General features: G+C 38.9%; 2 protein-coding genes across 4 annotated transcripts; both read right to left on the bottom strand.

Moving 5' to 3' along the window:
* Positions 1–17,165: 17,165 nt before the first annotated feature.
* LOC140227589 (P2X purinoceptor 4-like) lies at positions 17,166–182,117 on the bottom strand. 3 transcript variants are annotated; one of them, XM_072308005.1, is made up of 11 exons: positions 181,957–182,117; positions 94,959–95,136; positions 94,010–94,081; positions 92,889–92,964; positions 67,106–67,214; positions 57,665–57,751; positions 56,900–57,041; positions 54,916–55,046; positions 51,383–51,521; positions 28,990–29,106; positions 27,711–27,788 (listed from the first exon to the last, which is right to left on the bottom strand). In XM_072308005.1, the coding sequence occupies exons 1-11, from the start codon at positions 182,115–182,117 to the stop codon at positions 27,720–27,722; spliced, it is 1,281 nt and encodes a 426-aa protein (XP_072164106.1). In that variant the 3' UTR covers positions 27,711–27,719. The 3 variants fall into 3 exon arrangements, with proteins under 3 accessions (XP_072164109.1, XP_072164107.1, XP_072164106.1); XM_072308008.1 differs by lacking the exons at positions 27,711–27,788; positions 94,959–95,136; positions 181,957–182,117 and adding exons at positions 17,166–19,913; positions 52,912–52,965 and having other exon boundaries at positions 94,010–94,249; XM_072308006.1 differs by lacking the exons at positions 27,711–27,788; positions 94,959–95,136; positions 181,957–182,117 and adding exons at positions 17,166–19,913; positions 52,912–52,965 and having other exon boundaries at positions 51,383–51,539; positions 94,010–94,249.
* An 8,182-nt stretch (positions 182,118–190,299) lies between these two features.
* Positions 190,300–195,765, bottom strand: LOC140227675 (uncharacterized). Its single transcript, XM_072308091.1, has 4 exons — positions 195,678–195,765; positions 192,814–193,116; positions 191,462–191,593; positions 190,300–190,830 (listed from the first exon to the last, which is right to left on the bottom strand). Exons 1-4 carry the CDS (start codon positions 195,763–195,765, stop codon positions 190,571–190,573), a joined length of 783 nt encoding a protein of 260 aa, XP_072164192.1. The 3' UTR covers positions 190,300–190,570.
* Between the last annotated feature and the right edge of the window lie 23,204 nt (positions 195,766–218,969).

Genomic DNA, 218,969 nt, shown 5'->3' on the forward strand with positions numbered 1-218,969 from the left:
AAAAAGGAGAGGATGTTGCAAAGAAAACCTTAGGTTCCACTATCGATGGGATCCAGGTAAAGCGTTCTCCAAGGCACTTAATGCTAAAACAAGAACGGAAAGAGAAGACAAAATATGTGAACAATTAGAAAAGCGGAGGAGGAGATGGGGAAAACGGAGGAGACTCCTACGAAGAAGAAAAAGAAAAAACAGAGGAAAGAGATGAGAGAAGTTTAAGAGAGGCGCTTGCGTAGGTGAAAGACTGAAACAAACAGGGAAATGGGTTAAAGGTGAATGATAAAGAACAAGATGAAGACAAGTTCACAAACTGCAGAAGTTAGAAGAAGAAAAAAAAACTCAATAAGAGAGGGGATACTATACTGTTTTAAACATGAGATGAATTGCTTACAATGCGGGGATATTTTCTCTATGCGTGACCAGAAGGAATTTGAAGTCCTCTTTCCCCCTTAGTACACCTCTGCTGTACCGAATTTCCATTTTGGTCATGTTGGTTGGTGGTTTCACCTGTCACAAAAGCTGATACCGGGGCCCCAAACTCGTTCCCTACATCGTCCTGCCCCAGATATGGACCAGCACGGAGACCGAAGGTCGGGGATCCTTTCTAATCCCCTCCGCCGATTCCACCCCTTCTCAAATTGACGTCAGTCCTACATCATCCTTATCCAACTAGGCGATCTCGGAGCAAATCAAAGGAGAATCGGGTCGAATCATCTTGGTGCTGTAGGTGAGCTTCCAGAAAAGATTCAATCCATTATTTTCTTGATTACCTCCGCGGAATCGGGTTGCAACCTCCTCTCCAGTGTACGCTGACCCGTCACAATTAGACGTGGGAAATTGTCAGCCATGCACGCGTGTTGAAGACGGCAGATTGTGTAGTTTGGTGGTAAGGGAGCAAACGATGAAGACAACTAAACATGATCCACCTGTGTATATGTTATCATGGCGCCATTTCTATATCACTATGCATGAAGCAAATCTTTGTATTGGTCCTCCCAACACTTTTTAAGATGGCTTTATGTTTCCTTGCCGTCGAGTTAGAAAATTTCTTTGGCAAATCATCGTGTTTGTGTGTGCGTGAATGTGGTTTCGGATGTTCGCGGATTGGGTAAAGGAAGGTGGGTGGGGTCCTCCCGTAGATCTTCAGTGGGCAAGCGTGTTCAAGAATTTCATCTGTACTTCAAACGAAGACAAAACAAAAACAACCCCACTTAATCCTCAGACAACTGGAAGATGCCCTTAACCATAAAAAAGAGATATTTGACAGAAAGCTTAGTACTGGAAGCTAATGGAAATAAACTTGAAGTCACTTGTTCAAATTTAAACCAAAAGACATCTTCAAACTTGTGTCACCTGTGGAAGACGTTTGGGATGCTTGCCAAATAAGGTTACCACTTTCTTTCAGTCATCGACTCTTACAGTTATCTTCACCCAGACTAAACATTCATCAGTTTGCAATGATGTAAATATTGGCACAGTTCTTCCTTGTTTTATTCGGGCGCTATAGGAGGAAGAGCTCAGCATTGTATGGCAGATGATTAAAACGTAAAGTTCATTTGAAATCAAGTCGCTTCGAGAAGCTCTCTTGCTTCGGTAAGGTGCAAAAACATCTTTGAAATGAGCCTCATAGATCTTGCAGTATTTGTCAAGAATTGCTCCTATAGTAATGACTTACAAGAAATCCGTGTTTGCTATTTCCTTTTACAATACAGAGATCTGGTATTACTGAAAAAAAAACACCACATGGTAAAAGCGCTATCATATATTAAAAACAAAACAAAACAAAACAAAACAAACAAAAAAAACACACACACAGCAACAACACACACACTTTGGACATGTTCCGGCAGAAGTTCATAACGGCTTGTGCAATTAAAGTAAATTCAGCTTCCGGCTTTCAAAAAATCGTCCATTTACATAGAAAGAAGACCAAAATAGACATTTGTGATGAAGGACTAGTCTTTCTGGCAAAACGCCTACGGTTATTGCTATCTTTGCTAAAGCCGGCTCGTCGAGCAAATTACCATAATCAATGCAAGACCAACATCCCGTCGAGCTCGTATTACCCACTCCTTGTGAAAAGGGGGGAAATATCAGCTTACCTCTTCGCGCGCTTTTTAGCTCCCGTCGTCTGATCTTGCCAAGTTTGCCGCGCCACACAGAATTCCCTGAATGATAACAGTGCTGGTAAGATTGATTGTCAGTATCCCCCGATGGCGCTTATCTGTCCGTCTGTCATTTTCTCCCCGTCGTAGGAGGCATGGTTTTCGTTTCCAGTTCGCTTTGATCGGTATGGCACGCGCAAATGACACTCACATCTTAAATGTCTGCTCCCGTGGGGAATGTGTGATTGTATTGCAGCCAAAAGTGAGATTCTAGGACAGCAACACTGAGATTTGTGCTTTGACTGTCATCAATTACATTCTTTATTCACACCATACCTTCCGTCTTATTGACCCCGTACTCGAACTCCGCGTTCCGCTGCTTGGCACAGGCGTGTCAGTTCTAGGGAATTGTGCGTATAGTTTTAGCTGGAAAATCTTCAAAACGATGATAACAGGCCATGTACAACAAAAGCTTTGAATCAGCACACTCTCTTTATTTTGTGTAGTCACTCGCGAGAAATGGCATAATGTCAATACATCATTTTGTGACCATGCAGTCAGGTTAAGTGAAGTGATTGATCGCTTTTGGTGCAGATTGTTGTTTCTGATTTTCAAAAATCTCCTAACTATGCGTACCCAATTATTTTCAACAAAGACTGCAATGAGGTTTATCCTTAGATTGGAGGAGATATGAAGTATATTGAATGTTGACCTTTCATTTTGTCTATGTCTTTCGATACCCGCTCAAAATGCCACCAAAGCGTTCAAAGACCTCCAGGTACGGTCAGGAATGACCCCGAACTATCAATAATTTATTGACGAGATGGTAAACCTATCAGAATTGAAGCCATCACGAGGCAAGGCTTGCTGGTGAGACATTATCCCCTAGTTCGCACAGCTCATCAGACAGGGCTCCAGAAAAGAGGGCATCTCACGGGCGACTAGCATGGTGTCTGGCAGGGTCGTAGGGACGCGCAGCGTCCGATTTATACGGCCCAGCCAGATGACGCGTTTTGTGATAGGACGGTATCCCCTCGGGGTGCTTGGCTGAATACTTCTCCAGAATCTCTCTGTAAAAGACCTTTCCATCTTCTTATTGCTTTACAAAAACTTTTGAATCTGTCTGACAGGTGGTCCGCACGTACACCAGGACGAACCCCTTTTGTTGTTGTTGTTGTTGTTGTTGTTGTTGTTGTTGTTGACAAGACATAGTCTTTGATATTTCTTATTCCATAATCTCTGGAAGATCCTTTCCTTTTTTAAAGTTATAAATCTATAGACGTTAGTGCTGCAAATTATTAACTTGTATATCAAACCCCATTCCTTTTCAAGGACCTGACATTATTTGTTTCGTTTGTTTGTCAGTAATGTAATATACAAGATTTGTATTAAGACGCTTATTTCCCCTGGAATCATATGCTCGAGGAGCAGATGCAACATTTACAGCTAGAGGAAACAGAACTGCAGAAGGAAATCAATGCAGAATCATACAATGTTCATAATGAAAATAATAAGCAAAACCTCGACCCCTTTATTGTTCGCAGACCATTAATCATTTGCCTCATATACACTTTTATATGCAGATAGAATCAGTTCGGACCTTTAAAATTATGAAGAAGCTATTCTAACCAATTATGTGCCAAGGAGTCAAAATGCGCACAAATTTTACACACATACCAATGGACAGAAAATACACGTTGAATATGAAGGGTTAAAGACTTATTTTCATGTAGTGCTTTAAAAGAAAACGTCTGACGAGTAGACGCGAAGAACCGAGAGAAATTAACAAGATAATATAGACCCCCTCCTTTGTCATAACAAGACGAAGAAGACACAGATCATAGTTTGACACGAAGTTTACATCTGCCGTAGATCTCTTCCGTGGCAGATTCCTGAAGCAAAATTTTGTCCTGGAGAAGGTGACAGTTGAAAAGGACATGTCCTTCAGACTTTATCAGGGCTCGACACTAACATTTTTCTTTAGCGGCCTGTAAGATAAATAAAATAATTGAATTTGACATTTTGTTGGCTCAAAAATACTATAATGACCTAAAATAAAGGGAATTTAAAATTTCATTTTACATTTTACCTGCCCAATAGGGCGACCAAAAGGTAACATTTTTTTTTTTTGGGGGGGGGGGGTGGTAACCCGACATCAATTTCTAGTGCATAGCACCGGGCCATCGCTTATGTCTAGCGTATATGAATGTACATGTATATAATATTTTCCACGGAAGGCCAATAAGATCTACGGTAGATGTGAACTCTGTATATCTCTGGTCTGTCTTATACTCTAGTATAAATGTATATGTATATGTATATATATATATATATATATATATATATATATATATATGTATATATATATATATATATATATATATATATAATTTCTATGTGTGTGTGTGTGTGTGTGTGTGTGTGTGTGTCTACATATCATAAACCAAGAATTTGTACGGTCTCCACAGTATCACACTTGTTCAATAACAATAATTAGAGAGTTCAATATTATGCGTATTCTGATATGGAACAGTGTTTTTTTCCACTTTGCATCATTGTATTTTCAGAGTCTTTTCCGCAAAACTTGCTGGCGGCAAAGTCAATGTGTAAATTTACATCCTAGAAATAATCTTATCGCTGTCATTGATAATTGTTGATAATCAGTGACATTAGATAAACATATAGAAATATATAGGCATCGAGCACATTGAGCAAAATTGCAGCTTTGGTATTATACATCCTTAAAATGTCCTACAGATCAGACCATACACAAACGCTATTCATTTACTACTTTTTTTTTTTACTTCTCTACTTCAATATCATTTTGGCAGGGATTTCCTCCTCAAGGTTACAATCATTAATTATTTTTGTCTTTAATACGAAATACAAAGATAAGGCGAATCAGCACTAGGTCGCAGTGTAACAGCAAACCCACAATCATTGTTAGAATTTTTTGAAGCCATTCTTTTCTAGTCAACACAACATTCCGCAGCCTATTCTTTTATATCCTCAGTTTGTATTATTTTTCATTGTCGCAGGAAACAAAATCCACCTAATTGTACGTGATATGTGAAATATGACATTTAAATCTTTAGCTCTCACCTGACTGTTTTTAATTCATATAGATGTTATGTTTAAATACAAAATACAGAAAGAAAGAAATCACTGATGATGCAAAGTCGAATAAGTCCTGCTGTTGATTTTCTTTGTTTCTTTTCACTCTTTTGTTCTTTCCTTTTAAGACGTCGAATCGATAGTTCCTTTCCAGTACATGATGCCAAATTCAAATGGTACTCTATAATCTGTTTGGTGTTATAAGTAAACTTCTAATGGAGATATGGGGTTATATTCCGTCAAGAGTAACTTGAGTTGGAAAGGCGATGAAGATAATACTGCAACCATAATCTCCTTTGCTCTATCGGGTAGCCTGATTGACTCGAATCATTCGGTTTCGTTCTGTTTTTGTCTTGTTTTGTTGTTGTTTTTCAATTTTGTGAGTGTGAATCTGTAATAGGGGTGTCTTTTTTAGTATCAGCTATAGGGATATCTTTCATCTTGTCAGAAATACAAGCTTGAACATTTTTCGTTAGAATATTGTGATTTTTGCCCTACATTGGCAATTCAGTCTCCGTGGTTGATACCATTACCTCGCTAACGGTATTTTGCCTTCGAACCAGGCAGCATTAACGTATCACGTTGCGTCTGTGACACCAGACTAAAATTCTTCCCGAAGTGATGCAAAGGGGGAGTTATATCATAAAGTCAGCAACAACAAAAAATCTCAAAACAGAATTACGGTAGAGAATGATGCCATTGCACATTGAAGTTCCACCCACACACCAACGCACCCACATTTGTCCTTCTTATAGGAATTCATAGATGTACTCAGAGTGAAAAAGACAGCTTGGGAGAGAGAGAAAATAGCACAGGAGAAAGGATTAAATGGTGATAAAGGAGAGTGAGTGGGAAATAAATGAGGAGGTAGAGAAGAAGTTGAAGACGAAGATGCTGATGCGGGGGAAGGGAGGGGTCTGGAAGAAAGAAGAGTCAAAGAAGAAAGAGAAGTGGAGGGGGAGGAGAAGGAGGAGATTATAAGATGTGTATCTTGTACATCTCAAAAAAGTTGATGGTAGAGACAGAATTTGATCGGAAATAAATGTCGTGATTGTTTGAAGGGGTCTACTGATGTTACTACTACTACTACTATACTACTACTACTAATACTACTAATACTACTACTACTACTACTACTACTACTACTACTACTACTACTACTACTACTACTTCTACTACCGCTACCTCTCATTCACGCGGTATCTCTTGATGGCTCGTTGAACTTTACGTTCACTTTAAATCCATTATCAAAAAGGTACAAGATGAGTCTCGTGCCCGTTGTAGGGATATATCTCGTACCAGAAAATGTTAAATAGCACAGTCAGGTGTGTGCCAAACTACACATCGACTGTTGATACTGGTAGAGATGGCTTGCACTCATCTTGTTTGCAGCAGCTTGAGCTATTTGGATTTTTTGGGAGGGGTGCCAACATTAAGCCATCTCGTGATAGCTCATCCACAGTATTTTGCAGTTATTGTGTCTATAATGTCTGTGCATACGCTCTTGCGAAATCACATACCGAAGTGCCATTTCATTTCATTATAGAGAAAGTAATTTCATTCTGTCGCAGTCTGTTGTGTGCGTGTGTGTGTGTGTGTGTGTGTGTGTGTGTGTGTTTACATAATATGACATTTCTTGTCGTCTTGTCGTCTTATGTTCTTTGATTCGGCCTCTTTTCTCTTTTTCTTATCATTCTTTATATCGGAGGATCTTCTTTAACCGAAGGTTCGTTATTGCGAAACACACAAATTCCGAATACCAGCTAGATGTTGGGTAATCAAAAATAGAGTATATTAAGCAGAATATTCGTGCCACTGCTCCGAAGGTTCGTTAAACCGAAGGCTCGTTATTCCGAAGGTTCGTATTTCCGAAAATGAACACATGGTGCGTACTAACGAACCTTTGGAATTTCGAACTTTATTTCGTTGTCGGATTAGCAAACCTTCGGAATAGCGTACCTTATTTCGTTTTCGGATTTAAAGAACCTTCGGAACAACAAACTGTAACCTTTATCATCCACTGGTCATTCCCTTTTCGGCCAATCGTTGGAGCTAGTGTAAAGATATCATGGAACTTTGATTTCTCTGGTTGAGTATTGACCTATCGTGCAAAGATATTGGTGCCACGGCTTATGGGCGGAAAAGAAGCGACGCAACTTTTGAAACACAGTTTTACTTTCCCCAACAAAGGGCATCAAAGTATAGTTATCACGTAAAAGTTAAACGTTTTCAAGAAAATCAAATTCAAAACTTCATCTGTATTCTGATGAAGATCAACCCTGAATGGAATGACAACGATTATGTTCAAGCGTCGTTGCAACTGTACGTACTTGGTTTGTTGCAGTGCTGTATCAGATCTACATTTATACGTTCAATATAGAAGCTAGTGTTTGAAAAGAATGTCACTAAATAGGTGTTGTTTTTGTTTGTTTGTTTGTTTGTTTGTTTTTGCAGGATTGTTTTGGTACTCGCTCAAATCCATTGCGAACCTGCGTATTATTTAGCGTCAATCTTATTTTCCTCCGAATCATCAATGAATAGCACCGTATTTAGGCACCTGTCACATACTTCTCTTTTTTTTTCTTTTTTTTTTTTTTGGGGGGGGGGTCAGATAACAATAAATCTCTTACTTCACAATGAGATTAGTGGAAACCTAGGCCACAGGAGCGTGCAGTATTTCGAGGTTGAACGAACTCAAGGCCAAAACGAGGGTCCGGCGAGACGATCGGCGGCATTTGATGCATTGCGTGCTCGTTATGTTCTCGCCGGCGGCGGCGGCTGTCAACCGCATGCCCTTCACGCGCGTGTCTACACGAGCGCACGACTAGGCGGAAAGGAAAGGGATAGGCGGTATATAGTGCAGTATTTCGTCCTCAAGGAGCAGACTTAAAGATCATGTTGATGATCTTATTTCCTAATCCAAAATATTTCTTTTTGTTTTATGGAAATATCATAGATTTAACGCAAAACAGTTCTGAGCTTGATTTTGGATAGATATTGTTTGCTACATTACTAAAGTCTTTATGAGCACTATCCCATAAAGATGCACTTTCTACTGGCATGAGGGGCTGTAGCCGACGACAAATTTTTTGATGTGTCATACACTGAGCAGAAAGGAAGTGCATGTTATATGGATGCATCATTGTAGATAGTGGGATGGCCCGAGGTGAGCTTCCCTTGATGTTCACGTGCTTATCTTTTATTCACCGATAGATAGCACGCATAAATGAGTCATAGAATAAAGAGATGTGGCTGTTATGCTATACATTGACTTTAGCGTTTCGGATTTCACATCTTAAGGAGATCGCAAGTTGCCTGAAGCCATCCACGGAGTTATCAGTCAAAGGAACTGATAGAAACAGACCGTATGGATGTCGTTTAACATCGCCCCATTGGGGTACAATCAAGATGATCAAGGACGCTGAACATCAGGACACACCTGTATAGGGACTTGTTACATGCAGAGATACATCCTATCTCTCTATAAGCCGCTGCCGGCAAACAATTAGGAAACCACCATTTGTGAGCATTAGCTGTCTCGATATTTGCAATTATCGTTAATTTCGATGACTTTAAGCCATGTTGGAAAAAGCGTCCACCAAATCTTAAACGAGGCAGCGAAAGAAATGTTCGAGGCAAAAGTCGCTGATGCATAATCTATGTCAGAGATAGAAATGCGTGAGTAAAAATAATGTCTGAGGTATTAATCTTATGATATACATTATGACACCTGTGCGTAACAAACACGTACGTAATAAAGGACAGTGCCCCGAATGAAAGTTATAAGAAACATTTAGATGCAATAAATTTAATAAATACCACGTTGGTTATTATACACTTCCTTTGAATGACGACCAGTGATGTATTTACCTCTTGCATTTTAGCATTCTGACATTTTTACCTGTGATAGGTCTGGTCACCTCATCCTCTATCTTTTCTGTTTGATACATCGGACATTTTTTTTTCCTGTTACATCGTCTTTTAATACAATCCACTCTCTATACCTTGGTAAGTTCATGCATCTTCCCTTCCTTTGCCCCTTTCCCTGTCCACTTCATTATCTTCCTGTTGTGCCTCCCACGCTCATTTATTTCTTCCTTTTACAAGAGATCTGCCTTGTGTTTGTTTGTTTGTTTGTTTGTTGGTGTGTTGTTGTTTTTTGTGTGGCCTAGTTTTGCTGTTAGTTTTGCGATTACTTTTTTTTTTTTTTAGCAGACAGCAAACTACAAGCCCTGCTTTTTAGGAATCCCCCCCATGTCCAATAACTTTGACTCGATATTTGACATATACGGCACAACATTGGCTGTAATTCAGTTCACAGTATTTTCCTTGATTGCATTGTTAATGTACTGTTTTCTGTGTCATTATGTCTATTTGACAATTTTTTTCTCACTTATAATTTTGTCGGAAAGCAAAGTGAAACATAATGAATGAAATTAAATTTTGCTTGGCGCTTCGCAAACATCTTCATATGCATTAAGTTCTATCTGATCTACAATAACTTAAGCCTAGAACACAATATTTCATATCAAATATAACATTCATCCGAAGATTATTCATTCCTGATGCGAAAAGAAACACACTTTCTCTTCAAGAGTCAGTTCGGCACGTTGCAGTGGTAATATAGAACGTCATTATTGCAAACCATTTTTTGCAAACATTACGAGGTTCGCGAAAACCGAGAAGCTTTACTCTCCATTCAAAGGTCAAACTTGGCTGAAACAATAAAAATGGCAATTGTTATAAAATGCGTGTCTGTCCAATACTGATTGGCCATACTCGATTCTCAGTGCAGAACATCCACCAGGAAATGCCTTTTCCACGCACTCGTATTGTAATATGTGTTATTTTTATAATGTAAGTCAGGACACACAGGTTTCAGTTGCCTTTGAGGTTTTGTTGTGATGGGGGTTTTGGAAGGGGAGGGGGAATGGGGGGGGGGTAGTAAGAGGGAGAATGGACGGGGGTATAGAGTGGTCGGGGGGGGGGGTTGCGAGGGAGGGGGTTGTTTTGTTTTGTTTTTTTAACAATAAACTTCAATCAATGGATATTGATATTTTAGGTTGGATTGAATGAAAGCTGAAAAGAAATTATTTTTGGGTAAGTGATTTAGTTAATAGAATTTACAATGTAATGAAAGAATAAAATTGTTAAGAGAATGAGGGATTAGTAGTGTAAAACTAGAAAAGAAGAGACGTCTATATATGGATTGTATATAATGGATTGTGAAAAAAATGTATCAGAGTGTATCAAAACATATTAAACTGATGTAAAGTTTTGGTATAAATTTTGTATTTATTGATGTAAAGGATTATGAAATTGGTCCAGAGAATTTTGTATAAATTTGTTTGTATGTTATGTTTCCCATTGATGAAGAATAAAATATTCTTTAAAACAAAAACAAAAATAACCGAAGGAGGGCGCCCTTATTGCTGATCCCTCCCCCTCCACTTTTCGCTTTCTTGCGTGTACGGGGGCCTACGTCAGACGCGTCGCTCAACGGCAGATCAAATTAGTTCAAGTATGTCGCAAGACGAAGAGCTGCATTATGAGAGCGATCTCGACCTGTCGGCACCGCCTCACGGGAATTTGATACGATTTACAGATAATGACCCTAATCCCGGATTCCCGTTTGAATATTTCCCGGACTTAATGAAAATAAATATGTCATGTGCGTTCCAAAGACATTACGGTTAATTGTTTACGAGGATTATGCACGGGTATTTTGAAGCGAGGTAATGCATCAGAGGCAGTTGTTTCCTTACTCTCATAATTATATGAAATATGGGTCTTGTATCGGGACTTATAACAATAAACAAGATGAAGGAAGATAATCACAGCCACAAAATGATCTCATGAAGAAAAGGTCAAGAGCAAAAGAAAGACATGCGTCTTTCGGTATTCACTTGGAATGTTATGATAACTGTGCCACATGCTACTTCATAGCAAAATGAGTGAGATCCAAAAAAGTTTAAATTTCAGAATATTTGACTGGGAGATTGATGATTGATGATGATGATGATGATGATGATGATGATGATGATGATGATGATGGATGTGTGTGTGTGTGTGTGTGTGTGTGTGTGTGTGTGACCGTGACCTTGCTCCTGAAACCTCCCTTAGCCTTTCCGCTTTGCGTTCTCTCTCATTACATCATTTACCAACATCAGGGCCTAATCGGGGACCGGGTTTTCTTCGTGAAACGAGTTTGAGTTGTATCTTCTTGACCCACTGTATTTATCTCTTTTTCTCTTTATATTTCATTATTGAGAAGTGTTGGTCCCAGTTTTTTTGAGTTTATCCATCCCTCTGGCGGTTAGCCACTTTCCGCAGATTTGGTCAGAGCGAAATCATGCTGTAGTTGACTGTGGTCTGCGATACTGTTTCGACATCAGCTCTGTTGCAGTACAAACATGTCCCAGGTATGTGTTCGTTTTAGCAGGGGTATCTCGACGGGGGAACCGCCCTGTAGATATTAATGTGCAGCTTCTCTCCTTTTCAACTAGTCTCTCCAGAAAGAAAAGACGTCACACATGAATTTTTAAGCTGTTCAATCAACAACACAAAAAATGACGACCAAAATCTATTCAAATATGATGTAAGCACAAACCTGGCGAAGGAAGATATCACGAAGTATGGGTAGTCTTCAAAGAGATTTTGGTAGTCGTAGATTCCCGTCGTTGCCTTTATGTTTCGACATTGTCCACTAAATCCCATATACCGTATACATTGGGGCAACAGACCGGGATAAGAATATGCCTATTTTGCCCAATTAAAGATACCGAATAGATTTTATTCATAATACAGCGTATAAACATAGTCATTTTTTTCCAACAAGTTTCGTCGTTAAAACCGCCAGTCATACTGTAGTAATCAATCGCACTTCCTATAATATCTCATGCGCGTAATGAGCGGTGTGCGTAACGTGGGTGGGAGTGTGCGCGTACACATGAGAGTGGTGAAGACTTGTTGGAGGATTGGAGGGAAGGAGGATTTTCAGCAAATTTGTTAATATACGTCATAAACTGTCGCCCAGTACCTCGTCTTTCAACGGATCTTAATCTTTTTGTTCATCATATTCTCATTTCCTGAGGTTGTCTTCGCCTATGAATATTTAGAAGTGGGTTTTATGCAATCAATGTTTGATCAAGGAGAAGTATTTAAGGATATCGTACGATGAACAGTATTATATACTAAGCGAAAAGAAGAATGCATACTTAGTGATCGCAGATTATATCCCCCATAATAACATCATTTAGTCATGATAGGGATGACCATTAGGCTAAGCCTGAGAAGAAAAATACCGTTAGAGGTCAGCGTATTTGCCAAAACAGATTTTGTTTTGTTTTCTTTCCTTTTTCTTCGCCTTCGAAGACACTGAGATAACATTCCTCCCATTCATTTGTCATTGAATGTCTATATCGCTTTTTAGATTAGCTTCTCACCATAAAGTTGTCGCTTTTTGTGGCGTGAAATATGTTGCGTGACGCTTCCCACGAGATTGTTTTGGGTCGAGCTAGGACGCTTCGGAGCTTAATCATGGAGAATTGCTATAAGAGAAATAATTGATGGCTATGCCACTCTTTCGACTCGGCCAAATAAACAACTGTCTCTGTACCTAAACACTAGGATATTACCCGTGAGATGATATCAAAGTGAGAAAGGAGGATGTAAGGGTTAGAATGGGGGTGGGGTGGAGGGAATGGAGTGAAACGGAGGGAAGTGGGGTGGGGCGGAGTGGAATGGGGGTGGGGTGGAGGGAATGGGAGTGAGGCGGATGAATTGGGAGCTTTTGTGGGAGAAATGGGAGTGGGGTGCTTTATGGAGGGATTGAGATTGAGGGGAGGGAATAGGGTAGGGTGGAGGGAATGGGAGTGGGGTAGAGGGAGTGGGGTAGAGGGAGTGGTGGTATAGGCAAGGGGTATGCACAGGCGTGGGGATGAGGAGAAAGGAATGGGGTGGAGGGAATATAGGGGTTGAGAGGAGGGAATGGGGGTGGGGAGGAGGGAACGGGGCGGAGTGGAGGGAAGGGACGGAGTGGAGGGGATGGGGGTTGAAAGGATGGAATGGGGTGGGGTAGAGGGAATATGTTAGGTGGAGAGAATGGGGGCAGTTTTAAGGGAAATAGGAGTGTGGTGGAGGAATTCAGTGGAGTGGGATGGAGGGAATGGGGTGGGGTGAGGGGAATTAAAATGGGGGTGGTGAAGGGAATGCCGGTGGGTTGAGGGAATGGAAATGAGGCTGAGGGAATGTGATGGGATGGGATGGAGGGAATGGGGTGGAATGAAGGAAATGTGGGTGAGATGGAGAGTGTCGTCGGGAGAGCTTTGGATTGACTCGTCCAGTCATCGCCCGCGATATCGTCCAGCAGTGGATATCTGATTTATATCACCATTGCTTCAAAATATACACAAACTCCGAGGGTCTGGAATTGTAAATAACGTGACGTAGATGAAAGATGAATTACTTTATTTGCGTCATTATCACAATTTGATTGTGGATAGATTGAGCTGTATATAATAATTTGGAGTGAAATCCAATTTGTGTGTCATGTTCTTGATTAGCTCCAGTATCTGTATTGTTATTATGACGAAGCATGTTTGGATGACCTTTAGTTAATTATGCGTCCATCATTCATATTTCTCTCAAAACAATTATCTCGACATAATAAATGTTTGCATTTTTAGCTTGTTTATGCTATTGTCGTTATCATATTTTTGTATATGAAATGTAATTCAAGTGAGCAGGCTTCGAACTTTATACTTACTATCTTGCTTATTTTTTTTTTCTGTGATGTTCGGTGTGAAACCTGAGCGTTGCCCAAACGCTTCTAAGAACTGACATCAATTTCAAATATGAGTTACATGTAACCAAATATGACAACCCATCAGGTAGCTCAATACCTTATTCATGTAGAAAACGTAACGTTCACTATCAACTTTTTCGTTGTTTTTCTCCCTCCATTTTCACTCGCAAAGAAAAGAAAATCCATTCCTATTTTAGCAAGGATGAAGGATAGTATCCGCTATTCATGAACTCACGATTTCGACGGGATCCATTCTTCAGTGTCAACGAAGTCATCACGGCACAGCAAAAGACCCAGCATTATATCGCAACATTTTCACCGTACCACTCTCAATATCAGGTATCCTATCATTTGTTCCGACACCCCAAGACAGCTTCCTGGCGCATTAACCCTTTGTGTACTGTATTCATCAAACTTGAAATTCAACACGGCTCACGTCCTAACTGTCGACTAGGGCGGTAGACCCCATGGAGTATTTCTAGTGCACTGCACAAAACGGGATGCATTCTCTTCTTGGTACGCTACGGGTTAAAGGCAGCAGTCCTCGTTCTTATTTTGTCATGGAAGTGTACGTACTTTTTTATGTAGGGAAATAGGCCTCTTTGTCAGGTAAACATAGCATTCATGTCAAGTTCCTGGTAAGTCATACTTTTGTGTGCGAGTGACACTTTTCTCTCTCACGGCAACTAAAAGAAGTCCAAGAAATCGAGATGGTTGCAACGAAATTAAGGGTTTACTCCGTTCTCATTTTCAAATGCTGATCTGATTGTCATTTTTTATTTCTGTACCTGCCTTACTGGTTGCACTACAAATTCTTTTGTGGAGATGAATTCTTTTGTGGGAGTGAAAAGAGGTCTGTAAGAGGCTTTCTTCAGGCAGGACATCCATGTTTGATTTTGATAGACATATACGATATTATAAGACTTGTTCGGACTTACTTTATAAGCTGTATCGTGATTGAGCAGTAGTATTTCATAAGTGTATTTTTCATCCAGTGGAGATTAACGTAAGCGAGTGCTATGCATTGATTTTTTTTTCAAGGTCATCGTGATGATGTCCTTTAATCAGTTATGAAAAGCTACGGAACTAACGGTCCGATCAAAATCTCACACGATTGTGGAATCCGTATATGTGTATACCTGGCTTATAGAACAACATCTCGTGGTATCGAATGTGTGTGCCAAGACGAGTTTGTATACACTTTCATTACAGAATCTTGTATGTTAAGTCACAACAATGAAGAAATAAGGCAAACTCGGGGTCTTTTTTTTTTTTAGAATAATTTAATCATGTGTCATTTTGTAACCAAGAATGTAAACTCTATTTTTGTCTACTTCAAACCGAAATTAGGCTAAACGCATCCATAATTGTACTGTTTTACGAACATGACATAATGATTTCCGCGTTAAAACACCTTAGAAAATAGGCAAAATATCTTCATCTTGCTCACAGTATTATTACGCACGACTCCGTCCACGGTACCAGGAGTAATATATGCAGCAATTATATTGTATTTAATTCAGCAATCGCTTTAAGTGTTTATATAAACATGTATAAATCTTACAGATGTTAACCTCAACGGCACATTGCTCTACGTTATCGTCTTACTCTCGCAAAACTAGGAAATGTGCAATGATCTATTGTTAAAGAACATTTCTTCGTCATTATATTTGTCCGTCATCCTTAATATCAAGGGACACGATTTCTTCTTCCCTTGGTTAAACTGTTATTTCAGCAAGAAATTTTTTCAAATGAATCAATGTACGTTATTGTTGTGCCACATTATCTATACGAATGTCTTTTGGGTATCTTATGAAAAACAGCATGCAGCCTCACATCTTTCAGGTCCCGCAGACCTCTGAAGGTGAAGAAAGGGGATCCATGAAACCCCGCCCGCTATCCTGCAAAGGATTGACAGTGCCGAGGTAATGTTATCATAACCTAGAAGAGAAAGTATATTCATTTACTTTATATGTTTTACGCAATTGGTTGCACTATTGAGGGATGGTAATTTTTTACTGCATTGAATCCAGCGAAACAACTTGGAAAAAACGTAGTGAAATTATCATATTTCATGTTAACAATATCATGATACTAGTTTCAAATATCGTTATTGGTACGTCACTTATATTGTCATTATCATTAAATTACCATCATTATTATTAAATCATCATCATTATCATCATTATACATGCAATATATTTCTGTTATCTTTGTGCGACACCATAATTGCGACATAGCATTACTCTTCATTAGCTTGTCAGCAAACGTATGTTGCCCGAAAAGGCTCACATAATTTAGGTATCTCCATGCGCACTCATCTATACCTCTTCTGAGATGTAGCCATGTGTTCTGTATGACAAGAGAAAGGACTTCCTTGACGGATAAAAATAAAAGTCACCAACGGACGCGACCGTGACCAGTGTATTCATAAGGACATGGCGGTTTGAACCAGCTTATAACATATCTCTTACTTGGCACATTATTTTGCCTCAGGGATGAGAAACATTTCCATTTAGCTTGAGAGAAATGTCAAAGTATGGTTGACGAAGTTCTTGGCATTTAAGAATAGTGCACCGTGGGAGAGGGGAAAGGGAAATTAGAAGAAAAAAAATCCCGCAACGCTACCAAAAAGAAGTAGAGGATAGCTTCGTGGATTACGATATTGGCTGGTTCATTCAGTAGCTGTACGCCACAGAGAATTGCGACTCATCCAATAGTTTGGACTTGTCATGTTTGCCCATATAAATCTCCGCATATAGATTCGGGCGAAACTGACACGTGAACGCCAGTAATCATAGTATCTGTGCGATGGCTCCTGGTCGGAGTCACACAACCTCGTGTGGTATTTAGCAACCACTCGATTTACACGAGGGATCGCTGTGCATTTTGGGAAATGTAAAACTGCCCGCGCAAATGGAAACGCACGATCATGGACGGGTTACTGAATATATTGGCCTCAAAAAGACATGGTTCATTAAAACATCAGAGCTTCAGAAAGAGTTTGTGTGAGAAGCTAGAGAGAAACTGTATTACACATACACACATACAACCTGCGGGCAAAGAAGAATTTTTTCTTTCTTTCTTTAAAACAAAGAAGTTATGTATATTTCAGAAGGGATATCTGACCATCTACTGCTCTATTAATTTCGGCTATTATAATGATGATATGAATGTTTATTAGCGCACCATGTTAAGATCACATTGTTATAGTATCTGTGGCTAGGTAGGTTGATAAAATCCGCTTTCTTGTATCGGAAGAAGGTTATACGGAATGGATATTTACTCATTTTCAAATCAAATAATCAATATAGAGAAGTGACATTTTATAACAATCCGCACTGATTAGTTAATACAATGTCTTCGCTTTCACATCTTAAAAACAGAAAAAAAAAACACAGTTCACAACATTTAGGAAATGAAATAAAATAAAGTAGTGAATTCGATAAACATTCGATGAAATGTCCAGAATGCTTTTATAAACCAACAATCAGTATTACCGCATGATTAAAGCTACAGAATGATCAGAAAATGGTTTTTGTATACCAGTAGTCTTCAAACCGAAGGCGCAAAACGTAAACATCATTCATACGATATTTGCATATTCATGAGTCATGACTAGTAAACCATCTCTATCTCTTAGTACATACTCATCACACTAAGATAATTACGGAAATCTACCGCTATTGCGTCGTTCACACTCACATTCATCTTTGAAAAATACTTTCTGATTTGATGCGGTCTGCATACAACATTCTATAGCGGCCCCTACTTGACACCAACCTGCCATAAATAGCTCTGTATTTCAAGGAAATCTACAAGTACAAGATTGGTTTACTTTGACAATGAGTTACATCAGAGCATGTACAACAAACATTTAGTGGTATTTTACAAGAAAGACTATTGTAACAAATCTATATACATCCAACATTCAGTCCGCGATACCTCAAAATAGCTCAGTAGAATATACTTGCTGGGCTCATAGCAAAAGCGTTTCAAGAAAGGAAAATGCAAAATTTTATTTTTTAAGCCATCTGTGACTGTGTGTATAAATATAATATGTGTCATATCTATGATAAACATCAATATGCTCATAAAAAAACACTAATCTTAGCATAGATCGTGCTACTTGAAAAACACTGAGAGTTTGTCAATTCAACTGAGAGTAAAATATGTTAGCTTAACCAATTTCGCTTGACAACGAACACCAGGTCATTTTATCATGAGGTAATCTTTCTTTGCCTAAGCTTTCCAAGTACAGTATTGCGTACAATAGTCACAACTGACGCATATCGAATCTCACTGAAGACTTTATAGTTGTATACTTATCCTAAAGCAAGACACAGGGAATCGAAATAAGGTGTATATGTGCGGTAACTAATAATATTGAATCAAAGCACGGATCTTGGTTGGAATAAATGTTTGATAATATGAGTTGCTACATAAATTTGACACAGTTGGCATTAGGAAAGCTGGACGATATTTTCTGCAGTCGGATTAATAGATCATTTTGTCTTTGTGTCAGTCACCATAATCTTTGATATGATAAGTTACAATTCTCATTTTCAATAGCAAATTTGATAAATATCACTTAGGCCTACCTGCAATATTTCATCATTTATCACTGGCAATAAAAAGCATATCACACTGTAAACGCTTGCTGTATTATACGTAAGATTGCTGTTTAAGAGAAGATTGAGCACTAATGAGTATGATTGGAAGTAATTGGGATAAAATGTTGCGACTTTTTCCACAAAGTCGACCGATATTTCTTGTGCTGTATTCACAAACGTGTATACGCAGTACGTCGTTCGGGTTATCGGGGGAAAAAAAACAGAAACAAGGATTTGAATATTAGTAATTCCATCTCAATATCTTTCTAATGCACATCTTCGCTCATCTACGCTCCATTTTGTAGTACTTTTTAGACAAATAAGCAAATTCAGTGTATGTTTGCACATAGCTCCGAGCACTATCTCACAGTTCTCTGTTTAGATGCGTACAATAATGATCAGTTTTATTGCAGTATGTCATACACGTTTGTGCAATGTGTCATTGCAGTGTTCTTGAAATGAAATTGATCAGTCCAGTCCAAGTCAGTATAATCATTTGAACTGCAACTTAAAACTTACAATACGCATAAAACCGAACACATTGACAATCCCAATCTCTCGAATGTACAGTCAGTTGCAGCCGAACATGTAAGACAATTTCTATCCTATCTGCATACAGACCCCAAAGTTAAAGTCACACGAATGTTTGAGGAGTGGAGTCATGATGACGAAACGACGGCCGGAGACCAAGACTACGCTTCGCTGAAGCCCGCTCACCTATACGAATTTCCACGGAGTATTTACAGAAGAAATGCTTAGACAATGGAACTCGTGTTTGAGCTAGTATCAAGGAGACACAACACATCAACAAAGTTCTTTACAGTACTACACTTGGACAGCTTTGAAGTACGTTGCTATTATCGCGAGTCCCATAATTCCGTTCCACACAGAACGTCTCAGTCACTGGCATCGGGGGAAAGGCCTACTTACACGTGATAGCTCCATTTGGAATACACGATGAAACATGTCCATTTTGAAGACGAATGGATACATAAACACACTTAACAGACGATCCTTTGGTTCTGCTAGTCTTTTTTCCGTAATAAGAGTATCTATGTTTCGTTTATATAAAAAGAAAAACTCAAATCTTTCCGAGGATGGAAGAAGGAGGTTCACGGCGTGCCATCACAAGTTCGTGGGTCTGTTGGTGTCGCGACTCGATGCGAGCGAGATCTCGTCGTGCGCTATGGAATGCCGACTGCTATTCGAGCGGTGGTTGTTTAGTTGTGTGATGGGGAGAGTCGTGACGAAAGCTTGCTCGCACAACTCCGCTATCTCCTACACAAGGTTGGAGAAGGGCATGGTGGAAAAGAAACCGAAAATTACGTAATCATACTTCGATCTAACGTTAGTTATGCTTGTCACTTGTCAAACATAATGGTTGACTTTATCCAAGTGGGTCCTTTGTCGCCCTATTTTTTTTTTCTGACATGGTAACATGATCCCGTTGTGCTCATAATGATAGAAAACAATCATTAGCAAAATTATTATTCAAACAAACGCTGACGGTAACTACTTTCGGTTACACTCCCTAACAGGTAGAGTGGCACGACAAGAAATCTCTATGATCGAACCATATCGCCGTTCCAATATTATTTCATATTGTTGACAAATTTCAAATATTATTTATCAGATTATCATCGCGTTGAAAAATGAAATAAAATGATAGCGTTAACACGAGAAAAAAAGAACAATGCACGAATGATACAAAACAGCGACGTTCATACTATTGGCTGCAGTCATTCTGACGCTTCTAAATATCGTCATCTAATGGCTTTAAGAAAAATACACACAAACATATGAAGCGTTCAATAGATATTCAAAATGGCGCTCATAACAATTTCAATAATCACCTCGTGCATAACAAAGCCAGTTGCATGCCTGCGTTAATGACATGGTGTCAGTTTGGGTAATTCGATGTTGTTTGTATGGAATCAGACTAGAAATTCCTTTACAAAATTAACACATCCAATAAACTATGCACGCTGATAGTGGTACCAATTATTGCAGTGTCAAATAGCTGAAAACATAGCGCATCTCAACATGACACCATGTCGTTATTATAAAAGAGCTCGAAGCTAGCGATAAATGATGCATTAGCTGAGGCAAAAATAAAATAAGACGAAAACAAAACAAAACTGCGATTTAACCAAGCAATCTCCCACATAACAAAGCAAATCAAGCAAATCGATGAAATTGTTGCAAAGATAATTATCGTGCAAAGCAGAGCGTTGCTCCATCGGGGTATACATGTAGGTGTCTGTGCCATCAATACCTAATCCCAGTCACAAATGCACAATATTTTTCCTTTCATTACATTCAATATTTACTACTAGAATCATTCACAAGGAGCCGAGGTGACTGAAAGAATAAACTCTAAAATGGAAATAATACCTGGACGTTTTGGAAAGATAGACATATAATTGCTATCTTTAATTTTCAGCATTTTTTCCTCAAAAGAAATGGACTGAGTCTGATACTTTGCTCATTTAAGATATGACACTTCGATACTTAGCATGGAAATTAAAAGAAAAAAAAATATGTGAATCTTAAGACAAAATAGAGTTGCATGTTTTAGTAAACTTTTACTAGGCGATGGGATGATACACCAATTACGAAATGTTTTAAACCGCTCGTCTACGTTGTCCGAAATCTATGTCAATGAATAACAATACGTCCGTCTGTCCGTCCGCCTTTTTATCTTTGCTTCTATACTTCAAATGCTATCTATTAGTAATCACATTATCACTCTTAACTGAGGAGGCTAGACTGTAATGGATGACATTTAAATAGATTAACATCAATTTGAAGTCATCTATTTAGGCCAAGGCTGAGATAAAAGTTACTTAAATACCCTACCTTAACTGACTTTGCCAGATCTATGGTTGTTTGTTTTTGTGTTTGTTTTACAGTGCATACCGTCTCTCTCACAATGACGCTATTATCGTTTTCACACAGTTGACCTCACATGAATTCTACTTCTGCACGAAAAAGACAAGGAATTCTTCTTGTGTTCAAACTTTTGTTATGCTAAGACAAACCTGCTTTGATCAACGTAAGAAAGAAAAAGATAATATACTTAAGTTTCTTACAAAGGGGGAAAAACGCGAATGCAAAATCCAGTTAAATTGTATAATATTCCTTTGTATATTCTTTACATAATTCACTTTACTGTCATTCCAATGTTGAAAAATGATGAATGGAATTTTGTATTTGTTCTCTCATAATATTATCAGGAATCTAATGAGAAAATTGATTTTGTGACCTATCGATTTTATAGATTACCTTGTTATTTGGCTTGAAGGACTAGGTAAACATCATAGTGAATAACGTCATTTTGAAAGTCCATATAGGATGACTACAAAAGCTTAATCTCTAAAAACAAAAACGTGGCTGAAACAGGAGGCTTTTATTCATATTCAATTAACCCAATACCCAGAGGGAGGAAATTGTACACCTCCTAAAAGTTCTTTGGCTTAATCTACATTTTTCTTTAAATGCTATTCTATTTTTGCATCTATAATATCATATCTATATTATGCGTATACATGTCATACCTGTATCATTCTACAGTTACACACAAACACACACACACGCACGTTATCTACTAAGTATGTATTCAAATTAAATACAATACGCAAACATGAACCGCAAATCTCCAATGTTATCAAATGTTATCACTCAATGTTTTTCTGTTATTCAACTTAAAGTTGTTTGCTATTTTGAGGGCAGCTACTGCACACCTGGTTTGAACATCAGAGTCATAATCTTGTCCAGAAAAAAAGAAAGAAAAAAGGATTATTTGTTTTCCTTCACTACAAAAGCGACCAAAATCAGACCAATGCCATCTTGATAATCAAAGCATTCCCGCCGAATATGAGAAAGAGGAGAGCTTCATGTTTTACCTTTTTTAGCGGCAGTGTTTTTCATTGTTTTTCAACATTGGAGAAAATGACAAATAAAAACATATCTTTCGATATTTTCTAATAATTCTAATAAATTCTAATAATTTCCAATGAAATAAAAAGAATCCAATTTCTCCACTATAGAATCAGGAGACTAAAGCAAAGTATGACGTTTTTGTGGCTTTGTGGTTAGGACCACAGATTGTCCATCACGAGGTCTGTGGTTCAAATCCCCTGGCGACGGCTGTTGGGGCCCCTTAGCTGTAAAATCTGGATACCTATCTTGTTTATAATTATAGCCACACCCCATGAGCTACCGGTGTTACTAGATGACGAAGATGATTTAGGCCTGATAAGAGAGCAAGATAATCATATTCATTTCATTTCTAGGCAGGGTCTATAGACTCATGTTTCGTCCTTTGATTTTTTTTTTTCACACTTCCACAACAACAATCCTAAACGTTTCCCTACTGGCATATCTGTCTCTGTTCAGATGGTGTATCTGTGTTTTGTGATCATAGGTAAGATTAAATTTAGTGTTTAGATTCAGATCCTCCATGTAGGTAGATCCCTCCTTGAAATGAGCTTATGGCAGCTAAATGGGCGCAATAACAATTGGTGTCCTTTGACAAAAGGTTAATAAAAAAATTATGATGAATCAAATCCGGAATTACGGTTCTTAGCTTTGATCCTACGCTTCAGCATTTACGTGACAAATCAAAAACATTATCTGCTTTTGATAAATCTAAATTGTTATTTCGAGGTATTCAAGCCATGCATTTCCGCACATTCCCTTGCCCCAGAAAACTTAATCCAGTCATTTTGACCTTGATCAGATTCGGCCTATAACCCATTAAGCTGTTACCGCTATACTAGTCATCATTCTAATCTTGTGTAATTCTTAAATCGCCCGGCCTTGTTTTGGGAGACAACCACTTGGCTTTGTCCAATTGACGTTCTGAGACCGGATACCAGTTGCCAATGGCTAATTATATCCTCTGATTGCCCTCATCCCGAATCAGCATTAGATAATATATCTCAGGCTCATATGATCACCATTACATCTGCTTCTACCGCAATCATTTAATGATTCAGACATATCAATATGTGCCCCTTTCCATTTAGATAGACCAAATTAAACTGGGTCTGGCTTGGAATAGAAATGTTTTGATATTTCTTTTAATATGCCCTATCGGAGCGGCAGTTTTCATCTACAATAATTGAAAAAATGTCATCAACACAGGAACATAATGAGTTCTTATTACGATACAAACTTTATTCTTCATGGATATTAGCACAGCAGACTCCTTTCCAAATACTTTTGGCACTTAGCTTCATTATTTCTACCCTCCATTCAGTTATGATCTTTCGCAAATGAATGAATGAAATGAATGACGATAAACATTTGGGTGACTGATTCATGTTTTGGAGGGAAGTGGGGCGTTTTCCGGTTTCCAGTTGATGTCATTTAGCTCATCCGTCAGCAATTATAGGAATATGGCTAAGAGAAATATGATTCATCAATTCACTTTTCTTCGATTAATTAGTTCAATCAATGATGCCCGCGCATGCAAACACCCCCCCCCCCCACACACACACACACATGCGTTTGAATTCATACAAACTTATATTTTCATCTTTTTACATTCCCGTCTCTGTCTCTGATTTCTTTTTACCGTTCTTTTTTTCTTTTCTGCTCAGCTCAATCATGTATCTGAAAGTTCAGTTAGCCGTTCTCATTTCGAAACTATCTCTCTCTCTCTCTCTCTCTCTCTCTTTCTCTTTATCTTTATTTAGCAAAAAAAGCTGCTGAAAACTGCTTATCCAATAAGGGCGAGCCAATGGAGTAAAATGGAGTCAAAAGGGGCCTGAGCTTTCGATCCTAGCAGAATCTTCGTCAGAGGCAAAATGACCAAAATGGTCATTTTGCCTCTGACGAAGATTCTGCTAGGATCGAAAGCTCAGGCCCCTTTTGACTCCATTTATCTTTATTTGATGTTAGATTTGATGCCTTGTACTCTGTGACTTTAAATCTAAACCATGGCAATAAAATCCCTTTCATTCTGAGAATTGCCTGTAAGATCCTGATGCATGGGTTGCGCACTCACAGTCTTTGGGTAATAGAGAATCATGTTTGGGACAAGTTAACCTCATCTTTTAACGCAAGCCTCAAGAAGAAAATTTTGAATATATATAGGACATTTAGTCACGTGTTGCATGTTATAGCTGTTTTACCTTTATGATTCGCTAACCATCAGAATACTATGCGATTCTAGCACCCCATAGACCCATCAGAGTCGAGTTGTCGATGGCTTAAGTTTATGTGACATGTGGTCACGTTTCATTACGTTGTGATTATAGATAAAGGTTGATAATAGATTATGATAACAGTCTTGTACCATAATGCCCTGTTTTATTTTTCAGTGGATTTCGATCTGTCATGAAAAGTCCATGATAGAATTATGTAACGGAAGCTATCTTTGTCGCCATCTTATCATAAATTATGTTTGCCGTATTTCAGCTTTCTGATGAAAGAACCTTTCTGTATATAGTATATAGTATAAAGTATATTTAGACAAACTCACATTTACAATAATTATCAATTATAACATGAAATAATATCAAGGGGTATATGATATAACATAAAAATGGTGTTCGACAATCGTTTTCTTTGTCTATTTTGCCTGTATGAATCAATATAAAATATATAATTTTAGATGTGTATATAACAAGGTCATATTAGGAGTACGCGAAAGACAAGACACAAAATATAATTGATCGACCTGAAAAAAAAGAAAGATATGTGTTGATACGTTACGCATGACAATTCAATCCTTCTACCTATATTTAATTCTCGTACTCCCACACATACAAACCCGCAAAACATTCATACGAAATCTTCCTCCTCCTCCTCCTCCTCCTCCTCCTCATCATCATCATCATCATCATCATCATCATCATCATCATTCCATTCAATATATATTCCGTTATTGCTATTGTTTATAATATATTAATAAGGAAGATAGCTCCTGTAAGAAAGGAAAATGGAAATAGAAAGAGAGAGAGAGAGAGAGAGAGCTGACGCACGAAATTCAAGATGGTATACTGTAATTAATGAATATAATCATACTCCTTGACGTAGCATAAGCAGCATGTGATTCATACAATACATAATCTGCGCTTACATGGAACATTATACAATCACTGCCTTAAAAAAAAAAAAAACATACACTGCCTCATACGCAGGTGCACATATACATACCCGCATCTGACATACATACACACACACAAACATACCTACACACATAAAGTACGACATGTGTATTAAGCACATGTTACTTTTCACCACTAATTCGCAACTTCCCAATTCTTATTGCTATTTTTACCTCTACCTTCGCAATTGCAGTCACCTTCTTACAACCATTATACCATTAACTGTATAGATATCGTGCTGTTGCAAGGGGATGAAAGGCCGTCTGCGAGACATCCCTACGTTACGTCACAGTTACTTCATGGACATGAAAGCTCCAAAATCATCCTCTCTTCACAGCATGTTCTACTTTAGGCTAACATTGAGCTTTAGATCTGCAACACGAATGCAGAGACGACGGTATAATGGGCAAAAATTGTGTTCCGCACATACGCGAGACAGCTGTCTCCATCATCAATCAGGAGGAGGCGTCGTCTTAGCGTTCGCGTCGCAGATCTAAAGATGCTATAATGCTATAATATTGAGGACGCTGCAGATCCATAGCCACAGAAAGTATTGAACCCAAGAGAGAAATAGCTTGATTACATAATTACTCGCAAAAAGTGAGGATGCTAATGGCTATAGAATTGTATGACTTTTAGAAAGGCATTGATGGCCCATGATGTGGGAGTTTTGCGAGAGAAAAAAATGAACTGGTCTGAAGGGGATGAAGAAATAAATGAAGGCACTAGGCAAACAAATCGGAATGGCACAAGAACAGACACTTGCATCTCAGTATAGCAAGCTCGAGATTGAACGAACTAGGCCATGTCACAAACTGTGTCTACTTTCAATGCATCGTAGTGGAAATAATGAGTGCATGCATAATTAAGCGGCCACAGGTGAAAAAAAAGGACAAAAAAAAAAAACACGGTTACATCGCTGCAAGCAACAGACTAAACGGAAGCCAACTACAAAGCGAAACGAAATTTAACAAACACGGATGACTTGATGAATATATGCTGCAGCTTATACAACAACGGTATTTCGTGAAAATTATATTTTCAATTTATTTCATAAATACAATGATATTAACAGTTGACAAAGATGGTGCGGTGTGACACTATTGCTCTTTTCTTGAAAAAAAAAATGGACAAAACTATGTGGCAGCTACTTTCTATCGATGATGAAGAGAATACACGACTATAAAGAAGGGCTTCCCGAGTGAATACTCGGAGATATCCTTCCTGCTCTACCAAGTAATGAAAAAGAAAGCTGAAAATGTAATTTATTGTAAAATGCGAATCACACTTGTTTGCCAATTGCTCATGTAATCAATGCGTTAGTAATACAGTACTACCAATGTAATCTACTTGCGAGGAAATTGGGGAAACAAAACTCTCGCTTTTACTTCCCCCCCCCCCTTCCCCTTCCCCAGAAAGAAAAACATTTCTTAAAAGAACCATCTTCGAAATATTTTATGTTTTGACTGATACTTTGCTTCTTAATTAAGAGGACGCTGGAAATGAAAATCCTGCGCACTTTACACTCACAATTGGCAAACAGGTGAGAATGGGTGAGAAATTAGATAAATGCAAAGAAAAAAGCGTGTGCAGTGTGGTGAACATGGTTCTGCGAGTGCAAAGTGCTGGACAAGATACTGCAAAGACGGCTGGTGCTGGAAGAAGCTACATAAATGTTGGAATAAAAAACAGGCGGTGAAAGACCGGACGGAATCCTTGTGGTCCTATAAGAGCGGTGGAACTACGCACATCGCCACAAAATGGAAAACTGCACTGCGACTGCTCGCAGCTGTGCATGGTGACAAGCGAATGATCCTCTCTAGCAACGTAAAATAGATTTGCTAGCAATGTCTCTCGCTTTTTTCGGTTTGGTTTAAATGTTTGCTTTGTGTTGTCTGCTGTGCATTTTGTACCTACATTGCGATGAGAGATTCGTGTGCCATTCCGTTGTGTTGCGTGTACCAAGCTACCTGGTTGCCAATCGAGAGGTCGGGCTAGGACCTTTAGTGTCCCCCGCTGGTTTGCATGGAACAAGCTACGGTAGTGTGTGAAAAAGAATGGCGGCATGCAAAGCAGTGAAATCAAGGCGTATGTCATCTACGGACTGGTACTCATTCGACCCATTCCTCGATCAAAGAAAAGAACCATGAAGACAACATAACGGAAGGATGAAGGGAAAATATTTACACGAAATGTGGGTCGTGTTTGTGAGATGATTAGTGATGATTATTGCCGACTATTGTGAAGTGCGATGGAACGAGCCTGCTTTCATCCAGGGAAGATGTTGAAGTGTTGTGTTTGCTCGCATTCTGGACTAGTCCCACATGTGCAACACAGTGTGTTGTGTTTTGGATGTAATGACCGTGAAATTAGTCGTCCATCAAGAACAAAAGTTCAATAAAGGCCTACATAAACACAAAGACAGTTGAAGATGAAGCGATTATGAGAAACTTGAATGACTGAAACAGAGACAAGCGAACAAATTATACAAGATGAAATAGATCTATGAATACAATACATTACAGGAACGATTTGAATCTTGACTTAATATGGATGAGATATCACATATTATCACTATCCGAAACATAGGTTTGTGTTATTGTATCCAATTAATACTCTTGCGGCTAACATATTTCAGATATCTTTGTAGCATCAATGACTATCATGGGTTATAGTTTAAAAGAGGGACAAAAATTCAAAACAAGTTGTGAAGAAGTTGTCTAAAGGCCATTCAGTATCATAATCTTTGTGAAATAATTATATTATCGTCACATTTTCTTGAGGAAACGCATCGAGAGTAATGCCGAAATATCAAATTGCACAAGCTATAATCCATATCTTTTGTTGAATTTCTTCTTCACCCTGCTTTAACTTCCATTTAAACCATGCTAGACATTTTGAATAAAGTTTTATTTTTATCTTAAACGTTCACCAAGGAATGTTCTACGATTAATAACATACAGAGTAAACAACGTTAAAAGCAAGAAGTTGTTGTCAACCTATATACTTATTTATAACGTAAAACGTGATTTGAATGATACATGGGTGAAACATTGTAGAACTGTGAATGAAACTCAAGTAATAAAGCCCAAAAAAAGACAGAATAAAAATTTATTACTGAAATCTGTAGAAACATGTTTACGCAACAATGTAAAATGACCGCAGACATTAAAAATGTAAAATGTAAAATTGCATCGCTGGGAAAATGAGCGGGAGTTAAAGAATAATAGTCTTACCTCGTATGTCTTCTGTGCTCCATTCTCGTTGCTGGCAACGTTCTGGAATTTCGCTTCTTTGTAGTATTTCCTCTTCTTTAGAAAATAAAGCACCACGACGTCGCACATCACCGTCGCCTGCATGGGCATGATACGAGTTGAACAAAAATCTATTTAGCAATACGATCAAAACTAGATTAAAAAAAAACAACGGTAGTCAGTTATAGGTCCACCTTAATGGCTGTTGTGAGCTTGGAGTTTGTGAACTTATGACGGGATACAGTGTACGCAAGCCAGTGTGCAATGTATATCCCATCCATACCCCTGAAGTCAACAAACGTTGTATTATCGGGTTTTGTGTCTCTATGGTTTTCATTGTAACCATCTTGGCTTAGTTTGGGATATGTGAATGCGTTTGCAGGATGTATAAGGTTCATCAATCTTTCCCTGTAACCTTTCCAGTACTATCATCAAGCACCTTTGATATTTACAACCAGTCTCACACAGTTCGATTACAACTTCATCATGTCAGAAAATGAAAACAAACAAACAACAAACAAACAAACAAACAAACAAAAACATCCATCTCTGTTTATCCAAGCAAACTCAGATTGATAGAATATGCAAAAACAAAACAAAAACAGAAATTGACAGTTTTTGCAGACAGCAGCCACGAGTGGACTGGCGCGGGTCAGGGGCGCGGCCCCGACAAAGCATATCGCGAGAAAGGTGCCGACTCCAATCCCGCAGAACTGTTAATCACCATGGCAGAGGAAATGCACCTGCTGATGTGCTCAATAAAACATCGCGAGTGCATGCACGTGACCACGCTGGCCCTGCTATGTTCTCACTGTTAAATAGGATAGCACCAACTTGAGAACACACCTGTGTCTCATATATTGATGTATGTTTTATAATTGTCATAAAACACACAAGTTGATTAACACGTTTTTAGTATCATGCACCATCTCGCAGTATAATGGTGTATAGCGTTTTCATCTTTCGCCGCCTCTCATTATGTGTATCATTTTGGAACGGGCTGAAGGTTCAATCTGCTATATTTCCATTATTTGATTCATGCAGCAAGTCGCATCGATTTTATGTGTTTGTATCTCGCGCACACACACACACACACACACACACACACACACACACACATTACACCATAATATACTTCATTTAATGAATGCGTGTAACAATGTTATAACAATGTGTTAGGGCGCAAAGATTTGATTCAATTGTCATGATAATCCTCGTCCTTGTGGGGCATTTCATGAAGCGTTTTGTCAGATTTTTTTTTCTGACAAACTGTTACAGGCTACTGAAATTCTTGCATTTGATTGGATGAGAGCAAGATTGTCCGACAAATACAAAATGCTTCATGAAATACTCCCCGACGTTCCTTTCAGCTCCTCGCTCTCGATTCCTTTCTCTTGTTAAAGCGTCAGTTGATGTCTCAAAGTCTTCAAAAATGCTTGCCGTTCTAACCTGTTCGAGGGTTTATAACGACAATGTTTACACAAAAACTTTGAATTCAAAAGAAACGCGTCACATAAGGTAGAATGACAGCTGATTAATTTCGTGATGAGCGCGATTGTATTGTAATTGCTATCGAGCCTACGAACATGTCAACATCAGATGGATCATAAAACCTCTTAGCTCTATCAATGAGCTCGACTTGCTTTCACCTGCTCCAGGGCAAACATTAGCCCCCATTTTTTGTGCGACAGGTTCTTTAATCCGCTCCTTAAGGGAAGAATGAAGACGTCAGAAACATCCAAAACCACCTCCACCGGTCGTTTCACAGAGAGAGACCCTCAAAGCATACCATCAATCATCGAAGATATAGCAGGATCTTTCCATGAGGCACAGAAGATAGACGAATGAAGGCATATACGCTCTTTGATTCAGCCCTGATACCGGTGATGCCAGGACAAACAAAAGGTGCTTGTAGCTTGGTAATTCCATGATTCCATTTCCACCTTTTAAGACGTAGAATAACCTCTTCTCGCGCAATTTGATCGCCTCGCTTGAAAACTAATCGTGTGCCCCATGTATGTTTTCCCAGAGCAACAATTGCTAGTGCATCATTAAAGCACTCCTTCTCAATTTAAGTGTTCTTTAGCTCCGTATTGAACTGAAGGTTCGTGATGACGTGATGACAATATCTACCTCATCCCCAGGCCGTGAACAAGATAAATGTCAGGTAATCTGAAACAACCTTCCATACAAGTTTCAGACAATGCCATTGACATCGGTATAGTTAGCAAACAAAGTTTAACAGTTTCCTACATTGCTCATGCTACTATACTGCGTCTCACAGTATCAAACTATAATATTGCCATTTTAGTAGTAGTAACCTTATGCTGCCATAACGTCGTCGATCAGGTACATTATGTATCACTAGCTTGAAGACATTTCAAAGAACGAACATACTGGTTAAAAGAAGACATGCTGTTATGAAATACTACTTTGAAATAGACAGGTGCCTACCAAATACACGTAGATTGCATTTAAATCTCATGTCTTGCAAGATGAATTTTACATCACATTAACATCGAGTAATCGTTGTATTTCTGCTAGCAAACTATATTCTATATGCCGTTCTTCGCTCATTAATCGTCTGTATCTCATCCAACTTCAATGATTTCACCCGCCCTTTTCATGCATTACACTCGTTGAGATAAAACCATGGGTCATGAGTTTACATTAGAAAAGCCAGATAAGTACATTTCGTGTGTACGTGTGTCAGTGTGTGTGTGCGCGCGCATATACTGTATATTAAGTATGGCTCCATTTTCGAAGGAGAATACTGGAGTACTCGAGAAACGGAATGAGGGCATATCGTTGGAACTCAAGTCCGGTACCACAGATTCCATACCAATTAGGGAATACTTCCGCTCATCAAAACTTGCTTATCTTGTCATAACTAATGATTGCCCTTGGGGGAAAAATTGATTTACCACCAGCTGCTTGAAAGAAAACCAACTCTTTGGGGAAAAAACAACGGCTTAAACACTCACAAAGTTTAACTTCACTTCGAGAAGCTTTCGCGCACATGTACATGTAATATCAAGTCAAACGTGAGAAGTTTGCAGATGATCTACTAGGTGTAATTCAAGAAATAAAAGAGCAGCTTCTCAAAATAATTAGCGAGACTCGAAAGTCTAGTAACCGAAGACAGGAAACACGGGAATCCCTCGTCAAACAGACGATCCGACACGGGGTGGATTTCACGGTTCCGACTATAGGGGATGAGACGGGGGTAAAAACGTGAACTGGATTCCCGCCAAGAACAACGAGGTTAATGGAATCTCCGCTGGACCAGTTCCCTGATTCTCCGGTATAGAGAAAGTGATGCGAAAAGTTGGAAGCAACCCCAAGAGAATAACCATGTAGGTCGACCGCATCTTGGAAGTTCATTTAAGAATGTTTGCCATTGGTTGTTTGACATTATACACTGCACCTGAAATTTCATGACATCATGCACATGCACCTGTACTCCGTTTGCGAAATGTAAGCATTGTTATTGATGACGTCGAAGAATATTCATTTGCCTGGATGAATACTTTAAGATACACAGTATGCATCCACAATGAATAACATCTCTCGCGTAATGTTTTTCCCATCAATAATGATTACCCAAAAAATAAGGCAAGGATGAAAAATTCTTGTATGTCGTAAGCTATGCCATAAAAAATTGCTATAATATAAGATATTCTTCTGATCTGTTCTTCATTTAAAAAAAAAAAGCAGGTCAATATCATTACATGACATACTTAGCGCAACATGTACAATGTGCCTGAAGTTTTCAATTCAAACCATGCATGTATGCATAACCAGACTCTAAATAGACAATTATTCATCCGCCTTCCGCTTTCGCATGTTTTCATGTCTTATGTAGCTGTCCACATGTTGAGATTGTTCGCCTTCGTGTGCATTTTTTCCAATTTTGGTCAAAGCAAAGAGTAAATTGAGTACCATATTTTCTGATTCTGATTTTTATTATGTGTTTGTAATAGGCACTCTAAAATGACTAAATTGATATCGATGACATATACCATGTTCAATTAACTAAGCTCAAAATACCCAGGGGATGTATAAGTGCTCTAAAACATCGAGACAAGAAAAAAAAAACCATATCAAATATCCAGAGAGGAAGTTTGAAGAGATAAATAAGGAACAATATGCTTTGCAAGGTGCCAAATCAACTTTATTCATTAATGATGAGGACTGATTCTCAGGAGAAATTCTCGGTTCGGTTGGTGTAAATAGTTGCATCTCTCTCTTGCACGAGCTATTTTGTTATAAGGCCTTATTATTCTGAAAATCTTACCTGAGGATAGAAATCTAATAATCTACGTTTAAAGTCGCAGGCTAGAAATGAATTTCGACCGCAATTCTCATCAGCAATATTGATTAGACAAAAAAGAAAATGAAACCGCATCTGCGTCTTATGTCCTGTTATGATTCGACAACAGGTAAGTAATCGTTACCTTCCTAATGCTGGATGACAGAGTTTGGGGCTGCAGGCTTCAGGGCAAACAAACAAAGTAAAATGTGCATAATTATGTAGGTTGAATTTTTCAACTCAAGAGCAAATAATTGTCCATGCAATAACGTCTGAGCAAAGCATTACCTGCCACCCCCCCCCCCCCCAAATAAAAAGGAGAATAATACATCATAACATATATATATCCTGTATTTCAACGGGTTATTGCATTATTTCTGCCACAGTTTTCAGGATTTACATCACAGCAAAATCGTAACGACTTCAAAGCAATTTGGGACACAATGTTCTCTCACGTGGACAAGTTTGAAAAGGCATGCGTGGAGACGTATCAGCATTGGTACTATTTGCTCTATCCTTTCTCGGAAGCGAGCAGATTTAATTCGGCATGAAACCTTGCTCTCTCCCTCATTCATCTTCGCCTCCAAAGGGCATCAGTGATTAGGTGCGGATTAGATCGCTATCTCGAAACCTGATGAGCGTCTACATCAAATTTGACAGTTTAGAACTTGAGAGCTATCGCCAGTGACTTGTCGAGGTAATAACCGAGTCCCCAAGATGTACTTCGACGATTTCATAGAGACGGGGGAACACTATTAAGGACATGGTCTTTTGTCTGCCACTTATTGAAGCAGAAATTCATCGAATACACTCCGTCAGTGTCAGCGCATTTATCACCTTCATAAAGACGTTGGAAAAGGGCGCCTCATTCACTGTCGAGCCTTAGAAAAATTGGAGTGGGCGTGGGCGAAGGAGTCTAACAAATCATGGACTTCCGTTTGCTAATGTTTCTTTGCATCTTATTCAGGTACTTATCCATTTTCTTCCTTTACAAATTCGGTATTTATGCGAATGATACCACATAATGTCGGAGCGTTACTGGAAAATTCTAGTGCAGACTTAACATGACAAACATGATATCATAGTCTTCTACCACCACCACAACAGGATTCGGCTGAATTCAATTACATGAATTTCATCGCGCACGGTCCTTGCATTGAGCGTTATCGATCAATTTACACCACCCCATCGTGTCTTCATGTCACATGAGCGAACATTTACCTTCCGTATTTGCACTTGCTGGCTTGTATTTCTGCCACTCGTGACAACCGTTGCCGTCTGCTCGAGTTGGGGAGAGGTTTCGCGCCCTTTTCTGAAGCGTCAATTTCATTGCGCGTCATCATTTTCAAGAACATAATAATGATCGGCAGACCAAAATACGGCTCAAATATTGTCAATACCACCGCTGTGAAAGAGGAAAACGTGTTGGTGCTCGAATGTAATGAATCGATAGGGGGCGGACACTACTTTGAAATTGAATTAGAGGATCTGATATTGGGAGATCATCCCCGCACAAGAGGCATTTTGTGTTAAAGAAATTAAATCATTTTGCTCAACACATTTCTTCCTTCAAAACAGCCCCCTTTCGTAATCCTTTCTTATAAAGAAGGGCCAGACTCCATTTCTAAGTTTGAAAACAAAAAATTCTCAGAACACATTCTTTCTTTTTTATCCTAACAAAATCTCCTTTTACGTGATGACTCTGAAATGCAACTGTACAATATTTAGTGCAAGGACTGAGGTGATGGTTTGCAGTAAGGATTGGCTGATAGTGGATGGCAGTAAATGGCGTCAGATGTCACGTGACCTGTGGTCGTAACTTCCCGCCTGGCGGCAGCCACTCTACTTTGGGATCAATCTGTTCGTTAAGCTTGTGAATTCCCAAATCCACCTGTTATTTGACACTCGTGACGTTTCGTCGGAAAACACACGGGAGGGGGAAACTATCCACGAATGGGACGGGGGGAAAGTGGGTATCGGCTTTCCCTTCCCGTAAAGCTAGCTTTGATGAAATCGATCTGGGAGAACTATTACCGACCGAAGGCGGCGGGGAATCGTTCGAGCGAATCTTCCGAAGATCACTTGACTAATGGTTTACACTGCGGGTTATAAATAGGGCGGCATGCGCTCATCCTGTATGGCATTGATCTTTCATGCAAATCTCTTGGGTCAAATCAATATACATCAGGATATATATATATATATATATATATACATATATATATATATATATTATATATATATATATATATATATATATATATATATATATATACATATATATATATATATATATATATATATATATATATATATATATATATATATATATATATATATATATATACATATATATATATATATATATATATATATATATATATATATATAGTTGAGTTAAGTTGAGATTTCACGTATTGGCTCCACAAAGAAATGAAGAAACAAACTGGTAATGCATTTTTAGTCAATAAAGCAAGACTCATGAAGAAGGCGTAGGACGCCGAAAATTTGAGTCGAATAAAGTCATGCTTTATTGGCCAAAATTATATATATATGTGTGTGTATATATATATATATTTATATATATATATATACATATGTCTGTCTGTGTGTGTGTGCGTAGGTGTGTGCTTGTGTGTATGTGTACAGAGAAAAAAAGGAATAGAGAGAGAGAGAGAGAGAGAGAGAAAGAAAGATAAAAAGAAGGCAAGATAAGCGTTGTGAAGAGGTGAAAAGTGATAGGTTACAAAATATGATACTCAGCAGTTATTTATTAAGTTTAACGATGGAGTTCTGTTAACATTTGACCGACGAATGTAGGGTAATTTGATTTTAATCAAACTCCATCAGAATGGTAGTTAGAGATTGTATAACACCTGAAAGTGGCTATTCTGTTATGGGGTGTCTTTTTTTTTCTGAGGCGCCACCTAAAACGAGACCACATTATGGTACGGCGTATAATATACGGTGGTGACACACTGCAGCTAGCACGTGCATGTGTGTGTGTGCGAGTGCATTGATTCGGGCCGCAGGGAACTGGCGTCTAATGGCACATATATCACGTGACTTCTCTGAATGGATGGCTTTTAAACCATGTGGGAACACCCGAGAAGCGTGGGGCTGAGGTGAAGGATGTGGTCTGAAGAAACTCGCCGGTATACGCTGGGGCTAAAGGAGGGGAGAATCGAAAGCATGCTCATCAGATTAAATCAATACTCACACATTTAGTCAAAGGCTAAATACATTCTCGGGCTTGCCCGCTTGGACATTTTAAGGGAGCTGCGACGGACGTGAAACCATCTAAGTATTACTTTCGTGTCTAGAATCTCCACTGAAAAAGAAAAACAATCAAGTTCAGTTTGCAGACAACGTTTAAGTTTTCTATAATTTGTTTTGTTTTGCGTATGTACTGCCGTCTAAACCCATTTTGATAGTATATCTACGACAAACAATATCTTATAAGACTAAAAAAAGCAATTTTGTACACCCGTTAAAGAGAATAAATCTTGGCCTGTGCATGCTGTTTGTGTTAGTGTCGACTTTTGTCTCCTTCATGTTAATTTGGTGAGATGCTGTTAGCACAGAGAGAAAGAGGGACAAATGGGGGGGGGGAGGACAGAAAACAAACAGCATCAACACTCAATTTATTCCACTGGCATCTGGAGTCTTCCCTCACCATTCTCAATTATTGCGAATTCTAATATCTTAAACTGTGGGCATTTTTGACAGACACTGCAGTCTATCCCAGTAATTTATCTAGAGGTCAGATCAAGTGTGTCAAATAGGAGGATACGAGATTGTGTTTATGAGTGTATAGCTTAAAGGATTTGTTTATTTTCAACAACGGTCTCCACCTCCAGACAAGGACATCGCTAAAGATCGCAGTCTAAGTTGAAAAGCGTGCATGGCGTCACACGGAATTGAACCCAAATTGCTTCTTCCTCCAAACTTTTCCCTCGGGATATACAATTTGCACAAAATTTTACTCTTATCGTAAGAACTGGGGATACTGACATTCATTTCCTTAATTTATTATTCATTTTTTTTCAAAAAAAAAATCATCAGTCTCTTCTGGAAATGGAAAAAAGAATGAATTGAATGAAATATCATAATTCATGAAAATGATATGCCCTGCAAAATGTTGGATTTGATGTATAAAGACGGTCTATTAGTCATGCCCTGAGTTTGTTTGTATACAAGCAGTGACGTCAACAACGATTTCTGCATTTCGCAGAAAACCCACAAACGGCGTCTTTTTACTGTAATATCGTTCGCCACATCGTCATTGCATTATTAGGCCTAATTCCAGAGGTATAAGCGATAGCGCCCGAGGCAGCTTCGATGCAGATGGTAATCTGACATTTTAGCAGCCGCATGGTTTCCCCGTCCACTGGTCATATCACCGTCAGCCGAGATCACGAGGGTCAAACCCTGGGATACCCAGAATAATGACGACTAGGAGAGGGAGGGGTGGGGGAGATAATCCCGAGGAAGGGAATCCAGAGGTTCAAGAGGCAAGTTGATGTTAGTAGCAAAGTCGGAAGTTGATAATGAAGTTTATTTTGTTATTTTGTTATTTTCATTTGTTACTTTTTATTTGTTTATTTTGTTATTTTCCTATGATTTTATGAATTCATAATTCTTCCGTCTTAATGTTATAGGTTGACAATTTCCCTAAAAAAAGGAAGAAAGAGAAACCTAAAAACACAACCACCCACTTGCGACAGGTAATAATGAATTCGACGTCCTTATCTTCTGTGAAACCCAATTTGAAGTAATTATGCAAGAATACAACTATTCCACAACATTAATGCAATACGAAATTAGTTAGTATGTCTTACATGTCTAACCCTTCCTTAGCATTCATTATCCGCTTTTAAATGTAGTTGTCCAAAAGACATTCATTTCATTTGGGAATCATTATCTTGTGATTCAAGCCAGCATGCAAGCTACCTGTCCACTGACTTACAAATGTATTTCCTAAGTTCCCGTTCAATATTGAAGGTCAACTTCATAGCGAAATAATTTGCCGTTAAAACGTTGATATTTAAAACACCTCATTCTCAGGGATTTCTAACAACAATTAATAGTCGTATCATGGAGATAAAGCTTAATTATGGTCAAAACCTATATATATATACTCTAATTTTTCATTCAGTGTGAATTTAATTGTACTATTTACGAATGATGATATTCACAGCGAGTGCTTAATACGTGCGGCGAATCATCAGACAGGACACTGATGAGCCTTATATCACATGGATATCAGAGGATACAAGAGCATTCGTATGAATCCACTGTTGCATGTGCGGGAAAAAAAAAGGCAGGAGAGTATAGCTGCTTTATACCTCATAAAGTTATATCGTGTCCGGAAACGCAGTGGGTTAGTCGCACACTTTTCATAGCTGACAGGAAAAGGCAAAAAACAAAAATAAAACAAAGCAGACACGCGCACACACAGACACACACACACATATACAGTTACACACACTTAAGGATATCCTGTGTGTCGGCAGAACTTATATGACTTCAGTGATAGTGATTTCACCAACTTATATATCGAATACGGAAACCGCTAGTGGGCTATGGTCGCACATTTTCGCAGGAAAAGGCGGGGGGAAACAGACATGCGCACACACAGACATATACAATTACACACACTTAAGAATATCCTGTTTGTCGGCAGAACGTATATGACTTCAGTGATAGCGATTTCACCAACTAACGAAAAGCAGTACAGTAAGAACGCAAGATTATAGACATATTTTTGCACGAAACGCATATTCAAAGACTCAATGATTAGATGTGTGCAATCATGATGCAAACGAGAATCAGGAATAGAGTTTTTTTTTTTCTACCAAAATTCATTTTGATATCCCAGCACAAACTCCTTAGAACACACATGCTTGAAACCTGCGTGCGATGTAGCGAAAATAGATACCAGCATAAGCAGGAGTTGCTCAGTCACTCGTTTACTTTTACAAAATTAATAATCCGCGTTTCATCTTGCCCTGTTTCATAATTGTCTACAGTAGATGTGAAATAAGCAAAAATCGCATCCCGTAGAATCGCATCCCCTATCTGATTCAGACTACACGCTACAAATGAAGAGCTTGCAACAAAAAGGCGCTATATAAATCCATTGAAAAATGATGGATTTAGCGCCTTTTTGAAGCAAGCTCTTCAAAATATACATTGATAATGTATGGAAAAAAAATGAATCCTCTTCCCAAAACAACAACAGAATACTCGATGATTCAAAAGAATCCAACAACAATGGAAGCTTAGTTTTGCCGTGGATAAGAATCTGGATATTTTAGCAGAACGCTCCAGGTTCGAACCCAACCGTTTCGTTGTTAATTGCTGGGGGAGAAAAGTGAGATCGTGTGTGTATGCACTATTCTCTATTGTCAAACAAAATATAACGCAAGGGGAAAATGCATCTCTATTTCAGGGAAGAATAATAGCTCCATCCATGATATCATTGTTTTCGCAAAACGTTTCATGGGTACCCAACCTTCTCTGAGAGATGCTATAAAAGATATTGGTTCGGACAACTCAAACAATTGCTGATAGCAGCTGCAGCATTTTCCTTTCTCTCTTAATCACATTTGGTGACCTGACAAGCGGAAAGGACGGCTTCGGGGTAGAGGGAGGGAGACTTTGGAAGAATATTTCCTGAGGAGCGGCTATGGATGGGTCTTCTCCGACGCTGCGATGGAGCAACTGAAAAGACCTGGTGCATATTAGATTGGGATATGTTAATGTAGAATGGCTATTTCCCACTTGGTTTGCTTTCCCTTTTCTCATTCAAGAAAAATACTCGAGAAAAAGAAAAATAGGAGGACGGATCATTACCTGTTGTAATGGTATGTGTGTGGTATATTGTTTTGTTTGTAGATGTTTTGTGATAAGGTTATCATATCATAGGGACCAATATGAAAATGAAAAGTATCTGAAATGGTGGAATTATCAAAGAAGATCGAAATGTATAATTCTGAGCATGAGTATAAACTGAAGAAATTCGTGCAAAATGTCGATGGAGATAATTTTGCCATTCTAAATGTTCCATTCAGACAGGGGTATAATATACAAAGACAAACCAGGAATACTGTATACAGATACCCACAGCACACGCACAAACACATACATACATAATGTATACATACAAATATATATAATACATACAAAGTAAAACAAAAACACACAAACCAAGCGGTCCACTGATTTCGCAAAGGGGAGAATGGGCTGTAATGCCCTTGACATCAATATTGATTATTAACCCTAAATCACTTTTGTGTTGACCTCACTAAAAGGGGCCATTCGTACAGGGGAGGGATTTATAGGGAGTGTCCGGCGATCATACTGGTTGGGGGAAATCGCGTTTCCAGTCATCACCATTTCAGCGCATTTCGTCCCCGCCTCGGCATCCGCGTTAACCTTTAGAATTGCCCGAAAACAAGCTTGAATGATAGACTTCATGAACGAAAGTGACGCACGGCGCTGCACCTCTCAATTTCAGCCCAAACATCCCGCTTCTTAAGACCGCATCCAATACAACCAGTAATTGTCATACAGAGAAACACACCACAATAAGCAAGCGCATAAAAAAAGGCGGACGCTGCGAAATACAGGAGGCGCCTCGGGCTCGGATCCAATGTTTGCCGAAGCGACGAACCAAACTCCTCTATCACTCTCTTCGGAGTACAACCCTGTTTGAGTAATAGGCAATTATTACTGCGTTTTTTATCATTCCTGTCAGGCGATGGCAACAGATCTCCAGTTGGCTTTATTTTATTGCATGTGAATGTGTTCGGGAGTTACGTAAAAAGGGAAATTCTTGCATTGTCTTGGACGTAATAGGACTGCGCTATAATACCTTATACATAATACATACATGACATTTCTCGATAGGAATTTATCTCGCTCATTTTCTAGCGGGTGTTTTTCTCCTTCTTCATGAAAGTTTGAGGATTAAGAAGCTTTCCGTAATGTTGAACTCCCTCTCTTGTTATAGCAACTTTAACAGGTCACAAGCCAAAGTTTGTGTTTTTACGACAATTCTCCTCTTTACAATCTTGTAGTTTAAGAAGCACTTTGTATTACGCAGAGTTCGTAAGTGTCTCTTGCGTTACTCCCCAGTGATTTCCTTTAATGCAAATGAAAACCAACAATAACAAACTATCATACTGGTTATTGGTTTTGATTGTGCACACTCATTGTAATGAATATCGACGCAATGCTCCCTTGTAAAGCAATCCTCTGTGGCTCTGAATGGAACTATCCTCTTTTATAGAGAGGACAGAATACAGTTAATAATACACCGATTACGTTTTAATGACGCATGAATCAGAACACTAATTGTGGGTTTAGGAATAAGGTATTAACATGCCGTATAGATGACAGAGGAGCAAAAAGGATGAAAAAGGGAGTGGGAGGGGAAAAAATATGGTCGTCTGACTAGTAAACGAACAAACGAAGTTGCATAAACTGCACTCGAGACTCATTTGATCCCTCATCTTTCCCATCCCCCACGCCCCCCCCCCCCTTCCTCCTCCTCCTCCTCCTCCTCCTCTCTCTCTCACACACACATACTCTCTCTATCTTTATCTATTCCTCCGGTTCGATATTCACGTTTGTGCCTTTTAAAAGCAAACTGTGATCTCTTCATGGGACATCTGGGATTGCGTCGTATTTGCTATGAGGACGTGAAATTTGGAGAGCGTTGCGCATTGGAATGGTCCTGGGCATACAGCAATGTTGTGTCGATGCTACAGTCGTGGGTGGATGCCACCCTGAGATGTCAATAAAACGTGGAATGATTTGGAGATAAGAGAGAATTTGCAAGAGAGGGAGAGCAAGGGAGAGAAAGAGAGAGAGATTGGAGATTCTTTTAACGTTTAAGACAAAGTCTTGTTGGTATATCTATGTATAAAAAAAGAGAGATTTTTGCAAATGCCGTCACAAACATGCGACCAAATCCGTCGCAATTCCGCGTTCTTTATAAGATTCATCGCAAGATTTTCATTCTCCCTAAAATTCTTAGATGTTTGTCCTTTTTTACTCTGATTTTTTTTTTGTGTGTAAAAAACTTAGTACAATGCCACCGTCGTATTACACTTTACAGATTTAGACAATACAGTGTAGTTCCCTTTTTTATCACATTCCCCTTCACAATCTGCGAAATTCATTGCGGTGTTGTAACCTTTCCTGTATATTGCATTCATTCACTTTCAGTGACTGGAATAAGACTGATTCTGAATTTGCGCAGAGCGAATTAAAATAAAAACGGCACTCCATGTAGCCTGAAGAAAAAAAGATACTTCCTGTAACATGTTCAATGGCAGGAACGGACTACATCTAGTTGATGCATGTCACGGCGCCGAGAGGGGAGTTCCCCCGACGCACGGTGCGTCTCACGTGGCTCGAGGCCTATTTATCAAAAGCTGTTAGTTGAACAAACACGACTTCATTTCCCATCCCGGGAGAACGATATAGAAAACCTTCGCTTATCAAATATTGTCGGAGAAAAAAAGAAGAAGAAGAAAATAGCCATACTGGCAAATGGACGAACCTTCTCTAAATTCGCAATGAAGATTGGACACAAACAGCATCGGGCTGCCTGTTTTCCCCCTTAAACTACTCTCTTTTCCAGTGGGGATAACAATAGGAAGTAAAGTGTAGAGGCATGAGGGTATCCAAAAGGCACACCGACGTAAGAACACAAAAGAGAACATTAACGTCAGTGAATAAGAAGAGGGAGAGGGTGACAGTTTGAGTTAGAAACTTTCTTTGGCATTTTAGATTTCACTGCATTAACTGCTAATATCGGTCCACTGATTTTTTTTTTTTCGGTGATTCAGTCGTGCAATGGCTGCGTACTCAGCACCATCCCTGCTAGATTACCTATCACAACGTCTTTGTCATCATATCAGTAAATATTTTGGTAGGGATTTATGAGAATAAGTTGATAGTTGAAATGTGTATTTTTGAGTGGTATATCTGTCATACAGCAAAATCAAAGGTATTGCCTTTCGACGTATACATTTTTCGAACCTTCTTTTGACTTGCTATCTATCATTACTGATCGTTTGAATGTCACTTTTGATTAACATCATATCAAATCAACATTCCCAGTGAAAATTTGAGTTCTCGTCTTATTTCCTAACAGGACATCATGCTGCACGCAATAAAATGCTGCTAAAAGAGTACAAAAAAGGAGGGCGCACATAATATCAGCCTAACGCATCGAACATACAATTGTACGATGAATAGCCGTGAGGCCGTTCCAGAAAGTGCTATGACTCTTTGAATATCCATGATGTCAACGCCCTCTTCAGTGAGTACAAGGCATGTTTCGTTTGAGACTGTCCTGCTACACGGAATGTCTTAGTGGACAATTATTTATGTGTCATCATGTTCACGGATCCATGAGAAAATGCTGCTCCTTCAGTGTGACAATATTAAAACCTATTCTCCAAAAAAAAAATCATAGGTTTTGGATTCCCTTCGTATTCGAACATTATCAGTTTTGGTCTCCCTTTGTACTGAACTCGGACGTTGACCGATCGTTCCTAAAACCGTGTGAAACTACGAAGGAGCTCGATAAGTGTTCCATCGCAGAGCCAGACAGAAGATACTAAAACGATCACGACTCCATCTGTATGATAATTCAGAGGAATGTGTTGGCCTGCACGAGAATTGTATTTGAAGTGAAATTCAGAATGAATCCCGCAATTTCGCGCGCTGCAAATTGCGCCCGATATAGCGGTCGCGACTTTTTTTTTTTAAATTTGATTGTTTGCGACGCCCGTCGTATATGCAAAATATTTCACCGAGATTATTGCATTTCTAGGCTACGGGGAGGCATCTTGATCTCAGCGGGACTTTGCTGTCAAGGTTCCAATGTGTGTCACAAAGAAGGTAATGTATTCTCCATCACTAAAAGAAAAAAAAAAGTGATGAGACGTGGCGATAACTTGACACTAGTTGCTTGTTGTCCCCATACCACTGTTTTCCCTTCGAAAGAAAAGTTTTATTATAACTATACTCGTCCCTTCTTGCCATCTATAAGATATATAATATGCCCCTTGTGAGAATGCTGAATCAGCTCTTTTTCTTTTCACCTCAACGTGTTTCTTTTTTTTTTTCGTCGATTTTTCCCATATGTGCATAATCACAAGTAACATTATCATCTTAGTCGTCTGAGGTTACTTTTGTTTCATTTTCTATGAGCAAACGTTCCTGCTCTCTATTCACAGTTTCTCATTTTCCCGTTTATGTCTCAACGGAAGCTTTTTTGATTATGTTGCCAAAATTGTAACGATTTCATAAGACCCCTTCAATTAAGAAAATAGCTTTCGAAACCTAATCTTTATAAATTGCAAAAATACTGTTTTTTAAGATTTACAAAACACCTCATAGTGTATATTTCACAATCTTTGTCATCTATAGCCAATCAATCAATATAGTTTTCATTTGTCATGACAATACGAGTATAATGTAGTTCGCACCATTACAGTTTTCCACACATAGAATATAAGAAATTATTTTTAAAGCATGTACAAGAAATTCCTCTTTGATCAAATATTGACTTTTGCAATCTCGCTGACAAAGAAAAAACTTCCTGCGAGCTATTCACACGTGCAACGCTCTTTTCATGCTCAGTACAGAAAATGACCGCTCTACGTTTTGCCTTATTACCCAGATCTGATTTCAATGATTTACTAAGCAATACGGCTGGCTACAGTTTTTTTCTTCTGAAGTATTCTTCATGCTATAGTCGATTAATCTTGCATTGTCCAGCGCGCATTTTCGGCATCTAAATACCCCAGGTACCCTCATCCCTTCATAACCTTTGATTCCTTACGTGATGACTAAATTACCCTGAGCGATGAGTCTGTACGCTGGTATTTGATTAGACTCCGACATTCGAGCCGTTTTCTCCTTTAAAATGAAGATATTAATCCTCTCTCGTAGCAAGTCATAATTAATCCACGACCTACGGGTGTCGAGCTGACAAACGGGAGTAGCAGACACGAGAGGCTTGGTAAATGTAATTACAGGGCGCCATCACTCATTGGGCTGGTCAAGCATTTTTAGGTCTCTCGCCCCTTGTGTCGAAAGAAGAAACTGCAGTACTGTATAGTTTGTTTACTGCCTTGTGTCATTTTTAGCGAATTTTTGATTATACATACTTGAGGAAACATCAAAAGGCTTGGACAGCCTGACTCCATCCTGGTATGCTCAGGCGCTGCCCTAGAGAATGACACGATCTGGACGCCCACTCCGAACCCGAACATCGCGGGCCACACACAAAGGGGTTTCAGATCTCCCGTAATGCAAGTCACGTGACCAGCACTTCAAAGAAACAAATAAACTATGCTTACCATCTAATCAGTGACATGAGTGATCCGTGTTAAACAACAGCTTTAAGGAGCTGATCTAGAAACGGATGAAATCCCTTTCTTATCCCCCTGACCGTATACAGCTCGTGATGCTAATCGACCCCACTTTGCGGAGGAATGCTCAAATGGGCGCTACTGACAGATCTTGCACCCTCCCACATCACGTGATCAGTATCGAACTCTCCGTGACACGGCCACCATTCTCTTCCATTCTCGTCTACATATTTCTCCTTCGTGTCGGAAGGAAAAGCCCTAATACTGGCTGACATATTGTCGGCGCCCCTCGACATCACATGCAGACATGTGTAAAAGTGGCTAGTCGACAAAGAGGTAATAATTATATAAGGTGACAGATCGTTATTCCAAAGGTTCGCTGATCCGAAAATGAAATAAGGCTCGTTATTACGAAAGTTCGTTAATCCGAAAATGGGAAAAAAGTTCGTTATTACGAAGATTAGTTAGTACGCACCTTCTTTTAATTTTTGGAGAATCGAACCTGATTTCATTTGGGGATTAACGAAACTATTCATTTTCATATTAACGAACCTTCGGAATAACGCCACAAAATCGATATGATGTTCGAATTAACGAACCGTATTTCATTTTCGAACTAACGATCATCTAGGTAAGGAAATTTTGTGTATTTTGGAATAACGAACTTTCGAAATAGCGAACTTTCGGATTAATGGACCTTCGAAATAAAGAACATCGCCCAATTACTGCGGTGGCAGGGCTTCTTGGGGTTGAACAGTGCAAACACGAAAGAGCCTACCCTCAGCAAATCATTCTTGGTCACCCTTTGCTTGGCTATTCGCCCACCATTCACTGTCCGTAAAACTCTGAAAGTCCGCACTTAATCCTTTACACTATTAGCGAAGTGTGCGCTTCCAGGATTCGCAAGAAAGATATGTCGAAAAATCCAGGGTTGTTTTTTTTTTTACTTTGATTTATTTTGCAACAGTTCTCCTCATCTAACAAAATACCATAAGATGGAAAACATCTACATAATTTCTGTGATAAATAAACATAATCACATGACGTAGAGATTCATTCTGAAACTGAAGTGGAAATAGGATATTGATCGAAAAATGCAGAAGAGAAAGCACATTTACCACAATCGTCCACGTATGTACATCAATAAGCTGACAAGGAAGATTGCATGTCAGTATAAGAAGAGCTTCATAATGTGACCATGCAAAATCTTATTATAGATAAAGAAGGTATATTCTGAAGTCCTACATGTATTTGTAAATGCAGATGAGTATTATATCATGATATATTCAGAGAAAGGTTGCAAGCGAAAGAAAGAGTGAGGAATACATGCCACATTGTCCTATATTGGTACTCTAGAGGCTATTAAGGTTATTAAGTACAAAATGAATAAGTAACATTATGAAAACAATAATTGAAAAAGTATTCAGCGTCACTATTGTAAGATCGATAAATGAAATAGAATTGAGTTAATTCAATTAAGCTATAGACATTGATTCAGAAGCATTCCTATAATTTTCTTTTTTTCATTTGATTAAAAGATGGTGTCGTGTTTGTTCTTATAAAATCAGGTAATTTTTTTCATAATATATCTACACAACCGTGTGTTATTGTCTTGTGAGCTAAAATCGTTTTAGGATTTGCAAGTATACATTGTCGTAAAAACTTGCGTTTTCTTTTTTTTAAGTGGTCTTCAAATTGTGCGTATATCATTCAGTATTCAGTGGGTATAAAGCACTTTTAAGCTTTGAACTTTCTCCTTCTGCAAAAGCAAACAAACAAACAACAACTGGGGAATATTGCCTTCTATCAAAACACTAACGCGATTGCACACAAGCCTCTATGTCAGTCAAATGGAAGATTTCATTTGTAGGAAGTTTAAGACTTAAGTGCAATATGTCTGGCCTTGGAAGCTGCAACGAGAAAATTGTCACCTTATGTTGGACCGAATCTTAGGTGCAGAAATTAACCCACAAACCAAACGTAGTATTATAATGATTCTTTGACTTTCTCTCCGTCTCTCTGTGAATAAACACTGCCCTACCCCTCCCCCTTCTTTCTTAGAGACTTCAATACTCGAGCACCATGGGAATGATTTGAATCTAGAATATCACTCAGGCGAAATACTCATTTTGAGTGATAGCGTCCCACATCCAATCCACTTCCTATCTTCAATCAACCTTTCTTGCGGGCTCTCAGTGGGTGTTTCGTATACCACAAATCATTATGGTGCCATGCAGCAGCGCAACAATGTATAAGATTATGTGAATAATTTCGGGAGAAATATTGAATTCTGCATCAATCTACGGCTTTCCAAAGGGGACGTTTGGGGAAATTTCAAGTCAATTGCTCCTCCCCGTGTTAGTGAACGTATATGACGTCATTGTGCTGTTATTTTACAGTAGACCCATCTTTCATATGTCATCACAGTTTTTACGGAGGGGCGGGGGGTTCAGCGGATTTAGATTGAATCATAATAAAGTAATCGAATTTAACACCAAATTTCCGTTTTTTACCCCGTGAGAAATGAAAACATGTTTTTGAATTTTCGAACGCTCCCTTTTCATTGCTTATAGGCGTCCTTCGCAGCTTCAAGAAAAAACAGTAACGTTACAACTATGACTCGAATTATGTGAATCCCTTGACTGACAAGTTGTCAAGTTAGGATGTTAAAAGGCTCCCTTGCATTTGTGAGGCACCACCGGCGCATTGCGAATGGAGGGTATACTCCTGAAGATGCAGTAAAATCTAAATTTTATCAACAAGTTCCAGACTGCTTGTGCTCTCTCCCGCCATCAGGCTAGATAAACAGACCGCCACATGGGAAAGAGACGTGCCTTGCAATCCGCATGAAATTGGGGGGAAACATTGAGAAGACAAGGCCGCCGGAGTCGTGTTTAAAACGACTGGTAAAAATTCGGCTGCTTATAATATATGACAATAATTGTGTGCTATACCCGGATTTAATTCGGCAACGCTATGATTTTCCGGAGGGCGCACTGGCTGTTCCACGCAAGGTCTGTCTTCAGGAGTAAGTCCTTCCGCAGATAAAACTCGCACTTCTCCACAAAATCCTCTTGTTTGGAATCCAATTTGATATTCCGTTATAACTTTCTGTCAAATATCATTTTTTTTTTTATCATCTTATAACTATGCCCTATCGATACAGGATCCCTTACGTTAACCAGATATATCAAAGTGTGTAGTCCATCCTTGTCGCCACTGATCCTACTTTTTCAAGATAAACTATAAATGTATAATAGAATGATAATTGCCTACAACAGCGAGAATGTATAGAAAGCGATGTCCGTTAAATCCCAATCTGACACATTATCTGTATACACTGCTTCATATTTTCAGGCATTTTATGATACATTCTATGCTTATGCAGTCAATCCACATGTGTATATTATTTTTAGCCTCATGTATTTTGCGTTGTTTTGCTGTTAACAGGTGTTTATATTATTTGCATTAATTTTATTGTACATTGTACTCCATTGTATTTGTATGCGTGGATACATTTCAAAATCAGTCTTTTACTGAAATTAATTTCCACCCTGTGGATGGAAATATAGATAAAAGCAGAAAAAATGTCTACATTCTTTGGTTGCTACGTCACATATTACAAAATATCCCTTCATATGTATTAAAATGAGAAATATACTATAAATCCTTCAGCAAGGCATGAAAATTTTCTGCTCATGTTTCATTCACTTTCTTATTTGCTCATGTCAAGAGGAGATTAATTACATGAATTTTATTTTCCAACCAAACACACCCTGCCAATAAATAACTAAACTACCGGCTAATAACAAACACAGGGATGCCCGGTGGCGCCTGATAAAGCCAGGTTAATATTGATATGCCTTCGAGGGGCATTTTAACGGCAGTTTATAATAACCACTTAAAGCGCCTTGGAGGAGCCTACCCTCTCACGCTAGCCCCTCTAAGAGCACACTAAATATCCTCTAAGATGACAAATCTAATCGGAAACGGGTGCGTCAGTCTGCGGACCAGCCTGTCATCGGGAATGACCAAGACAGGTGGAAGTGGTCTTCAGGCCACTTGCTGTCATCAGCTGGATGTATTTCATCCAGGGAGGGGGTCGCCCCTGCACAAAACCTTTAATGTCATCCTTTGGCAAGGTAAAGTTAGAAGTACTGACAATGACGGAATGGTCATTGTTTCTAATGTACCGCTACTCTATCATCTCTTCCATAGTCCTCCCGTACTGGCGTGCTGGTAAACGGGGCTGCTAATAGTACCTTTAACACACCTGGGCCCTGTTTAATGTTCTTAAAGTTACGCATGACTTTGCGAACGACTGCTTATTTTTCCCCTTAACAAAATATGACTGTATGTCAATATTTCATCTACATTGGGGCAAATAAATACATTTTGAACTAAAAACGTGTGTTAAAATGTAAGAATAATCATTATCATCTGCAAAATTCAACTTTAGCTATTGAAATTAACAATGATTAGGAAACCCACTTCGTTTGCCATATTTAAGTCGTTTGTAAATTCGTGCGTAACTCTATGAATAGCTTTATACCAAAAACAGGGCCCGGGAGATTCTATTGTCAAAATGGAAGAAGGTTCTATAAATCATGCCAATTTTGGAACTTTCAATTTGCGCTCTGAATTTACAGCAATGGAGCTAATCGCGTTTTCTGCCAACACTAAAGAATAAGTGTATTCCCTCTCTCGATCTCGATCTCGATTTCTCGAAATGTGTTGATTTTTTGAATAATTCCTTTCACAGTGTGTGTTGAAAAGTTTCCAATTTCTACGTTAGAGTGCTTGATTTTGGAGGGGAAAAATAAAGACATCATTCGACACGATGATAAAAACTTTCTGTCTCCGTATATCGAATCGTACCTTATTCATCTGCCTTCAGGTGTATTAATCATGACCATTAGATAAGGTTTCCAAGATGGAACTACCTTGAAATAAGTGAATAAGTTAACGTTCACATTTAACTTTGAACTCTGAGAGCCACGTCAGTGGTCATTTGCCTCAAAATATTCCTTTCCTGTTTCGCAGGCATTCCTGCAAGTAGGGCCTATAGTGAAAGACATTATTTTTGTGTGTGTGTGTGTGAAAACGCGAGCGCACAGCTTAAAAACACTGGATAAAAAACATCAGACACCATACGTACACAATGAGACCAAGCCATGCGCAGACAACCAAGTTGCACACGTTAACACTCACACCTACACACAAAAAATGCACACACATGAGAACGTGTTCGCACGGTTTTACACAAGGACACCTTTAAATGTCCTACTAGTAAAATACACGAACTCACTCTCGCGAATGCCATGACCTAGTAAAGGATATCGCCACGCGAGTTTTGCTTTTGAGTATGTAATGTTGTTGTGCATGTGCGTGTCAAAGTATTTAACGGTAGGGCCTACATCTTTCTGGAGAACATGATAATCAACGAACCAGAAGCAAGGATTTCGACGCGTAGTGGCAATACGCAGCTCCCCAGCAGATGCAGTACTCTTGAACAATAACGAGTATAGGCCTCACTGTTCGTTACGACACAAACACCAGGAATATCAAGGCATATTACTTACTCGATTGTGAGTAAACACTAGAGCAAAATAATAAGGGGACATTTGGTATACAATGTCACAGATTTCAATTTGTCACTTACCAAGGATAGAAGTGCTACTCCGGATGCGAAGTTGAGCATGAGCGGCACGATGTCGAATTTTCCCGCCACTCCGGTAATCTTGACTTGAAAGAGGATCCCGTAGGCTTTAGTCAGGTCTCGGTACTCCGTGCCGTTGAGTCTGTAGAATTTCCCAAATCTGGGAAAAGTGAAACCTGATTCATTGGCTATTAGTGACGTAACTCGGTCCACACGTATCGAGCTTATAGTCAGCTTTTGCAAGCATTAGCCATGGTGATGTTAATGTGCAATTCAAAGTGATTTTTCTTCTTTTCTGGTAAGCAAACGCATTCCACGTCTTGCGTCCATTTGCCGACATTGAACAAAATGCTGGACATGCAGTCATGCTTAGCATTGCTTGATTCTTTTCGGAAATATCGCCATTAGATCAATCAAAAGCCAATCAGGTGATTTGTGTTCAAAACAAAAAATTAAGCAGAGACAATTTCTTTCGCATGATTACTATTTTTTTTTCCAAAATACAACACCACGGTGAGCAAGCCAATACGTGTGCATTACGTCACTACAGCCACAATATTCTATGTGATAACATTATTGATAAGTATTATTATGTGTGCTATCATCGTCACGAATACACGTGTCCACACGAGTAGAGAAAGGAACCTGGAAAACATTCTAGATGAAACAAAAATAGTGATTAGATTACATTCAACATGGAAGAACAAGAAAAGGAGAGTGTTCTAAAAGAAACAGCATTCCGGTGAATACACATTCTTCCACTAAGTTGAACACAAACATTTTACATGATAGAATAACACGGAAGAAAGAAAAAAATGTGATTGTCTATTGTGCAAGGCAAACGTGCGCATGTCATGGGTTAGGATTTAACCTGTTTCTGCCCAGTTCAAGAGTATACTGGCGCAATTCATTACAATCATGGCAGGTTCACAACCTCTCAAAAAACAAATGAAAAAAAAAAACACTAGCGAAACATCTCGTGAAACCTTTTTTGTTTAATAGGATATATTATTTCCAATCATAGGTGCTGAATTATAATGACCGCTCCTGCATGTTTAACAAACCAAAAAGCGCGATCGATGATACATTAGACCTCTTATGATAGTGCGTGGAGTTATCTGATAAAAAGAAATTCACTGTGTACTCTCGCTTGTAAGGAAAAGTTTTTGTTAGATTTCGTGAGAAAGAAAATCTGTAAGCAATGTAATAAGATGTCTCGCGCATAAAAAAAGACAAAAAAAAAGAAAATAAAGAGAGCGAGAGAGTGACAGGGACAGAAAAAGGAATAAATCATGCATATTCCAAATGAAACACAAGCTAAACGGGGGCGCCCTTTTATCCCATGACTCCATTATTATTATTTTTTTTTTGGGTATCCTTGACAAACAATTTGAAAATTCGATACTGGTATGTAGTATCATAGTTTGCTTAATATGCTGAGATTTAAGAGTGAAATGAGGGTAGTGGAAGGGCGAAAGGGGGTTCGTCCATCTATAAAAAAGGTGAATTTGCAATTGACATAGGGGCACTACCTGGCTTGTTTCCCGCCGTCAAAGATGTATCCAAACGGACCTTGGAACGCATCACTGTTTGGGGAATGATTTTACAAGGCAATATTTAACAGTGTTTGGATAATATTATTGCGGATTGGTTTGGGAAATGGGCGCGTAAAACTATCACCGAAAATGACATAAATGGGTGGGGGAAAGAAAAAAAAAAGCTCTACATTCATATTTCGATTCCAAATTATGTACCCATTTGTATATTTTAAGTCCTATTCGGCTGCTTTTCAATAAGATTCATTAAGGCGTGGATAGATTTTCAGTGCATCAAGCGTAGGATATGAATAAAAAACAATGTATTTTTTTTTCATCCCTGAAATGCATCCAAATACACGGTGAGCCAAAAGAGGCTACAGCTCTGCACACAGTACCGTCAAACATTGTTATATATTGCCTCATCAGTTAGAAGCGCACATATTATAGCATATGTATCACGACTATCAATACTACCGTTCATAATACAGAGGTGACAGAAGAATAAATTCTTATAGCTGCAAGGCTGCGGCAGAGTAGTGTATCTAGCTCTCATTATTCATAGCAACAACATTTACGTTTGAATTTCATATTTCCTGCCGAGCTGAGTTTGAGTTTGTAGCTCAAAGTAGATACTTTTTTGTACACTATTATTATAATAAAATAAATTTCTTTGGGCACTGAGTCCTACCGAAACATCAGTTTCAGTAAACTTTGAATAAAATGTAAAGTAAAATGAGAGACAAGATCATACATGAAATGTTCACTTTAATTTAAGATAACAATAAAAAAAAGATATAAATTATCACAACGCGATAAGAAAGGTTCATGTACTTTTCGTTTCTTTCTTACTCTTTCAACCAAAGTTTACGAGATGAAAAGGCTTGTTAGGACATTATAAGTGATAGTGAAAACGCCTGCAGTAAAGTTAGGATGATAATGAAGTGCTGATACTAACGAAACAAGAGCATTGAAATTTCCACCGTATTGCCTATCAAACTTAAAATAAAGTCATAATGATACTTAAATATCCCTATCAGTCGGTTTATTGAAACAGACATTACTAGAAGGCACTTTTAGAATAAATCAGATTGATAACCACTTATGAAACTTAAGAGCTTGATAAAGCTTAGAATTAAAAAAAAATGGTTTCTTAAGACTTCATTATATATTCAAACTGATATTGACGAAGAGTAACTTGTGTTATCGATGTTAATATCTTTATTGTGTAAGCATGCCATGTCGTATTTCATACTAGTTGTTAGAATATAAACATTTCATTCACAAGCTTGGAATATTGCTAGTGTTTAGCCTTTCTCCTGGGTTTAAGATATGAAATGTCGCAAAGTGCTTGGACAAAGAAAAAAATCAAATGAAAGAACACAAGGCTGAAAGCGTACTTGGACAAAGACCAGGAAATAGACAAAATAGGGGGAAAGATGGAACATACATTTTTTTTTCTTTGGTTTAGTTTTTCACTCAATTAACGTGAAAACAAAATTGTGGTTAGGCTTCCCACACCAGACATTAGTCAGAGATAACAATATGATCACAATATACCGGTACCACTCCACAGATGCACTGACTCACAGCACACAACGCAACGTCCGTATGGGATCGACTGAATTACACATTTTATCTCAGTATCTTCTCTTACATCCATTGCCATGTGATGAAAAAAAAAAAGCGTGAAGACAACTAATATGATTCTGGTTGACTCTAGAATGCATAATATACAGACTGTTACTGATCTTAATCACATAATTATGAGCTATTGCTCACATGACTTTAGAATTTGAATCACCTGATATTTCACACGGCAATGCCTGTGGCGAAGTCGTCTTAGCAACTCGAGAACTGGCGGACACAATATCTTACAAAGGCTAGCAAAGATAATGGCAACAGTTTTCATCTAAAAGCCCTCATCTCCTCACTTTCTCTCTGTCGCTCACACTCCTTCCAACCTCCTACAAAAAGAGGAACATGTAAATATCATATTACCTGAAATTAAAGCCGCCAGCGATCTTGGCGTTTTGTTCGTCGGCTCGTACAAAGCGGTAATTGGGTAAACAGAGACTGTAGCTGAGGTCCAGGTTACAGTTCCATTGAATGTCGATCGTTATTACCCCGCCCTGAAGATGAGCGAAGAAAAAAGAGATCAAGTGTGAAAAAAGTGGTAAAGAAGGTTGCATGGACCACATTTCCCGCCCGCAGGAGGAAGAGGGGGAGGAGCGGGGGGGGGGGGGGGAAGGAGGGGATTATGGGATGAGGAGGGATACCCCTTATTGCAAATCGGGGCTCCAGGCAGGGAGCGAGGGAAGAATCTGACAGGCGATATTCTGAGGGGAGGTGACGGGATGTCGAGGAGAGATCGAAGGAGAGATGAAGGTAACAGGGAACGCAAGACATCATTAAAATCAGCAGTAGATATGAAAGCACTATAGGAACATAGTACAAGAAGCCGAATTTGTGATTTAACAGAAGTGCATGTGGCGACGATTAAAGTTGTACGAGAGATCTAGTTTATGACTGATTCTCGCTTTGTCTGGTTTCATTCATTTCAGTCTTCGTAAGAATGACAACAAAATAATAACAGATATTTATATATGTACATTCAAACATAAATAATAAAGTATACTAGTAGTTACAATACATATCAAACATATAATTATTACGACATAATTCATTGATAAATGAATAAACTTCTAAACAGAGAAAAGTACATGAGGATGGCCCTTGTAGTATACCCAACCCTAGAATAGAATAATGATTAAACACACACATACACATTCACACACACACACACACATACACATACACACCCACACACATATGTACATATACTGATATCTATATATCATGTATATATCCATACATACAATATGCACTGGAGAACTGCTGAAAAAGAAGTAATGTTACCTTTTATATGTTCCATAATATACAAATAGATATAATAATACAGTCAAACTTGCCTTTGTTTATAGCGGCCACCTGCCGTCTACGGCCATTAAAAGAAATTCTCCCCGAGAGAAAAACCCATAGACTCTTGTCTACAGCGGTTAATATTATTAGGTTCCATATAAATATTATAAATATGTGTGTGTGTGTGTGTGTGTGCGTGTGTATGATCTTAAAACACAGTACAGAAGAAAAAGATTATTTCCGCGCTCAGTACATCATGAGCCAGATTGCACGGTTATGTCACGTTGTGTAAAGTCAGCCAATGACAAATATCGTTCAAATCATGTTTTTTATCATCAATTTTCTATAAATATGACGATGTTGGTCAAAAGATTATTTCAGGAAATTATAATCTTGCAGGAAATTTGTCAAGGAACAGATTGCGCTTTCTTCTTTCAACAAATGAGAAGACACAGGATGTGGTTGAAATACTTTGGCCACGGATTCAAGAACAAGAACAGCAAACAACCTTGTTAACATATAGGAAACACAGCATTTCGTGACACAAATTAGCGAATAGCTCAGCCGAGCAATGGTTTTGATAAACAATGCCAATCCATGTGATCCGTGACAGCTTCGGCGATTTACATTAGGAGCTTTTCATTCTTCCGCTTCCATATTGTTCCTGGCGATCACGTGACAATATCTCTCATGAGATTTCGCTCAGGCGTCTTCAAGTTGGCGCCATATTTTGTGTCAGCAGATTAGAGGCCAAGATTCACTTACGGTTCATTCTGCGTTTATCAATAATGGCCACGCGGAAAATAGTTGCCTTTCGAAACTGGTGTGTGTGTGTGTGTGGGTGTGTCTGTGTGTGTGTTTGTAGTGCATGTCGCCTGTATTTATGAAAATAATTTATCAGGTTCAAGGTTAGATACAAAATTCTATTGGAAACATTACTACACGGCGTAGATCAGACATTTACGGTTTCATTTCAACATATATAGTCACCTATTAAACAATTAAACAAACAAACAGATAGACAGACAGACAGACCATGATGAGATGGTTGCACGTAACTCACTTTAATCGCCATCTGTGAAAACGTCTGCCCAGCTTCCTCCAATATTGTCCCTAACCTGAAGATTGGACATAGAGGGTCGGTCTTGCGATTATACCGACACGATCGGAGGTACATCTTGTCTGTCGTGTCCAGTATATTTCTCCTAAAGTGAGGAATACAGGAGAACATATCAGACTGTTTGTTTATAACAGCATAATGATTATAATGGATTTATTTTACATGCATAGCCTCTCGGGTGTTATCATGCTGTTACCCTTTTCTCGAGAAAATCATAGCTTTTCCGCGGGTGCTGTGGAAGTATCGAACTTTTATAGAGAAAAATTATTATCATAAATTATCAAACACTTTTATAGAGAGAACATTATTCGATCAAACATACAGGCGATCGAGGGTCCATCAGAATTGGTCAGAAAACAAGCAACGAGAGAGGCATGGAATAAGAAGCTTCACATGTTACCAACTATGGTGGCACTGGCCACTGCCACAAAATATTTTCAAATACGACGAGGTGACGTTGTAATTTTATGTGATTGCTGTTGTGGCCAGAGAACTTCCGGTCAAGCTAAGGGATTTTGTGGTGAGTAGCAATCCTCAGATTATAACGCTGGTTTCTAGACACACGGAAGTCACTTTAGATTATGTTAAAAATGATATTAAGTTTGACCTTTAGAATATTCCATGTACATACAATCATGTGCAAGAGAAACAGGAATGATAGAATGATATATTGCGATATCTACTTTTCTTTGTAACTACTATACTCACTTTTCAAATCTGAATTTTGGAAATGTAATTGAATTCTTGATGAGCACTGTAAAGTTCTCCGCCTCAGCCAGGATTGCTTCTTTCGATCTGTAAGAAAGAAAAAAGATGATAGTGAAAATGGTGTGCATATGAGGGCCTTGTGCTGTTCTGTTGGGAAAACAACAACAACAACAACAACAACAACAACAACAACTTCTGAATGGTATATCTATAACAGACATGATAGACGAGCCAACAATCACGTGTGCAGATCAAACGCGGACACAAAACGTAATTACAGTATTGGGAACAGATATAATTATTTTACGAATCATTGATGGATTACTCTTTAAGATCTAATCGGCATGTTACTCAATACGTAGAGGTAACGTTGAACGCAGTGAAGATAATTATGCATAAACTTGCAATTATAGTTTCGATCAAAAACGGATAAAAATGAAACGAGAACTCCCCTTGCAATAAGAAAAAAAAAGTTTTAGCTGTTCTGCACAGCAAGTAAAGCCTTAGTTTTCATATTTGTTGGTCGCTGAGTAAAATAAAAACAGTTTGGTTAGAAATCTAAGTCGCACATCCTGTTATAGAATATCTTATATACCTAGTCACCTTAACCAAGATGGCGTCTATCTCTTCAAAAACAACAACAACAACAAAAAACCCTTCGTCTCCGCACTTTGGTGCGAAGATCCCGGGAGAATTTGATAAATGCGGCCTTCACGTAAGATTGGAGGGAGCAGAAGGCATCTCTTGAAATTGGATTCATTCTGAAAATAATATTAAGGTGGACCGTATGTCAGTCGAAAAGAGTCAAAATTCCACCCTGCAGGTGTGTCCAGGTGTAATGCAGTGATTCTTGCTTCTAAAAACAGGCAATCGCCTCGTTACACCTTTTTGGTGCGCAAAACAATTAACGAATTCATCTATTAAAAATGACATCCAGAGATGCAAATCTTGAGAAACCACTCTTTAATGGATATAATTCAAACGCTAAACATTTTCAAAAACAACGCAAAGGTTCTATACAATGACTATTTTCTTGAGGGACTGTGTACTGTATAAGCTGTTATTTTCGCGTGGAGATATTTTCGCGAATGAGGAGGTCACAGAAATTTTCGCGAGATATTGTTTTCGCGAATTGACACCGACGCACTATTCGCCGAGAGCATGGCGACTTTCCGTGTTGTTAAATTCGCGAAAATTAGACCCTCGCGAAAATGACAGCTTATACAGTATACTAGTAACTTTAAAATACTTTTATTTGTCATCTATTTTCCGTCATCATAATAAAAATGGCAGACATGTATGTTGGTAAACAAAGGTATAACTCGCCATGTCGAATGGCAATTTGATACCAACCCCCAGGAGAGAGGTGCTAAATCGATCGCTGACTTACGTCAACCCATGCACCATCTTTGAAATACATGTACCTATAATCCGTATCACACTCTCCATTAACCGCACATCTAAAAGGCTCGGATTCAGAAATGCAATGGTAATCAACATCTTCCCTTTAGTAGACACATTAGTCCCTGACATTTCTCCTTCATATGATTATCTTTTTTTTTCAACAATTTTAAAGACACAATGGAGTGCAGAGAGCTGGTGACGATTGTGGACTAGTATCTATCATGTAAATTTTGAGAGTGAGTTATAAGGTGTTGTTTTCTAGTTGAAGATCAGATTATGCATGTGAACGCTTTGTGACACTGTGATCTCAATCAGTCAACCTTTCTATTTCAACGAGTTACATCAACGTGTTGTGTCACACTGTGGCATGGTACCCAAGTGAATAACTATACGTTATCGAGCGTAAAAGCAGTGTTTATTCCGTTTAATTTTTGTTTGCTTATTTATTACATTTTCTATGCATTCTTGTATATAGAGCTTTTAATATTTAAAAAAAAAGATTCGTACAGTTCCTGTCTGCTGTCTCTGGCTTTGTATAACGTTTTTGCTTTAGAAAAACAACAACAACAACAACAAAAAAGTCCTCTTGTATTCTTGTCTTGTTGGTGACGAAATAAAACATGAACGCCTAAGTGACTCGCTGTATACGACTTTACTTTTTTTTTTCGCTGTCAGAACAGTTTCATCAATGCTAAGTGCATCATTTACAGTATACCAATGATGTTTTGAGACTGTTGTGACCATGAAAAATATAAGGAGACTGCAGCGCAAGACGAGTCTCAACGATGGTGATGCCAAATACATTTTATATCCCACCCCTCAAGGGCGAGACAGAGACCTATAACAGCTTGTTTTGAAAATAGTCATGGTCATGAGCGCGTGTTTTCTCTTTTCATTTCCCAGTGTTTGCTTTCAAATGCTGTTGGTTGTTACGTAACAATGCCGTCTCTAACTCTATCACAGGGATATCATTTTCTCGTGGACCGCTTGTAACGAAACAAAAGGAAAAGATATCGATTTGTGCGATGTCTTGATAAAGGCCTGCTTCGAAAGTGACTGTTGTGTCAATATTGGACAGAGAAAGCGCCCGAAGACACGAAACTAATTGAAAAGATGTCCGGTAAAATGACCTCATTACTATAGCGAAGAATCACATGTGCGGGAAAAACAACCGATTCAGCATTCACCCACGTGGCTGCTGGTGATAGCTCACAACATAAGAAAACAAAAATGAAATAAATATGATATATTATAGTCAATGTTCTTCTTGAGGAAAAAATACAAAAATCCTGTTAAAGTGGAAATGGGCATAGAGCGCAAGTGATACTCATTTTCTTGAAGCAACACAGTCGGCTTGAACATGAACTTTACAGTATGATGGAACAACTTAGTATAGCATTTACAGCTTTGCTTTATCTGGTTTGAAAGTATAACACATGTGAGTAATACGTTGCGCGGTCAGAGTGGCATTAAGCAATCCATTTATAATGCACAGAATGATGTCCGAAGAGGACACTTTAATACCACGTGACACAAGATAACCAATAGGACGATATGACAAAAAGACTCGAAGGTATTTTAAACTAGCCCGTCGGGAACGAATTTATACAATCTCGGAACGGTCCATCCAACTGGGGGCGCTTTGCAGTGCAAGAGATTTATTCTACTGTCTCATGTCAGCGAAACACTGAGGCACAGTAAAATGGGCTTGCAGCATAAAACTTCCCTCGGAATCTATGACCGCTCCTCGGACCACTCGTACTTGTTTTACTGTGCTTTGCCATGTTAACAACATAGCACGTACTTAAAAAAAACTAGAGGAATATGTATAGTTTGACATTTCGGCACGGGTAACTTCATAACACGATGCCACCATATCGTTTGCACAGCACACACATACAGACAGATGGACACACAAACGCACACACACACACACACACACTTTTGCATTGCTGAACGAACTCGTAATAGAGACATACACGAGCGATTTCTTCCTGCTGTCCTCTTCATATACTCATAAGGGGGGGGGGAGGGTGAACCTCCTAAACCAAGGAAGAAAAAAAGGGAGGACATTTGAAAGCGACGCATTCATGACGACAGAGTTTGAAATTGCATCGGAGTGACATTGAGGATGTTTCATTTCAAACAGGTCGAGCTTATTGGATGCCCGCCCTAACTCAATGCAAAATTATGAAACTATTCTCGACGAAATGACGATTATATTTGTCACGAATTTAGGGTGGGAAAGCTATTCCTCCTCCTCAATCCTTCCTGTCTGTCCCATAATGCCAGGGAAGAGAATTTGCCTGCCTCTCCCGCCAAAAAACAAAAACAAAACAAAACAAAAAAATCTGGAGGGCAAACTCGGGACAAGAGGCTAGCAGATTAGTTTGCGATATTCGGCAGGAATGACTGAATGTAGTTTAGGGAGAGTGGGTTGGCTTATTGCTTTGCCATGGCAACGGAAAAACGAATCAGCAGAGGCGGGAAGGGAGAGTATCATTATATAGGTATCGGTACAGTGTTGGAGGTTGTGGCCTTATAATGAGGAATGTGATGGTGAAATCTGCTGTCCGTAGGAAGGCAGACCTTATTTAGGTTGGAACTCCATGTACTCACACAGTCTTTGTTCAGCAAACAACGTTATTTCGTTCTCGTTTTTTGTGGACAAGTTTAGTTTCCATGTTTTTCTCTTTGTTGAATTACGAATATGACTGCATAGATAAAGATATGGCAAGGGCGGAGTAACCTTCTAACAATAAAAGATATTTATTTATTTTTTCCGTGGCGAAAAACTATCACTACTACTCTTAAGTTGAATCAATCTGCGCCGACAATATTTTACTTGGATGTAGTTTACACATCTTCTAATTTATTTGTAATTGATATATCGCATGATTAGATAAGTATCCACGACAACACGAATTTTGATAGATAATACATTTCAAATGTTTCAGATTAGTGCCATTCGAAATTCGAAAAAAAATATTGTCATCTATTTTGATAGCGGAATAACGGAAATTATGCAGACAAAGACTTTGTTTTAGAGAATTGCAAATACTTTCCAAGTATCTTAAATATACACTGAGATGCGAAAAAAACAAACAAACAAACAAACCAAATAAGGGAAATGGGAAAATGACATAATTCTTTCATGAATCATCGTGAAGTAAATTGAATCTCAAGTCATGAAAGGTTTGAAAATAATGCCAGGCAGAAATGTCTTTGCCAATGATCAGATGGTGCTTTGGTTTGGATTTTTGTCCCCCCCCCCTCCCCCCCCCCCGTATCTTCTCAGGCAGATTCCTTGGTTGGTTGGTCCTTGAATGTTGCAGGCAGCTGGGTGCACTGGAAAGCCAATCACGTGCCCATTCAGCGATCACTTTGAAACTTGAGCGTCATCGCGGGCCAAATATTGCCCGCCCTGCACAAGAGATTGACTGGGAATTAATCTCATCATTTGGTTCACTTTGTCCAGATATCAATATAATATTGCAGACAAGAAACATATTTGCGCAGGGAGCGTACTGAAGATGACAGTTAAATGTTTTACTTGTCGTCGTTTTTAATCTTATGAAGAGGTTTATTGTCTTAAGGTTGGATGCGGTTTTTAATGTCCATCACAATTTCTTTGAATATGTTAAATGGATGTTGGAGAGAAAGACGGAGAAGGAACGTACAGTGAATAACTTTGTTCTCCAGCTGTCTACGTAAGCGTACCAATGTGGTGACCTTCAAATAGTACACTTTGCATTATCTGCCGCCAAAATATGAAACGAGGCTTATTGAAATAATTGCGCATCGCCAGCCCTTGGGTATGGCGATCAAAAGACAGGTTCTGTTTTAGGGGGTTAACCTTGTGACGACAGCTCGCAGACGGCCCTCAAAGAAGTATTGAAAAAGAATTGGCGGGCACGGAGTGAATTCACTGTGGAAGAGATTATGGATGCTGCTATAAGCCTTTCCATGCATTTCCCCCAAATTTGCAGAGGTTGCGAACTTGATGGCATAACCAGTCCGAAACACAAATAAAATTGCGCGAGAGGCTGGACGCCTAAGTAGGAACATGAATTTGCTCTTTGTTAGTACACTATCTGCCAGCCAGTCACTATATGGCCGGAAATGTAAGAGAATTTTCCGGCCATTCTGCAGTCGCTGCTGAACGAAAGGTGTTGATTGGACCGAATAAATTTGAAGAAATGAAATGCCCTAGTGAATGAATCTGAGTGATTAATTGGAGATGCGAGGGGCAGTGAAAGCAGATTACGATGAGAAACATGGGGCGGCATTCGCCTAGCGGAAGTCGGCCTTGCCACAACAAACATGCAGTCTCCTCCAAGCGATAACTCGACGCTGCGATTTGGTCAAGTCGCCCCTAAAAGGCTCCTCGATCGTAAAGTGGCGATTTCTGCTCGAGTCGAGGAATTTATTGCTTCACTGACACCCTGAGAGCATGTGACGGATTAAGAGAGTGAGACGCAAGGTGGCGGGAGATTGGTCACTCGAACCCAGGAGTTATCACTGATAACACCTTGCTCAAAACAGGAAAAGAAGGGAGGTGCGGCGCTGCCTCCAATACCCTGGCGGGATACGAGAATTGTAGTTCATAATAGAGTGGCAAAATAAACATTCAAGGATTGTCATAGACCAAGCTGTTTAAAGACTGATACATCCCCTTTAAGGATATCCAAAGTGTGGCTATCATTCAAATGCGAGTAATGGTGAAAGTGATCAGAACGCAGGGTCTTACCGTAGGTGTCTCTTATCTGACATATTACTGTCTAAAGGACAGCAACTTTGGCGGTTAAGTGTAACAACTAAAATGGGATGTGATCGTTTGACATACTGCTGTGACAAGAAGAACACTTTTTTTTTTGTCCAGACAAATTTGACATTTCTTTCACACACGCAAAAAGAAGAAGAAGGAAAAATGTAATGTGTTTCTTGGAGCAGAATGCATTATGTCTGCTGACGTTGAAAAATGGATCCCTCCCGGGATGGCTGAAAGGTCAGGCAATAAACTTAATTACAATTTTCTACCGTAGAACACGATTCACTTCGAACCTTCGCTCTAAACAAACCGTTCATTATTAAACCGACTGGCCACGTTCCCCTCCCCCTTCCTCTCCCCACCCGGTTTCCTGCCTCGTGCTTGCTCGATATCGTCAACATCCCGAAAGCTCCGATGTTGGCCTATTTCCATTCATCCCATGCGCATTAGTACCGGTATTATCTTGTCCATTCTATTCCAAATCACCGCGAGCCATCCCTATACACTGAGGAGGTCGACCTGTCCCTTACTGTAACTGACTGTTAAATATCCAAATTTAGTCCATAGTATGGAGTACTCAGAAAAGCAGAATTCTTTATCGGATCTTTTGAGACAGTGATCCATTCTGCAATAAGAAATTGTATCCGCGACGTTGGAGAAAACAGGAAATGGACCCAGTTTCGTGAAACCGTTCTATCCCGTTTTTCGGACCGCACTGTGTACATTCATCAATAAACCCCCCCCCCCCCAAAAAAAAAAAAAAAAAAGTTTGGGGCATGAAAGAACAAAACATTATAGGAGTGTCTGAAGCTATGCAAGAGGAATGGCAACATGACATACAATCCTTTTTGCTATCATTGCATACGCCTCAGGGTATAAATATGACCATGGGTGAATTAAGCGAAGATGTACATGTATAGCAGGCCTTTTTGTGAAATTTTTACAAACATTGGCGTGTGAGCCTATAAATAGGAAACGTTTGTGGGTAGAAGCTTTCTTTGATCTGAATTTTCCGGCACTGCTAAGAAATGAAATATTCTTCGTATTTTCAAATGAGTGTGTATATACCTTTCATCAGCAGACACATAGAGCGAGAAAGCAGATAACGAACACAGAAGTGCTTCTAATCAAGACCATTGTCCCGAAAGACACAGCAGAACAGTTTCCGACTTCACAAAACATGTAGTTCGCTCTTGTGGTGAAACTATTTCGCATTCCCTCTGGCCTCAATTAGTGTAAGTGCCATTCTGTTGGAATTCACCAAATTTGCCCCGAAAGTGAGCGCAATTGTCAAAAACAGTGACAATACTTGCATCTTTTTTTTTTTTTCATATGATTCGCGTAAATGTCCATGATATTAGCTTGTGGGTATGAAATGAGACAAGGTCAGAATGCTCTTGAAAGATGAGTCCAATGAATTTCGCTGAAGGTTGGTAGAACTCTATGGCATGACAGTTATTGTGCCGTCGATTCCACAGCCCTGACGAGTGACCGTTTTTCCCCAACTGGGGAGACTGAACGTCCAGGTCACTGGACGACGTGTTTCATATACTTAATCCGGGACAAGAAAGCTGAAATGCGGCGTATGAGGCATTTTTATGCGTTGTAGCGCAATTTGACGAAGCAAGGGGTTGAAAAGCGATTGCTGAGAGTGCTGGCGCAATCAGAAATACGCAGTTCCTTGATTTAAATTCGTGTTCGGCTGTGGCAATCAATCAATTAGTCCATGATGCATGACTGTGTTTAACTACGCTTTGCTCATTTTGTGGAAAATATCGTTTAGTTTTATTATAATAGCTCGAAAACGAAATGGAAAATAGCATTTCGGCAGATGCTGGGGTCTGGATTTTGTGATCAAAAGGAAATTGCGATGTTGATATCATTTACATGCGCGATGCTCCAAAATCATGTATATATCAATACTGCTCTTAAATCTTACTGTATAAGAGATCTCCCAAATCATTCTAACGTGAAATCCTTCATTGACAGGCGGCACATGAATTAATTTGCTAACAAACGTTTGAAAATCCTGTTCATAACGCATTGTGAAGACAAGTGCTAATTGATGTAAGTTCCGAATGTGGTGGTTTTGACATCAATACGTCAGTGTGATTTAAAGTGTATACAAGGGGCCAACGCGGGTATGTGCACAAGTCTGGCTGGGTGAAATATTGAGACTGCCACATCGTGATGTTTATCATCCTAATGTTAGAAGATGTCACTCTGTCCTCGGTTGCTTCCTATGTCCCTAGGCCAAGGTTTGTTGTTTTTTCATCATCACCCTAATCATTCATCATATAGCATCTCTTGGGGGTTGCCATGAGATAAACAACATACCCTAACGACCAAAGGTGCATTCATCAAACTCAAGCGCCTGTAGCTTCGCATCAAAGCAGCCATGTACTTCATTTTCGATATCATCAACTTTTCGAAGGCTATGAAGAAGAAAACTTCATGTTTTAATTTATTGCACATGCTGCCGTATAATAAACAAAATAATTGAAAAAGGAAGCTAATGTTATAAGTGTTATGATCCCCTTATGTTGTCTTAATCATTGCTCTGAAGTTTGTAATTTTGTTCAGCGTTATGACCAAAGGCGAGATGAGTAATGCTATCACATAAATTGATAAAAAGGGGTTTTTATTACAGAAAGTATTAGAAGATTATTGATTGGCATTAATCAGAGTTTATTTGTCGTGTATATGACGTAAGTAGTAACGACAGAGAACCCATATTCTATCCGTGTTCATTCTGTCACGCAAGATTTTAGTTTACATGCAGGCGACATAGATCTCTATCGAAAGATGAGGAAGCTGATGAAACATCAACATGAACAAGGGTTGATGCGGTTGGTGGCGCGGTTGATGCTGCTTCAATGAAAAGGTTCACATTTTTATGAAGGCATTTTTCAGTTATTGTTGTTGTTTTTAATTTTGACTGCGCTTGCTATGTCTTACACTATTTTGCTGAAACCTCCAGATAAATTTGGAGGGTTTTAGAACAAATTCAGACATTTTTAGATGCTTAAAGACGAATGAGTGTCATGTTAAGTACTGCCTTTCATTCGGCCAGTACTCAACTTGTATTTAGTCAGTCGGTGCGCCTATGGAGTTGAATGCCAATCTTTCACTCTAACCTGTGACCTGCTTCTTGTATTCAACAAGCAGAACACAAGGTATCAACTGCTATACGGATGGACAAATCGAAAATGTCTGTCACAGTAGCACTGGCGAAATATTTTCAGGGCACACAGGGGGCTACTTACAGCGGTTGAATGTCCACTTCCACGGGGCACCACGCCCGGACCTCACACACCGTCGTCGGCTGAGCGTCTTCTGGGTTGGTTGTATTCACACACCTGCCGGTCTTGATTCCTGTTGAGAACATACCAGAAAAATATTGGCATTATAGGTATAACAGACTCCTTGGTTCCAATTTCATTTCATCAACAGTTACTGAAATGATGCTCGCTGAAAAGTGACTCCAGCAGAGAGAGAGAGAGAGAGAGAGAGAGAGAGAGAATAGCAAAAAATGCATTGACTATTCCCTAAGGTATGTGTGCGCATAAAATTGTTTCAGTTAATGTTAATGGATGCTTTAGTCTTCCTGGTGTTAATTGAAAGAAATTCATAGATCTTCTATCATGGGTAAGCGACGTAATCGGCAGAGACTGAAGAATCTAGTCACCTGCATGTATAAAGGCGTCGTTACGTGCATTCCACGTGCGCGCTGAGCGCGAAGCGTTAAGGCCACCGCACACCCTACGACTTTGGATCCGAAATAAATCACATTAGCCTCAGGATAAATACACTTGTTTATTTCAGATCCAAAGTCGCTTCGTCGTGCGACCGAAAGTCGTATAATGTAAGGCGGTCTTTAGATGAATGCCGATCACCACCGGCCTTTGGGTTCCGTCAATTAAGTATTTGAGTTCTATGTAGCCTGGCTGAGGGAAAACTTCTGCATCCGCAAAAGTTAGAATTCCTTCTCTTTTGCAAACCTCACAATAATTTTCCTCCATTTTTTCTCTCTCCTCTGAAGAAATTGGAATTCGAAGAAAGAACGACTGAAATGAAGAATTAACCCATATTTCCTTTCATGCCTAAGTACTTTATTTGCAATTAAATGCAATCTAAAATCTAATCAACTCAGTACTTGTCTAGCAGAACGCCCTCGTCATGTTAAGAAAGGGGTGACGATGTAAATGCGTGAGAATGACCAAGGTGACCGATTGACGATTTCCAGCTCCCTCATAGGTAAAGGGCACTGGGGATTCACGACTGCAGTGTTTGAGCGTAGGATTTCTTGCTGAGGCCTGTTCCATAGACGGAAATCTTGATGAGATTTTGTGTGTGAGTGTTATTTGCTGTTGTTGTTGTTGTTGTTGTTGTTGTTGTTCAGACAGTAATGATATCGATGAGGAGGCTATACAGCATACGCAGATAGGGACACAGTAATAGAAGCTATGGGTATGTGTGAACATAGTATACTCCGCATGTGCTCGTAAATGGTGGTTTATTATTGACCAATCTTTCATGTGAAAGAACGAGGAAGGATGATGCAAAATTAATGGTCAAGATTACTGGCCTACAGTATGATCATCATTTGTATCGAAGAAAGAGAAAAAAGAATCAAATTGTCACTTTTCACACTTTTCCAAACGAAACTGACAATCTTTTTCTCCCTATGAATATAATATTTCTGTGTCACAGTATAAAAGCACTTATGATAAAATCACACTTGAATTATTCTCATCGATATTCTATCCACTATAGGGAAGAGTGACGGTGACATTTTCAAGAAAAGGCTGTAGAGAGCGACATCTGATTTCATATAAAGTCACGAGCTGATCTCTGGATTTATACATTATCGAACCAAAATTCATCTTCTGTGAAAACATTGACCTTATCCAATTATGTCGGCTGCGTCAGGACGTGAAAGAATACTCGAAAATGAGGACATCGGCAAGTTACATTCTATACCACCGAAGGTCAGGCATGACAAGAGGCTTGCCTACAATCGACCAGCTGGTAAAAAACAAAAACAAAACAAAACAAAACAAAACAAAATAAAAAACATGCTTCACCTCAGCTCTGAAAGTACAAAGTGGGATTTTCCTCTCGAATTCAATATTATTCGAGTTACGGCCGGAAATGGGTGAAAAGTGAGCTCGGTCACAGACATATTATGATGTGGAAGTAACAGCACATGAATCGAGCAATCAGCGAGGCAATTCGGCCACAATTCAAACCGCCCCAGATGGGACACGTATTGAACTTGTTTTCATGACCAGTTGTAATGAGACCGCCCTTATGGCTTGGCGCGAGTTCGGACGAATGTCGTGCCGCACGGCGCAACGATTGCCTCGTTTGTTTCGTCGTCTGATCGCAAAACATCCATCACGGGGTGGACAATAGTATTGACGCACTTCATTTATTTAACAACCAGAGTAAATAAAGTCCAGATGTGGTTTTATTGGCTGCCGAGGAAAAAGGAAACTGACTCGACTGTAAACAAGAGGAGGAATCAACCTGGCAAATTACATGACTTTAGTTACACAGTTGTGATAAAAACAAACTTTTCAAGGTCTTGTACGATGCCCTGGGGTTGGAGAAAGAGGTTAAATGGCTTGTTGGTTTGTTAGTCATGACATTTAGGAGTTTACATTATTCTTTTGATTGAGGTTACCAATCACCATACTTATCGTGTTCATTGTTAGGAAATTTCGCAGGACACGAGTTCATTAAAATCTGTGTGATTTTTATTTAAACAAGACAATGTTGTTTTGTTTGTGAGTACGTGACTGTCTTATTGTGTTAGCAATACAAGTACACTAACTAGACCATTTTAATTTGTGTCTTGCAGCTATTTCTGTCTACAAGCTACAATCACACGACTTTTGTGATCTCTTCTAAACGATTATATTATCTTGTAACGCCACAAAAAAGGTAAATAATGCAATGTACATTCGGGAGCATGGACTATCGTGTTCTACAGAAAGAGATGTCAACATTGGAATTATCAACTCCACGATGGAATGTCTTAAGTCTCGTGTTGTGATTTAAACAAATTTAAAGATATCATTGCTTGGAATCTGTCTGCTCGACTCTGGTTACCTAACTGCCTGCTCTGTCAATTATGCACGTATTTCTGAGAAATGACTTCTCTTCTCTCCGAATCCGAATAAATCGGTATAAAGAATTTAATATTTCTCTAAATCACCCATTATACAATGTTGCACACCTTATACTCTTTTTAGAGGCTTCCTTTGGCTTATTTCACCGTTCAATTCTTGAAATTGATCCGATACATTGTGTTCATAAAAAAGTACAAATTGTGTTTGTATAATGATTATATTGAACTAGTTCTTTCATATAGCTTCTTCGATAGCAAGTTCACCAAGTACCCATACGTCCGGGTGTCTGCCCAGAGACACGACACGGCACGACACGGCACGACACGGCACGACACGAAACGACAAAGTTTCGTCAAGTCAATTTTGTCTGAAGCTATTTTCTTGCCAGACTTGGCTCCTATACCTTCCACGAATTGTGCCAAGGTTGAATATCACAGTTTCCAACGTCAATCCCGTCATTGTTTGGCACCGCAATTAGAGAGGCGTTTTTGTCAAGAATTGAAGCCAATTAGCACACCTTAGCGTATTGCAATTTGAATAGACTTTGTATGGGTGTATGACGTTTTGAGGGTAGGAAGTTGCTCAGTGGTAAAAGAGAGAGAGAGAGAAAAAAATAGATTTCTAGTATGGAAACTGTGAACCCTGGGAGGGATAATAAAATAGTGAGGGAGAAATAAATCTGTGTATATGCAACCATATAGCAGTGATGGGTATGGCCCAACACAATGGATATAAACCGTGTTTTTAACTAACTTTCTTTTATTTCTGCATTTAATTTTTTTCACAAAGTAATTCTAACGTCGCAAAGATTAAAAGAAAAACACACCAATACACATTGCCCCCCCCCAAAAAAAAATGCACATGCCAATCATACAGTACGCGTACTAAGTAAATTGTACACGAATTATGAGTAAATCATTATATTAAATCATTATGAATGATTGAATTTCGTGACGGCCTCTGAAAAGAATGCACTATGGTCAACTTGATATTCAAAATCATTTCATACTAAATTTCATGGCCGGGGGTGAGTAGAAAATGCATCAGTGCAGGTGTGAGGTATAGGATGCGTCTGTGAAAGTGCGATAGAGGATTAATTGTGTGGATTCGTATGCATATGAATCTTGTTTATGTAGACGTTCATAATGAGTGTACTGGCACATGTGCATGTGAGTTTCGGTTGATGTACATGACTATGACTGTGTACATGTATGTTGAGAGACCTCGAGATAAATGGAGCACATTCAGTCGTACGACAAAGGGATGATGCCCCTGGAGATAAATGATAATGTGCTGCAATCTTTCACCATCGCACGAAGCGGATACTAGTCCCGACAAGCAAAGGGATCTCGTCTAAACACGCTCTACATAATTTTTGACAATGAGGGCGCACTTACGTCTTGCTTATAGTTTTATTATAATTGAAAGAGACTTTAATACACCAGCGATTACCTCCCTGGAGTCGGTATAAGCTTAATGAGGTCAGGACGAAACGAAAATTATTTTTTCCGTAAAATGAGGGAGTAGCATGAAGGTTATCTGCAGCATAAATAACTTCTGCTGGATATGTTTGTACTCCCCATTTCCAAGTAAACTTACAGGCTCCAACCATTCTTGTATGAATAGTGATTAGCTCTGTATATCACCACCATTTCACGTATTTAATGACGAATATGACGCCCTCATTAAAAACTAATTAATCACATACTGTATCATGATTACTTACTTACCTCATTTCGGGGGGGGGGGGGAAGTATTCGAGATTCCTTTCAACTTACCCATGGCAAATCAACCGGGTGCTGTTCGTTATTCCGAAGGTTCGTTAATCCGAAACACACAAATTCCTTTACCTAGAGGTTCGTTAATCCGAAAATGAAAAAGGGTTCGTTAATCCGAACGTTTGTGGCGTTATTCTGAAGGTTCGTTAATCCGAAAATGAATAGGGTCCGTAACGAACCTTCGTAATAACGAGCTTTGTTTCATTTTCGGATTAACGAACCTTCGGAATAATGAACCTTATTCCATTTTCGGATTAATGAACCTTCGGAATAACTAACCATAATATTCATTATCACATTTTCGAATTGAAGAACCTTCGGAATAACGAATCTTCGGAATAACGCACCTTCGGACTAACGAACCTTGGGACTAAAGAACCTTCGGAATAACGAACTTTCGGAATAACGAACTGTAACCAAACAACCGATCAATCATGCTACATATCTATCTTTTCTGTAAAGTTATTCGTTTCATAGCAAGTAGGAAATTCCAAACGATGAATCCAGATTTCGGTACCGAACCAAATCACTCTCCAAACTCTTACAGTTTTGTGAGAAAAGCATTCAAAAGAAAAAAAAAAGTTTTTTTTTTTTTTGGGGGGGGGGGGTAGGGATTCCGTTTTATATCGTGAAATCAGCATTGTTGCCACTGAGGAATTCTTATCATAACTATCACAGAATGTTCCACCTAGCTAAAAAGACCATAGATAATCAGAGATTATTTTGATATCTAGAGGATTCTGGCAGTCTCTCGTTTTGTTTTAATCTACAAGCGATTTAGTTGTTTGTTCCGGCATGCAAGCCAGCTCACTTTGTACTTCATACATTCAAAATCTCTGTGATTGAATCCATGGTCAGTAAAAAAGGACCCTGCTAATCTCTGATTTCAAGACATCATCTAGGGTGGTTTTTTTTTCTTTTTCTTGTTGTTGTTCCCTTCATCCGAACCGATTCTACGCGATCTTCTTCCGTGGCAATACATTCTAAAAGGCTTTAGGCTCACCAGGGAAATTAACCTAATCGAAGCGATTTACTTTAGACGATCATTCCGTCCGCGTCGGCCGCTTTTGTCGTCAGTGAAGCTTTAACATTACAAGTGACGAGGGCGTAGACTTCCCCTTATTAATTTCGCTCCATGTGCATCGCCTGATTGAACGTTTGAGCGTCGCGCAAGAAATTTTGTGATGGGCGTGTGAGAAAGGAAGCGACGTTATTGATTAGATAATAAACATCTTTTGTCATTCGCGGCAACGCTTCACGAGACCCCATACACAAATCACAATAGCATAGCACGTTTGGAAAGATAAAGGATCTCTTCCTCTTTCTTAGTCCTTCTCTCTCAGCCGCAACTGCGTTTTTAAGTAGTGTCACTAGGTAAGTCTAAACACACACAAATACATGCACCCAAACATACAAAGACACAGTAAAGAAAATAGTCCATCGCTATTGAAAGATGAACTATAAAATGCTTAAAAACATTTGTTGTACAGTTTCTCGGAGGCATGCACCTAAATTGCGATAATGACTTGCGCGGTTAAATTCTTTCTCAAAAGCGCTGGAGGATTTCTGAAGAGAAAAGTAAGAGGTTTAAGTTTGTAAGAGCCATTATTTCAAACTTCCATTGCAGTTGATTGTGCGCGAAAGAGGGGCATGTCGCAGTGATGTGCTTTGCTGCGAGTTCATCAAACTAAAGGCTCATTGGACACGCATTGATTGTTTGCATTTTATGTCGTCTGTGCCGTTACACTGTAAATGTCAGCATGCATATTTGCAGTTCATGAGAAATCGCCATAAAACAAGACAGAGAGAGGGAGTACGAAATATGTGTGGGCTGGTCTGTAAATGTTTATAGTTGTGTTGTACGGAATAAGTTTATATTTTGCAATTAAATTCCTTACACAATGCAACAATAATCAAGTACTTTAATGTTCTTCTACCTACGAAAAATGAAGTTCTCGAACCATCTACAATTAAGGCACGCCAGTCCATGCGAGAGAAACGCTCAACTTTAGGGAGGATGCTCTGCGGTGAAACCCTTTGTTAGAAGTATGCAGCATGCCGTATCGGTTTCCACACATTCTTAGTTCGCTGACATGTTTTTTAATTGTGCAAGACACGGCATATTTTATCGCTATGCACCATTTTAAATTTGCATGGCACTCCTTCCAAATATTTGCCTTATAGAATTTCGTCCATCCCACTGTGGCTCTCTGAGTAAGGTGCCATATATTAGGGATAACATAGGGGAAAAAACGCAATAAATTGCTCCATCATGAATGAAAGTCTTATGAAACAGTTCTTTTTTGTGTGTGTGGTAGCGTTCTTTTTTTTTTTGTATGTTTTATTAAAACCAATTCAAATGGACAAGATTTGCGAGTGATTATAAGTGACTGGAACATAACATGGCAAAATTAACAACAGCCAAAAAAGAAGGGAAAAATTATTAAACAGTTTGTCATCATAAGCTGAGTCATACTTTAATACTACCTGCTAATTCAGCGTGGTTTCTTTTTTTCATGGTGACCGAAACATAACCATAAACGTGGTCATCTATATCTTCACCGGCTTTCCTTTGCATATCAAGTTGTGTGTCTTTTTTTTTTCAGATGGGTGACATTTATTAACAGCAAACAATACACCTAAGTACAAAATAGCAATGAGATCAATTTAAACAATTCACTTGATTTGTTGATTCTTGTAAATCATTAAAATTAAGAAAAATACTGTTGTAAATAATATTGTCCTACTACAAAGTTCTTTCGCCTTTAATCTCGACACAAGGAGAAAAAAAATAGATGTTGCTTCCCCGTGTGTGTCTTTAAGGCTACCATAGATTCAACATTCAACAAGCATCGCAAGACTGCTAATGTCATCCAAGCCGAATCGAAGAGCACTTAAGACTCTGAAAGGTAACTCGCTTTTCTGAGATCGACAGTTTGCTACCCCGTATCTCGATTACGAAACATCCTTGAATCGCATTACCATATTTTGGACCAAAACATATTGACAAAGAAGGGGGAAAGGAGAGCCACTATACCGGGGGCCTTGTTTGCTTGCTGGGGATACTCGAGTCAGACCGGTACTTGTTTCAGCGGGTTGCTGGCCTAACAGCGGGACGGTTTCTGAGTAAATATTCTCAGTGAGCGGAGGACCTAATCACGACGTGGGATGAAAGTCTGGGTGTTCAATCGGCCGTGGAGGAGGAGGAGGAGGGTGCGAGACAAAATTGAGCAGAGACAAGAGCGGGAGTCATGTTTTATCAAAAGTGCTGTGTGTGTGTGGGGGGGGGGCGCGCGAAAACATTCATATTGCTCATGATATAGGATAAAAATAAAGTGTTTTCAACCGGCAATGGAGCACTTTAGATGTGAATCTTAGAGTTATAATCTTGCAAAAATTGTACCAAATGGAATGGAAACGTCGACGATTATATCTTGATGTAAGAGATGACGAGATTATGATTAAGTTATATAATTGTTATTATTTTATACTTTCCACTTATGACAACAGTTCACAGCACAAGTGAGGTCCCAGGTAAAAAAAAAAAAAAATAAAAATTAATAAATAGATATCTTCTGCTTCTTCTTCTTTCCAAGAAGAGTTGCTTTTACCAAGCACTGGAAGTAGTTTAGGGAGATTTCGTTCCCCATTAAGCTATTAAGTCGAATGCGTTAGATTTAACACCGTGCACCTGTATACCGTTTTCCCAAGATGTGTCTACTGGACGTATTGCACACTTCGGGCCAAAAGCACAATGATCAAGTTTTGTTGACATTCTTGTAAATGAGAAGGGCATGGTATTTAAACTGGTATTATATTGGCAAAATTAATCAACATTTTAAAGTTACCACAAGAAAAAAAAAAGAAGAAAAGGGAGAGTCCTTGTTACCTGAAAACATTTTTTCAATTAGGTTCGGCTGACTGAAGATTTACGACTTTCAAGCTGTCATACTCTCATATGAATATATTGCATATGTGTTTACATGTATGTGTGTATTGTGTAATCATCAATACAGCGGCACTGATGCCTACTTTGTTTATCTAGTGCACGTGCTCTCTATATGTCTCTATGTACGGACATTGATCCATGTTCGTGTGATGCGTCGTCCCAATGTGCCACTTCCCTGGATACATCAAGCAATATTATCCATCCAGGGGAACTCGGCAAACATTGATGGATTATGACTTCTGCTCCACGCTGATCGAAATTTCTCACATTTCATAAACAGCGAAACCACCCTGTTTATTGCGGTCTCTACATCAAGCCGCGTCTTTTAAAGACCCTGCTATGTGAAAATCTAGATAAAACCAGTGTTGACGGGCAATCTGTACACATTATTTGTACACAAGCGTTGACAAAGAGATATATCAATTCTCCATAGCCTGGCATACACATACTCCCATAGGTTATTGGGTGATATTCGTTGTTTCGAAATTTCTTTTTATCCGAAAATGAAATAAGGATTGTTATTTGGAAGATTTCGTTAATACGAAAATAGAAAGGGATTCGTTAATCTGAACATTATTTTGGATTTGCTGCTCAGTTGTATCACAAAGCATCCTACCATAAAACCTAGGTAAAGTATAAGGAGATATCGCTATTTCAATCAATGAACCACAACGTAGACGGTTTAGTCTGGAAACAATTTATCATAACTATTGTTCACATTTTGGTATGTTTAACAATAATTAGAATGGATTATACTTACTAAAACTTTTACACAAGATTTTGGATTTGCTGCTCAGTTGTATCACAAAGCATCCTACCATAAAACCTAGGTAAAGTATAAGGAGATATCGCTATTTCAATCAATGAACCACAACGTAGACGGTTTAGTCTGGAAACAATTTATCATAACTATTGTTCACATTTTGGTATGTTTAAGAATAATTAGAATGGATTATACTTACTAAAACTTTTACACAAGATGTTTCTATCACTAATTCAAATTTTAGAACTATTTTGAAACACTAAAGCTGGGCTTTTGTTTTGTCTGCAAATAGTAAATAATGCCTTTAAGTAGAAAGATTATCCGATTCCTATAACACATTTGAACACGATTCTTCCTGTTAGCCACCTTTCTTTCGGTCTGTGAAGGTCACTCGTTGGGAAGACAGAAATTCTGACCAAGATAAAGAGGGGATTTTTATATTTCGACGACTCTGATTTAAAAAGGGGGGGGGGCATAATGAGAACGGTTTTGATGTTCTTTCATGTCACCCCCATCAGCTCTGACTTTGATAAGCGACGAGCATTTTCATTTCCGTTTGACTCTTTGGCGAGGCCGTAAACATGACCTGCAAACCTGCCTGCTTTGCAGTTTCTAAAAGGAATACAACGAGGGAACAATCATTTTGATAGTTATGTGCTTGGGCTCGTCACGATGCAGCAAAGATTGAGAGTGAATTAGACGCTTTCACATCTCGGTATGGATTAAAGGGGAAATCCAGTCCAAATATAAGTTAGTCTGATAAAAAAAAGTAATGTCTTACGAGTTCAAGGGTAAAAATTTGACTGAAATCGGATGAAAAATAAGGAAGTTAAAATTAAGGAAGTAATTTCGATCAAGATTATACCGTTGAACTCGTAATGTTTTGCTCTTTCTTATCAGACTATCTTATTTGGACTGGATTTCCCCTTTAAAAACTAAACCAGGGAGTTCCATATACGATTAATCTACATTCCATCCTGACCTCTAAATGGTCATCGCGGTCTCGTGAAGTTGAACAAAACGTTTCTCTTACATGCAGCGTTGACGGGTAAAATGAGCAGAAACTGGTGTTTACACAGTCTGAAACATTCACAGAAGCTGCTGATGACGTCCCAAAATTCATTTCCCGCCTCAGGTTCTATAAGCGCACATGCAGGCTTTGAACTATGGCAGTAAATACACATTATGCGCGATGTTCAACGGTTTTTCGGACAGTGGCTTGAATCTAAAATAGAACTGCAGTTACTCATGAGGAGAATAATTTTCATGTGAAGAGTAGATTTCTAATGATGGAGCAATTCCCTATTCATATTTGCACATTTGAAAGCGACAGTATGATTTAATTTGAAATCATTCATTTTTTCTTTCATTTCTGTTTTCTGAGTTTTCTGACATCGCGCGAATTACATTCATACCACTTGTGGAAAGGACACCCCACTATCGGTAGGCAGGAGCATGCTCATTGGTGTATACGGTGTGACGTCATTATAAAACGGACTGAGTGTTATTTTTGAATGTGAAATGGGGCATGATCCACCATGGCGACCCTGATTCAGCAGCACGCCTCCTAGACAAACACGCTGTCGCATCCCATTCCCTCTTTACGGAGGCAGTCGTGTCTGCCTACAGACTTAATGATGTAACTGGAAACATGCCTAGATCACATCAGACCATTGCACGCTGTCAGGCTGGCTTGGGAGCCTGATTAAGTACCTCAAAGCGTAAGGCGCTGTGCAGGCGAACTTTTGTTGTTGTTGAAAAGTTAAGAAAAGAACCGAATATGATGGAAGACAGCCAAAGACAGAATATTGATACACTCAATTCCCCCCGGCATCACCGGTTGTACTACATAACACGCAGTGAGTTTCCGTATTTGGGTACAGAGAAAATGAACAATATCAAAATATATACCCTCCCAAAATACGACAATTAAAAGGATGAAAACATAAGGCGTGATGAATTCTCTTCTTCTTTTTTTTTTTTTTTTTTTTTTACGAATGGATTGCCATAGAAATTGAAAAATCAGGAAAGATATTCCAACCCATTACATCGCAGAATGTCTCTATCACTACATGATTATGATAAATATGGTGTTATACCAAGGAGGTACCTCCTTGGTTATACCCAGGGTAGCCTCTTCAGTGTCTACACTCTCCGATCAGAGGGACGTGCCATTATTATCATGATAATCCCAGCATCGCGAGGTACCCGTCTATACACACCTGGGTCAAGAGAGGCATCGTGAATAAAATCACCTCATCCAAGGCAAAGCGTATAAGCACTTGACAGGCCGAGATCTCGGCAAAGTAATATTATCTTCAGATGTCGTCAGCCGACCTGTTGACAGACAAGGCCTTCATATCAGGCACCAAATGGCTTAATAGCTGTACATGTTACTTTTTGTGTCTTACTGATCATATCCTGGTGAAAGTTTTAATGCAACAATAGGTTATAGTATATATACCAAAGTAGGCTGTATAATAATGATGGCTCGGTCACAGTAAGTTCATATTAATGTAGAGTTTGTTTGTTTTCTTCTTCTTCTTTTTCTTCTTCTTTTTTATTACATAAAATTTGGCAACCTACATCATCATTCTGGTCTTATCTTCTATCCGTTCTCCGTTTCTTTTTCACAAACACTGATTACTCGGGGCTTACAGCCAAACAAGCTAGCTTTCATGTAGGTCCCGTCATACTTCTCTTTGATCAACCCCATTTCGATTTCGATTTTGACCAGTTATCATTACATGTAATTACTGTGTTATCACCTTGTATATTGTTTGTTTTCTGCACATTGTTCACAAGGTAAAAGAACTTGTCTGGTTTCTGTTGTAATGTTCATAAATGAGAAGTAGGAAAATAAAATGAATTGAATTGAATTGAATTGAATATCAAACTTGAAGTAAAGAGCAAGACGTTCTAGCACCATATATCTCTATGATATGTATATAATGTGCATGTTATATAAAAAACATGAACGATGTAGTCCCACGTAATATCATGTATACGTTGGATAATATCGTTAATCTCTACCATAAAGAAATCATCCCGAGTTAATCGGCGCGTCATTTGTAATAATAATGTATGCCCCATAAGTAAAATCGACATAAAGCAGATGCTCTTATGTAACAATGTTGTATTTCTTCCCTTTTACTTGCCTACCGTCTTTTTCACCCAGGATGGATAGTTGGATACCATCGCAACATCTCTCTCTCTCTCTCTCTCTTTTATACTAGTTTGGACGTCTCGTATACTGTACCTCATAATATTGGGGGGGGGGAGGGGCTATTTTCATACCTTGACACTTATCGGCAGGTTATACGTACTTCTTGATGCTACCACATACTTTATTGTAATAGAAAATGATCAAAATGGAACACTTTGAATGTGACCTTTTCACGCTGAAAGTGAGGTGGGGCCGTGGATCATTACAAGCTCATTTTCCTTATAGGAGATTGAGGGAGAGATCGCAAGATGGGGTCACTTTTCAATTTACTAGTTTGACTCAATGGCAAACAAAAGACGCAAGCGATTCATTAATCCATAGTTAAGCCCAGACTTTCACAAAATTAGGTGACCCCAATAGCGGAGAACAGAGCGGATATTGGAAACTTTCCACGGATCAGGCAGCCCGCGATTGTTTACCCATACTAATAGCTAAAACGAAAAGGGGACAGGCAGTGATTGGACCAAACTCCTGGAATTCGAGCGAAAATTAAGAAGTGCCACTTTATCCCATAGGCGTGATTCGATCAAACTGCAGTCCAAAGTGATAATATCCCCGTAAAGACACTTTCACTTTAAAAACCAATATGGCGACAAATTTGTGATCAAAACGAAGTTGCCCTGACTTCCGCCGCTGCATACTGCTGGCAATGGCGGAGATTGGGGCAGGTCGGCATGACCATTGGCTTGTTTGTCCGCCACTTCGTGTTCGTTATCTTACTAACACTCCGTAATGGACACAGCCAACCTCGGCAGAAGGTCGCTTGTAACCTGAGTGTGTCGAACGATATTATTTATTTTTCAGTCGATTCAGTTGGGTAGAAACATCTCAATTCGTCTGTTACTAGTAGTTTACTACTATCTTAATCGGGAATTGGTTTACCCACTCCAGATAGTAAGTTCCCGCCAATCCAAAAAATTCGATTGGTTTTCTTCCATTTTCGCAGCAGACTATACGTGTGACAAGTGCTTCCCACACTTCGCGGTGATGTATCTTTCACTCTGTGACCAATAACTATCGTTTCTGTTAGTCTTCTCGAACAGTCGTCAACGCATTTTCTCAGATCACGCTTCATTATCAGAATATCAAAATGTTGCACTGGTAAAGGATTTAAAATTTGAGCAATCTCTACTTTTGCCATAGGACGTTCATATAAAATTGATATCATATTTAAATCAGAAGAATCGCCGATACAATGAAGGTGTAAATTATTTCCTAGAGACACCCATTAGTATAAAGACTTGAATAATCGATCCCCTCGTTAACTTGTGCAAAACAAATTCCCGCTTTCTGTGTTTCCTGACAATCGTCACCTGGGCAAGGTTGACGGCTCGTTGTAAATGTTCAAACTGCCAAAGCTAGAATCATCATGGCCAGGAAGAAATATCTTTCCGTTAACAATAAACCTGCAAAAAATAAATTGTGATCGGCTTACTCAAGGCAGATAAGCAGTGAAATCAATGAAAAGGCAGAAATATGAAGAAAAAATGAGAAAACTACATGGTGACATTCAGCGAAGCTTATGAGACGATGTGCGAGTACTATTATTGATGTGTTAACTTCAAAAGCTACGAAAAATTACAGGTTATATTGTCTGAAAGGGCGTTCATTCTTTGTGTGCTTAGTGTAACCTTGGAAACAATATTTGTGCGAACTAGTGGCTTAAATATCCTCAAATCCGCTAGGTAAGATTGAAAATGTATAATTCCCTTTTTGGTAATCAGCAGTTGCCCTCTTCCTTGACCGAGTTTATGAATGGGTCATCCTAAAAGTAGTGCGGCTCTGCTATAGCTACTGAACGCAATTTTTTATGCTTGGGGCGGGCTAATTTAGCTCGGACCAGGAGCGGGCCAAAAGTGCATGAGTTACTGAAAGCGGTATTATACCGCTTTCAGTAACTCGGTCAAGTAAGGGATAACTGCCATGGTAACTCAACACCTCATGGACAGAGCGGAAGTGCATTTTCACTGAGCAGCGTAAGCTGTGACCTTTGACAGTGAGAGGAATTTTGGCCCGCGCCTGGCGCTGCTGTCGTTCATAAACTCTTCGATCAGCGCCAGGCCCGCGCCTGGTCCGCGCCTGGTCCGCGCCTGGTCCGCGCCTGGTGCTAGCTGCAGCAGCGCCAAAATAGTCCGCACCTGGCGCGAGCCACTTTGGCCCCCACCCATTCATAAACTCAAAATGTTCGACTTGGTCCGCTCCTGGTCCGCTCCTGGTCCGAGCCAAGAGGGTTACTTGAAAGGGGTATTAGGCGCCCGCGTTGACTTGAACATGCACGAGCGTTCAGTTTGCGAAGCAATCTTCAAACGCGTTGATATATAAGAATGTTCCATCTGCACGTTTAACAAGCCTTGAACTTCTTATAACCACGTGACTATTAGGAATTTACGCGTTCGGGTGACGGAAAATCGATGCAGGCAAATGTGACTCTAATCAAATCGATTCGTCGAGGAGAAAGGGTGCGGGCGGAGATGAATTCAAACCAGAAAGAAAAAAAATATCAAACGAGAGATTCTGAACATAAGTATTACGTCACATACCTGTTTTACCCTCAATAGGGAAAGGACAAGAAGCTTTTGACTGACAGTCCTTTGATTTCAATTCCTGTCGCTATGATATAAACTTATCGAAGCAAGACTAGGGTGCTCATGTTATTAGTTATTTCTCAACCCTCTTGAGAATGCTTCTTTATCTAGTAAATTTTCAATTTACTAGATAAAAACTTTTTACATGTGGACTTTATTTTCTTGAAATTATAGATGTAAGGTAACTCAGCATCCAATGAAGTTTCTAATAATACATCCGTATGAAATAGCATGTAGCCTCTAATCCTAAGAACATTAAAAAAAAAATATGCCATGAACATCATTTCCTGGATACCTATATCACACTTTTGCAGCGAAAGTTTTGAAATCAGAAACAAGAGGAATATGTTTAGGTAAATCTAAGCCAAATTATTTCATTTCATTTCCTAATAATACATCAGTAATTTGCTTATCAATTTCTGACATCATTTTTTGATCACTTTTAGAACTTAATCTAGCCATGCTGTTAGTGCTTCATTCTACAGTCATCCAATCAAGCATGCTATGTTACATGATACGGCTATTGATCTTAAACGTAAAGCGCGCCACAGTCATTATTTTGATTGATTGAATTGACATTCAATTGTACTGCAAGATAGCAAGCTCAAGTTCTCTGAAAACAAACGCACCAACATAAGAAATTGAAACTTTTAATAGATTTTCTAAACAGGTTGCTAAACGAATTGATATTTTCAAAGAGGATAGTGCGATGTTGTTTAGATTCATTTCACAGTAATTGCTGCAACTGCGCAAATCCCACAGGTGAAACAGTAGTATCCAATGTATAGATATCATTGTTGCGAGATTGCCAGAATAGATTAGATTTCCAAAGGTTATTAACAATGTCATCACCATCCGACTCTGATTGAATATTCCATTAGAATCTCGCAAGGGAAAAGCTGTGCGGCGGAATAAACGATAACAATGAAACTAAAAACTGTTTTTGCGTCGGCCAAATTTTATTGCTTCTGATATTGATAAACGTTATCATGAATATTTGTCTTTCGCTTTTACGTACATAGGTGGCTGAAACACTGAAAGCGCAAACGAATACTTTAAAGGGGCCCTGAAATCCTAATGCATGTTGATTTGTGTTGATTTATGATACCCTCAGCATCACTTTTGCGGTGAAACGAATATCTAGAAACATTCCATATAATTATTTTTAACGATTGTTTTTTTCTTCTATTTTTCTTCGGATTACTTGGGAACGCCCACAAAAAATCCTTCCAAACCAATATTCTTGAGATGACCTCATCTGTCAATCATTGCTAAAAGTACTGAAATATTTAACAAAAGACATTTGAATGCACCTTCCTCTCGACTCAGCATAACTTGCATGTTTCTGTGATATTAATGTGACTAACAAAAGACATGTCTTTTGTTAGTCACATTAATATCACAGAAACATGCAAGTTATCCTGAGTCGAGAGGAAGGTGAAGAGTAACTTAATCAAAGTTACCTAATCAAAGTTACCTAATCAAAGTTACCTAATCAAAGTAACATAATCAAAAGTTACTCTTGGTGACAGGACATTTTTGTACGCTGCACCAAAATTATGGAATAATCTCCCTTTGTTTGTAAGACAAGCAGTTACAATAATGAGTTTAAGGTTAGGTTAAAAAGTCATCTCTTGAAGTAATGTATATTCTGTTTGAATTTTTGTATGCATGTCATTTTGTAATGCGCAGTAGAGTATATTATTATAGTAGCTACGCAATATAAATGTCCTTTATCATAATTGTTATTATTAAGAAGAAATACAAGAAAAAGTCGCAAAAATATATGGAATGTTTCTAGATATTAGTTTTGCCGCAAAAGTGATGTTGAGGGTATCATAAATCAACACAAATCAACATGCATTTGAATTTCAGGGCCCCTTTAATGTAGACCAGGTATAACGACGATGATAGTGATGAATACTAAAGGTGAAGTATGATTAGAAACGTATAATATCACGCCTGTGATTTTCGTGCTAGTGCTGGAGCAAGTGCTGGTGTTGGTGCCGGTGTTAGAAGTATATATAATCAATACTTGGAACCTGCGATAATCGCGAACTTGAAATAACTCTGTTTTGTAAACAGGTTGACATTAACTTCATGACACTAACAGGTGTTTGGATTGTTGTTGAATGTCATTTGCTGAACCGACGCTATTTTACTGTTGGTGTTCGTGAGTTTTGTGTTTCATTATATTTTTTATTGGCCAGTACTGGCAACTTTGGATGATTAGAATTAAAAATTCAAGTTTGATTTTGCAGAAGATTTACTGTAGTTTTGTTTGAAATCCCCCGTGATCTGACACGGTAAATCTGAAGGAATGTCAGATTTTACTTAAATCAAGAGTCGATATATTCATAATGTTTTTTTTTTCTACCCCGCTGTGACCCAGAGAAGAATAACGCCCATTACTCCGATCCCTTTTCGTCCTTAGCTCGATAATATAATGTGCATTCCATACGCTCGTGCAGTATTAGCATACCAAACGAACACGCACACCCAAGATACGCCTAGTTAAATCTGTGCTTGAAAGCTTTAATGCAAATCTTCGAAGTTTGAGTGGTTCGGAATTTTGTGGCATTTTATCCGCACCTCCTTACAATTTGTCCAAAATTAAGCTCTAAAGAGATATGATTATCTCGACTTTCTGGTCATGAACGGAATGCAAAAACTTTTTTTCTTCGTCACATTCAAGCGAGGTCCACCAAGTATCGTTATGGTGTCAATAGAACGACAAATGTTGTCCGTTATCTCTCAAGACCTGCACGATATCTGTAAAGGCAGTCTAACACTGGTATAGGAGCTCGATTTAGCGTGTTTTTTTTTGTTTTATGTTTTTTTTTAGGGCACAAGCACAGATACCAGCACTTGCACCGATCTCGAAATCACCCTTTGTGGCTCATGGCGAAAAAAAAAAATGAAAATTATCATTTCATTTTTTTTTTATGCATCAGTGGAAGTGGATATTTTCCTGTCTACCACTTTGAAGAGCCAACCGAAATCATGCTGTACTTTAGAACATTCTAATGTTTCCTGAATCATTGGCATCTTATTTTACGGCATGGTGACTAATAGCGTCAGCTGTTAATGTCATAGTTGTATGTTTCCTTCGTTTCCACTGTTGAGATGAGTATATCTAAACATGGCCGATATGGTGAGGCCGAATTACTATAGCACGCCCTCACTTGTTGATGTTATGCAAATATTAGCTTTCCGTGCACAATTAATGCAGATAGTAAATGCAATAAGAAAGTTGGAAAGGAAGCCATCCTTATCATACGGACACACCGTTTACACTGCCGCTTTAGTCAGATGACATGTTCACATCTTCTGTAGATAGTCGTCGTCGTATCATCATCTAGTTGTGAGCACTCCGTCAACAGTCGTTTTAAAATATTCTATCTAGTGCATTGAGATTGACAGGTACCTTTAAGGACTGCTAAATCAAGATACCATATTTAAGCGAGATTATGAATACACAAAATTTTTCATTATTATGATTATTCGGTGGCCCAATTTGATTTACAGCCCTTACTGATTTCAGTGACTCACCCACGTGAGGCGACGATGTCTCCCTATGAGAATGAACTGAAAAAGAAAACTCTACTCCCGACTTTGAATCATAAACAGAAAATCACACACCCACGCATATCTGTTTCATATACGCGTACACACACACACACACATATATATATATATATATATATATATATATATATATATATATACTAGTACAACGTATATATATATTACATACACACATAGATAATGTATACATATTACATACATTTATGTATAAATGTATGTATCATGTATATGTCTGTGTGTGTGCATTATATATGTATCTTACAAACATACGCGCTCGCACATTAATATAATCATTTCTATATATCTGAGTGTTATTGTCTGTCTGTCTGGCTGGCTGTTTGTGAATGCCTCGTCTTTACTGTGAATTCAATTGAATAAAACGGAGCTGCATTCATGAAGGAAAGCATTACACGCATGATCTTCACTCAGCTCTCTCATGCTATTCCTGCCGATGATAAAACGAAGACCTTGCAGACAGTCAAAAGGTATTAGGGCCTATAATTATTTTGACTATGATCTTCCTCTCTTTCGGAAGATGTCCTTCTCTTTTTTTATGAGAAAGTGCGTGTTTGAAAATTGGGCAAGCTTAACACCATTTTAATGTTTAACCTCAACAGCAACTTCATTTAACAAACAGGAGTTATATATATATATATATATATATATATATATATATATATATAAACATATATATATGTTGGATTTTTTTTTTTTGTAATGTACTTTTCTAAGCAGCAGCGCACCACTTGATTAGGCTAATTTGGAACGCTCCTATATATGGACTCCTGAATTAGCTTATAAATGTTTTTGCTAAAGTTTGATTTACTGGATTTTACATAATTGCCGTGTAAAAAACCCCAAAAGCAACCAAGAAAAAAAATGTTACACTGACTTTCTTTCCTGGCTTTGATTAACTGATTTATCTGACGGGGAAGAGATACATGCTGTCAAAATGATTTATATTTGTATTAAATTCATGTAACAGTAAGCTCTCATTTGTGCGGGGTTGCGAAATCATGTTCAATGCCGACAAGCCAAGCCCTTCTATGGAAACAGAAGCCTGGTGGTTGAATTAGACCAATACATGTTTTTTGATACTTCAGCTGCTCTGTGGTGGCGCATTTCCACTCTACCAAGGAAAACAGTCACGTTCAAACATGTTGCTCCTGTGGCTATATATCTTATTCAGGAAAAAACAACAACACAGTGTTAAAATAATCACGTAAATCAAGAATGTGTTTGTTTAAAGACAGGAATCAATTACCTTCAAACCTTGAAATAGATTTCTGCAAATCACATAACAGCAATGCTACATTAGGATCGTATGAAACCCGTGGACATTTTGGGCATATCGCTATGCACAAAAACGGCAGTATGATAGATCGGATAGACCACGAGTGAAGTTTTGGGATAAGATTTCATTTTACGATCAATGCGCCCAGCCGGGATTTGGAAAAACTACACTTAGTTTAAATATATTACAGTATAAAGCCACATGTAAGCGGACGCAAAGAAAATCGTCGCCATTGTAATATGAGTAAAGCTTCGTTTTCGTTCACTCTTAAGGATAGGTTGAAAGAAAATAAAAATCTCGTATGGATTTCCCGTATGGCCACAGGAGATATAGGTCTCCAACGACTGAACTCCCAAGCTGGTCTGGTAATTGAAAAAAACAAAACCGTGTAAGCTAAAGCGAGCCACGAAATTCTGGTTTCTCGATTCATTTCTTTAAACCGGATTTTGGGTAACGTTCTCATAATACGGCTGTTTCGCTTAGAATTCATAGATTTGAAACTTGGCCAGGTATTACTCTTGTGAGCTGGCGACGTATGCAACAAGCAAAGCTAACAGTCAGAGAAGACAGATCCGTGCATTCCGTCGAAAGGGTGAAAGAACGCATATTTTGGTTACTTATCATTAAAGGGATGGTACAGTATATCGGTGGGGATGAGGATTGGGCTTTTAACTTTCTGCGACATACCAAGAAAACACTTGTGAAATAGTACAGAGCATATCATTTTAAGAGGAATTCAGTCGGGTTTGGAGTGACTGTGACATCCAAAAAACAAAGTGAAACAAAGCGATCGTAATAAAAGGTGGGTCCCAGACTTTATTAGAATCGCTCTGTTTTGGATATCTCAGCCATTTCAAAACCAATTTTCATCAAATAAATGTTGAATTCCTCTACAATTACACGTTCTTTCATATTTCATAAGAGGTTTCTCATTATCTCACAAAAAATTTTTATATGGTAGGATGTTTTGCGATACAACTGACCAACACATATGCATCAAAAATGATATCTCGAACATTTTCTAAATCACTGCTCCCAATGGTAAACCATGCTTTCAAGAGCAGGATTTTCTGAAAGGCTTTCCTGTGGAAGATAATCACATGCATGTGTTCTAGTATTTTGTATATTGTTTTATTAAAAAAATGTTCTTTTTCAGTTTGTTAGTCTTTCAGTTGTTTGTTTCATAGTTTTCTTGTTGCCAAATGTTATTTGTGTGTGTGTGTATGTGCGAGTGGTAAAGCACGTTTGTACTGTCGGCAACATTGCTTGAAGGTAATGGTTATAAATAAAGAAAAACTTTGCAAGCAGACTATGAAATAAATAAAATGTTCGCTGATCATTTAAAAATATGTTTTTAATGAAATTTAGGATTATCACGAAATTGTCTGTTTTTGTTTTTTATGTTTTTGCCCACTTGCTTATGTTTGATTTAAGTTGCTCAAATCCTATAGAAAAAAAAAAAGATACACACTGCTTGTCTGGAAGTAACAGAATTGTTAGTATAGCTCAGTGGAGTAACACTCGAGTGCTCCGATTGTGTAATAAACCATCCAGTTATCAGGAAACAAAGAAGTGGTGTATTTCATGAAGCACGGCAACACTAACGCTGCTTGATGCTAACGACCGACATAAATCAAATCCAACGCAGAAGTAAATTTAGTAAAGCAGCAGCGAGTCTAGGATTCGTCGCAAAACGCACCGTACAGTTAATCTGCTCCAATGAGCAACTCCGCTACAAGATTGCATGCGACCGTACAATATCATGGAACGGATTTTAAACGCAAGTCATCAATCAAAACTGTAAGCGGAAATGTAAGGCAAAACCTGTTGTAACAAAGCCATAGCAATCTCAAAGGTATACTAGACGTCAGTGGGAGTTTTTTGTTTGTTTGTTTGTTTTTTGAATGACATAGGTCTTACATCATGCATGGTATAGAAATACAACCGCACGGTCAATCGATTAGCGTAAATTGTTTGGCAAAGTTTATACTTTCTAGATTTCTCCTATCTTCTTCTTCTTCTTCTTCTTCTTCTTTTTCTTCTTCTTCTTCTTCTTCTACTTCTTCTTCTTCTTTTACATATATATTCGTTTATTTTATTTTATTTCCATATCACGAGAAAAGAACACATAATATGAAAATAAAAATACAATGTCCTCAATACGTCGAAATATCAAACACCATGAACGAAAGAAGGAATGAATAAGCGTATACATGTTATTCACTGCGTAATGTGTTATATATATATATATAGATAGATAGATATAGATATACATATATCTTCTTCTTTGAAATCTTGTACTTCTTTCTCTTCTTGTAATCTTCTTCTTTCCCTGTTTTCCTACACACTCCCTCCTCAATAAGTCATTAACTGAAGAACTTACGCGCAATGATTATGATAAAACAGGCGGTTTCCCGGTAGTATTCAGTCAGTCCGCAGCACGTATGCTAATGAGCCGATCCGGCAAGATTTATTCAGCACTCTCGTTGACGATCTTTGCGTTCCGAAGGTGTCTCTTGCGTGCGAGATTTTGCGAGAGTTTGACAGGGCTTTGGTTTTCACAGTGCAGCGACGTTTACATGCATTCATTATGGTTACAAGTCACGATAAGTTGTTCTCCAGACTTTGATCTTTATTTTGATAACAAATTTGCGTATAATATCGGTTCTTGTCATGACGTTACAATCAGTTGAATTTACGTAAATTTCACCTGCTTTTCACGAAAGATTTTGCTATCTAAAGTTAGTTTTTGGTTCCTGACCGGATTAAGAAACCGTTGTTTCTGATGTTGGCTTTTTCGTAGAGAGGAAACTTAGATGCTCATCATATATTGGAGTCAAGGAGACGCAAGAATGATTTATACTAGTTTTTCCGTTTTTAAATGTCTGTAAAATTCACTCCTAAGCCGGAAGTATGCTCCACACAAAGTGTACAGTGGCGCGAAAGAGCTCTCTCATTGGACAGCGCTTGCATTCGCGCGCGCTGTACCAAGCTTCTAGCTTCTAGCTTCTGTCCGAAGCACAGAAATCTACACGCGTGCCTACGCAAGCATGCGCTCTGAAACTTTCTTTGGTAGATATTGTAAGGAACTTCTTGGATTACATAAGCGAACTCTGAATTGTATGGTTTACGGAGAAATAGGTAAAGATAGATTACAAAAAACAGTGACCCTTCGGATGTTAATGTTTTGGTTTAAACTGGTTAACAGTAATATGTCAAAGATAGCGCATGTTTTGTATAATTTTCAATATGTTTTATCGGCGAGGCAAGAAAATTCGATGACATGGGTAATTAGGATAAAAGAAATATTTAACAACTTAGGTCTTACTGCAATTTGGAACAGCCAAGCATCACATCTCACTTTAGCTGGCTTCAAAAGTTTAGTTAGTACCAGATTAAATGATATTTACAAACAAGAGTGGCATAGTAATGCAGACAAAAATTCTCAATGTTTAAATTATCGAATTTTTAAAACAGGATCTTCATTTTGAAAAGTATTTTCGACACCTTAATGATTCACAGGCAAAAATTTTATGTGAATTCCGTTGCGCTAATCATAAACTGCCAATTGTTTCTGGAAGATACAATCAGATTCCAAGAAACGAAAGATTTTGTACCCATTGTAATGAAGAGAAAATTGGCGATAAATTTCACTACCTTTTTCAGTGTAGACTCTTTAATGCACAACGAAAGAAATACTTAAAAAAATATTACTGGAAATACCCAAACACTATGAAGATGGATCAATTATTTAATTGTCAAAAGAAAACAGTCCTTTCCAATTTAGCCAAGTTTTGTAATTATATAATGACACATGTTTAGATTATTAGTATTTTTTATCCTTTTTGCAAATACTACATGCCTTTTTTACAGGCTGTGCCTTCTTTACAATTGATATATAACTTATTTGTCTTTTCACTCTCTCCTCCTTTTTTCTTCTATCTCTCTACTTCTTCTTCTTCTCGTTCCCGTCTCCATATTTCCTTCATTCTTGTTCACTTAGCGTATGAATTCATTTGCGTATGTCTTTGCATTTTTCTTTTTTCTGTTTGTATTTTTCTTTTTTTTTTTCTGAACCAAAAGTCACTCGTATATCTTTTGTTAATTCACCAGTCTTGTGTCCTTCTCACTCTCCCTCTTCACCTCCATATCCCTTCTCTCTCTCTCCTCTCTCTCTCTCTCTCTCTCTGTCTCTCGTCATATTTCCCTTTGTTCGTTTGTTTTTTTTTGTTTTTTTTACCATATATCGTGTATATATTGTATATTTCTGTACATTTTTTTTCTTTTCATCAATCGCATTTCATTCTTATTTTTTTGTTATAGTTGTTTTGTACACTTTTCAGAGTTATTTGCAATTATTATTTATTAATATTATAATGTGCTATATGTTTTTCATTGGACTCCGATACCCAGAGTTTGGGTTGTGAGTGAATAAACTTTCAACTTTCAACTTTCAACTTTCAACTTTGCACGTGGCATGAAACCGTAGCTGCGTAATGACGTAATGCAAGCGCTGAATGCAAGCGCTGTCCAATGAGAGAGCTTACTCTTGAGATTGCACGGTTTCAAGCTGACCAGCACTGACATCGATGTATATTTTACTGCTTCCTGACCGAATTAAGCAACAAATTGTCGAGATATTTACATGGATACAAAGATTAAGAGATGGGCTACCAAATAATGCATTTTCATTGCGACGCGAGGTGAATTTGGTATTCTTTTGACGATTTGAACGTGTACTACACGAATCACTTTTTTCATCATTTTTCAAGCTCAAATTACGCTATGGTATTTTTCATTTACAATAATTTGAGTAACAGGTGACGATAGCTTACATATTTTCCTTGGATTTGATACCAAATTTTTGAATATAAGGTGTATTTTTGTTGCCGAAAGCCCAAGGACAAAATCCCCTTCCGCAGCTCATTACGTTATGCAAGCCTAGAGCGGGCTTGCATACGAGTTGAATAAATACGAGCGAATTATCGGGTGCTGCGGTCTGACTGTATTTATAAATATATTCTACCAATATTCAGATGCATTTACTGGGGTACTAGTACCTTGTCGCAGGTCTTTTTTTCCTTTCACGTATATTAACACGCGTAGGTGTTCAGTCGACACAAGCAAACACACACATACAGACACCAATACACATACAATAATGATAAATGTGCACACACATACTTAATCCCTGTGCACACAATATCAGCTTTGTGAGCATTCGCACACTATTACAGTGTCTCAGTATGGAGAGACAGTGTGTGTGTGTGTGTGTGTGTGTGGGTGGGTGGGTGGGTGTGCGTGTGTTCCAAACTTGGAAAGAAATGCAGTAATGCGCGCAAAATTGTGAACACGTGATTGACAGGTAATTAAATATGTCACAATCCAATAAGGGCTGCCATCTAGGGATGAAAACTGATCCTGTGCTTAGGAGACATGAGAAAATAATATCATTTTTGTTCTCTCTGCAAAATGTTGCAAGAAATATTACCGATACTACTTTTCTTAACTGAATTTTCTCAGATATTGCTTTCGAATATCTTCTTTTTTTTTAATCCAGCTGCGATGAACAAAAAACATTTTGACCTGATAGATTATATTGGGAACGAAGATGGGAGAAACAATAAAATGAAATTTTTCGTAGAAAGCTGGCTTAGAACGTCAGAATTCAGATCATTATAAAACACATAATGGCTGTAAGAAGATGAAGGGATACAGTGCGCCCTTACCGTTTCCTGTGATGATGGCATCGTCTGTTCTACAGTCGTCGTCTGATTGGCACTTTTCACGGTCGATTTCTGGATCCTGGAAAGACGACAAAGAATTAATTACAAGATGTATTATAAACATAAATTAATAATGTAATGATGAATGGATAAATGAATGAATAGGTAGATAAATAAATAGATAGAGACATAGATAGATAAATAGATAAATGAATAATAAATAAATGAATATATGATTATTAAAGCGTAACAAAAAAGAGAGCTAGAGGAAGAGAGGCATAACTTATGATAATGGAATAATGTAAGATAAAGGTACAATATGTACGATTTTGGGTGTTTGTGTATTTAAAAAGTAAAATGCTCATCAGTTCATGTGAAAACATTGTGAAACATCCGTCGTAAAAGGCGTATCCAACAAATCAGTTGTTTGACTCAAGTGTTGCTAAAAGAACGGTTAAATGTCTCGTATACAGTGTTTCTACAGGCTTTCGTTCTACTGTAAACGTAACTTATACCGTGCTGAATAGATAACTAATTGAGAGCTGATATAAAAAATATGTACTCCCATGGAGAAAAAAAAAATCGCATTCAACGCGATTGAGCTTGCATTCCGCATTTGCTGAATATGGGACACAATCGTAACTGTTACAGCAAAATGTTGTTCATTGCTCCATGACGAAAGTAAGCGCGAGTAAAGTGAATGAACTCTCGAAATCTACAAGGAAATGTTAAAAAGGGGGGAGCGCAAAATGTCGAGGAATGTTGAGAGAGCTAGATGTAGAACCAACGAGAAGGAGGAAGTGGATGACAGTAGACTAAACAAAATGTCAGGAATGCCTCATGAAATGCAGCGAGAAACTAAAAACAGAAAATGCTGAATTAATACAAATCAAATGCTCTGAATGTATGTGATTCAATTCAATTCAATCCAATCTAACTCAATTCTCAACCGATTTAGCCATTCAACAATGAAGAAAAACACACACAAGTTGATAAAAGCCACGAAATGGTTACTAATAAAAGAAAAACTAACAAAAAAAAAAAAAAAACCGGGCGAGCAAGAGGGGTGCAGAATGCGTGGGAAGTGAAGAACAATATGTACTAAAAAAATGGGCGGGACTTACTTCCGGACACGCCCCTCTCGACTGCATTGGAGATAAGACCATGTTCGTCATCACAAAGAAGCCGTTCGTTTGCTAGTGAAAGAAAGCCCGATGAACTGATGATGGTTTATCGTGACATTTCATCTTCGTCATCAATTATCGTGTTTAAAATTAATACAGCTCACTGTCTTTGTTATCTTCTGATTTTAGTTACGTTCAGACGGTGATCCTTAACCTCAAGGATAAGCTAACTTCGAGGATAAGATCTATGGGGCGCCAAGTGTCGCACGGTCGATTTCGTTACGAATATTATCCTCGAGGTCAAGGATCACCGTCTGATTGTAACTTTAGAGATACATGTATATGTATGTATGTTACCAATATGAATATAAAAAAAAACATTAATTGTCAACATACATCAAACACTTTTTGACATTTTAACGAGGGTATAAATACTCTCAAAGCGTTTACTGTTAATCAATCACATAACTTAAGTGCACATTCTCTTGTTTCTGTCGTAACTTGATTTCTATTGATTTTACTAAACTTTTTCAAGCCAGAAGATTTGATTTCTATCTCATACTGCATTTGTGTCTGCAGTGTAGGAATTAAGAAAATGTGAGTTAATATCTTGTGCACTTTCTCTTTATCAGCACTACATATGACCAATAAACTTACCTTTCTTTACCTAAAATGTGTGAAAAAATCATCAGATCCTATAACAAGAAAAGAGGACAACTTTAAGCAGTTAGACCAAATAGGTGTCATAGAAATAACAATAAGACTTCCCCCATTCCAAATGGTGAGATATAAATAGAATATCTTTTTACTATTTTCCAGCCATTTTTCTTTATGTTACCACCGTAAAAAGACTGGTCCATTGCACAATTGCTGATGTGCTGTGACCTTCAAAACTTGTTTTTTTTTTTTGTTTTGTTTTGTTTTTTCAAAGAGACGTTTCATTGTTTACCTGGGCAGGTATGACGTAATCGGGGACATCCCACACTCTGTTGTAGCGCTCTGGAAAAGGTGTTCGTAGCTTGGAAGAATTGGTGATGTTTGTGTAAGCTACCCCTTTAAGCTTGGACGTTGCAGACCCTTCGACCGTGTCTATACTTTGATAGCCTTTCTGCCAAATGATTACATACCTGTAGAACATCACAAAAACGACACAACAAGAGGCAAAATGATTAGAGTCAAAATTTTGTTCCGTAACCTTGTGGGTTGTACATTAAACGAGGATGTCAAGTATTCAGTCCGTGTCATGACATTTGTATTATATAATTATAGACTTGTACATGTGACACAGTTTATATGCGTGTTGATGTTTTTGTGGTTGTGTGTGTGTACGTGTGTATGCACACACACGATACAGTACATAATCGTAGATTGGACAACACATGCAAAGTGTTTTGCACACTACAATAATGGTGCAAAAGTCCCTTGAAATTAATCATTTATACTATCATCATCAAAATTATTATGATATTATCATTATCATAAATAGCAACACTGTGATCACTTTTCACAGCACTTTTGAGATTAGTCCCACAAAAACGACAATGTTGACTGTTAAAATACGTAGTATGTAGACCCTCGTTTTTACCTATCACCCATGTCCCGCATGAAAAATATTGTATAACAAATAACACAGAACACTGAGGGGGCTGCCGTTTTTCAGCAAACATTTTACCGATCCCTTCCGCCCATCTCATTGAAACATCCGGAAGAGACAGAATGTTTAGATGCACATGCTCAACTCACATTAGCACACGTACACAGAAGCTATTAACATTCGACCATAACATAAAACACTCCAGATTATGAGCCGGCTTCGGTACCATTTCACTAGTCAGCAGAGGATGCGGATGTTCTTGGAAATATCCTTGAAAGTATGACTTACATAGATGCCCCCATCACGCATCACTCGGCAAACTGCCTTTTTAATTATATCTGCGTTCATTAGACCACGGAAAAAAGGCATCATTTATATATGAGTTTGACTCACTCATCCCCAACCTAAACCCTCCTTGTCTACCACCTGTCTTTCCACCTGTCATTGGGGATATCTCTATCTACTTAATTCCGATCAAAAAGGTAGGGTATTTCGAAACAAAACAAAAAAGAAATCATCGTCGATATTTGTTTCTCTCTCCCTCTCTTAAAGGGGCATCCCAGATGATTTTCATAATTTCACATCATGTAGCATATACATCGACAGCTCCATGTATAGAGTTGTGGAATTTGTTGTGGTCCTTGAACAGAGAAACCCATACTCTGAAAAATCTTCAACAAATTACACTGAACAACTTTGATGACATAGGAGCCTCACATATTTTAGAAATGTAGCAGTGTAATTCCATTACAATACCACTTGCTTAACAAGTTCACCTGTGTAGAATAGATGCACGCCTTCTTTTGTTCTGCTTCATTGAGCCCCAGCTCATGCATTCTTATGGCGAGGCTGCCATGTCATCAGCCTTGTTCATTGCAATTTGTTATGAATTTTGAAAACATTCTTATTCCTCACCCCAATCACTATAAATTCTGAAACTCTGCACTCATTATAACTAACGTATACTTGCTCAAATGTAAAAGTCTGAAAATCAACTAGAGGTCTCCTTTAAAGGCTCGATAGGGTGGGGAGAGAAGGGCATGGCCCGATTGAATCGATCCTTCGATCGCTGCCCATCGGGACACATTCGAAAGCCACGACTTCTGCGCATGCCTGCTAGAATAGAATTGCCCGTCAGCGAATAGTATTATTTCATGTGTATTGAAGCTTAAGCTCATCGGTAAAGTTCGACACCAGTCATAAAGGTGTACACAATTCTTTACGGAGATTTCCAAATACAAGACAGTGTAATCAATCCGAGTCGGGCCAGCCTTTCATTGGTAGCTACCCATGCTACCAGGCCATGCTATCGGATATTTTAATAACGAAGACAGATTATTTTGTCACAGGTCCGGGTTGGTATGTAATGTATCTAAAAGACGAATATTAGATATTTCACCTTGAGTTAACGGCCTCTGGGTACTCGGCCCAGACGATTTGTACGTAATCATGCTTATTATGACTATACCGTTTGATGTATGTTTGATGTGTGTTCGGCGCATTTACAATACATGAATGCAGATAGTCTGGTGAGAGTTTCGTGACGTGGGGACTCCACTGCCATCTTTCATCTTTTGAGAATTGTGGCAAAGGATTGCTTTGGCGACCTTTTCTTCTTTTTTTTTCTTCAGCCAGCTCAAAATGAAGAATGGGATGGGTGTAACGTCAATTATTAAGTTGCCGAGTTAAATATTTTAGTTGTGTTACCTTCAGATCTACCGCAAGAATGCAGTACTAATGACATCAGTGTGACTAAGGGTTGCTTGCACACCTCTTAAAGGTCACATAAAGGAGCCTGCAAAGCATGGTAAGACTGGAAGAGGATTAGTTTAAGGTATGCGTAAAGCGATACATATTCGCCAGTGATAGTTTTTTTTTCTCTCTCTCTTTTACTGTAATGCACGTTTTATCTCCAATCTCTCAGAAGTAGGCCGCTCTCAAGGAACGCAGAGAAATCTTATCGAAGAAGAAAATACAAAACCGTGGCCCATCTAGATCTCTTGTTGCGTGTTCTAAATCTCTGGATAAATCGGGACTATCACGTTGATCATGCTGATGTAGCTTTCTATTCTTGTGATTGAGCATGTGTGTGTGTTTGTGTGTGTGTGTTTGTGTGTATGTGTGTTAATATCTGTGTGTCTGTATTGTATCTCTGATAAATGCCGGGGGAGGGGGTGAAAGTTGGAATCGAATCTCGTTTGCAAATAACAAAACGTGCTACATCTTTGGTATGACATGAACAAAAAAAAAGTCAAAATGATATGAGCCCCACTCGTCAAGGATCGAGAAAGCTGTTATACAGTGTCTTGCCATTCATGGCCAATGTTGATTCTGTTGTCTCTAGGAGACTTATTGACATTTCGCGGTGTGCTTTAAACATAATTACATTTTATGCAGTGCGTGGTGTGTGTGCGTGCGCGGGTGTGTGTGTGTGTGTGTGTGTGTGTGTGCGTGTGTGTGTGCGTGCGTGTGTGTGTGTGTGTGTGTGTGTGTGTGCATGTGCGTGTGCGTGGGTGTGTGTGTGTGTGTGTGCCATTGCCGATGGCTTCTCCCCAAATTCTAAGGTTCATCGTGTGTCATCCCATTGCATGTGTGTTTGTCAGCTCTCTGTCGAAAATGAATGAAATGATGGAGCCCCAATTCAGACCCCAGACAAATCCATCTCACTTAGACTCCCGCGACAGTCGTAAGCTTTGAGTTATTTTCCGAGGATACCTCTCTGGAGTGTGTGTATTTCTGGCATTGTCGTTTTCTCTCGAGACATCAAGAAGTGGTAGTAAATTTTCTTGTTTATAGAAGCCCTCTTGGGGCATATTCTTAACAATTTCTTTGAAATATCTTCCAGACGGCACTGAAAGTCCCGTCGTTTTGTGCGCCTCCCATGGCATTTGGTATTTAGATCTTTGATCTCGCATGCCTGTGCAGTGCGAGCTAACAAGAGTTGAGCAAACCGAATGTGGCTATGTGTTCTGCAAGCCATTATTCTGGCCTGGTCTTTTTTTTTTTATTTAAAAAAAAAACAAATGTCGTGTGGTTAAATGGGTGGTAAACCGCGAATGCACCAGACGCCACTGCATTCAGTTCAATTTCAGTCTAGACAAGTTTTATTTTTTTATTCGTTGTATTTCTGCATTTTCCAAGAAAATCATCCATAATTGTACATGTAGAGTGTATTCCACAAGAATAAGGTACGATAGTTCGCGAGAAGCGTTGTTAATCATAAACACCATCACGTCTAGCCCAATGAAGAAACCGTCATCAAATTTCACTTATTATGCATTTTGGTCAATTATGACTCTGATTTTTGAGTGAATTGCTTCTCATTATGCAGAGACGAAACCCAGATACGACCATCAATCAAGGGACAAAAATATCCACGTGAAGATGGAAAGATTTTTTTTTATCTTTTAATTTTAGCACAGAATATAAATTTAAATGGTTTGTAAATGAATGGACTTCAACATTTCTTCTTTTTTTTAATCAAAATCCCGAGAGACACTCTGGCGCAGGATGTTGCCTTTCGATATCCAACGATTTCGATACATCTAGGACACACTTGTGCCATTCCAAGACAAATGATAAGGGTATTTATCATCATAACATCATCAACTTCCATGACCCGAAGGCTATCTTTACCGGCGATAGTCCCTTACATTGAAATCCCCGTTAAGCAGTATGGCACGTATCTTACTTTTTGAATCCCTTACTCGGCCGGCCATTGACTCTGACCTCGAAGCTCTCCTGAGTATTGGATGGAAGAAGAATAGCCATGCGACAGGAATCGTAATGAAACTCTCGGAATTCACTAGTTCCTACAGCTTCTACCACTGGAGAGTAAGGTCGATGAAGGGCTTTGGGGTTTGTTTTTTTTTAATAAAATTACTATAACTTTGTTGTAGAAACCACGCGGTCGGTGACGGTTTTCGTACAGGCGAATGAATATCTGCGTTGCTTTTGGTTTCCAGCGTTCTGTTTAACAACATTCCATTGTACACGCAGGGATGTTGGTCGCTTTCATTTAAAGATTCATTTCGTGATAGATATTACAAAGCCTTCAAGAAATTATTAACGTTGATAAGGAAACAATGATGATCTTGTATACTTACACTAAATAGTTGTTATATTGTTATACTACAAACTATCATTAATAATGAACCAATGCGTCAACAATTACGAAATGATCAGTGCGTTCACGTTATTCCTTTGGATAAGAAGACTTCGTCGGCAATCGAGAGATTAAAGGCGGGAAAAGACACGCACAGTTGTCACGCACAATTGGTAGACCCTGACGTCACAGCTCATAAAAATCCTTAACTAATAACTGGTCAAGAATTTGCCGACAGTTTCCTTCTTTTTCTTTTCTTTTTTTGACAGTGATGATGTCAGAAGGCCTAATTGGGACGATGAGTCCATCACATGTCACTGTCACCGAGTCAAGAGGACGAAATGTTATGGCTGTGTAAACTTGTCGGCCGTCACTCGGATCGACAATTATTGCAAGTTCATCAAAGCCCGTCTTCTCGAGCCACCCGCTAAGACAATCAAGAAGCGGGCTTTCGTCAGGGCAATAAGTGATGCTCTCTCCCCGAAGAGTCCCGGGAGACGATCGAGAGAGATGGCGCTGGGGGTTCAGGGAGAGGAGATTACGTCCCCCACGCCATAGGGTCACTGTTCTGCTTGGCAGCTTTGAGGACAATGAGGGCGGGCTCACCTCCTTTCTCTCTCTATGGAGTGGATACAATCACACTTAAAGGGTTGTAGTCCAAGTTTAACTGAACGGAAGGTTTTCAAGTGACTGGTACTAGCCGGACGTGTACGGATTCTCCGAGGAATGATGAGAAAAAAAAAACGATCTATCATCTTCTCTATAAATTAAATCAAAACATTCCATTCCACAAATTTTGAATAGATAACGTTGTCCCTATCTCATCATTGTGTCTTCTGCAACTATATGTGTTGCATCCTCATTGCGCGAAAAAGGAGGACAGAATGTATCATAGAATTAAAACCGAAGAGATATCGAATGGCTGGTGTTCAGAGAAAAAACATTAATCACAGCAGGCTGAAGATTTTATCATTCATTTCTCGGCCTCTTTTGTCATGGATACTAGTCAGTCATCCACCCCCCCCCCCCCCCCCCATTCTCCCCTTCTTCGTCCAGTGCCGGACTAAAAACCACCAGCCGTAAACTGACTGATGTCTGCAAGCAACCGAACCGAGAGTTTGGACGCTGTTCCTCATCCGTGCAACACTTCAGTTGAGCACACCTCATTGCAGATCGTTCCCCCTCCCCCTCTGTCCATGTCTCTCCCTCTCCATCACTTTCACCACTTCTTTCTACATCTCTCCTGCTTTCTTCGCCTCTCTTCACCTCATTTTCTCTCTCTCTTTCTCTTTGTCCCTCCTCTTTTTGATACCAAAGAGCCAAGCCCAAATCAGCAACATCAATAACTTCGCTTGTCGTTGGTTCGAATCCAGCCCGAGTACCCATGATTTTTTTTAATCATGCTACTACTACAACAATGATTAATACAAATGCTTATTTACATCGATGTAGGACAATTTTTAGTTGCAATGAAAACAACTCGACGGAAAAAAATTCATTAATTTGAATAATTACGCAGTACCCGCTGCATGCTATAAGGATTAGAACCAGCACTAGCTTTCGGACGGAAGCTCGGTGGTCTAGTGGAGATGACGCCTGTCCGGAGATCAGGAGGTCGTAGGTTCGAATCCTGCCCAAGTATGTACGCCCATTATTTCTTTTGTCATGGCTACTACTAAAACATTGATTAATTCAGTGCTTATTTACGTCGATGTCAGTCAATTTGTCAATCAGTTGCAATAAAAGCATCAATAACGTCACTCATTCATGCTGGCAGTCGCGTTTTTGTTTTGCTTTTTACTCACTGTTGCCGGGTGTGGAGGAGCAAAGGTAATGGAGAAAACCTTTTCCGGAATGGCCAGAAGCAGAAGGGGTTCAAGTTCAAGTTGATTTATCTATTTATAAAGGGCATTCCGCGTTGGAGTGGAAAAGTAAATGTGAGAAGTGAAAGTAGTTGCGGCATTGGTGATAGAGTAGTAGACAAAGAGGTAGTAGTGACGAAGTAGTAGTAATAGCAGGAGTAAAGTAGTGTTAGTCCAATGATATAGTAGTATATATTTGCACAAGTGGTAGTAGTAGTTGTCGTACCTTGATAGAGGTGGTAAAAGTATAGTAGTGGTTGTAAGTACATGGAACAGTAGCTGTGGTAATAGCGGTGGCAGTTGGAGGAGTCTTAAAGGTCTTGTTTACCTTTGGGAGCAGTGATTTGAAAAATGTTCAAGATATCACTTTTGATGCATACGTGTAGGTCAGTTGTACCACAAAACAGCCTACCATATAAAATTTCTGCAATAAAGCCTAATGTATAAGGAAATATCACAATTTTTCTCATTAAACCATAACTGTAGACGGTTTAGTCTGGAAACATTTTTATTTCATCTATTGTTCACATTTTGTACATTTAACAATACTTAACATCGATTATGCTGGTTCAAATTTCTACATTGGTTGTTTCTGTCCCTAACTAAATTATGCCTTTAATATCAAAGAGGAAATCCAGTCCAAATATAAGTTAGTCTGATAAAAAAAAGAGTGAAACCTTAGAGTTCAACGGTACAAATTTGACTGAAATCAGATGAAAAATAAGGAAGTTATGACATTTTAAAGTTTTGCTAATTTCTGCAAAACAGTTCTTGTACAGTGGATATGAATATGCAAATGAGTGAGCTAACCAAGTCATACCTTCACAATTTTCCATTGATCATGTACAAAAAAACAAAAACGAAAATTCAATGTTTCTATCATTAAAGTCTGAAACATTATGTTATTCTTGGTTGAATAACGTCAGAATAGTGATCAGTTAGATATACGAGGATTTCAGCTTGGGGAATAATTGCGTTTGAATGAAAAACTGGAAATTTCAAAATTTTATGAAAAAATTATATGGTAAGTTGTGAGGGAATGACATGCTCACTTTGCCATTTGCATATTCATTTTGACTGTTCTAAAACAGTTTTCCCCAAAATAGCGACACTCCAGAATGTCATAACTTCCTAATTTTTCATCCGATTTCAATCAATATTATACCGTTGAACTCGTAATACATTGTATTTTACTCTTTCTTATCAGACTAACTTATATTTGGACTGGATTTACCCTTTAAAAGTAGCTGTCAGAGTAGATAGTAGCACTAGTTGTGGTGATAGTGGTAGCAGTAAAATAGTAGTAATAGTACTGTGTTGTGCTTATAGCCGTGGTAGATACAGTTGTTGTGTTAAAGTCATAGTAATATTGATGGCAGTGTTATACACATTCTGGTCTATGTAGTGATATTTGAAGCTAGGATAAGGAAGAACAGAGGGGAAAGTGAAAGGGGAAAACAGAATCTAAATGATTTTTTTTTAATGCTAATTCCCTTCCGGCATTGCCCCTTTAAGGGCATAATTTACCATTTGCAGATGAAGCAAAAACCCAGCATTAGTGCTTCAAAATAGTTCTAATATGTGAGTTAGGGATAGAAACAACCAATGTAAAAATTTAAACTAGTATAATCGAGTATTGTTAAATATACAAAATGTGAGCAATAGTTATTATAAAAATGTTTCCAGACTAAACCGTCGACAGTTACGGTTTATTGAGAAAAATACTGACATCTCCTTATATTCTAGGCTTTATTGCAAAAATCTTATATGGGAGGGTGTTTTGTGGTACAGCAGACCTACACATATGCATGAGAGGCAATATCTTGAACATTTTTCAAATCACTGCTCCCAAAGGTAAACTGGACCTTTAACGTCAATGAATGACTACTGATATAATATTTGATATGTTGCTCATTCACAATGATCTTGAAGTTCCAGCAGTTAATGCACGCACTAATTTGATGATAATATTTCCTTCTTTCTCTCTCTCTCTCTTTTTTTTTTCTTTTATAGAAGAGGCATGTCAGTATCAAAAACATGTGACGACAGCTTTATGCATTACGAAATGAGTAACTCAAATTGAATGAGCTACAAATTGAACTGCGTCATCTCAATCAATCAAATTAATACGATACCTTCCTAGTCATTTTGTTTATCATTCAACGGCATAGTTGTGGATAATTATACTAATGATGCGAACAATTTTGTGATTAATTTCCTCATTTTAGACATTTCTGCACTCAGTGAGGCCTAGCAAGTACGGGGAGTGATACAATAATTGGCATCAGCCATGACACAAAACCACCTGTACGTGTCTGCTGCCAGACCGCACCACACTCAGCATCACTGCGCCATCTCGTTGCCATGGCATTGTTTGCTAACTCCTTCATATGTCCTTGTCTCTTGCTCTAAACGTTCTGCAAATTAATCTCTTCTCACATTTTTTTTTTTTTGCATCCATAAGAGGGTCACAATTAACATGCTAGTTTCACAACATGGTCACTTACTTTGATGTTAAGGGTCACGATTCAGTCATCATCCAATATATTCTACTCGGTTTAATGCATGGCTAGTGGTTAATGGGATGCAATCATAGCAGCCATACTTCAGCCTCGCGTGCAATGCATTTAATCATCGTGACCCAAAGTCGCATTTGAAACAATTAAGATATTCTTAATCTTAACAATGTTTTCAAAGTGAAAGTCTCGTTGCTTAAAGGCAGTTGTAGATTTAAAAGTTTCGAGAATTATGTTTTCCGCTGCAAATGTTTGCATGGTCCTCAACTCTTATCGGGCTCGTAGATAGTTCCTGTATAGGTGACTAACACGTATTTATCATTCTTCCCCGTTATCATAGATAATGTTTTCTTTCAGTTTGTAAGCTGCTATTTGGGAATACGTTTTTTACGAGTATTGTGAATATCTGTAGTATATACGACTGAGAACAAAATCTGGTGAAGTAAATGTTCCAAATGATATATATATATATATTTTTTTTTCTGAATACCAAAGTTCAAACATGGTTCGTGTAATGTTGAAAAGTTTTTGTACTGTACAAAATAATAATTAAATTGAAGATTGATAAACACTCATACCTACATGCAGCACAAAACCAAATATACCTCGCAAAAAACAAACAAACAAACAAGCAAGCAAACAAACAAACAAACAAACAAACAGACAAAAATGATCATGGAAGGGGAGTAAAAAATGACTGCCTTTTATGTTATTTCCGTCAAACATCAAAAGCACTGAAAAATTCCTGGATATTCAGGGGGAAAGAAATTGAAATCAAGAATCAGAAGCGCGAGTCATTCAGGTAAAGCTCTGGCGTCTCCCTACAGTTTTGGCAATCTTCGTAGACACGCAATGGACATATCACGATGATTTTCGTTCCGCATTATTGGATGTAAAGCTGAGCGTTATTAAGGATCTGGCGCGTGCTCTGTCTGCGATGAGGCGTGCACAATCGCCCCGCCGTGCTGGATGACAACTGATTACGGCCTTCTCCCCGCGGCGATCCAGCCGAATGCTCCGGGCACCGATAGGTTTAGCCACATTCCACCTACTCCCCCTGATTGATTTACCCCCCTCTCGACTGCTCGCCTCGAAGACCGAAAGAGATGATACACGTTGCTAGGCAACGCTGTCTCCTTTCTTATCACCGACAGCCATCGCGGCCAAATTGTCATTCATTATTTTGAAGCAAATCAAAAGGAGCGGGAGAGCGAATGAAGAGTTGATGAAAAGCGGTTGACTCTTAACATTGTTTTGTCGTGTCGGTTTTGTGGTGGTTTTCCTTCTTGTTTTTCTTTTTTCGTGGAATGGATGACTTGCTAGGTGTCAGAATTTTGTCCTTTTGTAATCTTTAGGTTATGGATCTCTCTCTCTGTCTAATACTCTGCTAATAAACTTGTTGAATTGGACTCAAGATCGCTATTTGCTCTCATCTTCATTCCGCGAATGTCGCCCCGAGATATGTCGGCAACGCGTGAGTGATGATCGTGAAATATCTCGACGGCAGTTAATCACATAAAAGCGTCCCATCCACAGGCATTACAAAGTCTCACTGTCTGTGACGTATATAGAAAGGTTTAGGCAAAAGCTGAGACTTAAAGGAAGCATACCGATAAGAGGAGGGTGTCATCCAAAGATGGACGAAGGACGATCGACGAAGGGGGGGGGGGGGGAGGGGGAGAGAAGTGAAGATTATTAATAACACCGACGTGATGGTCAAAGTGCCTAGTAAACAATATAACACACACACACACACATGTTCAAAATATTTCTTCCTTTTCTACAGAAGGAGAAGCTTAATCAACAAAAAGCAGACGGATGATTGAAAAGTGGTTGATTATATAGGACTTGAATAGTAATCTGCCCGAGGGTTTACCAATGCAGTATCACCGGCATTATGTAATAATGATTATATACAATTTGAATGATGATCGCCAGATGAATATACAGTCCTCGTAGAGAGTCTAAAATGACTTAGGATGGACGTTTGAAACTAAAGAAAGAAATTTAAAAAAAAAGAAGAAGCAAGTGTACGAAATAAGGAGTATAGGCAAAGAAAAACTCAATACAACACATGAAGCAGTAATTTTATTACAAAAAAAAAGTAATTTTGAACAAAAAGAGATTACCCTCTCGATAATCCATCTAGTGCTTCCGGTCGTAGATTCGAGCGGAGAAAGCTTAAAACTCACACCGTTCATAATATGGTGTTGCTGGGCGAAAAGGCGCAGAGATTTAATGGGAATCTAGGCCGGGAATCGCTGGAAGGAATCTACCTGTACCGGGGCCAAGCGGACTCCTTTACGGTAGCATTCAGATGCCATCTTTCATTAATTGAACGTCTCAGAGAGAACAGTCGTTGTGAGCGGGATGATCATAATATTCGACCTTCTTCGCGCATTCAGACAGCGCTGATTGCGCTTTTAGTGGCCTCGTTCGCAGGACTCGTTGAGCAATTTGAAAGGAAATAAAACGCTAAGGAGGATTTCAGGTGGTCAAGGATTAACCGTAATGGCCATTACGGGATTCCATTTAGGCAGTGTTTTCAGGACTAAATAAGATGCGTGTGATGGCCAAAATACTGGATGCTACGAGACAATGTATATACGCGCGAGAAAGCCCACCGTGCGGAGAGTAATTTGGGAATCACGTTGGCCTCCGGTTGATGAGGAGACTTGCAATTCAAATTTCAGTGAACATATATAGTGTATAAGTGTGTTTAACGGGATGTCTGCCGCTTGCAATGAACAGAAGTGAGGAAATTCCATGCAAAGCAACTCGAGAGTTAACATTGATGAGGGGGTGGGTGCAAAAACGAAGTTGTTATGCCAGACGCACGGACGAACCATTCAAATTTTCCTATTCGACAGAAGAAAGTATGTCTGAGCCTAGTATGTATAGTCACCCAGATAGCGGAATATGCTGTAAATCTAATAAAGAACGAAAATATTTGTGATACCTACTTAGGAGTGTTATATGATGATAATAATCATGATGATGACAAAGATGACAATTGTTCTTATGATGAAGACAATAATAATGAATATGATTGCAATGATTGCAAAAAATAAAGTAGTAACTTCCAAATGATGTATAGTCAGTGTATGTCTATTCATCATTGACGCACGTTAGTACGGACGTGTAGAGATGACGCGGCGTCTGAACAGAGATTCATATTCTAATTTCAATTAAAGGCGAGCTAAGAACTCATTTGGCTGAGTGACTCGCCTCATGAATTCATCAGCCTATCGTAATGGGCGAGGCGCGCTCTGATGCGAATACACAATGTACAGCGGAATGAAGCCAATTAGGGGGCGGAGGATTTTAAATGCTATTCGGACAATTTTAGAGAAAGAAAATGAATAACAACGTTGCTTATGCTACTAATTGATACCAATCGAAGTCATTTACAGCAGGTATGAAGAGTGACGCCTTGTATCCGCCTAATATTAATTCGATTAAAGACTGCTAGTTTTTGAAAACGTAATCACACGAGGGGTTAAAATATTTCTGGCATGACTGACAAGTCCCGCATGTAATTCTTTGCATTGTTGCACAAAAGCCAAAAAGAAACCAAGTGCGGGAATTATCAGATTGGCCTATCAATTTAACAACTTAGGACTTCAATGCAGACCAACCCCACCCATTTTGTGAAATGTTCATTTAGTTATTCCTCCCTATGAGGAGACTTTCGATTTGCGTTTGTTTTGAACTTTGTTTACACATTATGTCGATATGTTAACCTTTTGTGTGCTCTTAGTGCCACATGGCACAGAAAACCCAACAACATTGTAGACACTGTCCAAAGTCTTTAACACAGAAAGGGTTAAGCAATCTGTCATGAAAACTCAGTTATTCCACTACTTTTTTTTTCACCGATAATTTTACTTCTATTGGATCATAACTCATGGTGTCAAAGCACTGACGGCTGAATGAGTGTCGATGCACTAACGAGACAAATTCTTGATGTTCGTATAGGAAACAGGTATAATTCACCTGTCTTGTTATCGGAATTGCCAATCCATCAAGCGGAGAAAGTTCTAACATTGCTAAGCATGCTACAAGGAACTATAACGAGCGTGGAACATGGCGCTCCGGTGGCGTTTCCGACCTTCATTACACATTGCGATCACACTTTACTAGACGACATGATACTGAGACACAGGTGCGGCTGTAGGCGGTTCATGTGTAGGAGAAGTTGCGATCCATCTGACTGGCTTCAAACTCTTTCCATTCGAGTGAAAACAAAAATGTGCAAGAAGCAAACCACAAAAAGTTCGAAGAAAGGCCAATGTCAGGTGACGATACTATTCAGACTTGATATAAAAGAGCACAGTAAATACAAATAGCAGAAGCTTATACAACTGATACATCTCTCTGAATTCCTTAGATTGAGATGAGGGACAAACCCAATATTAGATTGAAAATCTCAATCTTTAGATCTTTAGATTCTGGCAATCAAACCCCTTCCATTCGAGTGAAAAAAAAAATGTGCAAAAAGCCAACCACAAAAAGTTCGAAGAAAGGCCAATGTCAGATGACGATACTAGGCCCTATTCAGACTTGATATAAAGAGCACAGTAAATACAAATAGCAGGAGCTTATACAACTGATACATGTATATTTCTCTAAATTCCTTAGATTGAGATGAGGGACAAACCGAAAATTAGATTACAAATCTCGATCTAATAGAGTTAGTATGTTTAGAAGTCAATTTATTTTCTCATTCTAATTTTGGATTTGTCCCTAACCACAATCTTTTATAGATTGATTTCCAATCTAAGGAATTTATAGAAAACTGGTTGATTTTATCTACCAAACTTATAACAGGTGTCTCATGGTAATCACGAGCCGCCCTGACAGAATTAGTCACTTGACATAATATGACATCCAGACAGTGTAAAAGGATATCAAATACGATGACGGCCTTTCGACCATCTAAATTTAGTGACAAGGGCACAGCCCATCCCCCTTAAATTTTGCCTCGCCATCCACTGAAGTGTAGATTCTAATCCCACTATCTACTATCTACCTTCGGAGATGACGGGGTGGAGGATGCTTCCCTTAATCGATTGCTTGTGGAATTACTTTCTAATTACAAGTTAATTGGTGCTGGCCGCTGTCGCATTACATACAGTGTTGTCACGTATAACGAACATGACGGATAAGTGGACGGGGAGAGTGCAAAATCCAAACTTCTACTACGCGAGTGGCGCCAAAATTTCATTAACTTTGACCGAAGATGAACAGTCGTAAATTTAAAGGCAAAGCATAGTTTTCAGAAGGGCTCAAAATTCGTCTTCTGCCATTTAGAATTTTTCTCCCAATGTATCGAAAGACACTACCAAGACACTAACTGTCTTGTCTAGCTGACGGGATATGCGTTAATAAGAAGTCTGTGTATCCGACTTTAATTCCTGAAACGCCCTCCCGGTTCAGTAGAGGGCAGGGAGAAGGCTACTGAGCTGCATATGCGATTCACTCTCGGGCGATGCATAATGGTGCTGCAATAGTTCTATAAAATATATTGAAATTGATACAATCGATAATGAAACATCACGTACAGCAACCACGATCGGGAATGCTCTGAGATTTCAAATGCTTCCGGCGTAGTTTTTAGTGTAATATACATTTCCGCTGTTTAGGCAACTAAAATCATGTTTGTTACAACGTCATTTCATACATTTCTTAGGCATAGGTCTCCATTTTACAGCGAAAATCGACGGTTTCTGCGGTCATATGGGAACTATATGTTTTACCTTAAAACGATACAATCACAAGATCAAAATAATGCATATCGAGTGGCCGTATTTACGAGCAGACGACGACCGCGTCTGGACACTGATTGGTTGACTGCCTAAGTGCGTGCCGGTTTCTAAGGGCTGATATCCGGGACCCGATTCCACTCCGCATCCGCAGTTTTCTTTTCACCCGCACCATGTTATCAAAACAAAATAAACAATGATTAATCCGGATTCTCCGAGAACCCAATCAAAGCTCCTGGTTTGTCAATACTCTTGTTCTGTTTCTGGGGAATTGATTCATTAATGTGCGTCTCCAGAAGACTGGAATGTTTCATGCTTTCATTGACCTGCTCCTTTAATGTTTTTGCTTTGATTCGTTTCTTCGGTAAAATCGCCTTCTGATGAGAATAACATGGCTTTCTTTCCTAACCGCTCTTCTTCGGGCAACAGAATTCTTGACATATTTTATCTTATTATTTTTTTGCCGGAAAGGCACGTTTTGGGTTTGACATGAGGTTACACACAATCAGCAGCTGAGCGAGAGAGTGTGGGCCTATGGCACGCCGGCCATGCAAACTTTCCAATAAACCTAGATAGTCGATCAGCAAACTGACCAACACCCAGAAGGTTGTATTGCTGTATAAACATCTCGATGCAGATGAAGCGGGGTTATTACCTGTCCGATATTCTGCCGCCAGCCATCGACATAATACAGCAAGAGATTCTTATCTGCATTTCGGCGGCTCTGATTCCGAATTTTATGACGAAATGAGCTGGTTGCAGCGAGAGTCAATTACCATAAAAGGCTTATCTTGAGCACAAAATTGCGCGCGCTGACAGTTATGGAGTTGTTCGGCGCCCCAAACAAACAAGAGCGCCCACATTGGCTTCCTGTAGCCACTTGAATGTGTATTGCTTTGTTTGTTATTGTTGATTTTTTTTTAACCTGACCACCAGGATCATTTACATAGAAGACATTGCATTCATGTGTATTACAGCTGAAAATTGCGCTCATACGAATCATTACGAAGTCATTCACATGACTATATCTTCGCCTATTTTTCCCATACCCTCAAGTCGAGGGGCAACCTTTATAAAAAAAAAAAAAAAAATAAGAGAGGAACTGGCAAATCGTGCTGACACGGCTTATATTGTATATCATAAGTCACCAACATTTCAGATGATGTTGTCAAGTACTTTTCTTCTTTTTTTAGGTATAATTTACAACCGGACAACGCTGTCTGATATTAAAATGATTACCAATAATGTTGCAGCAGAGTTGGAAGGGATGAATGCACTCCTGATTAAAGGGATCTTCGGTGGAACGTTTTAAACAACATAAACCGTACTCTTCGCTTATAGGCGATAACGTTCATATCTATTCTGTTATGGCGACAAAGAAGTCTGCAGATGGTACGAGTATCAAAAGTATAACAATCATGGTCAAACATGTCAAGAGCGTATCAACTTCCAATCTGAAGTGACAAATGATAATATAACCTGGTATCTTTAGCACTAATCTTATTCCGCTTCGATGGTCTTATCAATCCGTGTTTGTTTCTAACGCTCTCAGAGTGTGAGACGTTGTTTATAATCAGGTTTCAGGTTTTCAGATTCAGTGGCATTTATTTCCAGCAATAAATGTTGGGGCATTTCCAATCGTCATCTCCAGTTATGTAGTTGAAACCTGTCAAAGGGATAAACCATGGTAATATTATGCGCGGTTCCCGTTAGAAATGAATTGTCTGTAATAGACTTATTGGTTTTAAAACGCTTATGTTGGCCACAACTGGGGGTTACCAAAATAAGGAGGAAATATGCTTCAACGTGTTATGCAAAGAGTCAGGTGCATTGCTATGTCAGTGCATAAATCAACTATTGCTATAGGTATATTGGAAGCCTGTCAGTTGTGGCTGAAATAGACATTAACATGAAGAAACATCAGCAACCAAACCGAAACAAGTCTATACGAATCAATTCGATACAGAATTTGTTCATAAAGCATCCAGATACTGCAAATCCAGAAGAGAAGAAGGGATAGCGCACTTCAAACTTGTGAGGTTTTGTCCAAATCCAGACAAAACAAACCAAACCAAACCAAACCAAAGGACAAAAGACTACTAATAAATTATGCATCAGAATTGATCGAGATTGAAAAAAAAAAAAAAAACCTCTGATGCGAAACAGCTGGTTAAATAATCATATTATGGTATCTTATGTTCAAATAATGGTAGAATAATGCATCTGGAGACTGAATTGTTGTATATGGGATTCGTCTGGATGCGAGCTCACATTCTTCACTCCCACTACTACCCTGCTGGAGTTAGGCCACGCCCTCATGATCTCCGCCATTTTGAAAAGGCGAAATTTTGAAATCTGATAATAAGAGAATTCTGTGTTGACAGCACGGACATTGAAACGCCCTGCTGGTTTTTCTATGCACGTCGCCACAGGACGAGGGCGGTGTCGTGTTACGGGATCAGGTGGTAAATATCCCAAGCCAATGTGTGATGGTTGACTTTTGCTGTGATATTAAACAAACTGTACGCCAAGCACAGCTTATTTCCTTTTGAAAATCACTCTTCCAGTTGCCATGAAATCAGAAATATCGTTTACTAATATTCTTGTACCTCAGATACGTGTGCTGGCATTGCCTGGCAACGTAGTGTAAATTTACTACTCCTCTGTTGACCCTTGTCGTTTCAAGTATTTTGAACATGTTGATTATTACAAAGCCTATGACTTGATAGTTACTGTGGAGCGTATATTCAATGTAATTATCAGAGTCTGTTTAAGATTCTACAGTATAGTATTGTGTCTAGTTGAGTACACTCTTTATATCATATTTTGGAGTAGAACTCCTGGACATCGCGGTATTTGGCAAAATGTCATTTTAACCCATTGTACGCTGTGATTGGGTACCGATTGGCACAGAAAACCCCAAAACGTTGTATACCCACTGTCCAAACTCCCCGGCAAAGAAGAGGTTAAACTTGCATGCAAATAAATAATTAAGGGCACTCTATGGACGATGATTACCTTCAAAAGATTAAAGCAATTACTTGATGGCTGTTACGCCCCTCCTCCGATGCGATAAGAAACTCAGCGAATATTGTTCGTCATGCTATTAAAGCCATTAAACTTTTATGGCTTTCATGCGCTACTAATTGCTTGACATAGCATATCTTCAATACTTGCAGTGTTTCGGAGAGAGTGAGAGAGATTCACACGGTTTCGCTATTATGACGTCATAGCTGTCTCCGGTAAAGTTGTGAAGACCTGGATTTGAAGAATTCGCTATCTTAATATCACAAGTTAGAGAAACAACCCGTTCACCTCTGCTAGACTCAAAAAGCAGAGGAGATTTCACCTGCCACGTCGATTCTCATAGCATTATTTTGTCTATTTTTTTCCAAGATTTAGGTGCTAATTGTGTTAACCCACTCCGTATGAAATTTGGACAATCTCAGTGTTCTCTATACATGACCACGTGGTTTAGTGTAGACAATGGTTTAAAGCTGTGATGGGACAGATTTCTATTCTCCTCTATAATGTCTGCTACTTTCCCCCCAGGTCGGAGTCAGACACCGCCCCCCCCCCCCCTCCTTTGTTCGCCTAATCACAAAACACACGGTATGCATGCTTCTTTGTCTTAATCTTTGACTGTAACTGTCGCACAATGGTAATGATTTTCATCTGCATTTAGGGGAAAGTTTAGTAGTCAAGGAAGAGGTAGACGCAGGGGAGGGTTCCCGGGAGCATTCATACGTTGTTTTTGTTTTTTTTTTTTCTACTCAACAGGTGTTTCAGCTGAGGGGACGTGCGTTGAGTCGATAATGGGAAAGACAAAAGATATTAACTGCAAAATCCCCGTATGTTACACGACATCTGGTTTGTAACCGGATTGCAAACTAAGACCCGATCCATATTGACGTTTGAATTTACAATCCGAGCGAGGCTGGCCAAAATGACATTTAAAACTGGCTGTGATTATCGGAAAGAGGTCACGCACATGTCTGGCAGGAATGAAGTATAGTATTTGCCGTGAGATCGTAAACCTGCCTTCTTCCCTTGTAAGACAGATCAATGGTATGCAAATAGTGTGTGATTGCTCTCGCATTGCCGTTTGGTGTGACCCTTGTATAAACATCGGCTGGTTATTTGCGATGATTAACACGAGTCTGACAACATGAATCCACCCATTACCGTGCGTTCGCCAGGTCCCTCGATATAATATTTGAGATTTTAACACTATTTGATTCCAGGGTCTTGTCATATTCGGAGTCGATTGCCTTCTCCCACTCTCCTAATAAAGACACTATCTAACATCTTGGTTGCTCAACTTAAAGCGGAAATTAAAAGAATATTACATCTTGGCACTTGCATTTATGCAAGAATCTAGGAAAAGAGAAAATGTAACACTTTTGCTCATTACACAACGGGGAATGCAAGATCAAAGAGAAAATTCATACGATGTCTGCGGTCATGAAAGCACTTCGGCTGACTTCGGAAAAATTCGGCGATCTTTTCTTTTTTTTTAACTGACGTAATGAAATGGACCAACCTGAAAACAGCAGACGACGTGCCATTTCTAAAACAAATATCATAGTGCATCAATTGCTACTGAAGAAGAGGTTTAACTAACTCGAATTAGACTAATTTTGATATACTTCGAAAGAAATGGTGACACAGAACGCTACTATAATGCTGGTACCCAGCTTAGAAACCATCACTGGAAAGGCATATTCAAGTTTTTAGAAGGCAAGAGCAATCGTATTTTCGAGTTTGAAAAGCCCGCCTAACAATGGTGAATGCGAATGGAACAGAAAAGCACCCAGCGCGGCCATGCTGCTGAATGCAGAACTCAAACAGTAGCAAGATCATGCGAATGCTGACAAAGACTTTGGCCAAAGTGTTCGGAGCGGGCAAGTGCATGAGAAATATGGAATTTTTACCTTTTATTTGATAGAGTGTTGTTACTGTTGATATTTTTAAAGCAGATTATTCAAGTGGCAAGGAAAGCATCAGATTCACTTTGCATTGGTATGGCATTTATCCCAGCTAAATATCGATACAACCCTCACCTTGGAAAAACTTACACCTTTGAATCTGTGCATTGTCTATAGTATAATCTGTCCTCGCTTGCTGAGTCCATTCAGTGACGTCACAAATATCAGGCATGTTCGGCGAGTTTCGGTAGGTTTACGAAATAGAAAGGAGAATGGTGTTCTCACTTTATGTTGTACAAATCGTAATAACTGGGCCTTGCTTAAACTCTATTTGCAATGTCATGAAATATCATTCATGTTTAATATCTTTGAATATACACTTTAAAATACTTACCAACTTTGTTTGCTGAACTGTGACATGATGTTCAAATAGATGAAGAAATAATCAAGCATGCCTTTTTCTTTGCTTTTACATATACATACTCATGAACAGATAACATCATGCTATAGTAAAAACACTTTCCAAATTGGATTTTTATAATCTAGCTGTTCATGAGGAAAATCTAGCACGGTGAATTCGTTATACTTAACCGGTTCATTTATTTTAGGCCATTTTATAATCTTTTTGATCAAAAGTTTTGTAACTTAATTTCTACATGATATCAGAGACTCCGGTAGCATGAGAAACCATGCAAGCTGCTCAGATTCTAACAAACTAGAAACGTTGTTTAATAATAGTCATTAATCTGTGCTTCTCCTCGTATTCCGCAAAATGTCTTTATTCTTCAAACGGAAAGTGCGACCACACATTCACATAAAGCTCTAAGACCCGTCATGCCGAGGAAACGATCCGTATTACCCTGAGGTAATGGCACTTCATGAAAGTGCGTTGACAATGTGTCTGTAAGAGGGGGAGGGAGGATGGGGGTATCAGGCCTACGTCTACACATTTCAAGCCCGGTAACCACGATCATTCTGACTACCTCCGCTCCATTGACACACGGGACTTCACTTTTAAAGGGAATTGAAACCCACTATGCCTGATGCCATCTGAGTTCATGCCACGTTTCCATGGTGACGAGATCGAAATCTGATGAATATAAATCCTAGATGCGTTCTCACTCGCCTGTAATAGAGGGGCGACGATGTTTTCATAGCCAGTATACAAATGGCCGGAGAGAAACATACGTGAGTGTCTCCGTCTTTGCTCTCGAACACAGTCAGAGTGAACATGAGGAATATTATAATTTATAGACGACAAAAATCATTTCCACGCTCGGAGCGTTGTCGGCATTAATGCTGCTGACCCAAACACGGAGGATATAGCAGCGCAATGCTGGATTTGTCCAAAGACGAATTCCTGATCGGCGGAGATTCGATCAGCGCTTATCAATACACCCAAGAGATCGTCGGAAAAGTTACTACAAAAGAGGGACTCAGTTAGTAGCCCCACGTTCAGTCTGAGGACAGCAGGAAAATACTGGATCACATCTATGACAGGTGCGGGGGTGGGGGCGACGGTGACTGTGGGCTGCAGACACCCTCTCCCCGACACACACACACACGCACACACACACACACACACACACATACATACACATACTCTTTTTGGCTCTTACAAATAAAAGAGGGAAAAACGAACGATTAGAAAACCCATGACTTTCCGAGGGTTCTTCCCGTCGAAGCGGTTGACCCAACAACGAGCACAACCCTTGCCACCACTCCCGGCTCTCACCCACCCCCCTCACACACACACACACACACACACACAAACGCTAAAACTTTTCTACTTCCCCAGTATGATACTAAAATTCGCGGCTTTCCATGACAACAGATGAAAACGAAAGATAACTTATGAAAAACGAGAGAATGAAGAAAAAAAATCAGAATTCATAAACAGGGTAGAGACTTAGTTGCGATTGGCAGAGTTTAACTCGGAACCGAATAGAGCAGAAAAAACAGAAATATAAAAGGCAACATCATAATTGATTGGAGGATAGTAAGAGTTGCTTAACTTTAAGAGTCAGGATAAATTGTTGATAGGTTGATACAGTTTTTGTTTGTTGTTTTTTTTTTTGTTTTTTTGTATTTTTTTTTACTCATTTTCATCATGCACAATTATTCATGATATTCCGCCAAAACGTTACGAAAATAAATTGGGTCGCAGGAACCGGAGCGGCTTGACTGTCAGCAGGTGTCTTGGCTTGTTGAAGGGATTACCTCGTGGTTGGAGGATTTCTGCTGGCCCGCCGAAAGGGGGTAAACCTCATTTGGGGGAGTCTCCCTAGTGGGGCTCAATTTGAAATAGACAGAAATCGAGAAAGATATGTCGCAAAGAAAATAAGAATACACTAACTCCTCGTATCTTGCGAGCAATCATGTAAGTAAAAATCCGTTAGTGTATTCAAGAGTGTAAGAGCAAGCAAAGCAACCGCGAATATTGGCCATAATGACTCTCATTATTTGATCATTTTCCAGACGATTTCACGTATAGAATAATGTCATCACTGAGTTTGTCGCCGCATCATCGCTCTTAAAGTCGTCAGTCTTCGTTCTGACAACACCATTAACAATTACTGCTTCCAAATGTCGTTTGCATCTAATGAGGCATAGCTGCCAATGGAATCAAGAGAGTTAAACCGTGACAAAGAGTCCCTCAAGATTACTAACTTGTTGCTTTTAGCTTTGAATGCGGACGATGCTACATTTGTGCGTGTGTGTGTGTGGTTAATCGCTCGTGGCGACATAGATGTCTCTTGGTCAATATCGCAATAATCCCCAGTGGTTTGTCCATAGGTCTATTATCCTTTTCGACATAAATATCGTCAAGTATCATCTAATGAAAATCATAACTTACATAACTCTGATAAAAAAAAAGAATAGAAGTGCACAAGGAAATAAACTCCTTACGAATACATGGAATTGGCGGGATGGACATCTTGACTACCAGCCTATAGTCATTGTCACACATCGCAAAGTTCCGAGCTCACCATAATCATCAACTCAACAGTAGGCTTACATAATAAGTGTTCAAAGCAATACAAAACACGTATACGCATGATATATAATTATGTATGAATATATATATATATATACATAGACCTATATATAAAGCATACATATTCTGATTTCTGATTTCTTTCACTATAATTATGCTATCCACAATGAGGCACCGCGTACGTCTCGGACAGGAACGATCTCTCGCACTATATATACATATATAATATAATATTATATGATGCTGTATGAATAGATAGGTAGATAAGTAGGTAGATGGAGATAGTTATAAATATATATAGACATACTTCATGAAGTAGGTCACTCGGTATACCATCGTTTATTCGATTCAAAAGCCATGTCGGTAGAAACAAAGAACGATATCATGATGGTATTAACATTTGCCTTTTTTCCTCTTTGCATGTCATTTCCTAAAGGAGCTGTACTGGGATGGATTGTTATGCTTTGTTTTGTTATGTTATGTTTGTTCTTTTCTTTTCTGTTATCAGGATACCGGTGAGGTTCAGCCAGGGCAGTCTAACGAGTTGTCGATTGTAATGAGCATAACGTTTCGCCACCTAATCTTGAAAGCTTTTCAATCAGTGCAGGGATTCGGCTAACTAAATCAAAGGGAGCCAGTGCAGCGCTCACGTAAGCACTGATGAGGGAAGAAATGAACTTTCCATCCGGGCAAAGCGACTGATGAGCGTAGCCGCGACATTGCTTCCGGGGTTCTTTGCTCTAGCAGCATAATATAGCAAAAATCCTATCACAGCCCCCGAACGTTAATGTCATTGGGATTTATGTGGAATATGTGCGTGTGTTTGTATGCTTTTGGGAGTCAGCAGTTTTGCGCATAAGATACATCTGTACTGAGAGAAGATTAGAAGACAGAGACAGACAGACAGACAGACAGACAGACGGAGAGGGGAGTATGTAAAATGACAATGAAAGTATGACAATATGGAGAGTGTATATCTGATTTTGTGGCACGTCGTAGAACTTATTAGTAATCGGGTATGCCTTGACTTTCAAAAATATTTTCAATATTTCATATCATTACTTCACGAAATCAAGCTAAAGACATGGATGGGATTATTTGATGATAATTACATAACCATAGGTTGCTGTAAAGGGATCTAAACTATGATTCTTGTAGGACCCTGTATATTCATACCTTTAACCTCTCTTCTTTGCCAATGAAACAAAAACAAAAAAAGGCTCCTAGCTAAGATGCGATAGTAAAGTGCTGCCCATGTACATCCAAATGTAACAAAGTACACCATCCAAATCAACCATCGAGCATACTGAATGCACCCGCACCGACAGTATAGGGGAAAAGGTCCCCTATAGCTCTTACCATTAAGAGTATTGGAAATGTATGAAAACGCCGCAATACAAATCGGAGACAACACCCAGACATAACCAAACTCTCCTTTAATAAATTGCATTTCTTTTTAGTCCCAGACTGATGCGAACCAGCCGACCTTCTGGTCTATTACCACGTTCCATCACCCGACCATGGCGGGTATAAGTCGGAGTGGACACCGCACTTTTTGGGAGCTTGACGCAGTCGTAGAAAGAGCCATCGACGCTCAATAATCTCGCGTTGTTTGCGCATGTTCACGGACATACTGTATCTTCTCACGCCCTTTCGCACCCCATGTATGTGATATGCAGGAGATAGCGCATTCAAGCTTGATTGTCATGTAGGAAGTGCGGAAAATTTTGCCCCAAGTGCATTTCTGCACTGTGTGTAAAATGAACATCGCATAGAATCCCCTCCGTCCAAATGGATTCTCCTGCGCTAGTAGATTCAGACAACATTCTTCTTTGAAATATATTAACCATGTCAGAACATTAAAGTTCCCTCCATTTGCAGGAGTGAAAGACTAAAATAAAATTCCATAAAAAAAAAGGTTACCCAATCCGCACCTCACCTGTATCAACAAGCGAAAAAAGCAAAAGAGAATTGATCAGTCCACATTACTTTCGTGTGTGTCTATGTGTGAGTGTGTATGTGTGTGTGTGTGCGCGTGCGTGTGTATTTACACCATGACTTGTCTCAAAGTGCGTAAACCTGAAAGAGAGAGAGAGAGAGAGAAAGAGACAACTTTGTATGGAAAAATAAAGGCAAAAAAGTGCACAAACTTTCTATTCAAACAACAGGTGAATTCGTGTGTACAGACATCCGGTTTGCAACACTCGAATAGAAAGGTCAAGTCTGACAATACAAAAAACAAAGAAAAAAAAAACCCACGTGCTTACTGAAGCGAATACTCGCGCATTTCCGCTTGCTATCAAAACGAATGAGTCAATCGCAAGTACTTGTCCAAAACCTTCCCGACCAATCAATACATGTTTGAAAAAAAAAGGCAACGTTCACTTTGAACAAAACACCAAAAAGGATGTGAGCTCAAGGTCATTGTTCATTTCCGTTGACCCGCCCTTTCTACCTATTGTGATGACTATACGAGTATGAAGAATTCTATTATCTTTTCAGAGAAATGTAAGCGAGATAGGGGAAGCATTATAGAGATACAAAGTTACCAAACGCCGTGAGAAAGGCGGTGTTATTTTATTATTCAAATGACCATGAAGCTATAATCATGTTCTAATGAGCAGATAATAGCGCATCGTCAACACATGACACACCTACGGCTAATGGAGGGTGCAGACGACCTTAATAAACTACGTCATAGTATGCAATGTGGCTTCCGTCAGCTTCCTATCCTCATTAAACCTACCCCGTCATACAAACTATGTCCATCATGTTGTCATAGATAGACATCATGTTCTGGTAGAGCTAGACGAGTGTGCATTATACGGAACAGCATGTGTACTTTAAAGGGGCATTCCAGACGATTTTCATAGTTTCACATAATGAAGTTCATAAATCCACAGTTCCATGTATAGATTTGTGGAATTTAATGTGGTCCTTGAGCAGAGAAATCAATATTCTAAAAACCTGAAACAAATTACACTGAACAGTGTTGTTGACATAGGAGCCTCATATCTTTCAGAAATGTAGCAGTGGAATACCATTACAATACCATGTGCTTAACAAGTTCACCTGTGTAAAATTTATGCTTGCTTCCTTCTTTTGTTCTGCTTCCTTGAACCCTAATTCATACATTCTTGTAATAATAATAATAATAATTGATATTATTTATATAGCGCCAAATCCACTCTGCAGAGTGCTCTAGGCGCGGAAGGAAGAGAAAGTGAAGGAGATAAAGGACATACAAATATCAAGTACATGTAATGAGTAGTCAAATTGAGGCTTTAAACAAGTGAGTTGTAGTGAGGCTGCCATGTCATCATCCTTGTTCATTGTGATTTGTTAAAAATTGTGAAAATATTCTTATTCTTCATCCCAATCACTATAAATTTTGAAACTCTGTACCAAGTATAAACAATTTATAGTTGCTCATATGTAAAAATCTGAAAATCAACCGGAGGTCTCCTTTAAATGGCACATTGTAAATCACTCATTCGGAACATGATATGCACGAGTTTTGTTTCAGTCCTGCTGGGCTGTATCTGCATAATCGTAATCATATGGCCCAACAACTGAATGAAGTAAACGTGTAGGATCATGATTTGCCTATATACAATATCGTTCTTAACTGCTTGGCACCGCATAACTTGATAGCAGCATTGTAGTGCTCTTTTTTTTTCTTTTTTTTTTAATTCCGGACATGGTTTAGTGGGAAAAACTGTTGACAACTATACAGGGAGGGGATAGTGAGCATGGCAAGGATGTGAACAAGCCTTAGTAGCAGGAAATGATACTAAGCCCCGTATTTTAGCTGTCAATTTCATTTTATTTATTATTGATATTATATATCTTTTGCATGCGGAAAAGCCAATTTGGCGGAAAACTCCGAGGACAGAAAACGACCAAATATAACACGATCGCCCTTTTCTTGAAGCCTGCCGCAAAAGAGCGAGGGTTCTGATTTGAATTGACGTGTCTGTTTGTGTCTGTTTGGATCGGTTAAAGATATCATGCTTTCACATTAATGTTCGTTTGAAAGGGACCATCCTCCCGCCTTCGTAACAATATCCCATCTGTCGTGTATAGGCCGTGGACATGGTGGAAATGCGATCATCTCCATACTTTCTCAACATAACGGACACACTCTCAGGTTTGTGTGTTGATGGTCTTTTGGATTACTTTTGGAAAGGTTATGAATTCGATAATGATGACAACGTAAACAAGAGTTATACCAATAATAATTGAGATATTCTTTGCCCCTTTTATCTCTAAGAGTACATTCTATCCTCGAAATGAGGTCTGATCATTGATACAGCATTGTCGAAAATGGCAGCATCTGAAGAAACAACGGGCCTATAAATCATGAAGAAACAACGGGCCTATAAATCAATACGTATTTCTTAGATAATGTTGGTGATTTCAGGCAAGATTATCTAGGCCGGGTTGCTGGTGAATGACTTGATTTACATCAAAATGATATAGTACACAAGACAGAAGAAATCACCCTTTTCTGCTCGTCCACCCTTGTGCCCGTACGGAGGTAAAACGTTGTTGCAATAAGGGTCATCCAATGTTGAGTTTAAATTGATGGGGAGAAAGAGTGGCATAAGCTCCGGTTTGCTGTCCGATGTCAAAGAAAAAAAAACTCGCAAGACTTCCTTTAAAGTCATGCACTTACGATCTTCACAAAGTAGTAGACGTGTGCATATTCAATGTAATATTTCGCCTTGGACAAATGGAATATATACAGACAACATATCATGCCTGTTGCATTATAGAGCAAATGCCTGTGTAGTGTCTGCACAATCTATCTTTGTCTCAGTCATGTCAGTCCCTCGGGTTCCTTTCACACTGAAAATATGTGAGGTCAATTTGATCGAACAATTGTAAATAATCGGTGATCAGCATGTTGCGTGTTTTGTGAGCTTAGTGCATGCTGCAGCAGAAGTCAATGCCCGCTAAATTTTAGTAAGTGTTCCATTCAATTAAACTTATAAGGACGATGAACGAAAACTCATCAGAACGGTATTCGCTGAACATAGTTTCCTGGCTTCTTGTGCTTTAAGCCGGCATTCAACCATGAATATTTCACATTTCCCCGCCACAGTTGTCATCAAATGCATGTAAATGCGAGGCATTCTTCGCTCGACACTCAACGAGAATGCTGTGAAGTCAAAAGGATATTTCCCTATTCGAGAGCATTCTTTTTTTTTGTCTCGCTTCTATGTATATATATATATATATATATATATATATATATATCTCCTTCATATTCTCTATTTCTCAATGTATCACACCCATCTCTTTCCCCCTTTTCATACTTTCCTCCTCTATCTCTTCTTCTGTATATTCAGACCTCTTTCAATCTCTTTTCGTCTATCCATCCCTCTTTCAATGTCTCTACCACAGTCCTATTTCTCTCTATTGTTCTCTCTCTCTCTCTCTTTGTACGTATTCATCTATACATTGTTATTTCTATCTCTCCTATTGTCGTTTGACTTTATCTATCTCTATCTATATTTATCTATCTACTTCTATCTATCTATATTTATCTTTATATATATCTATCTATCTATATTTACCTGTCTATATCTATCTATCGATCGATCGATCTATCTTTCTGTCTATCTTTATCTATCTATCTATCTATCTATCTATCTATCTATCTATCTATCTATCTATCTATCTATCTATCTACTAGTATCTATCTATCTCTATCTCTCTATATATCTCTATCTATCTCTTACTCTTTCCCATACCGTTTTTCTCGAGAATTGCGCATTCATTTGCATTGTTTTTTGGGTTTTTTTTCAAGTCCCCTCGAAAAAAAATTCGCCCGTTTGATGGCAGTCTGAGTGGAATACCATCGGACGAGACATTATTATAACACGAGTGCAGCTGAATCTCCCATATGACCGAATTGTCTACCTGCAGGCTTTGATTGTTTGCAATGTAAGCAGAGTCACTTAGACAGGCAGCGAGAGAATAGACGCTTCTCAATCCAGGTGCCATGGAAACCGTCCTCCTTCAAGTGCTTCCTGCAGTTGTTCTCCAACATAATGGACGTTTCTGCTTGTTACGTAACAAATAATTATTGATGCCTAGGGAACAGATATGTAGAGAGATATTTTGCAAATTAATGAAAGCTGGAATGCGCGCCAAAAAGCAGCATTTGATTTATACCAGGAGAAAAAGGACACTATCTCCTCTCAAATGTATATTCTAGAGAATTGCACATTCATTTGCATTGTTGTTGTTTTTTTGTCAAGTCCTCTCGAAAAAATTCGCCCCTTGAGAATTTATTATTCTTTCAATGCATTTTCTGTCATTGTATTCTGATAACAAGGTCACAGAGGCGTGGCATTATCAAAGTTCGTGATAAAATGTTCGTTCCATTTAATTGATTTCATCCTTATTTTCATGTTCATAGTTTTACAATATGCTCGCATATTACAAAGGGAAATTTTTAATGTATTCCATCTAACATTAAAATCATTATAAAAACACTTCTTGTTTCATAAATATGACCCTGCACCTCAAAACAAACAAAAAGTCGCCAGACATGAATTTTTAGTTAAAACCATATTCTGAAAGAGCAGACTTTAAGCTTAAAAATGATGTATAACTCAAATCAAATGGACTCTCCTAACGTATCTAAATATTGGAAAGAAAGCACAAACTCAGGAAAAGTGTGAACTGAGAAAAGAGGCTCTGAAGTACCGTGTCTATTCAAGGGCTTAATCTTTACCAAACCGTGCTGGCTGTGCGATGAATGGGACAAAAACAGGAAGTAAACCACCAGAGTAACAACAATGAAGGGATTATCAGATTAAACTGAAATTAAACATGCCTCATTAACATATTCTGTCCATAATTAATGCCAACTTTCAAAGCAGTAGCACTATACTTTCAAAATTTATGAGAGTTGAAAGTGAAGAGTGTGGACAAGGTTTTTCATAAATGAAAAAGGGATTCTAAAGACACACCTAATCACACTATTCCACCAAAAATGTTCGAGATAAACTGCTAAAAAAACACACTTTCCTGCCCGTCTTATGATACCAAATTTTAGCATGATTTAAAAGAAGACCCGCCCTTTCAGAAAATATGAAAAAGTCAAGTTCGGCGAGGTTGACCCATTTCACTTATTTTCAGTCCTCACGCAAAATCAGTGTGTGCGACTTCATGTTCGTTTTGAGGTGCACGGTCACAAATGACTTGATATGAAAATTATACCCTCAACATCACTTAAGAGGCCCGAAGTATATCTGCATACGCACCATATACTCTGTAGCGTTTGTCACACTTTATTTCTCCAAATTACTCGGGCACGCCTACAAAAACTAAAAAATCAAGATCAGTGATGATTAATCCTTTCACAAAATTACACAGATGACACATTACACCTGCGTGATAAAATTTGAACTGGAATGCATTAAATCTTCGCTATTCTAAAAGCCACATGAAATGTTGTACAGTCACGAATTATTAGGCAGGTAAATTTCAAGGAAATGTTGTCAACGATTTAAACTAATGCAAACCAGAGATCTAATTTCAGATTTTCAGGATTGATAAATAAGTATTTGAACGACAGTATTCATGTTGATTTCGTCATGTGGGCCTACCTGTATAATCATCTACGACGTTTTGTTTTTCATTTTATTTTTTATGTATTTTTTTTTAATTTTTATTTTTTTATGTATATGATGATTTGAATCAGCTTAGCGCCAGCTTCTTTTTTTTTCATACAGCCTTCGACAAACGATGTTTCAACCCATTTTCAGTAGATGCCATTACGGGTTACTACGTGACGATCTAAAAAAAGAAGTTTGCGTGGTTTGTCTCTCCTTATAGTCATGGAAGCCAAGGGCGGTGTATCATGATACACGCTATGACATGGACGGCACTGCACCACGTGACCAGCCTACGAAGTGCTCGGCTATAATAATAATACACTGGGAGCTTGTGACTTTATTTGATTCGACGATGATTGAAACTTTTGAACCTGCATAACTTGTGTGTGTGTGTGTGTGTGTGTGTGTGTGTGTGTGTGTGTGTGCGTGTGTGTGTATGTGTGTGTGTGCGTGTGTCTGTGTGTTTCTGTGTTTCTGTGTGTGTATGTGAGAGAGATAGAGAGGGAAAGAGACGAAAAGTAAGTGAAAACCACACAAGCACATTAAAGTGTCGTATCTCATGATATTGTTTCGTAAAGTAGATAAAAACCTATGATTAAAACATTCCATTCTGCCGAGGATTAAGCACATGTTTTGCGTCTTTTGTATTAGAAACAAAAGACCAAAATAGGTTAGCAATCGTATTCTTCATTAATGGTCAGAAAATGATATTGATGTTAAACTGTAAAATCCGTTTCTGAAGCATATATAAACTCAATGTTACGTCTGCTCCTGCTCAAATATAAACTCTATACTTTAACCGAGGCCTAGCCGTGCGGTAAAGGAATGCACACACGTCATGAACACAATAATTAATCTTTCTTCTTTAAAAAACAAACAGAAAAAACATATTCATAATGTATAAGAGAGATAAATATAAGAAAGATGAGCTCCTGTGTTCGTATGAAACTGTCTGCGTTCCTGCTGCCTTTTTCTACCGCACAGCAGTGCTTCGGTTTCAGGATAGTTTAGTGAACATTCCATTCCCCAAACATGGGGAAAATAGTTCATCATCACACGTGGTAAACCAGGCGAGAAAACATTGGCAATCCCAGAAGGCTGTCTTCGCACGGCGCTACAATTACATGGTTGGTGTGGTAACTGAGATGCCGAGCGGAAAATCAGCCATCGAGCTCCCGCAACGAAGACGATGTACAGTATGTTCAAAAAAAAAATGCTGTCGGATTTCTATATTGATAGCTTTCAAAATGATTTAACAATCTAGATAATATTTCAGGGTACGAAACAATAACTTCTTACCTCACTTCTCGCAGAAATCCCATTCAATTTGGATATTAAGAGGTCACAGAGAATGCTGATCGTTGTAAAGCATATCATTGGTCTATTCCTCTAAGTTTAGCACGTGGATGCTCTCAGCATTTTGTAAGGTGTGAGCACAATGGAAAAAGAGGTTCCTGACATGCTCTATAAAGATCCCAATTTCTCTGTGACCACTGAAAGAAATCAAATGGGGTTTTCTGTAAGATGTAAGCAATTAGTTTTATGCACTTTTGCACTTTTATTGATTCGCCATTCTAAAAGTTATTATTGCAGAAAGCCGATTGTATTTTTTTCTGGGACATATGATACATGTCCAATTCCCCCTCTCCGTTTCTCTCTTCATTGTACATCTGCAGTCTTTTTACTCAGCATCCGTCTACTCACGTGTCCCCTGGGATAAAGCAAGTTACTTTTGGTCCGTTACTTGCGGCTTGCAAAGCCCCGAATTTCTATCAGTTTGGTAGATGAAGGGAAAATCTATCATCCGCCTCATCAAAGAGGATCATGATATAGTAACTCAAAATTTCAGTGGGGAGAAGGAATGCTCTGAAAAAAAAAAATCACATTCATTCAGTTTTGTGTTTGACGTCATGTCAGACAATCTCTTTACGGTGAATTTCAAAAAGGGATTGGAAGTTTTGATAGCAATTGTGAGTGAGATGAATAACTGGAGAAGGCGAGAGAATACGCTGGTCAATATGAATTAATAACTTTTTATCTTTTCGTCGATTACAGCTATCCCATGATGAATGACTATCTACACCAGGCTCTTCCGGGTGGCAAATGTATTGCATCGATGATGTGCAAAACTGAAATATTACCCCCCCCCCCTCAAAAAAAGAAAAAAAAAAGAAAATGATATTCATATACAATGTACTGATTTAGGGGGAATTTTTCTGTACACTTTAAGTGTGTAAACTCATCTGCTGATTCTGTCACATTCATATGCTTCTAACCTATAGACCAATTCTGTTTAGGTGCCTTTTTATAGTAATTTCTAACTGGGGGATTTTAAGTATACCGAATAAAAGATAATCTATGCACTGGCATAGCACCACACCTTGCTCATTGCACATCCCATTGAAAATGGCACCCAAGTTATGGCCGCCATAAGTTACTGTGCTCTGAAGTCGGATTCATCTATTCTTATCTCTCAATCACTCGTTATTTTCGTCCAAATATTATATACATGTCTCTGTACCTAGCTGTGTAAAAATCGAGTCACAGAATAAGGAAACGGATGTCAAAGATCAAATCTTTTCTTCAGCGTTGGCTCTTACTCAGGGCGTTGGCTACGTCAGCATGTTGGATTGTCGTGCGGACCGTGAAGTACACTCATTCAACAAGTGACCAACCTGTCAATGTAAGAACACATTGAGTGAATTCTGCAGACCACAGCGAAGAAGGTTCTTTGGTTGTTTTGTTTTGTCTTTTGTAAAATAACAGGCAGATAAACGTCATTGGTAACTGTGGAACTATAAATGAGATAATAATGATATGCCGGAGCATATTACTAGTACTCCTCCGAAAGCGCCCTCAGCCTGAGTGTGCAGAATTGCGGGAGTACCGGCCGGGACGGGTGTCTGCTGTGAGGTATAGTTGAAGTCGTCTGCTGACGACGCTTGATCTCCCGCAATAAGAACGATTCTCGAGTGAGTGACTCCCTCCCTGAATGAACTTCATTAATAGAGAGCGTGGGGTAATTGATTTTCTCAATCCACCATGCATATTTCATCGCGCTCTGGCAAGGGGCAAGTTTGAAACAAAAGGAACAAAATGAAAAGCATAGAGAAGGAAATAAAGATAAATGACGACGAAAAAACAGGTCACAGGAATCGGACAAATTGGAGATGGAGTCTCAGGGCGCATCTCAGGCAAAATGATTTCATTTCTGTGTCCTCTTTCTGTCTTTCTCTCTCTCTCTTACTGTTAACACGCCTACGTGGTTAGGAAAACAAGGGATGGAGATTGAGAACGAGGGAGAGAGGAGGAGGAGGAGGAGGAGGAGGAGGAGGAGGAGAAGTTGGAGGATGGAGATAAAAATGTTGGCGGGTAGGAAGGCGTCATTAATGACCTCCGACGGAGCATCCCTACAGAGGTGTGGATGAAGCATGCAGACACATTCTCAGGGATGGTATGATAATGGGACAACTCATGGTGATCGTGACTGGGAAACGCCATTTGGGAGACTAATGTTGATGTCAGCACTTTCTTGGATATATCATAGCAGTATCGTGTCCGATAAACCCAATTTTATAGCTCCTCCCTCTCCCTTTTTCTTTTGCCCCCCCCCCTACCTACCTATCTATCTATGAATCTATCTTTGAATCTATCAATCTATCTGTCTATATCATCTATCTATCTATCTATCTCAATCTCGAATCCTTCTATCTCGTTCTCTTGGCATAAGCCAGGATAAGGATTCATATGACTTTGTCAAGCCTATTTGACTCTTATATTATCTGATGTTTGGCACGGCAAGTAGAGAGATACACCTCCGAATATCTCGGCTTTACGTTTTAATAGTCATCCGCACCGCCCTCATCAAGGCAGTGTTAAGCTATGAATAATGCAAATGTGATAACTTTTTTTTCCAAATAAGATGAGAATCACCATACGATTGATATCACACACACACACACGCACGCACGCACGCATACACGCACAGACGCACAAAGACAAGCACACTCACACACACACACACACGCACACAAAATCACAATTCATAATTTACGGCTCACTGTGAGGCATCAAATCCACTTGCTATGTTCATATCTACCGTAGATGTGAATTGATCAAGTCGTCACGCTTCACTGGTCTTTCTCTCCATCAAGTTGCTCTTGCAGACTAAACATACGGTTGTGCATCTGGCATTAATTATCTAAATCGCCTGTGTGATCCGCGATCATATTACACAGAGAAATGAAAGTCGAAAAATGAAAAAAAAAAACCACACCAACAAACAAACGAACAAAAACTAAAATTATTATCTGTTGTCTGAATTAAAATGACTTATAATACCTTGATATACAAAGAAATAATTCTTTCTTTGGCCCCCATAGCACGCTACTGCAGCATCCTAAACTGGCTTACTAGGTTTTACTCTCAAGTCTCTCGTACACTTGACTGAATCTGCCATTAAAAGCCCCCATTTTTTCAAAACTCTGAGGTGGCCTATTAGAATGCCCTTTCTTAGAATTGCATCATTGTGTATCCCTTATCAATTTGAAAAAAAAGTGGATGTCATTACCAGAAAATATAGATGCGGGCACGTAATCAGCCTCCAAGCTGACGGGTAAGGTAGAAAGCTAATTAAGGTCACCGTTACGACTTACTGTCATTACGTTCGCAGTCTCCCTGATCCTGAACAAAAATTCTGCTCATGATTTTTATTCTACCATGGATGGAGAGATACTGCTCTAGCGAGCAGAGGATGCTGACAAAATCTCTGTCAATAAAAGTGTTTTAAACGTGGTTTCAAGCTTTCAAAGAGAAATGAAGAAGAAAGAAAAATAATTCGGCTTCAGATTTCTTTTTTTTTTGTCTTCGTCATGACCTAGCAACAGAAATGTGTCATTATCCTTGAAAGTTCTAAATGACTGGCTTTAGGAGCAGACGCCATCTGAGGCCATGGGTATAACTCTTTTTAGTTGGCCGGTGGATAAACGCCGCTTGTCTACTTTAATACTTCGGAAGCTGCCCCTGTCAGACGGAATCCCCGCTCGGGTCTTAATTCATCAGAGAATATTTCATTCCCGAACGTCTTGCGACAGTCGTTTATTCTAAAGCCATCAGTAGTCATTGATTCAAGCCGATTGACTCTTATCGTTTTATTCATTTTGTCGTTTAGTCTCATTTGCCGATCATTCATACTTCGTAATGTCCCTCTTCTCTACATGCATTCTCGTGCACTTCTTAGGAGATAAACTTTCCTTTTTTTTTTGTAAATTTGCATTCAATAATTAAGTCATTCTGATTTTCTATGGTTGTTTGTCCAATTTCCATTGCTGTTTCGGAAAACAAACAATATTATTGTATTTCATATTTCACTTTAAAGCTTTGTAAAACTTTTTTTTTTTGTGCATTTTATCAATACCTGCAGTTGATATAAAAGTCTTATAAACGATGTTATTTTCAGGAAAGAAGCAGGCATATCTTTGTTTTTTAACTCCGTTGGTTGACGCTGATGCAAATACTTCTTCATTGTGTCTATCTGCATGTTGTTGTTTTTGTATAGGGATGATCTCCCGTCTTGACCATTGAAAGATGTCATGAGATTGAGAAATGACAGTCGATTTACAACTTTGATTACGTTTACAAAACGATCGAAATTCATCGAGGCAAAGAAAACATCTTCTCGATGGGTTTTTGACCTCTAAGTTGTTTTCGCTGTAAAGGAAACGCCCTGTCACAGTAAGGATTCCTAGAAGACAGATCATACTCCCCAGGAACGGCTATTTAAACGAGCCATGGTATTCAGTAACCGGACAATTAATGAAGCGGCAGAAAATGCGTACCGAGAGAAAGAAAGAAAGAAAAGAAATAGAGAACTTTCATTCAGACAGATATTCCATTCAGGACTGGGGCTAAAAAACAAGATTTGAAGAGACTTGGGAGTAACTCCAAAGTAACTGAGGCGACACCCAATTTCTCACGAACGGCACGAGCGGACGGCTCCCCCGGGAGCGTGGAGGAGCGAGGGCCAGGTAGCGAGGCTACCGTTCGTTACTCATTTATCACCCTTACGTGATGCGCTTGCGGAGTGAGGCTGAGACAAAGTCCGATAAGCGGATGACGAAAATGAAAGATGTCGGCAGCCTCGCAGCTGGCGGAATAGGATGGACAAAAAAGAAAAAAAAAAGAGGAGAAAACAACAATAACGCCCAGCCGGATTGTGAATTCATCTTGCTGTTTTACAAGGAGTTTGGTCACGTGATACTAAGTTTGTCATGCAGCCATGCAGGCTGGTCAGAATGACGCTCACTGAACGCTCCCTAAGTCTAGGCAATGCAATAGTCCTATAAATTCTAGCCGCATTGAAGAGAGAGAAAAAAGGCGCGAATAGAGTACAGCTGGATTAGCACGATATGCAGCGACGATTCCCATGTAGAGACATGACTCACTATCGATCGTTCTTGTAAGATAATGCCCAGCCACGGAGGTTCATGGTATCGATTCGATAGCGAGTACTGGTCAGTTCTTAACATGATCAGGTTACATGTCTAGTGATGGCAGGAATCGAGGAGTCTTACCATTCACAAACAAGAGTCATACAGAGTCTGCGATACCTATCAACGCAAACAAACAATTTAGTTTTCTACACTTGTTTGCTTGCGATATGCCTGCTTTTCCTGGTAAATGGGTATCTGTATCAAACAATGTCCTCGACAAAGAATGTGAAATGAATACACTGTGGACTCGCAATAAGTATTACAGTTAATAGCAGGCTATGTTTGAATTTAACGCCAACTCCGTATTTCAGTGTGAATGACAAGGGCAGTTGTCTTATTTCCTTTTATTGTATTGCACCATGAAATTAGAGTCCATTGTTGCCTACAATCATGATTGCTTGGGACATCATAGCCCAAACTCCATAAGAATATAACTGACATGTTGCATTGTACGCGGAAAATTTTGTTCCATCTTGTCAATCTCTTGTACCACGGATACAGCAGTTAATGTGTACTGATAGCGTAAAGAATACTGAGAGTACACAACATTAATCTTTCTTGTCTTATTATCATATGTGTTTCTTCCGTGTGATTAGAGGTTTTCTATTCAGTTTACGTAAATTAAAAACTCCGCAGGAGTCTTTACGAGTAGTTTTCTTTTTGGGTACATTGCATTGAATCGCTATTTTGAGACAACTCTTAGTGAAGTTCAGCGTCCGTCTACGTGTACATGGGTGTAACAGAAAACTGTAAACTGTCCGTAAGTTTCCCTGTCTGGCACATTGACCTTTTGACCTTAGACGAGCAAATTTGCCAAATGACTGTTGTCATTACCCATGATTGCATTGTTGCCACTAACGACAGGAGTAGTTCTGGCATTTTACTTTCCATGTCGTTTTAGCACCATCCATTATCCTGTTGATTTAATCTAGAATTACAAAACGCTCTGGAGCTTACAAAATGCATCTCTCATCCCTTGCCAAAAGGTTAGTATCATGATTATTGCATTTACAACTGAAAATCGCATCATTGCACGTTTTCACGAGCCGCCTAATCAGGTTACACTTGCTGAACTTGTCGGTTTTGTCACGTCTTGTATTTTTTTTTCTGCTGTCATAATTGCTTTCACTTAAATTGGCTCTCGATGCAAGTCACATGAACACTTCAATATTCCCTGCTTAGATGTACCGCCACATTACTGTTGGCAAATTAAAAACACACTCTCTCTCGCACACACATACACACCTGATAATTTTGAGAGCTCATTGTCGGGTGCACAAGGAGAAGAATGTATTAATATCTTTGTCACGATCGCATGAACCTTTGATGTTGGTAACTGTGTATCTTAAGAGTAAACGTGGAGAGCAATTTAACTCTAGTTACGTTTTCCTTACTATCGTGTTTACTTCGGTTTGAAGAAAAAACAAACAAACCAAAGTATTAAAAAGAAATCCTACTTGGTCATCGAGTATCGAAGCTGAAGGTCTCCCCAAAACATTTTCGATAAATACTCTCAACAAAAAGACATCTACTTTATAACTGGTTTATATAAGGTCTATATATTTGGACATACTCGTCTTGGCATAAAAACTGCTTTAACCATACATGTATAGCTCCACACCTATCATACTATTAGATTGTCATAGGTGTTTAACCTCGATTGAAGTTGACTTTAGCCCCCGGATATTATACCTTCATGTCGCAGGATAACGTTGACGTCACAATCGCAGATGGATCACTCCTTCCATTTTTGTGACGTAGTGAATTATGATATTTTTTTTTTCTTCTGCCCGGTATCATTCTGTAGGGGATTAAGAGGACCAACGTGCACACAAAATCGATTCACGCCATTGCTCACAGCGGGAAAATCATTATTAGAAATGCGCATTATTGCCGCGGGCGTGAAGAGCGTGGTCGTGGAATGAAAGAACCCGATGAATTTACCACACGCTCGCATTCTGGATTGATATGTTCGCACATTTTTCCTCTCCTTGTCTGTTTTGGCATTTCATTTCACAGTTTGCTTTAATCGTTATTGTTTACTGCTTTGTATTGACTGTTTTTTCCCATTAATCTCCTCTTCAATGATTGTAGAAACTGTACACAGCAGGCCGTTCCGTTGGAAGAACACAGGACGCTTGCTATGTGTATGGTATATGTATTCCTTTTCGACATTATTCAAAGTCCGAGTATTTGAATGAAAGTGTTGGAAGTGCTAACGTTTTTATACATTTTCGTCACTGTTGGCGTTGTGATGTATGGGTAAAACTGCAAGACGCTGCCACTTTGTGAACAAGAGATTTCCCCTTCAAAACATGCTTCTTTTATGTGTGCGTGTCTTTAGAAACAACAGGAAATATTAGACGTGATAAAATGGCGTCATGGGGGCAATTTCACGAGAGATGGCAAAATCAACTGATACCTTCATTCCAGAGATTTCGCAGATACAAAATTGTGTCGTGCTGGCCACTATATCCCCTCGCACAAAGTCCTTCATTTCAAAAATACTGCCCGCATTGTCATGTTGCTCCTTTATTATTTTCAATTTATTCAAAGTGACGTACACTTAAGGTCAAATAAATATCTTGTAATCCCAATGTTCCCAGAGTCAACATAGCCCGACCTAAGTTTTGCCTTTTGTTTTTTTGTCCTTTCGTGCTTACGTTCTCCGCGATAACAAAGTGAGAACACGCACATAATTATTATACTTTCACACTAACAGACAAACCCACCTACACACACAAGCATACAAATCGAAATAGTACAATGCGTCCAGCAATCATAAGCTCACGGTAAAAATAGAAAGATAATGTTTACGTTTCCACGAAATTTGAGCCAAGGACACTGAAAAAAAAATATGAGATTTCTCATTAGACATGCTTTTCTGGATACGAACACCTCATTGACCCGATGCGGGACGTGTCCGCCAATCTACCAGTATGTTGTGTGGTAAAGGGTCAATGGGAATCATTCAAGCGTATAAAATGGCAGACGACGGTTCGTACTATTTAAACATGGCGGCGGTGGTGTCAACGTCGGCCTCTCATTACTCGCCCAAATGCAGTGAAAACATCGGGAGTCGAGAACGACAAACTGTGTTTGTGAACGATGAATTATTGATCTCCTTACAGGTCGCGCGACGCCCCGTCAATACGGACGTTGTACCCGTCACGCCTGCTTTCTCTCGCAGCAACGAATCTTTGAGAGCATATATACTGGCTCAGCCGAACATTCTAATCTCCAACAGAGATTTTACATTTTCATCACCTTGTCTGAAATGCTATTTCAAATTCATTAAAAACATCGAGAGGGAGCATCTTTGCTATGAGCTTGTTGATGGTGTTTTAAAGGTAACAAAATGAATCTATCATCATACTCAGAAAATAGGTAAAGTAACATTGTAACATTGAAACAGGCTTATCCCGTATAATATGAATCAAATTTCATTTTGAAGCAGTCTTGAACTCAGGAATTTCTCAGAAATTGAAGCCTTAGAAAACATGTAAATCACGTTGCATACACAGGCATGCAAAAAGAGAGGGAAATTGATATGCATAACTTCTTTAAAGACAGACAGACAGGCACAATAAAACGCTTGGTAATCATCGTTTTCAATTAAACTGATACTATGAGCGCAATTAAGGGACTTTACAACCTCCTTATCATGATTTTTTAATCAAAATTGTTGAATGAAATAATCCAGGGATTATTATAAGCAACAGTGGCGTAACTACGGGGGGGCATGGGGGGGCACGTGCCCCCCCAATCCGCTGGTAAAAAAAAAAAAAAAGAAAAAAAAAGAAGAAAAAAAGAAAAAAACCCTACGAAAATGGTAATTCAAGGGTTAGTAAACTGCTTTTGAAATCGACATGAAAGGATGATCAAGAAAAAAGATATTTTTCTAAGATTTCTTTTAACCATATAATTAAAGAGGTATTATAGTGAAACATTGTTCAAAAAGCCCGGAGACGACAAAAGATTGTGATTCAGTGTGATTCCTGGTTGGCATTTTGAATACAAGCAGGATGTGCGCAGTGTACTCAGAACATCGGAATGGCAAAAAGAGTCGCTACAATGTTGCGCAATGTGATGTTTGATAGGTTGTACACATTTGCTATCAAAGCTTGATCATTGATTTTGTAGTGTTGCTTTACATACTAGTCTATATCAAAATGCCTTGCATTGCCAATAATAAGACTTGACCTTGGCTATTTCCTAACTTTTCCATCTATATGAAACACACACACTCACAAACACAAACAAATTAGGGGATTCTCTATATAAAGTCACAGATTTTGGACATCCTTCTCCCGCTTGGTCACTTCGACGCCCCCTCGCTGGTCATACCTCCCCCAATCATGAACAAAAACCGACACCCTTGACTACCAGTGGTGGACCCCTGTGAAAACCAGCTTTTAGCTGACCAGGGCAATCCATCCCATGAGTGGAGAATAAATGAATAAAAATAGAATAAAATAAAAAAGATCCAGGGGGCGCACCGGGCACCCCCTCCCTCCAAAGCGAAGAAATATATATGTAGCTACAAACGACAGTTTTTGGACTGTAAAATGTCAAAGTTTTAAAGCTCGCTCGCTTCGCTCGCTCGCATTTATTCGTTATGCAATTCTTCTGATGCTGCTGTCAGTAATTGCCAGCAGTTGCGCCCGGTGCGTCCCCTACCCTTAATTTCCAAAGCGAAAAAATATAGCTACAAACGGCAGTTTGGGGACTGTAAAATGTCAAAATTTTCAAGCTCGCTCGCTTCGCTCGCTCGCATTTAATCGTTATGCAATTCTCCTGATGTTGCTGTCAGTAATTGCTATGCAATACTGTATTCTCCTGATGTTGCTGTCAGTAATTGCCAGCAGTTGCGCCCGGTGCGCCCCCTCCCCTTAATTTCCAAAGCGAAAAAATATACCTAAAAACGGCAGTTTTGAGACTATAAAATGTCAAAATTTTCAAGCTCGCTCGCTTCGCTCGCTCGCATTTAATCGTTATGCAATTCTCCTGATGTTGCTGTCAGTAATTGCCAGCAGTTGCGCCCGATGCGCCCCCTCTCCTTAATTTCCAAAGCGAAAAAATATAGCTACAAACGGCAGTTTTGGAACTGTAAAATGTCAAAATTTTCAAGCTCGCTCGCTTCGCTCGCTCGCATTTAATCGCTATGCAATTCTCCTGATGTTGCTGTCAGTAATTGCCAGCAGTTGCGCCCGATGTGCCCCCTCCCCTTAATTTCCAAAGCGAAAAAATATACCTAAAAACGGCAGTTTTGGGAACATAAAATGTCAAAATTTTCAAGCTCGCTCGCTTCGCTCGCTCGCATTTAACCGTTATATGCCATTCTCCTGATATTACTGCCAGTAATTGCCAGCAGTTGCACCCGGTGCGCCCCCCCCCCCCCCGAATTTCCAAAGCGAAAAAATATAGCTACAAACGGCAGTTTGGGGACTGTAAAATGTCAAAATTTTCAAGCTCGCTCGCTTCGCTCGCTCGCATTTAATCGTTATGCAATTCTCATGATGTTGCTGTCAGTAATTGCCAGCAGTTGCGCCCGATGCGCCCCCTCTCCTTAATTTCTAAAGCGAAAAAATATAGCTACTAACGGCAGTTTTGGGACTGTAAAATGTCAAAATTTTCAAGCTCGCTCGCTTCGCTCGCTCGCATTTAACCGCTATGCAATTCTCCTGATGTTGCTGTCAGTAATTGCCAGCAGTTGCACCCGGTGCGCCCCCCCCCCCCCCGAATTTCCAAAGCGAAAAAATATAGCTACAAACGGCAGTTTTGGGACTGTAAAATGTCAAAATTTTCGAGCTCGCTCGCTTCGCTCGCTCGCATTTAATCGTTATGCCATTCTCGTGATGTTACTGCTAGCAACTGCCAGCAGTTGCGCCCGGTGCAACCCCCTTAATTTCCAAAGCAAATATATATGTATATATATATATATAGATATATATATATATAGATATATATATATATATATATATATATATATATATATATATATATATATATGTATATATATACATACATATATTATTATATATACTAGCTACAAACGGCAGTTTGGGGACTGTAAAATGTCAAAATTTTCAAGCTCGCTCGCTCCGCTCGCTCGCATTTAATGGTTACGTTATGCAATTCTGATGTTGCTGCCATGAGGTGCCCCCCCAATGTCTTGACCCACGGTACGCCACTGATAAGCAAGCATTGATCCCATCTAGTCAGGTCGCTTAGTGAGCATCAAATTTGGCACACGGATTCCTTGTGGACTATTAAACAATATTAGAGTAGGAGCCCTCCGGGAATTTTTGAGAAAAAACACTAAAACGATCAAATTTCAAAATGGCCGACACCTAAGCTGGCAAACCCCTTACTTTTCATGTCATATGGGTGATATTGATGACAATATATTACATTTTTTTTTTTTGGGGGGGGGGGGGTTGGTTTAGAACTTTAATTTGAACGTTACGGTAGGAGCATTGTTTATATTATAGCGTAATGTAAAATCTCTCAATTGCTGGCGGAGGGGGTAGGGCAAAAGTGGCGGGACTCCCCCCCCCCCCCCCCCCACTTAAAGAATTGTTGTTCGCTTGTTCTTTTGCGTGTTGTTTTTTTTTCCCGTTTTTGCTCTGTACACGGCGGATAAAAGCATCAAATTTGGCACACGGATTCCTTGAGGACTAGTAAACAATAGTAGAGTAGGAGCCCTCCTGGAATTTTTAAGGAAAACACACACATAAAAAGATCAAATTCCAAAATGGCCGACACTTATGGTAAACCCCTCACTTTTCATGTCATTATAATATGGGTGATACGGTGACATATTATATATGATATATTTATTTTTGGTTTGGTTTAGAACCTGAATTTGTACATTACCGTAGAAGCATTGTTTATATTCTTGCGTAATGTCTCTAAACTGCTGGGGGGGGGGGGGGTTAGGACAAAAGTGGCGGGACACCCCCCCCCCCTTAAAAAAATGATTGTTCGCTTGGTATGTTTTTTTTTTTGCGTGCTTTTTTTCCGTTTTGCTCTTAATATACACGGCGGATAAAAACATCAAATTTGGCACACGGATCCCTTGAGGACTCGTAAACAATAGTAGAGTAGGAGCTCTCCTGGAATACACACACATAAAAAGATCAAATTCTAAAATGGCCGACACTTATGGCAAACCCCTCACTTTTCATGTCATTGTATGGGTGATACGCTGACAATATACATATATGTATGTATATATATATATATATATATATATATATATATATATATATATATATTTATTTATTTATTTATTTATTTATTTATTTATTTATTTATTTTTGGTTTGGTTTGGTTTATAGCCTGAATGTGTACATTACGGTATAGGAGCTTTGTTTGTATTCTTGCGTAATGTCTCTAAAGCGCTGGGGGGGGGGGGGTATAATAGGGCAAAAGTGGCGGGACCCCCCCCCCCCCCTTTAAAAATGGTTGTTCGCTTGTTCTTTTGAGTACTTTTTTTCCGTTTTGCTCTATACACGGCGGATAAAAGCATCAAATTTGGCGCACGGATTCCTTGAGGATCGTGAAACAACATTAGAATAGGAGCCCTCTCATCTATGATTTCTGGCGTCTGGCCTGCCTTGCGAGTGTGAATGCGATATCTATTTCTGAGCTTGACGAGACATGTCAATGATGTTCTGCTGCCATCGCAATGAGATCTCCTCCAACTATTCTGGCAATTAGTAAGGTGTCATTGAGCTCTGTGATCATGTCAGGGATATTTTTATCAGCGTCGAATGTTGACACTATGGAGGACATCCTCCACTCTCTGCTCCTTTCTCACAGAAGAAACATTTTTGAACATCTAATGCTCTGCGCTTAGTGGGCCTTTTCTGATCTTCATTTGGGGTGTGAACTCTCTTCTTCTCTGCCTTCTCCAATTTAGAATTATTGAATTTCAAATGGCAAGGCTTATGCCACTGAGCTGAGTGTGGAAGAAAGCTTTCAGCAGTTTCTTCACTCCCCAAACAGAGTTCAACTTGAACAGTAATGGCTGGGAACCGCTCGGCATTGGACAGGAATGACTTGTATATAGGCCTCTGTCTTGTCACCACTTGCCCTTGAACTCTTCAAGAGACACTTTAAGGGTTCAATGGTGTCTTGCTGGCAAATCACACAATGATCCCATTTAAATGCCATGATGGATCACATTCTGAAAAGCAAAGGTATTGGACATTGTTGGAATTTAATCCGCTTATTGTATAAACCTTTGGAAAGGACATTATACAGTTTCTTGTAAAGCGACTAAGCTAGTCAGTTATTTCCTTTCGTCTAATGAAACATTCTGCAAAACAAACCTCCCTCAGCCGAAGTTCTTCAGTCTTTGAACATAATTATTAGATTTTTTTTCGAGATACGCGTAGGCGGCCTACTTGATACGAGCTCAAACCAGTCCTTAATGTGAAAAAAAAAATACTCATTCAAAAATGTTTCATTCAGTGAAACAAACTGGTGACAGAACATGGAGAAATATGTTTTTGGAATGCATGTGCAGCTTATCATAATCCTTTCCATATTAGTTCTGACTTCCAGTTGTTTTGCTGGTTGGGAAACATTGATGTGTACACAACGTAAGAGATTACAGGAGAAATAATTAATGAAATCATCGTGATGTTCATTATTATTTCACACTGTATTTTACAAATGAATAATTTCATTCTTTCAGAATGGTGCGCCATAATGAGGAAGAGATAGGCGTAAATAGGATTATGAATTCAACCATGTCGTGTACCTTTCAAGAACGCATGTACAAAATGCGAAGAGTTTTTGGGGAGAAAAATACAAATCGCATTTTCAACCCCTGCTGGTGCAAACATCGTGGAATACACTTTATACAGCCTAAATAATTAATGTAATCATCGCGATCCCGCTGAGCGCACATGGGGTGAAATAAGCTGAATAATGCACGTTACTCTGCTTGCACCCATGTTCAGAAAAAAAAAAGTAACAAACGTTTTTAATACAATGTGATTTTGTTTACTGTGTTTCACAAACGATAACTTTATTATTTTAGAATGGTTCAATACTCGAGGAAGAGATAGGTCTAGAAAGGATTACAAATTCAACCCTGTCGTGCACTTTTCAAGAACGCATGCACAACACTCGCGAAGAGATTTTTCGGAAGAAAACAAAGAACACGTTTTCAACCCCTTCTTTTTTTTTATTCTTTTGGTATCAACTCACAAATGGTTCCTTTTTATTCTTTCTCAATAATAGTGATCCATTAAGTCGTGTAATAACAACGCAAAGACTGCTCATAAGTTTGATTGATTGGTATGTGATTCCGTGCTTATGTTTTTCTTTGTTTTTAGTGCGTACGATTATAACGAGGAACCGATTATAACGAGACAATATCGGCGGTCTCACGGACCTCGTTATAACGGGGTTTCACTGTAAAAGATAAAGCTCACCCATAATCTCATAAGGGAAATTTTCTGTTGCCAACTGGTTGCTGAGACACGTGTCGGTGGCACAGGCACATTATTCGATGACCATCCAATTTCATGGAATTTAGAGCTTGCTAGATTTATGACGGGAGTCCAATGTTTCCATATAAGAAGACAGTACAATGCACCCCCGTTATAACAAACGTCGTCGGGACCGGCAGGTTTTTTTTTTTCCGTTATATCGAAATTTCGTTATAACTGAACAGTAAAGTGTAGAAAGATAGATGATAGTTTTGGGACCTGATTTCTTACTTCGTTCTAAGGGAACGAAAAATATTACCGCGTTCGTTATAACAGGAGTGCACTGTATCCACAAATAAATTTTACTGCACTGCAAAATAATTTCAGTGTAAAGTGAGTCTCAGAGTCTCAGAGCATTGGAGTAGCAGGGGCGGATCCAGGAATTCCGTAAGGGGGAAGGGACCCCTTTACAAAATTAAAGGGGCGCATGCCCTCCCCCTCCATTTTTCTATTTTTTTAATCATTTTTGTTTAAAAAAAAAATAGAAAGGGGCGCGCCCGTTGCGCCCCACCTGCATGGATCCGCCACTGAGTAGGAAAACTGTTTATTTCAAAAACTATTTTCTGTCTACTTAAACTGTATACATATATTTGATCGGTTATATAGTATGTGTATATCATATTTTGATCAGTAATTAATTCCACCAACTCCATGTTTCAAATACTTTGATGTTGATCATGGTCTCAACTTTCGGTTTATGTTTTCAGTTCCATGAAAATCAAATCAATTCAAAACAGATCTTAACTTATATGTTGTCATATTCCCTTAGTTACGCAAATGTGGTATGTATATATCATGAATATAAAGAAACATTGGAAGTCAGCATTTTCACCCCAAAATTCAAAAAATTCCAAAGGGCTCCTACTCTAATATTAATGAGAAGGTCCTGGAGGATCACCTCTCCAAATTTGGTGCTTTTGTCCGCCTGTAACGGTAAGCCCAAATTTTGACATTAAGGGACCTGACTAATCAGGAATATTAGCCTGGTAACATTTGACAGTAAGATCTTAACATTAATTCTTTTCTTCATACAATTTCATACTGACTCTGATACTCCAGCATTTGAGATGTTCCTCAATAGCACATTGTTATCAAGCAGCAATAGATCGATGCCTCTGAAAAAAAAATGAAACTTTATGCAGACTTTATTTTGACTAAAAGTGATTTTTCTCTCTTTTAATTTTTCATGAATCTGATAATTATGTTATTGTGATAACGTTTGTACAATTTGAAAATTCAAATTTTAGTGCAATGTTTCAGCACGACCCATCTTCTGCAATAAGACGCCACTTTCTAAGCCATAAACCTAAGATCGCTGAACCCAACAGGTATCAAATTGGCAACGCGTAGTTTACACCATTTGGTATTTTGCGCAATTTCACCCTCTCTGTGAATATCTCCTAGCTCCCTGGACGTTTTCATACCCCCTTCTTCACACTCACACTTTACGCGGCTCCTGAACAAAGAAACCATCGAAGATTAATAATAGCCAAGATGCAGAGGCTCTAATAATCATAAAGCGTCGATCACCCTTACAACGCGCTGTCACACCCGCCGATGCCCCGGGGGAGTGCAGCGGTGACGGAGAGGGGGCCTGTATGCACGATCACGGTCGTTTTTATCCACGCCCCTATACTGTCGTCTTGTTTTGACATCTTCAATCTAAACCCGATATCAACGGATGCCGCCTTATTTAGGCAACTATAATCAGCGGTTGTTTTTGAAAGAGGGACCGGAGAGTGAGGGGGAGGGGTTCCCAATCCTCTCCTTCATGCCCCATAAACTTCAAAAATCTCTTGTGAAAGTAGACGGGTGTAGATTTGAGAGCGTCAATTTTCCATACCTGACGAGTTAATATATTTTGCCACTATATAGAGTTATGAAATAGAGGCAAGCCTTTCAACTACGATGTACCAGTATTATGCTCCCTCGTGTGAGGGTGTTTGTGTGGATATTTTTGAGTGTTCGTACACATGTGCGTGTGTGTGTGTGTGTGTGTGTGTGTGTGTGTGTGTGTGTGTGTGTGTGTTATGCACGCGTGTGTGAATGTGTTTTATTTTACGATAATGAATGATGTGTTCTTAAATATGACTCATTTTATGCCTTTCCACTTCAATACTTTTGCTTAATGAGGTCGACACCGATTGGTCTGCCCTTTTGAAGGTCGATATGCAATCGCTTCCTCATGTTTTCATTTGTGTTTGTGTATGTGTGTGCTTTTTTTTTTTATTTGAGTGCTTGTTAATTTCTTGATAGGTTGGCCACTGCAACAGCATCCCACCCTAAGTTTGTTTTGTTGGTTGATTTCCATCTGTGAAGATGGCTGGATAGCCCATATTCAGCTACGTTAAGCTGGTCTTCCATGGGGTCCAGTTTGATGTCAGGCGGGACCACTTCACCGGGTTAAACACCCTGCTCTTTGCGATGAATGAATGAAGCGGGATCTTTTACGTGCATGAGTTGTTACTCTCTCTCAAACACGGGACCTCCATTTTATGTCCTATCCGAGGGACAGAGTGTTTTGCCTCTAGCTCACACACAACATTGCTCAGTCCAGACTCAGGTTCGAACCCGGGCCCTTAGGATTGTGAGGCAGACGCGCTACCGACTGAGCCAACTCACCGCCCTTTACATACTTATCATAAATGAGTGAATATAAACTTCATTATACCGGATACATGCCGTATAAACCAAATCTATACACAGGAGGGTAGGTGGGTAGGACGTATAGTGCTATAATATACACACAGGTCTTTTTTTTTTTGAAAGAGGAAAAAGTTAGAGAGAATAAAGCTGTATAGATGTAAAGTTATCACTTCAATATAAAGACACGTTATGCATACACAATACCATGTATACTTAAAAATCTACCATTTCTAGGAACTCTGTCTCTCCCCTTATATCCTTTTCTCCCTCTATGCACATACTAAAATGTTAATATTTATATAAAGAGCAGGAGGAAGATTTTTTTTTTAAACCTTGGCCTGGTCTACTTAAAATGACAACACTTACCACGATAACAAATATAATACTAGTAGTCTGATTAACCAGCCTTCTTATTGTTAAAAACTCCATAAGCACGATAAGCGTATGTGATTCTCGAGAACCCGTCTTTTCTTGTCGTCACTCAAAGTAACAGACATTCCTGATACCATGCTGTTGTTTTGCTCACGTTCATATCTTCATTGGATTGCGGTCCTATATGAAATCAAACAATTTCGACTGCTGAAAAAAACAAAACTGCGCAAAAACCTTCAAATTCTGTATTCGTTATAAAATGATTTGCATATGACCTTTTCGAGAATGCACAGTAGCCTGTTTGTGCTGTTACAGTCTGACGCCGAAGACAGGACTGTGAAAATTTTTGTTTCATTGTTGAATATTTGATGACATTCCCCAAAGACAATGATAACTTGACCAAAAAGATCATATTTCAAGGTTTGCTAACACTTGTTTATCACTACAACACCTGTGTGCGTGATCCCACGGGGACAGATAACGACTTATACGATTCCAAGAAGAAAGTAGCAAACAGGAAAAATGATGTCACCCGAAGACGTTGGCTACGCGTAAAGGGATATGGCATTTACTCTTTTATATATAGCATTTGCTCTTTTCGAAGAATCGGCTTCTATACATCAACTCGCCCTGTGAACAGATCGTCAAGCTCACACTGAACTCGGCGGCAGAGCTTGACAAGAGAGTCATACTGTGCACACCAAACAAATTTAATGGCTATCATTACGGGTAGGTTACCTTTATACATCGGTGTTCATCGAACGATCCTAACGACAATAAAAACGCGGAGAACGAGAAAGAGGAACAAATATGACGAGTTACCATGATTCATAGACCATCACCATTAAAAAAGAAAAAATAGATGAGACATAAAGATGCTAATTTTATACCTCATGGTGAAACATTAGATCTTTGACATCATTGTTCTTGTTATGGTTGTTATGGTTATCGTCGATTTTGCGCACAGCCCTGCGATAGATAGATCTATGGTGAAATAATCCTCAAAATTGATAAAGAAAAATATTAAAAAGAAAACTTTTTATGGTATATACTGAAAGACATTTAACGTAATGAATCTCGAAGAACAAAGCTATGTCTTGCTGCGTGGGAGTCTCATTAATTTGTTTACATAGCGCATAAGACTCGAGAACTGTCAGTATGGCATGCAGGATATAAGATGACCGGGAGGTGAGACTCACTCCCTGAGATGACACATGCACGATTTTCTGCACGCACGTCAAGGACCGCAGGGAGAGAACGATACCACGAGACGAACAATAGGGGGTCGTGTCGTTATGAATTATTGTTTTTGACGGGCGTTGAGATAATTAGAAGAGGATGAGCGCCCCTTGTATCTTACATTGTGTATACGAGTACTGCAGAAAGGCGTATGTCTAACACTGCTTGAAGCGCCCCTATAAGAAGAAGAAGAAAAAAGGCATCTGCACATTCGTCTGTGTTCAATAGAAACGATATGATTTACCTTATCCAGGCGTTCATGTGTATTTCACATGTGCACATGCACACCTTGTGTATAAAACAGAACATGCATCCAAGAAAACAATCTTTTGAATAGGAAACGAACGTCGCTCGCTCCGATATAAGCCTAATCTGAAAATGAAATTAAGCGTCATTTGATGGATTTACCCTAGAGGCATATAAGACATATGAATGTAATCATATAAGGGATAATATAATTTGAAATGGAAATGAAATTACCCGTCACTTAATGGATTTCTCCTGCATTTATAAGAGAGATATATAAAATGTTGTATAATGGATGATAGAATAGTAATCTCGCCAAGTGTGCTTTCATGTGAAAGAAAATAAATACTGCCATTGGTTTCTTCTTTAATGTAACAATATGATAACATCTTGCAGGCATCTGGTAAGTCTGTTGGCGTAAGAGACACACTGAGTCATGCTGTCTCTCTGTTTAACGTATAAAAGTTTTGTGGTTGTTCGTCGATACGTTATTCCAACGGGAGACTGTCCACTCGTTCGGTGACAGACAAGTAAGAGACCCTTTCGATCTCTGAAGCCGTAACGTCGCTTTACCTGATTGTCAAGCCTGTTGGTCATGTGATCGGGCTCTTATCGACCCACGTGACATGATCGGTCATGTGATACCCCATCTTTCTCTCTCTTTGTAACGTTTGCTCGCGATTATCTCAACTTGTGTGCTTACGGTGTTTCCTCGAAAAGAGTTCTCCGAGATGCCGTTCCGGCAGTTTCGAGATTGTAATGTATACGCGATACCTTAAAATAGCCATCTTAAAAGACTTCCTCGTACACGGATCAGAAAGTTGTTGAAAGAGTGGTGGATCCCGTGACACTGCCTTACGATCACATTTCCAGATTTTGCCCAATTAGTGAGAATCAATGTTGGGTTGTAGAAAAGCGACGAGTATAAATGTTTTATTCAAAAAGAGGTCCTAAACCCCCACTTGTTTCTCCAACAAGGTTTTCGAGTTAAGTGACGACGGCGTTTTCCCACCCGTTTTGGTATCGGTCATTCACATCATGGGTCATGTTTTCAACAAAGGAACGTGTCATGATCCGTCCCTATACCCGGAAAGTTCCCCTGTAAGAATCACTGTTGCTTGGACGACAGCTACTCAGCAGGAAGGAAGAAAACCTCGAATTTCGTGTCGCACCAGTGTCATGTTCTGTTCGAAATGAACTTTAACCTTCCAGTAATTCTTCGTTTCAGTCATTAAGGGCCAATAACCGGCACGCACGTTTTGTTTTTTTTTTGTTTTTTTGTGTGTGTGTGTAATTGTTCAAGAATGCTTTGAGGTAACTTTGCTAATGGACTCCCTCTTTACAGTCACTCGTTTCATCATCACGACCTAATTTTGACTGGGCAGTGGCGGATCCAGGGATTCCGTAAAGGGGTGGGGCGTAAAAAATATTTTTGGTGCCACTTCCGGGTTTAATCAGTTTACAAGAAGAAAAAAGGCTCCTATGCAATGTTTTTTTTTTTTTTTTTCGTTTCTCGCTCCATTTCCGGGTTTCATCGGATGACAAGCAAGCAAAAAATTCAAGGGGGGGGGAGGCGCAGGCACCCCCTTTCATTTTTATTTTTATTTATTTTATTTTAAAAAAATGAAGAGGGCGGGTCCCCGCTGCGCCCCCCCCCCCCCCCCCCCCCCCATCCGCCATTGCTGGATGCTATTTTCCTAAAAAGACGTCGAAGTAGACGTGCATTCTCTCCTTCTCTGTTTCTTCATCTTTCATTATCATTCTCCATCTCTCTCGTTTACTCACTTTTACCTTTTGTCTCATGCTTTGAAAATTATGCGGAAAAGAATGGAGAAGAAGAGAGCGAGTGAAAAAGAGAGAATGAAAAAAGACCTGTTTAAACCGAGGGAGATTCTGTATCAAAATAGATGCGTAGCTAGATACGCGGCACGGAAGCACTGTGAGAACCGACGTATATTGAATTTTCAACATGGATTTAATTTAGAGAGCGCGTTGTCCAAGTAAGGTCGAATTATCTAGCGAGACGCAGGAGATGAAGGGGACTATTTCTATCTCATAATTTGGTCACCTGTCAAGGCCGCGGCTTTCCAGGTATTACAATTCCCACCAAAACTCGGTCAAATCAAATTTAACCGCATTCATAACTTTCAAGAGGAAAGAGAATTAGCGTGACAAACCTGTTATGTCGATGAGAATGTATTCATAACGAGCGGGCGTACCTCTCAGGGCATTTAAGTCATACAGGCCTACGTTTTATTCTCTTGACCATTTTTTGAGCGTTAAGACCTTCTGCACTGCCGACTGCCCTCGCCGAGTATACTCATCGGACCGCCTCGTAACGTTTCGGATCCTAATCGGCGGTGCATCGTAAACAGTCGCAAAGCTCTTTTGTTGCCAGAGTGTGATGTTATTTCTTCTCCAGCGAAACATAGTCAGCGTTCGACGCAGCGTTCTCGCCTGGTGGAAATGGTATTTTAGGACACCGCCTTTCTGTCGCCACACATTCAACCCTTACAATTCTCCTACCTCATATCTCACAGGCATGGTTTCTGTAGCATCATTCATTGAGAAGTACTAGTATACTGTTGTGGGATGTAGCAGACGTTACGTGTGAAATGACTGATGACTCGATTTAAGATCTTTTGCTTCTGAGCTTTCCTTTTTCGACCAGGATATTCAAATCAATCACGGATAGACTTCACGACAGCCAAGTAGAGAGAGAGAGGGAGAGAGAAATAAATTTAACTGGAATTAGGGACTCTGCAGTATTTTAATGGTAGAAATGCAGGTAAAAAGTAATATTGTGAACAAAAGGAAGCTATAAAATAAGCATAAACAAAGAAACTGTGTCCATAAAAATCTGCGGCAGGTAAATCAGAGATCTATTGCTATACGATCAGGGGCAATATATCAATGTCAAGTCTGCGCAAAGTTATCATGGTAATGAATATGATAAAGCATTAACTATTGGTAATGGACGTTTAGGATTGGTTCTGCCGAAGATTCAACGTCCTCTATAATACATGTATAAAGTAAGACATTGACAGTCTCAAAAACTCACAGCCATTTAGAGCATGGATTAAAGCGAGCTTAGCGCCATGACGTCTGAGAAAGACAACAGCTTTTAGCATCATTGATTGTCTATTTCTTTAGTTAATAACACGAATAAAAAAAAAAGATAATATTTTCAAACACATAGGTAGTCATGTCAATTATTGTGAACTAGCATGGCTTTCTGGCTTAAAGTTGTAAAGCGAAAACATGCTGATTTTACATACGCTGATTTAGATTCTAACGGAGATTAAACACAAATCAGTCTCTGGTATTGTTTTTCTCTTTTCGACCAATCAGACTAGTTCTTAAATCTTCATAGGGTGATAATGTGAGTGATTATTTGCCGCCATAGATGTGTGCCATTTTAAGTTCATGGCCGTTTCAAAGCCTGTACATGTGATTTGGTAATAATCTTTTAGTATCTATACATTCATCTATATGTAGTGATGTAACCGGGGATTCAACGACTAAATAAAGCACATCTACCTGAGAGAGATAACAAGCTGAACATAAAGCAAGACGCATAAAAACTGCATTTACCAAGAAGGGGACAGTATACTACCTCTTTTTAACGCTTACAAGATAAGGCTTAAAAATCTAATAATCAGATGGCATTATCAAAAAATCACGCACACAATAAACAGCTCAAGTATCAAATCAGGGTGCCCCGCATTTCGCTTTCCAGTATCAAATGGCGCGAACCTCTCGCATCAAACATTCAACTGCTTATATGCTCGCCACTAGCTGTCAATATCTGGCTCTGAACCGTGATTGCGCTGAATAAGAGGACCCCACGGCAGCGACGTGTGACGACAAAGGAAGAGAGTCTAAGTCGCTTGATGTATTCGGACGGTTTCGACAAAATATCATGAACTGCAAGATAGTGAGGTCTCATGCGAAGATCGAGAGAAAAGGCTCGGGGAATGAAATTCGCTTAACATTTTCTGACCTGAGAAGAATATCGGGTGCAGGTTTTGTGTGTTTGTTTGTGAGTTTGTTTTTTGCTCTTCCCCGATTCCAGCCGTAAGCCAAATATAATCTGCACGTTTCTTCCAGCCACCATAGGCCTAAAAGTATTTTTTTCTTGCTTATATTAATTTCACTTCAGAATTTTTCACATCCCCATAGTTAGTAACTGTGTCGCCCAACACTTGTAAGCAGTATTTGCTCATATGTTTGCATTTCATGTCATTTAAAGAAAAACAAAAACGCATCGAAGGATGCTTATTGAAGTAGAATCAAAGAAAATTGCGAGATTATGAAGCTTGAGTTTTCGCGCTGTGTTGCCTGGAGGGAGAAACAGACAGACAGACAGACAGACAGACAGACAGACAGACAGACAGAAGGTTAGGGACAAAGACCTTTTGGCCTAATATGGTGGCTGGTAAAAACATATGTATTGTATTTGTCTCAGGCCTGGAATTGGTAGAAGAGCAAAGAAAACAAATCTCTGCACTCGATATTCGTTTCATGTAAACAAAAAAAATGTTAAGTGGTCTTCAACTTTCGTGAGGGGGAGACGCCAGTATTACTGTAGCTGAATAGAAGCAGTAGCAAGATATAGAAGAAGAGCCCTAAAAGTACAGCTATCGCTATACAGAACTATCAATTATTGAGAAAGGGAGGACTAACGCAACATAAACAGTCTGAGCAAAATGTAGATGACAATGCTTTGTTCTGTGATGTTATTCTTATATGATAATATGTGCACAATGCCAATTAGGAGTAATCCTCGTGTTCTGTGTTCTTACTGGTTTATGGGATATGCGTGTGTGCACGCACAATAATTAACTCACTCATACGTGTGGATATTCATAATGGCTGGTGGTGAAATGTTTTGTGAAAACTTGACAATTCTATAACTTCCTTTATGATTTATTCGATTTTGATCAAATTGTCATTGCTGCGCTTAAAAATGTGTACGCTTCTTATCAGACTAACTTTTAACTGGTCCAGAATTTGCCTTCAACGAATCAGATTCGTGATTTCAGGGTCACGTGGTGCGTGGAAACTGCTCTCACGACTTTCGATGGATAGACGGTAGAGCCAGGGCATCCACCTACACAAAGAACGCTAGAACTTAGAAGCTTTTGTCTACCAGTCAGAGACTTTCATTGGAGATGTGTGTTCCTGGCGCTTTCTTTCTCTCACAACACCGACAAATTGATCGGTCTTTGCATGAATGTTGGCTTGATCTCGGAGTTGCAATTTGAAATTGACGTCACTTTCAAATTAACTTTTACGCTTCATTTATAAAAACGAATGTACATACATAATCAGGAGATCAATCGTCTCAATTTTTTTTTTTTTTTTTTGCCGTGTACGATACATCGTTTTTACCTTATTTCATCTTATGTTCATGTTCTTGCTTCGTTCGTGTACATTCCATTCCGAATTACTAGTGTTAAAAAAAAAGCTACCCGAAGATTTCGAGATTTGAAATAAAAGAACAACCACGACAATTATGTTGATACCTAATCAAACGTGGTGTTCAAATGAAAATTTTAATCGTGTCATATAATGTTGGTCTATTCGTCTTGTGTATACTTCCAGTTGTCATATAAACATGCGTCACAGATTTTGCATTACGGGTAGCAAGCGTAATTACCGACGAACTAAAAGGAAATATTCATGATAAGCCTCCTACAAATCACAATGCTACTTGATGTGGAAGGAGGCCAAACTCAGACAGGCGACAGGTGGAACTTTCAATGGTTGCAATAATGATTCCTCCATATTCCCGTAGGATATACAAGATGGAATTCAGTTATTAGAAAACAGCATTGCCGAGACGCGCTAAGTGAAATGATTATGCATTATGCATTTTGTAGACAATGTGTTCTTTTCCGCGCAGCCGTCAGGCATAACAATGAGCATTGATAGGAATATTCTGAGCGAAAGCATGAAAATATTCGATAATTCCGACAAAAGGAAATAATAGAATGTGAAAACGAGTGAAACGAGAAATAAGAGCGGACGTTTTGTTACTCGAAGGCGCTGTTAGGCGGGCTTTTTCGCAGCTGCGAACGTCAGATTAAATCTCTGCCCTGCTGAGACCGACGCATATCGCTCATCCATAGTGATGCTGAAAATCAAGGCATCCTGTCTCCCCATCAACGATCGAAATGTGACTTGACAACAATGTAGCTAGCTAGATTCACAGTGGCCAATCACCAGGCTTGGCCACTGCGAAAAAGAAGAGAGTCTTTCGAAAAGTTAAACATTAAGCGTCCCAAAATGATTAATGCCGCCAATTACTGCAATCAATTCGACTCGCGCGCGAGAATGTTTAGACAAACTATCGATTTCCCATCTCGGAGGGGGAACATAAGGACAGTTTGAGATGAAAACAGCAGCAACGAACAATTGAACTGCTAAATTTGGACTGAAAAGGAAGGGTTCCTGAATAACAGACGAGTTTGATTGTTGAAAAACATGCGACAAACAAGTTTTTGTTGCCGTTCACATCAACACCTGCACCTGTATCCTCGACTTTATTCTGAATTCACCACAAGGAAACCATAACCATAATCATGACCATGATAATATTTATGGTCTAATCCCTTTTTCATTATTTTATATCTCATGTTTATTGTGCCTGCTTCGATATATAGCGAATGCTACAAAATATGTCTCTACTGAAGAAAATGTCAGTCTAATGACAGAACATTCAATGAAGACAATAGTGATTTGAGTATACATTCTCACTACAATTTTATATTTTTTTCTTTTCGTAGTTGCCTACATTGATTTCACTTTAGAATTTTCACAACCCATTGTAAATAAGTGCATTGCATAGCATCTTGAAATCAATATCTGCTCATTACCACTGATCACTATGCATTTCATGTTATTTACACAAAAAAAAAACAGCGATGCTTATCGAGGTGGAATTACATCAAATTGTGAGATGGTGAAGTTTGAGTTTTCGCGCTCTGTGGATTAAAGAGAGAGAAGGCGAGTAACAAAGAAATTGATAATTCGTAGAAAACTGATAATAAGGAGAAAAATAAAAAAAATAAAAAAATAAAAAAAAACAGAGGAGAAAAATAATCAAGGGTTAGACATAGAGAAGAAAAATGAAAAAAAAAAGAGAATTGAAGAAAAAAAAAACTTCGTGAGTATTGAGAAAGAGATCACAGAGGAGACAATGTTTTAAGATATCATGATGTGTGTAAATGATAAGAACATTATAAAAAGAATATAGCCGGGGCAACAAGAATAAGAAACTAAATGAAGCGCTGGAAAGAGAAGAATGAAAAGGGGGAGGGGGAGGGGAGGGGGAAAGGGGAGACGTGCACTTTCCATCTTGAGCATTGAGTCACCCGTCTGTTATCGACTATTTGGATTGTCACGCCCCCTTCAACTGATACAACCGCTTCCTCACGACTTGTCTCCACCCCTGGTTATAAGCCCCTCTCCTAAAGCTCCGCTCCTAGTTTGCGTGATCGGAATCATATTCCTCTGTTAAATTTGCCGACAAAACAAATGGGGAAATCGCCATATGTTCGTTACCTCTTTGTTGACATGTGCTCAGATTCCCATCAAATTCGAAGTCGAAGTTTCCGAAAGAACTTTAAAGATCTGCATTGGGTATTACTGCCAATTCAAACATGAGTATGTACGGTACGTTTGATTCAAATTCCATATAGAACACTCTGTGTGCCCATCTTCATACGTCCTTCTACTTCTAGTATGTTGTTTGGCACTAGATTCCTTCAGTCGGGGTCATCCCACGAGACCGACACCCACATGTAATATGGCCCCCAAGTTTGACATTGAAAAAAAGGTCCATGAGTCATACAGCCCATGAGCTCGACACTAGGAAAATAAGGCCCATTAGTCGGACACTATATAGGCAAACAGGCCCACGTGACCAAGGTTATATTTCGGGCTTGCTCTCGTGGGCTTTTTTTATTTTTTTATTTTTTTTTATTTTTTAGCTTAGTGTCGAACTCGTGGGCCTTGTTTGCCTAGTGTCAGACTCATGGGTCTTATTAACCTCGTGTCGAGTTCATTGGCTGTATGACTCGCGGGCTGTATGACTAGTGTGCTATATGACTCGTAGGTGTCGAACTCGTGACCTGCACCCCTCCAGTTAGCTTTGTTTTGTTTGTTGAGTTTTCACATTGAACATCTTTTGAGTGCCCAAACACAATTATGTTCTTTGAGATCTACAATGCACCTCTGATTGCTTCAATATTGCACATAAAAACCATTACTCATTCTCAGGTGAGAAGTAAAGGTCTTGCAAATAAGAAAATTGTCATGTTTTTGCAAGAACTTATTCAGCAATTGTTGAAAGAAAGCATAGCCTGTTTTATGTTTTGTTTCTTCCAGATAGGTTGTTCACTTTCTCTCTCCAAAAGAAGGGGCAAAACTGTTCCGAAAGGGCAGCATCGATGTTTTTCAGGTCTTCATGTCTTCTGATATATTCATCTCATACTATTCTGTCCTCGTTATCATTCTATGCGCTCTGTATTTCGGATCCCGTTGTGCGAGTGCCATCTGCTCCAGATTGGGACGGTATATGCGGTCAATGGTAGTTATGGTCTGATTGGTATGCGACATTCGCGCGGGAACTAGGCGCCCCGCTCCACTTCATCTGAAACGAAAACCAAGAGTGGGGCTAGACGGTGGGCCTTGGTCACCCTCTTGTTGGCATGGAGTGAAGCCCACCCAAGCACCGACAAGTCAGCATTCATCGTATGACGACAAAACGCTTAGACATAAACTGTCGGGGAAATGCGCATCCTTTGGGGATACTTCAGACGATGGGAAATCGGCACTGAAGAACCCCGTATATAGAAATCTGTGTGGGCGATCCAAACTTAGCAACTTCGGGGCAATAGCCATACATTGGTAGAAGTTAACCTTTCTAGCTCATCCGGTCTGATGTCTTTTATTTTCTTGCGATATTATTTTCGTTGTTTCCTTCAATGTTTTCTCACACCTTGTTATTGACACGTATTGCTTCGGAGTGGATGCGATTGCCATAAATTGCCATGTGTGGTTGAACCCTAATGCTCGAGTACACTTTCCTGACACCGTTTCACGACAGGTGCAGTCATTCACATCGGATTTAAAAAAAAAATCGAAAATACAGATGACATCCTAACTCATGTTTTGGCTCATGAATATTTGAATATCTGCTGAAAACGCGTTGCATGATGGTGTACCTTAATGCTATGCAACATGAGATTAGGTGTGTTTCAATAGATAACCCATTCAAAGCGACTGCAACTACAGCCGTTCCTTCCGCCCGCAATCAGGAACAGGCAGTCGTTGCCACGGCAACGTTTATGATGTCAATCCCCTGCCGCCGTATCAGGCAATCCAATCGAACTTCTCTGATTCACTGAGATATAAACTTTCTTCTATATGAATGCGAGGTATCCGAATTGAGTAAATATCGTCAATCCAACTTCGACCGTATGCTGCGATATTTGGAAGATTTCTCCTTCTGTTGAATCACATGTGCACGGGTGATGTATCTTTTCGTCTCCAAAATATGAACAAATATTTTTGATGTATACCTCATCCTGTACTACCCCTCCCCTCCCCTCCCCTCCCATGAGAAAGAAGGCAAATGTTGATTCTGAAACGTATTCCTGGGACAAGCTTGTGAAGGTGAAACTCTAGATTTCGTGCGTGCTCCTAGTCTCCTTCGGATTCAGAAAAACGCTCTGTCCCCCGAACTCATCCCGTCTCATCGCGACAGTTTCTGCCTCTTGACATCCTCCAATATTTGCCAAAGTAATTTGCAGATGAATGAAAGCCAGAAATGGCCATTACCTCCATTGAAAAGAGGCTGAGACCAATCAGAGGGACTTTAAAGGCATCGGGAAAGCACAACACGAGACGCAATTCCTGCGTTCTCTCCCTCTTTTTCTTTTTCTTTTTTCTAACCTCTATCATGTTTATTAGGCTTGCAGAGAGAATCACCTGACACAACGGAGAGTATCCGTTTTCAAATTATCTATTGGTCAATCGTGACGTATTTTAAAAGGATGCACAAGAAGACTTACTCTACAAACCTTTCAATGACTTGGAAAGTGAACGTTGATCGCAAGAATGACATCGTGTAAGGAACATCAGCGAGTGAAAACAAAAAGTCAAACGACAGCAGGAAAGGATCGGAGAGAAAAATAGAAAGAAAGTTAAACATGCAAAATGTGGGGGAACGAAGGAAGCAACGAACAAGAAATTGTCATATATTCACGACTAAATATAGCACAGTAAACCACTAAGTAGAAAAAATGTTGAAAAGGAAGATGCAAGTGTAAAAGAGGAGAGAGAAAGAGAGACATGGGATTATCATTAAGAGATTATGAAGAGAAATAATAAAAGCAATACATAGCAGGAACAACAATAGAAGCGTATATTTGTAGATGTTAATTTCTTGTCAAGAATACACTACGTAACTATAATAACTAAAGTCTACTCTCTCCCGTGTGCCCACACAATTCCACATTGACACACACGTATCTTATGTGTAACAGTGTGTATGTGTGGCACTTGTTCGTGTGTGTGTGTGTGTGTTTGCGTGTGTGTGTGTGTGCGTATGTGTGTATGTGTGTGTACAATGTGCAGACTATATTTCGTTTTTTAGAAAGTATTAACAGGATTTAAACGAACTGCAGATGTGACTAACCTTTTCCCTGTCGATTGCCATTTCTCTCACAAACGGAATCCACTTTAATATAAAAAGTAGAGAGAGAGAGAGAGAGAGAGAAAGAGAAGTCTGACTTGATAGATGGGGCGTGCGTAATGCGAGTTCTGAGGTGTCACTCCCCCGTGCCCAGGTTCAGACAAAGAATCAGTACTAGAACGCCATCTCCACCATATACTCACACGATGAATGTGTTCGCATCCGATATTAAACGGACTTTTGAGTAATTGCATATAGTGTATGTTCATGATTACACCGTAACAGCTAGTCACTCGGTCTTGATCCAAAGTCAGAGATGTCTATACTCGATACATGTATTTCTTGGCTTATGATCCAACGTAGATACGTCAGCAAAATAGGTAATGCATATTTTACCACGTTGGGAACAGTCTTTGCATAGTACGTGCCTCCCGCGTCAAAATTATACTTTTGATGCCTGAAGTATAATCATAGCGATCCATCACGACGAACGATCAATTATCTATCTGTTGCTATATGCGTTTGACAAAATAAATGTGCAAATGAGCAATACTAGTCTTATGTTATTAACATTTCCCAGCAGTACATATCAAATCAAAAGGACAGAGTTGACGCCACATTTCTCTCTGCGGAATGAGTTCTACGGTTACAAGTGGGGGGGGGGGGTACAAAAATCTGATTAGAGTGCATCGTATAGTGCCTAAAACGTAAGCGCTGAGTGTAGAGATTGCAGCCAGATACTGCTGAAATTCTGCTGATAAAGATAAGCATCAACTGTTGGAAGAATGACAAGAAAAAGACAAACGACTATGAATTTGCTTCTATCCACAAAAATGGAGATATTTGAAAATTCATTAGACCGGAAATGTCCTTTTTTTGTATTCTCCAAGTCTAATCTGATTGGCCCTCCCTATATGCTTGCTCTCTTGTGAAAGAGTGGGATAGTGAGATGCTAAGTGGTCATTCTTCAGGAATGAACTTGTGATGCAACGACTCCATAAGGGTAGTCGCCTCAATGATACAGGAAACAACGGGAACAGTAACAACAAATCTCAGTTTAAATTTTCTTGTACTTTGGCATGTTATTCCCACACGGCTAATTTTGAGAAGAAAAATCCTTTCATTTCCCCCGATGCTGAGCCACGACGTCATAGTTCAGTTAGTCGATGGAATGCTAAACTTAAAGATAACCGTTTAATATTTCTGTGGATGAGGGCCGGGATTTGCTGTATTCAGAGCATCCATTAACGATGGCAACACCAAGAGGCTATCCACCTGTAAACTAACGTAAGCAAAAACAACACAACGGGCCCCGTGTGATCAATATATAGAAGGATAGTTTGTATGTGGGACAGCCACTGGAATACATTAGGCTTCATCTCATTAAATATTGATTGGGTTGGGGGACCTGTGTCTTTACTGGGATTCAATTCCGGGGAAGAGGTCCCACCCCCAAAAGAAAGACGTTAATCGCAGCCATCAAGCATTGATGGGTATTAATCACAAGAGACCAGCATAAAAAGGGGGTCTGATTTTTCACAGGCCGCTGCTGGTCTGCCATCACTCTCTATAGCAGCAGACTCTGCAGGTGACTGGCAGCTTCTTGGGGGGAAAGCCCTGCCTGCGCTCCTCGAAAGACAAGGGCGGGAATAATTATTACAGGAACACAGGGAGTGTCTTCACCTTCTCCACCGCTATGGCTCTTTTATCTTACGACAGCATCGATAAAGTCGGGGCGATTGCAAGGCAGCATTACCTGGCAGACCGTCAGCCGGCGCTGGATTGAGTCTTAAAGGGATATATAGTTTTGGGTGAGAGCTGGCTTCAGGGCTCCGTTTCATAAAACTTGTTATCAATAACAATGAAGTTACGATAGTTGTTATAAGCTACCGAAATCCTTGCAACTATTTGGTTGAGAGCATATTTATCATAGAAATGTGGCAGTTGTTACTGACAGCAAGCTTTATGAAACGGGACCCAGGTTTCTGACTTATTTTGGTGAGATAATGAGAAATCTCTTATGGAATATGAAAGAGCATGTAATTCCAAGAGGAATTCAAAGTTTGTTCGATGAAAATTGGTTTTGAAATGGCTGAAATATCCAAAACAAAGGGACCATAAAAGGTGGGACCCACCTTCTATTAGGATCGCTTTGTTTTAATACCTTGTTTTGTTTTTTGAATATCTCAGCCATTTCAAAATTGATTTTCATCAAATACACCTTTAATTCCTCTTAGAATGGTATGGTCTATAACATTTCATAAGTGGTTTCTTAGTAACTCGCCAAAAGTTAAAAACTCAGTCATTATCTCCACCAATACTATGCCATCCCTTTAAAGTTTGACCGGTATGTCTAATACATGTAGGCCTCATGTAACTTATCATCGCTGAATTTTCGAGTACCTCTCTTTTTCGGCAAAGCGTACTGCTTGTCAGCACAGAAATTGATAATAATATGAAGTGGTTGAAGACATTCCTTGTTCGACTATCCATGCAATAATCAATGAATGCAATCAAGTATTCAAAGATTCACCCATCCATGTATTCATTCATCCATTCATATATCAAAAGTTCATCCATCATCTTTTTTCCATTTACACATTCAGTCATGCAGCCACTGATTCATTCAGCCATCTATCTATCCATCGATCCATCTTTCTCCGAGTTCGTTCATTCGTTCCTTCATTTTTTAGTCACTCACTTCTAGGAATTTGGAAGTCCCAATCTCGGCCTTCTAGTCCAACAAATCTGAATAATCTCGCGAAGGGAAAACTAAATGTCTTATCCTTTGTTCATATTTGAGACATATTGAAGTGAGTATAGGCCTACCAGGCTCAATATGGACAAAATCATTACTTCGCTACCTACTAATGACAAACTAAAAAAGAAGTTTCATATCTGTTTCTCTCTGTCTATATACCTATCTATCTATCTATCTATCTATCTATCTATCTATCTATCTATCTGTCTGTCTTTATCTATATAGTGTATAATATAATATGCAGTATATGTAGTATATATAATATACATATTTGTATATAATGATATATAATATTATTTAGTATAATATGTGCATTTTTGTAAATCAAATAAGTCACATGTCAAGGAATATTTATCACCTCTAAAACACATAGATAAGTCGAGTGTTTCAAGTGGTATAAACTTTCAGTGACATGGGATATTTTACACCGTTTGTTTACAACAACCTTATTCACGGTACGAAACACAGAGGAAGTGCTTATATACGAGGGAAGAATCAATTTGATAATTGTGCTCCGTTCTCCCGTGTGAGGGTGCAGTTGACTTTGAAGGTTAAAGAGAGCGCCTCGCCGCCATTTTGTTTCACACTTGTTTTCCCCTCGGCCTAAATCGAGCGTGTGCCGGGTAAATTCTGCATCGCTACCATCACTGTGAGAGCCGCTCAAGTCGTGCGTCTCCCTCTTGTCTTTGTCCCCTAGTCGTCTCTCCCGGAGTTCTTTCAGCTTTGCGGGTCAAATCAAGTGTTTCGTCGACAGGTGAATCGGAAATGCAGATCGGAGTCGCCTTTCCCGTCCGTCCGCTGCACCGTAACATGAAATGTGTCGGAGTTTAATAAGGCATGGTGAGGGCAGGTGGCTATCAGGAGAGGGAATGAGGCAAAAATGCGGCCTGCTCATAAGACAAGAGTTCGTCCATGCACAATGATAATACCAGAACTTAGCCTTGTGCAGACGACAGGAGGTCACATTTTTTTTTCAAGGTATCATTAGCTACAGATATTGAGGGAAAACATTGCTAAGAGCAAACAATAAACACGACTCCTTTGCGATTCCTTTACTGACTCCGACCCCTTTAGTGACTACGACTTCTTTACTGACTACGACTCCTTTACTGACTACGACTTTTTTTATTGACTAGGACTTCTTTCCTGACTACGACTTCTTTAGTGACTACGACTTCTTTACTGACTACGCTGCCGTATTTCAGAACAGTGACCATAATAAAAATCACCACTGATGTTGTAGAATCTTAATTGATTACTTCTTAGAGTGGGCTGTTCATGAGCTGGAAAAAAAAGAGTCAAGGAACATTATGTGTTGATGTTTGGCAACATTGCATTTATCCAGCAATAAGCAAAGAAGGTCTGTCGAGGGTGAAACTTAAGAAAATCAGTCGGTTAAGGACTGTGCCTGTACGAGTCTATGATAATGCATGGAATCTTTGGTTCCTCACATTTGGGTATGTCGCGCTGCAATGTTTTAGTCTTAATCCTGTCCTATTAAATGTTTCACAAAATTTTAAATGCTGGAAGGAGCATGAATATTAGGATAGCATGTAGAAGCAATGCTCGATAATCTACTACAACACTACCCGCGACTAACTAAAACGGAAATATTACTCAGTTGTTGCACTGTTTGTCACGTGTGTGCTGCGTAGTGCTGGAAGAAATGCGCATGAGTGGTTCGAGTCTTACACATCACAAACAGATTCAGGTTCATGAAATCTGAACGTTTCACTGCACTTTCTCTTTCTCCTTCCCCCTCTCTTCCTCTCGCTCTTTATCTCCCTCACTTTTTCTCTCTATCAGCCCCTCCCTCTTTCTCTATCTATCTATCTCTCTATCCATCTATCTATCTCTCTATCTAACTAGATTTGTTTATTCATTTATTTATCTTTCTATTTTTATCTATCTATCTATCTATCTATCTATCTATCTATCTATCTATCTATCTATCTATCTATCTATCTATCTAGATCTAATCTCTTGGGTCACATCAATATACTATCGTATCAAAAGTGCAAGCAATCTTGAAAGTATATAGTATAAGAATGTCTATAATTTTCATGGTCGATAGACACGGGGCAATGACGTCATAGCCACTTTTAAGCTACCTCTGCCCTTCAGGTTTGTTTTTGTGTTGAACTTTTATCGAGGATCTATTATTCAAATGGAGGGAGATTATTCCCTTGTAAAGAAGACTAAAAAATTGACAATGGGCGGTAGGTTAATGGCAGAGAAGGCCATAATCTTCAAAATGTAGACGTAAAGGGAAGTACACTAACTCGAGAAATATGTGTCAAAGATGAACTGAGTACATGCATTGATCTGAGCGGTCTTTGTCAAAGTCGTATTTTTTTTTCATAAGAAATCTTCGATTTTTGTGCTATGACGTCATCATCTTCCTTGTATTCGAGGTTTTGACTAGCTTAAGTACGCTCCCCCACACAAATGCCGTCTTTTGAGGTACCCTTGTCGTACTGCCAGTCATAATGATATGAAAACTGAAGCACTCATCTCTAACTCTCACATGGAAGTTACGAAGGAGGTTAAAGGAACGGTGACGGTTGCTCATTGTGAGGTGGCTGGTTCGAGGTTCGAGTTCTCTGGCTAGGGCGATTGCCCGCCCCCCCCCCCCCCCCCTCTAGGTAAGGCAATTTATTCTCTTTGCCTAAATCTTCTGATGGGACTATACGCCATCGGGTGCACGTCATGAGTGAGTTCGACACACAGAAATCATACAGCCCACGAGTCATAGAGCCCATTAGTTCGACGCTAAGCGAACAGGGCCACGAGACCGACTTAAGCCCCGTGTTGTAATGTCGAACTCGTGGGTTGTATGACTCGTTGACTGTAGGAATGGACCTTTTTCAATTTTGAACCCGTGGGCTGTATGACTCGTGGGTGCCGGTCTCGTGGAGTGATCCCAAGCCCTCGGTCTCGTCGTAGCTCGATGATGAACATAATTATTATCATATAAGCGTTTCCTACATCGCTACGCATTTCAACCATACGTAGTTTTGTCAAATCCAAGGTAAACTTATTTGAACCACGGTCTAAGACGTAGCAGTGTTCGGCTCCACTGCAGGACTGGTAAGCTTGGTGACGTTTTAACAGACCATCAAGTTCACGTTCTCGAATAATTTTACGTCATGGTCTAAACTGGAGGATCGAACCGCTGCTGTTGGAACTATGAACCGCACTTGAACGTGACAACCCCTTTAATTCATCATGCCGACTCAAACGAAGGAAGACTCACAGCCGTCGGGTTGTCACAAGACGATCATCAGTTTCCGAAGTCGCGAGCTTGAGCGAGGTTTGAAGTCGATGAAATCGTGTTACCCCCGGGGTGTTTGTCTAACACAGAAAGATGCACTCCTGTTTTTAGGAGAGTGGAGTGAAAGCCACGCGGTTTGTCAGAAGCTACCGAAAGCAAATTTCAATGTTTCTTTACTGTAGAAGGAGATACCTCAAAGCAAATTCCTGAAATCAGTCCCATTATGTATCAACGTACACTGTTTCGAGACACAATGTCTGAAGACGAGCTACATTATACAGCTTCCGCTCATTTTAACTCTTAAATCAAATTGTTGAATTATTCTTACCCTCTTAGAACAAGTTTTGATTAGAGTTGTAATGACATACATAAAACAGGCTGAAAATATTTATGGTTTATTGTGAAATTAGCACCGAGGTTGCGATTTTCAGGCATTGCTCGTGATTTAAAAAGGATTTAAAAAGTAACCCTTTTCAAATTTATGGACGTCGTACAAATGTTTACATGATGAGTTAGTTACTCGTGCCATACATCTTCTCCGTTGGAGTATGTTCTAACAGCTAGACCTGGTTACGTGCATAATTCCTCTTTGCTAAGACATTTTCTGACTGTATGATGTGCAAACTTCAGAGTCGCTATGGATACCACTGGGGATGAAATCAAATATAACTCGTTAACATCACCAGACACTCTTCGTTATGGAAGCGAAGAACCCCACATGCGCAATATCACTTAAATGTATGTAAAAATATCGAGACAAGCTAACAAAGTAGAATAACACTTAAAGTCGTTACCGTAGACAATTAAGCCATTATCGACGATTATTTGATTCCTATTATGAACATGAATGTTCAACCTATAACAATTTAATTGCTGAAGCAAAAAGAAAAAAATACACCAAATACCCAGATTTGACACACCAATCTCTCTGTATGCTAGACATACCACGGCGGCAAACCGGCCATACACAACATAATGGAATCATTACACAGTTTGCGCAGCAACTGAGTTTCCATTTGTGGGATGAGAATGCCATCTGCAGGTCGCAATCAAATCGTGATTAGCGCTAAGCTTGGGCACCAAGACCACCTCGGGAAGCATCGGGGGATGCAGACATGGCAAAGTGGGTCGTTTTCCACAGATTGGGACCTTTTCTCTTCTTCATTTTTCGTTAATATGACAGTGTCATAACCGTTTGGACTTCATACAGAATTAAGTTCTATAGAGATTTCAGTGCCACTCATGTCTCTTATTCAGTCCTGGTAAGTTTACCATAGGCAAGTATGAAAAAAAAAACACCTTGCATTTTGCAGCAGATTTAGTAGTAGTAATCATTCTTCGGGACAGTTCTAGTCATTAATGTTTTGTTTTAAAAGAATAGCACTGAAGATATGCAAAGCAAATCTCAACTTCTTACGACTCTGCGCAAACGTTTTCAGTTAGTGGGTATCTTATATCAATTAGCATTAATAAAACGTACCGTCGCTGCTCTTTCGCAAGAAGACACAAGTCCACAAAAATATGATTTCCTATTAATGCACAAAATGTATTTGTCATCTACGTTACACGTCAGGGACATTATGATGTCTCAAAATATCTCTAAGTGGGAAGAGTGGTTCGGCTCAAAGCTTGACATCCAAGTAGAACATGCTGAGTCCAACTCTAACATCCTGAGTAACGCAGATTTGGATCACGTGTCGTTTGCTTCCTTCCTTTTTGTCTATCAAGTAGGGCAGTGTGATGGGTATACACCATCACCTTAACGAAAGTCAGCATGACGAAAAGTACAATTCTTGCGTATAGAGGGACATTAAGGAAAGGACCTGACCCGGCCTCACCCCCACTCGGCCTCATCGAAATCGGCACACATTTATAAACAGGTAATTAATCCATGGCAGGCGCAATGCTGTCGTAATGCGCTCTTAATATCAGAGGGCGAGCAGGGGAAGGATAGAAGAAGAAGAGGATGAAAACCCCTCGGAGGGAGAGGAGTCCTAATTTGTGAATATTTCATCAAGCGTCATGCAGGCAGCTATAGAGCAATGAGAAGTGGATGCGGGCTTTCCATTCACTGGACTGTGGCGAGGCATGCATAAATAAAAACACAAACACAAACAGTCACCACACACAACACCCCCGGGACGGAATTATAGGAGCTACAAGGGATGGTCGAGGGAGAGATTTCTGATCGGAATTGTTTTTTGCGACGAATGAAAACAACAACAAGAAAAAAAATGATGGTGTTTGTCTGATACATTGGCCCATGAAATGGATGTCACATTCACCAATGCACGACTATCTAAACCGACATCTGCATGGTTAAAGGAAGAATTAAAGAAGAAGCAAAAGTGCGTCATTTGTGATTCATTCCGCTCTAGTGAACTTTTCGCCTCTTTGTGATATACCTCATTAATCTTTTACCATGAATACATTTGTTATTTTTTCATTAATACATTTGTTATTTCTTTCAACTATTCATATCTGTCAGTATATCGATATTATTTAGAAATCGACACCAAGAAGAAGATAGAAGCTTTGGGTTATGAATTAATCCAAACAAATTTGAAACATGTGTGGTCAGAATGAGGTAGATGAGCTCTGACTGGATCATGAATATTTAAGTCTAGATTCGTCAATCAAGACAGACACGCATTAGCCTTTGCTCTATATTTCAGTGCGACTTATCAAAGATAACATGGTCTCAGTTGGCGCGCAGGTTAGAATATCTCCCTTAGATATCAAACTATTATTTACTCGTCAATGGAAGAGCATCAAAAGAGTAATTTCTCTGCTGATTTTCGATGACGGTGATGAGTCTGTCAACCCATCTGTAATGTAACCCTTTTGTGTGTTTTGAGTTCTGATTGGCACACACGCACACACACACACACACACAAACGAACTCCATTGCATAGTACATACTGTTCTTAAATCCCTGTCGCAGAAAGGGTTAAACACAGCGATCAATACATTTTGATATCCTATTTCAATTACCTTACACTGTCATTTTTTTTTAAATGAAATTATTATCCTGGTCAACTTGTCCTCAACCTTCCAAAGAAAGACACAAACCATTAGCAGTGATAAATACGTCAAGAACAATGGATAAAGACTGAATAGTTTCAGGAATGGAGATACTCTCTTTTATCTTTCTTTTCAATGAATGTATCACGTACGGGGCTACTCTCTTAGGTCATCTGTGAAATAAAAAGAAGATGCTGTAGACGGCAACAATGAAGGGGTATACTAGGAACTATAGCGATGATCTTTGGTGGACAATTACTTTCTTTTGCCAAAGGAATAATATCATAAATTTGCCGTCGAGTCGGACACAGTGTCTTCGCAGAAACAGACATTCATTATGAGGGCGCTCTATAGAATATCATAATAATCAATAATGTGCTTTTAGTTGAATGAATTGAGAGACTTAATTATGATAATATTAAAGTTTCGAATTTAGAGACAACGTTCTGTATATCAAGAACTCTGAATGTGTCTCAAAGATGGCCGAAAAAAGGAAACTATTGGCTATTTCTATTATAATCCGGACAACAGAGTATACAACTTTAACTGAGAATACGAAATTAACTGACTCTTACTCCTAAACTTGAGACTATAGATGTATGCGGGAAAAAAAATAGGACAGAAAACATGATCTCCCTCGCATGGACTGGACAAATTGATGGACATGGACCCACGATATAAGGCAATCTAAAGGGGAACCCCTGAAACCATTAAAACAAAAGGGTGCAGTGAATGGGTTTTTGGATTCTCTTACAAAAGGTCATGAGCTCAAATCCCGCAAGATTTGGATATTCCTAGACATGGTGCTTTATCTGCATTGCGGATTGACCCACGTGAATTAGTGGTTACAGTTCGTTATTCCGAAGGATCGTCATTCCGAGGGTTCGTTAATTCGAAAATGAAATAAGGTTCGTAATTCAGAAGGTTCGTTTAGTACGTCCCCTTTTCCCGCTTACATTATTTTCGGATTAACAAACCTAATTTCATTTTCGGAATAAGGGACCTTTGGAATAACGAACAGCTAGGTATAGGGAATTTGTGTTTTTCGGGGAAAAAAAAAACCCGAATCTTCGGAATAACGAACATCATCCGAATAAAGTAGGTGCCTAGAAATTCTTAGGTAATAACGCTGGTAGGGACGTATTGAAGAGCAGTGCAAACACAGCAGAGGGTACCCTTGATGAATAAGATCATACCATCACATTATTACCATGCTGATCTCAAGCAATTTCGGGGAATTATCCAGTGAGAATACGATCCGCCAGCATTTCAGAAGGGCAAGTATTCCATCCTAACCAACTAAAACATAGCTTGTCATCACATGCCGATTTATGCCAATCAGACAAATGCAGTTGACGTGGTTGTGCCCGGGAGATCATGCTGATCTACGGAGAATTAATCACAGAAAATATTGTGCTCTCTTCTTGCCTTGGCGGACCGAACTTCTCATTTCTCTTCTTGGTATATTGCCAACTATAGAGTCGGCTGAAGACTGTTTCAGAAGGGAATGTTATATTAGTGCTGGGCAGGCAAAAGATCTAGCCGGCCGAGGAGTTCGCCAACAGCTTCGGACAATGACCAAGAGTGTCAGGGGAAAGATGCATGCAGAAGCGACTGTCATGATAAGTCCCATTCACATTACTTGCTGACGGTTTTTTTTTTTTCAAACCTCACTTCAAGTTCAAGTGGTGTGGACTCAGTGAGCCAAATCGCTTTGAATCTGAGGCTGTTGAGCTGCTTTATCACACATATTGCTGCTCCAGTACCTGTGTGAATTATTAATGTCAAATGCAAGATCATTGATGCATGAAATTATCGTTTTGATCTGCAAAGTCGGGCAGAAAGAGGGCGGCCTATCATCATTATCTGCTCATTGCCTCGGAGAAAAATATGATGTCCCCAGTACAGCCATGTTGACACTGAGGATAAGCTCAAGATGTGCAAGGTGTCTTGTGCTGTTTTTTAAAGCGTGGCGTGGCGGACGACACGAAGCGAATGGCGACAAGGAGCCGTAAATAGGCGCCCTTCCCTAGCCGGAGATGACCTTCACAGCTTTGCGGCCCTGGCCACCTCCCTGCCAAGGCTTCTCCATCTATACAGTATAAAAATCGATATTACAGTGGAGTGCGAGTGACCAGGCCAGACCATCAGCTTGTGTGGGAGTACTGAGTATACGAGAATCACTGGTAGAGGGACGGAATTCAGGGGGTATCGATTTCTTACATGTTTGACCGTTAACTTCGTGACTACAGAGCATGCCATTATATATTCATATTTTTTTTTATTTTTTCCTGGTGGGTGAACACGTTCCGAGACTATTACTATCTTAAGCACAAAAACCTCATTCTTCTTGTCTTTTCCTCTGCCATTTTGTTCGTTGTCACAGTATATCTGTATATGTTGGTGCACTGACCATGTTGATACTTTGTGCATATACATCCTCACCGTTTCTTCCATAACTTTCTAGTAACATACTGCCTTCATTAGTATCATTTTCCCCTCATTTCGTGTCTTCTTTTGCCTCCACTTCTGCTCCTGCTGTAAGAATCTGAAACTCTTCCTTTCTTCTGACACCAAATCAAATTCTCATCCTTTTCTCCCGCTTCGGTCGTTACCCACGTAGGCCTACTTTTCAAAGTTTGCCCCCGGCAGCTTCTATCTCCCCCTTCCCCCTTCCTTCCCGAAGGTAATCTTAAGGTCACTGGTGAGAGAGAGGGAAAAAGATTATGATTCAACACCACTCATGATAACAATGATGATGATGATGATAATAATGAATCAAAATCATTATTTCATAGATTATACTAAATGCAAGCTAATGCTTCCGCCTGGTTTATCAAGAGCTGAGCCGTCTAACGGTATGCCATCAAACGCGGCGTTGCTGTTGCTAAAACAGCATCACGAAGGCGCTCAAAAATGATGTTCGGAAACTCCAAAGTCAATTAAGTTAAGTAGTTAAAAGGAGGCATAATTGTTTGATCGTCATGCCACTGATGAAGAGATATCCGGCTGTGGTACAGCCAGTCATTTTGTCTTCATTGCCCCTCCCGTGTCGTGTAATGACGAGTTCTATTAGCCGGAGGACTGCTGCGCAACCAGGCTCCAGAGCGAGATGGGCCGCTGGAGGGTGGATCATTTCATCAGTTAACCCTTTATACTTCGTGAGAATCTCATCTCTACACTTTTCATCGCATGCTGTAGCGGTTCCTGGCGGGTAACGGGTTAAATGGGTCATTCCTGATACCCAGCACCCTTATATGATGACCAGTAATTTACCTATTTTATTGACTAAACAACGGAACAAATGGCTGTACTTAGGGCATGTACTTAAACAGGTTCCATCCCGTACTCCTTGCATTACTGCGATGAAAGTGGCTTCATTATGGTAAATATGGACTCGATCACAAACTAATCAGCCAAAGCAGAATGAACTAACGATGTAGCAAGTTAACTATTTTTCATTGCCTTTACTTAGAAACCTTTTTCGGCGACAGTAGTACAAATGGCAAAATTAATTGGCGCAACACGTATGCCTAACGAACTTATTTACACCAATAGAAAACCTCTTTGAATGTTGTTGCGTGTTGTTGCTCTTTCTTTCAAGAGCATGGTCAGGCAGTTTCGAGGTCGCGGTACTTTCATCAAAGAGTAAGACTACACATTTGCTGGATTTCATGCCACTGTCATTCTTCAGTCACTCGAGTCCCTGTATAAAAATGTCAATGCACGAGATATATGAAATTCGATATCTCCCTGACAAATTTACTGTCAAAATATGTTTTCTTGCTGTGGTAAACTGGTCAGAGCGTAAAGAAAGAGAGAGAAAAAATCCGCATGAGTGGACTTGACGTTCTGTTCATTTTCATGGTCGCTGCATTTTGTTTTCGATAGTTTATCAACAAAATTGTCTGTAGTGGCGGCAGCTTTGAATGTTGGAATTGACGAAACGAAGAGCACACATCATATCACCCTTCATCAAGCTGTCTGCCACTATACCTCTCGTGGTTCATTCCCCGGAAGTATACTCCAAAGCTGCATGCATGCACTGCGTGTGAACACGGGGTGAGCACCCATGGATTTTGAGCTTTATCAGAAGTTTAGAAAGAGAAGCCCGCTTCGCCTCCAGTGGAGTACCGGTAATCATAGAAGAAGCGCCAAGCACTTCATCCTCCTGTCAACAATGTACATGTACAGCTAAATTTAAGCGAGTCGGGTGTTCGGGAGCGGGTACACGAAACAGGTATACAGACGGTTTCATGGACACAAAGACAGAAAGACAGACAGACAGACTAGAACAACATAAAATGATGACAGAGAAAAAAGCATTTCAACGTGTAGGTGTCAAAACGAACATATGACGACACGAGTAGTAGTAACATATTGTGCAACAGAGAGAGAGAGAAAAGCAACAAATGATAAAATGGATAGAGATTGAGAAAGAGAAAAAGAAACACTACATGGAACAGCAGTATTGACGACAGATATAAATGGGGGAAAAAAGATACATAGAGAGTGTTAGGAAGGAGTAGCAAGATGAACATATGTATACTTCTAGTGTGAAAAGAGCCACGAAACATTTCACAAGGTAGAACAATAGTAAACACTAACACCTCTTGAGTAGTTGGGCGTTGATAAAATGATTGAGTTGTGATGAATATATCGGAATGGATAAAAATGAGCGGTGACAGCAAGCTTTTATGTCAGTGGTTGCGGGTGGAGTTCACTATAAGGCAATATATTGTCCAGAAAAGTAGCAAGTTCTTAACCATGAATGCTGTGACTCATTTATCCTTGAATGGAGTAATGTGACTCATTTATCCTTGAATGGAGTAATTGACTTATGCAAAGAAACGTGTTAACAACCACCCACGAATGATATATAATATAAGTAAGTGTATAGCGATACCGGCAACAAAAATGCTTAACAACGTCGTCGTTGCTTTTCAACTTTCTCCCACATCTTCGAGAAACTTTGTGGGCGAAACCAATTAAGGAGGTGCTCGCCTAGTACCTCCTTTGCAAAACTCGTCAGGTTAGGGCTCTCTATTTGATGTCAGTGCCATAAGGCTTCTTGTCAGTGAAAGCGTGAAGTAATCATTAGGTGAAAAAGACGAAAAATTGATTTTTCTGAGAATAGAGTTTTGGCTCTAGCGTTTTGTTTTGTTTTGTTCTGTTCTGTTCTGTTTTTTCTGAGGGGCATACTGCCAAATTCTCGTCTTTCTTCTTGTTTAAATAGCGTGATTTGTCATTGACAATCATCAATTGGGGCAAAATGTGATTTACATTGACGAATCGATTGTAACAGTGGACGAAATAAAACCACAATACGTTCCTCCTACCAGGTTTAAACCCATCCCTCCATTTGCAATTGTCACATAATTAATTTCACTCAATATCAATGCCTTGTGACAGACACCCTAAGTGAGGAATGGTTGTGACAGAAGCGAAACTTTAGCCCTGATTGATAGAAACCTATTGTCTCCTCCTCATGTGGATTTCATAATAGGTATTTATTATTAACAAAGCTACTGATATTTTGTGCCTCGTACACTGTAATATTTCTTTATCATTCTGAAATTAACACCTGTTCTACGATTTTTCTGTTATTCAATTACGGACTGATGTATTGATCTGCTTTGCAGAAATCAATATGAATTTTTTTCAGAGAAGGCAATGCTTTCGAAAGGAAGTCAAAGACGAGAATTAGCAATATCATTGTCACTATCATTTCCCGCCTCTCCTTCTCCCCCCCCCCCCTTTCTCTATCCTCCTGTGTCTACTCAGAGAGAGAGAAAAAAAAAATCCAAAGTATCACTGCAGCGTAAGCACTACTTCCCAAGAGGAGGCGAATCCAGGAATTCCGTAAAGGGGAGGCGCCTTTACAAAATTAAAGGGGGGCGCTCCCTCCCCCTTTTTATCTTTTTATTTCTTTTGTTTTGACAAAAAAATAAAAAATAAAGGGGGGCACGCGCCCTGTGCGCGCCCGCCTGGATCCGCCACTGATGTTGGTGAAAGGGACATTGCATTGCGGGTTGAAATATGACAGGGCTTAAACACTAACGGGATTCGAATATAATTATGATCTCCTGGGTTAACCCTTCGTGTGCCTTGAGTGCCGATTGGCACAGATATATCATAGACCTGTATGCACTGTCCAAAGTCCTTTACACAGAGAGAGTTAAGCTGGCTAGAGTCCACAGGTGTACACACCCCACCATGATGCTCCCATTAACCGTCTCTGTCCAAAATTTCATGGGTTTACCGGTTAGTCTCTGTAATATTTATATTGATTTTGGTACTTTCAATGCGCAATCTGTATCTCATCATTATGAAAGTAACAAGAGAACAGAATGGATACAATGGGCTATATACATAAAACTACAAGTTGTTCACTTGCGGGTATGCGCTAAATGCTTGCAACAAAATAACTGTGTGTATTAATAGCTTCTGCATCTCCTATACTACATAAAGTGAGACAAATGTATATCTTGGCTGCTTAGCTGCAATTGTGGTGGTATATCTGATCAACATACATGCTATTTTCTACGAAATATACGTCTTCTACTTCTTGAGGATACTTAGATGTTTACTATTGAGACTTCGTTCAAGATGGCTTTCGATGGACAATTCAAACCGTGAGAGATTTTAATCCTGACAACCATCATTACTATCTTTTTTTTTTTTTTATTTGTTATGAATTCACAAAGGACGACGATAAAACAGTCCTTTCAAGTAATTGGTCTGGCTTTAAATGTGAGGTACCATGGGGAAATAAACCCACATCAGTTCTGTAATCCTAAAACGACATTATCATGATTATCATCCGACACAGTCGTGATGCCCCCGTTTATTATCATAAATATGTGTTGGACTTCTCATACAAGCAAGGGGACAAAGCATCACTGAGATAAAACATGTCCTTGCACAATTGCATTCCTCAAACTTAGAACTCTACTTCTGCAGAGATGAACTTTCAAAGTATTAAGAGGTGATGTAATAATGTTAAAGCCAAACGTGTTTGCTGACAAACGATGATTCAAGGTAAGATTGCAAAACTCAGTGACTTTCCATCACAAGTGTTTGTCACTCAATCGGACACGTAATCAATGACGTATAGTCATGTGCGTTGATCCTGAAATAATGAAATATAAACACACACGCACGCACACACACATACACAAACACGCACACACATACAAATATCCAAAATATCAAACGAACAAAAGGGCACAAGGGGAAGACCTATCGGAAATCGCATGGAAATCTGTTTCCGTTAAAGAGATTCCTACCTCCCATTCACATCGTAACCTTCGTTGAAGCTTTCTCACTGATCCGTCTTTACGTAACTTTTCTGAAAGAACCACGCACTCTATACATGGTGTCCATGCAATGAATTATCTTGGTATTTCCCTGACAGCATTGTCAAACGCGTTCCCAAAGGCTCAATTACTTGCCGATTTTATCTTCTGTGCCTTTCTTTGTAGCTCGTTTCAAAAAACGGGATCGCAAAGACCTCTGAATATAGTATATATTGGGTAAAATTTTCTAATATTGCGGATCACTTCTTCAATCTCTTGAAATAATTCATCATGCAGCGAATGGCAATGACAAATGAATTCGCCGATACGTACAATAAATTGTGGTCAGGAGAAATCAGATGATGTGCTCCTCAGGATCTCGTATGAGACTTAGAGATATTCTCTTTAACTCATTTTCTTTGTTATTCCCTTCTAAAGCTTTCTTCACACACACTCAGAAAAAAAAAAATATGCTCAGAGAATTGATTTGATATGATCAAATAGCTGACGTCACATAAACAACATATCATAATGACGAGTATGATAAAGTCTACAATATATACAAGCGTTTCATAGACAACCGCACCTCCATTTTGTTCAGAATTGACCACGTACATATATCTTAAGTAATGAACCAACATTTCCATTGCCTAAAATTTCAGGCGGCCTGATAACTTTAAATCGTCATTTACTGATATTGTTAGGCGTGTGTTACATTTTCCATTTCTAAACATAACCTTTTCCTTAGAGGTAGATTAGGTGAAAAAAAAAAGAATCAAAGAAATTCTCTTCTTTTCTCTTATAACTTATCATGATCGGTCAATTAGAAATTGACAAGACAATTTGTTAGCAATCTCTCTGTCTGTCTATCCGTCTGTTTCCTTCCCACATTCTCTCTTTTTCTGTCTTTCTTTCTATCCCTCTCACTCTCGCCTCTGCTCCTAAGACTTTCATTATGTACGTGAGTTAAAGGAATGATAGTTTTAATTGAGATGGGGATTCAGGTTTTGACTTTTTGCGAGATGATTAGAAACCACTTATAAAAAATATCAAAGAGCATGCAATTCTTAAAGGAATCAAAATTTTATTTGATGAAAATGGGTGAGATATCCAAAAACACACAGGTCCTAATAAAAGGTGGGTTCCACCTTTTATTAGGACCACTTTGTTTTACTTTGTTAAGTTAAAATCTGAATACCCATCTCAACAAAAACTACATACCATCCCTTTAAGCTTGACAGTTCAAAAACTTCTCCCTGTCAAGGAATTAACGGGAATATCATCTCCAGTACCATCAAGTCCCATGCAACTTTGACCATTTCAAGTGGTCGTTTATTTGGAGGAAGAATATAACTTTTTTGGTCATTTATATTTTGATACAGTCAATTGTATTGGTCCTTACTGTCAGTCATTTCTAAGCAATTCCTCATTTTTCGGAAATAGTGATCTTACGTGGTCCTACATTTTCACACTGTCTCTCGTATATTTTGAAAATTAAAGTATTGAGAATATTGTCGTTGAAAGCTTGTTTTTGGATGCTTCAAAAACTTGAAAATCTGCCATTTGCAATTTTTCTCATTATACACTGTTATGTAGTGTCAGAAAACAGCAACAACATCATTTTATAAACGGTCTATGTACGTTTATTATCTTGATAAATACAGCATGATTTGTCAAAACTTATTCATCAAGTGTTCATGTCACTATGTTGGAGAGTTTTTACATTGACTTTCACATTTTTTGACAGCATCAATCAACGAAGTTTAACTTTTGCATATTATCTGAGCCAACATATGCGATAAATAATGTATCTAAACACTTACTACATCATGCTCATGCAGATTTGGCGGCACAAATCCAGTTGGAATCATGTAGAGAATGCAGCGAAATGTCAACGATATCGTCATGGCAGAATTGCAATCCCCAAAAGACGGCAGTCTCGTGAGAATATGGAAAAGGAGTCAACTCCACACAGCCGAAGATTAAACAAGAATGAAAAAAAAAAGAGAAAAATATATCCTCGCACCCGAGCTGTTGCAGTCACCAACATGATTTTTGTATTTGTTCTTTTTGTTTCATTTTTTTTTTACATGCACAGCAACTACAGGATAGAGGTTTCTATTTTTGACGAGAAATAATTTGGCAAATTGCATCTGGGCCGGCATCTGGGGTATGGGAAAATATAGTTACTATACCGTTATCATATTATATATTTCGTCACATATCATGAAAATCTATAGGTATAGGACATGTAAACGACAACTAGATATTCTCCTGGTCATGGCATTTCAAATCAAATTTTATCAAGAGTTGATTGTCGAATCACTGTCTGAGGAACTATTTTAAGATCGTATACGAATATTGATAGCATTTTACCATAAGCAACTGTCAAAGTGTGTATATGTGTTGGAAGATTTATACGTATCTCCTCTTCACTGATTTTAACCTCCAACCTCGGCAGAGACAATGATGGTTAGCCATTTTATCAAACATGGCAGTCTCTACACTGCGATATGACAGGGTCAATAAATTTTCATCTATTCAACCGATCACTTTGCCAGGACGAATTACGGAGCGGGATTGTACACGGAGCAACGAACTACCGCCCATCAGTCCGCCCCAGGCACGGAGCGCGGTGCAAGGGGAGTGTGCCATCAGAATGCTGCGAATCTGCACAACCGTATAAACTATAGGCACTGTGACGATTGCCTTCCACATGAATGATTATAACGTTAAATCCCCATCGCATAATGAGAAGTGATTACATCTTGATGCGTTTGTGCGGTTATGTAAAAAGGCACGCGTGAACGAACCTGGGCTGTTCTTAAGGGAGACCATGCTCAAATTGTTTCCTGTGAAACAGAATAACAACAGCAAAAAAAAAAAAAAAAAAGTTCTGGTTGTAAATTTCTATGCATGTTTCACTTCGTCAGGTAGAGAAAATGTAATTTTTCCTAGAGAAGATGTGGCAAATAACATCGCTAGCTAAGAATGCAACACGTGGTCTCCTTGCCGTATAGTGCTCTGTTATAGTCCGCAGAGAGACGGACCGCAGAAGATAACATTCAAGACTCTCATTTCCCTTTTTTCCCCTCGCCGTTAAGTAGTTTTCCCAGACCAGTATGCTCACGCTTTGTGTTTTAAAAATATTACATTAGTTGTGTCTTTTTTTTTTCCAACGTAAAAAAGGTATTTGATAACTATGAATACGTTGTTTACGTCCTTTAATCTGTCTCTTGACGCATAAAGGCGCGTGACGGTGTGCTAGGAGGAGCTGGCTTTGTGTGAACAAAAGGCGGTTGTCACACAGTTTACCAAGGAACAGATGGCCACGACAGGACGAAATACTAAAAGGTAGAGACGCCAATTCGATATCATGGACACCAAGAAGTAAATGTGAAAGTGTGGGGAGTGGAGAAAGACGCAGGTGGAAAGTGTTTGGGGATGGCCTGGGGGACAATGACTGGTGCATTTATAGAATGTCAGTCAGTGGAATCAAGTGTTGGTTTCCGTCTGGAGCTGACAATAGCATCGATTCAGTGGCGGGAAGTCGTACTTAGACAGTCTCGGAATCTCAAATATGAAATATTGTTTATGTTAAACCAGCTGCATATCTCTCTCCTCTCTCTCTCTCTCTTTATCTATCTCTTCATTTACCTCCCTATCTATCTATCTATCTGGCTATCTGGCTACATACCTATATATCTGCCTGTCTATCTATCTACCTATTTGTCTATCTATCTATCTTTCTATCTATCTATCTATCTATCTATCTATCTATTTATCTATTTATCTATTTATCTATTTATCTATCTATCTATCTTTTTATCTATTTATCTATCCATCTATCTATCTATCTCGATCTCTATCTATCTATCTATCTATCTATCTATCTATCTCTCTATGTATCTATTTACCTCATATCTGCATGTCTTCACACTTTCTGGTCCATACATGCATACATCATGAATGTACATTGATCTTACATATCAAACGATGTTGAAAAAAAAAATATAGGAGCTGACATTGATTTTATTTTGTGCTTATGAGATGAGGCTACCTATAGAGGCACTATACATCACTTCATAAATTCCCTGAGGTTGTTCATGCATGATGCATAAGAAGTACCACACTGAGATACAAGAGTTCATTAGTATGCAATACTTTCTGTAGCTTCATATATAGTGACTGACATTCAGGTGCGGGAAAACTACAGCTGGTATTAATATTCCATGATAATCACATCACCAACCCATACACCTAAAACACACACACACGCACACATACACTTACTCACTCACAAACATAGTAAAGTTTACTATAATATGTCTGTTGATCTGCCTATTACAAACAGTCGCTGTGTACCTGAGATAATTATGTATGCCTCGGCCAATGTTGTCTTAACATGCTAATTATAAGTTTAAGCATGCGATGTAGGCTATTTAATAGCTGACATTTTTAGGTTCATATACAGTGATTGATCGAAGCAGAAAATGCCTATTTAGCATCGCTTGAGGTTCACCTAGTTTTCGTGCCATCATATTCTGATTTTTTTTTCTCTAAATCACTGCACCACATCAGAAATTGGGACTTTTTTTTTCTTGCATTTGCTATTCATAGATCTTGCCTGTGCAATATTGTTGAACGTGGTCTAATCAGGAAGGAGTTTTACACTTTTGCCTGCAATCAATCTGAATAAATTCATGACTGCGCGACAAACTGTCTTGTATTCGCCGTTCCGCGATAGCTCATGCGAACGTTCCGGAAAATGTCTTTTTTCTCTTTTGTATTGGTGAGGCATGTATTCATTCGTTTTCAAAGCGAAGTAATGCATTAAAACTCGCCCGAAGCATAGCCATATATAAGATATATGGAATTCATGCTCGAACAAAGAATGAACTTGGACAAACCATGTGACCAGAAAGACTATAGTCAATTAACACATAGGGAAGTATCCATTTCATTGCTTTGAATTGAATGCATTTACAACCTTTTTTTTTTCTACTACTATTTTCAAATACTAGGCTTTACTGAGACAGCAACAAGACTTTGTTGCTGTCAGGTGGATGTGCTGGCAGGCATAAATATTACATGAATATTACGTCACAGATGCTTATCTCAGTGAATTAAAAAACCAACATGCCTGTTACTGCATAATCTTACCCTTTTCTGCTCATGTGGGAAGCGAAATTACAAAATGGCTTGTTACTCATTCAACTACACTATATCTATAGGATTATCATACTATCGCATTTAACTTAGAGACAAGCAGCATTTTTCCCAAAGAGTACAGCCTCTTGAACAGTATTTAACCCTTCTTAACCTTGAGTACTTCTTGCATTTGCAATGATACAACTGAGAGTATATAAACTGGATATATAAATCATCTAGAAATTAGTGTTTTTACCCACCTTCCACACTTCACATAATATATTCGAAGTAAACCTTGCATTGCAGGAACACGCGTGTCTCGCAGTTGGTCTGTTTCTATAATTTTGTACAAAAAAAAAAAAACACATGAGATTTCCAAGGATATTTTTCAATCTTTGCTTTAAAGGTAAACATTCAATATGAAATAACCATTTCACGAAGATATCCAAATTTTATCCATATCCGTAAAAAAAGAAGGAGACCTTTTCCCAACTGCCAGAAAGTTGGCTGAGGCTTGTATGAAGTTTGTCCTAACAAGAAGAAGTAACTGGGCTTGTAAAGTATACCTTCTTTGTCTTACAAAGCAAAGCTAATTCATGTAATCTGCATTACCAGCATTGAAAACTTTCAGTATGTGGAGTTGGATGGAATGGTTGATTTTTGTTGCTGTTGTTGTTTACTATAGATATGAACAGAAACAGTTCTTTTCTTTTTGTATATCATTAAAATACATGGTCGATTTAGATTATTACGTTGTATATTCTGGTGAAAAAAAAAGAAAGAAAATAAAGCTTGACTTCAGTGAGATGAAATTAAATTGAATTGTCACCAGGTCCTACCAGAAAAAAAAATCATGAATCTGAATATTTTGATAAAGTCAGCCTTTCTTAAAGTAAACAGATCTATTGCTGGGAATTGACAAAGCGTAATGGCACATTGTAACCATATGTCAATTTTTGTGCGATTGAAAGGCATTCCTATTATGTCATGACAAATTGGCTGCATTCACCCCCCCCCCCCCCCCGAAAACATTGACCTTCTTTATAGTTGCTGATTTTTTTTTTTCGGGGGGGGGGTGGCAGGGGTGAGGGTATGGAATAGGAGGGGGACGGAGTGAAAGGGAATTACGAGTAAAGTCTCAAAAAGTAATCTATACTTTAAGGCCCGAATTCACGAAGGTGGTACACAAATGAAACCATGGTTTAAACCATAGACAAAAACCATGGAGCGCCAAGTGTCGCACGGAATATTTCGTTACGATATTGGTCATTTCGTCGATGAAATGATTATTTTGTAACGAAATGATAACATTTTGTAACTAAATGAACATTTCGTCCACGAAATGATAATTTCGTTAACGAAACGGTCGTAACGAAATATTCCGTGCGACACTTGGCGCTCCATGGTTTTTGTCCATGGTTGAAACCATGGTTTCATTTGTACCACCTTCGTGAATTCGGGCCAATAGCTTTAAACGTAAGAAGCTTTTACACCTAGCTTAAGAACTGGTTAAGGTATGCGGCTTAGGTGTATTGTTAAAATTGGCAGCATTATCTTGCATTACGTGAATTTAACTGGTTCCCTACGAGGATCTCAAATTTCGGTGGACTAATTCTTACATGACCTATACCACATTCCTGTATAGACAGTATATAGTGTGACCAAGACGTTTTCAGAAAGAACAAAATGAACTAAATTGTTAGAAATACATGAAAGGAGAAGAAAGACAGACTTATAGAAGCAACGATTGCTTTCTCTCTTTCTTTCTTTCTTTTATTTGGCTGTCAAGTGACAAAATGCATTGAGTCACAAAGGATAATATTGCTCACTATAAATGCAATCGAGCATATGAAATACAGTATTCATAAACTGACATGTATACATATTCATGGACATGAATAATACATGTATGTGTGTAAATATATACGCAATGTGTGTGTGTGAGGGTGTGTGAGGGTGTGTGTGTGTGTGTGTGTGTGTACCCGCGCATACAGGCACCATTGTTTGATATTATGCTAGCGGGAAATTTTTCATGTACCTTGTCCCCGTTTATTCAAGACTTTAAAGGGACCGCCGAACTTTTTTTTTAGGGGGGGGGGGTGGGTTCAAGGGTCAATGGAAAGAATCTTTATTTGATATCCAGGTGGAACTCTAATAGTGTCATGGGGTTTGTGATCGTTTTGCCCTATTTTTGCTTAAATGCCTAACAACTAGCTGGATCTCTTTTTCTTCTGGACTTGCTTTTAGTGATTTAAAGATAAGCACTCTCTTTTAAAGGCATAATTTACCATTTGCAGATGAAACAAAAACCCAGCAATTGTGCTTCCAAATAGTTCTAAAATGTGAGTTAGGGGTAGAAACAACCAATGTAAAATTTTAAACCAGTATAATCGGTGTTAAGTATTGTTAAATATACAAAATGTGAACAATAATTATGATAAAAATGTTTCCAGACTAAACAGTCTATAATACAGTTATGGTTTAATGAGAAAAATAGTGATATCTCCTTATATTTTAGGCTTTAATGCAAAAGTTTTATGTGGTAGGATGTTTTGTGATACAACTGACCTACACATATGCATCAAAAGTGATATCTTGAATATTTTTTAAATCACTGCTCCCAAAGGTAAACAAGACCTTTAAGATAAATCTGACATGAATATGTTAATTGTCAAGGAATTACCCGGTACAATACTATGTATGAAAATCTATAGATTTTTCCAGCTGTCGACAAAGCAAGGCGATAGAAATCATCTGTTTCTATAGGCCTACTCAATGCATTTTCACACTTGGAGTCCAGTTCGAATGCATGAATTGTTCCTTTGTCGATTTTGGCGACCGTAGGGATTGCCACGAACTTAAAAGGGTTTCTTATTTAGAACAGGGATTATAGTCATTCCCTCTTCTTCACGTCTACCCTTATCGTGGGCGTATAATTTATCTGCACTCGAGTCTTGTCCAGAGAGCCGAGCGTCGATGCTGGTATAAGGAGACTTCCATGAACACTGATTGACAGCAAGATAATACATCATAGTCTGACGTCATTAACGCGAAATTATCATGGGCTCTTTGTCACGAGTCGCAACTTTAACTAAGATAGTAAACCCTTATATATTTTGAACAGATTCACAGTCATGCATCGTTCTCTGTGATCTTGGGCTCAGAATCCTCTGTATCGAAAATGAGCTTTTCGATCATTTCGGAGGTTAATATTAGCAGTCGTATAGGGATGTCTCGTCTGGTGAGGTGTGAACAGCTATTGTGAATTGAGAACAGCTGTGAACAGTATTGTGAATATACCAAAAGCTGTTGCGATAGCTATTGTACATTGTAATTATTGGAGAGCGCTTCAGGAAATTAAGCCCAGATCTAGCCCCTTACTAGTATCCTTGCTACAAAACAATCGATAGCCCACCATGCGCAATAACAGCAGTAGCAACTCCACATAGTTTGATGACATCAAACCACGTTTCGATAAAACGTTAGTTTGACCTTCATAGCTACGGTTTTGTGTGAAGCGCCTTCACCTGTCGAGGAGTATCAAAACGTGAGGAGACCAAAGTATAAATCGCGTAATAATTTTCATCCATTATGATCTTTCTGGTGCACATGCACGAATCAATAAAGAAATCGCAAATGTCATCTGACAGAACTAAGTGTATAAGTACTTCAGTGATTTACTATACAATTTGATACAAACACGGATAGAAGCTCAGAATATTGACCATATATTCCAAGATTATCAAAGCATCTGCTCATTTCAAGAAGAGAACACAGAGCGACTATTTCGAATCGCCTTACACAAATAAGCAAGAAAAAGGTCACTTACCCGAAGGCGTATAGCACAATGCCCATTTGAACTAGTCTGTTGATGGCGCCCACTTTTTTACTCTTTATCTGGACCATTTTGGGCGTGTCATAGTCAAAGAAAGTGTCTGACATGGACGTCAGGAGAGCTGAAAATTTGGTGCTGGAGCCCATTTTCGACATCGGTATTTGTTTCCCTGTTCCTCAGAAACAGAATAAAAATTTTGGTTGACACCTAAGAAATATTCTCAGGTCAAGACGTCTATATTTTTTTTTCTTCAGAAGTCCACAAGAATTCCTAGTCCGAGGGAAGCTTTATGAAGACGTCCAAGATGATTTGCGTGAGGGATTTGATTCGATGAGATGCTAGCTGCGTAACAAAAATGACGTGAAGGTTTAGGCGACTGCTTCTTCTTTCTGCTCGTCTTTGATAAATCCTTCTTTTTTTCTCTCGAGAAAAGTTCAGCGATGGTATCCAAGAACCATTGTTCTAAATCATGATGATAACAATGCTTGTTTTATCCACGTAAAACTTTCAGGACCTGAAGGTTTGAAATGTGAACATTTCCGTCAGGTCTACTTAGAGACAAAGATATTAATTTGACAGTTACAAAGTCTACCGCCACACCAGGTGAATGTTTTCAAAATGATTGACTTGATAATAAAGGTCGCTTATTTTAGAGAGAACAAAATCATTTTGTTGACGACCACCGATGCTATGTAAGTACGCTGACCCTGTGGTAGACATCGAACTGGGGCCTAATGACTATTTTGTCAAATATTCATATAGTTATTGACGCAGAACTGATAGAGGGCACACGTGTTACAGTTTCGTCTTTGTCAAGTCGGAAATTGGAGCTAGTTCTTCAGCCTGGAAGCGTCGGTGCCCACGCACGACTCGCTCACCTGGACTTCTCCACTCCTTACCCGTTCCTGCTTCGCACGATCCGCCCGGGGAGAGCTAGCCTATGCATACTTAAAGTATACATTACCGACAGAACACACGGGTCGATGTATGGAATGGGATAACGCGTGGAATCCCTCAGCTAGTCATACGAGTATCCTCACACAAACCGATAGTTTTCGATCATTCCCGATTTTAGATGGATAGTCACGTAATGGACGAAGGAATAGCCGTGCGAATGAAGACTCTGTTACACCATACCCATGAATCTTTCATGTAATAATCCGATTCGGTTGCGATTCGGATGGGGCAACACCAAGGATGAAGTGATAGTTAAAATAACAGCAACAACATCAGCCCAAAAAAGGCAAACAAGAAGTTCTTTGCAGCACGCTAATAATATCTAGATCTGCGTTTTGAGGGAGACAAGAGTCCGCAGTGAACGATGTTCGCGACGCTATTTAAATCTTGCAATGTTAATCCACATAGATCAATGGATGTTCATGTAGAGTGTATCATGAATAGGTTCCCGATTTAATCAAGCGAAGCAGTGCTACCTTTTCCTCCCGTTGAAGCCTTCGACAAATGACTTTATATCAGATCAATAGGAGAGGAATACAGGTGGGTAAGCTATGAACATTGCGCCAACTCACACGCCATCACAAAATTCATTTTGCTCAAAGAATGTCACTTTCAAAGATATGGCAATGAGGAAGTGACAAATGGTTTGCTAATGAACAAAAGTGGTGACGATGAGGGCATCCAATTCGATTTTGTTTCCTATAAAAGCTAATGGCACGTGTACTCCCTCAAAGCGAACCTATTGCCCGTTTTAGCGTCATGATTCAACCTCCCATAGTATTTGCTCGGTGAAAAATTAATAAACTGCCGAAGGAGGTAGCGCGCCTGCTGCGACCGTGAACGTCCCGACTCGGAGAGACCGTTCCTCATGTACGGCTTCCTGATTCCAGTGCTGAAAAAAATGAAATGGCGAGCCTACTCAGTGCCTCCTTGATCCGCGAGGCTCTGGTGAAGAAATGTAGGCCGAAGAACGGGCGTAAACTCGCGAACGAGGACGGACTCAAAGCTTTGAAAAGGAAAAAAAAAGAGGCCTATGAGTTGGTGACGTGGTATTCCTCGTCTCTTCGAATGGGCGACTCATTACTTATTTGTGATGGCGGCAGGTATGCTGTGATTGGTCGCCGAGTGCGGTATAGACGTCTTAAGAACGGAGAAGCAAAGTTTGGGGCGTGCGCGCGCAAATGCCGTTAGTTTACGTCAGCGTAAGACGTAAGCGAAATTGTGGTGTCCAGTGGAAGTCGATGATTTGTAATAACCGAGTCAGGGACATGGTTGCCGATCTTGCATACTTCAGTCACAAAGAGATTAATGCGCGCCGCTGTGGAAGAGCGGTCTTGTTGTAATGAATTGACTTTTCTTTCTCGTATTCTGGAAGTATATTTCGTTTGGCGGGTATTTTCCCATTTCTTTCTGTCCGACGAGAACACATCGTTGGGTCACTGATTGAATGCAGACATCGCAAAATTAATTGTTGAAATTTCTTTTAGATTCCCTTTAATTTGAAAGTTGAATGAAGATTGACCTTTCGTGGTCATGTCGGCAAGTCATTACAGAGAAGGAAATAATCACTTCTTGTGGTCGTGAATTTAACGAGACCAATTTTCCCCAGGTAATCATTCGATATCGTGGTATCATCACTACTGTTATTTGGACTTCATGACATGATAGGGAAAAGACAGTTTGTATTTTCCCCTCAGTCTTTTCAATAGGATTTCATCATTCAACTCGACCATCGATGTACTCTCCCCATAGGTAAAGATTTACAGCAATCGACAACAATATTTGAAAGTCGTGATATCTTTTAGGGACCCTTATAGACAGACACTACATGACCTCTGTTGAACGTATTAGATATGAATTTCGACATGTCTATTGTAATCATCGTTGACCGCAAATAAAAACAATGTTTCTTACGATTGTTCGTGGATTCAAAAGGCCAGTGCAGCTGGCGATACATCTAGAAACTAGGAAGAGCAAATAAGGTATAAATTTTACACCAATTGGACAACGGTTTCTACTTTCTTTTGTTAGTTTTTATCAAAATGGCAAAACGAATCAAATCAGTTCTGGTCTAATGAACAGTCGACAGCTTACAGCGACCGACGTCGTTGGGTCTTTTAGCGTCTATTGTGTCAGTTTGAATCGGTAGACACAAAATGATTCGAGAAGAAATAGGCATGTAAGAATGTGGCCCTGAATCACAGCAGAAAGCTTGTATATATTAGAAGAGAAAATACTGCATCACAATCATACCTAAAAATGCAAACGGCAAGGTCAGAGAAAGGGCTCGGGTGCACGTATTGCATGAGTGAAAACAGTTCTGTCTTATTCTTTACGAAAATGAAGAATGAAAGGGTTTATTAGACCCAGTCATGACTTCTTTACCTCGAGTCCTGCCACTAATGACTCTGAATTAGTTTGAGCAGAAGAAATAGAAAGCGAGGCAAATACAAAAGAAGGTGACGAAAATACGACTCTTCCCGTTCATTTTTTTTTAAACCACTGTCTTCGTTGTGCATGCAATCAACAGGCGAGTTTTCATTAGCCCCTCCCCATATTCTAGCAGATTTCTTACCATCAACTCGATTTCTTTTGAGATGGGCAAAGTTGAGATGGGAAGAGACACGGAAAGAGCAACGGGGGAAATTGAAAAAGCGGGCAAGACGCGGGGAGGGAGGGTTGTGTTCCGGGCACCACTTGATTGGGAACACGAGTGGTGACTGTTGGGCGGGGAGCGAAGCAAAGGAACACAGTGCCGAGTTTTGTGATCACGAAGGGCGAGAGGTAATGAGTTCGGATGGCGGAGAAATTAGCACAAATAGGAACAGAAGGAAGGCAACAGGCAGGAAAGGAAGAAGAGCAGGGCACGTGTGGTGACCATGGGGAACCGAATATCGTTCTCCCAAATGCTTGCTGGCGTGCGTGATTTAGCTTACAGCCGCGCATCGCAATGTTTCCGATTTATATTTCGCATCGATGAGCTTCTGAAAACAACGAAAGGTATGATTGATTGTCCGTAAGTAATTCATCTCAGCAGTACAAGAAATATCGGGTTTAATAATGATAATGATAAGGTGGTTGTTTCTTCAATAAATATCAGGCTATCTTCAGTATTTATAACGTATCCAATAGAGAAGATGTCAGCCAGGATTAGTGTATGTCAATATTTTGAATATATAGCCTGTGTTGTCTTGGAAGATATCCCTTGCACACACAATAACGGCGTTAAATACAAACAAAAAAGTTCGTGTGCAGGCATAGCTAACAGCGAAATTCGTTTCTCATGTTGTGTTCGTTTGTCACGCTCATACGCCCTGGAATTACCGTAGTATAAACTGCCAAACTTTATGGTATCCGTTCCGCCATACTGGAACATAACCGTTCTTCATCCTAATATAAAAAGATATTTTGTAAAAGAGTAGAAAATAAACTTCTTACGGACCGATTTCGTCTTTCGTGAACTAGGGTAACGTTTTGCGGCATAAGTCACTGTAAATACTATATTCCTCCTCCACGTCTACAGGGCGATAAGGTGTTATGTGAGATACAAATGAATAAAAGCAATTTACTTCGGAGAGGATAATTGTTCGTGGCTCTGACTGAATTCGATTAAGGACATTTTGTACATGTCATGGCTCTCCTGTTGGGATGGAAGATAAATAAGACACATATTGCTTTCGCCGTGATCATAAGAATAGTAATGAGTCAACAAATATGGCGTACTCGGTCAGGTCATAATGTCTTCATGAATTCCAGGATGCAAAGCAGAGAAAATTGATTATGTGTTGCTGACATTACGTTACAAACAAAGATCTGAACGACAAGAAAGTCATGTATAATGTGAAAAGAACATTACAATAAATCTAAGATCTGCATACTATAACAAACTCAACATCACCTATGAAATAAAGCATTTAAGAAGATACAGACGGAACATGCCATCCTGACATGGCATTCCGCTTGAAGTCGTGTGCAAGCAGAACAATGACAATCGCACTTTAAATTCGCCGTACGTTCGCTATAGATGGCGCTCTTTCACAGCCATGATTCGGATCCATTGGAATCAGTTTGGCAATCTGCCTTTCTCAACGGGGGGAAACACATACCTTAAAAAGCCATGAAATAAGACGCTCTCCCTATCAAGTTCTTAACATCCCGAACCTTAAGACTTTAGCGTCATGTTTGATTGACTTCCTTTATTCCAAAAATCTTAGGTGCTGAGAAATTTAAACTCTACGAAAGGCAACAAAAAGAAATCAAGGACTAAAACCTCAAACTAAAAAAAAAAAATGAATGAGATTAAAAAAAAAAAAGAAATCAGCGTAATCCAATGTTATTCTCAGTGCATGAATTCTCAGTTCAATTTGCTATCAAAGTCAAAGCTTCTTACTCATCAAAGTTATCTTTTGAAAACATTGGTATTTCAAGCAGTTGATATGATCCTTGACCCCCCCCCCCCAACAACAGCAGCAACAACAACAAAAAATGTTCTGCTGCCTCTGAGCTCACTAAACTCTGCAGAATTTGAGACTATGGGCACCTTGTGACTCTTCCTTTTCTTTCTCTCCCTCTCTCTCTCTCTCTCTCTCTCTCTGCCCCTATCTCACCCACCTAATCATGCAAACAAAAACATCAATCTGATTTTGTTTATTGTTCAATGCCCGTATCTTTACATGAAATGTTTATTAAGTTGTAGTTTGTGTTTATTTTGTGACTGTTCTTATATCTATCAAGCAGAACAATCGATTATTAGTAAACCCAACTCTTTTAGTAGGCCTGTACAACAGAATCAAATCTTATCGTATAAACACGGAGATGTTCTTATGACGTATTTTGTTTATGACAATCATATAGATGATGTATATTAGCAAGTTCACATTGTCATTCCTCGCTGTAAGACGTGAACTCTCTTTGTGTTCTTCACATTCAACCCCATCGGGAAATTTGATTTGATAAATGATGGGAAAATGATATATCTTTTTTCTTCTTTTTTTTTAAAGATTATATTTGATAACTGCACAAGTGATTGCTATCCTGACGTTATCTGAATTTGATATGACATTTAGAAACCGCATTGTACCGTTATATGATTATTAGAACAGTATGAAAGCATTACAACATAAGATATTACTCTGTTGTTGTTGTTGTTGTTTTCAGAATGCATAACTTAACAACAAGAACAAGAACACCAAAAGACAAAGCATTTGTTCATGAAAGAAATTTCAGATCATCTAAAATTTGCAGCTTTCGCTACCTTAAAAATGAAAAGAAAATGATTAATGGAAACCTATAAGCGGTAAGCCTCTCTTGTACCCCTGATCCCAGATAATTATGAATCGCAGCTCGTAAACAAAGTCACGCACGTCTTCTTTTTTTTTTTTCCTTTCTGAGTGACTTACCCGTACATAGTCTAGTAGGATGGATATAATTAAATCTCTCCGGTCAATTTATCGATTTGACCGAGATAAAAGAAAGGCAATGGAAGAAAACGGGGCCAAGTGTTCAATCATGGTGATTGCCCGAAATATACGGGGCCGGCAAGACCAGCCGGACAATAAAACTCTTAATCGTCCGTAAGATGGCTCCAAGGCATGGTTACGACACTGTGCGGGGGAGGAGGTTCTTCCGACCTCCTTAACTCTTCCGTTACCAGTGGTAGTTTTGATATCTCAAACACATTGTCAAATGTCATCGGCATATTCAAAGGGATAGTACAGTATTGGTTGAGGTGAGGATTCAGCTTTAAACTTTTTGAAAGATACTTAGAAACCATTTCATGAATGTTTAGGAGCATACAATAATTCTAAGAGGAATTCAAAGTTTATTTGATGAAAATCGGCTTTGAAATGGCTGAGATATCCAGAAACAAAGTAAGACAAAGCAATCCTAATAAATAGTGGGTCCCACCTTTTAGTAGGATTGCTTTGTTTTGGATATCATGGCCATTTCAAAACCGATTTTCATCAAATAAACTTTGAATTCCTCTGAGAATTACGTGCTCTTTCATGATTTATCAAGGTTTCTCATTATCTCAAAAAATTATCATTAAAAAAGTTGAAAACCTTAAGCCCCATACTCACCGAAACCGCACAACCCCTTTAAAAGTTGTGGTACTGAAAGGTTTTATGTAACAAATTTTGCTCATGTACTTGATGGAACCATTATCTTCTCATGTCATTTGTGGGTGTTCTATCGCTTGCGCTTTCCCAGTTACTATGATCGAAGGCACCAACACAAAACATGATTGCAACTGAAGAAAAATAATGATACTCCATTAGTCCGTTTTTATTTCTTTGAAGGTTTTGAAGATACTATGCATCTATATCTAGACAGAACTTGTTTACTACGGTACACTAAGACATCTTCAGTCTCATGACGTAGTGTGTTTCAGATACGATAATGAAGATTGAGTATGCCATCTCTTCAATAGCATAATATTTCGTGAAGCAGTATTTTGCTTGGTCATATCACACACAAACACACACACACACACACACACACATGCACACACATATATTACATATACACGGATATATAAATAAAAATTTTTTTTACTAGCCCTCTAACATAATATCAAGGTTATTGTAACGTAAATGTATTATCATGTTCCCTTCCAATCTATGTCCCATTTCACTAGTTATGAAAAGATCAAAACAAAAAAGTTGATGATTGTAGCGATTATTACTGAATCACACGCACACACACTTACACACATACGGACGCGAACAATGACACACGTACACAATCTCTGAAGATGTTTGACATTTAATGTTCAAGAAATAATATCATCTACTATACATGCTTGAACATGGCAAAGAGTATAATTTCTATAAATACAGTTGGCATCATAATCCTTTGTATGGCGATTCAAAGTGTTATGACTTTGTGACAGCATTAAGATTCTATCTGTGCCATTACATCAGCGAAACAAATATCTCAATTAAACAATAACAACTTCACTTTGTAACATGACAATATTCCAGAGAGCAGAGAATTGTACATTACCCGTGTCTGTCCGCTAATTATTTACATAAATATTTGCAAATACAAAAGAGCGATAAGTACCCTTGCAGAATTTGAATTACTAATTTGAATACCAGTACCTGTGTTGAAAACATCAATTTGATGAAAACGACGAATTTAAAATCACGACTTTCTCGAGCATAGGGATGAGAATGACAACGATAATGACTTTGCATCACTTTTTGACAGTAAATGTCTGAGGGACAATTTTGCACATTTATTGAGATTCCAGACGTGATAATCGTACATATACCTTTAAAGCGTTTCTCTTTAACTTAACGAACACATGCTTATGAAGTCTCCAATACTTATTGAAACTTTCGTTATACATCAAGAAAGCTCTTCTTTCCCTGAAAACGATATTTACTTCTGGAAATGCATAATAATGTGGTGAATTCACGCATTATATCACGTCATCATAAATCCACAACATAACAATTTTTAACCATTTCAGATCTTAAGGACCCCTTACTCTCTAAATCACGTACAATGTCCTTTTTTATTTAATCATATTTCATCCTCAGCTTTCCTTTAGTTGTCCGCAATGCTGCACGCAGTTAGTCTTAGATTTTCGTTTTTAAAGTTTTTCTTCATTCTGCATCATAATCCAGATCACAATCTGTTTAATTTACCCTGCTGCCACGTAATATCGACATCCTGGTTGCGAATACATGAAAGTGGTAACTGATCCCATCAGCTGGCATTGCCCCCCTTCGATGAAGTTGAACGAGAAACATCCCGTCTCCTTGCTGCACGCCGCCCCGCACGCAATGAGATTCTTGACGGAGCTTGGGAGCGCTAGGAAGGGACCCACGTTGCACAGATCAGCAGGTGTGATTGTGACGTAGGTCTGGGCGAAAGACCTCACCACATGTTCACTTGCGGGCCCTTTGTAGAAGAATGTGTGGATACACGTATCAATAATCAAATTCATGTGAACTTTCAGTAAACAATACGTCATCACGAACTGTCTGTGTGGCTAAGAAACAAACATAGAAACAGACCAACACTGTCCAGTAAGCAAGCAAAGCACTTTCGTCTCATCCGATTCAACATTACACGTTGGTACCAATCATTTGATCTAATAAAGGGTTTTTTTCCCCTTATGCTTTTCTTCCTTTTGTCCTTGTTTTCTTTACTTTTGTTTTTTGTTTTTGTTTTTATAACCTGCACAATTCTTGCATGTGATGTCTCGTAGTTGGTAAAAATTTTTCATCTTCTGCTCTTTTCCTTTTATCTTAAATCGAAGACGAATCCCTGACGAAGGGGGAGGCCCCCGAAAATTCGGATTTTGAATTAGAATCAAGGCAATTGGCATTTAATGCATTCCTCTATATTGTGACATTATTGTTGCTATTGGGTATATATATATATATATATATATATATATATATATATATATATACATATACATATATTATAAAGAGAGGAAAAGAGGGGAAAAAAGAAAGAGCTTCTATATAAATTACGCATAATAATTTATTTGCTCTAAAATGCTTTCTTGCATCATTCCACTTACTCTCGCAGATAGCAACCCTGGAGGCCGATGGCTTCTCTTGTCGCCAGCTTTCGACCGGTGTCTCGACACTCATGGACGCTGGGTTCAGTTTCTGTGCAGACTTGGTCGGGTCGGGATTTCCGCTGGCCCAATCTTTGAAGAGATGGATCGGAAGAGGGAAGATATTGTAGGAAGGAAAATATCGAAAACTTTTCCTTTTCATAACCTTCTAGAAGGAGGCTCGTACTTTTTTGTTCAAACGAATGGGATGCTAAGTATTCTGTGAAAATCCGTGTAAAGAACGTTCGCAGATACGGGAAACCTCTAAGGCATAATGTACCGTTTGCAGATGAACAAAAATCCAGTATTAGTGTTTTCAAATAGTTCTAAAATGTGAGTTAGAGAGAGAAACAACCAATGTTAAAATTTGAACCAGTATATAATTGATGTTGAATATTGTTAGATATACAAAATGTGAACAATAGTTATATTAAATAGAAATGTTTCCAGACTAAGCCGTATACAGTTATGGTTTATTAAGGAAAATAGTGATATCTCCTTAAATTTCAGGCTTTATTAAAAAAAATGTATGATAGGATGTTCTGTGATACAACTGACCTACACATTATGCATCAAATGTGATATCTTGAACATTTTTGAATCACTGCTCCCAAAGGTAGACAGGACTTTTAATGGACTTCGCAAAGAATTTTTTTTTCGTGCAAAAAGTTGACCGGACATTAATAGCGAGAACAGTTCATTTTTTGTTTTATTTTGAAGAATAAAGCAACAACTAAAACCCGGGGCATTTCTTAATTAGGCACAGTCTACTGAAGTTTGTGATCTATTCATTCACATCAGGATTTATCGACTTCATGCGCATGAGCAAGGAAAAAAAATCATTTACTTGTACCAAGAAGGCACGTTGATTTTAGATTCACTGAGAAAAACATCTGTCAGAATTATAATGATTATTCATAAAATGCTTTTAAATCGCACTTGCCAGCACATCCACCTCACAGCAAGCCTGGTATTTGGTAATTTTAAAAAAAAGTTTATGCGAGATAATGAAATGGATGCTTTCCCGAGGGTTGATTGTCACACTTTTCTGGTCACCTGGTATACACAAGTTCATTCTTTGTTTGAACACGAATTCCATAAAATTATTGTTACGTCGTGTAGGCTTCACACTGAAGACGAGTGGAGTGTCGAACCAACTGGGGGAAAAATAAAGGTCATTAACATGTACCATCGTCCAAGTGAGCTAATTAGGAACTGGCTTATTGGATTTCAATGAATATACTGCAGGTAAATTCGGTCTGACAATCTGAAGGAAATAGCTGGAGAGAGAATCATGAGGAAGAGAGACTTACTCTGGTAGGCCAAGTTCTCGTTCTCGCTGTAGCACCTGAAGGTGGTATTACTATCAGTGTCGGAACATCCGATCCAGGCCTTAAAGTTGTCTCCCTGGTCCAGCAAGTTGATGTAAAACAAAGTCCGCATCAACCACTCTTCCTGAAGCGAAGATGGAACGAAGAGGTAGGCGCCCCCACCGATAGCCTGGCATGTATCTCGAGCCACGTCCCACTTCATGATGGCACCGCTTGAAAGTAGCTTGTAACAGCGCTCTGAGTCAACTGACTCATGCGACCAACCAGATGGACAGCTATAAGTGACTAGATGGAGTGAAATTAATAAATGGCTAAATGCATGTATGAATGAATAAGTGAACAAATAGATACATAATCAAAAGGAAAGATATTATTTCTAAGGGACCACGACCTAGACGATACTGGTGTCAACTGAGTGCCCTGTATAGTATGGACGTGATGGAGAACCAATGTATAAACATAGGTCTAACTTTTTAACGGTCTAGTGTAAAGGAGAAAGGTTTGTGATTGGGTAGTTGGGATTCAGTGCTTTGATGCAGATGAGCAATCTTATATGATGTATTCGTTTCATTGAACAATAATTCTATACTGTATTAAGCGTGATTGTTTATGTTTAGGCCTTTTAAGTATATAAGGACAGGTGTATTCAATCCTGGGTGCAGAAGGCGCCAACAAAGGACACACGTCAAAATCTTCCTCTGATGTGTTTTAATGAGCTGATGTCTTAGCATGCTAATCTTTCAGTAGACACTTTGTAATTTAGTGTCATCGTTTTCTTTTTAACTGGTTTGTTTTCTCAGTGTACATTGCAGTATAGCCATCTTTTGTGGATGCAAGTACCAATTTTACATGCCCATATTGAAAAGAAACACTGAAGATAAAAATGTTTTGCTCAAGGTATATGATATAGCCTGGCGTTGACCAGAGCCGTCTGCTATACCAGATGCACCAAGCTGTACCGTAGGAAGTGCACCGTCTCTTGTAAATTACCCTTTCGCCTCATATTCCAGCGTGAGTATTGATATAGAGACAGTAATGAGTCGAATAGGATGGTAGAAAGCTCTGCGAAATCGCACTTTGAATTTGAAAAGGGATAAAATTTTTCCATATTTCATTTCATAATTATTCGCGTTATCATTTAACTTGGCAGAGGCGATCACTGGCATCACATCACAAGTCTGTCATTGTTTGCTATCGACTTGTACATAATCTATAAATGCCCTATCTTATCATTATTAACATGAAATCAATAAGAATAAGTTGTATCCTTGGGGTTATATCATTGTAATTTTGTAATAATCCAGCAAATATGACATTCAAATAACCAAGCGTAAACAGATTGTGTTGATTTGTGTGCAAAACCAATGGGAGAGTTGTGAGTTGATGACGTCATCGCCTCTTCTAATCTGCCAGTGTCTTTTGTGAAATTATCGCTAATGGGTAAAAGCATTTACAATGCAAATTTGAAAGCCAATGGATTTCTCTCATAATGTCCGACTCTGTGTATTAATACATTCATCGTTCTATTCGTCTAATTTTACTTCATTAGTACGTCAGCTTGGACATGGCGTATCATCACTTATCATAGAACTTCACCTCAATTCATCCCATTCTGAAAATAATAATAATCACAATAATAATAATAATAATAATAATAATAATAATGATAATAATGATGATAATGATAATAATAATAATAATAATAATAATAATAATAATAATAATAATAATAATAATAATAATAATAATAATTCACATTTATAGAATTCTCATGACGTTAACAAGTCCTTACATTATTTCCTTTGAAATAATCAGCAATTGGAAACGAAATCTAGAATATGTGTCTGAACAACTTTCATTTTGATTTGATTTTATTTGATTTTATCTATTGGTTCCTGCTTAATCGTTGAACATGCACATACATGTACATGTGTACATACATAGTTGGTACCATACATAATATAAATGTAAGTTTTTTACAAAGTAGTTTTGTCTCCACTGATTTTACAATGTGTAGCAAAATGTATCAGCGATACAATGAATAAGATATTATAGAAAATAGAAGAAAGGGAAAAAGGAAAGAAATGATCTGCCTGCTTTCATTAAGTTTTACACAAAGTTATGTCACCTATAGATTCTAGTTTACAGACTCATCCATCATTTTTACTTTTTTTTGAGTTGACTCATAGCCTCCTCTGTTTTCTTTGTTTTGTTTTGTTTTTGCTATAGTACAAGTTCATCTAAAGCGAAGAATCGCCATTCCATCTCTTTTGAAGTTTTTGAATTACGAAAATATTCGTTGCTACCATTTACGTCTGAAACTAACTCATGTTTAACTGACCTTATGCCATGACATGTAATATTGAGACCAGTGTTATATATCACTGCATTCATGGGCGCACCTGCAAAAAGCTGGAACCTTAAATTCATATAATTTGGGGGTTTTATGCTGATACACACCTGGCGAAAAACACGAAACATCAATGATAATCATAAAATTTAACTGTTGTCAGCAAGTGATCGACTCATTATACTTCTTACAATAACATAAGAACTATTCTAGAAATTGGTAACTGCTGTGACATGCCATGCCGTAATGAAGTTGCAAGAATATAGTACCATATTATTGTGTGTTACACCAATGGAGACAACAATGCGAGAAAAGGAGGGAAATGCATGGCGTGTGGGGGTGTAATACGACTGATAAAATCATTTTGAGGTTTTAACTCATCAGCGCTTGCCTTTTCTATCGATTCGACTGCAATGGGTAACACAAGTTAGAAGCAAGGCGCTCGATCCCACCACATCAAGGAGAGACATCTTGAAAATCCCAACCTTGTACTCACTTGTTCTCCCGCCGACATTCGGGGCAATGAGAGCCACGACACCAAGAAGCAGCTTCGAAGACAGACTCGTGGCTCTCGAAGGCGACATCGTGTCTGTCGACAATTAAGAGGCGACTTTCCAAGAATCCACTTCCAAAATTACCAAAACGCTGTTCCCCCTCTCTTCCGCTGTCACGCGCTCGAAATAATGCTGTCTTTTTTTGGAAGATGCTCTCGGTTGTAAGAGCTGGCAGCACAACCGAAATCTGTCTTACAAAATTAGCATGCCTTTGAAGATGTACCCCTTTCTGCTTTTTGGATGAGTTCATGCGTTAACATTCCTACCAAAAGGGAAAACCGAACAGCACATTGGATATTCGCGATACAACTCACTTTATAGTTATACGCTGAAATTATGCCATTCCGTGGGTGATGAAGTTATCTTCTAAGACAGATATCCCGACAGATATCCCTTTCATTACGAGAAGCTTTGAAAAGTTTTTATCTCTACACTGTCTGCGTCAGTAGATCAGAGCGTTATAACTCACTTGATGCAGCGGTCCATATATCTTCCCGAATCACTTAACCAACACAACGTGTGAAGGAATGCAGAAAAATTCCCAATCTCATAACATATAACATTAAGTCCACAGTTACGCCAAAATGTCGATAGAATCGGTATTAAACATAATTATGACCTGCATCATTAAAAAGTCTCTGAGCATATAAATCGTAAGCATTGGTATAAGGGTGGAAAATATCGAAATAACGCCAGAGAAGAAAGTGATTAAACAGTGAACGAATTTGGCACCAAATTCGAGCTGTAGTGTGCTCCTTCTACGGCACTCCCGAGCAGAACAAAAGAACAGAATAACGAAGAAGAGCGGAAATTTGATACGATGACGGAAGTACATGGGAACGCCGCTTGTCATACCTGCCCGGTAATGAATGAGGGGAGTCAGAGAGAGAGGGAGAGAGCAAGAAGTGAACGGCGACGGCTCTTCGTTCTGTTCAATTGTTGTACAGTAGTAAATTAGCCGAGTGGTGGCGCGTGCATATGAATGAGGATTTTTCAATAGTCGAAACAATATTTGGTAGGCGTTTTAAATAAAATGTGGTAATGGAAATTATTCAATGAGCCATTGACGTCGACTCAAAGAAAGCACAATGGAGGTAGGCCTATTATAGGCCCCATTGTCGTTAGTCAAGCTGCTGAATGCTTTTCTAATGATAATCATTAACATTTTGATGGAACGCGCTATCTTTAATCCAAATCGAAGCTAGACCATTAGATACGACATGTGCACATCATGTGCATCTCTCTCTCTGCTGATGTATTCATCAGGTTTTCAGTGTTAATGTATAGGTATTCTCCCTCAAAGAGACAGTACGCCCTATAGCTATCACAGTCAGCCTCGCCTAGGTCGAAATAAGTCGAAGGACATACTACTACTACTGTATCAATATTGTGTTGATTATACTGTGTAAGTCGAAATTCACGTGAGTCGAATGATATTTTTTTAGTCCCTTTGGATTCGACTTTGGCAAAGTTCAAGTTCAAGTTTATTTTTATTTTTCTCCATTTCAACATAATCAATAACGTAATTAGTGGATCCCTAAATTATTTTTTTTTTTCTCAACTGAAGCATAACTTTGTATTTTTTTCATTTCGTTTCATTTCATTTCATTTTATTTCATTTCCGGCCAAAGTATACAATATGACAATTGCACATAAACAAACAAAATTAAGTGCAATGTAACGTTTACATATGTAAATGAGAATTAAATGCACTTCATTTGTTTACAATGAAACAATAAACATACTTTAGATGAAGAAATACATGGACAAAATGTGACTGAATCATACCAAAGAAAAAGTCGGAAATGGAGGGGACTGCTAAATAGCCAAGCTTGTAGAATGCAGTCCCCTCGTGAGTAGTAAGAATTGTAGTAATAATGAAACGAGACAATTAGACATATTCGTCAAGAAGCATAAAACGCACACACAGACAGAAACAAAGCAGCTCTCTTACATACGCGTGGAAAGAATAAACAGGAGGTCAAAGGTCAGAAAAGGGACAGGAAGAGGACAGAGAAAGAAGCAAAGGAGGAAGAGTTCAAGGGTCAAGGCACATGAGACTTTGGTCTTACCGAGAAGTGGACTATATATGAAATTTTTGCCGGTATGCATGTAGGTATATCTTTATAATTATGTGTCATTTATTCTTTTGCAAAGTCGAATGTATACGCCGATATGATTCCTAATTCATTCTTTGTTATGTTTTGTTGAAAAAAAAAGAAGAATGAATATGAATGAGTTGAATTGAACTGAATAATATTATGCTCACAATGTATATAAAAGTATTGAATAAAATCAACATAATGAATAAATATAAAAGGGGAGTATACATTATGCTTTTATGGGAATTGCAGAAAATAGGCATTTGATTGATAATTATTGAAGGATTGAGATGGGGATCCACTAAATATCGAAACTTGTAGATTGTGGGTCCCATCAATTACAATAATACAATGTAGGCCCTGCATGCAAAAAAAAAAACAACAACAACAACAACAAAGACAAAACAAACAAACAAACAAACTAAAGTAATGCGTGGTCACCAAACCTAATTCATATTGCTTAATCAAGTAAACAAAATTAAGCATGAATATATATATCAAATTTGTATTGTTTTAGAGGATAATAAAACTACATAAAGTTGGGAAATCCATGCAGACAACACATGACAAACAAACAAAGTTACAGGACAGGCGCATGTGCTAAGACACACCGAAGTACGAACAAGAACACTACAAAATAAATGGACTGGTATCGATTGCTGCCCATTTTTCCCAATATAGGTTCGATGACCATACATCATCGTTTCACAAAATTTTAGTAGACCCGATTTCGAGATTGAAGATTTATACAGATACTGCTTGCACAACATGCTGATGACCCAAAATTATTCCACTGAACGTGGCCTTGGGTGGGCTTATCGATGTACTATATCTCTCATAGATCGACTGAAGTTGATAAATCAAGAAGCGCGATAGATTCATTACATTGTGATGCATCAAAGTGAAGCATCGGAGATACTGAAAATAAATAACAAAGCTTGTTTTGTAATCACCGTTGCTTGTCAGTAACGACAGAAACGTAACGTAAATTTATGGTCAAATCTAAAAAATTCAGATGTCCATTATTACTGTTCAGTGAACGGTAATAAATCGCACTCTGTGATTAATCTGACTGACGTACTGCGACCACCAAAAATGCCTATACCGGTGCAGTATTAACTCTAGTAGCACAAGAGCGTCTTTGTAATTTGTCCGTAGGAGTCATAACACTGCCAGAGCCTACTGAATCTACCCATGCTTCCAGGGATTTATGTAATACTTGGCGTCGAAATACCAATATTTGCTTAAATTGTAAACCTCGTTGTTGCTAGCATCAAACACGACTCATAAGTCGTGTTCACCTTGACTTGTGCGGCAAAAGGGAGAATTTCTCCGACTCGTCATCTGCAGCGACTTGTGTCGAGCGTTAATTAATGACAGTGAGAGTATATTTTTGCGAGCTGACCGAGGCAGAGGATGCAATCAAATGAGACGTAAATGGAATAATCGACTCCAAATGATTCCAGGTCTGAGATTTGGAATGACCTTGTAATGTCATGGGATGCTAATCGCCCATTCATCAAGCGATGATCATGCACATTATTATTACGGAGTGTGTGTGTGTGTGTGTGTGTGTGTGTGTGTTCGGTTTTTTTTTGGGGGGGGGAGGGGAAGGGTAGAAAAAGTCTAAATAGTAACATGGGCAAAACAAACAGCAATTAAAATCTGCGCAATGAGGTAATTCATATAATGATAATAATTGTGAAAGAATCGACGTATTAGAAAAGTCTCGCTCTTATACCTGAAGGTGTATCAATATTAGTCAGTAAAGGATAATAGAGCTGTATTTTATTGTCTTTTTTCTATGGATGCTTTATGAACCGTTTACTGAGTCTGAAAATTGTCATTGTTTTCATGCCTCTGTCGTGTGTCTGCCGTGCCCCTGTATAAGAGCCGGGATGGTGGGAAGAGTGTGAAGTGGTGGTGAGAAGAGGGTGAAGTGGTGAGTTGGTGTAACGGCAGCCGCAGCAGAGAAAGACGCCAGACGCTAGCACCCGGTCGATGGATTCGAACCCGGGTCCCTTCAGCAAAGATGCACACTGATCACGGGCAGTCTCCACATTATTGTTATATCGTAGGTTTCACTATAATATGGTCTCTTTCTCTTTTACTTGCGTGGTGAGTTGGAAATTTAATGCTGCTCAGAGATTTAACAACCCCCAAACAAGATGAAGGAAATTACTTCAGGAAGCGAAAGCGAAAGATGTAAGAAGACCATTTCCTTTTCTCATCTTAAAGTGCATTGTTCTTAAGTTAAAAACAAACAAACAAACAAACAAACAAACAAAAATGAAGTCTACCCGTATATAATGCTGAATTTTGTCTTGCTATAATAACATATTATTTAGACTCATTTCACAAAGTAAATTTGAAAACAGGCGTATAGTAATGATGAAAACATGAGCATAACTAGACTTGGAATTTGTCAAGACTGACAAATTAGGTGATCCGATTTTTTTTTAATCAATGATTCGAGTCCTGATCGCAATAGGCATGACCATATAGCTTTCATCTGTGTTTAGAGACATTGGACGTGTGATATTTGGATTCTCATTTAGAAAAGAGAGTCAGGTCTGCTATCTTTGTTACCAAATTCGGTATACACTATAACGAGGATACAGAATGAAGTATATTTGACCATTGACCCAACTTTGCACAGCCAAGATGGCATCTGAGCAAAAAGTGGTTATTTTGTGAAATGATTCTTGTAACATGGCCTTTGCGTGTGCAAAATATGGGAAAGATAGGACATGTATTCACCAAGATACAGGTTAAAACATTTATGACCTTTGACCCTAATTTACATACCCAAGATGATGTCTGATCAAGTAGTTGTTATTTTATGAAATAATGTACGTGACATAAACTAAACATGTGCAAAATATGGGGATGATAGGGGCTGTTTTTCTTGAGTTATTGCAAAGAAAGTTGCAGAGAGAAAGAAATATCTCAATACATCGAAGATAAGTTTGATGTCAACCAAGTTTTTTGACGTGATCTCGGCGTCGTATGAAAAAATGGAGAATCACTGATGATAGTCCAAAGTCTCAGCTACAACATATTAAAATCTGGGAGAAATTTACAGAAGAGTAAGTGAGGTAGTGCTCGATAAAGACCGTCTTGTCAATTTTCATTTCCAGAAAAATTCCCTCCCATAGAGATAACACGTAAACTGGTTAAATTTGACAAGGTTACATTATATCCATTTTCACGTGGTGAAGACATCATCCGATTAAAACTTTGATTAACAAAACTTAAAGAGTATAATATTGGCTACAACATACTAAAATCTGGAAGAAATTCACCGAAGGGTAATTGAGCTAGTCGTCGATAAAGACAATCATGTCAATTTTCACATCTAGAAAAATTCCCTCCCATAGAGATAACACGTCATAATGAAGATAAAGAAAGAAGTACATATGACCTTTGACCCTACTTTGCACAGACAAGATGGCGTCTGAGCAAAAAGTGGTTATTTTGTGAAATGATTCTTGTAACATGGTCTTTACGTATGCAAAATATGGGAAAGATAAGACATGTATTCACCAAGATACAGGATGAAACATTTTTGACCTTTGACCCTAATTTACATACCCAAGAAGGTGCCCGATCAAGTAGTTGTTATTTTATGAAATAATGTACGTGACATAAACTAAACATGTGCAAAATAATGGGCTGATAGAGCTTGTTTTTCTTGAGTTATTGCAAAGAAAGTTGCAGAAAGAAAGGAATATGAAAATACATGGAAGATAAGCTTTAATTTCAACCAAGTTTTTGGGCATGATGCCGACTCCGTATGAAAAAACGAAGGGCACACTAACGATAGCTCAAAGTCTCAGCTACAACATATTAAAATATGGGAGAAATTCACCGAAGCATAAGTGAGCTAGTGCTCGATAAAGATATTCATGTCAGTTTTCATTTCCAGAAAAACTGCACTCCCATAGAGATAACACGTAAACTGGTCAAATTTAACAATGTTACTTTTAATCCCTTTTTACGAGGTGATGCCGTCATCCAATCAAATTGTTCTTATTATATATCTGAAAGACCATTTAATAAGCTACAACATATTGAAATTTGGACGAAAATCAACTAAAGAATAAGTGAGATATGCTTGAATGAACTTGAAATTTGATGACGTCATTTTGAAAATTTTCTCTTTTAACTTTATTAAGAAATTTGATATCTTTTAATCATTTTTTCAGCATCGCCAACCCATGAAATGACATGTACAACTCATCAGCTTTTAGAATATGTAAAGAAAATGGGGGGTCACCGTCCATCCTGACGAGTAAAATCGGATTCAAAATTGACGGTTTTTTTTGCATTGTTGCACTGTATATCGCCATTGACGCGCGCGCGGAATTTCAACTTTGACGGGCCCGTATGACGTCATATTGAGTCGGATCGACTTGAAACTTGGTAGAAATATTTCTTGACATTTTACGCATCCGATAAGTGTTAAAAAACGGGGAATTTCTATTGCGTATGAGCTGTACGTGCGTATATGTGCGCGCGCGTACGCGTCCGTCCAATTTTTTCAATTTTTCAAAAAATGCTCCAAATGGTCTGAAACGTGTGCAAAAAAAATTTGAGCTCGATTTGAGCATACAAATAGTTTAACGCGCGCGTACGCGCACGTTTTAAGAGAAAATATGAATTTTGAGAATATGAGTAAAATGCGCATAACTTGAAATGTATGTGACGTAAATTTCATTGAAAAATTCCATTCCATTAATGAGATATGAATGAAAATGTGTTTTCATATAATGACGTCATAGTGACGTCACGGTCGACTGATCACAGTGATACATAAAATTTGTCGTCTTTGGGACATGATACATATATGGTATGAGTTTGAAATTGATACTCTGAGAACTTTTTGAGTAAGTAGATACACAACTTTTGTCCAGAAATAAGAAGAAGAACCAACAAAGAATCCGTACAAATACAGAAGGTGATCCGAGAGGATACTCGGATCACCTAATAATGGGAACTGGTGGGATTGCCTGACACAATCTAAAACCACACCGTTTACAAGCGTATACCAAATTTTCACCGATCCACTCAAACTTGTGGATAATTAAGTGTAATGTTATACTGTGACGTACTGAATATATAATATACTTTCCAGGGGCGGATCCAGGAATTATGAGTCTTTACAAAATTAAGGAGGGGGGTGCCCGGTAAGCCCCTCTGGATCCGCCACTGCTTTCCAAACATGAACTATGCTAGAGAATATAATCTAAACAAATGTGTTTTTTTTTTCCTGAATTTGAAATGGTTGTGGAGCTCCTGTTCTCAAATGAACATGTGCACGTATTATTTACAAAATAAACATGCATGAACTACACTTTCAAGTCAACACGACTAGTACAGAATCATGATAATCAATATTTATAAGTCTCATGTGATTTTCTTTTTGAAACAAACAAAGAAACAAACAAACTGACAAAGAAATGATGTATGAATCATTAGACTTATTTTGTGATCATGTGTGCGGTTAAGACGTGTATCCAAAGCAATGGGGGCAAGAAAAACAGCCGGAGAAATTTTCCCCGAGAATAGTGGTGCAAGAATTTATCAGGATTTTTTTTTTCTAACGTGAAGAATTTCACAGATGTATGGCTCTAAGATCTAAATGAATGTGGACGCTAAGTCCGAGAGTAAATATACTTTAACATGGCAAACATTCGTTCAGATTGCAGAGATCAAATGCATATTATTGCAACCTAATGTACGGACTATAGTGTTCTCAGAGTCTGATATTGGCAGTCTGTGAATAGAGCAACGCGGTGCTGTTAAAAATTATACAGGACGCCCTCATCACCAGAGTCAGTACGCTCTACACAACGGAGAACGATCAGACGTTTGCTATTCGTGATTTGTTTGTTTGTTTGCTTGCTTGCTTGGTTGCTTGCTTGGTCATTGTCATCATTACCCTTTATTCCTCTTGAGTTATCTCAGGAGTGCTATCTTACTGTTTTTCACAATTAATACTTACTGTTATTGAACTCTAGAGAGTATATAGGCCTAATTATGTTCCTGCAGGTGGGGTATTTGCTTTGAGCTGATTTCTTTATAATCGTATGTGATTTCAGGAAATGCCGTTGTACTGATCATGATAATAATGATAACGATAATCAGGAAATTAATAACACGAGATGAAGAGAAAGAAGATGAATATGAGCTAAGTAAGGAAGGAAACAGAAATATTAAATTCATGAAATTTTTCGGGGAAAGAATTGAACAACAGCCACTAATTTATCAAGAGCCCTTAGAGTTTATGACGCAGAATCAATGAGATTAGTAATAATTCAATTCAATTCAATTCATTTTATTTTCATACTTCTCATTTATGAACATTACAACAGAAACCAGACAAGTTCTTTTACCTTGTGAACAATGTGCAGAAAACAAACAATATACATGGTGATAACACAGTAATTACATGTAATGATAACTGGTCAAAATCGAAATCGAAATGGGGTTGATCAAAGAGAAGTATGACGGGACCTACATGAAAGCTAGCTTGTTTGGCTGTAAGCCCCGAGTAATCAGTGTTTGTGAAAAGAAACGGAGAACGGATAGAAGATAAGATAATGTGATAATGTGAGGTTGCCAAATTTTATGTAATAAAAAAGAAGAAGAAAAAGAAGAAGAAGAAAAACAAACAAACTATACATTAATATGAACTTACTGTGACCGTAGCCATCATCATTATAAAGCCTACTTTGGTATATAATTATACTATAAACTATTGTTGCATTAAAACTATCATCAGGATATGATCAGTAAGACACAAAAAGTAACATGTACAGCTATTAAGCCATTTGGTGCCTGCCGTCAAGCTCTGCATAGAAAGTTAGAGAGGGGTAGAGGGAAAGAGGAAGAGCTTTAGAGGGAAACGAAGTAGAATGTGGAATTGCTAATGATGAATTCAGAGAGCCTGATGGCAAGACCCTAAATGGAATCTGCAACGTGTTGACAAAATGTTTGATTGGACAATAACATACCACAGTATTACATAAGACATTACGACTATTCAGTGTCTGCAAAATATGCACTCAATAAAAACTCGTTTAATTTACGTTTAAAGGAATAGAAAGACGAGCAGCTTGTTATTTCGGGGGAGAGGTCATTCCAGTATCTAGGGCCCGTATACATTATGGGTTTTTTTTTTTTTGCGAAAATTGTTCCAGTACGTGGAAGGTGAAATGCGTTACTTTGGCGGGTAGGATAAATGAATCAAATAGTTTTTTCTGAACATGCGAGTAAAAATATCCGGTAACTCGTTGGCAGAAAATTTGTACATGAATATGCCGACGTTGTAACTGAACAGATCTGATATTTTCAGTATTTTATTTTTCAAAAATAAATCATTCGTGTGGGACAAATATCCGACATGGTTGATATTTCTGATGGCACGTTTTTGAATACGGAACAGTATATCAAGAAGATTTCTAGTTGCATTCCCCCACACAAGAATACCATAATTAAGGTACAGAGTAATCAAAGTAGAATAAAGATTAAGCAGAATTTGACTTGGAAAAACACTCTTAAGTTTATTAAGAACACCCGTATTTTTAGAAAGAATATTACTTAAATAACTAACGTGGGGTTTCCAAGATAAATCACTATCAATAAAAAGCCCTAAAAATTTTATACTACTAGCTTGATTTAATTCAGTTTCATTAAACTTAATGTGAAAAGGAAGGGTTTTAAGACTATTGCTAAAAAGCATACAATGAGTTTTATCAATATTAAGTGACAATTTGTTGGCGTATATCCAAGATTGCACAGATTTAAGTTCTTTATTCACTGTGTTAACAAGAGTATAAGGATCTCTGTGTGTAAAAAAAAGATTGGAGTCGTCAGCAAAACATATAAAGGAAAGAATTGGCGAGGAACTAGGAAGATCGTTAATATACAAAATGAACAATAGTGGGCCTAGTAAGGAGCCCTGTGGAACACCACATGAAATTAACTTTAACTGAGAATCACGGCCATTTATACTCACAAATTGTTTTCTGTTTGATAAATAATCTCGAAACCAGTTTAAAGCCTTCCCACGTATACCATAATGTCGTAGCTTGTAAATCAAAATATCGTGGTCAATTGTGTCGAAGGCCTTCGAAAAATCAAGAAAAACTCCAATAGTGTGGGAGACATCATCTATAGCATGAGCAACTTTATGGATAAAAGTGAGTAAGGCATGGGTCGTACTGTGTTTTTTCCTAAAACCAAACTGGTAGTTACAAAAAAAAAAATCACACTTTTCGAGAAATTTGTGTGTGCGCGTGTATACCAACCTTTCAAGAAGTTTTGAAAATGAAGTTAACAAAGATATAGGGCGATAATTTGTCACAGATTCTTTTTGTCCTTTTTTAAAAATTGGTACTACTTTAGCTATTTTCATTTTTTGTGGAACTATGCCAGCAGATAACGATAAATTAAAAATGTGTGTTAATGGTATAACTATTTCATTAATGATGTTTTTAAGGAGAAAATGGGTGATTCCATCACATCCAGAGCTTTTCTTAGTGTTCAAATTTTGCACGATATCTTTGATTTCTTCTTCAATGACAGGTTCAAAAAAAGAGACTGCTGATTCTGGTCTTTTAGGAAGTAATAAAAATCAGTATTTGAATGCGGAATACTGCTGGCAAGATTAGGTCCTATGCTTACAAAATATAATGCTAATGATAATGATAATGATAATAATGATTAAGAATGATTATGATAATAATGATGACGATGATAATAGATAGTAAAATGTTGGTAATAATAACTCACAGTATTTATCAAACACTCCTCTTGACATCAAAGTATAAGGACTGAAAGGGAAGAAAGTACAGTTTCAGAATGTTCCAACAAGTACTAGTAGGCCCCTAACAGCTGTCGTGCAGGCTCATGCATGAGACTATTGAACAAACAGGTTATTTTCTAACATAGATTTTTTTTTTTTCTGGTGAGTCAGTTTGTTTTATACTTCAGGTAGATTATTCCACAGCTACGCCACGGGGATGCTGACTGAAAAGATCATGAACAGTAAGATTGAGTATTACTTTTAATTATCGTAATTTATCGTTTGACCGCAACTTCCGGGAAGGTACGTAAGTAGGCCTTATTCCGTCATTATTCCCTGAAGATAGACGGGTTCAGTGTTTCTCAAATTTTAAACTTGAAAGTTAACAAAAGTAATCTTAAAGTTTATTCGATCCCGAATTATTATATGCAGCTGATTCTAAGATTGCTGACAATTATGACTTTAACATGCAAAAAAAGATAAAATGTTTTATGCTACTCCTTATCCCTTCCAGTTTAAGCCAAAATGTACACTAAGCTAGACAACCTCGTTCTCTAGTATAATAATAACAACAAAATATAATGTTGATAATACATCAAAAAGAAGTTGTAACCGATATCATAACCATACTACAATATTCACTCCCAAGTCCCAACACGCGTTGGTTTGTTTTTGATGAGTTGTTCTGACTTCACTGTCTGGAGTTTATGACGAAGAATATGAATCGTCACTTTGTAGCGACAGTGTGTGTTCGCGACGCCCGGGCGCGCGCGCCCGACCCGTGTATTGTATGACGTGTTTACTTGTCCGTGTCGTATCGCGGTAATTCGTACGAGCCACTGAAGTAAGAAATACACATGGAAAGCATGGGCACACGAAAAAGTGGCACTAACCGCTGCCATTTTGTTTTATATTCACTGTGTAACTTTAATCTAAATTGCAATTGCAATACTTAGTAATTGTTTGAAGTAATTAATTTAGTAGTTAGAGATTGTATGTAAACGGTAAATGGTTCACTAAAACGAAAATGGCTGCCTTAAAGGGGAAGGCTAGTAACTGATCAGTGGGAATCAGTGGAAATGCTGGGAGGTGATTGTTCCAATCCTTATGGGATTCATTCAAGAGTTCATTGTATATCTATTGTTGTGTGAAAATGATTTGCTTCAGAACGGTCTCATATTCAAGTAATGTGCAGATTAATGCTCTGTCACTGACCAGGGACGCTAACCTGGAAGCATTAAACTGCACATTACTTGAATATGAGACCATTCTGAAGCAAATCATTTTCACACAACAATAGATATACAATGAACTCTTGAATGAATCCCATAAGGATTGGAACAATCATCTCCTAGCATTTCCACTGATTCCCACTGATCAGTTACTAGCCTTCCCCTTTAAGCGCGGCTGTGCGTACAAAGCTTTCGGTGTTTGCGGATAGCGTCATTGCTTCCATTTAACGTACTACTTCAGTGGTTCGCGCAATCGATCCCGACGTCAAAATGTACACGTCATTGCAGGTGCGTGAACTCAGATTGCGTGTTAGTCGTCTCGCTTCATACCCCATATAAGTCTGGTTCGCTGTCCACCGTTAGGCTCATTCAGACTGTAAGAAAGATTGTCAAAATTGTTAACTCGACTAGATTGTCCGCATCGGAGAAGCAATGGTTAGCGAGTTGGCTCAAGCGGCGCATAGTTACTTCTTGAAATTTCACATTCGTAACATCTCGTGGTGAACCTGGCATACCAACAGTTTTCCCGGAGTATACGTCATATGCACTCGCATCTTCAATCTTTAATTGGCTTTCCTGATAAGAAACGGTAAGTGAAACAATTGCCTCAATTTGTTAGAGGCTAGTATAGTTTCCACCATCGGAGGGTAGGAAAGAAAATCGAAGTTTGTCAGGCACTGGGATTTACTTACTGCATGCTGATATTTAGATGGGGGAAAGTAAGCCTATATATTGAATGACCGCAATATCAAATAGGGTCTACATTGAAATTTACGTAAAGTCATTATCTTGTTGTACAGGTTATAAACATACATTAAAAAAGACATCAGTCATCACGGGTATTTTGATGATGATGATGATGATGATTCAAATATCATCTTGATAACCATCACTATAATGTGGTATAGTTATCGACAATGTTATTATCATTATTATCCTCCCCATCATTTTTGTTTGTGCTGATTTCATAATGAAAAGTTTTATGGTTATTCGCATTCATAATATGTTTTAGAGTAATAATGATCTGCTTGGTTTTTGATAAATTGATGTTTTTCTTCTGCCTGTTTAGGATTTCTTTCTTTCTTTCTTTCTTTCTTTCTTTTGTGTTGTACTGTCAATGATAAAGCAGTCGACATGAGTGGTGTCCGTTTACGGGTAAGGCCTACCGTTGATATCTTAATATGATAATCTAGACAGTAGTTTTATCATTTAGAAATGATTATCCTGACTACATGTGAGTTCATAAGAACTTTCACGATTGTTTCCATCTATTTTTCTCTCAACAGTCACAATGAAGACGACAACAATTTGCAGGCACACTCCTCAACTCGAGTGCCCCATCTGTCTCACCGTCACCATGGAAACGGTGACTCTGTCATGCTCCCACGTGTTTTGCAATGGTTGCATGGTGCGGATACTGCAGTCACAACCTGATACTACACGACTACCTTGCCCTGTGTGCAGACAAGTGACATTTGTGCCCCATGGTGAACTGTCAAACTTTGGAGCTGCTCCTACAGCCCGTGATGATGCTTGTATTAAAAGCTGTCGGCTTCTGAAGGCTGATTGTGAAAGCTCTGATTATGTCCCCAGTGAAGACAATCGCCGGAACTACGCAATGCTCCAAAGGTCTTTGAGTAACTTCAGAATTTCTCTCACAGATAAATACATGGGACATGCCTGGTCTCTGGGAAGGCGCCCGTTTTGCACCTTGCATCCGGATGAGTTGGTAGAGTGCTTTTGCACGGACTGTCAATACTCAGTATGCTTCCGATGTGGAGTCCTGGGTCACGTGCAAGAAGGACATCGTGTGGTGGATGCAGCATGGAGGAAGTATGATAGACTGGTTCCTGAACGCATCTCAGACTTAAGCCCTTTCGCATCAGATGCAAAACCGGTGGAGAAACCAATCATGGAGGACTACGTTCATGTCATCAACGAACAGCGAAAGTCGTGGAAGAGGTCAACTAGAACAACAAAAGACAATGCAGACAATGCTGAGGAAGATTCATGTCAGCTGTCGACTGGAATATCAGTTCCCTTTGTCGCACCTGAACTCAGCGTGCGAGAGGGGGATGTCAGTATTTGTATAGAGCCAGAAGATGGTCACCGTCAGCAACACTTTTACCTGTTCGATGTTGTCAATGAGTTGCTGAGCAACCAGGTGACAATAGGGTTAAACACGTATGCCTCAAGTTTTTACATCCCCGACGGTGAGCTAGAGCCAACTGAGGAGAAAATGGACGGGGACTCCACTCCGTTGCGTGGCAACCCAAAGGACATGCAGCTCAGATCCGAGGAGACCATAGGTCAACAAACTCTGGTACACTGGCTTCTGAGAGCTGTGGTAGATCTACCGCATCGAATGGTTACCATGACAACAACTCCAGAAGGCGAAATAGTCGTAGCAACTGTGGATGGAGATTCTCACCTCGTCACAGCCGACGGTCAGCTGTTGAAGTCCGCAGTCAAGACGGGACGAACCGCCAAAGTAGGCCTCATGTCGGGTGGAAGGTACCTTACTCTGGACAGCAACAACTCTATCTCAGTGTACACGCGAGAGTGCGAAAAGCTGCCAATAATGTTTGAGACCTTGAGTCATGACGAGGGTGGCTTCAGCGATGTGGCTGTTGACGCCAAAGACAACATATACACCAGCTATAGGAACGCCAAGGCAATCATGTATTTCTCGGGTTTGATTGGGGGAAAGGCGATCAGGCGCGTTGCCTGTGACTTCGAACCTATCCAACTGGTCCCACTAATATCACAAAGTGCAGGCTTGCTGGTTGTAGATAATGCTAACGTTGTAAGAATCGTAGACCCATCAGGTGCAGTGAAACATATCTTGAGAAGCAACAAGGGAGCGAACTACATTCCATGCCCCACTGTGTGTCGAGATGGTTCCATCATTGTCGCGTGGATAGATCACGATCAGGGCTTGGTCGATATCGAACGATACACGGAGGAGCTGAAACATTTGGAACCTCTCGTCACCAAGCACAAGATCAGAGTGTCGATGCCGAGTTGGTTCTCACTTGCCGAGTTCCCTTGCGGCGAGATCGCTTTCTGTGCAACTGATCGACTGTATATCTTCGATGAACCATGTGAAAGGGAAATTATCATAGAATGAAGTGCGTAAAATAACACAAAAGGATAATGATTCTTCCTATACTGTTTATTTTCAAACTTACTCCTAATCACCTTTGGATTAAAAAAAATAAATAAAATGGGGAATGATTAATGACCCAGCAGCAGAAAGTTCACTTTTAAAATTATCATTTTCCATCGTATCCCACCGACAACGGCCTTTCTTTTCTTTTCTTTTTTTGTTGTTGTTGTCATTATACAATATTGCTGTCTATTTAATTGCATCCGCCTCTATATTCTAATCTAAACGAAAATGTTCACGTTGTGTAAATATCAGTTATCAAAATCATGAGATCTATAAAAAAAAGACATGTGAAGACAGTGTTGAGCCAAACTAAAATCTTTAGGCAGGTCTTAATAGATATCATTTTGATATCCGGTATTATTGTATGATTACATGGCAGAAGTAATGTAGCCTGTTTTTTGTTTTTGTTTTTTGTTTTGTTTTGTTTTTGTGTGTGTTTGGATTAGCTATATATACACACCAGTGGTGATGACATTTCGTATAAATGTTTGTATTTGCTTTCTTTTCTTTGCTCATCGTAGTCCCCTTGTTTTTCATTTTCTCCCATTTTTGTTTTCGTCATGCATGAGAGACATTTTTAAAAGTGGTGGTTAGTGGCGTATCGTTAATAGCAATATCATTGATAATAACCATATCTATAAAGGAGCAACTAATCCTGATCATGCCGGAAACATGGCAGTTATATCGATGAAACTTTAAAAAAAAATCACAACATTAAAACAGTAGATCATTATTTCATTTTTGCTCATTAGGCCTATTTACTGTATTCCACGACCCACCCTTGAGGGTAATGAATCTGAAACACCCGAATTTTGTAGCATTGTATTTAACTTTACTCACACTATCTAGTTCAGGGCTCAACATTAGCCATGGTCGGGTACGCGTGGTCGAGGGTCACCAAAAAAAAAAAGAAAAATATCATGACGGGCCACCAAATTTCCAAAAGAGGTATATTTGATGGCCCGATCGGGCAACTATGATATTCAGAATGATTTTTCATATTTTTTCATTATATCGGACACCTCAAGTTACAATTCAATGATTTTGTGGCCTGAACGGGCCATCGGGGGAAAAAAAAGTTAATGTCGAGCCCAGAAAAGGCCCTATAAGAGCCATTAGTACAGACGAAAAAAAAAAATCAAGCACATTATGTTTATTTCACATTTGTTTCAACTATCAATGTCTTAATGGAGTTTATTTTGCCTTTTTCACTTGGGCAATATTCAATTGCAAAAGATCATTTCACGATTATCATGAATGTAATATGTATTGTGGCCTTCTGTCTGTATTAGATACACCCACTCGAAGAAGCTGTATGCCATATCTGTCGTGTCCTCGGGAATGTTATAGTTCCAAAACAAGTTTTTGATGATTTCAGACACTAGGTTTGTGAGAAATGTCACTATAGTTGTTGAAATGATATTCGGTAATGGGTTGACATTTGACTTTTTTTTTTTCATTCTTGCTATGATATATAAGATAAGCACATGCACGATGAAATGGACTCTTATCGCAAGTCGTGTATCTGATATCCCCTTTTCTTGTTGTCATAAATTATACATTGCATAATCTATGTTATTTCACTTGGAGAACTAGAAGCAGAAATAAAATCAATTAAATTGAAATTTTGTGACAGACGATTTCTGATCTATAATAATGTTTCAGGTAGGCCCACATCTGTCCAGCATTATGTTTGGGCCTAAGCGCCAACAGGTAAGCAGCAAGACATGACGTATTATCATAGCTTTTGATGCTTCAAAACGTCTATTTCACACAAAGCAGAAGCTGCACCCATTGCGTGTAACCGATGTTTATTCTCGGTGGCACATGGCAACTCCTATATAAACAGTATAGTGTACAGTTGGATTGTGGAGGAATACTCACGAAAGAATGCTGCTCTGAATCTTGTCGAATGTTCGACAATTTATTGATCCAGCTTTAGGGATGAATTACTTTATTATGGAGACACACGACCTATGGGAGACAATAATTTGTCTCTTAACGTTTTCAACTACGGGTATACTGAGTGAGTGCATGTATAGCCCATTCAAGTACATTCTCTATGCTACCACTGCTTATCTATACACAAGGTCTCCTTAAATCTGGATCCAGAGTTAGATATTGATAGATATACACACAATACACACACACACACACACACACACATATATATACATATATTATATATATTATATATATATATATATGTTATATACATATTATATAATATATATGTTATATACATGTATATATATATATTGATAAATGGGACAACATTGGGAAATTACATTAAATCGTCATGAGAACCATTCGATTTATGAAACATACTTATGACATATTCAGTTTTAATCGTCGATCAGAGTTACAAACTCTCAAGAGAGGATATTTGTTATAATTATTATTAACACTATTTGTTTATTTGTTTATTTACTTATTTATCTATATAAGGAATGCATACGGTCTAACCACTTGGCCACCACTTCTTCCTTTTTTTTTTAACCCTAGAAGTGGCACCAGAAAAAATGTGGTTAAGGTTTTTTTTTTTGTTGTTGTGAAGCCAGTCAACCCCGAAAGTTGTACTAGAAAATTGCCGCTGAAGGCCTGTTTTGCTCTTCTTTTGTTTTTGCTTGTCAGTTGATTATTGTTATTTGTTTATTTTTTGCTTTATTAGCTGATGAAAACCCGGAAGTGGCACCAGAAGAAAATAGCACTGAAGGCCATTTTTTATTTTTTATTTTTTTTTAATGTTTGTTTGTTTGTGTGTGTGTGTGTGTGTATGTGTGTGTGTGTGTGTGTGTGTGTTCTGGCTTGTCAGCTGATGAAACCAGGAAGTGGCAGCAGAAATAATTATGATGTACTGTCCCCCACCCGATCGGCTGCATTCCAGGTTCAGGGTCCCGTTGCATAGAACTTTTTTCGCAACCTTAAAAAATTCAGGTTGGGATTTGCCCAACCTGAATTTTTTAAGGTTGCTAATCTAAGAATGTAAAATCCGTTGCATAAAAACTCTGGTTGGGAGCTTCCAACCGGAATTTTGTGATTTCAACCGGAAAAAAAAATCCGGTTGGAGTTTTATGCAACGGGCCCCTGGGATCAGTGGCGTATCTAGGGGGGGCAAGGGGGCACGTGCCCCGGGCGCCACTCCTTGGGGGAGCAAAAAACGAAAAAAAAAAAAAAAGAGGAAGAAGAAAAAAAAAGAAAAAAAAACGAAGAAGAAGAAGAAGAATGAAAAGAAAAAGAAGAAGAAGAAGAAAAAAAAAAAAAACTCGCCCGGAAGGAGGGGGGGGGGGGGGGGAGGGGAGGGAGAATGGTGGGGGGGGGGGGGGGCAGAAAACCAAATCAAACAAGATAAAAACAAAACATGATGATGACGCGGACAAAATGACAATGTTTATTAATTGTGTTCAAACAAGAATTCCATGTTCTGTAAGCTGAAATACAAACATTTTCGGCTCGCTCGCTACGCTCGCTCGCCAAAATTTATATTAAAAAGAAAGTAAAAACAAAACGTGATGATGACGCGGACAAAATGACAATGTCTATTGTGTTCACACATGTCATTTTATATTTAGCAGGAAAAATGTTACACGGAGCAGCGACTGCAATTTCATTCGTTCTGAAGCGATCGCCGATTGGATCAAAAGAGGACGCCAACGGTTTCGAACATACGGGGGGGGGGGCAAAAAAAATCAAAAAAGATAAGAACAAAATGTAATGATGACGCGAAAATATACAAATTTCGGCTCACTCGCTCGTACTAATTTAGAGTATTTTTTCAAGTACTCAGTTTGTTGGTATAAATTGTTATCTATAAGGTCGTCACTGTATCTTGATTAGAATTGTAAGATTTAACAAGCAAAAAATAAGAATTCCATGTTTTGTAAGCTGAAATACAAAAAAATTTTCGGCTCGCTCGCTGCGCTCGCTCTCCAAAATTCATCTAAAAAAAAAAAAAAGAGATAAGAACAAAACGTGACGATGACGCGGAAATATACAAATTTCGGCTCACTCGCGCGCACTAATTTAGAGTATCTTTTAAAGTCCTCAGTTTGTTGGTATAAATCGTTATCTATAAAGCCGTCACTATCAGTCTTGATTAGAATTGTAAGATTTGATAAGCAAAAAAAATGACAAAAATTCTATGTTTTGTAAGCTGAAATACAAAAATTTTCGGCTCGCTCGCTGCGCTCGCTCGTCAAAATTTATCAAGATTCATTACATTTAAATCACCCTCAAAAAGACCCCTTTTAAGTGCTTGAAAAAGCATATCATGTGGACTTTGTTTAAAGTCCCTACCGGGATGGGGTTGGGGTTGAACACATTTTCAGAAATTAGGGGCGCAATTTTCGCGCTTGCCCCGGGTGCTGTTTTCCCTAGATACGCCACTGCCTGGGATAGCATTTTCGTGATCAGTGGCAAAATTATTTTGGCAGGCAAAAAAAGAAGACAAACAATTGCCCGAAGACATTGCGAAGGTTCACATTCATTTTACACTGTACCATCTTGTGTCAATTTCGGGACAATGGTGAGACGCCATCCTTACCAAAATATGGTGCTGTGTGTTTATGATATAAGTCGTGATCACAGAAATACCACAATATTATACAAAATCATGATCAGTTTCGTGAACACTATTTTTAATCGTGTAGTGAAAAAAAAAAAAAAGAAAAAAAGGTGTATGTACATAGTGTCATCATTGCATCAGTGCTGTTAGTATGGTCACAGTGCAACGTGTATTACACTCCGTGATATCGTAGATCGTGTCGAGAATCGAGTAATGAGTGGGGATGGTGGAGGGCTCTATGGTACGACGCACTCGTACGCGCGTGCTATACACGTAATAGCAGAGAGAATGACTGACTGCTTACGCGCCCCCCCGGCCCCCTCCCTAAATACGGCCGTTCAACTTCGCGCGCGCATCTAGGTACCAAACGAAGTATATGTACCACAGTAGTGTGCATGATGAGTAGTGTATGTATCTGAATGCATATTTTCCCGTAATGTTTCGATCTATATCTTCGATATATTCAGTGGACTGCAGAAAGCAAGTGGTGCATGGTGGTAGGAGAAATTCTGAATTTGACGTGTCTCCTGGCAATCAAGGTAAGCTAGCTAGGTGGTAAATTAACCGCATAATCTGATATGTTCTATGATAAGCGAAATTACTGCTGTACCATTAGAAATTTGTATTTGTTCTGAAATACTTGACTGAAATCGCGACACTGATTAGTCGCGACTTTCTGCCCTCGCCTCGTCCTCGGCCTCTCGCGTGCTGTGGTTGTGGACGACGTGGATCTGTGGCTGTTTGATTTTCGCGCCTTTGAGTGCATTGTACATCACACTGTATTGGGAGTTATTGAAAATATTTGCACTTTCGTGTGCAGTGTCAGTGCAGCAGGCCGCAGAATATAGACTATTAACAGTTAAAGAGTGAAAACTCTTAGCAACTTGTGCAAATCTATGCTGAGGTTCTAGACTCTATACATGACCAGACACCATGGACACGGCGGACAGTGGGCCAGAGTCTCAGAGAGATACCAAAGTGCGCCAAAAGTCATTTTGGGCACTTTGGATTTTTTAATTTTTGACATGCGCTCTTGAGAGGAAAGCAATTCATAAGCCAATTGAATATTTCATTAAAATATTTAAATCAGATATGTAACATGTTAAAGGTTACATAAAGGGGTACCGGTATATCTCGTACCTGAAGTAGCAAAATACAACATTTTATTTCCAGAGTTTCAAAGCAAATTGTAACCTCTTTAATAAATACCGGTAGTCCCCAGTAATTTCAAAGTGTTCGTTTTTGGGTTGAGATATCAACCTTCTCCCACATACATATGTAACTGTTACATGTATTTCTCAGAGTTTATTTTACATTATGAATGCCGTAAAAATCCAAAGAAACTTAATCTTCATGAATATTTTATGGTAAATATCCTTGAAAAGAGGCTAGGCCTAATTATTTGTCTTTTTAATATATCCAAATGAAAAGTTTAACGTTAGATTTCCACGGATTTCCAACTCAATTCTATTACCACCACATTCCCCGTCCCTGATGTCTCAGCTTTAAGCCGATACCAGATTTGGCTGCCGCCTTTTGCCACTTTTTGTGTTAGAGCCAATTTTCCGTGGCACATTACGTCTATTTTGGACCTGGCAGCCGCTTAGCCTTAGGAATGCTGTTATCATACGGCGCCGCATGAGGGCGGCATTATTATTATTTTTTTTTTTTTCTTGCACATTAAAGGCCCAGAAACGTGATTAACACTGAATAAGAGGTAAACAGAGTTATAAAATACATGTAACGAGTTATAGGGCTAGTTCTGGCACCTAAAAGACCCCTCTTCCAAAGATAAAAGAATACATTGTCTAGAACTGTGCACATATTAGGCCTAGCCAATATAGCCATATTGTCCATATTGTCATAGCCACTAACTGTACTGTATTAAACAAGATATTCCCTCTGCGATACATACTGTATGGACACCTAAACACTTCTATCCTACTCTTGACATATGCAGATAGAACGTTATACGTCAAAACACTAGATTTTATACTCGTCGGTTACTCTTTGGAAGCAAAGTCTGTTGCTTTCCGGCCACTCACCAAATTGTATCGGATCGCAGTCTGATGTGATTGGCGATTGTGTCGGTCGACTAACAGGTCAGTGTCAGACATTGTGTTGCTTGCGTGATCCTCATCGGACGACCTTGCCTCATCGGATCATGCCCGACCTGTCTAACATTGACCTGATAGGCGACTAACACAAGTCGGATTCATCAGACTGTGATCCCATATACTTAGGTGGGTTAATTCTGCCAGAGGCAAAAAAAAAAAAAAAATTGCTTGAGACGACTGACTGATGAGACAAAAAAAAAATCCTTGCAGAACGGGGATGAATTTATAATTTCACATGATAGTGATTCCGATAGATATTTCATTTAAAAAAAATCTTTTATTATAGCTTTTTCAAGTAAACTTTCATACACGGCAGACTCATTCTTAGTTGCCAAGTCATAACCTTTCATTTTCCTGACTACTGACTTCACAATTTGTTATCTTTCCAGTAAAATTAGACAAAATGGTTTTTCGAGTGTGGCGCTTGTATGAATTGATATGGCATAGGCCTAAGGTTATAAAGTAGAGAGATTGATTTTATATCACACATTTATGTCCTGCTAGAATAGAGTGAAGAAATTCACACAAAAGTATACACAGCGTACATCATAAACTTATATTCTCACTAATTTACACAGACAACAGTATTATTTTGCAGTACGTGTGTATAATATGGAACTTCCAGCATGAATTTGATTCTTTTAACAAAACCTGAATGTTTATACACTTTATGTGACATAATATGTAGTCATCTTGTATTCAATGGTAGTAGATAAGCAGTGCCAGTGAGTGTGAAAAGATAAATCAACCCCATTTCAAATTAATCTTCTAAGAAAAAAAAAACAACAACCTAAGATTTGCATTGCTTTATTCATTTACAGACAGATTCTTGGTAGCCAATGAAAAATCAGCATCACAGTGACGTCATATGAGTTTGAAATTATGTTCAATCAATTCTACGCCCCAAATTACTCTTAGACACCAAATTTGGGTAAAAAGAAACCACGGAATGTAATTCTGGCGCACTTTGAGCTCATTCTGGCCCACTGTGCGGCGGTGTCATGGGATAGCGGATCAGCTCCAGCGACATTGCTTCCATGAAAAAATACGCTCACTCAGACACGCTCAGACAAACATAGACCTACTAACTACACACACGAACATAAAAACATAAAACTAACGTTAGAGTTAGATCTCTAACTAGCTAACCATTCTATATTAGTAGTGGTTAGAGGTCTCTAACGTAACATGTTAGGTTTTGATTGATAAACCCTATCGCCTAACTGGGCGGGCTG

The sequence above is a fragment of the Diadema setosum genome, chromosome 4, assembly GCF_964275005.1.
Source record: "Diadema setosum chromosome 4, eeDiaSeto1, whole genome shotgun sequence".
Classification (NCBI taxonomy): domain Eukaryota; kingdom Metazoa; phylum Echinodermata; class Echinoidea; order Diadematoida; family Diadematidae; genus Diadema; species Diadema setosum.

Bases quoted from the DNA above. Each gene is read 5' to 3' on its own strand.
- LOC140227589 (XM_072308005.1), bottom strand. From the start codon at position 182,117: ATGTCGAAAATGGGCTCCAGCACCAAATTTTCAGCTCTCCTGACGTCC. The intron at 95,137-181,956 runs GTAAGTGACCTT...GATGTTCTACAG, and splicing joins ATTGTGCTATACGCCTTCGG to GTATGTAATCATTTGGCAGA. The intron at 57,042-57,664 runs GTGAGTATAGTA...TCCTCACTTTAG, and splicing joins CCAAAATTCAGATTTGAAAA to GAGAAATATACTGGACACGA.
- LOC140227675 (XM_072308091.1), bottom strand. From the start codon at position 195,765: ATGTCGCCTTCGAGAGCCACGAGTCTGTCTTCGAAGCTGCTTCTTGGT. The intron at 191,594-192,813 runs GTAAGTCTCTCT...ATCTCTTCAAAG, and splicing joins CGAGAACTTGGCCTACCAGA to ATTGGGCCAGCGGAAATCCC. The intron at 190,831-191,461 runs GTAAGTGGAATG...TCTTCTACAAAG, and splicing joins CAGGGTTGCTATCTGCGAGA to GGCCCGCAAGTGAACATGTG.